We start from the raw sequence: 288358 nt of genomic DNA, 5'->3' as shown, positions 1-288358 counted from the left end.
AGGTTCCACCAGAGCTTCCTCCAAGACCGGACGGAAGTTACGTGGAAGCAGATTCCGATAAAGCCGAACTACTGAATGAATACTTTTACTCAGTCTTCACCTGTGAGGCACCGGGACATGGTCCGCAGTTGAAGGCAACACAAAGCACAGAAGACCCATTTCAGAATTTTGAGTTCACACCAGGTGAAGTTTACAGTGAACTGGCAAGACTCAAGGTGAACAAAGCCATGGGATCAGACAATTTGCACCCAAGAGTGCTCAGAGAATTGAGCGATGTCCTGGCGAAACCGTTGGCTGAGCTATTCAATCTCTCCCTAAGTAAGGGGAAAGTTCCCCTGGACTGGAAATTAGCTAATGTTGTTCCTCTGCATAAAAAGGGTTGCAGGGCAGAGGCTGCGAATTATAGACCGGTGAGTTTCACATCAATAGTGTGCAAACTCATGGAAACGCTAATTAAAAGCAAATTGGACACGATCTTGAATGAAGGGAATCTTCAGGATCCCAGTCAGCATGGATTCACCAAGGGTAGGTCCTGCCAATCCAATCTCATCAGCTTCTTTGACTGGGTAACAAGAAAGTTGGACTTGGGAGAGTCTTTGGACGTCGTGTACCTGGACTTCAGTAAAGCTTTTGACAGTGTCCCACACCGCAGGCTGCTAAGCAAGATGGAATCGATAAGGTTAGGAGAGACACTAACTGCATGGGTCAATGATTGGCTGAGTGGCAGACTTCAGAGGGTGGTGGTTAATGGTACCCTCTCTAAAACATCGGAGGTGACCAGTGGAGTGCCGCAGGGCTCGGTCCTGGGTCCACTCCTTTTCAACATATTCATAGGGGATCTGACTCAAGGGCTTCAAGGTACAATAACACTATTCGCCGATGACGCCAAACTATGTAATATAGTAAGTGAATGCAGTTTACAGAATTATATGGCGCAGGACCTGCTTACATTGGAAAGTTGGTCCTCAACCTGGCAGCTAGGCTTCAATGCTAAGAAATGTAAGGTCATGCACCTTGGAAGCGGAAATCCATGCAGGACGTACTTCTTGAATGGAGAAACTTTAACTAGGACTTCAGCAGAACGAGATTTAGGAGTAATCATTAGTGCAGACATGAAAACTGCCAATCAAGTGGAGAAGGCTTCATCTAAGGCAAGGCAGATATTGGGTTGTATCAATAGAAGTTTTGTCAGCCGAAAGCCTGAAGTCATAATGCCGTTGTACAGGGCCATGGTGAGACCTCATCTGGAGTACTGTGTGCAATTCTGGAGGCCACATTACAGTAAAGATGTGCGCAGAATTGAATCGGTTCAGCGGTCGGCCACCAGGATGATCTCGGGGCTCAATGGTCTCTCATAGGAAGAGAGACTGAACAAATTGCAGCTCTACACTCTCGAGGAACGTAGGGAGAGGGGAGACATGTTCGAAATATTTAAGTACCTCACGGGACGTGTCGAAGTGGAAGATGATATTTTCTTTCTCAAGGGACCCTCAGCCACAAGAGGGCACCCGCTCAAACTCAGGGGCAGAAAATTTCATGGCGACACCAGAAAGTATTTCTTCACAGAGAGAGTGGTTGATCATTGGAACAAGCTTCCAGTGCAGGTGATCGAGGCAGACAGCGTGCCAGACTTTAAGAATAAATGGGATACCCATGTGGGATCCCTACGAGGGTCAAGATAAGGAAATTGGGTCATTAGGGCATAGACAGGGGGTGGGTAAGCAGAGTGGGCAGACTTGATGGGCTGTAGCCCTTTTCTGCCGTTATCTTCTATGTTTCTATCCTTCCAATCCATCCCAGATTGCCCTTCTTCTTCAGGAAGCTCAAGCTCTGCTTCATCTCCATGCCATAGAACCAGTTCCCTTGGAACAGCAGAACAGGGGGTTTTACTCCCATTACTTCCTTGTTCCGAAGAAGACGGGCGATCTGCGACCCATTCTGGATCTCAGAGCTCTCAACAAATTTCTAGTCAAAGAAAAGTTTCAAATGTTGTCCCTGGCATCCCTTTATCCCCTTCTTGAGCAGAACAACTGGTTATGCTCTCTGGATCTCAAGGAGGCCTACACTCATATTCCCATTCATCCGGCCTCCCGTCAATACCTCAGATTTTGGGTGGGGAATCTGCACTATCAATACAGAGTACTACCCTTCGGCCTGGCCTCGTCTCCCAGAGTGTTCACCAAGTGCCTGGTAGTGGTAGCAGAAACTCTAAGGAATCATGGTCTTCAGGTATTTCCTTACCTCGACGACTGCCTGATCAAAGATTCCACATCTCAAGGGATTATCGTAGCGACCCAACGGACTACCTGGTTCCTACAAAGTTTGGGATTCGAAATCAACTTTCCCAAATCTCAACAAGCCCTCTCAGAATCTACAATTCATTGGAGTTGTTCTGGACACTGTCCAACTCATAGCATTCCTTCCACAACAATGTCTGGAAGCTCTTCTTCAACTCTGTCACATAGTGTCTTCCCGCTCTTCCATCTCAGCGAGATACATGATGGTACTTCTAGGTCACATGGCCTCCACAGTACACTTGACTCCTTTTGCCAGACTTCACCTCAGAATTCCTCAGTGGACACTGGCATCTCAATGGATGCAAGTTTGCGATCCTCCTTCTCGACACATTTCAGTCACTCCTTCCTTGAAGAAGTCTCTCTGTTGGTGGATGCTTTCTTCCAATCTTTCCAGAGGCTTGCTTTTTCAAATGCCCCCTCATCAGAAGGTCCTCACGACAGACTCTTCGACCTACGCTTGGGGCGCTCATCTCGATGGTCTCCGTACTCAAGGCCTCTGGACCAGTACGGATTGTCAGTGTCATATCAATCAGTTGGAACTCAGAGCGATCCTCAAAGCTCTCCATGCTTTTCAACATCTACTTCATGACACAGTAGTCCTCGTTCAGACGGACAACCAAGTCGCCATGTATTATGTCAACAAACAAGGAGGGACAGGGTCTGTCTCCCTTTGTCAAGAAGCTCTGAAGGTTTGGGACTGGGCAATCCGCACAACACCTTCCTCAAAGCTGTCTATATTCAAGAAGCAAAGAATCGCTTGGCGGACAACTTGAGTCGTCTACTGCAACCTCACGAATGGACTCTCCATTCCTTGCCTCTTCGTCACATTTTTTCACAGTGGGGCATGCCACAAATAGACCTCTTTGCAGCTCCCCACAACTACAAACTGCCTCAGTTCTGCTCCAGGATATACTCTCCTCACCGCCTCGAGGCAGATGTTTTTCTTCTGGAATGGACGAATCTTTTCCTCTACGCATTTCCTCCATTCCCTCTCATTCTCAAGACTCTGGTCAAATTGAAGAACGATCATGCCACGATCATGCGATTCTAATCGCTCCTCGGTGGCCGAGACAACCATGGTACTCCCTTCTACTTCAACTCAGCAGCAGGGAGTCATACCTTCTACCAGTTTTTCCTTCTCTGCTTACACAAAGTCAAGGATCTCTGCTTCATCCCAACCTGCAGTCTCTACACCTGACAGCCTGGTACCTCTAAACATAACCCCTCTTCAGTTTTCTCAATCTGTAAGAGACATTTTAGAAGCTTCTAGAAAGCTTACAACTAGACAATGCTATCACCAGAAATGGACTAGATTTTCTACATGGTGTTTTTCTCATCAGCCTATTGAAGGGAAACCCCTCTCTGCTCATCCATTGGTTTCCAGATTCATGAAAGGACTTTTCAATGTCAAACCTCCTCTCAAACCGCCTCCTGTGGTTTGGGATCTCAATGTTGTCCTTACTCAACTCATGAAGCCTCCATTTGAACCAATTGATAAGGCTCATCTGAAATATCTCACTTGGAAAGTTGTGTTTCTCATTGCCCTCACTTCTGCTTGACGAGTCAGTGAGCTGAAAGCTTTAGTTACTGACCCACCATTCACTGTGTTCCATCATGACAAGGTGGTTCTTCGTACTCATCCGAAATTCCTACCTAAAGTGGTCTCAGAATTTCATCTCAACCAATCCATTTTACTTCCAGTGTTTTTTCCAAAGCCTCATTCTCACCCTGGAGAATCAGCTCTTCATACTCTGGACTGTAAACGTGCTTTGGCCTTCTACTTAGAATGCACCAAACCACACAGAAATGCTCCTCAACTTTTTGTTTCCTTCGATCCAAATAAGTTGGGCCATCCTATTTCTAAGCGTACCATCTCCAACTGGATGGCAGCTTGTATCTCTTTCTGCTATGCCCAGGCTTGGTTACCCCTTCACAGTAAAGTCACAGCCCATAAAGTCAGAGCAATGGCAGCTTCAGTGGCTTTCCTCAGATCTACACCTATTGAGGAAATTTGCAAGGCTGCTACTTGGTCCTCGGTTCATACCTTCACTTCTCACTATTGTCTGGATACTTTCTCCAGACGGGATGGACAGTTTGGTCAAACAGAATTACAAAATTTATTCTCCTAAATTGCCAACACTCCCACCATCCCTTTCTGGTTAGCTTGGAGGTCACCCATATGTGAGAATACCTGCCGGCTTGTCCTGGGATAAAGCACAGTTACTTACCATAACAGGTGTTATCCAGGGACAGCAGGCAGATATTCTCACAACACACCCACCTCCCCTGGTCGGCTTCTTAGCTAGCTATCTGAACTAAAGAGACGCGCCCTGTGCTGGGCAGGAAGGCACTCGCGCATGTGCGGTGCGGGCGACTCGAAACTTCGAGTTTCTTCAAGCAAGTCTGCTTGTGAGGCGTCCGCATCTGGGCTCCATCAATGACGTCACCCATGTATGTGTATATATATAGGTGACATCATTGACGGAGCCCGGATGCGGACGCCTCACATATATATAAGGGGAAAGAATAGGGTTGAGTAGGATTGAGTTTCTTTTGTGAGACGTGCCAGGGGCACGAAGCGAGAGGGAGTCATGTGCGTTTCCATTGTCCTGTGAAGGGCGGGGCCAGAGACGGACGAAGCAACAAATTTCTATTGAATGCAAGCTAGAAATGTTTCCTCTAAAAAAAAATAAAAAAACAAAAACCAAAGGGGATTGCAAAGAGGTAAAAAATCTGACCATGAGATCCCAACTATTTATCTCCTCCCTGTAAAAACCCTCGGGGGAGAGGGGATGTTAGAAGAAAATAATTTTAGACGGTGCCTTACATAGAATTGAAACGAGCTGAACGAGTCAGAGGGAGAGAAAACATTTCCTCGTCCCTAGAGTTGAAACTTATTAAACTTTCTCAAATTCAGAATAGGAAGGGGGAGCAGTAAGCTGAAATAGATAAGATTCAGGAAGCAAGCGAGCTTTAGTATTTGAGGTAATACGAACAGAATTTCCAAATGCAAGGAAGACAGTGTTTGCTTCGGAATTCAATCATTTTTACCAGTGCTTAGGAACCATTTTGCATATTTGAAAGGGGATTGTCAATTTTTGTTTGTTTGTTTGTTTGTTTGTGTTGTGCCTAGCAAAAAGGAACTGGGAATTATTAGCAAACGCTGCTTTGATGCAGTGGCACAATGGCTATTTGCCAGCCTTATTTTAACAATTTATATTTAGAGGACCTGTTCATATGTTCCTTTATTCTAACTGTGGTATGCACACCGTATTTGTAGGGGATTTTCTGTTTTCCCTCCACCCCTATGGCCAGCATTTTTTGGCTGTCCCTCTTTTTCTTTTTACAAGAGAAGGGGGAGTACTGCTTTTAATCATGAAATGTAACATCTCAGCCCTGCCAGTTATGGCAGGATTGCAGAAGACAATAAGAACTAGTTTTCTGATCTACATAAACATGAATTAATAGTTTTAGGATATCTTTTGGCTTAAGGAGACATTAGAATTATTTTATAAAGCTGTGGGTGTGTGACTTTTGCTGGCAACAATTTAAGGTGGCAGAAAACTGCACCTTAGTGTATGACAGGAAAAACGAACACTATCGCCTGAATATTAAAAAAAAAAAAATCTAATAATGGGATTATTGCCAAAAGTTACAGCACTGTACACATTTTGAAGTTTTGAAAAAAAAAAAAAGTCAAAGGCTTTGTATTTGGAATTTAATCGGGTTTTTAACTTGGAAACTTGGTCTAAGAAAGCACTGGGGAGATGGAAAAAAAATTTGGGGTTAGAAACATGGGAAAAGTTGTAGATTCAGGTTTGCTCTATGGCTAATGTGGATTTGGTGACATAGACAGGATAGTGTATGTTTATAAACAGGGTATGTGTCAAGTGTTTGAGAGTATGTGCATGTATTATGTCCTTATTATAAGGGATATTCTAGTTGGAATAGGCAGGTGTGAGTAAAGTTCCAAGTTATTTTAGATTAGGTAAGCTCTTTGGGGTAGGAACTGCATAAAGCAACTATGAATTGACACTGTACACTGTACAAGTCTCTTTTACAGGTCTGCAAAGAATCTATTGCTGAACTGAAACAAAATAAACAGGAAGAAAAAGTTGTGCTTCAAGTACTCTTGAAATGACCTTGCATTTTAAGATTTAAAATGTTTCTTTTTCCTCTTAGCATTGACACTGCAATACTTCATACTACCTCTGTACCTAACCCTGCACACTGTATCTTGCTTTACCTAGTAAGATCTTCATATTTCTGTAGATTGAAGCACAAACTAGCCAGTTGTGTCCCTGATTGCATGATCTCTTATGACTGTGTGACTTGACTGAAGACATGCCCTATGAATAAAATAGGTAGAGCAATGGAGCCCATTGACTAAATTTTTTGTTTTCTCTTTCAGTAGTTCAAGCATACGTTTAGACTCCAGACCCTTTGATTATGCCTTTTCTGATTATTGATTGTTGATTGTTGTGCCATGTGTTCTCAGGAACTTTACTTTGCTCATGTATGCACACAAATAAGCCTAGCTCTATGATGCTGTTTTTCTTCTTCCTTTTGTATAATTAAGGTTATTTGCAGATGTAAGTTCAGCCCTGACTCCTTGATGGATGAGAGCAAGTTTAAGGCCTACTGGAGCTCTATGTTTGTTTTTGCTATGTAATCTCTGTGTTGTCTGTCTGTTTGGTTTACATAGAAACATAGAAAGTGACGGCAGAAAAGGGCCAAGGCCCATCGAGTCTGCCCACTCCATTGACCCACCCCCCTAGTTAATTGCTCTCTGATGACCTTTTCCCTCAAAGAGATCCGACATGAGCATCCCAAATGATCTTAAAAACTTGCACGCTGCTGGCCTCAACCACCTGTACTGGGAGCCTATTCCAGCTGTCCACCACTCTTTCAGTGAAGAAGTACTTCCTGGTGTCGCCATGAAACTTCCCGCCCTTTATTTTCAGCGGGTGTTCTCTTGTGGCTGAGGGTCCCCTAAGAAGGAAAACATTATCTTCTACCTTGATGCGACCAGTGACATACTTAAACGTCTCAATCATGTCCCCTCTCTCTCTACGTTCCTCGAGAGAGTATAGCCGCAATTCGTTCAGCCTTTCTTCGTATGATAGATCTTTGAGCCCCGAGACCATCTTGGTGGCCATTCGCTGTACCGACTCGATTCTCAGCACATCTTTGCGGTAATGTGGCCTCCAGAATTGTACGCAGTACTCCAGATGAGGCCTCACCATGGTTCTGTACAAAGGCATTAGGACGTCGGGCTTCCGACTAACAAAACTTCTCCGGATACAACCCAGCATTTGCCTAGCCTTAGATGAAGCCTTCTCCACTTGTTTGGCCGTTTTCATGTCATCGCTGATGATCACCCCCAAATCCCGTTCTGCGGCAGACCTTGCTAAGGTTTCTCCATTCAATGTGTACGTTCTGCACGGATTATTGTTGCCAAGGTGTATGACCTTGCATTTGTTAGCGTTGAAGCTAAGCTGCCAGGTCGAGGACCACTGTTCCATCAAAAGTAGGTCTTGCGTCATGCTGTCGGACAGATTGCCGTTACTCACAATATTACATAGTTTGGCATCATCAGCGAATAATGTTATTTTACCTTGAAGTCCTTGAGTCATGTCTCTTACAAATATGTTGAACAGGATCGGGCCCAAGACCGAGCCCTGCGGCACCCCACTGGCTACCTCCGATGTTTTAGAGATGGTACCATTAACAACCACCCTCTGAAGTCTACCACTCAGCCAATTGTGAACCCATGCTGTAAGTGTTTCACCTAATCCCATCGATTTCATTTTGCTCAATAGCCTGCGGTGGGGGACACTATCAAAAGCTTTGCTGAAGTCCAAGTACACGACGTCTAGGGACTCTCCCAAGTCCAGTTTCCTTGTTACCCAGTCAAAGAAACTGATGAGATTGGATTGACAGGACCTACCCTTGGTGAATCCATGTTGGTGGAGATCGCGTAGTTCTTTCTCGTTTAGTATCATGTCCAACTTGCGTTTGATGAGTGTCTCCATGAGTTTACTCACTACCAATGTGAGACTTACCGGTCTGTAATTCGCAGCCTCTGTCCTGCAACCTTTTTTGTGCAGAGGAACTACGTTAGCTGTTTTCCAGTCCAAGGGGACTATTCCCGCTCTCAGGGACAGATTGAAGAGTACGGATAAAGGTTCTGCTAGGACGTCCCTGAGCTCACTGAGCACCCTGGGATGTAGATTGTCCGGGCCCATGGCTTTGTTCACCTTGAGTCTTGATAATTCATCGTAGACGTCTCCGGAATTAAACTCAAAATCCCGAAATGGGTCTTCTGAACTTTGCTTTACCTGCAACTGTGGACCAGACCCCGGTGCCTCACAGGTGAAGACCGAGCAGAAGTATTCATTTAGTAGTTCGGCTTTATCTGAATCTGATTCTACAAACCCCCCATCTGATTTCCTAAGGCGCACTATCCCATCATTGTTTCTTTTTCTGTCGCTAATATACCTGAAGAAAGATTTGTCATCCTTCTTAATGTTCCTTGCCAGGTTTACTTCCGCTTGATGCTTGGCCTCTCTGACTGCCGCTTTCACCACTGTAGACTTGGCCTTGTATTCCAATTTAGCCTCCCTTGTCTCTGAATGTTTGTAGGAAATGAATGCAAGCTTCTTTTCTTTAACGAGATCTGAGATCTCTGCGGTGAACCATTGGGGTCTAATGTTTCTTCGCCGTTTGCTTGTTGATTTTATGTATCGGGTCGTTGCTGCATGTAAGGTAGATTTCAAGGTTGACCTCCACATTATCGGCCACTTCTTGGATTTGTAATGCGTGATGGACGAAATCTCCCATGCGTTTTGAAGTCAGCGCCTCGAAAGTTGAGTACTTTTGTTGTCGTGCTCGATCTAGTGAAATCTTTCTTGAGGTTGAACCATACCATGTTGTGGTCACTGGAGGCTAACTTATCGCCTACCGAGACCTCCGATACGCTTTCTCCATTGGTGAGTACCAGGTCCAGAATCGCCTGTGCCCTAGTTGGCTCTGATACCAGTTGTTTGAGTTGTGCTCCTTTAATGGCGGATAATAGCCTTCTGCTGGCGCTGGTTGTCGCTGTGAGCGTGTTCCAATCTGCATCGGGCATGTTGAAGTCCTCAAGCAGAACAGTGTCCCCCCTTAAAGTGATATTCTCTATATCTTTGATTAATTCTATGTCTTTGTTTTCCAGCTGTCTTGGTGGTCTGTATATTACACCAAGATACAGACACTTTTCTTTGCCTCTGGTTTGTGGAGTACCCCGGGAAAAAATACCATTGGCTATTTTTGGAGTTTTTTATCCCCAATTTTTGCATTTTTGTTGTTTCCTATCTAAATTGCACAATATCTTTTTTAGTTCTTGTTTTCATGGCCTGAGCGCTGCTTAGTTAGAGGTTATATTATTAAGACAAAGGTTCTATACAGTGTTTAAGTTCTATACAGTGTTTAGTCCATGGTGCCCACTGGATCTGCTCAATTCACACATTTCTGGCATAATGGGTTTTTGTGTGCCCTACACTGAGTATATCCTTATGGTCTCTCTTGGATGCCTTACTAGTTGTGCGCAACCTACACCAACTTATCACACTGTCCTCTTATGAACATTGTGTATCTGCCTATTGTCTCTCATTTCCGTACTTATACCAAGTAAATGTCCTCCTTTGACTCATCTCCCTGGCCTTCAGCTTCTGGATGATACCTGAACTCCTTTCAAGCTGGTGTGTCCCTCCCTATCTGTGCAGACACCTTTCTCTCCGAGTATGGACCTTACCAGTTTAAAGAGACTGATACCCCTGCAACACCACATCCTAACCTTTTAATTTCTTGGACTGGCACTGTTTACAAGTGTTTGTAACTGGCAGCTTGTGGTTTATCGCAACCCCTACCTGGTGCCTTTAGCAGGTGCTGAGGGCCCCCTCATTACCCTCCTCGCCCAGTGCATTTGTATTTTGATGCATGCATGTTATTTGATGTTGCTTATGGTCATGGTACTGCCCCTCATACTGTTTCTCGATTGGCAGCATTATTATCTCAAATGTGTTCTATAGCTTAATGCCTTTCAAGCAATGCCCCTAAGAGGACACCTTCACTCATGTAGGAGCCTGTCCTTTATGGGAACGTGTCTCGTGTGCTATTTTCTGTTATGTTTCCCACGTTTTTCTGCACATATGAAAGTAGATTTTGTTTTTCCTGTCACAACTAGGACAGTTTGCTGAATCTATAGACCAGACTCTTAATGTCAGCGAGTGTTTTGTCTGTGGTGGGACCGGTATGGGAGAACAGTGGCCATGAACACAACTGGATATGCTAGACCTGCCTTCACAGAACCTCTCTTTCACGTCAGCCCCATGACTTCCACTGTGGGCCTTGCGGACTTCCATTATTGCATCTTCAATTTACCAGGACCTCCTCTTCAGCACCTGCTCCATGGAACTTCCTACGCCCGATAACCAGCTCCTGATGGTTGATATTGGCTCTGTGGCCTGTTTTCTTACCCTTGGCTGCCTGCTCACCAGACTATTACATGTGTACTTGGATCCATCCCAGCTCCTTTCTGCTACTGCTGGCTGACAGCGAACGCCTGAGAGCCCCTGTGTTCAACACTAGGGGTCGCCAAAAGTGGTTAGCACTCTCCACCCCATACAGATTGGAAAATGGGGTGACAATTGGTCTGCTGAACGGATCATTGCTGCTTATGGACCTGCTATGTGGGCCAAAGATGGCTCCTGGGGTTGTCAGACCCCAATCTACCTACTCAACTGCATACTTCACTTGCAGGCTGTTCTTGAACTATTGCACTGCCATGTACCAGAATTTCCTGTCTCTAGATTACTTGCTGGCTGCGGAAGGTGGCGTCTGTGGCAAGTTCCACCTCTCTAACTACTGCCTTGACCTTGATGATGATGGTACCGTGCTCGAGGAAGATGTGGACCGCATCACCACACTGGCTCATGTTCATCTCTGAACCTAGCGTGACCTCCCTGCTGACTGACTCTTTCGCTCTTGGCTGCCTGCCTTGCTTGGTTCCTTTGATTCCATGATATAGTCAACTCTGCTGTTCATCGCTCTACTGTAGCCCTGGCTAGTACCTACCGGTCCCTACCACAAACCCCCGACCTTCCCGGCAGCTTTGACCCCCATGTCTACATTTGCTGCTCTTGATGATTTGCATATGTGAAGGAATTATTTATTATTTATATCTCTTTTCCAAGGTTTTCTATATATATATATATATATATATATATATATATATATATGTGATCTCAGACACCTTAGTGGAGTACCTTTCCCTCCATGCTGCTGCTGTATGCTTATGACGTCATCTTCATGACGTAAGGGGAGATTGTAAGGGTATATTCTTTATAAGTTTATTTTGCTATGCAGAAATCACAAAAACATTGTCTCTTTTTGTTATCTGTAACTATGACAAATGGCTGTGGAATTTCCCACCCCCCTCCCTGTTTTCATGAGAAACGAAACTTATCTTTTCTTATAAGCTACACCCATTATTAGCTTGTGACTGCACATGTACAAAAGGGGGTGACTATAAACATGGGTAGTTGTTCTGAATAAAAAACACATCTCTGGCTATTTGCATGTGTGTGTGTGTGTGTGCGTGTGTTTTCTGTCCCCGGATGCATCTGTAATCAGGCAGCAGAACGAGGCTAATACAAATTGGGACTTGGTCGTTTCACGGAGAGGCATGGCTTCCCTGCCGCGACTGCTAATCTGATCGCAGCAGGGAGATTCCCTTACTACAATTGGATCAGCAGCCGCGTCTATCTGAAATGTAGACCAGCATTTTGCTGGCCTACATTTCAGACACCTAAGGCCACTTCCGGGAGAAACCACGCTCATGCCTCGCTTTAGGCGAGTTTAGGTGGCCCTATGCACCACCCTAGCCTCATGAAAATGCCTGACCCTCCTCAGGGCTTTAAAAAAAAAAAAAAAGTGCATCCCAATTGACTAGCTAGACAGTGGTAGGACACCTACCGCCGCCTACAATTGGAATGCCGTTTATTGAATTTGCCCCTTAGCTTCCAGAAACTAGTCAAAAGATTGTATTTTGAGTTAAATTTAATACAAATCAATGCTTTTTTTGTTTAAAAATGATGTACAGTAAAACCTTGGTTTGCAAGCATAATTTGTTTCAGAAGCATGCTTGTAATCCAAAGTACTCGTATATCAAAGCAAAATTTCCCCATAGGAAATAATGAAAACTCAGACGATTCGTTCCACAACCCAAAAACTTTAATGCAAAATACTGTATATACTTGAATTGCAAGATCTTTCTTGTTTACAACAGTCATTACCCTCTTATAGTGTCACAGAGAGAAGAATCATCGGCTCAGTTGTGATGTGTGTATACTTAAGGTGACCATATGTCCCATTTTTAGATCCCCTATCCTGTTGTCCCCATGCACAGCTTCAGGATGCCAAAATGTCCCATTTTCATAGACAGCATCCCGAAGCTGTGTGGGAACAACGGGACAAGCGATCACTTCCCCTCCTTCTCTGCTGCGCCAAAGCCAGCCAGCCTCCCTCCCTCCAGCGTTGAAGCCTGCCCCCCAGCCCCGGACCGGCCCCCGTTGCTACTTGCTACCCACCGAAGTCTACCGCCGCTTCAAAAATTGCCCCTCGGTCTGCCACCGCCTGCCACAACTAAAGAAAAGGAAGGTCCAGGCACCGGCCCACAAACCTTCTTCCCAACGCCAATTCTGACATTGGAGAGGAAGTTCTGGGCCAGCCAATCGCTGCCTGACTGGGCCGAAACTTTCTCTCCGATGTCAGAATTGACGTTGGGAAGGTTTGTGGGTCGGCGCCTGGACCTTCCTTTTTTTTAGTTACAGCGGGCAGCGGCAGACTGGAAGGGGGGGTGTTAAAGCGGTAGTAGCCTTCGGCGGGGGCCAGTCCGGGGGGGTAGCCTTCGGTGCTGGAGGGCGGGAGGCAGACAGGCAGGCTGGCTTTAGCAAGGCAGGGAGGGAAGGAGGTAGGCTACCTGGCTTAAGGGAATGGGGTGGGACAAAGGCTGGAAGGCACTGAGGAAGACCAAGGTACGAAGGAGAACTGACACTGGATCTGGGGGCACTAAGGACATAGGAAGGAGGCACTGGGGACATTAAGGACATAGGAAGGAGGCACTGGAGCACAGGAAGGAGGCACTAAGGACATAGGAAGGAGGCACTGGGGGCACTAAAGACATAGCAAGGAAGGAGGGAGGGAATAGAAAGGGACAATTGTTGGGCCTGAATGCAGAAAGAAAGGATGCAGTCAGAAGAAAACGCAACCAGAGACTCATTAAATCACAAGACAGCAAAGATAGGACAAATGATTTTATTTTCAATTTAGTGATAAAAATGTGTCAGTTTTGAGAATTTATAACTGCTGTCTATATTTTGCACTATATTTGTCTATAGTTACTAAGGTGACATTGCATATTTTAAAGTCATCTGCCTTGACATCTTTGAAAACCCCCCAAATATAAATGATTAACATTTTTTCTGCGTATAGTGTGCATTTTTTTTTTTTTTTTAAATTATGGTTACCATTGTGAATTAAGATATTTGTACATGAAAAATTAATGAAAGAAATTGGGGGTGGGATTGAGGGCAGGGCTAGGGCAGGATTGACAATTAATAGATGTCCCGTTTTGATGAAAAAAAATAAATGGTCATGTTATATATACTGTATGTACTTGTATTGCAAGACATTGCTTGTATATCAAGTTAAAATTTAATAATGTTTTGCTTGTCTTACAAAACCCTCTCATACCAAGTTACTTGCAATCCAAGGTTTTACTGTATTTACTCCACAAGGTATTGACATTTTTCTATCTTTTTTCCATTCTATTTTTAATTGCTATTTCCTTCCTCTGATTGGATTCCATCAACCACCACCCTCTGTACAGAAAAGGTGAATAGTAGGCTTATCCTAAGGATCCCAGACAAACTCATTGGATCTGTAGCCTATATTACAGTTCAGTTGATCTCAAGAAATTTATTCTTTACAGGATCCACACTCTACCAGCAGCACCTCCTATGGTTAGGGAAAGCCAGGTGTGTATATAATATACTCTTTGTGATGGTGGCAATCAGCTTAGCCAACTAAGCTGTATTTAAACTATAATTCAAAAGAAAAATCAGAAGGGGAACAGTACTTTCTCTATGGCCATGTGCTGCTCTAAAATGGAGTCTGTATCTCCGCACACACAAGCGAATCAGGCAGAAGAAAAGGGCGGGGGTGGAGGAGCTCAGCCCACCGGGCAAACAGCAGTGCATATCTGAAAACAAGCATTATGTTCATATGAATATGGGACAGCACTCCATGTCTGGTATATACAGATACTACTATTGCTACTGAAACTTAATAATATCACATATTTCATTCAAAGTCCATAAGTAACTGGAGCTTGAAACTTGACTTCCAGCTTGTCCTGACATCCCTACAAATTCTCTCTTGCAGTCGCACAGGAGCTGAAATGAGAGCCTGATAATACAGACAACCAACATAAAAGAGAGTCTCAGAGTCTCTGGAATGAACAACAGTCCATGATGTCATCTCATTTCTTCTTGATGTATGTAGATCACTGAATCAGTGATGGCTGCAGATGCTCTGCTATTGGTTGTAAATGAGGTTGTTGTTGCGTAATGTCAGGTGTGGGGATTTCTTCCCTGATGTTCGATATTTGATTGCACTCAATTACAGTTGGTAGATTGCTCTTGATGCTGCCATCTATTGCATCTATCACTTTACCACTCACTTTTTTCCTTGTCTTCTTGTCCTCCTTGAACAGATTGAGGTGGTAGGGTAGCGATTTTCCTGGATGCTAAATAAGTCCTCTGTCCTTGGCAGGGACTGATACTTTTGTTCATCGATGACATACATTTTCACTGCTTTTTCTGGTTGCTCTTTTGAACATACCTTTGCCACACAAATTCAGTGCATGGCCTTCCACCGAGACCTTCTCCACACACCTCTGTTCAGTTCATAGTGACTTTCAATGGTGACATTTGCTCCATCTCCTTCTCCCCACTGTGGCTTGCCTTGGAGAGGTCAGACTGCTCCTGTCATAGTGTAAAGCAGTGTTCTTCAACCTTTTTACACCCGTGGACCGGCAAAAATAAAAATTATTTTGTGGACCGGCAAACTACTAGGACTAAAATTTAAAAACCCCGTTTATGCCCCATCTCCGCGAGCTCGGTCCCCGCAAACCATCTGATTCCATCTGCACAAGCTGCAATTATGATTTTATATTGAACATATTTTATTAAAGTATAAAAAGAAACAATATTCTTAACAATTGTGATTTTATAAATACAAATATACAGAGCACAGACCAACAAAACCTCTGTCTCCCCTCCCCTTAGGTTTGTATACCGCATCATCTCTACATCCCCTCTACTATCAAGAAAACTGAACAAGCCAAGTTATTATAGAATGCTACATAGAAATATCATGCTAACAGAATACTGCAGTCCCCAGTTATGTCTCTAGCAGGATATATATTTCAAATCTGATATATTCTAATGACAAAATAGAAATAAAATTATTTTTTTCTATCTTTTGTTGTCTCTGGTTTCTGCTTTCATCTTCTTTTCACTCTTTTCCTTCCAGCATCTGCCCGTTCCATCCAATGTCTGCCCTCTCCCCCTTCCATATGTATCTGACTTCTTTCTATGCCCCTCTTCCCTGTCCATCCTCCTCTCTCCTTTTTACATCATTCATTCCAGCTTCACTGCCTTCTTCATTTTTATCTCTCCTACACCAGATCTAGCATCTTTATCCCTCTCTCATTTCTCTGCTGACCCCCTTTCCAGCATCAATGTCTCTCTACTTTCTTATTCCTCTCTCTCCCCTTTCCCTCATCTGATCTCTCCATTCCACTCTGACCCCCTTCCCCTCCTGTAATCTCCCTGCCAGCTGTTTCCTTCCTTTTTTCTTTCTCCCTACCCTCCTTCCTTTTTTTCCTTCTCCCTTCTCTCCTCCCTCTATCCAACATTAACTCTCTTCCCATCCCTTTCCCTCCTCCCCTCCCAGCAGAATCTATCCTTCTTCTCCCTTCCCTCCTCCCTCTATCCAACATTAACTCTCTTCCCATCCTTTTCCCTCCTCCCCTTCCAGCAGCATCTCTCCTTCTCCCTTCCCTCCTCCCTCTATCCAACATTAACTCTCTTCCCATCCCTTTCCCTCCTCCCCTCCCAGCAGCATCTCTCCTTCTAACTCCCTTCAAGTCCAGTAACAGCTCTCCCTTTATCCAGCACCTTCCCAGCCTCCTACAGTGGCTTCCTCCCCTTCCAGCAGCTCTCAGTACTTGCCTGTAGGAAGTTGCCGGTAAATCACTGCCCTGGCAAATAGGAGAGCTGGTGGGAGGGGAGACAGCCACTGTGAAGGCTCCCCAGGATCTTGTTCACACACGCTGACCATCTCCCTCCAGCTGCACCTGAATCTGCAGCTCTCTCCGTTCTAATCGCAACTTCCCCGCGGCCCTCTTCAGCAACTCAGCAGGGGCGGCGATCAAGACACGCTGCCGACGTTGGGACCTTCACTCTCTGAGTCCCGCCTATTTTGTTTCAACTTCCTGTTTCTGAACAGGCGAGACTCAGAGAGGGAAGGCCCCGACGTTGGCAGCCTATCTTGATCGCCTGAGGCTGGGAGGAACATTAGTCAGCAGGCACCGCAGTCGGCAGGAAATTTAACTGCCGACTTCTCACCGGCCCTGCGCGGACCGGCAGAAATTTTCTGCGGACCGACACCGGTCCGCGGACCGGCGGTTGAAGAACTGTGGTGTAAAGCACTTATGCCACTGGAAGCACTCAAAACTGATCCAAGTCTTCTAAGCCTAAGGTACCTAGATCCTTCCTGTGCCATAAAAAATGTTTACTGCACAGCCACCACATGATCTCAATGAGAAATGGTCATCTCAAAAAAAAAAAAAAAAACCTCCTAAAAACACTCATCTTCTCCAAACAGGACGACCCACCTTAAATTTTCCATGAAAAGACTCCCAACCCATTGACACTGCTCCATGTTGCTGCTCTAAGACTATGAACATCCTTACCTATTTATTTACCTCCCTCCTTATAAAACCCTGCTTAAACTCCCTCTCTGCGCTCTATACAATTTTCAGTCCTTTCTCCATTGATATAGCTTGATGACTCCCCTCAGCCATTTTTCCCATAAACTGCCTAGAAGCGAAAGGCTTTCACATTATATAAATAAAGATTTATGTTATCTATAGGATTTGAACATTATTTGTTCAGATGATCTCCTGATAAAGCTCAATTGTGAGTGAAACAGAGACGCTCCGTAGAGCTGGTTACCACCCATGACATCTGAAATGCTATGATATTTAGCCACCTTAATCAGGAACCTAAGATATCCACGTTAAATTGGAGCATCATAAAGCTAAGTACTTTGAAATGTCAAAATAGCTTTTGGAACCCAGGAATAATAGCTAAAAGATATTTAAGTAGTAATCTCAAGATGGTGATTGTGACGGAGAGACTAATACCCTAAAAAAATAAAAACAAAAAACAACAGAAAAGATGAATAGAGTTTGAGTATAGTCAAGATAGGGGGAATAATAAACCAATGATAATCCGCAATTGGCAGTTCTGACAAAGACAAGTTCTTAAAATCAGACTGCCACGAGCACTTGAGGTCTCTATATCCCCATTACTGTCATGATCATGATGAGAACAAAGAACCACATATGATTCATGATGCATAAATGAGTTCTAGTCTATATTACATGAAAATGAACATAAATGTATATTAGATAATATGAAAACAGAAAATAAAATACGAGGAAAAGTTTTTCTTGAAATCATTAACCGCTAAGGGAAGTTTGTCATTAGACTGGTTATAAAACAGATATAGTGTTATCTATAGGACAATCAAGGGAAGTTCCCTCCATTTACAGCTGTCACAGAGTTCATCAGAAAACTGGTGAAAAGAAGAAATGATCCGTTTCCAGAATAATGCGCCTGAAGCAGGGAAGAAGACAGGTCACTTTTGAAATGAGAAGCTAATTAAAAAAGTACAGCAACCCTACCATGAAGGCTGTAGCTGTGCACAAGACCGACATTTACCCACAGCAACGCAACTGACCAGCTTCCTACTGTAGAACAGGGCTGCCCAAGTCCGGTCCTCGAGATCTACTGACAGGCCAGTTTTTCAGGATATCCACAATGAATATGCATGAGAGAGATTTGCATACCAAGAAGGCAGTGTAGGCAAATCTCTCTCATGCATATTCATTGTGGATATCCTGAAAACCTGGCCTGCCAGTAGATCTCGAGGACCGGACTTGGGCAGCCCTGAAGTAGAAGATCTAGAATAGATAATGACATGGGGACAAATTTATCCCCATCTCCGCAGGAACTCAATTTCCCTTGTCCCATCCCCCTGAGTTTTGTCGCTGGCCCTGCCCTATTCCTGTAAGCTCAGCCTTAACTGCACAAGCTTCAAAAACTTATGATTTTAAAGTGTTTGAGGCTTATGCCGATGAGGACAGAGCCTGCAGGAATGGGGCAGGGACAGGAAAAGAACTTGCTTTGTTGGCAAAATGAGTTCCCGCAGGGACAGGGAACAATTTGTCCATGTGTCATTCTCTAATCTAGAATGACAATGTCCAATAAATTTTTTAAAAAACACCCCCCACGTCGAGATTTCAGGGAAAAACCCTTACAGTGAAAAGAACTGAGAAAATACAGGATTTGCTATAAAATGTTGCTTTTCATCCAAGCACAAGGCCAAGAACTGTAAAGCGGCCTGGCTGGCCTAGAACCTTTTCTCTGATGTCAAAATTGATGTCGGGGGGGGGGGGGAGGCTTGCAAGTCGCTGCATGCGCCCTGGCCCATCCCTGTGCGGAGTTGCTGATGATGGAGCGTGTCGGCTCCGGCGAGGTGGCAAGGTCGGTTTAGGGGGTGGTGCTATTGGCAGGGACATTAGTGGGGGGCTTCAGTGGGGGGCAGGCAGGGATCTCCGGCGGCACCACCTCCAGCTTCTGTTGACAGGTCGGCTTCAGGGGGAGGGAAGGCAGGGAAGGCATGAATATGGGGGCACTAATTTGGGACATAGGAGGAAGGGAATAGAAATTGAGAATTGATGGGCACGAGTGTGTGAGTGAGAGATGGTGCACATGGGGAAAGGAAAATTTGATATAGAGAGGAGTGAGGAAGAGATATATGGGTATGGGGAATAGAACGATGATAGGGAGAAATGTTGGATATGGTGGTGGAGAGGGCAGATTGAAGGAGATGCAGGGGAAGGAATGCTGGACATAGTGATGGAGGGAGAGATGTGGCGTTGTGTTGGAGAGGGGTGATAGAAGGAAAAATGGGCATGGGACTGGTAGACAGTGGTGCAAAATGCTGCTCATGAACCGGGGGATGAGAGAGGAAGACATGCTGGAAAGAAAGAAATATTGGAAATGCAACCAGAGACTCATGAAAATCACCAGATGACAAAGGTAGGAAAAATAATTTTTTCAATTTAGTGATCAAAATGTGTCAGTTTTGTGAATTTATATCTGCTGTCTATATTTTGCTCTATATTTGTCTATTTTTCTATAGTTGTTACTGATTGCATATTTTAAAGTCATCTGCCTTGACCTCTTTGGAAAAAAAACCCTGAATATAAATGATAATTCACATTTTCTGTGCGTACAGTATGTTTTGTGTTTTTTTAATTTGTTGGAAGAAATTGCGTTACAATTAGTACTATTATTATGGGGTAGAGGTCATGGGCAGGTCTGGGGCAGAGCTTGGGCAGGGGTACTCGGTTGGTATGTGTTAGGCTTAGGGCAGTGGTCTCAAACTCAAACCCTTTGCAGGGCCACATTTTGGATTTGTAGGTACTTGGAGGACCTCAGAAAAAATAGTTAATGTCTTAAAGAAAAGACAATTTTGCATAAGGTAAAATTCTTTATAGTTTATAAATCTTTCCTTTTGGCTGTCTTAATAATATTGTAATTTATACATAATCACTTTTGTGATTATGATAAACATACCAAGGGCCTCAAAATAGTACCTGGCGGGCCGCAACTTTGAGACCCCTGGCTTAGGGGGTACTTGGCTTGAAGAAGTTGAGAAACACTGGCTTAGACATAGCATTAGAAGGTCAGAAAGAGCTTTCTGGGGTATCACATTGTTCTGAACCCAGACCAAGGAGCTGTGGACAGAAAGGAAAAAAAAGGCACAGAATGGTCCATGACTGAAGCCTGAGAAGTGGAAGGTGGAAAATCCAAATGGAACTCTTTCAGATCATCAGCAGTAAAAAGGCAGACAGAAGCCTGCTTAAAAATCTGCAAAGAAGGGTCATCACCCAAATCTGGATGCTCAGAGTGGCAGAGGTAACTGGTCCCAGCAACGATATAAGCCGGATCCAAAATAGAATCAGTGGCAGGAGACAGAAGAGACATAAAGCACAGTTACTTACTGTAACAGGTGTTATCCAGGGACAGCAGACAGATATTCTTTACATGTGGGTGACGTCACCGATGGAGCCCCCTAGCAGACGTTTTCGCAAGCAGACTTGCTTGAAGACCTTCAAGGCTTGCAATGGCCCATGCGTGCCCCTCCCGCCCCGCCCAGGGTATGCGTCTCCTCAGCGTGTCCTCAGTTCAGATAGCAAGCAAAGAAGCCAACCAAGAATATCTGCCTGCTGTCCCTGGATAACACCTGTTACGGTAAGTAACTGTGCTTTATCCTAGGACAAGCAGGCAGCATATTCTCTACATGTGGGTGACCTCCAAGCTAACCAAAAACAGATGGAGGGAAAGTTGGCAACTTAGAATAGATTTTGCAAAACAGATTGGCCGAAACGGCCATCAAGCTTGGAGAAAGCATCCAGACAGTAATGCGAGGTGAACGTATGAACCGAGGACCAAGTGGCAGCTTTACAGATTGCCTCATTGGGAGTGGAGCGGAGGAAAGCAACAAACGCCACCATCGCTCGGACCCTGTGGCCTGTGACTCGACCCGTCAGGGAGAGACCAGCCTGAGCGTAACAGAAAGAGATACAAGTGGCCAACCAGTTAGAAATGGTCCGCTTAGCAACCAAGTGACCCAAGTGATTGGGATCGAAAGAGAGAAACAACTGGGGAGCAGAACGATGAGGAGCGGTGCACTTCAAGTAGAAGGCCAGCGCACGCTTACAATCAAGAGAATGCAGAGCCACTTTCCCCAGGGTGGGAATGGGGCTTCGGAAAAAAACACAGGAAGAACAATAGATTGGTTGATGTGAAAATCAGAAACAATCTTAGGCAAGAACTTAGGATGGGTACGGAGAACCACCTTATCATGATGGAAGACGGTGAAAGGTGGGTCCGCCACCAAGGCTTGAAACTCACTGACCCGACAGGCAGAAGTGAGAGCAATAAGAAACACAACTTTCCAAGTAAGATACTTGAAGTGAGCCTGCACTAGCGGCTCTAACGGGGGTTTCATCAATTGGGCAAGGACTACGTTAAGATCCCAAACCACCGGAGGAGGTTTAAGGGGCGGATGAATGTGGAAAAGTCCTTTCATGAAGCGGGAAACCACAGGATGAACAGAGATAGGCTTCCTGTCAATCGGCTGATGAAAAGCAGCAATGGCACTAAGGTGGACTCGAACCGAAGAGGACTTGAGCCCAGCGCCAGACAAGTGCAACAGATAATCCAGGACAGCTGACAAGGAGGCAGACAGCGGCTCCAGCTGCCTAGTAGCACACCAGGAAGAAGAGCGTGTCCACTTCTGATGGTAACATTGGCGAGTGGACTCCTTCCGAGACGCCTCCAGGACATCCAGCACAGGCTGGGAGAACTGGAACGAGGGCAAGTCTCGAGGAACCAAGCTGTTAAGTGCAGAGACTGGAGGTTGGGATGAAGCAGAGAACCATGACTCTGTGTAAGCAGAGAAGGAAAAATAGGCAGAGGAAGAGGCTTCCTGGAACTGAGTTGCAACAGAAGGGAGAACCAAGGTTGACGGGGCCACCGAGGAGCTATCAGAATCATGGTGGCACGCGAAAACTTGAGCTTGACGAGAGTCCTCAGAATCAGAGGGAATGGGGGGAACGCATACAGGAACTCATTCGTCCAAACCAGAAGGCATCCGCCTCGATCCTGAGAGGGGTGTAAACCCTGGAGCAGAAGCGGGGCAACTTGTGATTGAGGGGGGACACGAACAGGTTGACATCTGGAGTCCCCCAATGAGCAAACATCTGACGCAGGGTCCCGGAGTGGAGCGACCACTCATGAGGCTGCAGCAGACAACTCAACTTGTCTGCCAGACAGTTCCGCTGGCCCTGAATGTAGACAGCTCGAAGGAATATGTTGCGGCAGATGGCCCAATCCCAGAGCCGCACCGCCTCCAGGCACAGGGACCTGGACCCCGTACCCCCCTGTTTGTTGATATAATACATGGCGACCTGGTTGTCCATGCGAACCAGCACCACCTGGTCGCGAAGCAGGTGACAAAAGGCCTTCAGAGCGAGGAAAATTGCTCGAAGCTCCAGAAGATTGATGTGACAAAGGCGGTCTGTACGGGACCAAAGGCCCTGGGTGTGCAGACCATCCAGATGAGCCCCCCAAGCATAGGTTGATGAGTCCGTCATGAGGACCTGTTGCGGGGGAGGAGCCTGAGACAGGAAACCTCTGGAAAGATTGGAAGAGAGCATCCACCAACAGAGAGACCTCTTCAATAAAGGAGTCACTATACGTCGAGAGAGAGGATCTCGAACCTGGTTCCATTGAGACGCCAGAATCCACTGAGGAGTATGTAGGTGAAGTCAGGAAAAAGGAGTCACGTGAACCGTGGAGGCCATGTGACCTAGGAGGACCATCATGAATCGAGCAGGCGCTGCGGGCAGATGGGTCACCATTTGACACAAACGGATAAAGGCCTCCTGATGAGACCGAGGTAAGAAGGAGCGGAGACAAACCGAGTTCAGGACCTCTCCAATGAACTCGAGAGACTGAGATGGGCAGAGGTGAGATTTGGGTAAATTCACCTCGAAGCCAAGACTCTAAAGGAGCACGATGATGTGATTCGTCGCTTGCAGGACTTCGTCGCGAGAGGACGCTTTGATTAACCAGTCGTCGAGGTTTGGGAAACACCTGCAGGCTGCAGAGATGCATGGCCACAGCTACCACAACCAGACATTTCGTGAAAACCCTCGGAGAGGCTGCCAGGCCGAAGGGAAGAACATGATACTGGAGATGGAGATCCCTCACCTGGAATCTCAAATACCGGCGAGAAGCCGGGTGTATCAGAATGTGCGTGTACGCCTCCTTGAGGTCCAACGAGCACAGTCAATCCCCCTCGTCCAAGAAGGAATACGTGGGAAGGGTGAGCATTCTGAATTGTTCTCGGACCAGAAATTTGTTCAGAGCATGGAGGTCCAGGATCGGACGTGAATCCCCCGTTTTTTTGAGCACCAGAAAGTACTGGGAATAAAACCCGGAGTTCTACTGATCCGGGGGAACCTCCTTAACCACCCGAAGGTGCAGCAGGGCCCGAGCTTCCTGCAGAAGGAGAGGGAGCTGAGATTGAGCAGAAGGAAACTCTCTTTGAGGCATGTCCGGAATACGCGACTGAAGTGGAGAGAGTACCCCTCCCGGATGATAGACAGCACCTAACTGTCGCCGGTAAGACTCTCCCACTGGGCATAGAAATGGTGGAGACGATCTCCGATGAGAAAGGGGGAAGACTCCAGAAAGGGAACCCAAAGGCTCGGGCTGGAATTGTCAAAAGGACGGCCCGGTCTTAGCCGGGGCCGGTGGCTGAGTCTTAGTTTGACGGAGCTGCTGAGGTCTGAGGTAAGTACCCTTACTGCAAACGAATCGCTAAGAGACAATTTGACTCAAATGGGTGGCTCACAACAGGAGCTTAGCAAACAGAAAGAGTGGAGAGCTATGTATGTTAACGCACACTGCCTAGGGAATAAATTTCTAGAACTAGAAACAGAAATAGTTAATGCAGACATAGACATAGTAGCAATATCCGAAACATGGTTCACAGACTCTCATGGGTGGGATATAACCATACCAGGATACAACCTGATTAGACAAGATAGAGAGGGTAGGTTAGGTGGTGGGGTAGCACTTTATATCAAAGAGAACATTAAGACAACCAGGATCACAGATATCAAATATACTGGGGAATCCATCTGGGTAAACTTGGCCAGAGGTGGAGAAAAATGCCTGTACCTTGGTGTGGTATACAGACCTCCGAGACAATCGGAGGAAAAGGACGCAGAATTAATTGAAGACATTGAGAATATCACCTTACGGGGGGAGGCTGTTCTATTAGGAGACTTCAACATGCCTGATGTGGACTGGAACACACTATCAGCGACAACTTGTGATAGCAGGAGGATATTAACGTTCATGAAGGGAGTACGGCTCAAACAAATGGTACTAGAGCCCACTAGGGCCCAGGCCATCCTGGACCTGTTACTTACGAATGGGGAAAGCGTCTCGGACGTCTCGGTGGGAGAGACACTAGCCACCAGTGACCATAACATGGTATGGTTTAACCTTAAGAAAGGCTTCCCTAGATCACAAACAAAAACAAGGGTACTCAATTTCAGGGGCACTGACTTCGCACGCATGGGAGATCCTGCAGATTCGAATCCTTGTCCACAATCCGAAGCCAAGCGAGGCAACGCATGGCGATGGCAAAGGCTGTAACCCTTGAGGACAATTCAAAGGCGTCATAAGAGGCCTGGAACATGTACAGGCGGAGTTGGGAGAGGGTCTCTTCGAGGAGATGAAACTCCCAACGCTGAGGTTCTGGAACAACCTCCCGGAACGAGCGGAGGACACTGATACAGAACTGGAGGTAGGAAGTGAAGAAGAAGTTGTAATATAAGGACACGGTTCGCCATCATCGAATTCTGATAAAGACGGCGACCAAATTTGTCCATCGTGTGGCCCTCCCTGCCCAAAGGGACAACAGCGTAAACCTTCGAGGGGTTTGATTTCTTCAAGGAAGACTCAACCATGAAGGACTGGTGGGAAAGCTGGGCACCCTCAAACCCCTTCACTGGGACAGTCCGGAAACGGGACTCCAAATTAGAGGGAATAGCTGTAACAGCATATGGTGTTTCCAGGTTCCGGAGAAACGTCTGCCGGAGAACCTGATGCAACGGGAGGTGAAGCACCTCACGAGGCGGATTGTCAACTCCCAATTCCGCCAGGTATTCCTGAGTAAAGCGGGAGTCGGACTGAAGATCTAAGTTCAGAGCTCTGCCCATGTCAGAGATGAAACGAGAGAAGGAGGAGGTCCGAGAAGAAGACTCATCCTCCGGGGGAGACTCCAACCGAGATCGGGGTGCATCCGAGAACGAGGGAGAAACCTCCCTGGAATAGTAAGCCAGGGCCTCAGAGTCCCGCGAATGGGAGACCAAAGAGGTCCGACTAAGGTGGGTATGAGGCGTCGAGGAACGGATCCGCGCCAGGTGGATCGGGGAAACATAGAAATAGACGGCAGATAAGGGCCATGGCCCATCTAGTCTGCCCACCCCAATGACTCTCCCCTACCTTTCTCTGTGAATAGATCCCACGTGTCTATCCCATTTAGCCTTAAAATCAGGCACGCTGCTGGCCTCAATAACCTGAAGTGGAAGACTAGTCCAAGGAAACCGCTGGGGAAGCCTCGGAGAAGACGGGGTATGGATGAAATCCCCACCCGGCTTCGAAGGAAGCCCCTGAGAAGCCTGTAAGTGCCTCGAAGGTGAACAGACACTAGAGTCCAATTTGAGGACAAGTGTGTGTCGAGAGGGTCTCAAGGTCGGAGACCTGCCCCGACAGGGCGGAGAAGACTGGGGCTTCTTAGAAGAGGTGAGCCTCGCTGCAGTAGCAGGGGAAAAAGTGTTCCCCGGCCTGGAACCCCGAAAAGTCAACGGTGACCCAGGGGAGGGAACCCAACAGGTTTACGAGGAAGGCCTTGAGAGATGAGAGGACGCTCAGGCTGGTCATACCGCGACTGGGTCGAGACTGAGGTCAAAGGCATCGAGGTCGGGACTAGTTGGCTGACCACCGAGGAAAACTGTGTGGTAATAATAGCCTTAAGCATGTCCTTGAACATAGGCACTGAGACCAAAGGAAGGTGGGTCGGAGGTGCAGCAGTGCGCTCCTTTGGGGGCGACCTCGAAGAAGAGTTCCCTATGTGAGGAGGCACGCTTAGAGTGATGTCTCAAAGACACCGCCGAGGCGGCACTGACATGAGACTCCGAAGAAGGCTTCTTTGCCGGTATACCTGAGGAGGAAAGTGGAGACTTACCCGAGGCTGGAGCAGCAGGAGGGGCCGAGGCCGGAGCCTTCGAGGCCGACGAGGACTTCAAGGCCGAGCTTGAGGCCTGTCCCGCAGGATCCATGGGGCCAAAGAGTTGGAGAATCTTGGCCACCTTCCGACGAAGAGCCCACGGTTGCAAGGTCACACAATGGGGACACGAATCAGCGCGGTGCTCTGCACCCAGGTACTCCACATACCAACGATGAGGATCAGTGATGGAGATAACCTGATTGCACTTAAGCCGGAATGAGGCCGGGACATAAGAAAAAGAAAGCCGCGGCCCTGCGAGGCCAGGCGGCCAGAGGAAGACCAGGAACCCGGTCAAAAATACACGAACGGAAAAATATGAAAATAAAGAAATGAAAAGACGCGAGCACAGCGACTCAAAGGAAAAAAACAAATAAGCCACAGTGCAAGAGGGACAAAGAGTACGCGCAAAGTAAGGGAGCAGTGCTTCTGGCTCCGCGGAAAACAGTGAACTGAGGACACTGGCCGAATCACTGATCAGGGAAGGTATCAATGAGCATATAGAAAAAAATAATCTGATGAGATCAAGCCAGCATGGTTTCTGTAAAGGCCGATCATGCCAGAAGAATCTACTGCATTTCTTTGAGGGGATAAGTAAACAATTGGACCAAGGTGACCCCGTAGACATCGTATATCTAGATTTCCAAAGGGCCTTCGACAAGGTGCCCCATGAACGACTACTGAAGAAACTGTGGAGTCACGGGGTGGAAGGGGACGTGCACAGATGGATCAAAAATTGGCTGGCGGACAGGAAGCAGAGGGTAGGAGTAAAGGGGCACTACTCTGACTGGATAGGGGTCACAAGTGGTGTTCCGCAGGGGTCAGTGCTGGGACCACTGTTGTTCAATATATTTATTAATGATCTAGAAACGGGGACAAAGTGCGAAGTTATCAAGTTCGCGGATGACACAAAACTCTCCAGAACGGTCAGAACTGTTGAGGAATGCAAAGACCTGCAGATCGACCTGAACAAACTGAGTGAGTGGGCAAAAAAATGGCAGATGAGCTTCAATGTGGAGAAATGTAAGGTCTTGCACATAGGGAAGGGGAACTCCAGGTACAGCTATACGATGGGAGGGAGGGTACTCGGGGAAGGCAGCCAAGAAAAAGATCTGGGGGTATTGGTGGATAACACAATGAAGCCAGAGGCGCAATGTGCAGCGGCCTCAAAAAAAGCGAGCAGAATGCTGGGCATTATCAAAAAGGGTATCACTACCAGAACGAAGGAAGTTATCCTGCCACTGTATTCTGCAATGGTGCGCCCACATCTGGAATACTGCGTCCAATACTGGTCGCCATACCTCAAGAAGGACATGGCAATACTCGAGAGGGTCCAGAGGAGAGCAACGAGGATGATAAAGGGTATGGAGAACCTCTCATATGCCGAACGGTTAGACAGGCTGGGGCTCTTTACCCTGGAAAAGCGGAGACTGAGAGGGGACATGATACAGACTTATAAAATCATGAAAGGCATAGAGAAGGTGGAGAGGGACAGATTCTTTAAACTAGCAGGGGCAACTAAAACAAGAGGTCACTCAGAAAAACTGAGAGGAGACAGATTCAAAACGAATGCAAGAAAGTTCTTCTTCACTCAACGGGTGGTAGACACCTGGAACGCGCTTCCCGGAGAGGTGATAAGCCAGAGTACAATTCTGGGGTTCAAAAAGGGACTGGATGACTTCCTGGAAGCGAAGGGAATAACGGGGTACAGATAGAGGTTTACCTCACAGGACACTGAGCAAATAGGGTATGGACTTTTTAGGTTAGGTAGGGAACATTTTCAGGTCATGGACCTGGAGGGCCGCCGCGGGAGCGGACTGCCGGGCGCAATGGACCCCTGGTCTGACCCGGCAGAGGCAATGCTTATGTTCTTATGACACGCTGAAGAGACGCATGCCCTGGGCGGGGCGGGAGGGGCACGCGCGGGCCAATCGCAAGCCTGAAGGTCTTTGAGCAAGTCTGCTTGCGAAAACATCCGCGAGGGGGCTCCATCGGTGACATCACCCACATGTAGAGAATATGCTGCCTGCTTTTCCTGGGATAATATCTGCATGGCAACTACTGCAATCAAGGTCTGCCACAGCCAGATGAGAGGGCTCCTGAACAGGAAGCTCTGGCACAGGCACAACAGACCACAAAAGACCCAATGTGCCTGCTGGCTATGTCAAACAAGCGGGGTCTGAAGAATATGCCTTTCCGAGGAGCTGAATAAAATCAGGTGAAAAGGCCCACCCCAGAAGCATGGCAGGACTCTGTTGAGGTACATGCGCTGTGCCAAGAGTCCCCAGACTTGGAACACAGATGACCTTTGAGCAAGATTTTCTTCTGAAGGCACAGATCCAGGCTGGCTTCCCAGCCCACAAATACTCAGGAGGCCAAGTCTGAAGCTCCCGCCCCCTCCCCCAGTGCGCTGCGATACGCAGTACATGGTTGCTGATCTGGAGCCATCAATGTCCACATTCAACAAATTAGGGGCTGGGAGTCCATCCCAAAATGATTTTTAATCAAATCAAGGGGTATGTGAACGATTAAATCAATCTGGTAGGTGAACAATTTTTAATCAAATCAAAGGATTTTGAGGCAGAAATAAAAAACTTAGAAAAAAAGATAGTTTAAAATCCAAGATGGCCTCCACCTAGAGAATGACACAGTGGATGTTACCCGCGATTAGCCACAGGTAACCCGCCAAAACGGTGGAGGGTGGAAAGGTGCTCACCGCAGGCACGGGTACAAGGCCATCCACCGCCCTGTGGAGTGGTGAATGGCCTTGTCTCCGCAGTTAAGGAAGGGAACGCATGCGGGCACTGATCGCACGCGGCCCCCTCCCTCCTTCCTACCTACCCGAATCTATCTCCCTCCCTCTTACCTTTGCGGCGCGTTTTAAGGTTTGAGACTTGTTGCGTCAGAGGAGAAGCTTCCGCCCACACACGCATGCGACTGCACGAACACTCCGGCAGCTTTCAACAAGGTACTCAAACCTTAAAACGCGCTGCGAAGGCAAGGTAGGGAGATGCACGGACCATGCGAGGGGTGCCAAAGGGCAGTGAGGTGGCGAGAGGGAAGGGTGGATGCTACAGGGACGGGGCAGTGAAGGGGACGGTGGTCAGGTGATAGGGCAGTGACGGGGACAGTGGTCCAGTGACGGGGCAGTGATGGGGACAGATTTTTTTCCCCATGTCATTCTCTACCTTCACCAGCAATTTTGCACCAAAACCAGCAAAAATAAACAAAACAAAAATAAAAAGTAGTGATTGAGTCTGGGGAGGTGAGGGACCTGAACCCTACCCTCAGAAACTGTGAAAAATGACTTAAATGATCCAGAAGCCACCCCTCTAAGTTCCCATAGGAAATAATGGAGGATACTCACAGTTCTTGCAGTGCCATGCCTGTCAGCAATTTTAAGCAGCAGCTGAATGGAGGAAAATAATTTTTCTGCCTCAGAAACTTCTCCAAATAACAAGAGTGGAAGATCTTTGGACTGCCAGCCAGCCAGACACCAACTACAACCTCCACCCCCATAGATCCTTGTCCATGCAGTCAGGGCAGGAAAGGCAGCCTGCACTTTGAAACCCATGACAAGGTCACCAGCAAGCAGACTCCCAGGGAAAGGGAGTTTAGAAATGGTGGCACATAGCAAGCTGGCTCCACAGATCCACCAATTTCTCTGTGAAGCAGGAATCTGGCACCATGGGACTGCATCCTTTCTTCCGACAGTGGACCACTGGAAAGGGGTCTCAAGGCACTGAAGTCACCGAGAAAACAAACTTTAAGCAAAAAAGAAGAAAAAGAAGCAGAACAACAGCAAAAGACTTCTGCATGGATTGCTTGTAGAAATTGTAACTGGATATGCTTGCTAGCTCTCAGGGTAAGGGGGTAGAGCATGTGGTCAGAAAAGAGAGTTTGGATTTCTGCAACTCCCAAATTGCGGGTTGGGATTGAACACCTAGCTTATGGAATCCAGAAGGGACATAACAGAATGTCATATTGCTGCTAAACCCTCTCCCACATTTCTTGCAGGCCTCTGACATGCTGAAATGAATCTTTCAATCTCTATCTTCCCTGATGATTCAGGTCCCAACCATCTTATCATCAGGTTAATCTCTTGCCTTGGTATGGGCTTCACAACAGCTATGGTGTCTTTAAAGTTGGCTTTCCATCCTTGGTACCTTTCCAAGTAGTCATTAAACTGGGTGAGTCCCAGGTTCAGCAATTTTTTGCATGCCTTGTATGTTGCTAGACCTTTTCTAAGGTCTCTAGCATGCTGGAAGTAGGTAGCTATAGCTGACTACTCACTGCTGTTTGCCTGGAGTCAGTTTCTGAGTATGGCAAGTCAGGTGCATCTTGCTTAATCACAGTGGGTTTAGTTGGGTGTAGTCTTTATTCAAGCCCAGTTCTTGTATGGTGCCAGAGTCTATGCTTGCCAGTGGCAATGCATCCATGTGAATTATTAAATCAAAATAATAAGTTTAACATGGAATGAGTTGAACTCTATGTTTTACTTTTTTTGTAGGTGGACCCTTGACAAAGCATGGGGTGCGAAACATGTTGGGTCTACTTCTCCCAGGTCATGTCAGCTGTTAAGATAAGTGGTTGTAAAGTTTTAAACACTATTACTGAAAGAAATTAAATTTATATATTTATAAAAAAACAATTAAATATTAACTGAGATGATAAAATGAATTAGATTATTAATTTATGGCTGCTGATGAAAGTCCACATAATTCTTCACCCTATAAATTTATATTAGTGGTGGAGTGGTGGGGCTGAGGCCGTAAAACATTCAAAGCTATATATAATCTGGAATATTTGGATGATTTAAGATATTTATTGGCGATTGTTCGGAAACTAAACCCTGGCATAGAAAATATCCCCACAGCTCGCCAGCTAAGCCATAGCCGCTGCTCTCAATTCTCCCCAGCCCTAGAAAAATACTAGAAAAATACTAGAACCTGCAGAAAAAACAAAATCTACATGCGAACAAAACAAAAAACCCCCGCAATCACCGCACAAAAACAGATAGGGTGGGTGACTATACCGGTCTACAGGCTAACAGAAAGAAAATTAGCAGGTAAGAACCTAATTTCTCCTTCTGTATCACCTATTAGACCGGTATAGTCCTTACGAATGGGACATACCAAAGCAGTACCCATCAAGGGTGGGATCCCTGAAGGGCCGACACCAGAACATGCTCACCGAATACCGTGTCCTGACGCACCTGAACATCCACACGATAATGTCTGACAAAGAAATGCAGAGAAGACCAAACTGCAGCCTTGCAAATATCCACTGGAGGCACTAGAGAAGACTCAGCCCAAGAAGCTGCCTGACCCCAAGTGGAATGAGCCTTGAGAAACTCTGGAACAGAGTTTTTCTTCAGAAGGTAAACAGAAGCAATAGTCTCCTTGATCCAGCGCACAATAGTAGCCCTGGAAGCGCCATCCCCTTTACGAAGACCCGCTATAAGGACAAAGAAATGATCTGTCTTCCTGATCTCCTCCTGTACACATAAGAGCAAAGGAGCCGACTGGCATCCAACTTGCGCAACTGTCTCTGCTTGGAAGATCCCGCCCAACTACCCAACACTGGGAGGACCACTGCCTGATTGAGATGAAAAGGAGAAACTACCTTTGGCAGAAAGGAAGGAACAGGCTGCAAGACAACCCACTCCCTAGAAAATTCCAGAAAGGGAGCCCTACAAGAGAAAGTCTGCAGCTCAGAAACACGTCCAGCAGAGGTAATGGCCACCAAGAAGACCGCTTTAAGAGTAAGGTCCTTCAAATAGCAGTCACCCAAAGGTTCAAACAGAACAGACAGAACCAGATTCAGATCCCAAGATGGAACAGAGGGTCGCACGGGAGGCTTGAGCAAATTTGACCGCCCGCAAGAAGCGAATCACAGCAGGAATGGCAGTCACACACTGACCTTTCAACAACCCACAAAAGGCTGACAAGGCCACAAGCTGAACCCAGAGAGAAGACCAAGCCAGTCCCCTGTCCAGGCCATCCTGCAAGAACTCTAAGATGGTAAGCAGGAAAGCATGAAAAGAGACCACTCCACATGCAGCATACCACTCTTCAAATATATGGCAAACCCTCACATAAGCCTGAAGGGTAGAAAGCCTCCGGGACCCCAAGAGAGTTGAGATCTGAATATCCCTTCTTAGCTAGGCGATCCCTTTCAAGGGCCAAGACTTAAGACAGAAGGGACCCGGATCAAACACTGGAATGGGACCCTGAGTCAGGTGAGCTGAGAGAGGCAAAGGAAGGGGATCTGCCACCAGATGCCTCACCAGATCCGCGTACCACAGTCGCCTGGGCCACTCCAAAAGCCAATGACTTGGCAAAAACCCGCAAGAGGTCATACATAGCATCTGAAAGATAAGAAGCACCCAGTTCAATTTTGGCAATTTCGTGCTTTACCAATTCCCAATCCTCAGATTTACTGTCAAACACATGCTCGGCCCAGCAAAAATACACCCTAGCCACCAGCCTGCCACACATCGCTGCCTGGACTGCTAGAGCTGTCACATCAAAACTCTGTTTAAGGAGCAACTCCAACTTACACTCCTCAGGGTCCTTCAAGGCTGCATCGGTATGCTGTTTAGAGATGGCTGAGACCACCGTGTCCACCACCGGCGACTTCAGAGTGTCCCTATCCCCTTCAGGAATGGGATACAGGCGTGCCATGGAGCACAAAAAACGAAAAGGCGCTTCCGGCACCCGACACTGTGCGAGCATAATATCCCGAATATCCTGATGCATAGGAAAAGAGCAGGAAGCAGAGCGAATCCCCGTAAGTAAGGAGTCCACAGTAAGCAGGGGCTCCAACACCGTGTCCTCAAAGTTTAAAACTGAGGAGACCTGAAGAATTAGCTCGTCCCGTTGAAAAATGCACACCACAGAAGCATCTTCGCCAGCAAGGAGGTGCTCAAACCCCCCGCAGATGGAATCAGTCCCCCCAAGATGATCCTGGAAATCTCCCCAAACATCCAGGTCCTCATCAATAACATCTTGCTCCTTTGGACAAAAAATCCTCATCCCAAGAGACCCTTGGACGAGAGGAGTAGAGGGGGACAAAACCGCCACTGTCTGGGGCCGAACCGGGGAAGACGTTGAAGGCAACCCCCCCCCCCCTGAGACCCCCGGAGTGGGCACAGAACCTCCAGTCGCCAGCACATAAGCCTTACAGAGTGCCAACAAACTTGGGGGGGGAAAACCCCTGGTGGCCCCAAGGGACTCCCTGCCACAGCAGGAGACCCAGTAATACTTTGCCCCTACAATTCCAAAACAGGGGGAAGGTCACTTGAGGACACAGAAATGGAGGTTCCCACTGAAATTGAACCCGAAACTGCCAAAATTGGAGATCCTGCGGCCTGCTGCGTCTGAAAAGCCTGGTACTTTCCCGATGCAGAGGTCGAGGAACTGACCAACGCGAAAAGGGAATCCTGAGCTGCTCCGGCGGTAATGGAATCCTTTGCACCCTGACCGTCAGCAGCTGAGCAACCCTCCGTGTGGGCGTTCGAGGTACATGCAGTGGGGTTCCCTGGTAGCCATCAGCCACTGCAAACTAGGCTCCTCCACCGGAGCACAACGCTTGCACAGGCCGGCTGCGAGTACCTCGCGTCTGGAGCACTTTTCCCTTTTAAAAGTGCTCATTGTGATGAAAACTACCCTAGCTGTAAAAAAGTGCCAGTTAGATGAGAAAATACAGTAAAAACAGCAGTTTTAAAGGGAAATGAGCCCTTTAGACGGGCACAGCCTCTGGATTTTTTTTTTCTCACTCAGAACAGATTACAGCTCTCAAAGCTGGAAGCCTAACCCAGGGCTGCCATCAGAAATTTCTGGGCCCCTTACTGAGCAATCCTATTGGGCCCCCCACGCACCCCTTCCCCCCCCGACCCCCCTCTTCTTCCATGGGCCGAATACACACATACTTTTCTCTGTCGCCACACTCTTTGACCAAAAGATTTGTAAGCCTGCAACCACGTCAAGATAGACTCTTTCAGCAGGGCCCTAACCTAACCTAAACTAAACTAATCTATACCTATCTATTCTAAACTAACATATGTCTAATACTGAACTAATAACAAACTAACAAACATCTGCATAATAAATAACTAATAAATAATAGTGCTAGTAGCTATAATTCACTTTTGAATGTAAAATCTCAGTTAAGGATTTCTTTTGACCTTTGTAGGCCAGAAGTAGATCACAATTGCACTGGAGGTCTCTGTTGCAGGATTAGCTGCTCTAATCGGATACCATCGAACAGAAAAATAATTCCGATCGATATTGATCAAACGGATTAATAAAAATGTACAAAATTATTTACAATTGATTTTTTAATTGATCAGAACTGATTGATCTGACAAAATAATTAATGTGTCTGCTAGCCCTTACATATCTGACCGAGCACATATCTGAACATACATATCTGACCGCATATCTAAACATACACATCTGAGCGCATATCTGAACATACACATCTGACCGTATATGTGAGCGCATATCTAAACATACACATCTGAGCGCATATCTGAACATACACATCTGACCGTATATGTGAGCGCATATCTAAACATACACATCTGAGCGCATATCTAAACATACACATCTGTATGATCCCATCCTCCTCAGCTTGCCTATAGCTGCATCATGCATGTTAAAAATGTACGATATGTTGATATGTGCACCTTCCTTCCTTCCCATCCATCCTCCTCAGCCTGTCCTTACACATCCACAGCTAATGATAAATATGTGCATATGAGCACATCATTAACATGCAGCTATGGATGAATATATAATGAAGTTATGAGTGTGCACCTCTTCCTTCCCATCCTCCTCAGCATTTCACATACAGCATGTTACATTACACAGACTTTGTGTAATGTAACATGCTGTATGTGACATGCTAAGGAGGATGGGAAGGAAGAGGTGCACACTCATAACATCATTATATATTCATGAATCAATCTGATAATCATCACCACCAGGCTGTGTGTGTTATGGGATGGAGGAAAAAAGGTGCATGGGATGGAGGAAGAAAGGTGCATGTTTAAATTGCGCGGGGACAGAAATCCCACCCGTGCCCGCCAAAGTCCCACCCGTCCCCGTGAGGACTCCCACCTGTCCCCGTGAGGAATCCCTCCGTCCCCACCCGTCCCCGCGAGGAATCCCCTCTGTCCCCGCCCGTCCCTATAAACTACAGAAATAGTTATTTCATTTAATTATGCTACTGAATTAAAGGCTCTGGTAGAAACCCATTTAAAAATAAGCAAAAAGACTTTATTAATTTGGAAATATTAATTGGGAAGAATACATACTTTGTAAACGGGTTTCTACCGGAGCCTCTAATGTTTATAAATTTTTATCAACACAACTAATATACTACTTTATCCTGAAGCAAAAAAAAAAAAAAAAAAAATTTTTCCTACCTTTGTTGCCTGGTTTCTGCTTTCCTCATGTTCTCATTTAATTCCTTCCATCCACTGTCTCTCTTCTTTCTGCGTCTTCCATTTGCTCTGTTACTGTGCCTCTCCCTTTCTCCCCCTCCCAAATTGGTCTGGCATCCATCTTCCTCCCTCCGCTCCCCCCATAGTCTTCCCATTCTTCCCTGCCAGTGTCTTCTCCCCACTCTCTCTTCCCCATTTCCTTTTAGCATCCTTTCCCCCCCCCCATCTTCCCCATGTCCTGTCAGCATCCTTCTCCCCCCTCTGTCTTCCACATTTGCTTTCAGTGTCCTTCTCCCCCCTGTCTTCCCCATGTCCTTTCAGGGTCCTTCTCCCCCCTCTGTCTTCCCCATGTGCTTTCAGCGTCCTTCTCCCCCCCCTCCCGTCTTCCCCATGTCCTTACAGCGTCCTTCTCCCACCATCTTCCCATGTCCTTTCAGTGTCCTTCTCCACCCCTTTGTCTTCCCCATGTCCTTTCAGGGTCCTTCTCCCCCTTCTGTCTTCCCCATGTGCTTTCAGCGTCCTTCTCCACCCCTTTGTCTTCCCCAGTGCTTTCAGCGACTTCTCCCCCCTTAGTTTTACCCATTTCCCTTAAGCGTCTTTTCTTCTCCACTCCACCTTTCCTCCCTTTCTCCCTCCCTGCCCCTTACCTTTGTGGCGCTTCCCCACCCGACCGACAACAGAACAGGTCCGGTCGGACAAACCTCCCTGCTCTGTAGCTGCGAATCTAAATTACCTTCTTACAGCAGCTGGAGTATTGAAGCTGCTGTAAGAAGGTAATTTAGATTCGCTGCTACAGGGCAGGGAGGTTTGTCGGCTGGGCCTGTTGTCGGTCGGTCGGGGGAAGCGCCACAAGTCTAAGGGGACCTGACCAGCTGTGCACACTCCCCCCCCCATGGTTGCACCGTGGCCGACCGCCCCCCTCTGGCTGCACCGGGGCGTACCGCCCCCTCCCTTCGGTACACGACTGCCTTTTCCCTACCTGCCCTGCCGCAAGCAGCCGACCAGAAGTCTTCCCAATGTCAGCGCTGACGTCGGAGGAAGGGAGGGCTTTGCTTAAGCCCTCCCTCCGACGTCAGCGATGACATCGGGAAGACTTCCGTTCGGCTGTGTGCAGCGGCAGGGCAGGTAAGGAGGAGAGGAGACTATGCTTGCGACCCTGGGGAAGCCCAGGCCCCCTGTCAGCTCCGGGCCCCTGAATGCAGGACTGGTAGTACTGCCCTGATGGCGGCCCTGGCCTAACCAACCATGGGGCCAGGCTGCTGGCTGAGGCACCTCTACAAAAATATAGGGAGGTGGGGGGAGGGACCCAGCATGAGACCTGCTAGGTTTAACACCCCTGAGGTCAGACGGATCCCCAAACAGGACCCATCCAAGTTCCGTCCGGCACAAAAGGGGAACCCAGGAGTCCAAAACAAAATTCCAACAATACTTAGAGGGGAGCCGAATTAGTCTTACCACCTGCTGTTGGAGACTTAAATAGACTGGAGTCTATCCTAATATACAAGTTTTGTTTTCAGTCTCCACCTGCTGGTCGCAGTGAGGTATATTACCCATTTGTAAGGACTATATATCAGTCTAACAGACGATACAGATTGAGATTCAGTGTGTTTTGCTAGGGTTTCTGTATATTGCTCTGTCTCTTTAACAGCTTCATTTATTATGGCCTGCCACCTAACTCAGATCTGTAACCTTTCTCTCTCAAACTGTGCCAGACTATTCTCTGTATGCTTTCTATCCAAGTAAGAACAGAACTCTGTGGATATTCTTTGTAACTGAATGGTTTTGCCTTTCTTACTTATTTCATCCACAGCCAATACTTTTGTCCAGTTTATCAATATGTCTAATATGTCATTATTCTATTAGACACTCTGTTCTTTCTTAGATGATATCTTCCCTATAAATATATTTACTCTGAGATTATGTCGCTAAACCTTCAACCTTTTATTTCAATTAATTTATTTGCCACTTAATTGAGATAATGAAAGGATATTGGCATATATTGAAACTTTACCCCCCTCTACAGCAATTTCCCATGATAGCATATAGTAGGGGTATCACTATAGACCAAAAATTTAATTTTCAAAAGTTTGACAGCAGAACAATGAAGGAGTTTGAGGGACACCATAGTAAATGTGGCAGATGCCAATGATGCACTAAGACTATAGAAGGAAACGAATGGATTATACCAGGAAAAGGAACAGTGATAAAATTAAAGGAAAATACGGATTGTAACAGCAAGTTTGTTATTTAAGCACAGCCCTTATTCCTTACCTTCTCAGCTACTACTTTTGAGAACTAAAGCAGCCTTCTTTTCCTCTTACATTTATTTATTTGCCTCACAAAAAGGTTTGCCACCCTTACAATAACTCCTTTCAGTTTTGCCCACTACATTTCTACTCCTTCCAGACTTTCCCAACAAAACAATTCCTTGACATTAAAAAAAACCCTAACTTTGGATGGGAGATTAAGTCTAGAAAGGTATAAACTATCCTTCCCCTCTCTACACGGTATTCGCTATGCAGGCAAACTGGGAAAATTCCTTCTCTTCAGAATCACAGGTCTTTGGAACGACCTTACTACCCCGCTGCGGAACCTGGGCTCCCTCCAATTATTCCGTAAGCAACTGAAAACCTGGCTTTTCACTAAAATGTAATTCTATCCCCCCTTACTTTTCTCTTCTATATATAAGTTCATGTAAACCTTTTTTTTTCCTTCTCTTCCTATATTTTAAGTTCTTGTAAACCGTGCCGAGCTCCACATCCGTGGAGATGATGTGGTATATAAACTTAAGGTTTAGTTTAGTTTAGAACATTTTCTTTTGAATGAGCCCTCTCTATACCCATCTTAATATTAAACTGTACCATGCAGTGATCACTGGATGCCAGATGATCACCCACTGTAACATCAGAAACACTTTCCCCGTTTGTAAGCACTAAGTCCAGTATGACCCCCCCCATCTCGCGTGGGTTCCATTACCAACTGCTGGAAAGTTCTCCTTGTAAAGAATCCAGAATCTCCCTACTTCTAGAAACCCCCAGAATAGGGACACTCCAATCAACATCTGGCATGTTAAAATCATCTATTAGTAAAACTTCCCATCTTTTAGATATATTCTGAATGTATACTTTTAAATCTCTGTCTACTTCTTCCGTTTGTGAAGGTGGCCTGTATATTACACCAATGTAAATATATTTACCATTCCCTCTTGCCAAATTGATCCATAGTGCTTCTTCCTTTCCCTGTAGATCCTGCAATTGCGTGGCTTTAATATGATCTTTAACATTATAACGCTACTCCCCCCTCCTTTTCTTCATACCCATGTCTTTCCTGAACAGATTATAGCCTGGTATAACTACATCCTGGTCATGTTCTTCGTGAACCACGTCAGTGATCACCAATATATCCAACTCATCTTCTTTCATCACTGTTTCTTGATCCAGTCTTAAGAACATAAGAACATAAGCAGTGCCTCCGCCGGGTCAGACCATAGGTCCATCCCGCCCAGCAGTCCGCTCCCGCGGCGGCCCGAACAGGTCACGGCCTGTCTGAGTCACCAGAAGGGGCCCCCTTGGTTTCCCATTGAGTCCTATCTTCCCATCGAAGTCCTAACCCTCCGATCTTGCACATGCACGACCTGGTTGGATTTCTATACTTATTACCTGGTTAGCTTTCTATACCTGTGTTACATCCCAGAACCTCTCTCAGTATCCCACGATCCCCCTATCCCTCAGGAATCCGTCCAATCCCTGTTTGAATCCTTGTACCGTACTCTGCCTGATCACTTCCTCCGGTAGCGCATTCCAAGTGTCCACAACCCTTTGGGTGAAAAAAAACTTCCTTGCATTTGTTCTGAACCTATCTCCCTTCAGTTTCTCCGAATGCCCCCTCGTGCCTGTTGACCCCTTCAGCCTGAAGAATCTGTCCCTATCCACCTTCTTTATGCCCCTCATGATCTTGAAGGTCTCTATCATATCTCTCCTGAGCCTCCTTTTTTGAGCCTCCTCTTGTTTCCCATTCTTCAAGTATTAGTATATACTGCTGTCCAGACATTGCCCCATTTTCCCATTCGCATAGAGGTATTCAGTGATTTACTTACCTGAGGGCTTATACTCACCCAGGGGCTTTGATCACCCTGACCCATCACTTCTAGTTTAAAGCCTTCTTCAGTAGATTAGCCAGCCAGCCTGCTGAAGAAGACACTTCTTCCCTTCTTTGATAGATATACATCATCCCTGTTAAGTAGCCCTTGGAAAATCATCCCATGGTCCAGGAAGCTAAAACGCTCTCGCCAACACCATCCACTTAGCCACGCACTCTTCTCCAGGATGCGTGTTTCTCTGACCTCGCCCTTATTCTCAACAGGGAGGGACAAGAATATCACCTGTGCACCTGACTGCTTCATCTTCTCTCCAAGAGCCATAAAGTCACTTTTGATACAGATGCAGGGGTACCTGGCAGCATCATTAGTGCCAACATGGATGAGCAGCATCTGATAATAGTCATCAGGCTTGATGAGTCTTGGCAATCTCTCCATAACATCTTGGATATTGGCACCAGGCAGACAGCATACCTCCTGGGACATCATGTCTGGCCTGTAGTTGGATGCTTCTGTACCTCTCAGAAGGGAATTGCCAACCACCACTACCTTACACCTCCTAGTATGTATTGCAATTATGTATGTATGTTTATAACTTGCACAGAACTACAGAATGTAGCAAGAATTTTTTAAAAAAATAAAACTAAAATAAATATATTTCTAAACTTCTGACTCATAATTTACGACTTACTATCTCTAAAACGAGACGTACGTAAATTAGAAAGAATATGGTGCAAATCAGGAAAAGATAATGACAGGTACACTTGGCGATTAATAGTAACAGGAGTACAAAAGAATGATCAAAGAAAAGCGCTGCAAACATTACTCCCAAGCAATCAATTCTCCCTCGCTGAACAGCAAAGAACTCTTCAAAATAGTCAATTCCTTATTCGATATTGATCTACATAAACGCTCCCACAGAGATCTCCCACCCTCAGCGGCAAGCCTAGCCGACCACTTCGCCAAAAAAATTTGCACTCTGAAAACGTCTCTTGTAACTACAAGCTCAGACCCTTCAATAAACCTATCTGACCTAGAAAATGAAGGCTCAACTATTGACATGATCTGGAATCATTTTGAAAACCCAGATTGGAACCTATTCCTCAAGCTCTACTCCAAATATGCTAAATCCAACTGCCTACTAGATAATTGTCCTCCGACTATCATGAAAACAGCCCCCTCCCCATTCAAAGTCGAACTTTTCAGCTGGGTCTCTCTTTGCCTGTCCACTGGCCACTTCCCGCTGGAACTCGGCCACATTTTCGTGACTCCCATCATCAAAACCCCCAATGAACCAGTCTCTTCAGTTGCCAACTACAGACCCATTGCCAATATTCCTCTCTTCCTTAAACTAATGGAAGGTCTAGTTAACCATGACCTTACGAAACACCTAGAGAAGTTTAACATTCTACACTACTCTCAATCAGGATTTCGCACAAACTACAGCACAGAAACTGTCCTAGCATCACTGACTGACCACCTCTTCCATTTGTTTTCCCTGGGAAAAAGCGTACTGGTACTTCAATTCGACCAAAGCAGTGCCTTTGACCTTGTCGACCATGACATTCTGATCAGATGCCTCGTTTCTATTGGCATCTCGGGACAGGTACTAACCTGGTTCACAGGCTTCTTAAAAAAACGCACCTACCAAGTCCACAGTAATGGCACCTTCTCCCAACCCTGGACAACCCCTGCGGAGTCCCACAAGGCTCCCCTCTCTCTCCTTCTCTGTTCAATGTGTACATGGCACCATTGGCTCGTATGCTATCTGACTCAAAACTAAAATCATACATTTATGCAGATGACATTACAATCATCATCCCCATAACCTCACTGACACAAGAGACTGAACAACTCACTTCTTCTGTTCTCACTAAGGTAGAACAATGGATCACTCAATTCAAACTAAAACTAAATCCAGAAAAAAACAAACTTTTCCTAGCAAGTCCCTACCACAAGCTAACGATACCTCTCTGAAATTAAACGGACTTACCTACCCAATCAATTCCATCATCAAAATCCTAGGAGTCACCCTGGATTGATGCCTAACGTTCGAAGACCATACCAATGCCCAGATTAAAAAATGTTTTTGCACTCTCTGAAAACTGTGTACCATCAAACACTATTTTGACTTCCTCTCCTTCCAATTACTGGTTCAGTCACTTATTTTAAGCACCTTAGACTACTGTAATATCATATACTTGTGATCCTTTAAGAAAACCATAAAACGTCTGAGAATCATACAGAATACTGCTGTCCGTCTCATCTATGGTCTAAAAAAGTCAGACCACTTTAGCCCGTTCTACAGAAAACTTCACTGGTTACCAATTGAGGCAAGGGTCATCTTCAAGTTTGCCTGCCTATGCTTCAAAACCATAACTGGCTCATCTCCGATCTACCATTCGCACCAGTTTATATTTCCAGGCACCTCCCGCACACGTAATACCTATCTGTTCGCTTTCCCTCCCTGAAGGGCTGTATCTACAAGAGATTCCTTGATAAAACATTTTCATTCCAAGCTGGCAAATGGAATAAATGTCTAACCACCCTCATTTCAAAAACGCCCTCCTACCAAGCCTTCAGGAAATCAATCAAAACCTATCTCTCTTTGACAAATTTTTCTGACTCCTCCCCTTGTTGTATCTCTGATATACTTATTGCATAACCGACCTATTCCAGCCATACCTAACCATTCTCGACACACTAATGGAATCGAATCACCCCCACCAATGTAATTGACATTATTCTCTGTAACTTCGCTGTATATGTACAGTCTCTTCCTCTGTAAACCACTCTGAACTGCTTCTGGTATTGCGGTATACAAAATAAAGTTATTATTATTATTTCTGGGCTCTCTCAGAGTATAGGTTCTTCTTACAGTACTCACATCCCTCTCACTGCCAGGATGAGTCTGTGACAAATTAGGTTCAGCTTTATCTGTCATGATGCACTACTGTTAATAAACCCTTTTTTACCTTAAGCTGTTTACAGGTGCTACTTGCTGAAAGCTGTGCTCAAAAAGTTATAATAATATATGGATAGAATGTAAACTTGCTGAACAAGACTGTAGCAGACCTGTTTGGAGATTCAATAATGCATTGCTTGCTAATTCAAACTTTGAAGAGTTTCAATTAAAAAATTAATGAGTATTTTCAAATTAGTGCCTCAGAGAAAATCTCTTTGGTAACACTGTGGGATGCTTTTAAAGCTACTATGAGAGGCCAGATCATTTCGTATTCGGCATATATTAGGAAACAAATGAAAAAGGAATTTTCTGAATTAGAGCAAATTGTTAAGGAATTGGAATCACAATTGGCCTTGAAACGGAATCAAATGACTCTGCAGGCCCTCTTAAAAGCTAAATATAAATATAATGACATTTCCTCTCAACTGGCTAGGAAAGATTTGTTTTCTCAGCAGGCTCTGTATTATGGAAACTCGAATAAAGCGGAAAGATTATTTGCTAACTACCTCAAAGCTAAAAAAAGAAAAGTTAAGATTGCAGCAATTAAAGATGTGAAGGGAGAAACTCATTCTCAAATTGGAGATATTGTAAAATGATTTTTGAACTTTTATAAAGCTTTATATTCTTTCGAGCTTTATTCAAACAAAGAATTAGAAAGTATATAAATTTTAAATTAAGGGACCAAGAATCCCCCGAGCATATAAAAGAAATTCTTGAGGCGCCTATATCATTGAAAGAACTTCAAGCAGCGTTGAAGTCCCTTAGAGTGGGATCCGCTCCAGGTGGTGATGGTTTTACTGTGGAGCTTTATAAATCATTCCAAATTACTTTATTACTTCATCTTTTAAATTTATATTAGGCTCAACTAAATGAAGGTTGTATTAAAGGTACTATGGCAGAAACCTTAACTATAGTTTTGCCAAAGTCAAATAAAGATCTTACGTTGGTTTTGAATTACAGGCCTATTTCTTTAATTAATGTAGATAGAAAACTTTTGGCCAAGTTATTGGCTTTACACTTGGCTAAGGCTTTCCTTTATATCAATGGTATGCACCAAACAGAGTTTGTTGCTCAAAGACATTCTTCTAATAACACCAGACTGGCTTTCCATATGTTAAATTGAACAAAAATACTACTGAAAAATTGGCTAAAACACCTTATACCTGAGGAGGAAAGTCTGGCAAAACAATTATTCCATGGGAGAAAACAGGATTTAAAGTGGTGGACATCAGTATGAGCCCATCATGGATAACGTAAACCTCTGGCTCAGGTTAAATCTCAAAGGTGACCAGCACCAGACATCAGTCTGCCTCATACATCATATAGTCCATAACAAATTCATCACCTGTGAAAATAATAATACTCCCAAATGAAAAATTCAGTTCAGTTCCAGCGTTTTTGATTTGTATATGCTGTGTAATTTTGATTTCTTATTACTTTTGACCGACAAGTTTAGAAATTACTGTCGGCTTCTTCACTTTGTCATTGATTTATTTGTATCCCGCTCCTGACGAGACGCGAAACGGAGCTCTGTCAAGTGGTGATATTCATATGTTTTGATTGAGTGGTGATGTGTGTGTGTGTGTTTGGGGTTTTAATATTTTGGGACTCTGGATGTATTTTGTAGTGCTTGTGCTCTATCATCTTTACTAGTTTTGTTATTAAGTTTCTAGCATTTGCACTTTATATTTATCTTCACCAATGAATTCTTGGATTGGCACTTTATATATATATCTATATCTATAGTTTGATTATTTAGTGTCTAGTTTAGCCTTTGTATATCTGCTCAGGCAATGTTTTCTAATTTACTAGCTTGGTGTTGAGTCATTTATTAAATGTTGGGATATTTATTTCATCACCCAAGTTTCCAAGTTAGTTTCTGTTTTTGTTCCTTGGTAATTTGTTTAAGATAGGAATTTCTGCATTTGCACTTTCCATTAGTATGTAAAATAATTATCTCAGGGCTTTTTTATACACTTTTTATACACTTGATATTTATTCAGCAAGATTTGATAATTATGTATCATGTATTAATTTACAAATGTTAATGTATTTATTTATCAAAACTTAGAATTATGTGTGATTAATTTATTCTACTAATTTTCTCTTTCATTCCCACCCCACACAGTTTACATTATTTATTTTTGTGTTGGTTTAAACTTTAGGGGATGTATGTTGTTTGTATGCCTTCATTCCCCTTTTTCCTGAGTGTTAAGTCTGGAATTTTTCATTTGGGAGTATTATTATTTTCACAGGTGATGAATTTGTTATGGACTATATGATGTATGAGGCAACTCTCATTTAGACTGATGTCTGGTGCTGGTCACCTTTGAGATTTAGCCTGAGCCAGAGGTTTACGTTATCCATGATGGGCTCATACTGATGTCCACTACTTTAAATCCTGTTTTCTCCCATGGAATAATTGTTTTGCCAGACTTTCCTCCTCAGGTCTAAGGTGTTTTAGCCAATTTTTCATTAGTATCTTTCTTAGGTTTATATTGGCTATATATTTTGAAAGGGTTTTTTCATTTTGCTGTTTTGGTAAATTTAACAAAAGCCACGGAAGATCCAGCCTTCTCTGTGTTTTGGGATGCAGAGGCGGCTTTTGATTGTGTAGAGTGGACCTTTATGTATCAAGCAATGGATTGGTTTGGTATTGGTTCTGGATTTATTCAAATGATTCAAGCTTTGTATAGTTCCCCTACAGCCAGATTATATATTAATAATACTTTTTCAGAGCCTTTCCGTCTGAAGAGGGGAGTTAGACAAGGATGTCCATTATCTCCTTTACTGTTTGATATTGTTTTTGGAACCCTTATTATTGGCCATTCAACAAGCAAAGGAGATTCAAGGTATTCCTTATTCAGGTTGGGAATACAAGGTCTCTGCTTACGCAGATGATATTTTGCTTCATTTGAGGAATCCTGATATTACCATTCCATGTTTATTGGATCTGATTGAGAAATTTGGAAAATTTTCTGGATACAAAATTAATTGGAGTAAATCGGAGGTTCTTCCACTAAATGTATATTGTCCAAAAGGGTTATTTGATAAATTCCCTTTTCTTTGGAAAGAAGAGGGTATAAAATATTTAGGTATTTAGATACAAAAGACAGTGGAGGAGACAATGAAAATGAATGAAAAAGTGTTGCTGCAAAAGGTCTCCGAAATATGTGAGCAATGGAACCCATTACATTTGTCTTGGTGGGGGAAGAGTCCAAACTGTTAAAATGATGGTACTGCCTGTAGTTTGTTACCAAATGGGAATGTTGCCAGTTTATTTTCAGGGGCCCTTTTATAAGAAGTTGAACAGTATACTTATTAGATTTATTTGGATGAGTAAAACTGCAAGAATTGCTTTAGTATCCTTACAAAAACCAATTGTGGAGGGTGGGGTAAATTTTCCAAATTTTTATAGGTATCATATTTGGGGGGAGGGGGGATATATCTTTAGGGTGATCTTTAAGGTAATTGTGAGGGGGGGAGGGCATATATTGTACTAATACTGAATATAATATGGAATTCTTTGAGACCTGACACTACTTGTCACTTATCGCCTTTTTCACTGCATTTGTTATCCACAAATAGAACAAAAAACCCAGTGTGGATAACAAATGCAGTGAAAAAGGCGATATATGACAAGAAAGCATCATTCAATAAATGGAAAAAGGACCAAACAAAGGACAACCAAAAGGAGCACAAAGAACACCAGAGGGAGTGTCACCGAGTGGTAAGGAAAGCAAAAAGAGAATATGAAGAGAGACTGGCGAGGGAGGCAACAAACTTCAAATCATTCTTCAGGTACGTTAAGGGGAAGCAACCAGCAAGGGAGGAAGTGGAACCCTTGGATGATGGAGACAGAAAGGGAGTAGAAAAAGAGATAGCTGACAAGTTAAATGAGTTCTTCACGTCAGTCTTCACGAGGGAGGACACAACCAACATTCCGGAACCCGAAGAAATCGTAAATGGAGATCAGGATGATAAACTGGTCCAACTAGAAGTGAGCCGAGTGGATGTCCTCAGGCAGATAGATAGGCTAAAGAGCGACAAATCGCCAGGTCCGGACGGCATTCACCCAAGGGTACTCAAGGAACTAAGGAACGAAATAGCAGAGCCACTTCGACAAATATGCAACCTATCCTTAAAAACTGGAGAGGTTCCGGAGGACTGGAAAATAGCAAATGTCATGCCCATCTTCAAGAAGGGTTCAAGGGGTGACCCAGGAAACTACAGGCTGGTGAGCTTGACCTCGGTCCCGGGAAAGATGATGGAAGCGCTGATTAAGGACAGCATCTGTGAGCACATCGAAAACAATGGGCAGCTAAAGTCGAGTCAGCATGGCTTCTGCAAGGGTAGGTCATGCCTCACAAACTTATTGTACTTCTTTAAGGGGGTAAACAGCCAGGTGGATAAAGGGGAATCCATAGACATCATTTACCTTGACTTTCAAAAAGCCTTCGACAAGGTACCACATGAAAGACTGCTTAAGAAGCTATGGAACCACGGGGTGCAAGGGGAGGTCCACCGATGGATCAAAAACTGGCTGGCAGACAGGAAACAGAGGGTTGGGAGTAAAGGGCCATTACTCAGACTGGCAATGAGTCACGAGCGGAGTTCCGCAGGGGTCGGTACTGGGACCGCTCCTGTTCAATATATTTATTAACGACCTGGAGGCAGGAACAAAATGTGAGGTCATTAAATTTGCAGATGACACCAAACTATACAGCAGGGTTAAAACCTCTATTGTTCAATATTTTTCTCTCACCACTATTAGGTATTTGCCAATCCATTGGTTTTATTCCGTTCTCTTATGCAGACGACATTCAACTCATTCATCCGTTGGACCCAGAAAATAACACCGATATCACATCCATCAACCACAAATTGGAAAAAAATCCAAAACTGGCTTAACACAAACAAACTAGCATTAAATATCAATAAGACTAAAACAATGTTATTCACTTGGAAAAAAGACATAATCCTGTCAAAACCGTTTATTCTTAATAACATTTCGCTCAACTTGGTTTCTTCCGTTAAAATACTAGGCGTAACTATAGATGATAAATTAACTTACCATGAACACATCTCTCTTACTGTTAAAAGCTGTTTCTTTAAACTACGACAGATACGCTCAATCGCCAAATTTCTCAGTTTAACATCGATAAAGATACTCATTCACTCCTTAGTAATTAAAAAAATCGACTACTGCAATGCTCTTCTACTTAATATCACCCAGAAAGAAAAAAGGAGACTGCAGCTAATACAAAATACGGCCATTAAACTAATATATAACGCTAAAAAGTACGACCACATTTCTCCACTATTAAAAGACGCCCACTGGCTGCCAATCAGCCATAGGATTACCTTTAAAATTTTATTACTTATCTTTAAAACACTAGCATCCAATGAACCACTTTTTATTTCCCGATCTCTAATCCCATACAACTCTCAACGTTCCCTTCGATCATCCGGCCAAAACATGCTTTCAGTACCCTCTTTGAAAATCATAGGTACAAGGAGATCAGACATGTTTACAGTTATGGGACCACAATGGTGGAACGCCCTCCCTCAACACATTCGAACTGAAAAAGACATTGTAACTTTTAAAAAACTTTTAAAATCTTATTTATTTATCGATGCTTTTAATAACTAAAACTTTTACAAGCTTCTAAGATGCTTTGAACTGTGCTTTGGATTTTAGCCCCATATCTTTTGGTCTTTACCTTTTTCTACCAAATTTAGATTGTAAACTTTAATCCTTCCCTACCCCCTCATGTCTGTATTTTATGTATTTATACTGTTAATTGATAGTTTCGTTGTATTACTTTCTACATGGATTTTGTACATCGCCTAGCAATTTTAATAGGCGATTCATCAAATGAATAAATAAACTTGAAACTTGAAATAAACTTGAAGATCTCCAAAAGGATCTGACGACACTGGAAGAGTGGGCCAAAAAGTGGCAAATGAGCTTCAACATAGGGAAATGCAAGGTCATGCATATAGGGAAAAAGAACCCGATGTTCACTTACAAAATGGGGGGATCACTGCTAGGGGTAAGTAAACTGGAAAGAGACCTGGGAGTGATGGAGGACACAACATTGAAGGCGTCGGCGCAGTGCGCCACAGCCTCAAGGAAAGCAAACAAAATGTTGGGTATCATTAAGAAGGGTATCACAACCAGGACGAAGGAAGTCATCCTGCCACTGTATTGTGCAATGGTGCGCCCGCATCTGGAGTATTGTGTCCAGTACTGGTCGCCGCACCTCAAGAAAAACATGGCAGTACTTGAGGGAGTACAGAGAAGAGCAACTAAGCTACTAAAGGGTATGGAAAACCTCTCATATACTGACAGACTGAAAAAGCTGGGGCTGTTCTCCCTGGAGAAGCAGAGACTTAGAGGAGACATGATAGAAACCTTCAAGATCCTGAAGGGCATAGAAAAAGTAGACAGGGACAGATTTTTCAAATTATGGGGAACCACAAGTACATGGGGGCACTCGGAGAAACTGAAAGGGGACAGGTTTAGAACAAATGCTAGGAAGTTCTTTTTTACCCAGAGGGTGGTGGATACATGGAACGCGCTTCCGGAGGTTGTGATAGGCAGGAGCACGTTACAGGGCTTCAAAGAAGGTTTGGATAGGTTCCTAGAGGACAAAGGGATTGAGGGGTACAGATAGGAGTAGAGGTAGGTTATAGGGATAGGAGCAAGAGGTAGTTATAGAAATAGTCAGGGACCACTGCTCAGGCAATAGGCCTGATGGGCCACCGTGGGAGCGGACTGCTGGGCGAGATGGACCTCTGGTCTGCCTCAGCGGAGGCAACTTCTTATGTTCTTACCAGATCCACCCACATACTCAAACTATCTTTCCCCTCGTTAAAAGGCGTCATGTATGCAGGCAAATAAGGGAAATTCCTTTTCTTCAAATTCACTGAGCTTTGGAATAACCTCCCTGCCCCGCTACAGAACCTAGGCTCATTCCAAAAGCATCTGAAAACCTGGCTTTTTCTCCAAAACGTAAAGCTATCTATTTCAAATGTAAAGCTACCTATCCTCTTCATAATCTCTAATTTCTTATGTCCTACCCTCATTTATTGAATTGCCTGTAAACCGTGCCAAGCTCTATTTTTATGGAGATGATGTGGTATACAAACTTAAGGTTTAGTTTAGTTAAGTTAACAAGAGGAAAACCCAACAAAATCTGTAGTAAAAAAAAAGAGCACAACAACGAAAAACTGCAGATGGATGTACAAAAATGCAGGCTAAATTTATATCAAGAATCGTGAATGAGGTTGTTACCACCTTGAACCAAATCAAAGGACCCGACACGGCCTGTGCTTTGGTAAAACACGCCTTCATCAGGGGTCCCAAGTGGATAAGGTATCAAATGAAACCGCAAATCAAAAGCTTAGCCTTAGGAAATAGCAGCAACAGCAATGGAATAAAACGCTGCGAGTACTCCGCCGTAGCGCACCTTCGTAAAAGGAGCCCTTAGTTTGGGGTCCATTAACATCTTTTGTACAATTGTTATAATTCGTTTAGCCTTCTTTTACTGATGTAATTCAGACACATCCGGGAGGTGGATGGATGGGGATGTATCTTTAGGGTGATCTTTAAGGTAATGGGGGGGGAGAGGGAGGGCATATATTGTTGTACCAATACTGATTGTATGCAAGTGCTTATTTTTATTACTGGTGTCAATATAGTGTTGCACTTTTTGTAATAAAAATTAATAAAGAATTAAAAAAAAAAAAAAAGTTATAATATATGGAGGGAAGAGGCTCACATAGTCCCAGCACTAGATGTGCCTTATTAATAATTCATGCAGCATCAGCTAAGCCTGTGTAATGGTCAGTGGTAATTCTACCGATTTGTACTTGATAAGGGCTCTTTATGAACTTCAAATTCCACAGATCTCTTAGAGCTAGATGCACTAAAAAAATATATATATATATTTTGCTTTGATTTGATTTTTGGTCAATTCTAATCTAAAAGAGCTATTGCTGCACAAAAAATTTTGCATGCTCATGATTCACGTGGAGGTTCATCATAATCTCCATCTCTTCTGTTTGACTGACCACTGTGAGAGTGACTCTCACACATGCGCAGACCCAGCAGGGGAAGCCTCCCCACCACCACACTGATTTTTATTAAATTTTCTATACCATTTGCCCAGGAGAATTCAGAATGGTTTACTTTAATTTATTCAGGTACTCAAGCATTTTTCCCATTTGTCCTGGTAAGCTCATAATGTATCTAATGTACCTGGGGCAATGACAGCCCTCCCTGACAAACCGGCAGCAGGGACTAAAACCAGCCAGCCCCCCCCCCCCCCCCCCCCCCCCCCCGGCAGCAAAAACAGGAGGGATGCCCACTCACTCCTGCCACTGGAGCTCCCCCCCCCCAATCTCCTACCCTCATCCCTTCTCCCCCAAAGCAGAAGGGATGCCCACTGCCTCCTGCTACCCGATGTTCCCCTGAACCTCTCCCCACCCCGAGCCCACCAATGCTTTTGAAGAAAGTAGGAGGGAGGCTTGGTCCCTCCAGCTCAGAGGCCCACTGATTCAAAATGGTAGGCATTCCCCCCCTTGGTACATCATGTGATGATTTGGGAGGGGCCTTAGGTGTCTGAGCCAATCAGGCCCTTATGCCTCTCCCCATGCATCACATGATACACCGAGGGGAAAGCCCATTTTAGGCAGGCAGGCTGGCCTCAGAGCTGGAGGGACCAAGCCTCCCTCTGCTCTCTTCAAAGGTATGGGGGGTTGCATCTGGTGGCAGAAGGGACTGAGCATTCCTCCTGCCTTTTTGGGGTGGGGTATGGGAGCGTTCAAAGGGGGGTCCTCCATTAGCAGGAGGGAGTGGACATCAGAGAATGACACGGGGAAATTTGGCCCCCATCCGTGAGCTCAGTCCCCGTAAACTACCTGATCCCATCGGCACAAACCATCTCCCTTCTGTGTTCCTATTTTCCACATTTCTAATATCTCCCCTCTGTATCGGTATACACCCTCCTGTGTCCGGCAGTGCCTCTCATGTGCATATACCATCTCTCTGTATCTCCTCTTTATCTGTCTCTATGCCCCCATGTATATAATTCCCCATTTCTATTACCTTCCTGTGTCCAGATTTCCCCTCTTACTCACCAATGTGTCTCTCTCCTCACCAACCCCATCTAGTTTCTTTCCCTCTTTCTCCCGCTTCCGGCTCACCTGCCTGTCCTCCCTTCTCTTTCCTGCTGTGGGTTCAATATTTGTCTCCCTCTTCATCCCCTTGGCCCAGCATCTCTTTCCCTCCCTCCTTCCTACTGTGAGGGAACATACGCAGTCTCAGATCACACAATCCATCAGCCCCTCCCACCTAATCAGTGTCCCACCGTCTCCCTCCCCCACTCACCTTATATACCAAATTTAATTTTTCTCCTCCAACGCAATTGGAAAAAGGAAGTTGCATCAGAGAAGATTCAACTCAAGCAGCAGCGCACACACACTTGTTCAAAGTGTGTCATTGGGAGAAAATTAAATTTGGCAAGAGAGATGGCGGGATGCGGCAATCAGGGGTTGCTGGACCGCATGATCCGTGACCGCACCCATTCCCTTACTTCACTGCAGAGACAAGACCATTCACCGCTCCACAGGGGCAGTGAATAGCCTTGTCTCTGTGGCAATCACTATTTTTTCTCTCCCCATTTTGGTAGGTTAGCCGTGGGTAACATTCACCGTGTCATTCTCTAGTGGACATCGCTTCTGCAAATTTTTTCTCATATGAGGGAGGGGGTTGGTCCCCACTGCCAGTTCATAAGAACATAAGCAGTGCCTCTGCTGGGTCAGACCAGAGATCCATCATGCCCAGCAGTCCGCTCACGCGGCGGCCCATCAGGTCCAGGACCTGTATAGTGATCCTCTATCTATCCCCTTTTCCTTCAGGAAGTTATCCAGTCCCTTCTTGAACCCCAAAACTGTACTCTGTCCCATTACACCCTCATGTTATAAATATTTTTGTATCGGTAGGACAGGTAAGCGACTGGTCTTGTGCAGGCACTTTTTCAGATCGCTAAAAGCAAATCACTTTTATTGTGCATCAGGAACCATTTTAGAGCATCAATTTGCTCTGCTAGTTTACATGTCATTTCAAAATTAATGAGCTTATTTGCATGGCAAGATCAGAGAAGGCAGTTACTTACCGTAACATGTGTTATCCAGTGACAGGAGGCAGATATTCTCAACATATGGATGACATCCACAGAGCCCTGATCCGGTCAACTTCACAAGTAGACTTGCTTAAAGAACTTTGAGAAAGTTTGCAACTACCGCACCACACATGCGCGAGTGCCTTACTGCCCGAGGTAGGGCGCAAGTCTCCTCAGTCCAGATAAATACCTAAGAAGCCAACAAGGGGAGGTGGGTGGGTTGTGAGAATATCTGCCTGCTATCCCTGGATAACACCTGTTATGGTAAGTAACTGTGTTTTATCCCAGGACAAGCAGGCAGCATATTCTCAACATATGGGAGACCTCCAGCTAACCAGAATGGGATGGTGGGAGTGTTGGCAATTCAGGAGAATAAATTTTGTAATACTGCCTGGCCAAAGTGGCCATCCTATCTGGAAAAAGAATCCAGATAATGAGAGATGAAATTATGAATCGAGGACCAAGTGGCAACTTTGCAGATTTCCTCAATAGGAGTAGATCTAAGGAAAGCTATGGATGCCACCATGGCTCTAACTTTATAGGCTGTGACTCAACTCTGTAGATGCAGTCCAGCATGAGCATAGCAGAAAGAGATGCAAGCAGCCAACCAGTTGGAGATGGTGCACTTGGAAACTGGATGTCCCAACTTGTTTGGATCAAAGGAGACAAAAAATTGAGGAGAAGATCGCGGTGGCTTAGTCCTTTGCATGTAGACAGCCACGACACACTTACAGTCCAGAAAATGAACAGCTGTTTCTCCAGGATGAGAATGAGGCTTTGGAAAAACACTGGAAGAAAATGGATTGAGATGAAATTCTGAAACCACTTTAGGTAAGAATTTAGGATGAGTATGGAGGACCACCTTGTCATGATGGAATACTGGGAAAGGTGGGTCCACTACTAAAGCTTGTAGCTTACTGACTCTGCGAGCAGACGTGAGAGCAATGAGAAAAACCACTTTCCAAGTGAGATATTTCAGATGAACCGAAGACATTGGTTCAAATGGAGGCTTCATCAACTGAGCAAAAACATTGAGATCCCAAACCACTGGCTGGCTTGATATTGAGAAGTCCTTTCATAAATCTGGAAACCACAGGATGAGCAGAGGGGTGTCCCTGCTATAGGCTGATGGAAAGCAGCAATTGCACAGAGATGGACTCAAATAGATGTGGATTTGAGGGCTGACTGAGATAAATGCAACAGGTAATCCAGAACTGAAGACAAGGCGGTAGATTGAGGCTCCTTGTGATGAATGGTACACCGAGCAGAAAATCTAGACCATTTCTGATAACATTGCCTAGTGGTAGGCTTCCTAGAAGCCTCTAAAATGTCGACAGATTGAGAGAACTGAAAATTGGCAGTTACATTGAAAGGTACCAAGCTGTCAGGTGTAGACTGCAGGTTAGGATGAAGCAGAGACAGAAAAACTGGTAGAAGAAATGGCTCCCTGCTGCTGAGTTGAAAGAAAAGGGAGAACCACAGTTGTCTGGGCCACCAAGGAGCTATCAGAATCATGATGCAATGTTCGTGTTTGATGAGTGTCTTGAGAATGAGAGGAAATGCAGACAGAAACCGATTCATCCATTCCAGAAGAAAAGCATCTGCCTCAAGACGGTGAGGAGAGTAGATTCTGGAGCAGAACTGAGGTAGTTTGTTGTTGTGGGGAGACGCAAAGAGATCTACTTCAGGAGTTCCCCACTGAGAAAAAATGTGATAGAGAGGCAACGAATTGAGAATCCATTCATAAGTTGCAGAAAACGACTCAATTTGTCCACCAGTTTTTCTCTCCTTGAATGTAGACCACTTTCAAAAAGGTTTTGTGAAGAATGGCCCAATTCCAACCCTTCTGAGCTTCCTGGCAAAGAGGGAGAGATCCAGTGCCTCCCTGATTGTTGACATAGTGCATAGCTACTTGATTGTATAAATGATGACTTACTTGATCGTGAAGAAGATGCTGAAAAGCTTTGAGAGCACTGAAGATCGCCCTGAGTTCCAACAGATTTATGTGACACTGACTATCTGTGCTGGACCAATACCCTTGAGTACGGAGACCATCGCGATGAGCTCCCCAAACATAGGTCAAGGAATCTGTCATGAGGACCTTCTGATGAGGGGGCATTTGAAACAGTAAATCTCTGGAGAGACTGGAAGAGAGCATCCACCAGTGGAGAGACTGTCTCAATGAAGGAGTCACTGAAGTGTGCTGAGAAAGTGGGTCGAAAGCTTGCGACCAGAGATGCCAGGGTTCACTGAGAAATTCTGAGGTGAAGTCTGGAAAAAGGAGTCATGTGAGCTGTAGAGACCATGTGAGCTAGTAGAACCATCATGGTCTCACTGAGAGTGAAGTGAGGGATAAAACTTTTTGACAAAGTTGAATGAGAGCATCCTGACATTGTTGAGGAAGGAATGCTCCGAGTACAGCTCCAATGAACTGTAGAGTCTAAGGGGCTGTAGCTGGGATTTTGGAAAGTTGATTTTGAACCCCAAACTTTGGAGGAACCAAATAGTCCATTGAGTCACTACAATAACCCTGAGATGTGGATTCTTCGATGGTACATGAAAACCTGAAGACCATGGCTGCGCAGAGCTGCTGCTGCTGCTGCTGCTGCTACTACTACTACTAGGCACTTGGTGAAAACTCTGGGAGATGATACCAGGCCAAAGGGTAGCACTCTGTATTGAAAATGATGATTTCCCACATGCAATCTGAGAAACTGGCACGAGGCTGGATGAATAGGGATGCGAGTGTAAGCCTGAGATCCAGAGAGCATAACAAATCATGATCTAGAAGGGAATACTAGAGACAGTATTCAAAATTTTTCTCTGACAAGAAGTTTGTTGAGAGCTCCGAGATCCAAAATAGGTTGCAGATCTCCCGTCTTCTTCGGGACAAAGAAGCAACAGGAGTAAAAATCCCTGCTCTGCTGTTCCAGGGAAACTTCCTCGATGGCATGGAGGCAAAGCAGAGCTTGAACTTCCTGAAGAAGTGTGGTCTGCAACGGATTGGAAGGATACTCTCTTGGGGGAAGATCTGGTGGGACCTGGATGAAATGAAGAGAGTAACATTCCCTGATGATAGTGAGGACCCAGAGGTCGGATGTAATGAGCTCCCATCGTTGGTAAAAATGATGGAGATGACCCTCACTGGGGAGAAGAGAGGACAGAGGCATAATGATTGATGTTATGCTCTATGTTAGATGGTCATAAAGACAGAGGCCTTGGGTGCAGCAAAAGTCTGAGGTTTTTGCTGCCATTGCTGTTGTTTCTTAGGAGGCGGTCTTGAATAAGGTGCTGACTTTTGAGGAAAACGCTTCTGGTAAGATAGAGTAGGCCTTAACAGTGGAAGGCTTTGGCCTGATTATGGAAGCAAATGACTTCTCATGTTCAGATAAACGCTTTGCAGCTGCCTCAATAGAATCATCAAACAACTCATTGCCCTGGCATGGGATGTTAGACAATTGATCTTGTAGATTCGGGTCCATATCTACGGTGCAGAGCCAGGCCAGTTGGCGCATCGCCACCGAGAATGCAGCGACTCTAGAGGACATTTCAAATGCATTATATGCAGCTTGAACCATATGCATGCGAAGTTGTTGACCCAGAGTGTGATCTATGTGTTGAAACTCTGGAAGTCGATGTTGAGGAAGATATTTGAAAAAAAAAAAAAAAAAAATCAGGCATGGCATTGACCAAATGCTTCAGGTAAGATGGGAAGACAGTTATAATTCAAAATTCGGTTTGTCATCATTGAATTTTGATACAGCCGACAACCAAACTTGTCCATGGTCCTGCCCTCTCGGCCAGGAGGGACAGTGGCATAAACTTTGGTAGGATTGGTTCTTTTTAAAGATTCCACAAGAAGAGACTGATGGGATAATTGAGACTTCTCAAATCCCTTACAATGGACCATCTTATATCGAGATGCCAACTTCGCTGGCACAGCAGGAATGGAATATGGTGTATCAAGATTTCTTTTGACAGTTTAAGAATGCCATTCATGGGTAACTTGAGAGACTCCATAGGAGGATGAGGCATACCCAGTTCTTCCAAATACTCCTTAGAGTATTTGGAGTCAGATTCCTAAGTGATGTTAAGATCTTTACTCATTTGGCATAGAAACTTGGTGAAGGACACTGGATCTAAAGAGGTATAACCCCATTGAGGAAAAGGTGAATGGGAACCCCTTGAGGTACCTCTCATAGCAGAGAAGGAAGGTAAAGCCTCTCTGGAGTATTGATACCTGAGATCATAGTCCATAGAAGATTACCCACTTCTGGAATGTGAAGAAAACCTCGCAGAACTCGACTGACGAGAATGGTGAGGCTTGAAGAGTTTCAATGTGTAAATAAACGAGACCTGTCTCAAGAAGAAGACCTGGGCCTCGATGAATGCCACGCAGATGATGTGGAGAACCATGCCTTGAATCATGGTCTCATGACCGAATCAGATCTAGCCTCGAAGATGAATGTCGAGGAGTCCTCATCCTGTACCTCAAAAAGGGCAATGCCTTTTGTGAAGAGGTAGAACTGGAAGTCAGAGATCGACGTCGAGATACCGATAAGGACTCAGCTCTTTGTGTAAAGGTATCTCGGGGCACTCTGTAGGACTCGACTCCTTGTAATACTGCTGAGTACTCAGGCTGGACTGCAGGAAGCAGAGTCGAGGCAGGAATTAATTTGGCAAGCATGTTACCAAACTCCTGCTGCAGAATGGTTTCCAACATATTCTGCAAAGCCAGCACTGAGACCACTGGATCTAGTACAATTAGTGTGGCTATGGACTCCGAGGAAGATGATCTCAAAGAAGAGTATTGCCTTGATTTTGAGATATTTCCTGGGTAGCCTCGGACCCACCGGTTTTAAGGATGGCATGTCTGGAGGGATTGGCTTAGCTATCTTACCTGAGGGAGAGGAGACAGTGAGGATAATGGCGCCTGAGAAGATTTAGCTGATTTTCCCGAAGATGAAAACTTCCCCTCGAGGAAGTTTTTGCCCCGTAGAAGACTTTGTTGGAGTCGAGGTCGGGGCCAGAATCAGGGTCAAGGCTTTAGGTAGAGGTCAATCCATTATTCCTCTGAATATTTTTCAATCTGGATTCGACATTTAAGGGCTCGATTTTGAAGTGTAGCACAACGGTTGCACGACTCCGGACGATGATCAGGTCATAAACACTGTACACACCACTTGTGTGGGTCAGTGATGGAGATCGCGCATTGACACAGGCTACACTTCTTGAACCCTATGACCAGCCGGGACATGGAATGAAACACGGCCACAGCAACATCGAAGCCTGCAGGCTGAGGCTGCAAAGTAGGCCCTGCCGTGACACGATATTAAAAAAAAAAACTTTTTAAAAAATCAAACACGCAAATAACAGCGACTCTGTAAATAAAATACACAAGCCACGGTGAGATGTTACGAGTGTAGAACTAACTCTCGCGCAGAGCCTTGAAACGAGGGCTTCTCGCTTCTGTGGAAAACTTAGAACTGAGGAGATGCGCATCCTATCTCAGACAGTAAGGCACTCGCACATGCGCGGTGCAGCAGTCATGAACTTTCTAAAAGTTCTTCAAGCAAGTCTGCTTGTGAAGCTGTCCACATCAGGGCTCCATGGATGATGTCACCCATATGTTGAAAATATGCTGCCTGCTTGTCCTGGGATAATGAGTGATCCTGCAGAAAACCATGCAGTGAGCAGTTTTCTGCATGAGGTCAGCAAATCTGATTATTGCTAAACCACTCAAAACAGGTTTAGAAAGTCGTTTGAGGATTGCTGTCTTTAGTACAGCTAGACCTTAGACAGCTGTGATAACAGATGATTGGACATTTGAACTAATAGGCACTGCTCTGTTATTGACTTTTATTGTTCCGAGGCTTAGCCCAGAGGATTCCAAACCTCATTGGAGCTGTAAGCTATAATATTACCAGGCTGGACTCTTAATGATTCCTTAAAAAAAATTATTTAATGCAAAACTTAAAACAAAGAAATGAACACACTTACAGTTCAATTAAAAAGGCATTTATTCTTTACAAGATCCACACTCCACCAGCACCTCCTACAATTAAAGAAAGCCAGGAGGAAATATCACATACTCTTTGTGATGGTAGTAATACTGTGCTCTTAGCCAACTATGTCTAAATACAGCTAACAGATTTAAAGGTAAAAATCAGAAGGGGAACAGTACTTTCTCTGGCCATGTGCAGCTCTAAAATGGAGTCTATCTACACACACACACGAGAAGCAGCCAGGAAAAAGGAGGGATTAGTGCTCTGGGCAAACAACAGTACACTCTGTTAACTTATCTTAAAGAAATACACTCCATTTACATATCTGAAAACAAACTGTTCACATGAATATAGGCACAGAACAAGTGGAGTGCCTCAAGGATCAGTCCAGGGGCTGATTCTACTCAATGTTTGTGAGCAATAATGCTGAAAGGTAAGGATATCAAGATTTGTAACAGAATGGACACCCTGGAGAGAGTGAAAAACATGAAAAAAGATCTGCAAATTTAGAAGAATGGTTTATTTGGCACTAAAATTCAATGCAAAATGATGCACATGGAGAATAAAAATGAGGGAGCCGTTTGCGCTAGGTGTGGGGTTAATATGCACAGATGGGGAGAGGGACCTTGGGTGATAGTGTGAGCATCTGAAGGCAATGAAACAATGGCACTAGAAAAGGTTCCAAGAGCAACCCAAGATGATAAAGGGGATGGGCCTCCTCTCATATGAGGAGACTAAAGAGGTTAGGGCTCTTCAGCTTGGAAAAGGAGACAGATGAGGGGAGATATGACTGAAGTCTACAAAATGCTGAGTGGTGTAGAATGGGTAGAAGTGAATTGATTTTTTTTTTTACTGCATCAAGATTTACCATGACTAGGAGACACTCAAAAGTTAGAATAATACTTTTAAAACCAATAGGAAGAAATATTTTGCACTCAAGAGAATAGTTAAGCTCTGGAATGTGTTGCCAGAGGCTGTGGTAAGAGCTACTAATGTAGCTGATTTTTAAAAAGGTCTGAAGGAAAAATCTATAGTTTGCTGTTGAGACTGACATGGGAGAAACCACTGTATGCCCTGGATCAGTGGCATGGACTGCTGCTACTATTTGGGTTTCTGCCAGGTACTTCTGACTTGGATTGGCCTCCTTGAAGACTGGATATTGGTCTGGCTGGATCATTTGTCTACCTTAGTAAGGCTATTATGTTCTTAAATACTTGGAAGGTATTAATATAGAACCAAATCTTTTCCAGAGAAGGGAAAATTATAAAATTAGAGGGCATAAATTGAGGTTGCAAGGTGATAGAATTAAGAGTATAATGTTAGGAAATTCTTTTTCATGGAGACAGTGGTTGATGCCTGGCATACTCTCCTAAAAGAGGCAGTAGTAATGAAAATAAATGGTATAAATTGAAGAACTAAGGCCTGTACTAGGCAGACTTGCACAATCTGTGTCTCGTATATAGCAATTCAGTTTAAGATGGGCTGGGGAGGGCTGTGATGGAAACTCCAGTAATGTAGAACATGAGGACAGTGGTAGGCAGACTATAAGGTCTGTATCCTTCAAATGACAAGATAGTTTTGGATAGGCTGGAGTGAGCTTAAGACAGCAACTTGTAGGTGGAATGCAAGGATAGTACAGGGCAGACTTCTACAGGCTTTGGCCCAGAAATATCAAAAGAAATAAGAATTTAATCATGAATTTATAATGTGTGTAACTATTGGGCAGACTAGATGGACTGTTCAGGTCTTTATCTGCTGTCATTTACTATGTTTTACTGCAGCTATTTTTGTATTTTATCTTTAAGTCTTGCTATACTCAAATCTAGGATTACCAGATGTCCAGGAAAACCTGGACATTACCTCTTTTTAAAGGACTGTTCAGGTTCCCGGATGGACTTTCCAAAAACCTGGCAGTTTGTCCAGGTTTTGGAAAGCTCTGTGCTGTGGCCGCATCTGGAGGGCTTTTAACAAGCATGCACGGAGATGACACATCCACATACTAGAGGCCCTCCAGATAACCTGGAGGTTGGGGGGGGGGGAGGAGATGAGGCTTGCTGGAGGCAGGGCCATGGATCCGGGCTTGTGTCATTAAATATGGTAACCCTACTCAAATCACAATAGGTCAAGACAGTTTACATCATAAAACAGGACAGAAAACTACAAAATCAATAAAAAAGCACAAATCATTAATTGGAATTCTCCTTACTGTCTCACTAGGGACTCAAAATCATCTCCACCAAAAGCCCTAAAAGATTTTAGTGTTTTTGTCTTGTAAAAAAAAAAAAAAAAAAAAAAGATGCTAGTACTGAAATGCAAGGCCATCCTTCAGGGGTGTGGATGTTACCAAGGGACAATAGGCAACTGCCCTACAACTATCAGGGAGTGCTAAAAAGTTTTCAGCCCTACCAAGAAGAGAATGATGTGGAACCATGAAATTTACAAGTTATTCCACACTTTTCTGTCATTTGGTAAGTGTGGGCTCCACATCATTCTCTTCTTGGCTGGGCTGAGAACTTTTCAGTGGCCCCTTGTAGCGACAGAATTAATGAAAAGACATCATTGTTGGGCAGAGCTTGGTATCTTTCATTAATTTTGGGGAACGAGTCAATTTTAGTGGGCAATAGAAAAAGTGTGGGTACTCAATACACCAAGTACTCCCATGAAAAAATGCCCTGTGTCTTAAACAGGGTTTTACATTTTTTATGAGAAGCTTCCATCTATCCTAAAGGCAGCCATTTTTCAAGGAGGCAGTGCTGGAGGATGGAGCAAGTAGGTATTGCTCCACTCCTTTTTATTATCTAGAGACAGTAAAGATTTTAATTTTTTTAAGTCAGGGAAGGGGGTTCACTAGCCACCAGGGAATTTGATTTGAAGGTAAGGGAATTAGAGGGGAGGGGGAAAACCAGTAAAAAGATTTTGTACTTACCCTGGTAAGCTCTTTTCCAGTAGATAAGTGAGACATTCTAGAGCAGGGGTGTCAAAGTCCTTCCTCAAAGGCCACAATCCAGTCAGGTTTTCAGGATTTTCCCAATGAATATGCATGAGATCTATTTGCATGCACTGCTTTCATTGTATGCTAATAGATCTCATGCATAGTCATTGGGGAAATCCTGAAAACCCAACTCGATTGCAGCCCTCGAGAAGGGACCAACACCCCTGTTCTAGAGACAGATAGGGTTATATATCCCTAGTGCCACATGTATCTCCAGAAGGAGTCCACTCCAGATTTTTCATTCTGTCTCTGCTGTACTTCACTGGGCTCCTTAGCTCCACCTACAGTTAATACCCAAGCATTGAGAGCCACACAATACACGTGAAGTAGAGGCACCTGTAGGAACAGGCTGAGCAACAAACTGTTCTGTTTGTAAATCAGACGGTAATGTCAACTGCCAACAAAGGCATGTATAAAGAGATTGAAACAGACAAGGGCCGGAAGGACTGCGAGGGAGTCTAGAATGTCTCACCTATCTACTAGAAGAGAGCTTACCAGGGTAAGTTCATAAATCTCTTTTTCCAGTGCAACAGGTGAGATATACAAAAGCAGCCCCCAAAAAACTAGGGTGGGCTTGCAGCGTCAACCCTTAAGACTAAGGACCCCACGGCAGAGTCCTGTCTTGCTGCCATAACCAGTGTGGAAAACTCGGCAATTGTGTGAAGAGAAGACCACATTGCCACTCTACAAGTTACCGCAAGGGAGACAGCTCCAGCTGTGGCCCACAAGGAAGCCACATTCTTGGTAGAATGCGCCTTGACGGAAACAGAGGACCGTTTCCCAGAAAGAATGTAGGCTGACTAAATGGTCTTATGGATCCATCTGGAAATTATGTCCTTGGAAGTGGGAGGACCTCACCTACCGGAATGAGTCAGCACAAACAATGATCAGAGGGAAAAAACTAGTTAGTGACCTCCAAATACCGCAGCAGAATTTTGCACAAATCCAGTTTCTTCAACAGGCGATCTTGTGTCCTGGAACCAGTAGGCTGGAAGGCAGGCAAACACACTTCCTGATTAACATAGAAAGCCAAAATCACCTTTGGCAGGAAGGAAGGCAGGAACCATCCATAGGGAACCCCCAGTCTTCGAGATAAGGAGAATAGTTCTCTGAAAGAAAGAGCCTGTAGTTCCAACACAGGTCAAGCCAAAATAACGGCAATCAGAAAATCAGCTCTGAGCATCAAGTCCAAGAGGGAAACCTCTCGAAGGGACTGAAAAGGAACCCTGGTAAGGCTAGACAGCACTAGGTTAAGGTTCCAGGAAGGGAAAGGTTGCTTAACTGGCAGTATGACACAGAGCCTCCTTCGGAAATCTAGCAATAATCCTGGGATCTAAAACAAGAGAGCCTGGCCAACTGAACTCTAAGAAACACCAACGCGAGGCCTCTATCAAGGACAACCTGAAGAAAGGCGAGAATCAGCAATGTCAGAGCTGAATAAAGGTCCCCCTGGGGGGAAGGCATTTCACACCTTAGTGTAAGCAGAAACTGTGGACGACTTGTTAGACTTGAGTATCAACCATAGAATGTCTTTTGTGTTCTAGGACTGTGCGTTCAAAAGCCATGCCAGAAGAGCAAAGTGAAGAGGTCCAGATGGCTGAAGACTGCAACACCTGCTCTGACATCAGATCTGCAAACCACGGTCTGCGAGACCAATCTGGAGCCACCAGAATGACATGGCCCGTCATTGGCCAAGGAAGAAAGACATGCATGAGAAATTGCTGGAAGCCATGGATGCACCAAAGCATTGAGCCCCTTGCTTCCGGACCCATATCTTCAACTGAAGAAACGATCCGCTGTCTTGTTTTACACCAAGGCCACGAGGTTGAAGTGCAGCTGATCCCAGTGCCATACTATTGCTCAGAACACCACTGCAGACAGAGGCTGCTCGCTCTGATCCAGAGTGTCTGCTGAGGAAATCTGCCTGAATATTGCAGACTCCTGCAAAATGTGCTGTCAATCAGCGCTTAGAGACATTCTACCCAAAGAAAAAGGCGGGCTTCCTAAGCCAGAGGAGTACTTTAGGTCTCTCCCTGGTGATTGACATAGGCTAATGCCGTCGCATTGTCGGAGAAGACCCTGACCACTTGGACCTCCAGAGTCTTCTGCAATTGCATCCGAGCTAGCCAATTGGCTCTGAGCTGCAGCCAATTGACCATTTCCAATGAGAGGGTGTCCCACACCCCTAAACAGGACAATTTCAGTGGACACCCCAGCCCCGAAGGCTGGTATCTGTCATCACCACAATCCACGAGGCAATGTGCAGTGGTATGACCCTGCAGAGCAACTGGGATAAGCCATCAGTCCATTCTCACTTGAGTTTCCAAGGTCCAGACAGGCCTCCCTATGCGGAGCCCAGTGAGAGAACAAAGCATGTTGAAGAGGACACATATGCACACTCGTCCAAGTAATCACATCCAACTTAGCAACTATGGATCCATGAACTTGAAGATAGTCCCATGCTGAAGGAGCCTGCTGCTCAATAAGGGAAGAAATCTGGGCACAGTTTCTGCCGGCAGGCTTATGGTAGATAAGACGCGGCCCGCAGCCATGTCTAAGAATTCCCACATATTCCAGCAACTCCATGGGCAAATTGCTTTTTCTGAAGTTGGCAATCCAACCCAGGTCCTCTAACACCTGGAGCACCCCCTCCACTGTGTGCCATCCTTCAGACGAGGGAGCTCTGATCAGTCATCTAAATAAGGGTAAAACTAGAAACATGATGGCAGATAAAGGCCAAATGGCCCATCTAGTCTGCCCATCTGCAGTAATCATTATATCTTCCTCTGATCCCACCTTCCTATCCCACACCTTCTTGAATTCAGACAGTCTCCCATCTCCACTACTTCCTTCAGGAGAATGTTCCACATATCTGCCACTCTTTCTGTAAAGAAGTATTTCCTTAAGATTACTCCTGACCCTATCACCTCTTAACTTCATCCTATGCCCTCTCATTCTAGAGCTTCCTTTCAAATGAAAGGCTAGACTTATGCACATTTATACCACGTAGGTACTTAAACATCTCATCTCCTCTCTCTTGCCTTTCCTCCAAGTATACAGATTGAGATCTTTAAGTCTGTCCCCATACACCTTATGATAAAGACCACACACCATTTTAGTAGCCCTCCTCTGGACCAACTCCATCCTTTTATATCTTTTTGAAGGTGCAGTCTCCAGAATTGCACACAATATTCTAAATGAGGTCTCAGAGTCTTATACAAGGGCATCAATACTTCCTTTTACTTACTGGTCATATCTCTTCCTATGCACCCTATCATCCTTCTAGCTTTCACCAACACCTTTTCAACTTGTTTGGCCACCTTAAGATCATCGCATACAATCACACCCAAGTCCCGCTCTTCTGTCATGAACATAAGTTCTTCACTCCCTAAACTGTACTGTTCCTTTGGGTTTTTGCAGCCCACATGCATGACCTTGCATTTCTTAGCACTAAATTTTAGCTGCCAAATTTCAGACCATTCTTCAAGCTGGAGACCTATATTCCACAGGTAAGCTGCCACAACCACAATCACTTTGGTGAAGGTCTGAGGCTCTGCCACCAGCTCAAAAGGCAGAGCTGAGAATTGGTAATGCTGTTCCAGAATATTAAATTGCAAAAATTTGCAGTGGGCCAGAAAAATGGGAATGAGCAAGTGCGCCTCCATGATATCCAGAGGCAAGAAACTCTCTTGGGGCCACTGCTTCAATGACCGAATGCATGGTCTTCATTTGGAATAGAGGAGCCTCGAGAGCCACATTCATGTGCTGAAGATACAAAATAGGCCTCCAATCTTTGGAGTCTTTCTTTGGCATGATAAAATATATAAAGTATCTGCTTGAGCCCAAGTGCTGAATGGCGACTTGAACCTTGAGCACTTTGTCCAGGCAAACTGTAGGAGAGTCCACAAACCAATCTGTCAGATGCAGGGCAAATTCCAGTTTGAAGCCCAACAGAATAAATGTCCAAAGCCCACTGGTTGGACATAATGCATATCCAGGAAGAAAGAAATGTTGAAAGCCGCCCCCCCTATCAGAACAGGGGCATCCCTTGGCCTGGCATCATTGTGCCTTTTTGGCAGAGGGCACAGAACAGGAAGTGGAAGCTACAAATGCCTGTAGCCAGCAACCGTTGTCGGGAGCCCTGTGAAAATCTCCCAACGTGGCATATGGTTTGGATCACCTGGAGGGTCTGGGTCTGCTATCAAGCAGAGTCTTAGGGTGACAATCCATCACAGAATCGATGAAGTCGTCCAGACCTTTGCCAAAAAATAACTGTTCTTTATAAGGCAGTCTAGCCAAAGTAGCCTTTGAAGTGGAATCACCAGCCTGCTTGTCTGATCCAGAGCATTCTGCAGGCAGAGATGGAATACGCCAACACCTTTGCCAAACTCACATAAGGTCATACAATGCATCAGCCATATAATCTATCCCAGCCAAAAGAAGTTGAGCAGGATCCACCACCTCAATCTCCAGTGTACACAGTCGAGAAGCACGTGCAACAAGTCACCACCTAAGCAGCTGCATCAAAGACTTTCCCCAAGGACCACATCCACACGGTAGTACTGTATATCCTTTAGCACCACACCACCTTCACTGGGTAGACTGGTGGCACAGGTGACTAAACGCACCTAATAATCTACCCTGGGCTGATCCAAAAGCTGCAGACTTGTGCCAGATGATAAAAACATGACACAGCTCTAGCATTTTAAGAGCACCCTCTGGAAAGTCAAACTGCTCTGAGCCCAGAATGCTCATATCAGGGTGCCAGGGAAAGGTAGCAGACTACGAGCGTACACCATAAACCTAGAAGGAAGTGGACAGAGCAGGCTGAGTAATTAGGTTCAACTCCTGCAAAGACTCAGAAATAAGGTCTGGCAGAGCCGCAGACTATAAGCACAGAATCGTGGGATCTTCCCCAGGATCCAAGACCCACAGGACTCCACAGATCCAACACAGTTCCTGATCTCCCACTCTAGGATACCCTGTACCTGCAAACAAGGGATCAGCAAGTGAAACATCTGCTTCAGGGTCTCCCAGATCAGGGTCAGACAATGCCAAAGCAGCAGCAGGCCAAGGCAAGGACGTTCCCAAAGACAAAGCAACTAAGACAACGCGGAGGCAGACTGGGATTGCTCAGGGGGAGAACACCTGTTCTGAAACTCAGACCACAAGAATTTAATAAAATCTGAAAAAGTGTCTGGCTTTGGGGGGCAGAGTCACCCTTAGAGGACTTAAATTTGCATTTCTTAGGCTGCAGAAGGTCTGTAACCAGGCAAACAGAACTACCAGCCATGCTGAGCCCCAAAAGCAAAGAAGGCCACTCCACCAGGCTAGCTGAGCATTTGGTCACCTGCTTCAGCAGGAGAGAGGCTAAGCTGGACACTGCCACCTGCCCCGGTTGTGGCACACACTCAAAGCGCTAAATTTGTGCAATCCTGGCAAGAACCCACATGAGGGGGAGCCCACGTATTCCATCCCAGCAAGTTTCTAGGCAAATTGCAGTTTTGGAGAAGCAGGAAGCTTTAGAGAGAGAGAAAAAAAAAGAATCTCGCTAAAAATCCAAGATGCCCACCATCAAAAAAATTCACACCAAAATCATGATATTTTTCACATTTCCCAAACTTCAAAAACAGTGATTTTATGATTTTTCAGGAGGGGGGAACATTCAATCCCACTTTCCCAACCTCCCCCGATTCATCTCACAGGCTGACAAGCCTGTTATGTACTCACTGTGACCTGACAGAAGATCTGTGCTGCAGCTTGCCTCAGCTCTCATAGTAGCTGGATAAGAAAATTCACTGCTACAATGGTAGGAATGCTTCTACAAAGCTAATGTTCATGCTGCCAGTCAGACTCCTATGCCCAACTATACCCTCTACCCATGCAGACCAACAGATACACACCAGGACGGGCAGAGGCAAGAAAATGCAGCCAGCGAGTCACTGCAGAGTCTAAGGACACTCAACAGCCTGTGCGCAACCCCTGCTTAACAGTAGGCAAGACCACCACAGGGCCAAAGAAAATTATGCAGGCTAGCTAACAGGTACCTAATGGATTTGCCTGTCGGCTATAGGACAAAGTCTGTGTTCTCAAGCAGGCAGAGCCATGAAAATGCTCAAAGCTCCAGAATCTCTGAAACAGACAAAAATACACCAAATAAAATAAAATGAGAGCAGAACACACACACTCCTGCAGTACGTGTGCAGAAGGAAAGAATTGTAGGGGGATGCAAGAAGCCCAGTAAAATACAGCAGAGGCAAGAGGAAAAATCCAGAGTGGTTTCCTTCTGCAGATGCACATTGCTATAGGGATATTACTCATTTGTCTAGAATGTCTCACCTATCGCACTGGAAATAGGCTTTCCATAAAAGGCAGAAAAATCTGAAAAGTCTTGCATTGGGGGACCTGAAGCTCCTTATGTAATTCCAGATTGGAGGAGATGCATCTTCCGCCACTACACGCTTGCATTTCACCCCATCGCTGCTTTGTTTATCTGAGCAAGATCTCTTCCCTTTCGACCAGTGTTTCCAAGATTTCAGGGGTTCCAAGGCCTTGGAGGACTGACTGGGAACTAAACTGAACCTGCAGCTCCCACCCTTTTCTCCCATGGAACATATCTGCTTTTCAACCAGCAACCCTGTGCAAAGGATCTAGGGCTAGAAAGGCCTGAGGCATCCATCAGAGGCAGTTACTTGTCAAACCGAGCAGTTTTAAAGTAGAAAAAAAGGAGTTTAAATCAGATTGCTAGAAATTCAAGATAGCCATTGTAAAAACAAAAAAAAACACAAACCCCCCAAATCACATGTCAAAAACAGGCCATTGGAGCTACATGGCAAAACAAAAAACAAACAAAAAAAGAAGCAATTTTAGGGTTTTAGAGGAAGACCCGAGTACTAAACCCCAGAAACCACTAAAACTCCAAATTTCAGTCACCACTCCCCTCCCCCATGGTTCCCATAGGGAATAATGGGAGTACTCACTGACTTCAGGTGCTCCCTGTAGCTGCAGGGAAATAAATGTCTGCCTCAGACATTGCTCAGATCCTCAACCATCAAAGGAAACCTGGCTGCCAGCCGAATAGATCACAGCCACCGATTCCCACCCCTGGGATGCCTCACAGAGCAACAGAGAGAGAGAAGTTATGCATCTGGCTCCCTGATACCCCTAGGGTTCTTACTCAGGGGCCACACAATCTATGCTCAAGCCTCTAATTAAGTAAGCAGGCGAGCCACTCCCAGAATTCCTGAAGGGACCCAAAGCAGGCTGGCTCCATAGGAACTCAGAGATTGTCCTGGGAGCAGCAGTCCTCCCATGCTGGACTGCATCTTTTACAGAGTATGCCCGAGCAGGGGACCTCCAAGCACCAAAGCCACAAAACTTCAAAAATCAAGCAAACAAAACTGAAAACAAAGGAAAAAGAAAAACAGAGCAGAGCAAAACACACACACCTGAGTTTGCTTGCAGAAGGAATAACTGAGGAGGGTACTGTGTCCTACTGCAGAAGAGATCTCAAATTCTTAAAAGGATACCTCCTTCTGCAGTTCGCAGGAAATGGGAATCAACAGCTCAGGTATACAGACTTCTGTGTGCGCGTGCAACAGAAGCCCTATTCCAGCCCTGATAAGAGCACAGACCATAGAAGTCTGCCCAGCCTTGGCTTTGCTTCCCAATTACTGAGTTGCCATCTAAGCACTGCTAAGATTTTGCTTCAAATCTTCTTTCCATATAAGATTTTTTTGTGTTTATCCAACATATTTTTGAATTCCATTACTGTTTTCATCTCCACCATCTCCCATGGGGATTTATGTCAGGCATTACCATCTTTTGTGAAAAAAGTACTTCCCTGGCATTACTGCTGAGTCAATCCCCTGTGACCTCAATTCATGTCATCTACTCCTATCCATCTCTGGAATAGGTTTGCATATTAGTACCTCTCAAATACTTGATTGTCATATCACTCATCTCTCTCCTTTCCTCCAGAGTACACAGCTTCATGTCAGCAAGTCTCTTCTGCTACCCCATACCATTTTCACCTTTCTGCTCTAAACCCTTGAAGAGTCTTTTTAGCGAGATAACAGCCTCCAAAAATGGACACAGTATTCTAAGTGAAACCTTTCCAATGACTTGTATAGGTTTATCATCAACACCTCCATTCTGCTGATGCTTATACCCCTCCTCTATGCATCCTAGTAGCCTTCAGGCCATAGCCACCACCTTGTCACATTGATTTGAAGAGGTTCTCAGTCAAACACACAGCCACACTGCTCTATAGAAAACTAGGCTGATCTAGTCCTGTTTTGCAACCATAGGTAGAAGGTGCACACGTGAAAGGCAATTTGCTCTCAAAGGCTTCTGGAATAGTTGCTGGGGAATGCCACCTATGCTGTGTTCCATCCGAATATTAACAAGACACCTCAGTCAGAATCATGGTTGTCCTCAGAGAAAACACCCTATAGTTAGTAAATTGAACTCTAGAAGAGGAGAGTATGCTTATTCCTGACCCACTCCACACACCAGATTCTGCCAGTGTAGGCCTCAGGCCTGTTTAGCAGCCCTAGTTAGACATCTGACTGAATAATAATTAAAAATCACATCACGCTGTGGTATAAAACTTGGACTCGAGAATAAAATAGAGATTAAAAACTGAGATCAGTACAAACCATAATTCTCTGAATGTGTGTTTGTTATGCAGAGAAATTTAACCTACAGAAGTGTTTTTCCCACCTTCCTCTACACTACAAAAATGTAGACAAGTTTTGTTTTGTTTTTTATTACAAAACTTCATATATGAAGAAATGCAGACTAAACCACAAGTATGCATGAGATTGATATAACATGAGAACAAAAAAAAATTAATCTGTTAACACAATCGGAATCTGTCATTACAGATGGCAAAAAGGATGAAGTAAAAACAAAAGAATTTTAAAAAGCCACCAATGCTTATATACACTCAAGTTCGTCATCTCTTGAATATGAAAATTTTTTACAAAGTGTTCTTGCAGGTCACATGAAGCCCACCTTCCATTCAAGCTCAATACTCTAAAGATCGATCTCCACCGCATCTACGCCTAAAACAAAAAGAAAGTCCAATTAGCAATACTTTCAGTAATTTTTAAAATAAAAAAGGTTCGTTTTCTTTAAACATTTTAAGTCCTCATCTTATCCTTCCCTTCATTGTTAAAGATCTTATGCATTTCACTATGAAGTTAATGGCCCATATAACCATTTCCACCCATAATTTTTTTTTAAACTACATCTTTGGTCTAAATTTGATGATACATCTGAAAATAAGATGCTGACTTATAGAATTCATGTTGTGCAATTACTCTAGACTCTAGAAAGGTATATTATTTGTAAACAAAAGCCAGCTCAAATTCCACTAACTAAAGTTTAGTGGGTTGAAAAGAAAACCAAATGGTTAAAACTATTTGCTGATCCACAAATAGCCAGCACCACTATGGCATGGCTCACATAATTCAACGTATGAATTACTAGCATGCATATGATCTTTATCTTTCCCCCTGTTAAAAAATTGTTCTGGTTTGCAGATTCTTTATTAGCTAAATAAATGAAAAAAGCGAGCATTAAAGAATGCACATTTAAAAATGAGGCTCCACAATTGAAATACAACACTAAACAGAAGAGCAAAAATGATTAAGCTGTAAAAAGGCATTTTTATGTATTTAAAACTCCTGTAAAAAACAGTTTTATCAAAAGTTAACATTTGTCACAAAAGATTTTTATTTTAAATTAAACAAAAAGCAGCCAAAGTTTGTTGTTTTCCAGTTTAATCTTTTACGCTGGTACATGAAGTTGGAAGAGACCATACCACAGGACAGCGTTTTCTGGTGTATGCCTTGCGCTCAGCCCACAACGTGCGACCCCCAGAGATAGACGTGGGTCAGGGTGACACACGGCCTGCAATGAAGTTCCCGCTGGCGGGTACAAACAAGGTATAATGTCAGAGTTAGAAGGCAATATTCTCATTTACCTTAAGTTGTACCCATTTCAGTACTTTACCTGTTAATACTTCTAAAAAAAGTTTAATTATTTCTTTTAGACCACCTGGCACAAAGTGGACAGAACTCCCGCTTTAAAAAAATTATTTTCTGATGTACTTAAAAGAAAATCAGCCTTAAAAAGTTAAAGATCTATAGACATACTTTAAGTAAAATACCCAAGTTAAACGTTTAAAGTTTAGTTTAAAAAAAACTACACAATATCCAATTTAATTATTTTTCATTTTGTCTATTGATCTTTAAGCTAAAGTTATTGTATATATTTTATAAATGGGACACGACATTACACACCTGTTTTCAGACGGTAAGCAGGCTTCTAGTACGGCTGGTAGTTGTTTTGGTGATTGCCACCACCTCGAGATGCCTTCCCATAGGTACTTTGTTGACCTGTGTATTGGAGTGGGAAAGACTAGTCAAGTCATATGTTAGCTACAGCAATGTCTCACTTCATTCATTTAGAGGCTTTTACTAAGCTGTGCTATAAGCAGCTAATGCAGGTCTTACCACACAAATTTATGCTACATTACAATCACCAGCAAGGGACAATCCAAGTCTGCTGCCAATGATGTTGGAGACCAGCCCCCATAAATCTCCAGTTTTCACTACTGTCCTGATTCACACAATTATTTATGTATTTAGTTATATCCCATTTTCCCCAAAGAGTTCAGAACACGTACATAATATGCAGTTAACATATTACAGTTTGCCATAGTTACAGTACAAGTTTTGTGATACTAAACCTTAGGCTTATATACCACATCTTCTCTATAACAGTAGAGCTCGGCACAGTTTATAAGAAATTAGAAAAGAGAATACAATGTGGATTTGGAATAGTATGGAGAGGCGCAGAATTTACAACTTTGAAAATAGCCAAGTTTTCAGATGTTTCCAAAATGGTTGGAAAGAGCCCTTACTAGGGATCTAATACCAGTACAGTAAAACCTTGGATTGCAAGTGTTTTGCAAGATAAGCAAAACATTTTATTAAATTTTAACTTTATATACAAGCAAGGACTTGCAATACAAGTACTGTATTTTTTGCTCCATAAGACGCACTTTTTTCCATCCAAAAGTGGGTGGAAATGTCGGTGTGTCTTATGCAGCAAAGATATAAATTTTTTAACACCTCCCCCACCCCGGTCAGGCCTTTTAAAAACACCCCAGTACCTTTAATCCTCGCCCTTTTTAAAACATGCCCCACTCAGTCCCGTCCAACTTCAAATGTTATGCCAGTGAACATAGAAAATGATCACTAGCTTCATCAACTGTCTGCAAGAAGATCAACTAGTATTTGCCAAGATGATTTTTTTTTTTTTTAGACAGGAGGGTGGAGCAGAATACAGTAGCGAGTCCTAAGAATTACAAAGAACTCATATAAAGCGCTACAAGATCGATCTGAGGGCAACTTAAAGATTAAGCTTATACATACTATTAATTTAATAAACTGCCTGGATCTGCTTGTTCAGACAGGGTATTAAACATTAAAAATCAGTATCAATATTGATTCTACAACGCTTTAGGTATAGATTTTAAAAAGGCTCCCTTTATTTTGGATTGTAAACAGTAGCAAATTCCATAAATTAAACACCTTAACACTTTTCTAGTAAATAGGTATGTCGATATGGATGGAAGGGTAATATCCCAGTGCTCGTGAGCTATACAGAAAGAATCCACTGCAACTTTTGAATCCCTCCTCTTATCACTTGAAGGCTTTGATGCCCCCTTCAGTTTGTACCAAAGCAGGCAATAGCTCCATATAGAAACACATGTGAAGGAGAGGTACGGGGAAATTCCCTGAACTATAATTCTGTTCTGCTCTGAAAACATAAACACGTTAAACATTGCCATTAAAACAATCAAAACATGCCAAACAGAAACCTTTAAGGAGCTCACATAATACCCCAATGAGTTATAGCAACAGATAATTCTTTATATCACTAAGATCTGACTGACATCCAAAATTTCAGTTTTGGACTCAATTTTCTGATCAAGACAGACATGCGCAAGAGATATTCTGGAGCCATGCCCTGTCAGTTGACAAAGATATTAGCAAGGTAAGAACCTAATCTTCTAGTGTAATAGATGTGTCATTCTGGACAGACGGGACATACAAAAGTAGTCACAAAAATATAGACCAGGAACACTGAGCTGGCTTGTAACTCTGAGGACCCAAAGGTGGAGTCCTTCCTTGCTGCTACATCCACTCTGCAAAAAAATAAACAAAAACAAACAAACAAAAAACAACTTGGAAAACGTATGTAGATTGGACCAAGTCACTGCCCTACAAATCTCAGGGGAGGCTGCCCAAGCTTCCGCCCACGAAAAATAACCACACTTCTAGTTGAAGGAGAAATTAGGTTCTTATCTGCTCATTTTCTTTTAGCCTCTCTAGACCAGTACAATTCTTTACTGGCAGCACAATGCGCAGTGGCCTCAGAGAAGGTGAACAGAATGTTGAGCATTATCAAAAAAAGGTATCACTACCAGAACGAAGGGAAGTTATCCTGCAACTGTATCAGGCAATGGTGTGCCCGCATCTGGAGTACTGCGTCCAATACTGGTCGCCGTACCTTAAGGATATGGCGATGCACGAGAGGGTCCAGAAAAGAGCAACAAGGATGATAAAAGGCATGGAAAACCTTTCATATGCTGAAAGGTTAGAGAAGCTAGGGCTCTTTTCCCTGGAAAAGCGGAGACTTAGATGGGCCATGATAGAGACTTATAAGATCATGAAAGGCATAGAGAAGGTAGAGAGGGACAGATTCTTCAGACTAGCGGGGAAAACAAAAACAAGAGGGCATTCAGAAAAATTGAAAGGAGACAGATTTAGAACAAATGCTAGGAAGTTCTTCTTCACTCAGAGGGTGGTGGACACCTGGAATGCGCTTCCAGAGGAGGTTGTAGGACAGAGTACGATATTGGGTTTCAAAAAGGGTTTGGATGATTTCCTGAAGGAGAAGGGGATTGAAGGGTATAGATAAAGGGTTACTATACAGAATATTAAATGATTAGGGAATAAAAGGTTTAGGTAAAGGATCACTTAGAGGTCATGGACCTGGGGGCCACCATGGGAGCGGACTACTGTGCACAATGGACCCCTGGTCTGACCCGGCAGAGGCAATGCTTATGTTCTTATGTTTACTGATGGGTAATCTCAGTATGACCAACAGGTGGAGACAGACCAAATCTTGGTTGTAGTAAGGCGGAAGTCATTATGCCATTGTATAGATCCATGGTGAGGCCCCACCTGGAATACTATGTGCAATTCTGGAGGCCGCATTATCGCAAGGATGTGCTGAGACTGGAGTCGGTGCAAAGAATGGCCACCCGGATGGTCTCGGGACTCAAGGATCTACCATACGAAAAACGGCTTGACAAATTACAGCTATACTCGCTTGAGGAGCGCAGAGAGAGGGGGGACATGATCGAGACGTTCAAGTATCTTACGGGCCGCATCGAGGCGGAGGAAGATATCTTCTTTTTCAAGGGTCCCACGACAACAAGAGGACATCCGTTGAAAATCAAGGGCGGGAAACTACGAGGTGACACCAGGAAATTCTTTTTCACTGAAAGAGTGGTTGATCGCTGGAATAGTCTTCCACTACAGGTGATTGAGGCCAGCAGCGTGCCTGATTTTAAGGCCAAATGGGATCGGCACATGGGATCTATTCAACGGGCAAAGGTAGGGGAGGGACATTAAGGTGGGCAGACTAGATGGGCCGTGGGCCCTTATCTGCCGTCTATTTCTATGTTTCTATGTTATATAGGCTGAGGCTCCCTCTCCCAACTCAGTCTGTCGCACAGCCAAGCAGAATTAAGAAAAAACATGCAACAGTAACACTTTGAACAGGAGTATAAAACCAAAATAGTAATGCTGTTGGAAAATGCATAGAACTAAAACCTTGAAGGGAAAATGTCCCCACAGCTCAACAGCTATGCCAGCTGCTGTTCTTGTTATCTTCCCAGCCCTAGAAAAATACTAGAACCTGCAGAAAAAGCAAAATTTTCATGTGTACAAAAACCGCAATCACCGCAGAAATACAGATAGGGTGGGGAGCTGTACCGGTCTAGAGAGGCTAACAAAGAAAATTAGCAGGCAAGAACCTCATTTCTCCTTCTCTCTTGCCTTCTAGGCTGGTACAGTTCTGGTGTTTCTGATGTAAGCACTCCAGATTCAACAATCTTTCTCTAGGACAAAGATTGCCGCATTCGCTCCTATTTACACAGCAAGCCCCCCATTTGACAAATACTCCTCGGATCACTATCTTCAGAGCATCCCATAATATGGGATCACTAACTGTCATTATACTGAACATAAGCAATGCCTCTGCTGGGTCAGACCTGAGGTCCATCGTGCCCAGCAGTCCACTCACGCGGCGGCCCAACAGGTCCAGGACCTGTGAAGTAATCCTCTATTTATACCCCTCTATCCCCTTTTCCAGCAGGAAATTGTCCAATCCTTTCATGAATCCCAGTACTGTACTCTGCCCTATTACACTCTCTGGAAGCACATTCCAGGTATCCACCACACGTTGGGTAAAGAAGAACTTCCTAGCATTCGTTTTGAATCTGTCCCCTTTCAACTTTTCTGAATGCCCTCTTGTTCTTTTATTATTAGAAAGTTTGAAGAATCTGTCCCTCTCTACTCTCTCTATGCCCTTCATGATCTTATAAGTCTCTATCATATCTCCTCTTCTCCAGGGAAGAGAGACCCAGTTTCTCCAATCTCTCAGCATATGAAAGGTTTTCCATCCCCTTTATCAGACGCATCGCTCTCCTCTGAACCCTCTTGAGTAACGCCATGTCCTTCTTAATGTACGGCGACCAATATTGGACGCAGTACTCCAGATGCGGACGCACCATCGCCCGATATAATGGCAGGATAGCTTCTTTCATTCTGGTTGTAATACCCTTCTTGATTATGCCTAGCATTCCATTTGCCTTCTTAGCGGCCGCTGCGCACTGTGCCATGGGCTTCATTGTCATATCCACCATTACCCCCAAGTCCCTTTCTTGGGTACTCTCATTTAATAACATCCCTCCCATCGTATAGTTGTACCTCGGGTTTCTGTTTCCCACATGTAATACTTTACATTTCTCAACGTTGAACTTCATGTGCCATCTCGTCGCCCATTCCCCTAATTTGTTCAAGTCCCTTTGCAATTCTTCGCAGTCCTCTTTAGTCCGAGCTCCACTAAATAGTTTGGTGTCATCTGCAAATTTTATTATTTCGCACTTTGTCCCTGTTTCTAGATCATTTATGAATATATTAAATAGCAGCAGCCCGAGCACCGAGCCCTGCGGGACCCCACTCGTGACCCTCCTCCAGTCCGAGTAGTGGCCCTTCACTCCTACCCTCTGTTTCCTACCCGCCAACCAGTTTCTGATCCATCTATGTATGTCTCCTTTCACAACTTTCCAGGTGAGAAACTCGAGATGAGCTGTGGCCATTGGTTAAAATGGTCGCTTCGTCAAACTGGAAAGAACCACATTAAGGTCCCAGACGACCAGTGGAGGCTTGAGAGGTGGTTTCACATTGAAAAGTCCTTTCATGAATCTGGAGACCAAAGGATGAGCATTAAGAGGTTTTCCCTCGACTGGCATGTGAAAAGCTGTAATAGCACTGAGATGGACTGATAGATGTAGACTTGAGACCAGAATCAGATAAATGAAGTAGATAATTTAACATGAATTCCACTGCTAGTGAAGTGGGATCATGATGAAGAAGACACCAGGAAGAAAACCTAGTCCACATTTGTAATTCAGAAGAATTCAGACAGAGAGAAACCAAGCTGTCGGGTGTAATGATTGCAGGTTGGGATGTAGAAGTGATTCCTGTTGCTGAGTAAGCAGAGTAGGAAAAACCAGAGGAGAAATTGATTCCCTGGAGCTGAGCTGTAGAAGGGAGAACCAATGCTGCCTGGGCCACCTTGGAGTAATGAGGATCATGGTGGCCGTCTCTCGTTTGAGCATGAACAGAGTACTCAACTTGAGAGGGATTGGAGGGAATGCATATAGAAACAGGCCTATCCAGTCCAGGAGAAAGGCATTGTCTTTCAAATGGAGAGGAGAGTAAAGTCTGGAGCAAAACTGGGGCAACTGTGAGGAGCTGCAAACAAATCCACTTGTGGAGTGCCCCAGTGAGCAAAGATGGACTATAGAGTTGCAGAGAGTCCATTTGTGAGGCTGCTCAGGTTGTCTGCTAGTGAATTCTTCTCCCCTTGAATGTAGACAGCCTTCAAGGAAAGGTTGTAAGCTTTCGCCCAAGTCCAGATTTTTTGGGCCTCCTGACACAACAGGAGAGAGCCCGTACCTCCTTGCTTCTTTATGTAGTACATCGCTACTTGATTGTCTGTGCGAAGGACTTGGGGGTAGAGAAGATCACGGAAAGCCTTAAGGGCATAATACATGGCTGTGAGTTCTAGAAAATTGAGGTGAAATTTCTGCTCCCTGGCAGTCCAAAGACCCCGAGTCTGTAAATCGTCCATATGTGCTCCCCAAGTATAAGGGGATGCATCCGTTTTGATGACCTTGTGATGAGGGGGTAAGTGAAAAAGGAGACCTCTTGATAGATTGGAGGTCATTCACCATTGACGCGACTGCAGAAGAAATGATGTTACAGAGATGTGCTGCGAGAGACGATCGGTCGCTTGAGACCACTGAGAGGCAAGGGTCCACTGAGGAGTGCGAAGGTGTAGTCGTGCCAGTGGAGTGACATGCAAAGTGGAAGCCATAGGCCCAAAAGAACCATCATGTGTCTGGCAAAAATGGAGTGAAGAGGAAGTATTTGCCGACAAAGACGGATGAGAGCCTGAAGGCGATCTTGAGGAAGAAACGCTCTCATGAGAGTGGTGTCCAGGATAGCTACAATGAACTGAAGACTGAGATGGAATGAGATGTGATTTGGGAAGTTGACCTCGAAACCCAAAGTCTGAAGAAAAGAGATGCCCGAGTTGTTGCTTGGACCACCTCCTGAGATGAAACACCCTTGATCAACCAGTCATCCAGGTAAGGAAAGTCTTGTAGGCCGTCAATTTCCCAAAAGAATATGCAACGTTTACAATTGGTGCAAAATGCAGCAGTCAGACTGATCTTTGGGCTGAGGAAGTTTGACCACGCAACACCCTACTACCGGCAGCTGCATTGGCTGCCAATGGTGGCGCGCGTAAAGTTTAAATTTGCCTGCTTCTGCTTTAAAGCACTACACGGACTTGCCCCTAAATATATAACTGACCTTTTCTTCTTCTCAGCCAACAGACACAAGAGAAGCTCACATTCCAATTTCGTTTCCCCCCCCAGTTCGAGGTTGTAAACTGAAAAAACACCATGAACACCTTCTCTCACACCAAGCAGCATCATGGGGTAAAGACCTAGAACAATTGCTTTCGCCCACTACTTATGGGGAATTTAGGAAACTTCTAAAAATACACTTGTTCCTAAAGCATCTAGACAACTGATCTCTCTTCTCTCTCCCCTCTATAGCGATTAACTTGTCCTTTTGATCTCTCTCTCCTCAACAATGAATTTCCTGTCCTATTAATTCTCTTTCTTCCTCCCCTCTTAAAGTCAATTCAATTTGTTACCTTTGCTTAATCTTCTGTAAACCACATAGAACTTCACGGTATTGCGGTATATAAGCTGTTATTATTATTACTACTACAATCAGGCACTTCATGAAGACACTGGGAGAAGATGCCAGGCCTAAGGGAAGTACCTTGTACTGGTAGTGATGTTGATTTATTTGAAAACTGAGGTATTTCCTGGAAGCCGGATGAATTGGTTTATGTGCGTAGGCTTCCTTGAGATCCAGAGAGCATAGCCAGTCATTCTGATTGAGGAGAGGATAAAGCAGAGCGAGGGAGAGCATCCAGAATTTCTCCTTGACCAGAAATTTGTTGAGCGCTCTGAGAGCCAGAATGGGTCGCAGTCCCCCCATCTTCTTTGATACTAAGTAACAGAAATAGAACACCTGATTCTGATGAGAGGAACTTCCTCGATGGCATTCAGCAGAAGGGATTGAACCTCCTGGAGAGGAAGGGAGGACTGTGCAGGGTCCAAAGCAGACTCTTGAAGGATGGTCTGGAGGCAGGGTATGGAAATGGAGAGTAATCCTGACGAATGATGGTGAGGACCCAGAGATTTGATGTTATGAGCTCCCAGTACAGAGCAACAAAAAAGGAAGGAGGGGTCCAAACTTGTCTGCAGAAAAAAACAACCAGGAACTGCATATGTGTACAAGATGCAGGCAGAATTTATTGTGACAAAATATAAATTTATAAAAATTTTTTACCAAACAAGGGACCCGACACGGTCTGTGTTTCGGACAAACTTTCGTTGGGGGTCCAATATGCATATTGGACCCCCGACGAAGGTTTGTCCGAAACACAGACTGTGTCGGGTCCCTTGTTTGGTAAAAAGGTTTTTATAAATTTATATTTGTCACAATAAATTCTGCCTGCATCTTGTACACATCTGCAGTTTGTTTTTGTTTGTTCATGAGCTCCCAGTATTCAATGAAATACTGGAGACAACCTGAGGCTAAGACTGAAGAGTGTTGACGGTGGCTATGCTCTGAAGAAGCATGTCAAAAAGGATGTGTAGGTTTTTGGGGAGCAGCCTGTGGTTTCTGTTGCTGACATGGTTGTTGTTTCTGCTTCCTAGGTGCAGGTTTAGCATCAAACCTTCTCTGGTAAGAAGCTGGCTGGAAGGGAAGAGTGTGTGGAGGTTTCTTAGGTTTGACCAGGGTGTCCCATCTGGTCTCATAAGCAGACAATTTTTGAGTGGCTGTGTCCATGGATGGACCATAAAGTTCATCTCCCAGACACTGAGCATTGGCCAGTCTGTCCTGGTGGTTTATGTCCAGCTCTGAAACATGAAGCCAGGCCAGACGTCTCATTGCCACTGACAAGGCCGTAGCATGAGAGGTAAGTTCAAATATATCATATGTGGAACGGACCATGTATTTTCTGAGATGAAACAAGTCAGAAATGTAATGTTGAAAAGCAGGCAGCTTACGTTCTGGAAGGTATTTCTGAAAAGTGGACACTTGTTTCAGTAAATGCTTAAGGTTGAAAGAAAAATGAAAATTATAGTTGCCAGACCGGTTGGCTAACATGGCATTTTGGTATACACACTTGCCAAACCGGTCCATGGCTTTGCCCTCTCTGCCAGGAGGTACGGAGGCATAGATGCTAGCCCCCGAGGATTTCTTCAACGTAGACTCTACAAGGGTAGACTCGTGTGGAAGTTGGGGTTTGTCAAACCCAGGAATAGGTACCACTCTGTATAAGGAGTCCAACTTGCGAGGAGTCACGGGGATGGTAAGTGGCATCTCCAGATTCTTGTAGAAAATTTCTTGTAAGATGTCATGAAGGAGAAGCTTGAGGAGTTCCTTGAATGGTTAATCATAGTCTAGCGCCTCTAGGAACTGCTTTGAACGTTTGGAATCAGCTTCAAGAGGGATAGACAAAATCTCAGACATCTCACGTAGAAACTTAGAGAAAGATGACTTCTCAGAAAATACAGGAGCCTCCTGGGATGAATGTTGAGGAGAGTCATCATCTGAAGAGCCCTCAGCCTGAGAGAAGCTGGATCCTCGGCGCTGAGTCAAGGTCGAAGTCTCAAGGTGTTTGAGTTTTTGTAATGCCTTGCGAGACAGGCCTGGCGTCAACTCAGGCGATGTCTGCATTGAGGAGGAACAGTGCTGTCAAGTTAATGGTGTCTAGTCCTTGGTGGAAATAGTGTGCATCGATGGGGACTCAATTACAGGCACTGCCGGCATCGATGGCTCAGACCGGACCAGCACCAGATGAGTCGATGTCAAACACAGGCAGGAGTTGGGTCGGCATCAGCATCTGGAAATGCTCACTCAATTCTTCCCAAAGCAAATTATCGATCTTCTGCTTAAGGGTAAGCACCAGTACTGCTGGCTTTTTCGCCGGTACCTTTGGTGCTGCTCTACGATCTGGCGATGAGGAGGCTGATGTCGAGGCACTCACCGAGATCAGAATGGAGCGCTTCTTGGGTCTCTCAGAGGTTGGCAGGACTTGACTCACTGCTGCTTTGACCTGAGGCCTAGACGGGGTGGGGGAAAGCTTCTTAGCCAGCTTACCCACTAAGCTGCGACACCATAAGTGTCGACTGGTGCGGAGCCACCTTGGATGGTGCCGTCGACTTCAGTAGTGGTGTTGAATCTCCTTCCATCACAATGCCGAAGAGTAACTTTTGCTGGATCAGGCGGTTTTTCAAGGTTCTCTTCTGAAGGGAAGACAACCTAGAGCAAGTTTCTGGACCGTGCTCAGGCCCTAAGCACTGAAGGCACCAGCAATGTGGGCCAGTGACTGAGATGGGCTGAGCAGTGTCCACACTTTTTAAAACCCGTCTGCGGCCGGGACATCGACAAGAAAACAGACTCCGCTAAATTAAAGTCATATGCCAAGATGGCTGAACAGGCCCCGCCAGGCTGAGACCGTGACAGGGAAAACAAAAGAATGTTCAATTTTTTTTAGAAAAAAAGAATTAAAAAAAGGAAAAACGACAAAAGTCACAAATCCGCGAGAGTGGGAAAGCAGCAAATTAAAAAAAAAAAAAAAGTTTCAACGGCCGTTGAACGTGTTATCTTATCTCCGTGGAATCAAAGAAACTGAGGGATCGTGCGCCTTTGTTGGCGGGAATGCACTCGCATATACGCGGTGCGAGCTATCATGAACTTTCTAAAGACTTAAAATGGGAATGCACTTTTAAAGTGGTCTGTACCAGGGCTCCGTTGACGACATCACCCATACGTGAGAATATGCTGCCTGTTTGTCCTGGGATAATGTTATCACCCACCTTGTCATCCCACTATAAAGCCAGATTGATCCGAGTGTATCAGCTGGTATATCTAACTCAACCACCTATCCACAAAAACCCGCACAAAGACCTGGTCAATAGGAAGAACAGGCTACAGGATCCTTCCCCTCCTTAGGCAATACAGTAATCCCTGCAAGATGATAAAGTATGGAAGCTGGCTGCTGTCCTCAAAAGAATTAAACAAGGAGAGATGCAGCGGGAGGAGAAAGTCTTGAAAGGCTCTATAGAATTTAACCGTAAAGCCATCCAATTCTGGCAATTTTTCCCACTTTCATCACCCGGAGAGTCCAATGCGCTTCAATCAGGGTAACGGGTCTACCCAACCTCAGAGCGTCCGAAGCAGTAATGAAGTTAAGCTGCAGAGTCAACATAGGGCACTATATCATCCTCCGAGGCTGCATCCTCGGCAGAATATAAAGTCTTGTAAAACTGTACAAAGCATTCCTGTATTTTGTGCTCGGTGCACACCTCCCCCACCCCCAGTCACTTAATACAAAACACATTGGTACAAGACCGCCAACGTTTCATCTATGGGCCACCATACGGGAAGCTTTATTGCTATATTCAAAATATTTCTGCCGAAGAAGTTGGGCCTGAAACTGCACATGTTCAAGCTCATATGCTTCCAAATCTCTAAGGGCCTCCCTAAGACAAAGCAAAACCCCACTCTCCCAAGGTTGGTAATGGGTTCCTTCCAACTTTGCAATAGCATTACGAAGTCACAGGACCTCCCATACCCTCTGTCTTCTTGTGGGTCGCCTTACCAAACTGCCTCCTGGGAGGCCTCACCACCTACATTCAACTGGTAATGGTTTCCCAGGATATAAAATCTCTGGAACTTCCTGTGGTCTAGAAATATAGGAATATACAGGTAAGCATCTGTCAAATCCAAAGAAACCAGAAATTCTCCCGGCGCTACCACTGCTATGACTAATCGTACTGTCACCATGCAAAAGCATGGAACTTTCAGTGCTACACTGACATGAGTAAAATCTAGAATGGGTCTCTAATCGGCCGAGCCTCTTTAGCACAAAGAATATGTAGTATCTGCCCGAGCCCTAATCTTTAGCCAGCACAGACTATATGGCCTGAATATCTACAGCCTCTGAACTGTAGCTGTGACCTTGTTTGCTTTCCCAGCACTATCGGCGGTAAGGGAAACACGATTCCCTTGACTGCCAGCTAGTGAAATCCCTGTGTGGGTGCGCACGTGAAGAGGAACCCTGCTCGCTTGCACCTGAAGCTGACGACTATTTCCCCCTCGCAGCGGCCAAAGCACTTCGTGCCACATCAACCATTCATCATAGAAACATAGAAAATGATGGCAGAAAAGGGCCACAGCCCATCAAGCCTGCCCACTCAATTGACCCTCCCCCTTACTGTCCTCTTGGAGATCCCACCCTGATGACCCCTCCCCTTAACTCTTAGAGATCCAACATGTGCATCCCATTTATTCTTAAAATCTGGCACGCTGCTGGCCTCGATCACCTGTACTGGAAGCTCATTCCAATGATCAACCACTCTTTCGATGAAGAAATATTTCCTGGTGTCGCCATGAAATTTCCCGCCCCTGATTTTCAGTGGATGCCCTCTTGTGGCCGAGGGTCCTTTAAGAAAGAAAAAGTCATCTTCCACCTCGATACGACCTGTGATATATTTAAGTCTCAATCATGTCTCTCCTCTCCCTACGTTCCCTACACTCAAGGCCCTGTGACGCAATAGGCAAGTAATGCTACAAGGGGAAAGGACTCCAAGCTCCAAAAGGTTTCTGCAGGCTTGCCAACAGGTACCACAAAGAATCGACCTCTCAGCTGCAGATCTCAGTGTTTCTCCTCCACACAGGCAGAGCTGGACCCTCAACTAGGGAAGCTCTGAGCACCAAAATAAGTCAAAGTACTGCAAAAAGGACCAAAAAAATGAAGAAAGAGCAGATCAGAAAAATACTTCAGTTCTTTCTTCTGCACATGAGACAGAAGGGAGCAGCAAAGCCCTCTAGAGAAGGAGGGATTCAAAAGCTGGAGTAGATTCCTTCTGCATGGCTCACGAGCACTGGGATATTACCCATCCATCACACCTATTGCATTAAAAAGAAATTATTTGCAATTACTATATCAAGTGAGCAAGATTGAAATTAATGCATTTACAGGATTTGAAGAGCATTTCAGCCGTTTGTGGGTCACAATGGAGAACTTGTGTTGGAGACTACTGCTCGTATAGGAACATGCTTAACCCAGAGAGGCAAGTTAATCCATCATTTTTTTTGTACATGTGTAATTTTAGGAAGTTCACATCAAAAAACTAATCTGATTATATTTACTGCAATATCCAATAGCTATGACTTTAGATACATTTATCACTACAATAATGCCAGATTACTGCATAAGAACCCAGTACAAGAGACCATAGTGGTTATAAATCAAGAGGTTTTACACTCAACTTACCACTGTAGTCTGCATATCCCTGTCCATAGTTGTAGTTCCCATAACCGTACCCAGAATAATCATATCCACCATAACTGCTGTAGCTCTGGTCACCATATGAGCTATTGTAGTTTCCATAACTTTGATCATAATAATTATTAAATCCTTGATTCCAGCTCTGGCTTGAACCTGAAATAAGCAATCATGTTGTTAAAATAAGGCTTAAAATCAAAATTTAAGGTGACTCATGTTTCCTCTGCGACTAAACTAAACATGTTCTTAGTATTAATAATAATAATAATAATTTTATTCTTGTATACCGCAATACCATGGAAGTTCAATGCGGTTAACAAAAGAAGAAACTGTACATTTACAGCGATGTTACATATATGGCAATGAAAAGGCATATACAGTGGTACCTCGGTTTACGAGTGCACCGGTTTGCGAGTGTTTTGCAAGACGAGCAAAACATTTGCAAACTTGGTGCCTCGTAAACCGAGCTTGCCGAGCTGTACGAGCGCCCCCCACCTCCGCGATCTGGCATCCCCCCCCACTCGCATTGCCCCCCCTCCACCACGATCCTACCCCCCCCCCCCCGAGCACATCAATGATACTAACTTTACCCCGTCTTGGCACCACTTCTGGTGCCCGAAGATCCTCCCTCTTCTGGCGCGGCCTGGGCTGGGCGGTGCATCGGAGACCCTCCCTCTTCTGGTCTGGGCTGGGCTGGACTGGCTTTGAGCATTTGCACATGCTCAAAGTCTTCTGGTCTCGCTCTCAATCTCGGAGAGAGCGAGACCAGAAGGCTTTGAGCATGTGCAAATGCTCAAAGACAGTCCAGCCCAGCTCAGACCAGAAGAGGGAGGATCTCCAACGCACTGCCCAGCCCAGGCCGCGCCAGAAGAGGGAGGATCTTCGGGCACCGGCACTGGTGCCAAGTCGGGTAAAGGAAGTGTCATTGACGTGCTCGGGGTGGGGGGAAGTAGGATCGCGGTGGAGGGGGGCAACGCGAGTGGGGGGAGGATGCCGGTTCGCAGGGGGGGGGGGGGAAGCCGGATCGTGGGGAGGGGTTTGGAACAGCGTCGGATTCCTCAAGGGGGGGAGAATGGAGCAGCGCCAGTAGCCTCGGAGGGGGGGGGAGGAGGAGGTGGAACCAATCAAAGCAGTTTCCCTTACTTCCTATGGGGAAACTTGCTTTGATATACGAGCAATTTGGTTTACAAGCATGCTTCTGGAACGAATTATGCTCGTAAACCAAGGTTCCACTGTACTATAGAGGCCTGACAGACAGGACAATTAGATAAAACAGAGATTGATTAAGAGAGGCCAGAAGTAGCTTGGCAAGGAGGGCGAAGTCAGAGAGTTTGGAGGCATATCGAGGTCGGGGAGGGGGGCAGGGAAGGAGGGAAGGGAGAGTCTAGAATATATAAAGAAAACAAAATATTAGTAGATACATGGAAAACCTAAATTTTTATTAGAGAATCCGGTAGCACTATCATATGATACTATTTTATTTGGCATGTCAATGAGGGCAAAGAGTCAAATATCCTCAAAAAATAACGGGCTTTTGCTAATTATAACTGGAGTCGCCATTCAACATATTACATTTAATTGGAAGAATTGGAGTAGATTAAACTACAATTTTTGGTGGAATTCTTTATGCCATATTTATAAGATGGAAAAAGCACTAGCCACACAGAATTTCACAGTAAATTTCAAGATGTTTGGGGGCCATTGGCAGATTATTGTAATGAATAAATAACATTTTTCCCGTAATAATATAATTGATAATGAGGGGGTAGGGTTGGGGGGGGGGGTTCTGATTCTTTCTTAAAGATTTGGATGAATAATTAAAAAAATATTGTTTAATAAGTGAATGTATATGGAATGCTAGGGAGGGGAGAGGATAAATTTCATTAATTTACAATGGATGTAATAGAAAATCAAGTGATGTTTTTAAGATCAAATGTTATTTCTTGATTCACTTGTTGTAAGTTGTAAAAACGAATAAAGATATTATTTAAAAAAAAGGTAGATTTGATTTTTATTAGACAAGAAACAGGGCTGTGGTACCAACATTTTATAGCAAATTTATCATTTTAACACACTTTTTTTGTCCTAGATCTAAAGTACCGATAAACACAAAATTTTAAAAACTTATAGCAGTAGAAGTCCAAGTCAGAAGAAAAATATAAGTCGAGTTGAAGATTTGACGTACTGACTACAGCCCTAGTAACAAGGAAAGCATGTACAGGCAGGATTTCAGGAATACTTTTCAAATATAATTTGTTAAAGAAATGTAGCATATAGTGAAGTAGATGTACATGTAGGTGGCAAATGAGAGCTGATGTAGCCCTATAGTCACTAAGTCAATGATCGTCACGATCGCTGCTACCCACCCGATTCACTAAACAGCCCACCGTGTGTTTTTCCCCATTTTCCAATCTGACCCAACCCAATCCTTGCAAACGAGTAAAAATCGATGCAAAATAGCCAAGCGACTGATTCACTAACATTTGCTTGGCTATTTTGCATCGGTTTTATGATCCTAAAACCAGACAAGTTTCAAGTTTTATTAGGATTTTATATACTGGCTATCAAGGTTATCTAAGCAGTTTTACAATCAGGTACTCAAGCATTTTCCCTATCTGTCCCAGCGGGCTCACAATCTATTTAACGTACCTGGGGCTATGGAGGATTAAGTGACATGCCCAGGGTCACAAGGAGCAGCGCAAGGTTTGAACCCACAACCCCAGGGTGCTGAGGCTGTAGCTTCAACCACTGTGCCACACACTCCTCCAGACTGCTGTAGACATGTCAGTAACTTACCAACAGGTCTTGCTGGGGGTTTTTTTTTTTTCTTTTTTCCCATGGCACAGATATTGTGTGTGTATTACATACGCAAAATATCTGCCCCATAAAAAAATGAAGACAAGCAGGCAGCCCTGTCAAATCCCCCCCCCCCACTCCTGCCACCTGACGCTCCCCGCACTGCGCTGGAAAATATGGCAGGAGGGATGCCCATCCACAGAGCCCAAATGCTGACAGCTTTGCAAGCAGACTTGCATGAATAATTTTAGGAAGTTTGCGAATGCCGTACTGCGCATGCACAAGTGCCTTCCCGCCCAACACAGGGCACGCATTTCCTCAGTTCAGATAGCTTACAGAGAATTCAACCAGGGGAGGTGGGTGGGTTGCGAAAATAGCTGCCTGCTGTCCTTGGATAAAGCACAGTTACTTACCGTAACAGGTGTTATCCAGGGACAGCAGGCATATATTCTCACATGTGGGTGACGTCATCTACGGAGCCCCGATGCGGAAGCATTTTCAAGCAAACTTGATTGAAGATTTAAGTTTGCTCTGCTGCTCCACGCATGCGTGCCTTCCTGCTCCACTAGGGGGCGCATCCCCTCGTGGTCTCCAGTTCACTTAACTAGCAAAGAAGCCAACCTCGGGGAGGTGGGCGGGTTGTGAGAATATATGCCTGCTGTCCCTGGATAACACCTGTTACGGTAAGTAACTGTGCTTTATCCCAGGACAAGCAGGCATGATATTCTCACATGTGGGTGACCTCCAAGCTAACTGAAAAGGGATGGAGGGAAGTTGGCAATTTAAGCAAATAGATTTCACAAAACCGATTGGCTGAATCGGCCATCGCTCCTGGACAGTGAGTCCAGACAGTAGTGGGAGGTGAAAGTATGAACCAAAGACCACGTGGCAGCCTTGCAGATTTCCTCGATAGGTGTGGACCTGAGGAACGCTACGGAGGCTGCCATTGCTCGGACCTTGTGTCCCGTTACTCGACCATGCAGCGCGAGACCAGCCTGAGCGTAGCAAAAGGTGATGCAATCGGCCAACCAGTTGGACAAGGTGAACTTGGAAACTGGGTGGCCTAACCGGTTTGGGACGAAGGACAAAAATAATTGTGGGACTTTCCGGTGTGGTTGAGTGCGTTGGACCACTCGTGTGGCTGGAGGAGGCGGCTGAGTCTGTCCGCCAGACAGTTTTGTTCTCCTTGTATGTACACCGCTCGAAGGAAGGTGTTGTTGGAGATTGCCCATTTCCAGAGGCGCATGGCTTCCCGACAGAGGGACCAAGACCCTGTCCCCCCTTGTTTGTTTACGTAGAACATTGCTACCTGGTTGTTGGTTCGGATGAGAACCACTCGGTCGTGAAGCAGATGTTGAAAAGCTACAGCTGCGAGATAGATGGCCAGGAGCTCTAGCACGTTGATGTGACAGCGGCGGTCTTCTGCTGACCACATCCCCTGAGTGCAGAGGCCGTCCAGGTGGGCTCCCCAAGCGTACTCCGACGAGTCTGTGGTGAGTACCTTGCTGTGAGGAGGGGCGAGGAAGAGCAAACCTTTGGAAAGATTTGAAGAGTCGGCCCACCAGCGGAGCTATCGTTGCAATGAAGGAGTCACTGTCATGGGACGATTGATCGGGTCCCGGTCTTGACGCCATTGAGAGGCCAGGGTCCATTGAGGGATTCTCAGATGGAGACGGGCAAAGGGTGTGACATGGACGGTGGAGGCCATGTGGCCCAGGAGAGTCATCATCTGTCGAGCTGATACCGAGGTCATCAGTGAGATCCTTCGGCTCAGACTTACTAACGCCTCTAGATGCGGAGGGGGGAGGAAAGAACGGAGGCGAACCGTGTCCAGCGTGGCCCCGATGAATTGTAGGGACTGCGAGGGGCATAGTTGGGATTTTGGGAAGTTTATCTCGAACCCCAGACTCTGTAGGTAGATAATAGTCTATTGGGTCGCTGAGATAACCCCTTCCCTGGACGGGGCTTTGATCAGCCAGTCATCCAGGTAGGGGAAAACCTGAAGACCCTGGGAGCATAAGGTAGCTGCGACCACCACGAGGCACTTGGTGAAGACCCGAGGTGACGATGCTAGGCCGAAGGGGAGGACTCGGTATTGCAGGTGCAGGTCTCCCACCTGAAAACGCAAGAACTTGCGGTGAGCGGGGTGCACTGGAACATGTGTGTACGCCTCCTTCAGATCGAGGGAGCAGAGCCAGTCGCCCTCGTCGATCAGGGGGTAGAGGGTTGGCAGGGAAAGCATCCAAAATTTTTCCCGTACCAGAAATTTGTTGAGGCGTCTCAAGTCTAGTATTGGGCGAAGGTCTCCCGTTTTTTTCGGTACCAGGAAGTAACGGGAGTAGAAGCTCTTCCCCCGTTGGCCGGGGGGAACCTCCTCCACTGCTCTCAGATGAAGCAGATCCCGAGCTTTGGAGAGGAGTAGGGGTAGCTGCGTCCTGTTGGGAGGGCAATTCCTTGGGGGGTTGTCTGGAGGGATGGCCCGAAAGTTGAGAGAGTATCCTGATGAGATCACGCCAAGGACCCATGCGTCCGACGTGACTTGTTCCCAGCGAGGGTAAAAGACTTTGAGGCGACCCCCGATGGGAAGGAGGCCTGGGACTACGGCGGAGGGGGCCCGCCCCCTTCCGCGTATCCCGTCAAAAGGACGGGGACGGTTTGGTAGTCGCAGGCGGTTGGGACTTGGGCGGGGCCCGATGGTGGGCTTGTGAGCGCCTGGGCGGAGGCCGCGAGAAGGCAGGAGTGGATTTTTGTGGGTAGCGGCGCGGAGGGGCCCTGAACGGCCTGGACGCGGGCGGTTTAGGCTTTTGCCGCACGAGGGAGGCAAACGAGCGTTCGTGTTCGGAGAGGCGTTTTGTAGCCGCCTCAATAGTGTCATCGAACAGTTCTTTACCCACGCAGGGGAGGTTAGCCAACCGGTCCTGTAAGTTTGGGTCCATGTTGACCAGGCACAACCAAGCTAGTCGGCGCAAAGGCTGCCTCTCTGGAGGAGAGTTCGAAGCCATCGTAGGCCGCGTGGAATAGATGGAGGCGTAGGTTGGAGAGGGACTCTGCAAGCAGGCTAAACGCTCCATGGCGGGAGGCCGGTAAGTCAGTCTCAAAGGTTCTCAGTAGTCCAATGAGATGTTTGAGATAGGATGTGAAGGTGAAAGGGTAGCTTTGCACCCTAGAGGCCATCATCGCATTTTGATATAGTCTCCTGCCGAACTTGTCTAGGGTTCGGCCTTCTCGGCCTGGGGGGACCGCCGCTGAGACCCTGGAGGGGTGAGCCTTCTTCAAGGAGGATTCTACCAACAGCGACTGGTGGGAGAGCTGCGGTTGTTCAAATCCCGGGAAGGGTACTGTACGGTACTTAGCCTCCATTTTGGAGGGTACTGCTGTGACCATATAGGGGGTCTCGAGGTTTCTGAAGAAAGCCTGTTGGAGTACCGGGATAGGTGGTAAGCGAAGGGACTCTCTGGGCAGTAATGGCATATCCAGCTCCGCTAGGTACTCCTTTGAGTATCTGGAGTCGGACTGGAGGTCTAAGTCCAGAGCGTGGCCCATGTCCTGGACAAAGCGAGAGAAGGATGGGCGGGATGTTCCCGAGGCCCCTTGCGGGGTCGGTGAACGAGACCTCCGTCGGGTGGAGAAGGACGGGGAGGCTTCCCTCGAGTATCGAGGCTCATGCTCCGAGACCGGGGAAGCACTGTGAAAGTGTTCCGGGGTCGTGGATCTCCGACGTCTCGAGGAGCCCCTCGGAGACGATGCCGGGGTTCGGGGTACCGATCGATGTCGAATCGGTGACCTCGACCCGGACTCCCTCGGTGAGAGTCTGAAACCTCGGATCGGAGCCCCGGTCCGAGGGGGAGTTCGGAGGATGCACGGGTTGGAGAGTGATAGCTCCGTCACCCTCAGCGGTCCCATACGAGGTGTAGGTGAACGGCCTCGTAGAGTGGGGGAACCTCGGGCCTTCTTGGAGGTACGGCGGTTCAAGGTTTCTGTCGTTTTAGCACAACGTTTTGCCCCGCGGCGGTCTGTGGAGGGAGAGCGCCTCGGGTGTCTCGGCGAGGAGTCCGTGGAGGATGGGATGTAGCGAAGCTTGCGCGCTTTTCCTCGAGGTGGCTCAACGCGAGGCTCAGGCTGGTCTGGCACATGCGGGGTCGAGGTCGGGGCCGGTTGTAGATGGGCCATTGCAGCGGACAGCTCTGATGAAATCATCGCTCGGAGTAGGTCCTGGAAAACGGGCATGGACAGCATCGAGGGCATGTCCACTGCCTCGGTGCGCTCCACCGGGGGCGACCTCGTATCAGAGTATTCTCGTGTGGTGGAGGCACGGCCCGAAGGCTTGGAGGACTTCGCCGGGGCTGTGAGCATGGGACTTCCTCCATGCGTCGCCGGTGTCCCCGAGGCTGGTTTCTTCGCTGTTGCGGAACCTGAAGAGGGAAGAGGGGACTTACCTGGAGCCGAGGCTTTCTGTTGTCCCGAGGACTTCGGATTCGAGTCTTGAGGCGATGCCGAGGTCAAGGCCGGGGCTGAGGCCGGGTCGACCTCGAGGCCGAGGTAGAGGGTTGGTCGGTGGCGAAGAGATCCGCCATGCGGGCTTTTCTTCGGCGGAGGGCCCGGTTCTGGAAAGTAGCACACTGGGGGCAGGAGTCGGTTGGATGAGTGGCCCCCAGGCAGAGGATGCACCGGCAATGCGGGTCTGTGATTGAAAGAAGCCGCTCGCACCAGTGCACTTTTTAAAGCCGGTCAAAGGCCGGGACATAGAATCGAAAGTGGCCGCGGCTCGAGTAGCCACGTGGCCACGGGGACCCGGAAGCCTCCGGGTCGGTCAAAAACGAAGCAGGAACAAGTTGAATAAGAAAAAATTCGCGCACAGCGACTTAATTGAGAAAAAAATAAGAAAATCGCGGTGCTAGAAGGCAGTTGGGGCAGAGCCTGAAAAAACACGACTTCTAGGCTCAGCGGAAAATTTTGAACTGGAGACCACGAGGGGATGCGCCCCCTAGTGGAGCAGGAAGGCACGCATGCGTGGAGCAGCAGAGCAAACTTAAATCTTCAATCAAGTTTGCTTGAAAATGCTTCCGCATCGGGGCTCCGTAGATGACATCACCCACATGTGAGAATATCATGCCTGCTTGTCCTGAGATAACATCTGTTATGGTAAGTAACTTTGCTTTATCACAGGACAAGCAGGCAGCCTATTCTCAACATGTGAGTGACCTCCAAGCTAACCAGAATGGGATGGTGGGAATGTTGGCAATTCAGGAGAATAAATTTTGTAACACTTCCTGGTTGAAATGGCCATCCTGTCTGGAAAAAGCATCCAGACAATAATGAGGTGAAGGTATGAACCGAGGACCCAAGTGGCAGCTTTACAGATTTCCTCAATAGGAGTAGATCTAAAGGAAAGCTACTGATGCCACCATGGCTCTGACTTTATGGGCTGTGACTCGACTCTGTAGATGCAGTCCAGCCCGAGTATAGCAGAAAGATGCAAGCAGCTAACTAGTTGGAGATGGTGTGCTTGGAAATCGGATATCTCAACTTGTTTGGATCAAAGGAGACAAAAAGTTGAGAAGATCGCTGTGGCTTAGTCCTTTGCAAGTAGACATCCACAACACGCTTACAGTATGAAGAGCTGTTTCTCCAGGATGAGAATGAGGGTTTTGAAAAAAAACAAACAAAAAAACCCCCCCAAAAAACAAACACTAGAAGTACAATGGATTGGTGGAGATGCAATTCTGAAACCACTTTAGGTAAGAATTTAGGATGAGTACGGAGGACCACCTTGTCATGATGGAATACTGTGAAAGATGAGTCTGCAACTTTTGTAGTTCGCTGACCCTGCAAGCAGACATGAGAGCAATGAGAAAAATCACTTTCTAAGTGAGATATTTAAGACAAGCCGAAGCCATTGGTTCAAAAGAAGGCTTCATCAATTGAGCAAGAACATTGAGAACCCAAACAACTGGAGGAGGTTTGAGATGTGGTCTGACATTGAAAAGACCTTTCCTAAAATTGGCAACCACAGGATGAGCAGAAAGGAGTTTCCCTTCGATAGGCTGATGAAAAGCAGCAATTGCACTGAGATGGACTCAAATGGATGTGGATTTGAGGCCTGATTGGGACAAATGGAACAGGTAATCCAAAACTGAAGACAAGGAGGTAGATTGAGGCTCCTTGTGATGAATGGTGCACCAAGCAGAAAATCTAGTCCATTTCTGATTGTAGCATCGTCTAGTGCAGGGTTGTCAAAGTCCCTCTTCGAGGGCCGAAATCCAGTTGGGTTTTCAGGATTTCCCCAATTAATATGCATGAGATCTATTTGCATACACTGCTTTCATTGTATTCTAATAGATCTCATACATATTCATTGGAGAATTCCTGAAAGCCTGACTGGATTGCGGCCCTCGAGGAGGGACTTTGACACCGCTGGTCTAGTGGTAGGCTTCCTAGAAGCCTCTAAAATGTCCTGTACAGATTGTGAAAACTGTAGAGTGGCAGTTAGGTTGAGAGGTACCAAGCTGTCAGGTGTAGAGACTGCAGGTTGGGATGAAGTAGAGATCCCTGTCTCTGTGTAAGCAGAGAGGGAAAAACTGGCAGAAGTAGTAGCTCCCTGCTGCCGAGTTGAAGTAGAAGGGAGAACCATGGCTGTCTGGGCCACCAAGGAGCAATCAGAATCATGGCAACATGATCGTGTTTGATAAGTATCTTGAGAATGAGAGGAAATGCATACAGAAACCGATTTGTCCATTCCAAAAGAAAAGTATCTGCCTCAAGACAGTGAGGAGAGTAAATCCTAGAGCAGAATTGAGGCAGTTTGTTGTGGGGAGACGCAAAGAGAATCTGCAGAGTCCCCCACTGAGAAAAAAATGTGGAGAGGTGAGGAATTGAGTGTCCATTCATGAGGTTGCAGAAGATGACTCAATTTGTCTGCCAGACAGTTTCTCACCTTGAATGTAGACCGTTTTCAGAAAGGTGTTGTGAAGGATTGTCCAATTCCAAATCTTCTGGAGCTTCCTGGCCAAGAGGGAGAGATCCAGTTCCTCCTTGCTTGTTGAATTAGCACATGGCAACTTGGTTGTCTGTATTAATGAGGACTATTTGATCGTGAAGAAGATGTTGAAAAGCTTTTAGAGCATTGTAGATCGCTCTTAGTTCCAACCGATTTATGTGACACCGAGGATCCATGCGGACCAATGGCCTTGAGCATGGAGACCATCGAGATAAGTCCCCCCAAGCGTAGGTCGAGGAATCTATGTTGAGGACCTTCCGATGAGGGGGCGTTTGAAAACAGTAAACCTCTGGAGAGAATGGAAGAGAGCATCAACCAGTGGAGAGACTGTCTCAATGAAGGAGTCACTGTAATGTGCCGAGAGTGGGTCGAAAGCCTGTGCCCACTGAGATGCCAGGGTCCTCAGAGGAAGTCTGGCAAAAGGATTCACATGAACGGTAGAAGCTATGTGACCAAGGAGAACCATCATGTGTCTTGCTGAAATTGAAGATAGGGAACACGCTTGTTGGCAGAGTTGAATATGAGCATCCTGACGTTGTTGAGGAAGGAAGGCTCAGAGTTGCAGTGTCCAGCACAGCTCCGATGAACTGTAAAGTATGAGAGGGCTGTAGCTGAGACTTGGGAAAGTTGATTTTGAAGCCCAAACTTTGGAGGAACCATGTAGTCTATTGGGTTGCTACAATAACCCCCCCCTACCCCCTAAGATGTTGAGTCTTTGATGAGCCAATCATCCAGGTACAGGAACACCTGAAGACCATGGTTGCACAGAGCTGCTGCTACCACAACGAGGCACTTGGTGAACATTCTGGGAGATGCCAGGCCGAAGGGGAACACCCGAAATCTGAGGAACTTGCGAGAAGCTGGATGAATGGGATTTGAGTGCAAGGGTGGCATGCCTGGAGGAGTTTGCTTAGCTACCTTACCCGAGGGAGACAGTGAGGAAAGCGGCTCCTCAGGAGAGGATTTAGCAGATTTGCTCGAGGACGAGGACTTCCCAAATGAGGAAGGTTTGATTAAGGTCGAAGTAGAAGGTGGGAAGATTTGACCGGATTTGGAGTAGAGGTTGAAACCAGGGTTGGCTTATCCATACCACTGAATATCTTCTCAACCTGAACTCGACTTACAAGAAATTGAAAGGGGACAGGTTTAGAACAAACGCTAGGAAGTTCTTTTTTACCCAGAGGGTGGTGGACACATGGAACGCACTTCCGGAGGTTGTGATAGGCCAGAGCACGCTACAGGGGTTCAAGGAAGGTTTAGATAAGTTCCTAAAGGATAAGGGGATTGAGGGGTACAGATAGAAGTAGAGGTAGGTTATAGGAATAGTCAGGGATCACTTCACAGGTCATAGGCCTGATGGGCCGCCGCGGGAGCGGACCCCTGGGTGCGATGGACCTCTGGTCTGACCCAGTGGAGGCAACTTCTTATGTTCTTATGACACTTCAGAGGAGAGCGGATATGAAACCAGTGCTGCTTTATCTAAAGGGACAGAAATGTGAAGTATCAGTTCCATTTGCATTGATGTTCTATCTGGAGGGAAATTGCAGACAATGCAGTCTCTGGAAGAAGCAGCCCAACTTTTTCCTGCGGAGCAATTTATTCAGAGGGCGGCTCCAGTAAAAGGGCTTGCCCTGTTCTCCACCTCACAGCCTTCCCTACAGGGGCCAGACTAACCAGGCAATTCCCGGGGGCCGCTGCATGGTCCCTCAACATGAGGTGGAGCCCTTGGAATGGGGTTGTGGACCCGAGTTCGATAACGACTGTTCGACTGGTGTCCAGGCACCTTTCAGTCATTATAAAGGAGAGCGCTGAACTACTGTTAAACTAAACTAAACCTTAGGTTTGTATACCGCACCATCTCCGCATGCGCAGAGCTCGGTACGGTTTACAGAGGTTAAGAGGAAAGGAATTACAAAGAAGGGATATAGGAGAGGGACTGAGAAGATAGAGAGGGGCAGGGTACTAGAGAACGGGAGGAGATTAGATTTTTGAGAAGAGCCAAGTTTTCAAGCGTTTACGGAAGGATTGGAAGGAGCAAGAATTTCTGAGCGGGGATGAGAGGTTGTTCCAGAGTTCCGTGGTTCTGAAGGGGAGGGATGTTCCAAGTTTTCCTGCGCGGGATATACCTTTTATAGATGGGAAAGATAGTTTCAGTTTTTGGGAGGGTCTAGAAGAGAGCGGGTTTGATGAATTCCAGAAGAGTGGGATAACGGGAGGAAGGACGCCATGTAGAATCTTGAAGGCTAAGCAGGCACATTTATAGAGGACTCTGGAGTATACTGGGAGCCAGTGAAGCTTAGAGAGGAGTGGGGAAACGTGATCGAACTTGCCTTTTGCGAAAATAAGCTTGGCAGCGGCGTTCTGAATTAGCTGAAGTCTATGGAGGTTTTTTTTAGTTAGGCTTATATAGATGGAGTTGCAGTAGTCTAGTCTAGAGAGGATGGTGGATTGGACGAGGATGGCGAAATGAGAATGATGAAAGCAAGATCTTACTTTTCTTAACATATGGAGGCTAAAGAAGCATTTTTTTACCAGGGAGTTGAGGTGATCGTTGAAGGAGAGAGAGGAGTCTAAGATGATGCCTAGGACTTTGCTTGAAAACTCAAGATGAAGAGTGGGGCCGGAAGGTAGAGGGATGGAGGTGGGTAAATGATCTGAAATTGGGCCGAGCCAAAGTAGTTTGGTTTTGGACTCATTCAGTTTCATTTGTACAGATTGGGCCCAGGATTGGAGGTTCGTAATACATGTGGAGATGTTCTCAGCGAGGTTCGAGAGGTTCGCGTCGGTTTCGAGGAGGATGAGGATGTCGTCAGCATAGGAATAGAGAGTTTCTAGGGGGGATAGATGAAGGAGTTTCAGAGAGGACATGTAGATGTTGAAAAGAATAGGAGAGAGGGGTGAGCCTTGCGGGACTCCACATTTCGGCTTCCAGGCAGGGGATGAGGAACCGTTTGTGTTAACGGTGTAGGAGCGGAAGCGTAGGAATTTCGAGAACCAATCAAGGACTGTGGAGCTTATGCCTATTTCGGAGAGTTGGAAGATAAGGATGTCGTGGTGAACGACATCGAAGGCTGCGGAGAGGTCGAATTGAAGAACAGCGAATTTGTTTCGAGAATGGAGTTGTTGCACCTTAGAGATTAGTGAGGCCAAGAGGGATTCGGTGCTGAAGTTGGGTCTGAAGCCGAATTGGTGGGGTAGGAGGATAGAGAATCGTTCTAGGTAGGATGAGAGTTGGGTGGATATGATGGATTCTAATAACTTGATTAGGAGAGGGATATTTGCTATAGGACGGTAGTTAGATGGAATGGTGGGATCAAGGTCGGCCTTTTTCAGTAGAGGGGACAATGAAATGTGTCCCATGTCGGGGGAGAAAAGGCCCGATGTTAGGGCAGAGTTTATGAGGTCGGTGAGGGAAGCGATGGCCTGTGTAGGGATATTCTCGAATAGTTAGGAGGGGAAAGGATCCAAAATGCACTTGCTAGTTTTTAGTTTGAGGCAGAGTTTGGAGACTTGCGGTTCAGAGACAAGCTCAAAGGCGGTCCAGGATCTGTCGGCAGGAATGGGGGTGGATACAGGTGAGGTAGGGTTGAGATCAATAGAGGTCAGGGAATTGTAGGAGACTGTGGGAGGGAAGGAGCATCTTAGAGTGGTAACCTTTTCATTAAAGAAATTTGCAAGGGCATCGGCTGATAGGGATGGTGGAAGCGAAGGTAGGTCTTTTTTTGTAGTTAGGGAGCGCCAGATGTTGAACAGCGCACTGATCTGGTTGTTGGATCTAGAGATCTTGTCTCCAAAGAAGTTTTTCCTAGCTTTTTTTAGTGTTGAATTGTAAAATTTAATATTAGCCCTCCAGGTCTGTCTATCAGAGGGGGATTTAGATTTTTTTCCATTTGCGCTCCAAAGCGCGACATTTCTGTTTCAATTATCTGTGAAGAGGTAGGTACCAGGGGGCCTTTCGGGGGTAGGAGATGGTTTTGGTGGTTAATGGAGCAAGGGAGTGGTAGGTGGACTCGGAGAGGGCGGTCCAGTTGTGCCAATGTGATTCGGGGTCTGTAGGTCTAGGGTTGGAGGAGAGTTTGTTGAGGAGTTTGGACCAGAATAGATTGCTCGAGGTTTTTTCGCGGTAGGTTATGGAATGAGAGGAGTGGGGTGGGGAGTCAAGATGTGACATGAAGACGGGGAGACAGGTAGTCCCTAAGAAATGATCTGACCAGGGGACTTGTTCCCAGCGAGTGTCGTCGGTTGAGGTTTTGAAGGCGGTAAGATCAATGAAGGTGGTGAAGTCTAGGGTATGCCCTTTTTCGTGGGTTGGGGATGGGGTGGGTGAGGGAAAACCTAGAGAGGTAAGGAAGTTGTTGAATTCAGATGTATCATTGTTATTTGTGTCGTCGAGGTGGAGATTGATATCACCAACAATCAGAAGTCTTTGGAATTTAAGGAAGGCATTTGTTATGGTCTCATAGACGAGATTGGAAGATTTGGTCCAAGGGGTGGGTGGTCGGTATAGTATTAGGATGCCCAATGGGTGGGTGCGGAGTTCGTCAGTGACTGAGGCAAGCAAATATTCTAGAGAAGCATGGGTGCCCGTCTCAAGGAGCTGGACGTCGAAGAAAGATTTGTAGAGGAGTGCCAGACCACCTCCTTTTCGGTTGGGTCTGGGGGAGAAGAGGCCTTGGTAGCCATGGGGGAGGAGTTCATTTTGTGTGAATAGGTTGTCTTTGGCGATCCATGATTCTGTGATGCACAGGAATCCAGGGTCGAGCTCGTCTAGAAGGTCTTTCAAGATTTGGGTCTTATTGCATGCGGAGCAGTAAAGTGTCGGGACTGGGGTGAGAGTGTCCGGGACAGTGTTGCGAAGATTGGCAGGGGGCAGGGGCTTTATTTGGGCCCTAGAGCTCATAACTTGCTTGTTTTTTTGCTTAGACTGGATAAGTGATGGTGTTACTATTGGGAAGTTTGCAGTATATCTGGCTCAAGCATGTGGAGAGCATTTCCTCCTGATAACGGGGTAGGCCAGTTGCAGGAGGGTCAACCTAGGACAGAGTTGACAGGGAGAAAGGGGTGGCTGGGAACAGATTGGGTAAATAGTGAGGTAACCACTATGCTTGTGATGGGGGGGGGTCTCTTTCCTGGTTTCCTGTTGGAAAAGTTTGTTACAGCAGCTACTTGGTAGTTGTCACTAATGGGTTCATTGTCTGAGCTCCAGCTTTTATCAATAAATGCTAGAGGGCTTAGTGTTAGGCCAAAGAGATGGAGATGGTGCGCTTGGAAACGGGGCGTCCCAACTTGTTCGGGTCGAAGGAGATGAAAAGTTGAGGAGCAGTTCTGTGAGGTTTGGTGCATTCTAGGTAGAAAGCCAAAGCACGCTTACAGTCCAGAGTATGAAGAGCAGATTCTCCAGAGTGAGAGTGTGGCTTCGGAAAGAATACTGGCAGAACGATGGATTGGTTAAGATGAAACTAAGACAACTTTCGGGAGAAATTTTGGGTGGGTGCGGAGAACCACCTTGTCATGATGGAAGACTGTAAAAGGTGGGTCCGCGACCAGGGCTTGGAGCTCACTGACTCGTCGAGCAGAAGTGAGGCCAATGAGAAACACTACCTTCCAAGTGAGATACTTCAGGTGAGCCTTGTGAAGAGGTTCAAATGGAGGTTTCATAAGCTGTGAAAGAACAACATTGAGGTCCCAAACCACTGGAGGCAGTTTGAGGGGAGGGTTGACATGGAAAAGTCCTTTCATGAATCTGGAAACCACAGGGTGGGCAGAGAGGGGTTTCCCTTGAAGAGGCTGGTGGAAAGCAGCAATTACACTAAGGTGGACTTGTATGGAGGACGATTTGAGGCCAGATTGAGACAGGTGTAAAAGGTAGTCCAGAACTGAAGGCAAGGAGGAATGTTGAGGCTCCTGGCGCTGAGAAACACACCAAACAGAATCTAGTCCATTTTTGGTGGTAGCATTGCCTGGTAGTAGGCTTCCTTGAAGCTTCCAAGACATCCCTCACAGGTTGGGAAAATTGCAGAGGGGTTACGTTGAGAGGAACCAAGCTGTCAGATGTAGAGACTGCAGGTTGGGGTGAAGGAGAGATCCCTGATGCTGCGTAAGCAGAGATGGAAAAACTGGTAGAGGGTATGGCTCCACTTTCAACACTACTGGGGGAATGGGCTGCTGAGCTACCTGACCTGAGGAGGTTGAGGAAGGCATCGCAGCAGGTGCCGGAGTCTGAGCCGGGACAAACGAGGCGGGCTTGATGATACTCGGCGCCGCAGAGGTGGTTGGCTGTGGAGTTGTGGATGATATCGAAGGCGAAGGCCCCTACGAGGATGACTGCTCTGTCGAGGACTCCATGAACAGCGATTCCCACAAAATGCAACGGCGCTTGAAAGCACGTGCGGTGAGTGTGGAGCAAGGCCGGCACAATTTCGGGAGATGTTCAGGCCCGAGACACCGAATACAGCGTCGATGAGGGTCTGTTAGCGAAATCGCGTGCTGGCACTTGGCACACTTTTTAAAACCGGTGATAGGCCGGGACATAGGCCGAAAAAACTCAGCCGCAAGATCAAAGCCACATGGCCTGCCCGGTCAAACGGAACAAATAAATTTTTTAAAAAAACAAAACAATAAAACACGACGAAAATCAGCGTTTAAGATCAAATAAAACCAAAATCGCGGACTTAGAAAGCACAAGGGAAGAAACTTCGTGCAGAGAGTCAAAGACGGACTTCTCGGCTCCGCGGAAAAGTAAGAACTGAGGAGACGCGCCCTGGTCTGGGTGGGAAGGCACTCGTGCATGCACGGTGCAGGCAACTCGAAACTTCGAGTTTTTCTTCAAAGAAGCGTCCGCATTGGGGCTCTGTTGGATCACGTCACCCATTAGTGAGAATACCTGCCTGCTTGTCCTGGGATAATGTCTTTATTCAAGAAACCCCATTTTCTACCCCATCATGAATATGTTTTGAGACATCCCAGATTCCCGGAACTCTTTCTGGCCTCAGAGAATAAAAAAATCTAGGGGAGTTGGGATAGTTATTGCCAAAGGGGTACAGGCAGACTGCAAAAAGGTGATTTGGGATACTGATGGTAGATTTATTATCCTGGTGACCAAAATAGGGGGCCACTGGTTTACTTTGGTTAATGTATATGCGCCCAACAAAAACCAGGGGAAGTTTCTCAAGAAACTTGAACTTAGTATCCAGAGAAATTTGGAAGGAACTTTGAGTGAGGACTTCAATCGAACACTTGAACTAAACTAGAAGAAACCAGAGCATAGGCTATGAACCATCCATCTACCTGCTGGAGACAGAGAATAGCTTACCAGTGGAGCATACCATCCTATATATGAGCTCAGCCTGGGGTTCTCTTAACCTTACCCATCTCTGGATTCATTTGCTACTGCTAAGGAATTTCTTTAGAAATCAAGCGTCTTAAGCCAGGTTAACACTACAACCAAAACCAGGGGTGGAAAGTTATCAATCACCTGGGCAAACTTATTCCAAATACCTCAAACAATCTTTCAATCACAGCCCAACAGCTCCACCAACAATACAAGCAACTACAGAAGATAGGTGGAAAGGGAAGTAGGGAGTACAGTGGAACCTTGGTTTACGAGCATAATTTGTTCCAGAAGTATGCTCGTAAACCAAATTGCTCGTATATCAAAAGCGAATTTCCCCATAGGAAGTAAGGGAAACTCGCTTTGATTCGTTCCACCTCCTCCTCCACCCCTGAGGCTACCGGCGCTGCTCCATTCCCCCCCCTTGAGGCCACCGACGCTGCTCCATACCCTCTTCCCCCAGCGATCCAGCAACCCCCCTGCAAACCAGCATCCCCTCCCCCGCGATCCTACATCCCCCCTCCCCCCAAAATGACATCCCAAACCCCGACTGGGCACTGGCATCAGCACCCAACGCAAAGGACATGCCGGTGCTGGAAGATCCTCCCTCTTCTGGGCTGGGCTGTGCGTCTGAGATCCTCCCTCTTGCCTGTGCTGGGATGGACTGGGCCTTGAGCATTTGCACATGCTCAAGGCCTTCTGGTCTCGCTCTCTCTGAGATTCTGAATCTGAGAATATCTGAGAGAGCGAGACCAGAAGGCCCAATCGGGGTAAGGGATGTTGTTTCGGTGCTCAGGGGGGAGATATAAGATCGCGGGGGTGCTCGTAAATTGAGTCAAACTTGGTTTCTGAGGCGCCGATTTTGCGAATGTTTTGCTCGTCTTACAGAACACTCGCAAATGGAGGTTTGACTGTATTTGGCCAAGAAACTTAACAAGTAGGTATAGCTCAACCATGGTGCTGACTAGACAACTTAGAGCAGAGGTTTCAACAGGGCGGAAGAGAACAACTGTTGTTAAACATTGAGACAAGGAACACGAGAGCCACAAATGTCTACTTTAACCCACAAGGCATTTTACTCAAGGTATGATTAATAGGGGGCCCGATATTCAGCCTGTAGTAGGCAGTGCTTCGAATGCTCACCACTGGCATTCAATCCGATATTCAATGTCGGGCCGTCTCCAGCATTGACTATTTGGGTTTTTCAAAGCCAACTAGTATATGGCTGGCCACTTCCAAGTTCTGAATATCAGACTTAAGCATCATGCCCTCAGTGTTGTTGGCTTTTCTTTCAGTGCTAACTGGGCATTTTTAGCACCGATAACTGGTTGAATTTCACTAAAAAGTGACCAGTTAGCTGCAGAGACAAGTTAATCATTCAGTAACCATTCCTAGATGGTTAGCTTGCAATGAATATCAGCCAGAGGATTTCCAGTTATGTATTTTCACAGTACTGTTCAGGAGGATTGATATTCGGCAACACTTCCCAAAACTGTGAGTCATTACCTTGGCAGTACAGCAAGGATGACTAAAGCAGCAATTATTAAGTCATTAAATGGCACTGATATTGGGGGTAATCAAGATTGTTGAGTTTAACTAGCAAAAAGGTAAGGAAGGAGGGAGAAGGGAAGGTGTTAAGATGTGCAATGTTGAAGGTTTGCATCAGTCCAGGAATGAGGAAGACAAAACAAGCTACACAGAAGCGAATACCCCCCCATAGCACAATCCTATTGTCTCCCCCCCCCCAAACTAAGGAAAAAAAAGGAAAATGCAAAAACAAAAAAGAAAACCATAAACAGAAGCAGCAACCATAAAGAAACAGAAGCAGAATACAGTGAACGAGAAATAAGGGAGAGAGAAAAAAAAAAAAAAAAAAAATATACCACACTGTGTGCAATCTCTTCATAAAAAGGTGAAATCCCAATAAATGTTTCCTCCTGATTTCAAGCTTGGAGTACCATTAAGATAAAACACAATCTCCACCCATCCATTGATCACTGCCTCAAAACATTATGGAAATGCATGTTCCTGTGCTCATCTTGAATACAGGCACATATTAATTACAGCCACAGTATCACAATTTGAGTATTCTACAAAGTTTTCAGATTACTAGCTACAACCTTTTGAAAAGCAGATTAGAAAAAGTAGTGCCTGATTTGCCAGGATTTAGCATTAGGAGAGGGGTGGGGGTAATTTACAAAGCCTTTACACATCTGGGGCAATCCTGGGAAGTAAATTAGCATTTTCCTTTATTGTTAAGCAACTACCGTATTTTCACGCAGATAACGCGCACCCGTGTAAAACGCGCACACGGGTATAGCGCGCAGAAACCACGATTTTATGTACAAAAACTTTTGTATACCGCGCTCACGGGTATACCGCGCATGCAGCCCGACTGTCCTTTCGCCTGCCCCGACTCTCCTTTCGCCCTCCCCGACTCTCCGTGCGCTGTCCCGACTATCCGTTCACCCTCCCTGACTTTCCGTGCACTGCCCCGCCTCTCCGTGCGCTGTCCCGACTCTCCGTTCACCCACCCTGACTTTCCGTGCACTGCCCTGACTCTCCGTGCGCTGTCCCGACTCTCCGTTCACCCGCCCTGACTTTCCGTGCACTGCCCCGCCTCTCCGTGCGCTGTCCCGACTCTCCTTTCGCCCGCCCTGCCCTGCTCCCAGCTCTGTAAGCATGCGCAATGGTCTGAGCATGCTTGCCGCTTAGTTTTCACCAAGGCTGTTTTTCTGGTGGTGTGCTTTTCACCACGTGGCTGTGGCCCCCCTCTATCTGGCCTTGTAATTTGTAATGGTCGGGTTGGGCCCATGTGCCTCAGGCCGCGCCCCCAGGTGGGACCTAAGGCTCCAGGGCCTATTCTGATTGGCCCACGCTCCTTAGGCCCCACCAGTAGGCGGAGCTTTGGGACGGATGGGCCAATCCGGCCTCATTCCGTCGTTGGCTGCCTGCCGGACAGGCGGGTTTGGCTCCCGTCTGTCCGGCCAACTACCAAAGGTACGGGGAAGGGGGGTGGGGGTGTCGTGGGGGTCGGCCAGGGGGGTCGCGGGTCGGCTGGGGGGGCGGTCGGAGGTTCTTGGGGGGGGGGGGGGGGCGGTCGTTGGAGGGAGGGGGGTTTGCGTCGAGGGCAGGAGGGCCTGGGATCCCTCCTGCCCGTAATGTAGTGCGGGGTGGGGGTAGGGGGTCGCCATGGCCAGGAGGGTTTGGGCTCCCTCCTGGCCCGATATTTTCGGGGAGTTGGGGAGTCGGCCGGGCAAGAGGGCTTGGGCTCCCTCTTGCTCCGATCGTGGATGCGGGTGGGAGCGCGTGCGAACGGTCGTTCGGGGTGGGGGTGCGAGCGGTCCTGCTGGGGGGGGGGGGGGTGAATCGGGCGTCGGGCGAGGTGGGAACTATGTAAAAAAATTTTTGTATACCGCGCTCACGCGTATAACGCGCGAGGGGTATGCGCGGTAGGTAAAAACGCGTATAACGCGCGCGTTATATGTGTGAAAATACGGTAGTTAGGAAAACCGTCTGGTGATATTGAGCAAACTTCAGGGCAGCATTAAGGTATAGATGAAGTAGGCATGTGGCTATGGTCCAAATGGTTTAGGAGTTGAGTCCAGACAAGATTAGCCCAGTGGGCTACAAACAAGAAAAAAAGGCATCAATTATGGCTGCTGACAGTTCATACTGAACAAAGAGGTGGCATCCTTAACATGCTATCAGCCAGTGCTGTACATTGGGTCCCCCCCACCTAAATCCTTAGACCTGTCATCTGAGAACAGAAGTACTCAGAAACAAAATCTTGTAATCCCCCACCCCACAACTATCCTCACTGGTTTTGTCTGCCTCAAACTCCCAGTACAGACCTGATGGGCTATGGCCCTTATCTACCATCATTTTCTATGTTACAGGCAGTCCCCAGGTTAAGAATGTCCAACTTATATCAGACTCTCCCTTCCTGTGCAAACACACCCCTCGTTGCCTTCCCTCTGTTCTGCGTCCCAAATTCAAGCCTCCCCCCTCTCCCTCCTACAGGTGTTTACTTCCTCTGGCCGACTCCCATCCTCCAAGCTGCACTTTTCTTGACAAAGTCACGAGCAGCGGCTCATACATGTGGCTGACCCAGAAGCCTTCCCTCTGACATCAGAGGTCAGCTGCCTGAAGGAACCATGGCTGCGGCTAGGAGGAGGGAACCAACCAGACAAAGTAAACACCCGCAGGAGGGAGGCATGAATTCAGGATACAAACAGGAGGGAAAGACTACGATGGTTGCATTGGACGAGGAAGGGGGTCATGTTGAGACACGGAAGAGGGAGGGAGCACAAACTTCGATAAAAGAGGGAGGGGAACATGAACTTGGAACATTGGATGACAGAATGGAGTGAGGGAAAGATGCCAAGGTAGGGAGGGAACAGAAAGGAAGAACTGTTGGACATGGGTGTCTGAGTGAGAGGGAAAGATGATGCACATGGGGAAATGAAGGTGAATTGTTGGGCATAGGGAGGGATAGAAATATTGTATATGTGGTGGGAGAGGTGTGAGGTACAGATGCATGGGGAAAAGAGATGAGGGAACAGTGGGATAGAAGAAGAACAAAAGTGTAAACCTCTTATCTTTTCTATTTAGACTACAATACTTTATTTTGAGGACTGTTTCTTTAATGTTTCATGTTTTTCTAGACTGTGTACTATACAGGATACAAATTACATAAAATTCAATTTAAGATTGGTTTAAAAACAAAAAAAAAACCCAACAACAACAACCCAACAACCCAGAACTCATTCTTAACTCAGGGTCTGCCTGTATGCCCAAGAGGCAGTCGGTACTCGAACAAAAAGGTGGGAGCTCTGGTAGAGCACTTGAGGTCTGGAGTAAACCAAAACCCCCCATGTTTGCTGTGTTCAAAGATGATTATTACACAGCAGGGAGGAAAAAGTCATTTGGCTGTCTAAGGACCAACCAAGGGATTAATCCTATCCTACTCCAGCATGAGAAATTATTTTTTCCTAAAAATTTACCATCCAAACTCTCATTGCCAAACCCATATTACCTCCTCCCCCCAAAGCACCAGCTAAGTAGTAATTTCTATATTAGTGCAGCACTCTTACTTCTGCCACGACCTCTACCACCACCACCTCCTCTTCCTCCTGATGCAGAAGCACCTCTTCCTCTTTTCTGCTGCTGCTGCTGCTGTTGTCTGTACACTTCTTTTGGCTGTGCCACTTTGATCTCACACTGAGGAATAAAAGAAGGGAGGTAGAGTTAAAACCATTTCCAAAACTACAAATATACTAGAATCAGCATATAGACGGGTGGAAGCTGGTGTGTCTGCTGCAGACAGGCTTCACACTAGAGAGTTGCGCGGGGACAGAAATCCCACCCGTCCACGCCAAAGTCTAACCCGTCCTCACCCGTCCCCGTGAGGAATCCCACCCGTCCCCACGAGGAATCCCTCCGTCCCCACGAGGAATCCCCTCCATCCAAAATTAGACCTTGGCAAACCAGAATCCAAAATCAAAATTGTAGACCAAACTGGTCCCCTGCACCAGACCAAAAGGTGGCACCCTCTTGGGTACATCCATAGCGACCCCCTCAAATTCAAGCACCTGGCAGCAGGCACAGAAGCAATCCCCACGCTCTCCTGTGCATAGCCATCTCCATTTCAAAACAGGAGCTGGCCATGCGCAGGAGTGAGTGGGGATTGCTCCTGCATACTAGTACTGCCCGATTCACAATTTGAATCTGTTCACTTCAGGTGAATCGATTTGAATCAATTTAAATTTAAAAAAAAAAAAAAAAAAAAAAAAAAAAGACTTCCAGATTCGGACCGTCTCCCCTCTCTCCCTAAAGCAGGAGCGGCAGCGCTGCTCTTGCTGGCTGGCTGCTGCTGCACCTGTTTTAGAGGGCGAGGAGGGAGGGTCAGTCGGGAAGTGCTGCTGTCCGGCTTCCCTCCTGGCCTCCCCGAAGGACTGCCCTCCCCCCAGGACATCAGAGGAGGGGTGGGATCACAGCAGAGGAAACAGCTCAAAGCACTGCAAAGACGCGGTAACCTCGATCTTTGGCAGCAGGCTCAAGCTATAAGGTAAACAGTGCGGGGAGGCCAGGGTGAACATGGAGGCCTTCCCAGGGGGGTGCGCAGTCCTTCGGGGAGTGGTACAGGCCAGTGATGGTGGCATAGGCCTTTAGGGGGGACAGGCAGGCCTTCAGGGGAGGGGGGCAGGGGGGTTCAAAGAGACGTGCATATGCCGGACTTTGGGGGGGAAGAAATAATGGGTCTAAAAATAGAGAAGAGGGAGAGAGATGATGGACAATGGGATTTAGGGAGAGAAGGAACAGAAAGGGAGAGAAGTTGGACACAAGGGATGGTGTGGAGGGGGAGAAGAGATACTGGATAGGAGGGTAGTTAGGAAAAGAAAGGGAGAGATGTGGACCCTGGGGTGGTGGAGAAGGAGGGAGATATGCTGGATGGAAGGGTAGTTAAAAAAAGGTGGATCTGTGGATGGAGACGAAAAAAAAAAAGAAAGATTCCAGACCTCTGGGGGAGGGAAGGGGAGGACAGAGATGGCAGATGGATGGTTAGAACGGAGAAAGAAGAAAGAAGGAGACCCTGGCAAGCAAGTTATCATAAGATAACCAAAGCCTGGGACCAACCAGATTTGAATAATGACCAGACAACAAAAGATAGAAAAACTAATTATATTTTCCATTTTGTAATTACAATGTGTCACAGTTTTCTCCCTAGGGCCTTTTAGCCGGGCGATATGCCCGGGTAATTTAGGTAACCGCCCGGCCAAATTCTGCTGCTCAATATTATATAGAACAACAAAAAAACACACCAACGGCTTGGAGATTTCACAACTTAGCCCTTAGCGAACTTATGCTCCGGGGCTCTAACGTGTGCGTGCCGGCTTCCCTTCTCTTCCCTCTGAAACCGAAGTTATGTCCGGGGGGGGGGAGGGGGGAAGAGAAGGGAAGCCGGCACGCACATGTTAGAGCCCCGAAGCATGCGTTCGCTACGGGCTAAGGCGGGAGACAGGTCAGTGAAGCTTACAATTTGCTCATCTTGCTGTCGGGTCCTGCCTACTTTCTGTTTCCGCGAAGGCAGGACCCAGCAGCATTTTCCCCAATAGGTCGATCAGCCTTCCTCTCAGACGGCAGAATTGATGTCAGGGAGAGGAATGCTGGTCGACACGAAGCAGGGACAGCTTGGGGTGGCGGCTTTGGGGCCTGTTATCCGATGGCAGCGGCATTGGCAGTGCTTTGGGGGAGGGCAGGGAGAAAGAAAGAAAGAGGGCAGGCAGGGAGACAGAAGGAAAGAAGAGAAACAGAAAAAAAGAAAAAAAGAAAGGGGGCATGAAAAGAGAAGCGAAGACTTAGAGGAGACATGATAGAAACCTTCAAGATCCTGAAGGGCATAGAAAAAGTAGACAGAGACAGATTTTTCAAATTAAGGGGCACCACAAGTACAAGGGGGCATTGGGGGAAATTGAAAGGGGACAGGTTTAGAACAAACGCTAGGAAGTACTTTTTCACTCAGAGGGTGGTAGATACATGGAACGCGCTTCCAGAGGCTGTTGTGGACAAGAAAACACTAAATGGATTCAAAGAAGGTTTGGATAGATTCCTAGAAGAAAAAGGGATTGGGGGGTACAGATAGGTATAGACCATTGCTCAGGCAATGGGCCTGATGGGCCGCCGCGGGAGCGGACCGCTGAGCAGGATGGACCTATGGTCTTGCCTCAGCGGAGGTAACTTAAAAAAAAAAAAATAAAAAAAGTTGGGGGAGGGAATGAGGTCTGGAGGAGAGGAAGCATACAGGCTGAAAGGGAAGAAAGATTGGATGCACAGTCAGAAAGCGCAACCAAAGACTCATGAAATCAGACAACAAGGTAGGAAAAATGATTTTAAATTTAGTGATCAAAATGTGTCTGAATTTATATCTGCTGTCTATATTTTACACTATGGTCCCCTTTTACTAAACCACAATAGTGATTTTTAGCGCAGGGAGCCTATGAGCGTCGAGAGCAGCGCTGGACATTCAGCGCAGCTCCCTGTACTAAAAACTGCTATCGTGGTTTAGTAAAAAGGGAGGGGGTATATTTGTCTATTTTTGTATGGTTGTTAATAAGGTGATAGTGCATAGAGTCATCTGCTTTGACCTCTTTGAAAAAAACCCCGGAATAGGAATAATTAACATTTTCTATGCGTACAGTGTGCTTTGGGTTTTTTAAAAATTTTATTGTTGGTAGATCACTTTTGACTTGGTCATTTTAAAAGTAGCTCGCAAGCCCAAAAAGTGTGGGCACCCCTGCTCTAGAACATCGCTCCTTAGTTTTATCAAGTGGTGCAGTGAGGGGCCAGTACTTTACATCTTATCACCTCATTCTTTCTTTTTTCTCCTCATGTACAGCACGGTTCTTTATTCTAAGCAGCTCTGGCACTAACAGTACTACGGGTGCCTTATGCTACTTTCACTACCACTTGCAGTCAGGTTCGGCATTTTATCATGGTTTTGGTTTTTTATTTAGTTTTTCACCAGTATTTTCATTTATTTATTAAAGCAGCCTTTTTTAACAGCCCGATGCCCCTCCCCTATCAGTGTGCATTCAATCCACTGCCGACAGTTTTTTGGCGCCTCTTTCAACGGATCAAATATCATAGTCCCACTGTCGCGTGTTCACATTTATTCTGCGTACAAGTTTATCTCATCAGTGCAGAGATCTTTTCGGTAAGTCCATTTTACTCTCCCTTTTTTACTTTCCCGAGTGCTGTGGTTTTATTCTTTGGTTTTAATGGAAGCTCATTTGAACAATAATTTAGATCTTTCCCAGATTTCACTTTTCATCTACCCGGTCGGCTTGTCTTTGAGCTACCGGCTTATGTTTTCAAGATACACTCTGTATTATCAGCTGTTCATTTCCCATACATTTACTTTTGCCCTGTTTAGGTCTATATAGTCTAGGCATACTGTTTGTAACCAGCCATCATTTTAAGTATGTATATACCCTATTTTAGGGGGGGGGGTTAAGTTCTTTTAGCATGTTATTTCATTAATTCTGAGTTCAGTGTTACAATATGTTGTTCTTGGTTTTTTAGTTTACGCATTATTTATTCTTTTCTATGACATGTTCGCATCGCAATTTTACTCAAAAGTAGGTATCCATATTTCCATTCAAGTTTCATCACGGTGCTCTGGTTTTGGCTCCAGTATTTGTCACTTCCGTCCACCAGGTCTGGCTATCCGTTACCGTCTCACATTTTAAAGACTCACTCGTTATAATTAGCGGTGATCCACATGTCTCTTCATAATGGACATGTCCGATTTTAGCATTTGGATCTTAGTGCTATGGTTTGGTCTTTTCTGGTTTCCTTTCTATAGTCTGCTTTTCGTCTGGAGTCTTTTGAGTTTAGAATTACATTTTATGACATTTTTGTGGTTATAATTGTATGACATGTCTAAAAATCGGTCAAGTTATCCATTCTTTATTATTTTTTGTCCCCTCATACAGTGGCAGACCGCCCCGGGTGCCAGCCCTAGGGGGAACACAGCCGGCTGGATCCAGAATCTTCCGAGCTGCTCTAAATGGCACCTGCACCTCAGCGCGGCTGCCGTACTTATTCCGAAGCAGAGTCGGCAGCCGCACTGAAGTGCAGGTCCCGTGATGACTGCATTTGCCGCCTCTGCCTCCGGAAGACATATGTGACGTCAGAAGGGGTAGACCGGCAGCTAGTCATTGCGGAACCTTGCCGCAACTCCCTGCGTCTGCCGGCCCACCCCCTCCAACATCACTTACATCTTCCAGAGGCAGTCATCTTGGGACCTTGCTGGTTTGGAGGAAGAGAGGAACATAGAAGGGTGGTTGAGGGAGAAAAAGGGGGTCAGGGTGGTATGGAAGTGTGGTGGAGGGAGAGAAAGGGGGCAGATTTTAATGGAATTGGTGTGCAGGGAAAGGAGAGAGAGACATAAGGGAGAAGGATACTGGATGGAATTGGGTTGGAGGGAAAGAAAGGGGGCAGATGCTGATGGAAGTGGGGGGAAGGAAGAGGAGAGAGTGAAATGCCAGACCATGGGGGTGTGTGAGAGGGAAGGGAAGAAGATGCCATATAGAAGGGGCAGAGAGAGGGTAGACAGTGGATGAAAGGAAGAGAGTGACAAGACTATAAGGAAAGCAGAAACCAGAGAAGACAATGTAGAAAAAAATTCTATTTATTTTTTGCTTTAGGGGAGATGAATCGCTGTTTCTGTGGTGTTGCATTGTATGCAGAGTCCAGCTTCTTGGTGGTTCAATTTAACCTTTGTCTATGTTTTTTTATTTTATCCCCCCTTTTACAAAACTGTAGAGTGTTTTTTAGCACCAGCCATGGTGTTAATTGCTCAGAATTCTATGAGAGAGTCTGAGCTGTTACCACCATGGCTAAAAACCACATTACAGTTTTGTAAAAGGGAGAGGGATTAGTTTGTGATTACATATTCCATACTAGGCGAAGGTGTTTTCTGTGTTCGAAAGACATAGTTTTCAGTTAGGATTGACTATGTAGGATTGATCTGTACTAGTCTGGCTTGTTTAGTTTTACAATGGGTGTATTGATGTACTGCTCACTGCAGTATGTAAGATGCTGCCATTTCCTAGGTACACTTGTGTGATGTGTGGATTGTTACTAAAAATCATAGAAACATAGAAAGATGACGGCAGATAAGAGCTATAGCCCATCAAGTCTGCCCACACTATTTACCCACCCTCTTAAGTCTACTGACCCCCTAAAGTATAATTGTAATTATACTGTCACTCTACTGACCCGCTCATTCATGTTTTTCATACAGATGGGGGTGTGTAAAAAAAAAAATGATGGGCCTCGGGTGGTAGGTACACCACTGCCTTCATAGTTTATATCTAATCCAGTGGTTCCCAACCCTGTCCTGGAGGAACACCAGGCCAATTGGGTTTTCAGGCTAGCCCTAATGAATATGCATGAAGCAAATTTGCATGCCTATCACTTCCATCATATGCAAATCTCTCATACATATTCATTAGGGCTAGCCTGAAAACCCGATTGGCCTGGTGTTCCTCCAGGACAGGGTTGGGAATCACTGATCTAATCCACAAGCCTGCTTTTAGGACCTACAGGGTATGTATCCCTCTGATTCATGACAGTTTCACTTCTCATGTTATCCATTCTTTTTATTATACAACTGCCCAGATAAGCATCATTCTTCGACATGATTGGACCTTGAAAACTAACAGCAACAGTGTTCTTCCCAGAAATTTTTTCCAGCCATGAAAAATATTTGCTGAATTTAGTGTGCCACAAAAAAACATTTGCTCCATTTAGTGTACCGGAGTTAAAGTTTGAGAGATGCTGCTCTATACCATTTGAAAGAGGGCAAATATCTAATTATTCACTTCTAGAACTGGATACTTCTTAAATTTAATAAAAAATTATGGAAAAAGTATCAAACCTTAAGAAAGGCAGTCATATTGAGCATTGGAAAACAACTAATAATTAGCTAATACAAATAGTACACATTTAGGGCTCCTTTTACTAAGCTGCAATAGCTGTTTTACTGCACGCTTAGCTTGTGCAGAATTGCCGCACGTGCTAAGACGCTAACGCCAGCATTGAGCTGGCGTTAGTTCTAGCCGTGTAGCGTGGCAATTCTGCATGTGCTAAAAACGCTATTGCAGCTTAGTAAAAGGAGCCCTTAATTTTCCCCACCCGGCTACTTTTTCATGCCACCCGGCTGAAAAAAATTTCTGGGGAGAACACTGTCAGATTTGAAACGTGTATCCTGCCAGAGCTGGTGTTAGACCGCAAACATGGGCTAGGATTTAAGAGAGAGAGAGGAAAAGTCTTTTTTGTTTGTTTACACCACAGTGCCAGTGTGGTTAGGAGAAGGCAAAGGGGGTGAAAAGGCTATAAAATAAACCCACCAGGATGTTTGAAAAAACAAAAACAAACAAAAAATAAACAAAATAAAAAGAGCACACCCAATTGGGCAGGAAAATCTAATTGAATCGAAAAACCAATTCAGTAGGCTGAATCGAAGTGAAATTTTTTTCCTGAATCGGGCAGCACTACTGCATACTACCAACATGGTAGGCTGCACACAGTCATTTCCAGCTAGAACTGCACAGGCATTTTCAAACAAGGTTGAATACAGATTTCAGGCCCATTTCAAGTAACGAAACAAAAAATTTGGCAAGTCTTTACTCCAAATAGAAAAAAAATGTTCTCTGATATTACAGCATATTGAATCCTCTCATATCCTCCACCCCCACCAACATTTGTTTTAGACCTGGGCACAGTATAGAAAGTGCCCTAAGCCCTTATTAATAGCTTCTACTCAAACTTTTGAGACTGAGAAAATAGCACTTAACCAGAGTGCTGCATTTGATCTTGTAGATCACAACTTTCTCTTACATCAACTTCCAGGTTCTCCCCCTTGAATTGCTCTCTGTAGCCCTTCCATCATCTCTCACAAGCTCCCCTGCTGTGTTCCTCAGGGTTGTGTGCTAGTGTCTCTAATTTTTTCAGCCCCTTATTATGCTTATCCAAGACCACCAAATTACCTGGTATTTTTATGCCAGCATTCTACTTTCATATCAAGATCTTGACTGCCTAAATCTCACTCCTATTCAGAAAGGTTTCAATTCTGTTTTAAATCTGCTTCATTCACAACTTATTCTTAACCCCTCAAGATGTCTTGCTTTCAGTGATCCATCACTAATTCCTACTCTCCATGGCATACCTTTTGTAGTCTCCTTCCACTACCTAGAAACACACTGATTCAACTGAGACTATCAATTTTCCTTTGATATACAAGTCTTGCTGTCATGCTCTTCTCATCTGTTCAGTACATTTGAATTAACAAGTTTGTGTCGCACTACAAAATGATACAGGGACAAATTTGTCCCCGTTCCCACAGGATCTCTCTCCATCCCCACAAGTTCTATCCCAACCCAAGGAAGAAATGGGTGACAGCAGCGAGACTTGGAAACAGCAGAGGGAACCCACAGGAAGACCAGTCCAGTGCAAGCCAACGCCAGGATGAGGGAAGATGGAAGTGCATAGAGGACACGGACCTACGGCTGGAGGGATGATACAACGCGGACACGGACCTGCAGCTGGAGAGACAAGGGAAGATAGGACAGCAATTGTCGTGAGGGACTCCATCAGACAAGTCGACAGCAACATAGCGGGAGGAAGACAGGATCGGCTGGAGACCTGCCTACCGGGAACCAAGATAGAAGATATAGTGAGCCGCATCGACACGATCATTGACAGCGTGAAAGAGGAAGATATGGCGATGGTGATCCATGTGGGGACAAACAACGTGGGCAACAGGAACTACAGAAGGGAAGTACTGGATGCTAGGAAGATGAAGACCAGAACACCAAGGGTAGCGTTCTCAAGAGATCTTGCCGGTACTCAAGGCCGATGAGAAGAAGCAGATGGAGCTTCAAGCAATAAACGCGTGGATGAGGCGCTGGTGTGAGGAAGAAGGATTTTTATTATGTTTATGGAATAAGGCTTACAGAAGCTTATCTATTTTAGTATAAATAATCTGTATTGTACATACTTTGTTTGAATGAGTTAGGGTCGTACTTTGTCAGTTAGTATCTTTTATTGAATTGTGTTATTTCCTTTTATAAGACACTTATCTGGCTCTGTATTTTAAATACTTTGTAATTTATTGTGTAAACCGCCAAGAACTGATGGTGTGGCGGTATACAAAAATAAATTATTATTATTCTGGGGGAAGAGCAAGCTATACAGGAAGAATGGACTCCCATCTTAGCGGAGATGGAACGAGGCTACTTGCAAGCAACATCAAGCTAGAAATTGAGAAGTTTTTAAACTAAAAGGGGAAAGCCGACAGTCGACCAAGAGTCGATGGTTCGGGAAACAGTATACCAGAGGATACCGTGCAGGAAGATTGCAGGGAAGACTCACCGGATCATGGGCAAGGCAGAAATCCTGAGGGATCGAAAGGGAAATAAGAGGGGAGGAAAATCAAGAAAGTAACAGGCCGCAAACTCAAGTGTATGTACACGAACGCAAGGAGCCTAAGGAATAAGATGGGGGAATTGGAAGCTATGGCACAAAATGATAACCTTGACATCGGCATTACGGAAACATGGTGGAACGAGGAAAATGTCTGGGACACTGTGCTGCTAGGATACAAGCTATACTGTAGAGATAGAGTGGATCAAAAAGGTGGGGGTATTGCCCTATACATCAAAGAGGAGGAATTGAGTCTACCGGAGAGAACACGCCAGAAATGAAAAATAAGGTAGTCTCTCTATGGGCCAAAATGGTAACAAATGGAACTGAAATGAAGATCGGCATCTACTACCAAACCCCAGGGCAGTCCGACGAAACGGATGGAGAAATGATGGACAAGATTATACACAACTGCAAGGGAGGCAACGCAGTTATCATGGGCGACTTCAATTATCCGGGGATAGACTGGAACCTAGGCACCTGTGACTGCGGGAGACCAAGTTCCTGGATGCTGTAGGCAATTGCTTCCTGGAACTTGTCAAGGAAAATACGAGAGGAAATGCAATTCTGGACTTAATTCTAAATGGGTTACGAGGACCGGCGCAAGGTGTAGAAGTAGAAGGGACACTGGGAAGCAGTGATCACAATATGATCCACTTCAACCTGGACATGGGGGCAAAACATCGATCCAGAATGGCGGCCACGGCACTGAAACTTCCAAAAAGAGAATTACAAAGGGATGAGACTCATGGTGGGGAAGAAGATAAGACTTTGAAAACACTAGAACAAGCGTGGTCCCTTTTTAAGGTCACAAGTCACTGAGGCACAAAATCTATACATATCGCGTATCAACAAGGGACCCAAGAAGTAAAAGAACAAGGAACCAGCATGGCTCACTGTAGCATTGAAAGAAGCTATCAGAGACAAGAAAACTTCGTTTAAGGAATGGAAAAGTTCAAAAACGGACAAAAACTGGAAAAAGCACAAACAAAGCAGATGCCATAAGAGACTAAGAGGAAAAAATAGCCAAGGAGGCAAAAAACTTCAAGTCGTTCTTTTGATATATTAAGGGGAAACAACCTGCGAAGGAAGCAGTGGGGCCGTTGGATGACAAAACAATAAAGGGAGTGCTAAAGGAGGACAAAGCCATCGCTGACAAACTAAACACATTTTTTGCGTTTGTATTTACCGAAGGGAATATACACAATATACTGGAAGCTCACAGGCTATACACAGGAAATGAAGATGGGAAACTGACTGAGTTGACGGTCAGTCTAGAAGAAGTATGCAGGCAGACTGATAGGCTTAAAAGCAATAAATCCCCGAGACCGGATGGCATTCATCTGAGGGTAATCAAGGAACTAAAAGGAGTTATAGCTGAATTTCAACTAATAACCAATCTGTTGATCAAGTCTGGAAGGATTCCGGAAAACTGGAAAGTGGTGAATGTTACGCCAATTTCAAGAAAGGTTCGAGGGGCAATCTGGGAAACTACAAGCAGCCAAGTCTGACCGCCATACTAGGAAAGATGGTAGAGGCACTGATAAAAGGACCGCATCATTGAGCACCTTAACAGACACAATATGATGACCAGCCAGCATGGCTTCAGCAAAGGAAGATCTTGCTTGATGAACTTTCTGCACTTCTTCAAGGGAGTTAACAGGCAGATAGACAAGGGTGACCCGGTCGACATTGTATATCTGGATTTTCAGAAGACAATTGACAAGGTCCTGCTCGAACAACTAATTAAAAAAAAAATTAAAAAATTGTGAACCATGGAATTGAGATTGGCGGATAGGAAACAGAGTGGGGGTAAATAGACAGTACTCTGACTGGAAAAGCATCACGAGTGGAGTGCCGCAGGGTTCGGTGCTTGGACCAGTGCTCTTCAAAATATTTATAAATGACCTGGAAATTAATACGATGATTGAGGTGATTAAATCTGCAAACGATACAAAGTTATTCAGAGTAGTTTAGACACCAAAGAATTGCAAAGACCTGCAACGTGACAAACACTCAAGAAATGGGCTGCGACATGACAAATGAGGTTTAACGTGGATAAGTGTAAGGTGTTGCATGTCGGTAACAAAATCTTACACAAATACAGGATGTCCGGTGCAGTATTCAGAGAGCCTCCTCAGGAAAGAGACTTGGTAATACTGGTCAAGACGATGAAGCCATCCACGCAATGTGCGGTGCCGGTGAAAAGGGTGAACAGAATGCTAGGAATAATTAAGACAGAGGATCACGAACAGATTGGAGGTTATCATGCCGCTGTACTAGGCCATGGTACGTCCCCACCTGGAATACTGCGTCCAGCATTGGTCGCAATACTTTAAGAAGGGCATGGTACTATTTGAAACGGTTCATAGTCTAAAGCGCGCAAGGAGAAAGATGTGCCGACAACCGAGCGCAGACAACTGAGCGCGGGACTTCCATCACGCCGAAGAAAAAACGTATTTTAAAGGGCTCTGACGGGGGATGTTGGTGGGGAACCCTCAACTTTACTTAATAGAGATATCGCTGGCGTTGTGGGCGGTTGTAACCCCTCTTATTATACTGTTTAGGGAAAAAGTTAGGTTTTCAGTATAATGTGGGAGGTTACACCATCCTCACCTCCACAACATGGCAACGTGAGGCAGCGCAATCCCTATTAAGTAGACCCCCATCAGAGCCCTTTAAAATACGGGTTTTCTTTGGCGCGATTAAGCCCTGCGCTCAGTTGTCCACGCGCTTTGTCCCCGTGTGCTTTTGACTCATCACCATTTGAAAACGGTCCAGAGAAGAGCAACTAAAATGGTTAAGGGACAGTGAGAGATTAGAGAAATTGGGCCTCTTCTCCCTTGAAAAGAGGAAACAGAGGGGACATGATCGAAACATTCAAGATAATGAAGGGAATAGACTTAGTATATAAAGACAGGTTGTTCACCCTCTCCAAGGTAGAGAGAACAAGATGGTATTCTCTAAAGTTAAAAGGGAAAGATTCCGTGCAAACGTTAAGAAAGTTCTTCTTCATCCAGAGAGTGGTGAAAACTGGAACGCTCTTCCGGAGGCTGTTATAGGGGGAAACACCCTCCAGGGATTCAAGTCAAAGTTAGACAAGTTCCTACTAAACCAGAACGTAAGCAGGTAAGGCTAGACTCAGTTAGGGCACTAGTTTTTGACCTAAGGACCGCTGCAGGAGTAGACTGATGGGCACGATGGACCACTGGTCTGATCCAGAAGCAATTCTTATGTTAACCCTGTAAGCTCTGTCCTCATCTGCACAAGCCTTGAACACTTATGCAAAAAGGAGGGAAGACAACGCACAACCCTGGCGGGTACCTCTAGCTAGCTCAAATTCCGCACAGTATTCCCCATTCACTTTAAGTGTTGCCAGGGGTTTAACATACAAAGATTTAATCCATGCAAGAAATTGACCCGAAATTCCCATGGCAGATATCTTCTGAAACAAAAACAGCCAGGAAACCCCAAAGGCCTAAAATCAAAGCGGGTGCTTTCCAAGCATTGGCAGAATAATGTGGCACACCTGGTGAATGTTATCAAAGGTTTGCAGTCTGTGAATAAAGCCTGCCTGGTCATCCTGCACCAAAAGCCCCAAATAATGTTGCAGATGACAAGTCAGAATACCCATAAAGATTTTATGGGGCGATAGGAAGCCTTATCAGCAGAATCCTTTCCAGGCTTTAAAACCAAAGTGACCCCTCACTAACCTCCAAGACGAAAGCAGTTCCTCCCCCACTCCTCTTGAAGTTTTAGGCCGCTTCACATTGAGCGTGCACACAGGAGTGGCAATTGGCCTTGCAAAGACCTCAAGTGATTCATGTGTCCTCAATTTTGTTCATAAAACTGCAATATTCCAGGGGCTCCGTGGCGGCTCACATCTATCTCACAAGTCACTTCTTATGCTTCCAGGATTACTTGGCCAAGGTGGTGCAACAGCGGAGACATTTTTCACCGATATGCTCCACACCGTTTACTCAGAAGATTCAGTTTGCATTGGCCTATCCTGCCATCTCCTCATTACTCAATGGTAGCACCAGAACTATATAGATATCTATCTAGATATCTATATCTCTAGATATCTCTCTATATCTGTGTGGAACATTGTCAAAGGCTTTGCTAAAATCTAAATACACCACATCTAGTGCACACCCTCTATCCAATTCTCTGATCACTCTGTCAAAGAAATTGATCAGGTCTGCCAAGACCTACCTCTAGTGAATCCATGTTGCCTCTGGTCCTATAATACACAGGATTCCAGAAACTTCACCATTCTCCGTTTTAAAAGCGTTTCGATTATTTGCTTACCACAGAAGTCACTTACCGGCCTTAATTCCCTATTTATTTCTTACTTCCACTTTTGTGTGGAGAGAGATCACATTCGCCCTTCTCCAATCCTCCAGTACCAGTAATCATTGAACTTACGATACCTTGCCAACACCCAGGCATTTGTTGCCATTTTGGACATAGGAGATCTGCCTTCTACCACCTCTATGGCTTGAGAGGGATCACGCCAGTTCAGTTTGTAGTACTGGATCTCAGGACTATAGACTGGGTTCTCTCAACTTGACTTTGTTTGGAATTCCATTGCTGTGTGCACTTTCCTAGCATGGCTAACACAACTGATATACTCATGTAGAACCACCTTCGCAGCCTCCCAGTACAGAACCCAGATCATCCTCATGGTTCTGATTATGGTATTGATAGTTCTTCCAACATGTCGATAAATAATCATAAAACTTGTAGTCGCTCGCTAACCATAAAGGATAGGCTCCTGGAATCACCCAATCCATCCAAACCTAGGCATGATTGGAAATCGCATACTGTCCTATCTCCAAGCTGTCAGGTGTAGAGACTGCAGATTGGGATGAAGCAGAGATCCTTGACTGTGTAAACAGAGAAGGAAAAACTGGTAGAAGGTATGGCTCCCTGGTGCTGAGTTGAAGTAGAAGGGAGTACCAAGGTTGTCTGGGCCACCGAGGAGCGATTAGAATCATAGTGGCATGATCGTTCAACTTGACCAGAGTCTTGAGAATGAGAGGAAATGGAGGGAATGCGTAGAGGAAAAGATTTGTCCATTCCAGAAGAACAGCATCTGCCTTGAGGCGGTGAGGAAAGTATATCCTGGAGTAGAACTGAGGCAGTTTGAAGTAGAGAGTTGCGCGGGGACAGAAATCCCACCCGTCCCCGCGAGGAATCCCTCCGTCCCCACCAGTCCCCGCAAGGAATCCCCTCCGTCCCCGTGAGGCATCCCCTACGATTCCCGCCTGTCCCTATAAACTACAAAAAAGCAATGTTACTTACCGTAACAGTTGTTATCCAGGGACAACAGGCAGCTATTCTCACTAGTGGGTGATGTCATCAGACAGAGCCCGATACGGACGTCTCACAAGCACGTGTTGCTTGTAGAAACTTAAAAGTTTCGAGATGCCCGCACCGCGCATGCGCCGGTGCCTTCCCGCCCGGAGAGCCGGGCGTGTCTCCTCAGTTCAGGTAGCTAGCCTGAGAAGCCAACCCAGGGGAGGTGGGTGGGACGTGAGAATAGCTGCCTGCTGTCCCTGGATAACAACTGTTACGGTAAGTAACATTGCTTTATCCCAGGACAAGCAGGCAGGTATTCTCACTAGTGGGTGACCTCCAAGCTAACCTCAGTGGGATGGAGGGGGAGTTGGCGACTTAAGAGAATAAATTTTTCAACACTGTTTGGCCAAACTGTCCATCCCGTCTGGAGAAAGTATCCAGACAATAATGTGAGGTGAAGGTGTGAACCGAGAACCAAGTGGCAGCCTTACAAATCTCCTCAATTGGTGTTGATCTGAGGAATGCTACTGAGGCTGCCATTGCTCTGACCTTATGGGCTGTGACCTTACAAGGAAGTGATAATCCAGCCTGGGCATAGCAGAAAGAGATACAAGCCGCCATCCAATTAGAGATGGTGCGCTTTGATACGGGTCTTCCCAACTTATTAGGATCGAAGGAGACAAAAAGTTGGGGGGTGGTTCTGTGTGGCTTGGTACGATCCAGGTAGAAAGCCAAAGCACGTTTACAGTCTAGAGTGTGAAGGGCCGATTCTCCGTGGTGAGAATGGGGCTTAGGAAAGAATACTGGAAGTACAATGGATTGGTTGAGATGAAATTCGGAGACCACTTTAGGCAGGAATTTCGGGTGAGTGCGGAGGACCACCTTGTCGTGATGAAATACTGTGAATGGTGGGTCCGCCATCAATGCCTGGAGTTCGCTGACTCTGCGAGTAGACATAAGGGCTACAAGAAAAAGCACTTTCCAGGTGAGATACTTAAGAGGAGCCCTGTTGAGTGGTTCAAACGGGGGCTTCATGAGATGGGAAAGGACTACATTGAGATCCCAAACTACTGGGGGTGGTTTGAGAGGAGGGTTAACATGAAAGAGCCCTTTCATAAATCTGGCGACCACCGGATGGGCCGAGAGGGGTTTCCCTTGTAGAGGCTGGTGGAAAGCTGCAATAGCGCTCAGGTGGACTCGTATGGATGTAGACTTGAGCCCAGATTGAGATAGGTGTAGGAGATAGTCCAGCACGGAGGATAAGGAAGCTCGCTGAGGTTCCTTTGATTTAGAAACACACCATGAGGAGAATCTAGTCCATTTCTGGGAGTAGCATTGCCGAGTGGCGGGCTTCCTGGAAGCCTCCAAGATCTCCCTCACTTCTTGTGAGAATTGGTGAGGGGTTACGTTGAGAGGAACCAAGCTGTCAGGTGGAGAGACTGCAGGTTGGGATGAAGCAGTGATCCTTGATGTTGAGTAAGTAGTGAAGGAAACACTGGAAGTGGTACAGGTTCCCTGCTGCTGAGTTGAAGTAGAAGGGAGAACCAAGGTTGTCTGGGCCACCGAGCAGCTATTAGAATCATGGTGGCCTGTTCGAGTTTCAGCTTGACCAGAGTCTTCTGGATCAGCGGGAATGGTGGGAACGCATATAGAAATCGTTTCCCCCAGTCCAGTAGAAAAGCATCTGCCTCGAGGCGATGAGGAGTGTAGATCCTGGAGCAAAACTGAGGCAGTTTGGAGTTGTGGGGAGCTGCAAAGAGGTCTATCTGAGGCGTCCCCCACTGTGTGAAGATTTGGTGAAGGGGGCTGGAATGGAGAGTCCATTCGTGAGGTTGTAGAAGACGACTTAGGTGTCTGCTAAGACGTTGTTCTTCCCCTGAATGTAGACAGCTCTGAGGAAGGCGTTGTGGCGAACCGCCCAGTCCCAGATTCGTAGAGCTTCCTGGCAAAGGAGGGCCGAGCCCGTGCCTCCTTGCTTGTTGATATAATACATGGCGGCCTGATTGTCTGTGCGAATGAGGATCACCATGTTGTGAAGTAGGTGTTGGAAAGCTTGGAGAGCATTGAAGATGGCTCTGAGCTCCAGTAGATTGATTTGATGTAGTCTGTCCGCACTGGTCCAGAATCCTTGGGTGCGGAGACCATCCAGGTGGGCCCCCCATGCATAGTTCGACGAATCGGTTGTGAGAACTTTCTGATGGGGGGGAGAGTGCAACAGCAAACCTCTGGATAGATTCGAAGAGGTCATCCACCAAAGTAGAGACTGCCGAAGAGCAGGTGTGACTACGATGTGTTTGGTTAGTGGATCGGACGTCTGATTCCACTGTGATGCCAGGGTCCACTGGGGGATTCTGAGATGGAGTCTGGCAAAGGGTGTCACATGTACTGTGGAGGCCATGTGGCCCAGGAGCACCATCAGTTGTCTCGCCGGTAGGGTTTGGCGAGTAGACACCGACTGGCAGAGATGAAGAAGAGCCTCCATGCGTTGAAGAGGCAGGAATGCTCGGAGTCGACTGGTGTCCAGGACTGCCCCGATGAAGGGGAGGGACTGGGTGGGTTGTAGGTGAGACTTGGAAAAGTTGATCTCAAAGCTCAAGTTTTGGAGGAGGTAGGTTGTAGCCGAGACCGCCGAAGTGACCTCTGGGGCTGACGGGGCCTTGATGAGCCAGTCGTCGAGGTATGGGAACACCTGTAGACCCCTGTCCCGGAGTGCCGCGGCCACTACCACCAGGCACTTTGTGAAGACTCTGGGGGACGAAGAGAGGCCGAATGGTAGCACTCGATACTGTAGATGCAGATTTCCCACCCGAAATCTGAGGAACTTTCGGGAGGCCGGGTGAATGGGGATGTGAGTGTAGGCCTCCTTGAGATCCAGGGAGCATAACCAGTCGTTCTGCTCGAGGAGGGGGTATAGAGAAGCCAGAGTCAGCATACGAAACTTCTCTTTGACCAGAAACTTGTTGAGGGCCCGAAGGTCCAGAATGGGTCGCAGGTCGCCCGTTTTCTTCGGGATGAGGAAGTACCGGGAGTAAAACCCTCGGTTCAATTGGTCTGACGGGACCGGCTCGACGGCCCGAAGCTGAAGTAAGGTTTGGACTTCCTGAAGAAGAAGGGCGGTCTGTGTCGAGCTTGAAGGATACTCTCTTGGAGGATGGTCCGGGGGGACCCGATGGAAGTGAAGAGAGTATCCGTCTCTTATGATGGTAAGGACCCATAGGTCTGTGGTTATGGCCTCCCATCGATGGTAGAAAAGATGGAGGCGGCCCCCTATGGGAGAGGCTGAGGGGTGCAGAACGGTGTCGGTTATGCTCCCAGGAAGGGAGTCAAAAGGGCTGGGTAGCCTTAGGTGCAGCCGGTGGCTGGGGTTTTTGCTGAGACTTCTGGGGAGGTTGTCTCTTCGCAGGTTGTCTCGCAGCAGGCGTTTGTCGGGGCATGTAACGCCGCTGGTAAATCAGGGGTGGCCTGGAAGGTCGAGACTGTTGAGGTTTGGGTTTGGGCCGCAGGATGGATTGAAAGGATTTTTCGTGATCCGACAGCTTCTTGGTAACAGTTTCGATAGACTCATCGAACAGATCAGCTCCCGCACATGGTACGTTGGCGAGTCTGTCTTGGAGGTTGGGATCCATATCGATTGTACGGAGCCATGCCAGGCGGCGCATGGCTACCGCGCTTGCGGCAGCACGTGCCGAGAGTTCGAATGCATCGAAGGAGGATTGCATCAGCTGGAGGCGTAACTGGGAGAGGGAGGCTACCACTTCCTCGAACTCGAATCGAGCTTGTGTGTCTATGAAAGGAGTGAACTTGCGGAGCACCGGCAAGAACAACTCCAGATAGGAAGAGAAAAAGAAATTGTAGTTCAGCACCCGTGACGCCATCATGGAGTTTTGATAGAATTTTCTACCAAATTTGTCCATCGTTCTCCCCTCTCGGCCCGGCGGTACAGAGGCGTAGACCTGAGAGGGATGAGAGCGTTTAAGAGAGGACTCGACCAGTAGGGATTGGTGAGAGAGTTGAGGGCCTTCGAACCCTTTATGGTGCACGATGCGGTATCGAGCATCGAGTTTGCTGGGAATCGCCGGTATGGAGTACGGTGTTTCGAAACACTGCATGAAGGTCTGATCCAGCAATTTATGCAGAGGGAGCCGAAGCGACTCCGTTGGAGGGTTAGGTAAATGCATGGTGTCCAGATACTCTTTGGAGTATCGGGAGCCCGTGTCAAGAGTCACATCCAGATCATCCGCCATTTGTCGGAGGAATGATGAGAAAGACAATTGATCCGCCAGCGTCGGTTTGTGAGATGGGCTGGAGGAGGAAGAGGCCTCCGGGTCCATGGACATCGGGGAATGGCAAGGAGAGTCGGGTATGGGTGTTTCCTCGTACTCCGGTCCCTCCGGTGGGGATACCTCTGATGAGGGGTATCCCATACGTTGCAGTTTTTTCTGCGGTGACACCTCCGAATGGCGTGAAGAGTGCCAGGATGAGTGTCTGGATCGATGTCCCTCTCGGTGGCGGGACGGAGATCGGGATCGTCTGTGAATCGCATGGTCTCCCGAGGCCCCCAAGTGATGGATAGGGCTGGAAGCGGTGGATCGTAACAGGGGTTGCGATGCAGGTTCTTGCGATGCTACCCAAGTCTGGTAAGGAGTGCGGAAGAACTCTTCCTGACTATGCCCAGGGCTTTGATTATCGATCGGAGGTCTGGTCCCATGTTGGTGCGGAGGCGTAATGGGTTCTAATGGCGGCATATCAGTAAGCGAGGCTTGCCGCATGGGCATCGCCGCCCTCCCCCGTTCGTCCTCGTCGGTTGTCGAGGTCGAACGGCGTGGGGGAGGGGGCGGACCGCCCCTTTGGACCGGTACCGGGAGGTCACCCTGTATGGCAGCGATGAGCCCGGGTCCGATGGTCTGCATGAGCTCAACGAATTGAGCTTCCAGCATGGACCGTAGCGAAGCCGATAAGGAGGGATCCGCACCGAAAGGGGGTCCTCCTGCACGGACATCGCGTTCCTTCGAGGTCGAGTGCTTCTGCTTGGTAGCTTTCGGCACTTTGATGACCACTGGTGGTACTGTGGAAGGAAGAGGTACCTGAACCGAGGAGACCGGGGCAGGCACCGACGTCGAGCTCGTGGATGGTGTCGGGATGAACGATGCCGGTTTCACCACACTCGATGCAGGAGGGGTCGATACCGGTTTCGCACGAACCGGGGAGGTATCAGATGAAGTGGAAGCTGAAGGATCCTTAGCTGCGTCCATCTTGAACATCGACTCCCACAGTAGGCAACGCCGTTTGAATGAGCGTGCCGTAAGGGTAGAGCAAGGCCTGCACGATTTTGGAATGTGGTCAGGACCAAGACACTGCAAACAGCGTCGGTGCGGGTCCGTGAGTGAAATCGCGCGTTGGCACTTGCTGCACTTTTTAAACCCGGTGATTGGCCGGGACATAGGCCGGAAAATCTCCGCCGCGAGGTCGAAGCCAGTAGGCCTGAGCCACGTGGCCGGCCGGTTCGACCCGCCGGAGGAAATAATCTTTTTTTTTTTTTTTTACTGAAAAAGAAATGTACTACAATTAAAAATAAAAGAAAGCGAAAAACGCGGACAAGGAAGGCAAATTTAACTGAATTCAGCTAGCGCATGATGAAGTTGAACTTCTCAGCTCCGCGGAAAGAAAAGAACTGAGGAGACACGCCCGGCTCTCCGGGCGGGAAGGCACCGGCGCATGCGCGGTGCGGGCATCTCGAAACTTTTAAGTTTCTACAAGCAACACGTGCTTGTGAGACGTCCGTATCGGGCTCTGTCTGATGACATCACCCACTAGTGAGAATACCTGCCTGCTTGTCCTGGGATAATCAGCGATCCAAAGGACCTTTACTCAGTTTGCAAGTCCCAAGGATCTGCATTCAAGACGCATTGGGAGATGGAGCTTCATATATTAAAATTCGACACATTACAATTTACATCCGTCTTATGGGGCAGATGGTGGACTCCTAACCCAAGAGCTTTGTTTGACTTTAATATGATAGTTTCACCTAAACCTAAAAGCATGTCAGCGTTTGTTGCTGGGCAAAAAGAATCTTGTCCAGTGAGCCTCCAACCTATTGCCAGTGGAGATTGTTAACGATTCTACAAGCCTCCTTGGAATGCAGACGATTTGTGAACCTTGACTTGTGCAGGTGTGCGTTTTCGTCCGATTTGGGAGCTCTTTTGGGGGAACCTTACACCACTTGCGAAAAGTCATCTCTTGAATACATAACCCTTCTTCTATTCAATTGTATTTTTGTGCCTACTTTGGGTTATGTTGGAAGGGGAGAGTTGGGGGAGGGGGCTGGGTTAAGGGTTTCTTAATTGTGCTATTGTACTAAGAAAATGTTGCATTTTGCAATTGTTGGTATTTTATGCACTTTGTTCTAATAAAAACATTTGACACATTGGGATATGCTTAGCAAAGGGATTCATTCCTAGGTTAATTAGAGCAGTGTTTTTCAACCTTTTTTGGGCAAAGGCACACTTGTTTCATGAAAAAAATCACGAGGCACACCACCATTAGAAAATGTTAAAAAATTTAACTCTGTGCCTATATTGACTATATATAAAGTAATTCTCTTGAATAGGAATCAAATAAACACAAAGAAAGTATTTTATAATGCTGCCACCGCCAACAACACCGTTGGCGGCGGTGGCACTCAAGTGGCTAAAGAGCCGCAGTTTGCCGGCCTAGGGACAACACTGGAGGGTGGCCAGCTGTGCACCCCCTTGGGATGTAAACCCGGGGTGGGGCAGACCGCCCCCCCCCCCACCCTGGTATGCCACTATCTGTACCTCACTCCCTCCCTATGACCAAAAATTCTCCTTTCTTCTATTCCCCGTGTACACAACCATCTCTTTCCCTCCCTTCCTCTCTCCAAAGTCCATGCCTTCTGTGTCCAAACACTCATTCCCTCCCCCACCTCAGCATCTCTTTCCCTCCCTTCCTCTCTCCCAAGTCCATTTCTTCTGTGTCCAAAAACGCATTCCCTCCCCCACCTCAGCATCTCTTTCCCTCCCTTCCTCTCTCCCAAGTCCATTTCTTCTGTGTCCAAAAACGCATTCCCTCCCCCACCTCAGCATCTCTTTGCCTCCCTTCCTCTCTCCCAAGTCCATTTCTTCTGTGTCCAAAAACGCATTCCCTCCCCACCTCAGCATCTCTTTCCCTCCCTTCCTCTCTCCCAAGTCCATGCCTTCTGTGTCCAAAAACACATTCCCTCCCCCACCTCAGCATCTATTTCCCTCCCTTCCTCTCTCCCAAGTCCATGCCTTATGTCCAAAAACCCATTCCCTCCCCCACCTCAGCATCTCTTTCCCTCCCTTCCTCTCTCCCAAATCCATGCCTTCTGTGTCCAAAAACACATTCCCTCCCCCACCTCAGCATCTCTTTCCCTCCCTTCCTCTCTCCCAAGTTCATGCCTTGTGTCCAAAAACCCATTCCCTCCCCCACCTCAGCATCTCTTTCCCTCCCTTCCTCTCTCCCAAGTTCATGCCTTGTGTCCAAAAACCCATTCCCTCCCCCACCTCAGCATCTCTTTCCCTCCCTTCCTCTCTCCCAAGTCCATGCCTTCTGTGTCCAAAAACCCATTCCCTCCCCCACCTCAGCATCTCTTTCCCTCCCTTCCTCTCTCCCAAGTTCATGCCTTGTGTCCAAAACGCACTCCCTCCCCCCTTTTGTGTTCCGTGTTTGCCTACCAGCCCATCTTTGCAACTTTCTCAGCAAAACGAAGCTCAAGCCGCGAGGCTTGTCTTCTGCTTCCTGTCTGCCCTGCCGCACACAAATAGCCGAACGGAAGTATTCTCCGACGTCAGCGCTGACGTCGGAGGGCAGGCTTTGCTTAAGCCCTCCCTCCGACGTCAGCGCCGACATCGGGGAACGCTTGCGATCGGCTATATGTTAGCTGCAGGGCAGGTAGGAACAGAAGACGAGCCTCGCGGCTCGAGATGTATTGAACTCTGCGGGTCCCCCGTCCAGCTCTCTCCTGTCCACGTGGGGCGGACCGCCCCTCTCCCTAGACTGGTGGTACTGCCCTGATGGCGGCCCTGACCGTACGGCACACCAGGCAACATCTCGCGGCACACTAGTGTGCCGCGGAACAGCGGTTGAAAAACACTGAATTAGAGGATAGTGGCTGTGTGAGTGCTATGCCTGGGTGTTGTACAGGGCGTACTTCACTCAAGTACAACTCCATAAGATAGGTGGTCTTGATTCCCCTGTGTGTCTTAAATGTGGTAGGGAGCCCAATTCTCACACTCTTTTTGGGACTGTTGGCATATTGAAAGCTATTGAGCCAAAGTGATGCGCTACTTGTTATCCCTCCTCTGGTGTTCCATTGCAGGTACAGCAGAGTAGTTATTGTTAGATTTGCTCGAGGCCTTGGGGGGGGGGGATTTTATTCTGTTACACGGTGTCTCTTGATTTACAAAAGTATTTTGAAATCATGGATTTCGATCACCCCCCTTGTTTTAGAAATGGAGAGCTCAAATCCATGAATTGGCTTGTGCAAAGAGACAGCTGAAATGCCGTACACAGTATTTACTCATCTAGGCCGTTTATCTAGATTCATTAGCCCCACAAGGGCATAGTTTGCTTTTGAATACACCGTGACAATGATTTCCATTGTGGTTTTTTGTTGTTTTGCTTTTTTTTTTTTTTTTTTTTGGGGGGGGGAAGGGCTAGCTCTCTCCATTTGGGACTTTCCATTCCTTGGTCTTTGAAGGATGACAATTTCAGGCTTGCTATAGTAGTAATAAGGGGGGGGGGAAGGGGTTGTTCTTCATGGAGGATAGAATTTGTGGAGGGTACTGGCACAGACATAGCTGGCTGTCGTTTGTATTAAAATGTTTGATAACAGGAGACTTACTATCTTTATTGTTGGTTTGATCTCACTTATTTCCAGGGTTTGTTTTTGTGGCTCTCCATTGCTATCAATAAAAAATGTTTGAAAGTAAAAAAGTGTTCAAGGCTTGTGGAGATGAGGACAGAGCTTTCAGGGGATGGAGAGAGATCCCATGGGGAAGGGGACAAATTAGTCCTTGTGTCATTCTCTATATGCCTTAGTTATCTTAGATTTGACTGTTGCAATAGAAACTGATGCTTCTTCCAAACCTTTGGACTACTACCTATCCAAAATACATGTCTTGTACAAAACGCTTTGACCATGTAACTCCAGCAAAGTATCATTGGTAACCCGTCTCATTCAGATTTCAACACTATTTTAAACGCTTACAGTGTGTCAAACTTTTTTTTAGCTCTGGCACACTAAACAGAACAAATTTTTTTGCAGTACATTATAACTGAAATTATAAAATTAAATCACTCAAATTTTAATTTTTTGTTGGTTTTGCAAAGCTCCATATGGGTAATTGTAACAGTAACACTATAAGTAGACAGAACAGAATTGCTAATCAATGTGATGGATGTGCTTATTTTTGAGTGCAAATTAACTCAAAATGTGTCTCAATAGTGGATAAGCAAACATGCATTTCATCATCTGCCATCGTTTTCTTTTTTTCTATTTAATTTCTTTCGGAGCTGAAAATCCAAGCTCGCAAAGATAAGATGCAAACAATAACAAAACCTTGATTGCTTTGTTGCTCAAGTTAAGATAATTACTGCATAAAAAAATAAAATTACTTGTTTTCAAGGACCAACCACATCAAAGAATGATGCTTTTCTGGGCAGTTGTATCCTTACACACACGACGCTCATAACATTGAGACTCTTGTGTATGCGATGTACATGTTATCTATTCTAGTGTGTAATTATGAAGGGAATTTTTAAAATTAAAGTAAAATTCTGGAATCTCATCGGAGCACACCACCTTGCCTTGGCACACAGTTTGAGACACACTGCGCTAACACATTAAGGCTCTTCCATAGGGGATTAGCTTGCTATTTATTCTTAGTTACCTCACCTTACTCTCCCCTCTAGGACTCTCCAGTCAGTTATTGAAAATTGTCTCTCGTCTTCTGCTCCCAATTTTGCAATCTACTAGAAAGAGTGCATCTTCCTCATCTTGCACCCTACTTATGGAATGCCCTCCCATTCGCTTCATGTGAATTATCCTATCCAAGATTTAAATCTGCCCTGAAAACATTTTTTTACAAAGGCTTTTTCTGGATATGGTGAAGCTGAAGTAGTGGAAGCAAGCAGCCTCATCTTCTCCCCTTTGTTGGTTTCTCTATCTTTTGAACTACTGCAGTTTTCATATTAATGCATTGAATTATAAAACTGCTTTGATTGATTTTTCAGTAACGGCACTATATCGAGAACCTATTAAATATTACAAGTATGGTGTTATTTTGTCCTGGTATATGAAACTAACATCCAAGATTTTTGAAACATCTTACCACCCGTTACTTCAAGTTCAACCCGATGCACATATGTATATATAAAAAACTCAGGCAGAACAGGGGGAGGAGTGGGTGGCAGCAGCAAAGGGCAAAGATACAGAAAAGCAGTACCTTGCCTGACCCAATTTGATGGTATCTACTTTCTAGTAACTTCTTTACTGGCTCATCATCCATATATGTGATGAAACAAAACCCTCTTCGTTCATTTGTCTTCGTATCCATTGGAAGCTCAATGTTTTCAATCTAAAAATCAAGAAAACATACAATATATAGTATTTCTAGAACAAACACGCAACCCCTTTTATGAATAGTCATACTTTACTCCCAACTGCACTATATTCATTCTTTACATAGATCAAATGCCTTCATGAATAGCTAAAAAGATTTGCACAAAAAAGTCTCCAATTCATAATAGTAAGAGCTAAATACACAGAAAACTGCATTGTCTTAAATGTAAAGAACAAAAAGCAGAAAGTGATTTTTAAATTCCATTTGAAACAAAGCAGCAGCAAATTGTACTTACTGTACTGACTTTCCTGCTTATAGTTCTAGCCAGATGAGTAGTACTTTAAGTCAGCTATGGGTCAAAAAAATGATTCATGGGGCAGAGTTTAAGGAGAAAGGTCAGCTGCCATAACAGCAATACCTACTATTAACTCTAAAGACACTGAAAGGCAGGATCCCTCCTTCCCCAACCCTAGAGCCATTAATGCTTCATGGCTACCTAGACAACCATTTGGGGAGGGAGTGTGGAAGGGCCAATTTCTCTGCCACATATGCATTAATAGGAATGCCTGTTAAGGCCCAAGAATCCATTTTAAAATTAGCTTAAAATCCTTAGCCTTGAATGACCTTTTGTTATAAAAATTTGTAGTAGTAGCAGCAATAATAGTACACATACAGAACCAAGCCCAAGATTTACTGACACTATTATGCAGAATCTTTTGTATAAGATGATAGAGAAGCAACTTTTTTTTAATATATGAAAATGTGTGCAATGCATACTTCTCCAAATCCTCCAAAGTATTCTTTAATCTGTTCTTCCGAAGTATCTGGACTGAGACCACCAACAAATACTTTTTTGGGTGGCTCTTTCCCTTTCAATGCTTTTGCTCTTTTTGGGTCAATCAGTTTGCCATCCAGCTTGTGTTCTTTCAGTTCTAAGACCTAAAGGAGAAAACAAGAGTCGTTGCTTAAACAATTCTAATATTAAAACATCATGGAGGTAATATTTAACCAGCAGCCATTGTTAAATGCTAGCTGCATTATGGTCAGAGTACAAAAATTTCAGGCAGTCAGCAGCCGTCACCTGGGTATCACCAGTATTCAACAGCAGTATCCAGACAGCTATCAGTGAACTTTACATAAGTCTTTTTGCTGTCTTAAGTTAACACCTGGCTACTGCCAAAAATCAGAAGTGCTCAGCAAGCCCCCCCCCCTCGGTGTCATAATGGCATCCGTAGATTTTCAGCAGCACATAACCAGATAGGATTTTCCTACCCTACTGTGTTATCTCCAGCTGAATATATACTCATTTAAAAACAAACAAACAAACAAAAAATACCTACCTTATCAACACTTCCAGCATCTTTGAAGAGTACAAATCCAAATCCCCTTGATCGCCCGGTGACTGGATCCGTTTTAATAGTGCAGTCCACCACTTCACCAAAACGGGACAAATATTCTGACAAATCCTTTTTACTTGTATCCCAGCTAAGACCACCAATGAACATTTTGCTGTAAGAGGTAAATTGAACATTTTGCTATAAGTAGAGGTAAATTGCCATATCCCTAGAATTTGTGACAAGATTTCAAACCACCTAATGACATTAACATTTACAGAAAGGCTTAATGTTGCTTTTCGAGTTTAGATTTATAAATTATGTTTAAAGATTAATATATATTGAGTCAATATATTCCTACTACAGTATATTTGAAGTATTTAAATTGCAAGAAATTCATCTATACTTATAAAGATGAGTTTTAGAACCACAAGTATCCCAACACATCCACCATCTCACCATTTCATACAATGTGATGTGAATTCTTAGCAAGGTTTACCATTTACACAGATTTAGTGTCATGTTTGGCTAAGATTTGAAAAAAATAAGTGTGCTTTATTATCAGAACCTTAAACGCAACCAAAGGCACAAGGTCATCTTCAACAGAAAACCGCTAAACTCAACTAAACATTCAACTAAATCTCTAATCAAAATTATCTTTGCTAACATTTTTGCTAAAATGGATATGAAGAGTCACTTCAGGTTCTTACCACAACATGTTTTCTTGTAGATGTGACTAGTAATCCTGAACCATAGGGTTTTGCATTTGACCTCACAAATAGCTTGCAGTAAACTGTCAATATTTTCAACATCACCTCTTTTCCCAGGGAGTTGCTCCTGCCCCCTCAGTTCATACAAAAGCAATCAAGTAGCACTGTAATGAAAGATAATCAGGAAGGAAACAGAGGAAGAACTCCCAACAGTACAATTCTGTTCTATAACAAACATTACCAAGGAAAAATTATGTTCTTACCTGTTAATTTTCTTTCCTTTAGACGCAGCAGATGAATCCAAAGACCAATGGGATAGCCCACATCTACCAGCAGGCGGAGATAGAGAAACTGAATAACAGGTGGTCCTATTGGCTGGTACTCCTCCTGCATCTCCAGTATAGCTCCTTGCCCAAGCATCCGTAACCATCAAAAGGCACAGCATGTAAAAAACTCCTTTCCCCTAACAAACCTCAAAAGGTAATACAGAATACAACCAGCAAGAAAAACAACTTCGAAAGTTGCAAAAGAAATACAGACAGTCAATATCCAGAAAGGGTGGGGCTCTGGATTCATCTGCTGCGTCTAAAGAAAAGAAAATTAACAGGTAAGAACATAATTTTTCCTTCCTTAGCAACAGTAGCAGATGAATCCAGAGACTAATGGGATGTAGCAAAGCAATCCTCAATCTGGGTGGGAAGCAAATGCCGCCTCTGCAACAACTGAAGCACAAAACGTATCCTCCGCATGCGCCCCCACATCCAACCGGCAATGCTGAGATAAAGCACTCTCGTAGGATGCGTGACAAAACCTCTGGACAGAGTCCAAGAAGTAGCCATCGCTCTGGCGGAATGGTCATGAAGTTCTTCCGCCAACCGCGTCACTGCCAGCAAGCAAGTGTAACGAAATGTCCTCTGGATCCTTCGAGCGATGTAGACTGTGGATGCTGCCATACAGTTTAGGCGGCCCCTGAAGAATACAGAAAAATGATATAAACGACTAAAAGACGCAAGAAACTTAGCTCGAGGAGACCGCTACGCACTAACAAAAAAAATGCAGTGAAGAAAACCACGCCTCCCCATTTCACCTCTCAGGAAGGAAGGAAGGAAAAGTGAGAGGGGTATAAAAGAAAGGAGGACACCACTTAGAAAGGATCGTGGTACTGTCCGAACTGACACCCCAGAATTTGTAAACCAGAAATAGAAATCCCCGAAGACCTGCAACTCAGTAAACTGCCGAGTTGAAGCCCTGGCCAGAAGAAACCCCGAGTGTAATGGCAAAGCCATTCAGAGTCTCAAAAGACAAAGATGAAAGGAATCCTTCGGGAAACTGTGAAGAAGTACCTCAACACAGCACCCTGGATAGGGTGTTTGAAGAGGTGTACCAATATACTGTATTCCGGTCAGGAACTGAACTACACGAAGCAGAGAAGGAAGAGAAGAGCGAGATACATAGCCCTTGTAACAAGCTAAGATTGGCACCTGAAGCTGAAGGGAATTGAACGCTAAGCCCTTGGAAATATAAATGTGCCACAAAAGAAAGAACATAAAACAGAGAACTCTGGAAGGATACAAATGTTGAGAAGTACCCAAGAAAGGAAAAACCTGCAAAAGGAAGCATAAACCACAAGTGAAGACGTCCGTATCGCCTGGAGAAGTGAAGAAACAACCTTAAACGTCAGTCATAGCTTTTCAAAAGCTAGGTCGAAATATCAGAGTAGGACGAATATCCACGGCGATTGGACCCTAGGTGACCAATCTGGAAATACCAGGAATTCCAACAGATCAGCCGTCAAGACTCAGACTTGCATAGCAAGGATGGCGCAGCCAATCCTGAGATTCTCTAATCACTGTGCCCTGAAAGCGAGCCGGCAAAGCCATCCAATCATCAGCCAGGGGAAAACACAGAAAAAGAGAAACCAGAGGCAAGAAAGAAGCAACACTGCTACCCCCTCTGACTGCCACGTCCTGCATCTGCTGAAGAAGCTAGGAAGTTTGAATATCGAGACGAGGCGATGAGGTTCTAGCTCTAGCACTATACAAAGAGATGAAATGCCTGAGCAAATAGTTCCCAATGTTCAGGATGTATTATGCATTACTTCTAAAGCACTGAAAGATGTACATAGCGCTGTACATGTTAACATACAATAGATGGTCCATGCTCAGAAAGTCTATCTAAACCCTTTTCCTGTCCTGTAAAATGATGCGGACAGAAAAGGAAGAAGAGATTCCACCCATGGAAGTAGAACAAGTACTCGACACGCCAACCGAATACCTCACATACCTTCCTAGCTGCAGAGAAATACCACTGTCGTAACACTGTACTAAAAGACCTTTATCACCATTCCGGAGGAAAGGGCTGAAACTCCTAAAACGTTAGCCTGACCATGCAGCAGACCAGAAGAATGAACTAGTACAGAGTCTCCTCTTAATACCAGACTCCTTGCGCCAAGGATTGAAGGCACAGAGCCCCCCAACCCGACAGCCTTGGATGTGCGGGGAACTTGAGCCAGTCCAGCAAAGACCAAGGCATGCACCACCAAATTATAATGAGCGATGCTTGAGGAGCCCACTAGATACCACAATTGGAGCCTTGAAAGACCAGGAAACATCGGAACAAAAGCGACTGATGGAGCGTTCTCACGGGAAAGCAAACCAAAGTCCCCAGTGGAGTCACCACCATAGATTCAAGAACCTATACAGAATCCCATACTCTTGATCAAGGTGACTGAAGACAAACCTGAGACTGCAATCTGTTGCCCCAGTCCCTGGGAAGAAACACATTCCTCCCCAATGTGAACAACATCCCTTGATAGTCCAATAATCCATACAGGAGAAAAGAGCTCTTTGGAAATTAGAAGATACACCTCCAAAGAATGGCAGAAAAAAAGCACAAATTAAGAGATCACCCGTTTGTGTCTGACAAAGTCACCTGGCTGGAAGACATCTGAATCAAGCAGCCGTCTAAGAAAGAAAGCACCTGAATCTCTTGTTTGCGCCAAAACGCCACTACTGCCCTCATAATCTAAAATGGTCATGGAGCCGAGGCGAGGCCAAACGGCATCAGCCAAAACCGATAGCGCTGCCCAATGAGAGCTAAGCAAAGATAGTGCAAATTCGGGGACCATAGCGCAATTGCAAATTTTCTCATAGTTTTTCCTCTGGAAATGTCTAACTCTGAGAAACTAATTTACCAGAAAGAGATCCAGCTCCCATCCAATCAATAACCCCATCGTAGGCACTATGAAGTAAATGGAATAACTGCCCTAAGGCTAGGTCAAACAATGTCTGCTTAAACCGAAAGCGCCGCTCGAAAACAACCAAGTGAAGATACTGCTGATGTAGTGGCCACATGTGAAAATGTAAATAATCTCAGTTCCCATCAGAAATATTCAACTTCAAGAAACTAAGAGACTCAAATGAAACCCATCACTAGTCAGATCAATCCCCCTTTTAAATTTCGGGCACCAGGAAGCAAATGGAACAACTTCCCTTAGGTTGGAAGAGCTGAACCCACGGTCCCAAGCACTAGCAAACCTTGAAGGGGAGCACGCACCAGCGGCACCCTTGGAGACTCAACACATAGTGACACCAAGAAAGAATTTGAAATGGGAGAAAAGAATGCAAAGGCGCAAGCAACTGGTATAATTGGCAAAGTATCGTGACCTGCCAACATTACAGCTCCCTTTCCGCAAGAAAGTTGAAAGAGATGGAAGCGTAAGTAATGACCCATACAAAGTCAGGTAACGAGCTGGAGGACAATCATAATTTCTACATAGAATAAAGGAACACTCCTGAGAACCAATTAGTCTCGCAATGTAACAATGACTATAATGGAAGTCTGAAAAAGAAGAGGAAACTGCGGCAGCCTGTGGTATCTGAAACCGCATGCAAGTTGCTCTAAAAACCAACCGCCCTTAAACGGCAGAGTCCAAGGATATGCCGTTCAAGGAGCAGAATGAAATCAGGTGAAAAGGCCTACTCCGAAAGCAAGGCAGGGCTCTGTTGAGATACACGTGTTATGGCAAAAAAGCCCTCGGTCTAAGAATGCAGGCATAATGTGCCAGACTCAAGAACAGCATCTGGGCAAGATTTTCTTCAAAAGACACGTCCTAGCAGGCTGGCTCCCCAGCCCAAGAGGACACAGAAGAGGTGAAGCCCAAAGCTCCTGCTCCCTCTCCTGGAATGCTACAGCACATGATACGCAACCGCTGATCCGGCACCATTCAGCAGAATCAATATCCACATCCAATAGATTAGGGGCTGGGGAGTCCATACCAATCAATTTTTTTGTAGCAGAAATCAAAGTTAGAAAAAAAGATCATTTTTAAAATCAAAAATGGCTGCCGTGGCAAATTTGAACCCAAAATGGGAAAAAAAAAGAAAATCAGGATTTGGAGTCTGGAGGACCTGAACCTTATCCACAGAAATTATAAGAAACTAAGTTTAAATAAATTTACAAGTCACCCCCGAAGTTCCCATAGGAAATAATGCAGGCTCCTGAGAAAATTAAAGAGTCATGGGATATGAGGCAAAGTTGTTGAGGATTAGGAATTGGTTATCGAATAGAAAATAAAAGGTAGGTTTAAATAGTCATTTTTCTCAATGTTGGAGAGTAAACAGTGGAGTGCCACAGGGATCTGTACTGGCACCAGAGCTATTTAACTTATTTATAAACGATCTGGAAATTGGAACGAGTGAGGTGATTAAATTTACAGACGACACTAATCTGTTCAAAGTTGTTAAGAAACACATGGATTGTAAAACACTGCAGACAGACCTTAGGAAATTGGAAAACTGGGCATCCAAGTGGCAGACGAAATTTTTTTTTTTTTTCATTATTTATTTATAGAATTTCAAATAATCATACACCATAAAAATGCATAAAGAAATAGAAAGCATATTGCTAATTACAAAAGAAATCACTAAACATTATTTCCCATTGAATATTCAAAAAGCAAATATATTATAGCAACTTTCTCTACAAGTCCTCAATTAAGCTGGGGAGAGGATAAGGAAAAAGAGGCACATCTCAGAAAAAAGAAATTAACTTAATTAAATCAATAATATCAACAATGACAATGTCTCGCCAATTAAACTCTTACAATCTTCCACTTACTAATAATTATTATAATAATTATACTCTTTCCCCCTGACCCGATACCTGTATTTTACGCTTATTCTCAAGAAAAGCCTCCAATTGTTTGGGATCAAAGAAAAGATATCTATTTGACTCATATAATATTAAACATTTACAAGGAAAACGCAAAAAGAAATGAGCACCCAGGGATATCACCTGAGGTCGTAGAGCCAAAAATTGCTTCCTTTTCTCCTGAGTGTCTACACAGACATCAGGGAAAACCCAAATTTTACCTCCCAAAAACAATTTATCAGAGTTACGAAAAAGCACAGTTACTTACCGTAACAGGTGTTATCCAGGGACAGCAGGCATATATTCTCACATGTGGGTGACGTCATCTACGGAGCCCCGATGCGGAAGCATTTTCAAGCAAACTTGATTGAAGATTTAAGTTTGCTCTGCTGCTCCACGCATGCGTGCCTTCCTGCTCCACTAGGGGGTGCATCCCCTCGTGGTCTCCAGTTCACTTAACTAGCCAAGAAGCCAACCTCGGGGAGGTGGGTGGGTTGTGAGAATATATGCCTGCTGTCCCTGGATAACACCTGTTACGGTAAGTAACTGTGCTTTATCCCAGGACAAGCAGGCATGATATTCTCACATGTGGGTGACCTCCAAGCTTACTGAAGAGGGATGGAGGGAAGTTGGCAATTTAAGCAAATAGATTTCGCAACACCGATTGGCCGAACCGGCCATCGCTTCTGGACAGGGAGTCCAGACAGTAGTGGGAGGTGAAGGTATGAACCGAAGACCATGTGGCAGCCTTGCAGATTTCCTCAATAGGTGTTGACCTGAGGAAGGCTACGGAGGCTGCCATCGCTCGGACTTTGTGTCCCGTTACTCGACCATGCAGCGCGAGACCAGCCTGAGCGTAGCAAAAGGAGATGCAATCGGCCAACCAGTTGGACAAGGTGCGTTTGGAAACTGGGTGACCTAACCGGTTTGGGTCGAAGGACAAAAACAGTTGTGGGACTTTCCGGTGTGGCTGAGTGCGTTGGAGGTAAAAGGCCAACGCTCTTTTGCAGTCAAGAGTGTGGAGCGCCACTTCTCCGGGGTGAGAGTGGGGCTTGGGAAAAAACACAGGTAAGACAATGGACTGATTGAGATGGAAATCAGACACTACTTTAGGTAGGAACTTTGGATGGGTGCGGAGTACCACCTTGTCGTGATGGAATACCGTGAAGGGTGGGTCCGCTACCAGAGCTTGTAGCTCACTAACCCGCCGTGCGGACGTGAGTGCAAGTAGGAAAATTACCTTCCAAGTGAGGAATTTTGGATGGCATTTGTCTAGGGGCTCAAATGGAGGTTTCATTAGTTGAGCCAGAACCACGTTAAGGTCCCAAACCACCGGGGGAGGTTTGAGAGGGGGGTGGACGTTCAGCAGGCCCTTCATGAAGCGAGTGACTAAGGGATGGAGCGAGAGGGCTTTCCCTTCCAGGGGCTGATGAAAGGCCGCAATCGCACTGAGGTGTACTCGAATGGAGTTGGTCTTTAGGCCGGAATGAGATAGTTGAAGTAGATAGTCAAGGACCAGGGGGACGGGGACCGACACCGGGTCCTGGCTGTGGGAGGAGCACCAGGTTGAGAATCTGGTCCACTTTTGGGAGTAGCAGGTTCTCGTCGAGGTTTTTCTAGAGGCCTCCAATATCTCCTTGACTGATTGAGACACGGGGAGAGCAGTCAGGGGGAGAGAAACCAAGCATTCAGATGAAGAGATTGAAGATTGGGATGTAACAGTGAACCCTGACCCTGTGACAGTAGAGAGGGAAACAGAGGCAGAGGCAGTGGATCTCTGACACTGAGTTGAAGTAGAAGGGAAAACCACGGCTGGCGTGGCCAGCGAGGGGCAATCAGGATCAGGGTGGCTTGTACTGTTTTCAGGTGGACAAGCGTCCGCAGTATCAGAGGGAACGGCGGGAACGCGTACAGGAACCTTCCCTCCCAATCGAGGAGGAAGGCGTCGGCCTCGAGCCGGTCCGGGGAGTATATCCGGGAGCAGAAGAGAGGCAGCTTGTGATTGTGAGGGGACGCGAACAGGTCTATTTGAGGCGTCCCCCACCGTTCGAACACTCCTCGTAGGGCCTGAGAGTGTAGTGACCACTCGTGTGGCTGGAGGCAGCGGCTGAGTCTGTCCGCCAGGCAGTTTTGTTCTCCTTGTATGTACACCGCCCGAAGGAAGGTGTTGTTGGAGATTGCCCATTTCCAGAGGCGCAGGGCTTCCCGGCAAAGGGGCCAAGATCCTGTGCCCCCTTGTTTGTTTACGTAGTACATCGCTACTTGATTGTCGGTTCGGATGAGAACCACTCGGTCGCGGAGCAGATGCTGGAAGGCTACTGCTGCGAGGTAGATGGCCCGAAGTTCTAGCACGTTGATGTGGCAACGGCGGTCTTGTGCTGACCACATTCCTTGGGTGCGCAGGCCGTCCAGATGGGCTCCCCAAGCGTACTCCGACGAGTCTGAGGTGAGTACCTTGCTGTGGGGTGGGGTGAGGAAGAGCAAACCTTTGGAAAGATTTGAAGAGTCGGCCCACCAGCGGAGCGATCGTTGCAATGAAGGAGTCACTGTCACGGAGCGGTCGATCGGGTCCCGGTCTTGACGCCATTGAGACGCCAGGGTCCATTGAGGGATTCTCAGATGGAGGCGGGCGAAGGGTGTGACATGGACGGTGGAGGCCATGTGGCCCAGGAGGGTCATCATCTGTCGGGCTGATACTGAGGTCAGCCGAGAGATCCTTCGGCTCAGACTTACTAACGCCTCCAGGCGCGGAGGGGGGAGGAAGGAACGGAGGCGAACTGTGTCCAGCGTGGCCCCGATGAACTGTAGGGATTGAGAGGGGCGTAGTTGAGATTTTGGGAAGTTTATTTCGAACCCCAGACTTTGTAGATAGGTAATAGTCTGTTGGGTCGCTGAGATAGCCCCTTCTTTGGATGGGGCTTTGATTAGCCAGTCGTCCAGGTAGGGGAATACCTGGAGGCCCTGGGAGCGTAAGGTTGCTGCTACCACCACGAGGCACTTGGTGAAGACTCGAGGTGATGATGCTAGTCCGAAGGGGAGGACTCGGTATTGTAGGTGCCAGTCCCCTACTTGGAAACGCAAAAACTTGCGGTGAGCGGGGTGCACTGGGACATGTGTGTACGCCTCCTTGAGATCGAGGGAGCAGAGCCAGTCGCCCTCGTCGATCAGGGGGTAGAGTGTTGGTAGTGAGAGCATCCGAAACTTTTCCCGTACCAGGAATTTGTTGAGGCGTCTCAAGTCTAGTATTGGGCGTAGGTCTCCCGTTTTTTTCGGTACCAGGAAGTAGCGGGAGTAGAAGCCCTTCCCCCGTTGGTCGGGGGGGACCTTCTCTACTGCTCTCAGGCGAAGCAGGTCTCGAGCTTCGGAGAGGAGTAGAGGTAGCTGAGTCCTGTTGGGAGGGCAATTCCTTGGGGGGTTGTCCGGGGGAATGGCCCGAAAGTTGAGAGAGTACCCTGATGAGATCACGCCAAGGACCCATGCGTCCGTCGTGAGTTGTTCCCAGCGAGGGTAAAAGGCTTTGAGTCGACCTCCGATGGGAAGGCGGCCTGGGACTATGGCGGAGGGGGCCCGCCCCTTCCGCGTGTCCCGTCAAAAGGACGGGGATGGTTTGGTAGTCGCGGGCGGTTGGGACTTGGGCATGGCCCTGTGATGGGCTTGCGGACGTCTGGGTGGGGGCCGCGAGAAAGCAGGGGTGGACTTTTGTGGGTAGCGGCGCGGGGGGGCCCTGTATGGCCTGGGCGCTGGCGGTTTGGGCTTTTGCCGGACAAGGGAGGCAAATGAGCGTTCATGCTCGGAGAGGCGTTTTGTCGCCGCCTCGATAGTGTCATCGAACAATTCCTTTCCCACGCAGGGGAGGTTAGCTAACCGGTCCTGTAAGTTGGGGTCCATGTCGACCAGGCGCAGCCAAGCTAGTCGGCGCATGGCGATAGCGAAGGCTGCTTCTCTGGAGGAGAGTTCGAAGCCATCGTAGGCCGCGTGGAATAGATGAAGGCGCAGGTTGGAGAGGGACTCTAAAAGCAGGCCGAACGTTTCCTGCCGGGAGGCCGGTAGGTCAGTCTCAAAGGCTCTCAATAGTCCAATGAGGTGTTTGAGGTATGATGTGAAGGTGAAAGTGTAGCTTTGCACCCTAGAGGCCATCATTGCGTTTTGGTATAGTCTCCTGCCGAACTTGTCCAGGGTTCGGCCTTCCCGGCCTGGGGGTACCGCTGCTGAGACCTGGGACGGGTGAGCTTTTTTCAAGGAGGATTCCACTAGCAGCGATTGGTGGGAGAGCTGTGGTTGCTCGAATCCCGGATAAGGTACTGTGCGGTACTTGGCCTCCATTTTGGAGGGTACGGCCGTGACCATGTAGGGGGTCTCCAGGTTCCTGAAGAAGGCCTGTTGGAGTACCGGGTTAGGTGGTAAGCGAAGGGACTCTCTGGGCAGTGATGGCATATCCAGCTCCGCCAGGTACTCCTTAGAGTATCTGGAGTCGGACTGGAGATCTAAGTCCAATGCGTGGCCCATGTCTTGGACAAAGCGAGTGAAGGATGGGCGAGATGTCCCCGGAGCCCCGTGCGGGGTCAGGGAGCGAGACCTTCGTCGGGTGGAGAAGGATAAGGAGGCTTCCCTCGCGTATCGAGGTTCATGCTCTGATCCATGCTCCGAGGTTGGGGAAGCACTGTGAGAGTGTTCCGGGGTGTCGATCTTCGGCGTCTCGAGGAGCCCCTCGGAGACGATGCCGGGGTTAGGGGTACCGATCGATGTCGGATTGGTGAATGCGTCCGAGGGGGAGTTCGGAGGATACGCGGGTTGGAGAGTGATAACTCAGTCACCCTTAGTGGTCCTGTACGAGGTGTGGGAGAACGGCCTCGTAGGGTTGGTGAACCTCGGGCCTTCTTGGAGGTACGGCGGTTCGAGGTTTCTGTCGTTCTAGCCCGACGTTTTGCCCCTCGGCGGTCCGCAGAGGGGGAACGTCTCGGGCGTCTCAGCGAGGAGTCCGAGGAGGATGGGATGCGGCGAGGGTTGCGCACCTTTCCTCGAGGTTGTTCGGTGTGAGGCTCAGGTTGGTCTGGCACATTCGAGGTCGAGGCCGATTGAAACTGGGCCATTGCAGCGGACAGCTCCGACGTGATCATCGCTCGGAGTAGGTCCTGGAAGACGGGCACGGACAGCATCGAAGGCATGTCCCCTGCCTCTGTGCGCTCCACCGGGGGCGACCTCGTATCAGAGTATTCCCGTGTGGTGGGGGCACGGCCTGAAGGCTTGGAGGGCTTAGACGGGGCTGTAAGCATGGGGCTTCCGCCATGCGTCGCCGTTGTCCCTGAGGCTGGCTTCTTCGCTGTTACAGAACCTGAAGAGGGAAGAGGGGACTTACCCGGAGCCGAGGCTTTCTGTTGTCCCGAGGACTTCGGGGTCGAGTCTCGAGGCGATGCCGAGGTTTCCGGGGCCGAGGTCAAGGCCGGGGCCGAGGCCAGGGCCGACCTCGAGGCCGAAGTGGAGGGTTGGTCCGGGGTGAAGAGATCCGCCATGCGGGCTTTTCTTCGGCGGAGGGCCCGGTTTTGGAAAATAGCGCACTGGGGGCAGGAGTCGGTTGGATGAGTCGCCCCCAGACAAAGGATGCACCGGCGATGCGGGTCTGTGAGAGAAAGAAGCCGCTCGCACCGGGTGCACTTTTTAAAGCCGGTCAAAGGCCGGGACATTAAATCGAAAGTAGCCGCGGCTCGATTAGCCACGCGGCCACGGGGACCCGGAAGCCTCCGGGTCGTTGAAAACGAAGCAGGGATCAAGTAAAAAGGTAAGGAATTCGCGCACAGCGACTTAATCGTGAAAAAACAAGAAAAAATCGCGGTGCTAGAAGGCAGTTGGGGCAGAGCCTGAAAAACACGTCTTCTAGGCTCGCGGAAAATTTTGAACTGGAGACCACGAGGGGATGCACCCCCTAGTGGAGCAGGAAGGCACGCATGCGTGGAGCAGCAGAGCAAACTTAAATCTTCAATCAAGTTTGCTTGAAAATGCTTCCGCATCGGGGCTCCGTAGATGACGTCACCCACATGTGAGAATATCATGCCTGCTTGTCCTGGGATAAAACATTCTCATCACCCAGTCCTTGTCAGATTCAAAAACAAATGTAACTAGGAGTGTAGCTCTTATACACTCTTCTTCCAAAGATGTTTCTAATAGTTGTGTTACATTTAAACTGTCCATCGATAATTCTCCTTGGGAAGAAGATTGTCGTTTCTTCCCCGGCATAGAATAGACTCGAGAAAATGGAGGCACAGTTTCCTTTGGGACCCCCAGAACTTCCATCAGATATTTCTTAAGCAGTTCAATGGGGGCTACAATCCTGGATTGAGGAAAATTGATAAAACGCAGATTCAACCTACGGGTATAATTCTCCATTTTATTCCTCAGTCCAGTCATACCTTGTCCATATATCAAGGTATTAGATTTTAAATCCCTAAGACTTTGTTGAACTTCCTCTACTTTTTTCTCAAGCTCAAAATTCTTTGCCTCCTGGATGACAATATGTGTTTTACAGTCTTGCAAGGAATTGTCCACCAAGACCTTATTTCCAATGAAAATCTTCTCTAAACGAGCTACAACGTCCCAGATAGAGTCTAAAGTAACATGGGGAGGTTTAACCAGAGGTGTAATTTGCTGCTCACCAATATCCTGCCGCTGACCAAGATTCTCAGACCTGGAACTCTCTCCGTGCCTCTCCTCTACACCTCCTACGGCACCTTCAGGAACCAGGTGGAGCTCAAAACTCGCTCCCATATTGTCTCCCAGCAAACTGGTTTCTCCTCTCATGCTCTGGATAACGCCCTCCTCCGTTGAGAAATCCACAGCGCCAATCATAGCCTGCGTGCTCAACGCTTGTTCCGGCAGCGTCACCATGCCTGGGTCAGAGGGTGGAAGTCGCTCCTCCGGGCTCAGCGTGACATTGAGCTCGGGTAAGGCCGCCCCTTCGCCAGCACCCGTTCCGGGGATATTCGCTGTTCGGACCATGAATCTCTCCATGGTGGAAAGGGGAAGAGGAGAGGACTCGGAGGGGTAACCCATGTTAATGTAATTCAAAGCGCTTAAACAGCGGAAGAAAAATAAACTCCAACAGTAGCCTTCCTCAGCATGGTTACCGGCGAGACGCCATCTTAACTCCTCCCACAGACGAAATTTAATGTAGACAAATGCAAAGTAATGCATATTGGGAAGAATAACCTGAATCACAGTTACTGGATGCAAGGGCCCACCTTGGGCGTTACCACCCAAGAAAGGTATCTAGGTGTCATTGTAGAAAATACAATGAAACCTTCCACCCAATGTGCGGTGACCAAAAAAAAGCAAAGATAGGAATTATTTAAAAAGGGATGGTTAAGAAGACTAAAGATAATGCCTCTATCGCTCCATGGTGCAACATCACCTAGAGTACTGCGTTTAATTCTGGCTTCCTTCTCAAGAAAAGATACAGCAACACAAGAAAAGTTTCAAAGAAGAGCAACCAAGATGATAAAGGGGATGGAATGCCTCTCATATGAGGAAAGACTAAAAAGGTTAGGGCTCTTCAGCTTGGAAAAAAGAGAAGGCTAAGGGGAGATATGAATGAAGTCTACAAAATCCCGAGTGGAATAGAACAGGTACAAGTGGATTGATTTTTCACTCCATCAAAAATTACAAAGACTAGGGGGACACTGGATGAAACTGCAGGGAAATACTTTTAAAACCAATAGGATGAAATATTTTTTCACTCTGAGAATGGTTAAGCTCTGCAACACGTTGACAGAGGTTGTGGTAAAAGCAGATAGCATAGCTTGTTTTAAGAAAGGTTTGGACAAATTCCTGGAGGAAAAGGCCATAATCTGTTAGTATTATTATTATTGGTGGAATTTTCTATGTCATGTATATATATAGTAGAAAGATTTATTGCACTAAAGAAAGGGTGTTTTAAGAAACTTCAAGATGTGTGGGAGCCATTAACAAAATATTGTACTGATTAGAGGACATTTTTTCCCTTAAATTTACACGTTCAATTGTGAGGGGGGGAGGGAGGGTAATTTATTATTACAAATTGTACAAGGTATTTGATTATATGATAAGAAAGGGTGGGAAGGGTGGGAGATAAGAGCATATCATTTGTACCATTGATGGTTAAGTGATATTTATTGTTAATTTGTTTGAATATATTGTCACACTTATTGTAAGTTTGAAAATGAATAAAGATTTAAAAAAAAAAACCCCAAAAAAACACATGGGGAAGCCTCTGCTTGCCCTGGATTGGTAGCATGGAATGTTGCTACTCTTTGGGTTTTGGCCAGGTGCTAGTGACCTGAATTGGCCACCGTGAGAACGGAATCTAAGAGTAGGAGCATGACCCTCTCATGGAAACAACCTAAAATGCCTTTGTCCCCCTCCACTCACCATATTTAAAGGTAGTCCCCCCTACCTGGTGATTCAGCGGGGATCTTCATGGTAGGAGCGCAACCCTGTCGCGCCTGTCTCCTCACAACTGCATTCTAAAATGGCTGCCACAACTTTTCCTAGGTGCTTGCAGCATTTCCAGTAATACCACAAGATGTTGTGGCAACCATTTAGAATGCATCTGTGAGGAGGTAGGAGCGAAAGGGCTGCGCTCCTAACTCAAAGACCCCTAATGGACCAACAGGTACTTCAGTAGGTCTGGGGGCCATGAGAGAAGGGCCACAGACTCCTGCCCTAGACCATGGAGCAACTCTTCCCTCCCTCCCCATACCCCCTCCCAACGCATGCAGCATCTTACCAGCATTTCTCTTCAGGCTGCTAGCAGCGTTCCTTCACTCCTCCACATTACAGTAAGCTGATGCGTTCACATCAGAGGGAAGGTTTCCAGGTTAGCTGCCAGTAGCATGGAGGAAGGAATGCTGCCAGTGGCTTTGAAAGAACAGCGAGTGCAGCTACATGGAAGAACCTGATGCCGATGAAGTATCATCTCCACAGAATCCCCAAACAAAGAAAACCCATCCCTACACATTTGGGAGAAAAATCGCCAGACTTTGAGGGGATCCCCGCAGACATTGCCCCCGTTCAGTTCTCTAGCCAGAACAAAAAGGTGATCAGATGCTAAACTCATTGGTAACTTCAATGTAAAGGTGGAGAGTCCACTTGACATACAGCAAAATGAAACATCCTGTCCCTTTTCTTCAACCTTGTAGGGTGAAAAGCAGGCAAGTGGACCTCCTGATTAATGTGGAAGACTGAGACAACTTCCAGTAAGGACGTAACCATGAGAAAGGACAGCCCTGCTTCCGTAATTGAGAATGGCTCCCTGCAGGAAAGAGCATGCACCTTGGAGACTCGTCTTGCCGACATAAACCACCACAAGAACATTGTCTTGACTGTAAGGGCTTATACAAAGATCGAGACCCTACAATACAATGTTAAGATTCCAGGAAGGGAAGGGGGGGGGGGGGAACACCAGAAGGCACAAAAGAGCCCCCTTTAATGATTCAGGTGATATTTGGGCGAAAGGCCAGGGTGCCTCTGTCCACCCTCACTTGGAAACAGGAAAAGCCTGCTACTTACAATTTCAGAGATCTGACTGACAGACCCTTCTGAAGTCCCTCCTGAAAAAAGTCCAAGATTATCGAAATTGTAGCTCAGAAGGGCACCAGTGCTAAAAACACTTCCAGCCTTAGCATAGGATGCCACTGTTGAAGGTCTCTTAGCTCTGAGCAAAGTGCTGGCAACTACATAACCCTTGCTTGTCAGGGTCACCCGCTCAAGAGCCATGCAGTAAGCCCAAAGTGTTCCAGATTCTTGATAGGGACAGGTCCTTGAGTAAGAAGGTAGTAGAAGGTCTTCGTCGCTCTGGAGATGATCTAGGTCTGCATACTACAGCCTATGGGGTCAGGCAGGCACCACTAAGACTACCAACCCCGAATGACTCGACAAAGCATAAGAGGGGTGTGTCTGTGCGCCTGCATCTGTCTGTTCTTCCCCTTCCCACCCCGGTACCTTTATGTAATCCTGGCGGTCCAGCGCTTTATCGGCAGGCTCCCCTGCTGGACGGCAGCCCGAGTCCTCATTTGCCGCGGCAGCGAGAAGCATGTGCGAGCCCCAAGCGTGCTTGCCTGGTTCCGCACAGGTGCACAAATGTTCAGTGCTCAATCGGCAGACTCCCCATCTGCCGCTGAAGTGAAAGGCAGGTGCGAGCCCCGAGCACGCCTGCCTGGTCCTGTACCGCTGCCCAAATGGTGCCGTTGGTTCTTGCCAGACTCACGGGAACTGACTGGACCATTCCAGTGACGGCGCAGGACCAGGCTGGCGTGCTTGGGGCTTGCGCCTACCTTTCACTTCCAAGGCAGATGAGGACACAATACAAATGGTGACTAGTGGCAAAAAATTGCTGATAAATGATAAAAAGGAACGTGCTACCAGGTGGAGAGTGGCCTGCGAGGTTTGCTATAGCTAGCCGACGAACCTCAGCAGGCTGCTTTGAAGAGGAGCGGCTGCGGTTGGTAAGTGAGGGCGGGAGGGGGAGTTGCCAGAGTGTTCCCTGCTGCTGTGTTCTAAAATAGAATTCGGCCACAGATCGGAAAACACGGTGGCAGGGATCACAAAACCCTAAGTGCGCATGCGCGCTTAGGTTTTTATTATATAGGATTCTTAAAAGCTATTAGCATGCAGTTCAGCCGTTTGTTGAGCTGAAGATAGGTTTATTGCATTAGACCAAATAGTAGTTTCTACAACTGTACCATATTACATTGTCTTCGGTGTGTTTTTAGTTGAATAAAAGTTATTGCATTTGAGTACAGCATATTGTGATTGTTCATGGCTAACAAGTGGTACTCCTGTTAAGTGCACACTGTTTAAGCACACGTGCACTTAAGAGTGTGCACTTAATAGGAGTACCACTTAAGTGCATGTGCCACCAACAAATCTTTCTTTAAACCAACATTCTACTGAAATAATCAGTCTTTTTTCTGCACGAAGATTGCACGATTCAGGCTGTGTATCTGACTACTGATGCTTTAAAAAACTGTCCATAGTCATGACAGCTATTTATCTCCAGAAAAAAAAAAAAAAAACACAGCGTGTGTAGGGACTTCAGCGCGTCAGAGAAGGAAAATTTCTGCAGGTGGTTCATTAGTCATGGTGACAGCAGCAGTTATCTCCGCCAGACTCTTCTTGGTTGACTGCAGTGTCCTTTATGACTGTACAGATATCGGAATTAGAGCTGTCCAGATGATGTGGGCAGATCGTTGTCAAAGACAACATACAGTTCTAACTCTTGTAATGAGAGTCCAACTGGGACTTCAATGGACAAAAGTCTCTGCTTCAGTTGTCTTCTCAAGATGCATGAATGAAGCTCGCCCGTTGATAGCAATTTGAAATCTTTGATGATACTAGACTCCATGCCTCCCGTACATATGAAGAATTGAGCACTGTCATTTTTCTCGCCAGTTCAGGAGGTCGTGTTTGGCAGCAGAAACACAAGTTTGATGTTGGTTAGTCTTGCGTCATTGCTGTGTGCTGCACAATTATCACACAACATTACAATGTGCCTCCTACGCCTTCTCATCAGATTGTCAAGCTTCTATAACCATTCAATCCACAACATTGCCGTCATTTATGCGTTTTTGCTGCTTTCATATTCAACAGGTATGCGTTTAACTTTTTGAAGCACTAAGGATTTGATTCTTCCCAATCACCAGTGGCTTAAGCTTTTCACTACCATCCATATTACAACTGAGCAGCAATGTCAATCGTTCCTTTAGCACTTTGAAGCCAACAGCTTTGCTGCGTTTAAAAGCCAATGTTCCGTCAGAGATGGCACGCCAGTAGAGGCCTGTCTCATTGGCGCTGAACACGTCACATCATCCACCAATTATTGATGGCAACACTTCCATGACCCATCTTTCTGCACCAAACTCATCCGCATCTTGTTTTTCGCCATACTGCTTCTTAAATTTTATGTCATTATGAACTTTCCACCTCTAACCATCCGCTTGTCGCTTTGAAGTCTTCTATGCCCAGTTCTTCAGAAAACTGTGCTGCTTTCTCCATCGGCAGAGGTCCACAGATTCGCAGTTGTCAATTTCTAGCTTCAAACCTTAGCAGCAATGCCTGTTTAAAGTCTCCAGCTTTCCCAATTCTTTTCCATTTTCTGATAGGACTATTATTTTGCCAGTCTTTCAATAATGCTTACTTTTCTTGTAAATCAGAAAACTCTGGCTAGGATGAATGCTGTAATGTTTTGCAATAGAGACTTGACTCTCCCTTTGGTCAAGTCTAACACATCCGACATGTTCAGCCAAAGACAATGATGTTGTCCAGCATTGTGGACACGTTCAGCCAAAGACAATGATTTTTGTCCTCACGATGCCATGGTACAGTTCCGAAAGTTCGAACACCTGGCCAGGCCTAATCTGCAATTCTGAAACATGTGGCTCATCCACATCAGAAGACGGGATTGCATTTAACCGGAGTGAACTAATGTGAGATAATGGCGGTTGGACTATAACATCTGTGCGCATAAGCGGATTGTGTACTTATCAGAGGTGCAATTATCCGGAGTTTACGTACACTGACTAATGTAAAAAAAAAAAAAAAAAAAAAAAAGCAGGCCCGTGGTGGTCATGTGCAGATAACCTAAGTGTGCACTTAACCGATGTGCACTTAAGTGGAATTGACTATATATTCTTTTTACTAATTTGTTATTTATAATTGATACCCTGCTTAAGTTACTGTGTGCTAATGACTTTTAAGGGTGGTATAGTAATCTGTTAACCGACCCCGATAGATGCCAGATAAATGTAGTTTCTGGTTGCTTGAGTTACTATTAAAAGTAGGCCTAACATACTATACCTCATACTATGACATACCATAAACTGTTCAAGGCAAACTACTGGACATGTGATAGGCAAATCGTGAATGTACTCAGGTGTGGCATGCCAAGTTTACACTTTAAATAAAAATTTAAATAAAATTATGGCGGAAATTTATTTTCATTTTTATTTAAATTATTACTTAAATTTTTTTTTTGATAGTTGCTCGAGTTCAGGCAGACAGAGGGTCTATTTGTTAATGTATTTTTTTCACTACTTTGTTATAATTGTATGTCAGTGGTTTTGTGGAGAACAATATTTAAGCAATACAATAAATACCAGCTTCTATATAAATATTCTCTATAAACTTAAATTCTTAAAATTATTTATAAATATTTATAATTATGTAATAACTATGTGAAAAGTGCACAGTCTTATCTCTTGCATGCGAGCCACTGACAACGCTATCTCTCAATGTCGTCTTTAACGGTTGGACGACATTGAGAGATAGCGTTGTCAGTTAGGCAACTTCTAAGGATCATAAGAACATACTCCTCCTGAAGAAGCCAGTTTTGGCGAAACTCAGGACTGAGTTGAGGAGTTACAGGAATTTTATTAAAAATGGAAAGTTGAGAACATCGCACATTTTTGCACTTTTGCATTCATGCACATTGCCACTTTTGCACTACTTGCACTGAATCAGCCTGCAGAGCCACAAGAACAGACCATCTTCTAAGATAAGTGCATTATGTTATTCAATTGTTTCAACAATTTATGATAAAGTTATAAGTACTAGATAAAGTTATACAACAGTAGAACAGTATATATACCAAATAAGGGACATAAGTGTCTTGATGGTCCCGTTATGATCTCAGTGTGGCTCGCATGCAAGAGATAAGACTCCCTGAGCACTTTTCACATACTGTAGTTAGTACATAATTATAAATATTTATAAATCATTTTAAGAATTTAAGTTTATAGAGAATATTTATATAGAAGCTGGTATTTATTGTATTGTTTATAAGAACACTACCAGTAATTTAGAGCTCCTAAACTCCTTCCTTCACTAAATACTATTTAGAAATGAATAAAAGTAGCGAAATGCTCGCTAATTATCTCAAACGGAAGAGAGTTAAAGTACAGATCTCCTCTATTAAAACTCCTGCTGGAAAACTTCTTACTTCGTCCTCTGATATCTCTGATGCTTTTCATTCATTTTATTCGCAACTCTATTCCTCTGACGTCACAAATCAGTCATCTGTGCAGATGAATTCTTGGCGTCACTCCAGTCCCTCAAGCTTGCGGATGCTGACATAGCGGATTTAAAATCCCCTTCTAGCTATAAAACGTCTTTCGTCAGGAAAATCGCCTGGATCAGATGGTATTACAGCGGAATTTTATAAAATTTACAAAGATAAACTATCGCACTTACTTACCACTTTATTTAATTCTCTAAATGCTCAGAGGGTATCCACGAGTCACTTCTTAGACGCTGTTATTATGGTCATCCCTAAACCTCATAAAGATCCTCAACAAGTTTTGAATTATAGGCCAATCTCTTTGCTAAATGCTGATTATAAAATCTATGCTACCATTCTCTCCACTAGACTTCAACATGCTATAGGTACACTTATATCGTCGCACCAAGTTGGTTTTATGCCTGGTAGACTTATATCAGACAATTCCCGTCTGTTTTTTCATATTACCTCAACACTACTAAGGAACCATGTATAATCCTCTCACTGGATGCAGAAAAAGCATTTGATAGGGTAGGTCTCATCTGTTTAGGACAATGCATTGGTTTGGATTTCCATCTCAATCCATAGAATACATTGAAATTCTTTATTCCTCTCTGATCTACTCCCCTCCCCCATCTCCCTCCTCTCCCCCCTACTTCTCTCCTTGCTGTTCGCAACTCTATGATCAATTCGATATGTAACCACTTGTAACTACTCTCGCCTTGCTGTTTGCAACTCTATGATCAATTTGATATGTAACCACTTGTAATCTCTGTCTAACTAATGTGAACCGCCTAGAACTCTTCGGGGTATGGCGGTATACAAAAATAAAGTTATTATTATTTATTATTATTAATTTTATAGTTGTAGAACAATATTTAAGAACATAAGAATTGCCGCTGCTGGGTCAGACCAGTGGTCCATCGTGCCCAGTCTGCTCATGCGGTGGCCCTCTGGTCAAAGACAAGCGCTCTGCGTACGTTCTGGTTCAGCAGGAACTTGTCTAACTTTTGTCTTGAATCCCTGGAAGGTGTTTTCCTATGACAGATTCCGGAAGAGCGTTCCAGTTTTCTACCTCTCTGGGTGAAGAAGAACTTCCTTACGTTTGTACGGAATCTATCCCCTTTCAACTTTAGAGTGCCCTCTCGTTCTCCCTATTTTGGAGAGGGTGAACAACCTGCCCTTATCTACTAAGTCTATTCCCTTCAGTACCTTGAATGTTTCAATCATGTCCCCTCTCAATTTCTGTTTGAGGGAGAAGCCGCCCAGTTTCTCTAATCTTTCGCTATACGGCAGCTCCTCCAACCCCTTAATCATCTTAGTCGCTCTTGTCTGGATCCTTTAGAGTAATACTGTGTCATTCTTTATGTACGGCGACCAGTGTTGGACGCAGTAATCCAGGTGAGGGCGCACCATGGCCCGGTACAGCGGTATAACCTTCTCCGATCTGTTCGTGATCCCCTTCTTTATCATTCCTAGCATTCTGTTCGCTCTTTTTGCCGATGCTGCACATTGCGTGGACGGCTTCATCGACTTGTCCATCAGAATTCCCAAGTCCCTTTCCTGGGAGGTCTCTCCAAGTACCGCCCCGGACATCCTGTATTCTTCGTACAAGAGATTTTTGCTACCGACATGCATCACTTTACACTTATCCACTTGAAGAGCACGGGTCCAAGCACCGAGCCCTGCTGTACTGTATTAATATTTTTGGAATAGGAGCTCAGATCAATGGAAATTTTGGATAGTGAAGCAGATTATGTATTCACTGCTTCAAATTGAATGGGGCTGGGTTATTTATTATGTTTTGATAAATCCTATTAAGATAAATAAATTATGTTTAAATCTCTTGCTTTCAAAATCCAACACAATTATCCGACAGCAGTTTATACTAAATATTTATATACCACAGTTTATACTAACACTATTTACATACCAAATTGCTGAAGCTGGGGACCCCCCCCCCTCAAAGAACCCCAACCACTTAACTTCTTGGATTTTACTACTAGGACAGGATACACAAAGCTCTGTTAAGGCAAAAAAAAAAAATACCTTGGTGGGAGCGATTTTTCCAGACTGGGTGATGCTAAGCATGAACAACATGTAAATTATATGCATGCTATTTGTGCAGAGCAGCCCCGGTAAAAAGGGAGAGGAACTATCTGGCACTTGCTCAGAAGAGCAATCACTAGGCACAACTGCTCGCCCCAACCCTCCTGTCAAAATAAAACCTTTCTTCTGCTGCTGCTCTCCCTACCAGCTGAGCTGATCATAGTATTGATTTACCTTCTTGTCCAGTTTGTGTCCTGACTAGATTGTAAGCTCTTTTTAGCAGGGACTGTATTCTGTATTTTGATGTACAGCACTGTTTATGTCTAGTAGCACTATAGAGATGATTAGCAATAGTAGTAGAGGAATCCCCAATTAGTTGTGCCAGCAGGACTCCCCAAAGAAACTAATCAGTAGTTTTGGGGCTTCCCCTTCCACCTCAGGAGCCATTGTCAGCTGAGCCAGAGAGGAAGTCTTGGGGAGTCCTGCCTGCTCAGTTAAGGGACACCACCCCTGCCATGATCAGCTCAGCAGGTAATGAGTGACCCCCACCTCCTGCCAAGTACCCTCCCACCCACAAAAACAACCCCTGTAGTGGGCTGGTCAGACTAGCCCCTCCTCCTCCCCTTCAAAACTGAAAGAGCCTCCCTCCCACTTGGCCATCTGAGATCGCCAACCATTCCCCCCTCCCCTTTAGTTTAGAAGATCAGCAGGAGGGATACCTACTCCCCACCTGCCTCAAGGCCCACCTCTTCAAAATGGCAGGTGGTCTACTTCCTGGATGCACTGGGAAGAGCCTAAAGCCCTAATTGGCTCAGGCACCTAAGGCCACTCCCAGTGCATCCCAGGATGCCACCAGGAAGGGGATGGCATGCCATTTTAAAGAGGCAGGAGGCACCCCTCCTGCTGATTTTCTGAACTAAGGTATGAGTGAAGTCAGAGGTCAGCCTCATCCAGTTCACTACACCACCAAGGTTTTTTTGTTTGGGGGGGGGGGGGGGTCAGGAGGGGGATGGGGTCCTTGATCAGCTGGGCTTGCAAAACTTCCCAAAACTGCCACAGCTTTGGGAAGTCCTGCTGGCTCAGCTAATCAATCATTCCCCTGCCAATCAGATGAGCCAGCAGGGAGAGGTTCTGCCAGTGACCACCCCTACTTTTTTTTTTTTTGGGGGGGGGCAACGTGCAGCTATTGCACAAGAGCTGGATAATTTGGGCACTTATTTATTGCTAGGGGGTATAACCTTTAGTGTATCACAAGGAGAGCTCATTACTAATGAGCTCCGTGTAATGAATTTGCATAATGTTCTCTGTGGCTAAGGGGTGTTTATCAGGTTTCACAATATTTCTAAGGAATACATACATACTGCTTACAATGGCCATAGTATTTATGCAATTCTCTTATGCATATTCATTAGAGGAATCCTGAAAACCTGATTTATTGGTTGACCCTGGAGAACTGGGAAGGAAAAGAACTAATAACCTGACCTATGTGAATATAACTTGGCTTGAACTGTTTATTATATTTAATATTCTGCACTTCCAGATACCATAACATGGCTATTTACATACTAGAATTTGAATTAGAAAAGAATACCGTTCTTGACAGGAAAGCAGAACACAGACAAAAGTAAGACTAATCAAGCCAGATAACAGCCAAACAAAATCATTCAGTCATAAAAGGGAACCATCTACTCAGAACAAGTGTAGGTATTCACTTTCTCAGAAGTAATACATGCCCTATTATCTCACCAAAAGCCTCTAAAGAAGTCATAAGTATTTTCAAACATTCTAAATCAGACATGTCCAACCTAGTCAGGTTGTTTTTTCAGGATTTCCACTATGAATATGCATGAGATCTATTTGCATACCATGGAAGCAGTGTACACAAATAGATATGAATTCATTGAGGAAATCCTGAAAACACAACTGTGATGGTAATATGAGGACTCTGTGGACCCCATGGTCTAAAGCACACAACCTTAAAAGCAGCACTACCTTTATTTTGGCAGCCATGGCATAGGATCAATGGGATCATTTTCCTCTTGTGGACCTCATGCATCCTAGTCACCACATGGATCCTTATCTTACCCCCTTCCGATAGGCACAGCTACTTATCAGCTGGATCCAATGGGGAGTCCCAAACTGCTACTGATATGCATAAAAGAGATTGAGATATATGCTAAGGGGGTCGGAAAAACAGGGAGTTGGTGGAAGAAGATATGAAGAGAGAGCTAAATAACAGCCACAAAAGGGCAGAAATCTCACCGGGGTCAAGGGCCACAGCAGGTAGATAACTCACGAACAATGAGGCACAGCTGGGAAGAGAACTCAGAACCGCCGCTGGGGAGGCTTTTCTCACCCAGGAGAAGAGGTAACGACAGAAGAAAGAACTCACTCAAGTAAGAAGTTAAAGAAGGAAAAGAAGTCTCCCGGCCGGAGGTGTAAACTACAAAAGAGGAAACATCTCACCGTGGAGAGCGGACCTGAGCCGGGACAGGGAAGGACAGATATCCCTAAGAAGGAGGAAGCAGTGTCGCTCAGAGCGCTACTGCCAAAACGAGGACCTACGGACCCCACGGATCTATCCCCGAGTCAAGCCCTAGTTTAAGTTCTTGCCCGCCTAGATCCGTGTCTGATCGTTTGAGCGGGATTAGTGGAGAGAGCAAAAGTTAAAACGGAAGATCATGCAGACCCCGCTCCGGAGCCACCGAAACAAAGTAGAGTTTTGTTTTTAAGGCCTCGCAGACTGGGATCCTCGATTTACCTCCTCCCAAATCCGCCTAGATTGGAGCCCACAAAGACCCTTGTCCTAAATATAAATATCTGTCACTGAAAAATATCGCGCCATAAGCCGGTAAAGCTCGCAGCCCGGGCTGATCTGTGTAAGCATGAAAGTCCTACTCGACTATCCCTCCCTCCACCACCAGCACATCCGGTCTCCGCCCCTTTCTTCTTCCCCGCGCCCGCGAGAAGAGGCGTACCCTCTCGCGAAATTCTCACAGCAGAACATTCTCATTGGCCGTCCGTTACATCATCGCTCCCCGATAGACAGCCAAGGAGATTAAGTCAGTAACGCACAATAAAAGGAAGCGAGGGATAAGCGCGCGCTGCAGCATGTGGCAGGAGAAACCGAGCTTACCCCCCAACATAAGCGCCTCCTCCCCCACCTCCAAAAAATCCTCACGCCTGCCGATTCCCAGCAGAATGCGCAGCTATATCACATTTATATTTTTTTTTCATGCAGGAGTAGACAGTGTTAAAAAAGTAAACATAATAAAAACTTATTTCTTTAGTGGGTTGTTTTGGGTGGTTTTGTTTTGGGGTTTTTTTTTTTTTACATTTTTAACAAATACATACACGCTATCCGATCCCTACATTGCTCGACACAGACCCTTACAGAGGGTTTTTTTCCTGCAGGTTTTTTTTTTTTTTAAACACGTCACCACGAACGTAAAAGAGCTACGAGCGATCGGCGCCTGCATATGAGCGGTTGCACTTACCCATTGTCCTGCAGGTTTTTGCTAGCGTTAATTTTCGAGCCTTCGGCAAACTCCTCCATGCTGCTGTTACCGGTTGTACTTGCCATCCGCTGAATACGTCCGCGCACGGGGAACGAGGTAGCGAACCCCCGAAATCAAGCAGCACACAAGATGGCGATGAGAAAGAAACAACCACCCCTCCCCCTCGCCGTATCTTTTATAGACGGTGGACCCACCAACCAATAAAAGCTACGTCACATCAGGAGCCACCGGTGCGCCCCCTACTGGAAGGCTAGTGGTGGGACGGAAATATTGTCTCTGGCTAGCAGAGAATACGCATGGTAGAGACGGTAGTACTTCTAAAGGGGTGGGGCATGAGAGCTGACGTAAAAGTGCACAAGACTAGGGGCGGAGCCCAGACGCCATGTGACTTAGATTAAGGCGCGATTCCTAGGTGGAGGGTTCAGATTTAATTCTTCCTCCCCACCCAAAGTAGCTTAATTAGAGAAACTGATTCATAAAAACTCTGTGAGTTTAACTAAATGTTTTCCCGCATCAAACACAGCATTTGCCTTTCAAGACTTTCTATAATTGTATCATCAGAACGCCTCTCCTCTTACTCCACTATCGTGTCCAGACCAGCAGCAGAACGTCCATTTAAAGCCTTTCAGACGCCAGCCCATAGGAGCCAGCTCTGGGGGTGCATCCCCAATATCGCGCAAACTATTACTCTAACCAGTGAGTATTCCATTTTGTTAAGCCTAGCACCCTCAATCATTTCGAAAAACTGGCTCCTATGCTCCAGCCTCCTTAGCACTGGGCCAAGGTTCTGTAGCTTCTATTAAACATTATAGAACGCATTTTACAAGACCAGGGATATATTAAATCCAAGGTCATAGCTTGATTTTCAATTAACGGAAACTGCTAAAGATTCTCTCAGTGCACTTTTATTTTAAATTTATTATATATTGATTTTTAAATTAAATTCCAAGATACACTTTTTGAAGGCATGAATAAATATGTAGATAAAGGTGAGTCGGTTGATGTAGTGTATCTAGATTTTCAGGAAACTTTTGACAAATTTCCTCATGATAGGCTCCTGAGAAAATGAAAAAAATCATGGGGTGGGGGCAATGTTCAGTTGTGGATTAGGAATTAGTTATCGGACAGAAAACCAAGGGTAGGGTTAAATGGCCATTTTTCTCAGTGGGGGGGGGGATAAATACTGGAGTGCCGTAGGGATCTGTACTGGGACTGTTACTATCTAACTTATTTATAAATTATCTGGAAATTGGAACAAGTGAGGTGATTAAATTTGCAGATGACACTAAACTGTTCAAAGTTGTTAAAAGCGCATGCAGATTGTGAAAAATTGCAGGCAGACCTTAGGAACTTGGAAGATTGGGTGTCCAAATGCAAAGTGATACACATTGGGAAGAATAACCCAAATCATACTGTAGTTACCAGATGCTAATGTCCACCTTAGGGATTAGCACCCAAGAAAAAGATCTGGGTGTCGAGGAGGAAGTGACATCATCTTGCCGAATGGCTGCTTAGAGCAGAAACTCCGTCAGGGCTTTTGAGCATTATAGTACTTTGAGCTTCCAGCGCGTTTTCTGCCGGTATTTTGGGACAGTTGTGCTCCCCTTACCATGGCGACTTGCAAGCGACTTGATAAATTTAAATATTTTGGCGAGGCTGCGGACAAATCGAGCTCTGAGGGGATTGGAGGTATGGTGGAGAAATAAAAGATGGCGGTGGGGCCGTCAACCCACTCGGAGTCCAAAGATGAGGGCATTACTGACCAGATGGGGGATGATTGCGAGGCGCCCAAGAAATCCATGACAGCATGGTTTCAGGAACTGAAGGCAGAGATCATTGGGGTACGAGTCGATGTTTAGGCTGCGGTAGCGGAGCTCCGATCAGAGGTCAGTGAGTTAGGAGCAAGAGTGTCGGCCTCAGAGGATCACATGGCGACACTCTCTACCCCTGTGTCCGCTAATAAAGATAACACGGCTCGCCTCTCCACTGAGTTGCAAGATCTCCAGAATCAGGTTGAAGACCTAGAGAATCGATCTTGGCGCTGTAACCTGCGCTTCAAGGAAATCCCTGAAATTGAGGCCTGTCGGGACTGCAAGGCAGTAGTGTGTGATTTTTGCGAACACCTGCTGCGAGCTGATGGCGCTGAATTGTCTGATTCTATTGTGCTAGTGCAGGCCCATCGCAGCTTGGGGCCGGTGCTTGGCCAGGGCACCTGAGATATAATAACTTGCTTTGGGGAGTTCCCCTTGAAGGAACGCATTTTGTTGGCGGGACGCCGCCAGGCAACTCTCCAGTGGAAAGATCTTACTGTGGGAGTTTTCCAGGATCTGGCTTGGTCTACACTACAGAAGCGCAGAGAATTTAAAGATGTTACTCAAGTTATGCGCACTGGGGGCCATATATATTGCTGGCTCTTTTCTTTTGGACTGTGGCTGACCATCAATGGCACTTCTAAACGTGTGAGCACAGTGGCGGAGGTGAGAACTCTGGGATGCGCGAGTGCGATGGAAGGAGCTCAGGCATCTACTTCTACACAGAGCGGGACTTGGAATACGGCTTTGTGCTATGGCAAGAAACCTGTTAAGCCTGTGCCTTGAGGACTCATGCTTACTGTCTTGATGGTTTTGTTGCTTTTCTGTCAGGCCTGTTACTTTTTTTTCCTGGTTTCATCCCCTTATCTCTCACATTACAGGTTGTGTGGGAGTGAGTGGGAGGTGCCTAGGTGGCCTACTGGAGCACTCATTGTGTTGTTAATGCGTTATGCCTTCTAAAGAATATTTAGTATTAAGGTTGCTTGGGCTTGGGCTTCTTTTGGGTGGGCTCTGGTTGTATACTTGGGGTTTGATTCTGTGAGGGAGTGCCTGGAGTGTGGGTGAAGGGAGGGTTAATTGAGGGGTGGCAGGTTGTGTATGAGTGAGTGGGGGTTTGTCTGCAAGTTTCATAGTTTTTGTTATTGGGTGATGATTGCCTTTGGAGGAGGACTGCACTTTCTACAAGCTGGCGAATCCTGGCAATCAGGGTTTGTCGCAGCGACGGGAAGGGGGAGAGGGGTGGGGTCTGGAGGGGTTAGGGCGGGGGTACGGTTGGTAAGCTTTTCACTGTAGGTTCTTGGAATGTTAATGGGCTTAATAGTCCGGGTAAGCGTAGTATTGTGTATCGGGAATTGGCAAAAATGAAATGGGACGTCTGTTTACTTCAGGAAACGCACCTGAGACCACGGGATGTGGCGGTTTTACGTTCGCCCTATTTTGATCAGGTCTGGACTCACCAGGGCCGCATCCTGGTAAAAAGGTGGGTGGGCTTGCCATACTTATAAGAAAGGGGTTGGGTCTTGTTGTGAACCAAGTCTATTGCGATGCTGCTGGTTGATGCATGGCTCTTCTGGCTTCTTTACAAGGGCGTCCCGTCACCAATATCAACCTTTATGGTCCCAATGTAGGACAAGCTGGGTACTATGACTCTCTTAGAGCAGATTTGGTGGATTTTGTAAGGGGTTCTATTTATCTTGGTGGGGATTTTAATGTCACTCCTGATGTACACCTGGACCACTCTTCGGGTGGGTCATGTTCTCCTTCTAGGGCTTCTCAAAGGGCTTTACTCTCTCTGTTCTCTTCTTTGGGCTTAGTAGATTGCTGGAGGTTGTCCCATCCCACGCAAAGATCTTACACTCATTCTCATGCCCACCAATCCTATGCCCGCATAGATGGGATATGGGCTCATTGTAATATGTGGGGTGGGATACAGCAAGCAGAGATTGGTCCAATCCAGATTTCAGATCACGCACCGGTTTGGATAGCCTGTGGGCGGAGGGGGGGTCATCATTTTTGGCGACTCAATAAGTCTTTGTTGAAGGCGATAAAGTGGCAGATGAATTTTAACATAGACAAATGCAAGGTGATGCATCTGAGAAAGAAAAACAAAGAACACGAATACAAGATGTCGGGGGTGACATTAGCCAAATGCGAACAAGAAAGGGATTTGGGGGTGCTGATAGACAGAACCCTAAAGCCATCGGCTCAATGTGCGGCGGCGGCGAAGAAAGCAAATAGGATGTTAGGCATGATTAAGAAGGGGATCACGAGTAGGTCGGAAGATGTTATAATGCCACTTTACAGAACAATGGTCAGACCACACTTAGAATACTGTGTCCAACACTGGTCTCCATACCTTAAGAAGGATAAAATTCTGTTGGAGAGGGTACAGAGGCGAGCCACGAAACTAGTCAAAGGCATGGAGAATTTAAGCTACATGGAACGCCTCGGAAAACTGGGACTGTTCACCCTTGAAAAGAGAAGACTGCGTGGGGATCTAATAGAGACTTTTAAAATATTAAAGGGATTTGATCAAATTGACCAGGAAGCAGCATTACTGACATTTTCAGATGTGACGTGGACAAGAGGTCATTGCCTAAAACTGAATGGCAGCAGGTTCAGGACAAATGTCAGGAAGTTCTTTTTCACACAAAGAGTGGTGGGCGCTTGGAATGCTCTCCCGGAGGAGGTGGTGGCAGAAAATACTGTGCTGGGTTTCAAACGCAGGTTGGATGCACACCTTCTTGCAGATCATATTGAGGGATACGGGAAATCCGGGTCTCCAAAAAGGAGCACCTAAATGGGCCTCTGCGTGTGCGGATCGCCGGACTAGATGGACCGTGGTCTGATCCGGTGAAGGCGTTTCTTATGTTCTTATGATCCCGATGTAGTTCGAGAGGTGGGTATAGCCGTGACCAGTATCTCCAACATAATGATAATGATACGGTCAGCGATGCTACTTTGTGGGATGCGCTGAAGATGGTGGTCCGAGGAATCTTTATAAAATGGGGGGCTCACCGTAAAAGATTGCGAGCACAATGTTCTTTGTCCCTTCACGAACAACTGGTGCAATTGGGGGAGTTACATCAGAGACACCGAGGCCCTTTGGTGTATGCCCAACTTTTGAAGTTCTGTGCAGAGCTCTCTTTATTGCAGTTGGAAGACTATGAGTTTTTGAGGTTGCATTTGCGACAAATGATTTATGAGTATAACAACAAATCCGGGTCTCACTTGGCCTGCTTTATTAAATCAAAGCAAGCAAGCAAGAGTGGCTATTACCTGTATACGGGACTCCGTGGGTAAAACACACCGCACCGATGAAGCCATCAGGAAAGTTTTCCTTTCTTATTATTCTGATTTATATTGGGCATCCACCGGGCAGGATATCAATGCTATAACGGGTTATTTGTCTGCATTGCCGCTTCCCTAGCTCTCGGCGACTGACCGGGACCACCTTAATGAACCTATCACGCTAGGGGAAGTTCTGGGTGTTATTGCCAGCTTGAAATTGGGGAAATCACCGGGGCTCAACGGGTATACTAACCAATTCTACAAACAATTTCGTGAAGTTTTGGCCCCACTGTTGGTCCGCGTTGCAAATGGGGTGCGGGGCGGATCTCCCTTGCCTTCCTCTATGGGTGAGGCAGGGATCTCAGTCCTGCTCAAGCCGGGAAGAGATCCTATAAGGTGTGGAGCATACCGTCCAATTTCACTGTTGAATACTGATGCAAAAATTTTAGCGAAGGTTTTGGCTCTTCGCTTGGGCAAGCTACTGCCCAAATTGGTCCATATGGATCAATCTAGATCTATTCAACGTCGGTAGGTTAGTGATAATATTAGTGATAATTTATTGTGGGCAGCCCAGCGGATATCTGATAAAATTGCCTTTTTAGTGATTGATGCTGAGAAGGCTTTCGATCAGGTAGATTGGGAGTTTTTATGGCAGGTGATACACAGGATGGGATTAGGTTCTTTCTTCTTGGCTTGGGTGCAAGCGTTTTATAGGGCCCCAAAGGCCAATATTAGGATTAACGGGGTATATACCAATTTTTTTCCTATAGCTAGGGGAACCCGGCAGGGTTGTCCCTTGTCTCCCCTTTTATTTGCTCTTTCTATGGATCCTCTGGCTATTCATATTCGGGAGCATGGGGATTTGCGGGGGGTACAGGTTGGTGAGTTGGAACATCGTATAGCCCTGTTTACCGATGATGTTTTGTTGTATGTATGTGGCCCGGAAGCTTCCCTACCGATTCTTGTTGACCTTTTCTTGGAGTATGGGAGGGAATCGGGGTTCACGGTGAACATGGATAAATCTGAGCTACTGGGTGTTAACCTTGGGCGAGGCGGATATACACCGGTTGTCGGCTCAGTTCCCCTTCCGATGGGCTCCGGGGGTAATTAGATACTTGGGGAACCTCATGCCCGTAGATTTAACCCAACTGTATGTGGTGAACTATGCTAGGATTGTTCAACAGATTCGGAGTGACATTCAAAGATGGAATGGTTTATAGTTGTCGTGGTGGGGTAGAATTGCAGTTATAAAAATGAATGTTTTACCCCGCTTACTTTTTCTGTTCCAAATTTCACCGATTTCAGTCCCCTCCTTGGTTTTGAAACAGTTACATGCTTTATTTTTTAGATTTATTTGGCAGGGGAGACCTCCTCATCTTTCTCGGCAAGCATTATGGGCCGCCCGGTCGTGTGGGGGGTGTGCTGTGCCTAATCTGTTTTGGTATTTCCGGGCCGCTCAAGGCTTTTGTTGGATTGGGAGATAACAGACTCTAAACTTGTGGTATGTATGGAGCAACATTTTGTGGATCCTCATCGCTTGAAGTACTGGCTTTGGTCTTCTTCCCCTGGTGGAGTATCCCTGGAGGGTCGGGGGAATCCATTCTTGGATCACCTTTTGAAATTATGGTGTGATACGTGAACGCGTTGGGGAGACGGGGTAGTCCCATCAATTTTTGGTGCTATACTTGAGGAACCCCTGTTAGTCGGGAGAGTCAGACTTTTGAGCGGTGGGCACACTCTGATTTGATTACATTTCGAGATGTTCTTCAGAAGGGGCTCCTGGTGTCTTTTGAAACCTTCCAGCTTAGTTGTGCATTGCCCATGGGGTACTTTCTAGCTTACTCCCAAATTCGCCATTTTATTGCTGGTGAGGTTTGGGGATCCCTGCCAGCCATAGCAAGACTGCTAGTTTTGGGTGGGCCCAGACCCATCTGCTGCTATGCCATGGCTGAGTACTCCCTGAAAGAAAGCCCTAGTTTATCTTAAAGTTACCAGATGGTCCCCCTGACGCCATGGAAGGACAAGTATCTCTAATCCCTGACTCGGTATGGTCTTCCCCTCCTTGTAGCAGCTCTATGCAACCAGCACCAACAATGCTAAGAGAAATGTTAAAGCACCCTGTGGAGGTAGTGGCGTAGTAATGGGGGCAGGGATTCTCTCCTCCTCTCCGTATACCTCTTTAAATGTTCACCGAGGAGAGCAACATCTTCTTCCTGTTGCTCATGCCAGCCTCGGCTCCCTTCTGATGTCACTTCCTGGTCACGTGACCAGGATGTTATGTCATGGAGCCGAAGCTGGCAGGAGCAGCAGGTAGAAGATGCTGCTTGTGCCGGCGAACGTTTCAAGAGGTACACGGAGGCAGGGGTGCATGGCAGGGAAGAGTAGGGGTGCACAGCATGGTGATGCCGGGTGCCACTTCTTTTGCTATGCCATCATGTGGAGGCTTCCAACCTAAGCGCTCAACAAGACTCCGCTGGCATCTCACCCCCATACTAACATGAACTGTGTATCAGGAGGTGAGATGTTGGCTGAATCTGCGGAGTGCAGACACTGTAAACCTTGATGTTTCTCTTAGCAATGTCCTTACTGTTGCAGTCCAAAGGTCGCAACAGTGACGAAGCTTTGAGAAGAGAGAAGTGGAGATGGTGGACCATGGAGAAGGGAGGTCATAGTGGAAGTTAGCATATTCAGATGCTGGGCTGGGGGAGGAGAACAGAGAAATTGAGTATATGTCCAGTGAGAGAGAAAGAACATAAGCAGAGGTAGTGCTGCTGATGACACTCCTCCGTGGGCTAACAACAACAACCACCACCACCCTACCTTAGTGCTGATTCGAGGCTCTCCTTCACAGGCCCACACTCCAGTGTTGTGTTCTGCCCCCTTGACTTCCTGTTGGAAGGGGAATGTGGCAAAGTAGGATGAGTCAATTTTGGAGATGTCATCATTTAAAAAAGCACTAGTGAAAAATGGTACAATTTCATGTGGAAAACCAACAACCAACTTTAAATTTTGTGCAATGTTATTTACATATGTGAAAATATACAAATTCCTGAAATTCATTTAAGTGTTCTGATAATAGTTTTTATGTGTTTGAGTTGCATATTAATGCCTTTTGTGCCTCAATTCTTACTTATTTACCCATATTTACATTAACACATTAGTTTAATTTTCTCATTCACAAGTTTTCAACATAGCACCATCATAGTTATAATCTACATTTGAAAATGTACAAAATAAAACCAAGACTGCAAGTTGGAACTAATTTACATCATTTAGTAGGATCAGGCAGAAAACTACCTGTAGCTGAACTACCAACCATCAGGGATCTCATTAGATATGGGTTGTATTTGGGAGAAATCAGTGATCAAGACAGACAAAATTACAGCACTGATGAATTAGTCAATTACTGGATTACTTGCTCAGTGGTACAAAGAAAATCCAGTGGAACTTTTATAAACAGCCATGTTAGGATTAAAGCAACATTGAAATCCATGGGGATCAATCCAATAAAGTTTCTGAGGGCAGAGCAAAACTGGAGGAGCAAACCAGATTTATGGAGAAGCTCGACACACTGATGGACAGACTTACCTGCAAGTGTGAAATAAAGAGTTGTACTGATGTGGGATGCAATTCTATCTGTGTCAGCGGAATACATATGCTTTGTGACTGCAGCAGAGAGAAGATTCCTATGATTGAGTTACGCCAAGATCTCAATATTTTCCACACTTAGCAAAGTAAAAAAATGGCGATTTTAGGATTTTTTTCAGGTGGGGGAACACAGGGGGACATGCAGAAACTTTGAAAACCCCACTTTCTAGACCTCCCCCAATCCATCTCACAGGCTGTAAACAGCCCTTACTCACTGTGACCTGTTTGTGGATCTGTGCTGCAGCCTGCCTCAGCTCTCTTACAGTAGCTGGATTAGAGAATCACTACCTCATGCTGGGAATGGCTCTGTAAAGCTAATCTTCGGACTGCCAGTCAGACCCCCATGCCTGACTGCACTTTCACCTCTGCAAACCGATGGACACACACTGGGATGGACAGAGGCGAGAAGACGCAGCTGGTACCCTGCAAGACACTGCCGAGCCTCCTAAGGGTGCCTCACAGCCTGCGCTCAACCCCTGCTTAAGAGTAGGTGAGACAACTTCAGGGACGGCCCTGGGTTCTTCAGAAAACTAAGCAGGCTAGCTAACAGGTACCCACTGGGATTGGCCTGTCAGCTACAGACAGAAGTCTGTGTGTTCTCAATGCATGCAAGCAAAAGAAATGCGTTGAGCACAAGAATCCTGAAGAAAAAAGGACTACAAACACTGAATAAAATAATAAAATGCTGAGAGCAGGGAGAAGTTTACCTACAACTGTGGAAAGAGGGATTGATTTCCTGCTGCTGTTTGGCTCAGCGTTTTCATTTCTACTCTGGAAGGTGGCGATACCAAGGAGCCAATTACCATCAGACACCTGAGGAGGCAGTTGACCCACGTCATCGAGGTCCTTCACTTTTCAGTGAAAGAGACGCCGTGATTGCAGCGTGGCCAAAGGGGCATGCCTTAAGGGTGTCCCTTGGAGTCACTGAAGTCACTAGTCATTAGTAAGTGTGGGGAATTTTTCCTTGTCCCCTTTTTTTCCTTTTAAGTATTGATTTGAGGCTTTAAATTTTGTTTATATAAATGGTCAGACTTCAACAATCTATATAATAAATACAGCCTGTGACCTCAACCATTGCCTCCCATACCTACTGAAAACCTCAAGTACATTATTCCGTTCCCTGCTTCTATAATGGATACAATCTTTACTATTAGAGGGTCATTTCCCACAAGAACTTAGTGAAATCATAACTCCGATATTAAAAGACCCCAAAGGAACAACAGATCAACCATCCAACTACAGACCCATAGCGTCAATCCCACTGTACGTCAAGCTGATGGAAGGCCTCGTAGCCAAAACCTTAACCTCATACCTAGACAAACACAACTTACTCCACCCCACACAGTCTGGCTTCAGAGCCAACCACAGCACAGAGACCCTACTAGGAACACTAATGGACACTGCCAGACAATACATCTGTACAGGCAAGAAAATCCTGCTCATACAACTAGACCTTTCCTCAGCCTTCGATCACGGCATTCTCATACAAACTCTAGACTCCATTGGAATCTCAGACAAGGTACTTTCATGGTTCAAAGGCTTCCTACAATCCAGAACCTACAGGGTTAAAACAAAGCAAGAAAAATCAGAACTCTGGTTCAACCCCTGCGGAGTTCCCCAGGGATCACCCCTGTCACCCACACTATTCAATATATACATAGCCTCCCTCAGCTTCTACCTAGACAAACATGGCATAACCTCATACAGCTATGCAGATGACATCACTATTCTCCTCCCCTTCGACCACCCAGAACCACCATGACAAGCACAATACACAGAACACTCGAAACAGTAGCAACATGGATGACAGAGCACAAATTAAAACTTAACCCTGACAAAACAAATTTCATCCTCCTAGTAAACAATAAAACTCCTACCTTAACAAATCTAGTAATAAACTCGATCTCATATCCTATTCAACCCACACTAAAACTTCTGGGAGCACTAATTGACAGAGGCTGTACCATGCAACCACAAATCAACAAAGTAATAAAAGCATCATTCATGACCATGAGAAATCTAAGACAAATCCGAAAATTCTTCAACAGGAAACAGTTCCTACTTTTGGTACAATCCCTTATCCTTGAACTAATAGACTACTGCAACATACTATATCTCCCATGTACAGCGACCATGATAAAACAATTACAAACTATACAAAATATAGCCCTAAGACTCAACTACTCATTGAAAAAAATATGACCACATCACAGAATCATACCATGACTCTCACTGGCTCCCAATACAAGCAAGAGTACACTTCAAATTCTACTGCCTACTATTCAAAGCTATTAACGGAGAAAGCCCAATCTATTGGAATAACTGACTAACTTAATCCTCCTCATCCAGGCACAGGAGAACCCACTCACTTTTCACACACCCACCATCCAAAAATGTCAAACGAAAAAAACTATATGGCAACCTAATAGCCACCAAAGCAGCTAATCTGGACAGACAAATCACCATTTTGTTGTCATCGACCACAGACTACAAAACCTTCAAGAAAGATACTAAAACCCTACTCTTCAAAAAATACATAAAACCTATCTAATACGACCAGTTCCTACCTAATTCATACCTACCAACTCTACACCCTTAATATACTCTAATATGCTTCTAACTACCCAACTAATGCTAAAATGCCTCTATTTACCCAACACTTACCACCTTAAGATCTCGACAACTCTTTGGTAATTCTTATGTAACTCTTATGACATCTTTTATGCTATTCCTGTAAACTTATATGTAATCTCTGAAAACTTTTATGTAATTCGCCTTGAACCGCAAGGTATTGGCGGAATAGAAATCACTAATGTATGTATATGCATAGGGCATAGACAGCAGAACGTCATTTGGTTTGGGGGAGCCCAGGAGCTCTGCCCTAGCCCCAATGGAATCCTGCAGCACGGCCTGTCAACTCCAGACTCCACCCTCTACCTCCTCCCGGCATTATACTTTAAATCTTTGGGGCAGCTGCCACACTGCATCAATGAGCATGTCTGTCCTTAATAGAATGAAGGGTTCCGGGGCAGGCCTACTCCACGAAGATTTAGGGCTTCTTTTACTAAGCTGTGCTAGCGGTTTTAGTGTGCGCTACAATGCCGTGCACGCTAGACGCTAACGCCTCCATTGAGCTGGCGTTAGTTTTTCCACGTAGTACGGGGGTTAGCGCGCGCTAATCTGCAGCATGTGCTAAAAACGATACCGCAGCTTGATAAAAGGAGCCCTTAAAGTACATTGGGAAACGGGTGGGAGGGAAACCAGTGACTGCCAATTTTGGGGGAAGTCATAGAGGTTATCTGTTCTACATTTGTGACAAAGGCCAGGTGTTCTAATACAAAGGCATGTTGAGAAGCATACAGTGTAGTTTAATTTTATGGTTAATCGTTATGTATTGTTAATAAGATTATATTGTGTGTATATATGAAAAATGAATGGAAAAGATGTCATTACAATTAGTACTATTATATGAGGGCGGGGTCAGGGGCGGAGCTTGGGCAGGGCTTTTGAGCACCCCCCAATCATTTTGAAAAGTTGGCTCCTATGTCACATATTATGTTACTATTAACCCCCTGCAGATAAATGGAGGAAGGCGCTCTACTTTTTATACCGTGGCCGACTTTTATCTACTTTCGCCCCTTCCGAGTCCACAATTTAAACGCGGGTTACAAGAGAACCGCTACACTCAGAATAATCATGAGCTTTAATTCATAGATCTTCCAGTAGAAACGCAGAATCGACTCGAATCTCGGAACTCCCAAGATGCATTACGAGAATCAGCAGCGTTCCATTGTACCACCCCCTCCCTTTGTGACGACAGAAAGCCTCTACCGGCAGCCTATCAGAATAGGTCATTTGCAATTGCTTCCTCTTTCTTTCCGCGAAGATGGGGAGCTCTGGGCTAGAGGGTGTGGCATTTGCAGTGTCTGTGTAAGAGGATGTCCACGATGCCTCCCGAGGTTTCGGCTATCCTGTTAGATATCGAGGGCACCACCACGGCTATTACCTTTGTGAAGGTGAGGGGCAGCCTTTCTCGGACCTGGGGTTGTCCTTGGCATGTATGTTTGAGAGGAGAGGTACTACAGGATTAAACCGGCGTCGTGTTTTGTGAAAAAAAAAAAAAAAAAACCAGCAACTAACGTGCAAATGACCAGTGGGAGGGTGTCTCTATTGATGTAGTGCCACGGGGCGATAGGTTTATGGTTTCTCGTGTGCTTCACGCAGTATGATGTCTTCAATTCTAAACTATCTTTGCTTGGAGACTTAAGGCTTTAAAATTCAGTCCTTCCTAAACTTTTATATAGTGCGATCTAATTTTAACACAAAAATGTTCAGGTCACCTAAGACAATGACGAGAAACAACAAAATAAGAGACGTCTATTCTCCCCTTAGCTTATCCAAATTATGAAGGCAACAGTAGTGATAGTTAGCACAAATTTGCAGTCTTAATAGTAAACCTACGTAGGAGGAGGGGTCATGGCCAGTGAACTGTACTGCACAGCTGTCTGGGGGTCCATTGGGAGGGAAGCAGCCTCGTTTTTGTTACCCCATCTATTAACTATCTAGCCCCACCTGGGGTCCTTACGGGAAGAGTGTTTTTCAAATTGTCAGTACAATAAAGTGTAAAACTAAGGTGAGATCACAATGTATCGTTAGTCCAGCAAAAAAGAAAGAAAAATAAAAGCATGCTACAACTTGTTAATCCTTGTTTTCTCATGTTCAAATGCATTAACATGGCAATCAAAATCCTTTTCTACACCAGTGGTTCCCAACCCTGTCCTGGAGGACCACCAGGCCAATCAGGTTTTCAGGCTAGCCCTAATGAATATGCAAGGAGCAGATTTGCATGCCTCTCACTTCCATTATATGCAAATCTCTCTCATGCATATTCATTAGGGCTAGCCTGAAAACCCGATTGGCCTGGTGGTCCTCCAGGACAGGATTGGGGACCACTGTTCTACACAATTTAATTCAGAAATACAAAGCAAACCATATAGAGAAAAGGTGGCACCGGGTAGATGAGTGGAACAGTCTCCTGGAAGAGGTAGTGGAGACAGAGACTGTGTCTGAATTCAAGAAAGCCTGGGATAGGCACATGGGATCTCTGCAGGGCTGCCCAAGTCCGGTCCTCGAGATCTACTGGCAGGCCAGGTTTTCAGGATATCCACAATGAATATGCATGAGAGAGATTTGCATACCAAGAAGGCAGTGCATGCAAATCTCTCTCATGCATATTCATTGTGGATATCCTGAAAACCTGGCTTGCCAGTAGATCTTGAGGACTGGACTTGGGCAGCCCTGGTGTAGTGCATATATTTTACATAACTGCTTGAAAATGTTTAAAATCACCATGCTGTGGGTTAACTGCAGTCAGTGGTTAGCAGTTTTAGGCATTAGGGCTGCCTATTGTTTAAAGATGTGTCAACTGTTGCTTTAATCCTATCTGCACCTGCAAAGATAGGAAGGGGACCAGAAGTTCAGAGGGGGTGTGCAGACTTGCTGACTCTAGAAGACATGGAGAACCAGCTGTGGTTTAGAGCAGGGCTGCCCAAGTCCGGTCCTCGAGATCTACTGGCAGGCCAGGTTTTCTGGATATCCACAATGAACATGCATGAGAGAGATTTGCATACCAAGAAGGCAGTGCAGGCAAATCTCTCTCGTGCATATTCACTGCAGATATCCAGAAAACCTGGCCTGTCGGTAGATCTCAAGGACTGGACTTGGGCAGCCCTGGTTTAGAGAGCTGCATGAGAACGGAGGCAATGGGAATCCTACAGAATCCATGGGGATTCCCCTCCAGGTCCTCAGGGATCCTGCAGGGATGAGAGTGGTTAGTTCAGAGCTCCCGTGGGTGTACTACCTTCCTCCAGGTTCATCCGCACTCACTCTCTTCAGACCACCTGCAGAGTCCCTCCCTACTTGCTGCCAGCTGCTAAACCGGAAACGTTTTGCACTGATGCCTGAGTGAGAATTTTAAGACAACCAATGTCAGGACATCCAAAATATATAAATAAATTTAATAATAGCTTAATGCTTTTCTTAAAAAAAGAAAATGGAGCACTTTGTGGCAAAGCTTCTCAAAATGTAGGTCACTATCCTACATTGAGTAGCAAAAGGTACAGTTGGAAATGTGACCTGGTGGGCCTTTCATAGATATGTTATTTGCCAATGCATCTAAGGTCACATACTTTCTGGGGCTGTAGTTACAAAGTCTGAGCCCTGTTGCAAAATGCATCACAGGAAAGGCTTCTGGGTCAGCTACTGGCAGCATGTAAGAAGAAACGCCTGAAGAAAAAGAGATGCTGCACGGGCTGAGGGGGTTTGGGAAGGGAGGGAAAGAGATGCTGTCAGTGGGGGAGGGAAGAAAAAGGAAGAATGTTTGGACTTGAGTTTTGTGGAGCAGGAGGAAAAGAAAGAAATAAAGAGGGAGGGAGAATTGTTGGAGGAGAGGGAGGGAGAAATATTGGCTGTTGTGCTGGAGAGAGAGGAGTGGGACAGATGGAAAGGAATGCAAGAGGGAGGAATATTGGATATGATGGTGGTGGAGGGAGAGATGTGGCATGCTGTTGGAGTGGGGTGATAGATGGAGAAATGTTGAGCATGGGGCCGGTGGGCAGAGGCGAAAGATGCTGCACACAGTCCAGGGGATGAGAGAGGGACAAATGTTGAATGTTGCATTAGAGGGGGTGGGAGAGAGACAACCCTGGATCCCTCTTTCCCCATGATAGGGAATAAGAGAGATGGTGGACAGTGAAAGAGAGAGAGACATGTTGTACATGGGGTTAGAGAAGAGAGAGGCAAAATGCTGTGCCGAGGTGGAAAGGGGAAAAAGAGGGAGATTTGATCCAGGACAATGGAAAGGAGGAAAGAGAAATGCTGGACCATGGTAGGAGGAACCAATGGGTAGCAATCACTTGAAGAAGAATTATCAGAAGACAGGAAAGCAGAAAAAAAGAGAAACTGGAACCAACTTGATGGAAATATAAATCTACAGACAACAAAGCTAAATAAAGGAATTTATTGACTGAAATACGTTGGCTTTGGGAATTATATATAGCATTGTATTTCTGGTTCTATTTCTCCAGTGTTGAAGTACTTGCTGACCCTTGCATTAGCTGGTGGGGATTCCTAGCACTGCCAGCTGAGGACCTCCTCTAAGGGTGGCCAGAACTCCCTTCTACCAAACGTAGCAGTCACTAGCAGTATCGTTGAGCCATTGAGGTGCCAGCTTGTGACTTAGGCCCAGATGCACTAAAGCCAGCGATCGTCGCTAAACATGTTTTAACAGCTTTAGCAACGATCGCATTTGCAGAAAACAGCTCACAGTGTGGTTTTCTGCACGATTACGCATTTCCCGTTCTACCATGCAAATAATCTCATTAATATTAAAATGCCATGTAAACTAGTAGAGCGATTGATGCTCTAACATGGCTTTCCAATGTACTAAAAAAAAGTGATCGCTTGTCTTGTCTAACCTTTTTTTTTTTTAAATGGGCACAGTTTCTGTGCATGTTATACCTGCACAATATATGCCCTATTAGAAAAAAAGCACCCCCTTCCCCCGCCAATGATGGCCTTCACCATGAACCAGCACCACAAACTGACTCCCCCCCCTCCCCACAGCATCAGTGAAAACAGCAGTTGGAATGCCACTTCCTCCTGCCATGCCAACACCACCCACCCACCCCACGAAAGAAATTGGCAGGAGGGAAGCCCACTCCTTCCTGCCAATGAAGGCCCCACCACCACCAAAAAAAGGCAGGAGGGATGCTTCAAGGTCCACTGATCCAAAATAGTGGGCCTTCCCTCCTCGGTTCAAAATGTGATGCAAGGGGAGGGGCCCAAGGCCCTGATTGGCTCAGACACCTAAGGCCCTTCCCAACTGTGTTCCTCAGATACTATGATTGTTAGCTTTGTATAATATTATTCACAACTGGTGCATTTCCCCTTGCAGTACAGAAAAATTACCGTATTTTTTGGACCATAAGACATACTTTTTCCACCCCTAAAAAGGGGTCTTATGGACCGAATACACCATGTGACACCCCCCCTTTTTTTTTAAGTAGCGGTGGTCAAGCGCAGTCTCCTACTGGATGGCTGCCGCTCTGCAGAGCGATGCACAACGCAGGAGTGCGACCTTTTTGCTTCCTCCCTGGTCCCGCGCTGCTCTGTGATTGGGTGCAATCAGTTACTGACTGAAGCCAATCACAGAGCGGTGCGGGACTAGGCAGGAAGCACAAAAGTTGTGCTCCTCTGTTGTGTGTCGCTCTACAGAGAAACGCAGCCATCTAGCAGGAGACTGCGCTGGATCACCACTACTTTAAAAAGGTACAGGGAGGGCGCTTGGGTGGCTTTCGGGCTACAGGTGGCTTCTTCGGGTTAAAGGCTGCGTGCGGCTTCTGGCAGTGGGTGGCTTTGGGCTGCAGGCTGCTTCTTCAGGCTGCATGTGTTTACAGACTGCAGGCTTCCCAACACCAGACCACCAGATGCACCTATGTGTAGAGGAGGAAAAACCAAGAAGAAAAAAATTCTGAACGAAATTTTTTTTTCTTGGTTTTTCCTCCTATACAGGTGGGTGCGCCTTATGGTCCGAAAAATATGGTATATCTGTGAGAGGTGCATGTTAGAAAACTAATTGGATTTTTATATGGGATTATTAAAAAAGTATTTATAATAGAACAAAAAAATATAAAAAGATTGTTAGTTTGTGTACATAATCAAGTTATTTCAAAGGTTTTTAAGGATCAATGAATGAATGAAACCTTCATCTATCCACACATAAGCCTATAGATGTTGTAATGATATTTGGTGTGGATTTCTGAGATTATTTTTCCTTCATTTAAGTACTATCTGTCATAATATAAACCTCTTTTTGAGTATCTGGAACTGTGCATAAACCAAAAACATTTTCGCCAAGTATGTTATCTTCTATTACCACACAAAAACCTTCAATAAACACATTTGAGATGACATTCAAGAAGGGTCATGTTGTTTCTCAACTCTATGAGCTGTTGTTTCAAAAACAGTCTATTTTAAGAAAAGGACTATAGAAAACCAGAAACGAGAGGCAAAAGAGATGTCAAAATATCAACCAAGGGTATACTTTATTCAGTCAATAATAAAAAGTCATAAAAATAGACAAAAGTCTATGATATAATGCCCATCTTGGTGAAGTGTCGCTAAAACTCTCTTAAATAGTCCTAACTAGGATCCCTGTTTTGGCATCCTTAGATGCCATCATCAGGGATGAATGGACACTGCCGTGAGTGGTTGACAGCTGAAACCGGCAGGCAAACAGCTGAGCGCGAGAGTCATAAAGACCTGCCGCGAGTAACCAAAAGAGGCAGGTAAATAGCAGAGCTTAAAAACACATGCAGAGCATCTGTATGGGCAAAAGCACACCAAAACAGTCAGATGCTTTGTTTAGCAATTATAAATTGACAGGATTTAAGTTTACAGGGGAGGGCTGGGTGGTCAGAGCTTCTGCAGACCCCCCTTAGCTTGTATGCAATGGTACAGATTCAGAAATGTGTCACTGTAAGTTAAGAATGTGTAAGATATCTCTAATTTGTATAAAATATCTTGCAAGTTTGAGTTTAGAGAAATACTGCCAAGCTACATGCATCACCATCCAATATGCAGTATTAAATAATAAGGCTGTACTTCCAAAACGGGGTTGGGACCCCAAATGTCATACAACCTATATTTGTGGTCAACTTGGGTGGGTTCTTCATAGATGCACTTTGCACTGAAACATGGATCTGTGTTGCACCTCTCTTGCTCTTTCTAAATCTTTGGTGGAATTGCATTATTTTTATTTTTTGTACTTAAAATATTTACCTCTAGTGCTGTGTTTTGTTTTGTTTTTGTGCCCATGGTCCATCCCTACTTTTTTTATAAACTGGTTTTCCAAAGATAATTTTTCTGCACTTTCCAAAGATAATTTTTCTGCACTTTTGAGGGGTCACATGGTTCTATTTGTCCACTATCATGGGTCATGGCCACAAAAAGATTAAAAAGCCCAGTGATATGGTTTCTAATTTTAAGGGAGATTCCAGAATAGGAGTGTATTGGCACGCTCTTTGGTGGCAGGGTTTGTAGTATCCAGACTATTTTTTGTTGTTGATCTTTTTTTTTCACTCGTTTCTGACTAGAATGTGTTATTTCCATATGTTGAGGAAAATGTGCAAGACTATCTGCTGCTTCACTGGGATGAGGAGGAGTGCCAGGAAGACATCCGTCAGTTGAGAAAACAGGTAAGGTTGTGCAGATGTTAGCTAAAATGTGCTTCCAGCAAAAAAAGGGTTTATGTTTAAATTTGTTTTTATTAACAAGAAAGAACCACAAACAAACAAAGGCAAAATTACAGGCAAAGAATTTTCAAGAAAAGCTACCTACCAAAGATGACTGTACTCTTATGTCCTCCAAGGCCACAAGAAAATCCCCCATCCCCCAAATCCAACAATACAAAGATTAACCAAGGTCAGACAGGTGGGTTAGGAAACAACTGAAGTCTGTTCAAGATGCGACTATGACTCTTTGGAGGTAAAATATTCAAATAAGGCAGGGATCTCAAAGTCCCTCCTTGAGGGCCACAATCCAGTCGGGTTTTCAGGATTTCCCCACTGAATATGCATTGAACGCAGTGCATGCACATAGATCTCATGCATATTCATTGGGGAAATCATGAAAACCCGACTGGATTGTGGTCTCAAGGAGGGACTTTGAGACCCCTGAAATAAGGAGACCAAATGTTGACAAAGTCTCTACTTCTTCGGTGAGAGGAGTAAGCCATCCGGGCCTCCCATCCCATCAGTTCATGCAGTTTGTTTCTCCAATACCAAAAGGAGGGAGGTTCATCATCCAACCAATTCAAAATACATTTTTTCCCCAGAATATAACATTTACAGTACTCCCCCCGATATTCGCGGGGGTTCTGTTCCAGGAACCCCCGCAAATCTCGAAAAAACGCAAATACAGTTTTTCATGGGGGAGCCTAAAGAGGGCAGCGGGAGAGGGCCTTATCCAATTGCGAACGATCGGGGGAACACTTTGTGCCCTTTGCATCAAGGCGTTCCGAGTGGAGCACGCCGCAAAGGACTACCAATACCAACATGACCCGCGGCACGAGCACTGCCAAACCGTCAACAAGATGCTAAAACCAGCCCTCCCGCCTCCCATTGGTTGCCCCCTGTTGCCACCCCCCCCTTATCTTTCACAGTCCCTTTCTCCGTTGACTATCAATCAAGCGTTCGATCCTGTTAGCCGCCGAGAGCTAAGGAGGCGCAGGAAAAGGACACAAAAGCAGCCCTTAAAAAAAAAAAAAGACTGACGTCTGGGGCGGAAGTGACGCCCCGCCCCTCCCCCTCCTCTCGTTGGGAAATGCAAACTGGCGCGGTAGGTGACTGAACGAAATAAAAGCCGCCGCACAAACTTGAACGGCTGGGAACGTCTTTACAGGTTTCCATTCACCTCTCCTTGTCGGTGGTTCGTGGTCGGAAAATACCGCGAATGACTGGGACCGCGAACCGCCGACCGGGAGAACACTGTACTCAAAAACAGTTTTTCAGCTGAGGTATATGCAGAAAACATGGAAAAATGAGCAAACAACATATGAAGCACAGTGAGAGGAGCAGGAACCCGCAGGAAAGATGCCAAAGCCCCCCCCCAATAAAAAACAAACAAACCCCTGTATACCCTCACAAAGCCAAAGGCCATGAAAGTAAGAATTCATTTCAGTAATGCAAGAAGTACAAAGTTGGGTGTCTACACAACCCATATGGTAGGCTTGACTTTGGGAAACATACGCTCTCAATAGGGTTCTATAGTGGCATTCCCTAAGCTCAGCATTATGTACAAGAACTGGGATAAGTTTAAGAGCTCTGAGCAAAAGATCCCCCTCAAGTTCCCTCCTGAAATCCCTCTGCCAGGCCTCCAATATAGTAGAAAGATACCTAGAGGGACCAAGAGCACTAAGCTGCCTATGGAAAAAAGAGACCAAGACTTTGGACCCGGGATCCGTCCCCCCTCTGAAAAGGAACAAAATTGGATCCCAAAATCCAAAAATAAAGAACCCCCGGGCAAGCACCCTACGTAATGCAACAATTGACAATGGGCATAAACAAGCCCAGGAGGGGAGATGCTGCGCTACAGCAACTCAGAGGACAGGAGCTTTCCATCGTCTCGCAAGACATGGGAGAGATACTCGAAGCCCCCAGAAGGTACCAACCCCGGGGGAAAGGAGAGATTACCCGCCAAAGGCAACAAAACACTAATATGGGGATCCTGACGCCACAGTGGAAGCATCCACCGCCACACCACCCAAAGTGGTCGAAACAGGACACTATCTCTACTTTGATGATGCACCTCCGCCAGTCGAGCATGAAGAAGAGAAAGGAGGTGAACAGGATAAAAATAATCCCATCCCAAAGAGGTGTCAGTATACATAGTAGTACCCAAAACCCAATCCCATATATGTTGTAAAAGACAAACCTGATTATAGAAAGCAATATTCGGCACCCCTAAGCCTCTCCGATCCCAGGAGCCCAACAGTAACTGCCAACGCATCTTAGGCTTCTTGCCCCCCCCCAACAAAACAGATAAGAGTATTTCTTTGTGCAAGAGACATAAGAGAAGCGTCTGGAGAACATAGAGCTACTTTGGGAACAAAACCATCCGAAAGAGGTGTACCCTCCCCATCAGCGAAAGTGGCACCTCACATCATGTAGCCAAAATGGAGCCAGTAACGGAAAGCAAACGATCCACATTCAAACGGTAAAGCTGCCAAACATTCATTGATAATTGGATCCCTAAGTAACAAAAAGAAGACCCAGCTCATTTCAACGGAAATTTCCCCCTGCCAGGACCCCCGAAGTTGCTCAGAAGAGGCCAGTGCCTCCGATTTCTTCAGATTCAGAGCAAAGCCGGAAAAGTCCCCATATTCCCAAATGCTTTCCAGAAGAGTAGGCAAGGACTGACGCAGGTTAGTCAAAAAGACCAAGAGGTCGTTGGCAAACGCTGTGATCTTAAAATGAGTAGCTCCCAATTGAAGGCCACTGATGTCCACATTAGATTGCAGCTCTCTAATCAAAGGGTCTAAGGAAAGCGCAAATAATAGCGGCAAGAGAGGGCAGCCCTGATGAATGTCCCGACGAATCACAAAGGGGGTCAAGAGATTCACCAAGATCTGCACTACTAGATCACTATACAACACTTGGATAGCATTTTTTAAAAATGGGCCCATCCCATATGCACGAAGCACAGCAAATGGGAACTCCCACCTCACTCGGCCAAAAGCCTTTTCGGCATCAAAACTGATAAATAAGGAGGGAGTTCTGTCCACACTAGCCCTCTCCAAGGCCAACAAAATGCATCGAATAGTCTTAGACACCTGTCGATCGCGCACAAATCCCACCTGCTGTTTGGAAACTAAAGAGGGCAATACCCGGGCCAGACGGTTAGCAAGGACCTTAGCCATCAGTTTCATTTCAAAATTCTGCAAGGATATGGATCTATAAGATTCCAGCAAAGTCAGATCCCGTCCTGGCTTTGGAAGGATAATAATCTGGGCCAGATTCAAATACCGAGGGAGGAAGCCTTTAGCCACACTTAAATTAAAGATCTCCGCCAATACATGAGCAATCTCCTCAACAAGCAGCTTATAAAATTCACCTCGGTACCCATCCGGCCCCAGCGCTTTGCCCAAAGGGCATGCATGAATTGCCCATTCCACCTCCTCATCAGAGATAGAATGCTCCAACATGTCTGAATCTCGAGTGGATAGACGAGGCAAATCCAGACTATCTAAGTATACCCGCCCATCTAAGATGTCTGGGCACGGTGAGTCATACAAAGCAGCAAAAAAAGTCCGCAAAATATTACCTACGTCCTCTATCTTATGATGAAGAGTACCAAGAGAGTCACGCAGGACCGTAATACCCATGAACCCTCGATGAGACCGAACCAAACAGGCCAACATACGACTACTCTTGTTGGCAAACCGAAATAACTGAAACTTATAATGGTCCCTTGTCCGCTTTGCCTCCCCGGTGCAAGAGCTTGTTCAATTCCTGGTGTGCCTCTAACAGCTGTGTCTTAAGCGCCAATGAAGCCTGAAGGGCATAATGCCTCCTCAAAACAGTCACCCTACACTCCTACATCCACGTGGGATCTCTACGTGGTCGAGCAGCACTCTGACTTAATGGGGTGGGACAGTGGGGTGGGCAGACTTGATGGGCTATAGCCCTTTTCTGCCGTCATTTTTCTATCTATATAATAAAACCGTAGGCGGCGCATGCGCAGTCTTATCAGCGTGCTTCCATGATCCGTATGTCCGTGGCCGCCAAGACTGCAGCATGCCCCGCGCTTACTACGGCCCCACGCGCAGCTCAGTTCGGCACGGCAGTTTCCCCAGATAGGGGAAGTCGAAAAACTCACTCCCGACGCGCAGCTGAGTTCGGCACGGCGATTTCCCCGGTTTCCCCAGATAGGGGAAGCCGAACTGCTCACTCCCGTCTCAGCGGCCTGCACATCGACGATTCAACCCCCCCCCCCCCCCCCCCCCGGGGCTGCCTAAAGAAACAAAGTTTCACGGTGCTTGGCCCGCCAAACAATTCCTGCTGTTGCCGAAATTTGCCCCACCGTTCCTTCCCTTCCTCCATCAGGTCAGTTCAACTCCGCCTATGTTAAAAGGAGCTGCTTTGAAATTGGAGCCCTGCCGCCACCGTAACACGTTCCTCTCTGCCAAGGCAGAGGGGAAAGTGCTACGGCAGTGGCAGGCCTCCGATTTCGACGTGGCTCCTTTTAACATTGGTGGATTCACTGCACCTGATGGAGGGAGGGAAAGAAAGGTGGTTGTGCGGCGCGGGAAGGGGGCGGCAAGGGACTAAGTTGGCCGGTAGTGCTGTTTTTCCATGAAGGAGGAACACGTGAAAAGAAAACAAAATAAAGAAAACGTTGGCCCCCGCCGAAGAAGTGGAATGTGGAGGAGGGGCGCGAGGAGCCGGAGAGCTGTATGTAAGTGTGTGCGCGCGCGTGTGTATAGCCAAGGAGGAAGTGCAGCAGGAGCAAGGAGGTGGGGAGAGTGGATTTCCCCTACTTGGATGTCAGTAAAAGCTTTGGTCCTGTGATCCTCACTCTTTTCCTGGGGCTACTGCTGGACAGAGGGGGAGCAGGACATAAAGGAGAAGAGCTACTGCTGGACAGGGGGAGGAGGGAATGGGAGGGGTGCTGCTGGACAGGGGGAGATAAAAGGAGAAGGGCTACTGCTATATGGGGGGAGCAGGGAAAGGGGGAGAGGTGTTGCTGGACAGGGAGGAGGTAAAAATAAGGGAGAAGGGCTGCTAGCACCCGTTAATGTAACGGGCTAAACAACTAGTGTTTCTAATAATTGCTCTATAGTGTGTTTTAGCTTCAAAGGCCATGATTTCCCCCTGTAACACTGCTTTTGCCGTTTCCCAATAAAGGATGGGATCCTTTCTATGTTCCCAATTGTTATGCTTAAAATCCCCCCCACTTTTTCAATAAAAAGCCTTGAACACACCTATTCTTATACAAATGACAAGGGAATTTCCAATGTGCACCGCCCGCCTGGGAGGGTCCCAACACCAACAAAGCCCCATCCACGCATGATCAGAAATTTCAGTGGGGCCTATCACTACCTCCTGTACAGCAGGCAGCAGCTCTCTAGAAAGGAGGATAAGATCAATTTGCAATAACGTCCCATGGGCTCGAGAAAGATGAGTAATCCCGATCCAACGGGTGTAAAACTCTCCAGATATCCAGAAGGCCCAAAGACGACGCCAATAACACAGCCCCCATACAAGTCTTAAAAGCCTCCCTCCCAGTTGAAGCAGAACGATCCAGTTCCAGGTCAGGAACCTCATTAAAATCCACCCCATGATCATGGGAATATTCCTAAATTGCAACAGTTGGTTACGCAGTGTATGGAAAAATCGGCCAGGGGGATTGTTAGAAGCATAAAGATTACATAAAAATAAGGGCTTATTAAGAGTCACAGAGGCTAAGAGGTAGTGCCCCATAGGATCCCTGATAACTTTGAGTCTGCAATTGAAGACCCTTACGGGTCAAAATCACCAATCCCCCCCCTCCACCTCCCCCCCACCAGGGCTGGGGCCTCCAAATTGTCACTCACCCACCAAGTGCAGAGTTTAGCATGTTCTGCGGAGGACAACCTGGTTTCCTTCAAAAAAGCTAAAGATGTCTTTGTACGGTTCAACAATTGTAGTACAGGTAGTCATCGACATACGACCGCAGTTGGTTCCGACTGATAGGTCGTAAGTCGGCCTATGTTAAATTAAGGCAAGAATATTAGACTGGGTAATTTGTTAATCATTTTAATCATCTTAAAGCAATCTGTTAGCAACATTTTCTTTCTTTCTAAGTCAAACAACAATACAATTGTGGAAAAACAGACAAAAATAAGAAATTCAGTACAGTAATGTACATTTAATTCATGACACCACTGGTGCTTGGCTGCGGATTGTCGATATCTCCTTCATCAAGCGAGGCTGCGGACCCGGTGATGGGTGGAGTTGCTTTTTTCATAAACATAGTGAGCTTCGTCTGAATTGTTTGCTTTCTTTTCTCTTCATAAATTTTGCAATAAGAATGAAATGGGTCACGTGCCATCCGTTTAATTCTCAAATTGTTCAATGTTTTGGTCCATGTCTTCAAAATGGGCGACGAGTTTATTCAGTAGAGATAAACCTCCTGACAATTCCTTTGTGGTGAACATTCGTTGTGGCACCTCATCTTCTTGGTCTTTCTCTAATTCTCTTATTTTTTCTTCCGCCACTCTTTCTTCTTCTAATTCTAACAGCTCTTCATTCCTAAGTTCCCCTGATTCCCAGTCTAGCAACTCTTCAACATCTTCCATTTCACATTCCAATGAAAGATCCGCACTATTTCTTCAAGAATCTCATCAAATTCTTGTTCACTGTTAAATCCAGCAAAGGTATTCACATAGCGCTTAACACACTTCTTCCATACACCATTCATACACTTTTCCGTCACTGAGTCCCAAGCAGTAGCAAGATTTTTTATACACTTAAGAATGTTATACTGTTTCCAATAGTCACGTAGTGATAGTTCAGGGTCTGCATCTATAGCAGCTGTGGCTTGGGCGAAAATGGTTCTGAGATAGTTTGCCTTCAAAGTAGCAATCGCCCCTTGGTCCATCGGTTGAATAAGTGGTGTAGTGTTCAGGGGCAAAAATAACACTTTCACATTGGGATAAAGATCAGAACATAAGAAATACCTCTGCTGGGTCAGACCTGAGGTCCATCATGCCCAGCAGTCCGCTCACGCGGTGGCCCAACAGGTCCAGGACCTGTGTAGTAATCTTCTATCTATACCCCTCTATCCCCATTTCCAGTAGGAATTTATCCAATCCTTTCTTGAACCCCAGTACCGTACTCTGCCCTATTACGTCCTCTGGAAGCGCATTCCAGGTGTCCACCACACGTTGGGTAAAGAAGAACTTCCTAGCATTTGTTTTGAATCTGTCTCCTATCAGCTTTTCCGAATGCCCTCTTGTTCTTTTGTTATTAGAAAGTTTGAAGAATCTGTCCCTCTTTACTCTCTCTATGCCCTTCATGATCTTATAAGTCTCTATCATATCTCTTCTAAGTCTCCTCTTCTCCAGGGAAAAGAGACCCAGCTTCTCCAATCTCTCAGAATATGACAGGTTTTCCATACCTTTTATCAGACGTGTCGCTCTCCTCTGAACCCTCTCGACTAACGCCATATCCTTCTTAAGGTACGGCGACCAATATTGGACGCAGTACTCCAAATGCGGGTGCACCATCGCCCGATACAACGGCAGGATAACTTCTTTCGTTCTGGCTGTAATACCCTTTTTGATTATACCAAGCATTCTATTCGCTCTCTTAGCGGCCGCTGCACACTGTGCCGACGGCTTCATTGTCATGTCCACCATTACCCCCAAGTCCCTTTCCTGGGTACTCTTATTCAATAACATCCCTCCCATTGTGTAGTTGTACCTCGAGTTTCTGCTCCCCATATGTAATACTTTACATTTCTCAATGTTGAACTTCATCTGCCATTTCGCCGCCCATTCTTCTAGTTTGTTCAAGTCCCTTTGCAATTCTTCGCAGTCCTCTGTAGTCTGAGCTCCATTAAATAGTTTGGTGTCGTCCGCAAATTTTATTATCTTGCACTTCGTCCCTGTTTCTAGATCATTTATGAAGATATTAAATAGCAGCGGCCCGAGCACCGAGCCCTGCGGGACACCACTCGTGACCCTCCTCCAGTCGGAGTAGTGACCCTTCACTCCTACCCTTTGTTTTCTACCCTCCAACCAGTTTCTGATCCATCTATGTACGTCTCCTTCCACCCCATGGTTCTTCAATTTCCGGAGTAGATGTTCATGGGGCACCTTGTCAAAGGCTTTTTGGAAATCTAGATATATGATGTCTATGGGGTCTCCTTTGTCCATCCGTTTGTTGATCCCTTCGAAGAAGTGCAATAAGTTTGTTAGGCACGATCTTCCCTTGCAGAAACCATGCTGGCTGGTTATCAGAAGTTCATGTTTTTCAAAATGTTGATCGATGTTTTCTTTTATCAGTGCTTCTGCCATTTTCCCTGGAACCGAAGTCAGGCTCACCGGCCTGTAGTTTCCCGGGTCACCTCTTGATCCCTTTTTAAAGATGGGCGTAACGTTGGCTATCTTCCAATCTTCCGGGATCTCACCTGTTTTCAGGGATAAGTTGCAAATTTGCTGCAGTAGTTCCGCTATCTCCTCCTTTAATTCCTTCAAAACCCTAGGATGTATGCCATCCGGACCCGGGGATTTGTCAGTTTTTAGTTTTTCTATCTGCCTACGAACGTCCTCAAGGCTCACTTCTATGGATGTTAATTTTTCTGCTTGACTTCCGTTGAAGAATTGCTCAGGATCCGGTATGTTGGACATGTTTTCGTTTGTAAATACAGACGAGAAGGTAAAATTAGGTTCTTACCTGATAATTTTCTTTCCTTTAGAAGCAGCAGATGAATCCAGAGACTAGTGGGTATAGCTCACATCGACCAGCAGGTGGAGATAGAGACACTGATTAACAGTTGGCCTTAAAGCCTGGTGTTCTTCCTGTTGATTCAGTTATGCACATTGCCCAAGCATCCCAAGACAGGAGAATGAGCACCTTCAAAACTTCATTCCAGTAATCCATGTGTAATTTAGAAATGCAAAAATACAATTACCAACAATACCCCAACTGAAATATGCGAACGAACACACCGACAGAAAAGCCACTGGGGTGGGGCTCTGGATTCATCTGCTGCTTCTAAAGGAAAGAAAATTATCAGGTAAGAACCTAATTTTACCTTCCTTAGCAAAGCAGCATATGAATCCAGAGACTAGTGGGATGTAGCAAAGCAAATTCAAACTGGGTGGGAAGCCAATGCTGCCTCCGCAATCACCGATGCGCCAAACCTAGCCTCCGCACGGGCAGCCACATCCAAACGGTAATGTTTCGAAAAGGTATTTCCAGACGACCACGTAGCCGCCCGGCAAATTTCTTCTAGAGCGAGACCACCGGACTCCGCCCAAAACGTGGCCAGGGCTCTAGTTGAATGAGCCCGAAGTTGCTCCGGTACTTGTTTCCCTGACAACAAATAAGCCGACGCAATAGTCTCTTTGACCCAACGAGCAATGGAAGCTTTGGACGCAGCCATCCCCTTATTTTTACCCGCGAATAACACAAACAGGTGATCCGAGCGACGAAAGTCATTGGTCACCCCCAAATAATGTAAAACTATCCTGCGAACATCCAGTAAACGCAAAGACGAGAACCGTCTTCCCCAATCCTCCTTCCGAAAGGACGGAAGGAATAAACTCTGGTTCAAATGGAACGAAGAAATCACCTTAGGAAGGAAGGACGGCACTGTCCGCACCGACACTCCCGCATCCGAAATACGCAAAAAAGGTTCCCTGCAAGAAAGCGCCTGCAGTTCCGACACCCTTCTTGCTGACGCCAACGCCACCAAAAACACTGTTTTCAATGTGACATCTTTCAAAGTCGCCGCAGCCAGCGGTTCAAAAGGAGCCGCCTGCAATCTCCCAAGGACAAGTTTAAGATTCCAAGTCGGACATGTACGCTTCATCGGCGGCCGGATATGGTGAACCCCCTTGAGAAATCGCACCACGTCAGGCTGCGATGCGAGCTTCGAGCGAGACACCCGGCCCCTGTAACAGGCAATGGCCGCTACCTGAACCTTCAGAGAGTTATAGGCTAACCCTTTAGATACGCCCTCTTGTAGAAACGACAGAATCGCCGATAGAGATGCCCGAAAGGGCGCAATACCCTGCTTTCCGCACCATGACTCAAAAATTTTCCAGACTCTAGCATAGGAGGCAGAAGTAGAAAGCTTCTTAGCTTGAAGCAGAGTGGAAATTACCTGTTCCGAATAGCCCCGCTTTCTCAGCCGCAACCGTTCAATAGCCAGGCCGTAAGACCAAATTGGGCCGGATTTTCTATAGAGACTGGACCCTGCGTCAGTAAGTCCGGAGTCACCCGGAACGTTAACCTCTCGCCTGCTGAGAGTTGAATTAGATCCGCGTACCATGGCCGACGCGGCCAATCCGGAGCCACCAGGATCACTCTTCCCTGAAAGAGCGAGATGCGATGCAACACTCGACCTATCATCGGCCAGGGAGGAAAAACATACAGAAGAGAATTTGGAGGCCACGGGAGAGCTAATGCGTCCACCCCCTCCGAGCCCCTCTCTTTGCGTCTGCTGAAGAACCGAGGTAGCTTTGCATTGTGGGGCGAGGCCATGAGGTCTATCGCTGGAAGCCCCCACCGACGGACCAGCAGATCGAACGCCCGAGGAGACAGCTCCCATTCGCCTGGATCGAGTAGATTCTGCTGAGAAAGTCCGCTTGAACATTTTCGTGACCCGCAATGTGAGCTGCCGACAGAAGCGGAACATGAACTTCCGCCCACCGAAACAGCAGCATTGCTTCTTCGGCTAACCGAGGACTCCGGGTACCCCCCTGACGATTTATATATGCCACCGCCGCGACATTGTCCGAAAAGACCCTGGTCGGACGGTCCTGAATGAGGGACTGAAAAGCCCGAAGCGCTCGCCTGATAGCTCTCAGCTCTAGTAAATTGATTGAACATTGGGCCTCCTCCGAGGACCACACTCCCTGTGCTGAAGCTTGCCGGCACTGAGCCCCCCAGCCTAGCAGACTGGCATCCGTCGTGATCACGACCCATTCCGGCGTCGCTAGCGGCATTCCCCGGAAAAGATGAAACTCGCGTAGCCACCAGAGCATGCTGCGAGCCGCCTGAGGACTCCACTGGAGACGCCGATTGTAGTCCAGAGACGCCGGGGACCATCGAGAAAGAAGCGACTTCTGTAAAGGTCTCATGTGGAACCGAGCCCAGGGAACCACCTCTAGAGTCGCCACCATCGAGCCCAGAACCTGTACATAATCCCAAATTCGAGGTCTGGGTGCCTCTAGAAGACACCAAATCTGAGACTGCAATTTCTCTCCCCGATCTCGTGGTAGAAACACCTTCCCCAGACAAGTGTCGAATCTGACCCCTAGATGCACCAAAGACTGGGACGGGGACAGAGAACTCTTGGGAAAATTTATGATCCACCCCAACGACTGAAGGAGAGAGATTACTCTTTGAGTCACCGACAAACTTTCCTGTATGGAAGAAGCACGGATCAACCATTCGTCTAAGTAAGGGTGTACTCGAATTCCTTCCTGGTTCAGAAAAGCTGCCACCACCACCATTACTTTTGAAAAGATACGAGGAGCCGTCGCCAGGCCAAAGGGCATTGCCCGAAATTGAAAATGCTGGCCGCGGATCACAAACCGCAGAAACCGTTGATGCGGAGGCCAGATCGGAATATGGAGGTACGCCTCTTTGAGATCGAGGGACGTGAGAAACTCTCCTGGCCTTACTGCCGCAATGACAGAGCGAACCGTCTCCATGCGGAAATGACGAACACTGAGAAACTTGTTGACCCCTTTGAGATCCAGCACCGGCCTGAACGACCCCCCCTTTTTGGGCACAATGAAGTAAAGGGAATAAATACCGAGGCCCACCTCTTCCGGTGGCACTGGCACCACCGCCCCCAGATCCAGGAGCACCTGAAGAGTTAAGCGGACCGCGTCTCCCTTGGCCGCCCCATAGCACGGGGATACCAAGAAGGAATCGGCGACGGGAGAGGCGAACTCTAACTTGTAGCCGTCTTGAATAATTCCCAACACCCATTGATCCGACGTAATCTTGGCCCACTCCGCCAAAAAGGCCGAAAGCCGACCTCCTAAGGGAAAGGCGGAGGGGGCCAAGACCCCGTCATTGGGGAGTGCGACTCGCTGGGGCACGGGCAGGTTGAGCTGAAGGAGGCTTCGTCGTACGAAAGGAACGCTTCTGCTGAAACCTAGGCCCCGAAGAAGAGCCAGAACCCGAAGCGGATCTGAAGAAAGGTTTACCAGAACCGTATCTCCTAATATCCCTGAATCGTGGCCTGGACGCCGAGGATTTCGAAGGGAGCCTAGGCCTATCTTCCGGTAACCGCTGAGTTTTGGTATCACCAAAATCCTTCACTAATTTATCCAAATCCTCTCCAAACAAAAAACCCCCTTTAAAAGGGAGTTTCACCAGCCGCAGCTTAGACGCTGCATCTGCTGCCCAATGACGGAGCCATAAAGACCTGCGTGAAACCACCGAAAGCGACATCTGCTTTGCGGAAGCGCGAATGATATCATATAAGGAATCCGCCAAATAAGCCAAACCTGACTCCATATCAGCCAGTTCCGAAGGGACAGAACCCCCGGCCTCTAACAAATTATCCGTCATCACTTGAGACCACTGGAGACACGCTCGTGCTGCGTAAGAGCTACAAATTGCTGCTTGTAAGGTAATCGCAGCCACTTCAAAAGACATTTTCAGAGAAGACTCAATCTTCCTATCCTGGGCATACTTCAGCGTAACACCCCCATCAACCGGCAAAGTAGTCCTTTTGGTAACTGCCGCCACCAAAGCATCAACCCTGGGCAAATTAAACCTTTCCAGTTCGGCCGGGTCAACTGGATACAAGAGCCGCATGGCTTTTGCCACTCTCAAACTGGCGTCCGGCGTATCCCACTGCGCCGAAATAAGCTCCTGCATGGCCTCATGCACCGGAAAGGCCTTAGTCGGCCTACGCGTCCTCGCCATCAGGGGATTTCCTGACGCCCTCGCGTCTTCCTGTGATATGTTTAAACTCTGCAAAGCTTTGGAAATTAAGGACGAGAGCTCTTCTCTATGAAAAAGGCGGAGAGCGGAAGGATCATCCACATCCCTACCTGGAGGATCCTCCGCTTCCCAATCCAAAACTTCCCCTTCCTCTAAAGACTCAGGAAGAGAAGAAGGGGGAACTATACTAAGATCACCTTCATCCGCTGACGCCAGCCTGCGCTTCTTAATTACTGGAGCTCCAACCGGAGAAAAAATTTCACCCCCGGTCGCACCAGCCATCCTCTGAAAACCCGAGGTGGAAGGTACCGGACGGACCGGCAAATTCACCGGAACCGGCTGAGCCGGCTGACCACTTTGTAACATGAAGGCTTTATGCATGAGCATAATGAACTCCGGAGAGAACGAGCCCAGTCCAACAGCCATGGAACCAACATGGTTAGAGCCTGAGAGCGGATCCTCTGGTGCTAGTGCTAACGCATCCGAGTCCCCGATCGCTGCCGAACTTCCCTCAGCCGCGGGAGAGCCCTGCAGCCCGACCGAGTCGACCTCGAGGGCAGGGGACAAAGCGCGCTCCTCCCGGACCCGGAAAATGGCGACGTTACATGCTTGTAAAAAAGCATCCTCAGCCGGTGCATCTACACATCCGCCTGAGCACAAACCCGCCGGTGTTGTGCGCTTCCCACAGCGCAAACACCGCTGACTAGCCGCCGCCATCCCCCGCTCCGGCAGAAAAACTTTTTTTTTTTTTTTCAATGCAGACAGAGAAGCCGCCGCCGCCCTCAACAAACCGGCATTCGCGCACCAACCCCGCAAAACCAAAGTGAAAACAACTCACCACACCGCCGAGCTTCCCACATGCAGCAAGGATAAAGCTGGTAAGTGTACTACACGCCGACTCAAACGGCACAGCCCAGCAAAAGCAGGAAGAAAGAAGTGGGTTTTTTTTTTTTTTTTCAAACTGGAATGAAGAAACCACCACCAGAGAGGCTCACGGAAACCCCTCAATCCATCAGAGGGGAGGGTGGAGAAGGGACCTGGGAGGGCCCAGGTATAACTCCCAAAGCCGGCACCAGCTAGCCAGGCACCCCTATCCTGCTGAAGAGAGCTAGTCTCAACAGAGGAGTAGACAAGAACACCACTGCCCCCGAGAATCCAGGAGCTAGAGAGATAGCTCCACCCCTGCTGGGAGATAGAGCAAAACTGAATCAACAGCTTTAAGGCCAACTGTTAATCAGTGTCTCTATCTCCACCTGCTGGTCGATGTGAGCTATACCCACTAGTCTCTGGATTCATATGCTGCTTTGCTAAGGAAGAACATGTTAAGCCTTTCTGCCACTACCTTCTCCTCCTTCACCACTCCCTTCCTGTCTCCGTCGTCCAGCGGTCCCACTTCCTCTCTAGCCGGCTGCTTCCCTTTAACATATCTGAAGAATGGTTTGAAATTTCTTGCTTCCCTGGCTAGCCTCTCTTCATACTCTCTTTTGGCTTTCCGAACCTCACGGTGACATTCTTTTTGATGCTTCTTGTGCTCTTTCCAGTTCCCCTCAGTTTTGTCCTTTTTCCATTTCTTGAATGAATTTTTCTTATTGCCTATCGCTTCCTTCACTGTTTTGGTTATCCACGCCGGGTCTTTTGTTCGATTCTTTTTGCACCCCTTCCTGAATCTGGGGATATACAGATTTTGCACCTCGCTCACCATGTCCCTGAAGAAGGACCAGGCATGATTTACCGTTAGCCATGTTTTGGAAGTGTTCCTAAGTTTCTTCTTCAGCTAAGTGATGTGGATGTCCAGGCGCATTATCAAGCAACAGTAAAATTTTGAAGGGGATTCCTTTCTCCAAACAGTACTCACGCACTTGAGGAATAAAACAATTACTGTACCAATCCTCAAATAAAGCCTGGTTCATCCAGGCATTACATCTTGATCTATAATAAACTGGCAAAGTGTGCTTGTTCATATTCTTCAATGCACATGGTTATTCAGAATGGTAAATTAATCTTGAACCATTGATATTCCCTCCAAGCAGTAGAGTGAGTCTATCCTTGTGTGCTTTAAATCCTGGCATGCTTTTGGCTTCTTTGTGGATGTAAGTGCGTTCTGGCAACCACTTCCAATATAACCCTGTTTCATCCACATTAAAAATTTGCTCTGCCAGGTAACCCTCCACCTTAATTATTTCTTATAAACTATCAAAAAACTTTTTAGCTCCTTCCTCATCCGCACTCGCTGCTTCTCCAGTCACCTGAACATTATGCAAATGGATCTATTTTTAAACCTCTTAAACCAACCAGTACTTGCCACAAATTCTTGACTGTAGTCTTCTCCAGCGCGTTCCTTTAGAGTCCCAAACAGACTTCTAGCCTTTGACTGTACTGTAAAGAGGCTTAAGGGTGTCCGCTTTTGAATCTGATCTTCCATCCAAATGTTTAACAATTTCTCCATTTCATGGATGGGCCCAGTACATTGCTTCGTAATCACTGTTGACCTTTCACAGCTTCACAGTAGAGTGTGATAACTTTATATCGCATGAGATCACATTCACTTTCTTTCCTCCTTCATACTGTTTTATTATCATCATTTTGGTGTCTAGATCTATGGCCTTTCTTTCCTTTTTGGAAGGCTGAGGAGTAGACAGAGACAATTTCCTCTTTGTATCATTTTCAGGACATGAAATCGCCAAAACAACAAGGCACAAACTCACGTGGGGCAACACCCCTGCGTATGTTATCACACTGCATAGCGAGACTTCATACGGTCGAACAGTTGTAACTTAGATAGGTCGTATAGGTCGTAAGTCGACGACTACCTGTATTTTATACCGTTCAATGGGGGAATGAATACCCACTCAAAACACTAGGGAAAGGACATATATAAACACTAAGTAGAAGGAATCCAAGATGGCGGCAGCCTATGACTTGCACTCCTGAGTCGACCCGATAGCGTTCCTTTTTCTTACCTCTTTAGCAATGCCACATACCAAGCGCAAGGGGATAGTGTAGATTGATCCCTTGATGCCACAAACTTCCTCCCCGATGCAGCAGCGATCGATTCGTGAGTTCGTGTCAGTTTTGAATCCCGTAGAGTTTCCTGGGGGGATGATGGCGCTTTCCCCGCTTGAGGAGAAGCGGAGGACCTTGTCTGCGAAACATTTCTGTCTCCCCCTTTTGTTGCTCCACCACCGCACCCTGCTTCACACGCAGCGATGTCTGAGGAGCCTTGCCAAATGGAGAGTGCAGGGGAAACCCCAGTTCGAGGGGCAGAAGCCGCGAGAGCAACAAAGGAGCAGGGAGAGTTGGGAGCTGACAAGGAAGTCAGTACTCTTCTGGTTAAACCTCCAGTGATTACACTGGAGAGTATTTGGGATGCTTTCTCCAGTTTGAACGCCACTGTACCCAAGTCATCACGAGAAGTAGCAGCTTTAGTAAGTACAGTTGATTCTTTGGGACTTAAATTAGAAGGGACTAAGGAAGATTTCTCCAGCAATTTAAAAAAAGTTAATGAAAAGATGTAAAAGCTTCAAGACTTAACTGTTGGATTAATTAAGGACAAAAATCAATTAAATTGCAAGGTTGAACAATTAGAAAATTTCAATCGTCGTTTGAATATAAGCCTTTTGAACTTTCCCAGGTCCCTGGGAGTTTCTCCAATTGAGATGTTTAAAAAATATCTATTTGAATGTTTAAAATTCTCCCCTGAATGTATGCCACCTGTTAACAAGATATACTATTTACCATCAAAGAAAGAGGCGGGGGTAAACCCAGAGGCTGAACAGACAATGACAATTTTAGCTGCATTGGTCTTTGAACAAGACGTAAATGCAATTTTTCGTTCATATTTTTGATTTCCACAGGTATTGTTCTATGGGAAAAAAGTTTTCTTGTACCCTGATGTTGCTTGACAGACACAGGAATGTAGGAAATTGTTTCTTGTAATGAGGCCTGAAACAGTCTCTTTGGGAGCTACATTTTTATTAGCCTACCCCTGTAAATGTCTAGTTAAATATTTAGGGGTTAAATATGTGTTTTATTCTCCTGAACAACTGAGCCTTCTTTGATTTGAAGAAATTGGCTACAGGGAATGTTTAATTGTAAACAGCATTTAGTTAAAATGGTATTCATTGCTATTAAGCCTATCCCTCCACCCTTCAACAGAGAACCCGGTCAAACCAAAGATAGCCCCCACCCAGGGCCGCCATCAGGGCAGTACTACCAGTCCTGCATTCAGGGGCCCGGAGCTGACAGGGGGCCCGGGCTCCCCCAGGGTCCTAGGCCATTCAACCGCCGGTCCGCGGACCGGTGCTGGTCCCAGTGGCGTACCTAGGAGGGGGGGGCGGTCCGCCCCAGGTGCACGCCCCAAGGGGGTGCATAGTAGAGAGCTGGACGGGGGATCCGTGGAGTTAAATACATCTCGAGCTGCGAGGCTCGTCTTCTGTTCCTACCTGCCCGGCCGCTCACATATAGCCGATCGGAAGTGTTCCCCGATGTCAGCGCTGACGTCGGAGGGAGGGCTTAAGCAAAGCCTGTCCTCCGACGTCAGCGCTGATGTCAGAGAATACTTCCGGTCGGCTATTTGTGCGCGGCAGGGCAGGCAGGAAACAGGAGACAAGCCTCTCGGCTCAAGCTCCGTTTTGCTGAGAAAGTTGCAAAGATGGGCTGGGAGGCAAACGCGGAACACAAAAGGGGGGAGGGAGTGCGTTTTGGACACAAGGCATGAACTTGGGAGAGAAGAAGGGAGGGAATGGGTTTTTGGACACAGAAGGCATGGACTTGGGAAAGAGGAAGGGAGAGAAAGAGATGGTTGTGTACATGGGGAATAGAAGAAAGGAGAATTTTTGGTCATAGGGAGGGAGTGAGGTACAGATAGTGGCGATAGAGGGTGGGGGGGGGCGGTCCGCCCCACCCCGGGTTTACGTCCCAAGGGGGTGCACAGCTGGCCACTCTCCAGTGTTCTCCCTAGGCCGGCAAACTGCGGCTCTTTAGCCACTTGAGTGCCACCGCTGCCATCGGGAACAGGCCGGCGCCAAGTTCTCCCTGCTTTTCCCTGTGGGGCCAACCAACTCTCGCCACTCGCATCAATTCTGACGTCGGAGAGGACGTTCTGGGCCAGCCAATCGCTGCCTGGCTGGCCTAGAACGTCCTCTCCGATGTTAGAATTGACGTCGGGTGGCGAGAGTTGGTCGGCCCCGCGGGGAAGAGAAACAGGGCGAACTCGGCGCTGGCCTGTTCCCGATGGCGGCAGTGGCAGCCTATTCCCCAGTGGCGGTGGCAGCATTTTCCCAATGGTGGTGGCATAGGGGAGGGCAGGGAGAAAGAAAGAAAGGGGGGGGGGACAGGAAGCCAGAAAGAAAGAAAGGGGGCAGGGTGAAACAAAGAAAAATGGGGCACGGAGAGAGAGAGAAAGACAGACATACAGTTCTAACGAAAGAGGGTGTGGAGAGAGAAAGAAAGAAGGGGGCAGGGTGAGAGAGAGAGAGAAAAAGAAAGAAGGGACAGGGTGAAACAAAGAAAAAGTTTGGGGAGGGAATGAGGTCTGGAGGAGAGGAAGCATACAGGAGGCTGAAAGAAGGGAAGAAACATTGGATGCACAGTCAGAAGAATAAAGTGCAACCAGAGACTGATGAAATTACCAAAGGTAGGAAAAATGATTTTATTTTCAATTTAGTGATCAAAATGTGTCTGCTTTGAGAATTTATATATGCTGTCTATATTTTGCACTATGGCCCCCTTTTACTAAACCGCAATAGCGTTTTTTAGCGCAGGGAGCCTATGAGCGTGGGGCATTCAGCGCAGCTCCCTGCGCTAAAAACCGCTTTCGCGTTTTAGTAAAAAGGGAGGGGGAATATTTGTCTCTTTTTGTATAGTTGTTACTGAGGTGACATTGCATAAAGTCATCTGCCTTGACTTCTTTGAAAACCCGCGGAATATAAATGATAATTAACATTTTCTCTGCGTACAGCGTGCTTTGTGTTTTTAAAATTTTATTGTTGGTAGATCATTTTGACTTGGCCACAAAGGTAAGGGGGAGGGAGGGAGGGAGGGGAGCTGCTGAAAGACATCTAGTAATCCTTGCAGGCTTGACTTTGCAGGGAATTATTTTTGTAAAATCATGTTTTGTTATGTGACTGGCATTATTTAGACTTTAATTTCTATGAATGAATAGAATGAAAATGATATAAATTACTTGCTTGTTTTTATGTGCGTGCGCTGAAGGAAAGTGGAGAGAGAGTGGGCTGAGGACGCTGAAGGGAAATGGGGAAGAGAGAGTGGGGAGAAGACGCTGATTTATAAATTGACAATTGTACAGAATATTGTTTCTTTTTTATATTCATCCATAGCTGCATGTTAATGATGTGCTCATATGCACTTATTTATCATCATAACATATACATCATCATTAACATGCAGCTGTGGATGTGTAAGGACAGACTGAGGAGGATGAATGGGAAGGAAGGAAGGTGCACATATCAACATATCGTACATTTTTAACATGCATGATGCAGCTATAGGCAAGCTGAGGAGTATGGGATCATACAGATGTGTATGTTCAGATATGCGCTCAGATATGTAGTTTTTTCTGATATATTTATTAAGCTTACAGTATTTATAAAAACACATTTAATACTTGTTACAAAAAATATTGTGCAATTGTGATCTACTTCTGGCCTATAAAGGTCAAAAGAAATCCTTAACTGAGATTTTACATTCAAAAGTGAATTATAGCTACTAGCACTATTATTTATTAGTTATTTATTATGCAGATGTTTGTTAGTTTGTTATTAGTTCAGTATTAGACATATGTTAATTTAGAATAGATAGGTATAGCTTAGTTTAGTTTAGGTTAGGTTAGGGCCCTGCTGAAAGAGTCTACCTTGACGTGGTTGCAGGTTTACATATCTTTTGGTCAAAGAGTGCGGCGACAGAGAAAAGTATGTGTGTATTCGGCCCATGGAAGAAGGGGGGGTTGGGGAGGGGGAAGGGGTGCGTGGGGGGCCCAATAGGATTGCTCAGTAAGGGGCCCAGAAATTTCTGATGGCGGCCCTGCCCCCACCAAAACAGCTCAGACACACACAAGCCACACTCACCCCCCCCCCTCAAAAGCACTCACCAGAGGCACCCAACAACATCCTGCTTCCCTTCCCAAAGGAGGGGAGAGATCAGAGCCAACAAAGGTCTTTAGCAAGGCAAGAAAGGCCCCTCTCAGGGCCTGGGATAGGCACATGGGATCTCAGAGAGAGGAAGAGATAATGATTACTTCGGATGGGCAGACTGGATGGGCCATTTGGTCTTTATCTGCCATCATGTTTCTGTGAGCAGCACAAAAGCATAGACCACATGTTTCCACTCTCATCAAGACATTACAACAATGCCTATTTGTGTCCAGTTTTGTTAATTTGTCTATGTCTATTTTTCTTGTCTGTCTTTATTGATTTTAATCATTGCCCATTGTTTTTATTTTTTGTAAATCGCTATGATTTAACTTTTATTTTTTAAATTGCAGTATATTAAATAAAATAGCTGTAACAGACCATTGGGGAGGTCGTGGAAGTGCTCTGTCAAGTGGTCAAAGCCATGGCAAAGCTCTATCCGATGGATGCTGAGTTCAACCAGTTCTTTGTTCGGCTGAAAGTATATTCCCTGGTGGCACAGGTTACTGAGCATACCTCCCTTCCCAGTGAAGGTGGTGTGGTATTAAAGGATGCCCAGGAGTGCAGGCTGGATTTTGTTCTTAAGAAGCTATTTGATATCATGGCCTCAGGTTTAAAGGCAGTTCCAGCAGCATCTTTTAGTCACCTGTGCTTGCACTGTGATCGGAAGGCGATGGCTGGGAGGGATCACTAGTTTCTGATGTCTGGAGTAGGTTGTTGCTGATGTTCTATATGATCTTTTTAGAGTCGTGAGCAAAATGTCTGCTTACGCCATTTCTGCCCGCAGGATACTGTGGATCAGACAGTGGATGGGGGACAACTCCTCCAAGGTGACCTTGAGTAAATTACCCTTTAAAGGCCAGTTGCTCTTTGGGAAAGACCTGGTTGATCTTGTGGCCAGTGTGTAGGATTGCAAGCTAAGGACTTTACCAGACAGCAGATCTTTAGTCTCTAGGGGGCAGGATGCAGTAATTTTTGGGCCTCAAGACAATATCGCCAGTTCTCGGGATGGCCTTCGGTCAGAGATCATTTCAAAATTTGATCCAATGATTTGGAGGGGCCTTGCGCACCCAATCTTAAGGATCCTGCTCCACTGCTGCCCTCAAGAAGCAGTTATGATGCTAAGCTGTCAACCGAGCTTCCATGCATCGGGGGGAGGGTATCTGCCTATTGGGAAGGGTGGGCGGAGATCACTACAGATCTCTGGGTGCTATATATTATACAAGAGGGGTACAAGCTTGAGTTCTTTCATCCCCTCTCAGACCTTTTTCTAGACCCTCTAGCTTAGAAGCCAGAAAAAGCGGTCAGAGTCCGAGCAACAGTATCTAGAGGCCATAGAGCCCATACCTGAAGAAGAATTGGGCTGTGGCAGATACTTGATATACTTCATAGTGCTCAAGAGAAGCTCGGAAAACTAGAGGCTGATTCTAGACTTCAAGGTGGTCAGTGTGGCCCTCAAGACACCATGTTTTCAGGTGAAAATGGTTAGGTTGGTAATTGCTTCAGTGGCTTCACCTTGCTGAATTTGACAGAGGCCTATCTACACAGTCCCATTTTTCTAGAGCAAAGGAAGTTCTTGCGATTCCATGGGCCATAGAAACACTTCCTATTTGTGCCCTTACCCTTTGGACTAGCCATGGCGTTGCGCACTTTTACCAAGGTGATTGATGATGGTAGTTGCAGCATACCTATGCAGAGCGAGTATACAGATACGTCTGTTTATCCCAGGACAAGCAGGCAGCATATTCTTAACGCATGGGTGACGTCACCGACGGAGCCCCGGTACGGACATTTTTCACTAGAAAGTTCTAGTTGGCCGCACCGCGCATGCGCGAGTGCCTTCCTGCCCGACGGAGGAGTGCGTGGTCCCCAGTTTCTTCGTTTCCGCGGAGCGAAGAAGACGCATGTGGTTTCAACGGCCGTTGAAAACATCCTTTTTGCCTTCCCGCTCGCACTTTTTTCTCGTTTTTTCTCTTTTCCCCACTTCGGGTTCTCTTTTTTATTCGATTCAAAAAAAAAATCTCTCGATTTTCTCTATTTTTTGAAACCGGCCCCAGCGGGGCCTGTTGTCACCATACAGGCCTCCGGTTTTGATTTTGCGGAGGCCGTGTTTCCCTTCATGCCCCCTCAACCGGGCTTTAAGAAGTGCCAGCGGTGTGCACGCCCGATCTCCCTCACTGACCCACACAATTGGTGCCTACAGTGTTTGGGTCCAGAGCATCGGGCTGACACCTGCACCCGCTGTGCCACTCTTAAGAAATGCACCTTAAAAAATCGGCAGATCCAGCAGAACATCCTTTTCGGTACCGAATCTGCTATGGAACCTGCAGCGACGTCGACGGTACCGCAAAAGACGGCACCGACCACTTCGACGACGCCCGATCCTTCCTCGGGGTCGCTGGCACCAGGTAAGCCGGCTAAGAAGCCTTCCACCTCCCTTGAGCGCCCGCCTGCCACAGTGGCGACGCCGGTCCTCCCGGCCTCACGCCGACCCCGCAAACGCTCCGCCCCGATCTCGGTAAGTGCCTCGTCATTCGCCTCCTCATCGCCGGGGCGTGGAGCAGCACCTATGGAACCGAAAAAGAAAAAAGCGGTCCCAGTGCCACCCCTGGATGACCGCATCGCGGCCATACTCAATGACAAATTGCAGGAACAGCTGCAGCAACAACTCCAGCACCTGTTACTGACCCTCTTGGCACCACTTCTTTCGGTACCAGACCGGCCCGAGCCTCGCACCATCCCACCGGTGTCCACCCCTTCGGTGCCACTCAACACTTCCATGCCAGTCCTCTCGGCTGAACCACCCCGTTCTCATCCTGTGGTACAGACCCGCTCTGAGATCGATCCTCCTCGGGACCAGGAAGGGCACCGGTCTCCCCGGGACCCAGAATGGCACCGCTCTTCCCGGGACCGGGGTCAGCACCGGTCTTCCTCTCCTGGTACCGTCTCCATGCGCTCTGGCAAGTCTCTTTCTAAGACCCGCCACACCGAGCCTTCTACCCCGATATCTCGGCGTGCGCACACTGATATCAGGGACCCGGACTTATGGGAAGAATCCCCACCCGGTACCGAGGAGGACGCATCATCCACAGACGAGGAACCCTCAGTGCCCGATACCACTTCCAAGCCTGAGCAATCCTCTTTCACCCTACAAAAATACATCCCTGAACGCAAAGTTCCACTCTTTCAACAACAAATTTCCAGCCTCCTTCAACTGCGGAAATTCATGGTGCGCTCTATTTATGATTCATTTGAGCTGACCTCCCGAGCGTCTGCCATAGCTGTTGCCATGCGACGTCTGGCCTGGTTGAGGGTATCTGATCTTGACATCAACCACCAAGGCCGTCTAGCTAACGCACCCTGTCTTGGGGACGAACTTTTTGGGGAGTCCCTGGATTCAACCACCCAGAAGCTCTCAGCACATGAGACCAGATGGGACACTCTGGTAAAACCTAAAAAGAAGGCTCCACCTGCTCGTCCTTATAGACCACAGTCCTCTTACCAGCGCAGGTTCTCGGCCAGGCCTCTCAACCCGCCCCAACAGCAGCCTCGCAGACCTCGTCAACAACAACACACTTAGGCTCGCTCTCAATCTCACCAACCTGCCAAGCCTCTTCCTCCGTCAAAACCATCTCAGCCCTTTTGACTCCTTTCTCCAGGGCATAGCCAGTCTTCCACCATCATTACCTCTTCCTCAGCCAATCGGAGGACGTCTCCAACTCTTCCTCAACCGTTGGGAGGTCATCACATCAGACCTGTGGGTCCTCAACATCATCCGCCATGGCTACTCTCTCAACTTCCAGACTCTTCCACCAGACAACCCTCCTATAGAGTCTGTGTCCCACTCCTCCCAGTCCCTTCTCCTCCTAAGGGAGGTCCAATCCCTCCTTCTCCTCAATGCCATCGAAGAGGTTCCCACAGACCAAAGGGGTCAGGGATTCTACTCCCGCTACTTCCTAGTTCCCAAGAAGACAGGAGACCTTCGTCCCATCCTCGATCTCCGGGACCTCAACAAGTGTCTGGTCAAGGAAAAGTTCAGAATGCTCTCCCTGGCCACGCTTTATCCTCTTCTCTCTCAACACGACTGGCTATGTTCCTTGGACCTCAAAGAGGCCTACACTCACATTCCAATCCATCTGAATTCACGTCGCTACCTCCGATTTCAGATACAGCACCACCACTATCAGTACAAGGTGCTACCCTTTGGCCTCGCATCATCGCCCAGGGTATTCACCAAGTGCCTTATTGTGGTGGCGGCCTTTCTCAGGTCTCACAACCTCCAGGTGTTCCCCTACTTGGACGATTGGTTGGTAAAAGCACCTACGTCTCCACTTGTGCTACAAGCCACTCAGTACACCATCTCCTTCCTCCATCTCCTGGGGTTCGAGATCAACTACCCCAAGTCGCATCTGCTTCCCATACAACGACTTCAGTTCATTGGAGCCGTTCTCGACACCACTCTCATGAGGGCGTTTCTCCCCTCCGACCGCCAACGGACCCTGCTCCACCTCTGTCGCCAGGTGCTCCTTCATCACTCCATTCCAGCTCGGCAGATGATGGTCCTCCTGGGCCACATGGCCTCAACGGTCCATGTGCTTCCTCTGGCGCGACTCCACCTCAGGACACCTCAATGGACTCTAGCCAACCAATGGTCACAGACCACCGATCCTCTTTCTCATCCCATCTCTGTGACATCGTCTCTTCAGCAATCTCTTCAATGGTGGTTGAACTCATCCAATCTTTCCAGGGGTCTACTCTTTCATCTACCCCCTCACTCCATGATCATAACCACAGATGCCTCCCCCTATGCATGGGGAGCTCACCTGGGAGAACTTCGCACTCAGGGACTCTGGACCCCTCAGGAGCGTCAACATCACATCAATTTCCTGGAACTCAGGGCCATGTTCTATGCCCTCAAGGCCTTCCAGCACCTTCTCTACCCTCAGGTTCTTTTCCTGTGCACAGACAACCAAGTCGCCATGTACTACATAAACAAGCAAGGCGGCACCGGATCTCCCCTCCTCTGTCAGGAGGCCATCCGCATCTGGACCTGGGCCACGGCTCGCAGTCTCTTCCTCAAGGCTGTCTATATCCAGGGCGAACAGAACTCCCTGGCTGACAATCTCAGCTGCATCCTTCAACCTCACGAGTGGACTCTGGATCCCCCCACACTCCACTCCATCTTTGCCCGGTGGGGCACCCCTCAGGTGGACCTCTTTGCAGCTCCTCACAACCATCAGCTGCCCCAGTTCTGTTCCAGACTCTTCTCTCCTCATCGTCTGGCCTGGATGCATTCCTGCTCGACTGGACGGATCGGTTCCTCTATGCCTTTCCTCCACTGCCTCTGATGTTGCGGACGTTATTCAAACTCCGCAGGGACAAAGCCACCATGATTCTCATCGCCCCTCGGTGGCCTCGCCAACACTGGTTCTCCCTCCTACTCCAGCTCAGCTCCAGGGAGCCCATTCCTCTTCCTGTGTTTCCTACTCTACTTACACAGCAGCATCAGTCTCTACTGCATCCCAATCTGTCCTCGCTCCACCTGACAGCTTGGTTTCTCTCGGGCTGACCTCTCCAGAGAATCTATCTCAGCCTGTCCGTCGTATTCTGAATGCCTCCAGGAAACCGGCCACCCTCCAATGTTACCATCAGAAGTGGACCCGGTTCTCCTCTTGGTGTCTGCTTCATCATCATGATCCCACCTCATTGGCGGTGGAAACCGTACTGGACTATTTGCTCTCTCTCTCTCCGACGCTGGCCTCAAGTCGACCTCAATCAGAGTCCACCTCAGTGCCATCACTGCGTTCCATGAGCCTATCCTCGGAAAACCTCTTACGGCTCATCCCCTGGTTTCCCGGTTCATGAGAGGCCTCTTCAATGTCAAACCACCTCTGAAGCCTCCTCCAGTCGTCTAGGACCTGAATGTGGTTTTATCAGCACTCATGAAACCTCCGTTTGAGCCTCTTGCCACAACTTCACTCAAATTTCTTACATGGAAGGTGCTTTTCCTCATTGCCATCACCTCTGCCAGGAGGTTTAGTGAGCTGCATGCACTGGTTGCCGACCCACCTTTCACTGTTTTTCACCATGACAAGGTGGTTCTGCGTACCCATCCTAAATTCCTTCCCAAGGTGGTCTCGGACTTTCATCTCAACCAGTCCATTGTGTTGCCTGTCTTTTTCCCTAAGCCCCATTCTCATCCTGGGGAACAGGCATTGCACACGCTGGACTGTAAGCGTGCCCTTGCTTACTACCTTGACCGTACCAGGGCTCACCGCTCATCTCCTCAGCTACTTTTGTCCTTCGACCCTAACCGTCTAGGTCGTCCTGTCTCCAAACGGACGCTTTCCAACTGGCTTGCTGCCTGCATTGCGTTCTGTTATGCTCGGGCCGGTCTCTCACTGGAAGGTGCTGTCACGGCCCACAGGGTCAGAGCTATGGCTGCTTCTGTGGCTTTCCTCCGTTCCACGCCCATCGAGGAAATCTGCAAGGCGGCCACTTGGTCCTCAGTTCACACATTCACTACTCACTACTGTCTGGATACCTTCTCCAGACGGGATGGGCACTTCGGCCAATCTGTGTTACACAATTTATTTTCCTAATGGCCAACCATCCCTCCTCCCTCTCTGTTAGCTTGGAGGTCACCCATGCGTTAAGAATATGCTGCCTGCTTGTCCTGGGATAAAGCACAGTTACTTACCGTAACAGGTGTTATCCAGGGACAGCAGGCAGATATTCTTACGACCCACCCTCCTCCCCGGGTTGGCTTCTTAGCTGGCTTATCTTAACTGGGGACCACGCACTCCTCCGTCGGGCGGGAAGGCACTCGCGCATGCGCGGTGTGGCCAACTAGAACTTTCTAGTGAAAAATGTCCGTACCGGGGCTCCGTCGGTGACGTCACCCATGCGTTAAGAATATCTGCCTGCTGTCCCTGGATAACACCTGTTACGGTAAGTAACTGTGCTTTCTGGACGATTGGTTGATAACAGTTCAGTCTGAATCCGAAGGCAGAATGGCTGTGCAAAGAGGGATTCAGCTACTGCAGAGGATGCACTGAGGTGCCAACTTTCAGAAAAGCCACCTGGAGCTGACACAGATCTTGGAGTATCTAAGATTTTGGTTTGATTCAAGGGAGAACAAGGTGTTCCTGCCTGCAGCCCTTAGAGCACAGGTGTCAAACTCAAGGCCTGGTCGTTTTATTCGGCCCACAGTCCGATTCCCCCAGTTTTACCTTGTGACCGGCTCCCTCCTCCTCACAGCCATAATGTAGGTAGAGCCGCATGCAGTGGCTTCTCGCACGTCCCACACCTCATCCAGAAGCATTCCCTCTGACATTACGTTGTTAGATGGCTTCTGGTTCAGGTGCAGGATGCACGAGGAGATGCTGCATGCGGCTCCTTGCACACTATAGCTGTGAGGAGGAGGGAGCCAGCTACAAGATGACACCGGGGAGCATTGGACCGCAGGCCACATAAAACGGCCAGGTTGGAGCCGGCTAGAAGGTTAGACACCCGCCGGAGAGAGGCACAGCATGGAGGGAGGGAGACAACAAAGGTAGAGGAAATGGTTTTATTTTTAAGTTAGTGTTTGAATTGTGTCAATTTTGAGCATTTTAATCTGCTGTGTATCTTTTGCATTGCTCAGGAAGAAATACATTTGTTTCTTTTTATTTGGGGGTTGTACTGCATGCAGAATCTTGAATCTTAGGGTGTTTAAAAAATATATATATATTAGTACTTTTAGTTTTTTGTCCCGTATTTGCATAGGAATGAATGTTGAGAAGCATATAGTGTGTTTTGTGTAGTTTAATTTTGTGGTTAACCATTATGTGTTAATATGATTATATTGTGTGTGTATATATGAGAAATGAATGGAAAAAATGGTGTTATAATTAGTATTATGGGGCAGGGTCTGGGGCGGAGATTGGGCGGGGTCTGGCCCATGACTTAGCCTATGTTTTGGATTTCGGCCCCTTAATGTGATTAAGTTTGACACCCCTGCCTTAGAGAGAAGCTTCTGTGTCAGATACAGGAGTTTTGGAGCGAGACAACTCCAACAGCCTGGCATTACTCCAACAGCCTGGCATTACTCCAACAGCCTGGCATTACTTGCAGTTGCACCTCAAATTCTATTACCTTTCGTAAAAAAATCTCAAGCAATCTGTTCTCAATCAATTGTCTCGACAAATTTTCCCCCATCTCTAAACCTGCAGAACCAGAATCTAACTGGCAAAATTGGGTCGCCCTCTCCGAGTCCACCTTCCATTCCCTCGCCCCTCTCTCCACTAAAACCATTTCTTATTCTCGTAAGGCCCCTTGGTACCTCCCATAACACAGAGAACTGAAACAGAAATGCCGTGCTCTGGAACGAAAATGGAAAAAATCTAAATCCCCTACAGACAGACTCTCCTGGAGGGTCAACATTAAAATCTATAATACTGTTCTAAAAAAAGCAAGGAAAAACTTCTACGGTGACAAAATCTCCAAATCCAACAATCAGAGTAGCACATTATTTAACATCTGGCGTTCCTTAACCTCCAAAAATGACTCCATACTTCCCTCCTCCCCCTCAGCCAATTCTCTAGCAAAGTTCTTCAACGATAAGGTCTCCACCTTGAGGCGCTCCTTCCCACCTGCAATCTCCTACAAATCTCTGATTCCAATTGACCCCAACCCTATCCCAACAGACTCCTATCCTATCCCAGCAGACAGATCCTGGTCTTCCTTCGAACTTGTTTCCGAATCCCTGGTCTATAATCTCTGCCTCAAATTGAAATCCTGCAACTGTACCTTGGATCCTTTCCCCTCCTACCTCTACGAGAACACTCCCCCTCAGGCCATCTCATCTCTTACCATTCTCATAAACTCCGTCCTCCATTCGGGTCTCTTCTCCCCAGAAATGGGCCATATTTCCTTAACCCCACTACTGAAAAAACCTGAGCTTGACCCCTCTACACCATCCAGCTACCGTCCAATAGCTAACATTCCCCTTCTTACCAAGATGCTAGAGTCCATCATATCCACTCAACTATCTTCCTACCTTGAGAAATTCACCATTCTTCAACCCTACCAATACGGCTTCCGTCCCAATTTCAGCACCGAATCCCTTCTGACCTCCTTAATCTCAAAAGTTCAATATCTCCATTCTCGCAACAAGTTCGCCGTCCTTCTTCAATTCGACCTCTCTGCAGCTTTTGATGTCGTCCATCATGATATTCTAATTTACCAACTCACCAAGATAGGCATAAACTCCACAGTCCTTGACTGGTTCTCGAAGTTCTTACACTCCCACTCCTACATAGTCAACATGAAGGGCACTTCTTCCTCCCCCTGGAACCCGATCTGTGGAGTCCCGCAAGGCTCACCTCTCTCTCCTATCCTCTTCAACATTTATATGTCCTCCCTTAAACTCCTCCATCTCTCCCCCCTTGAAACACTCTACACTTACGCAGACGACATCTTTGTCCTCCTCGAGACCAACCGGAACCTCACCAACCTCTCGGCGAACATATCCTCATGTATATCGAACCTTCAATCCTGGGCCCACACTGTGCAGATGAAACTGAACGAATCTAAAACAAAACTTCTCTGGCTCGGCCCAAAATTGGACCAACTGCCCACCTCCATCCCACTATCCTCTGGCCCCACATTGCATCTTGAATATTCTAGTAAAGTTCTGGGAGTCATCATTGACCCTACACTTTCCTTCAATGACCACCTCAACTCCCTAGTAAAAAAATGTTTCTTCAGCCTTCACATGCTGAGAAAAGTGTGATCCTGTTTCCATCAAAAACACTTTGCCGTCCTTGTCCAATCCACCATCCTTTCCAGACTGGACTACTGCAACTCTATCTACCTTAGCCTAACAAAGAAAAACCTTCAAAGACTCCAGCGGATTCAGAATACCGCTGCTAAGCTTATCTTCGCAAAAAGCAAATTCGACAACGTCTCAACGCTTTTATCCAAGCTCCACTGGCTTCCGATTATCTCCAGAGTCCACTTCAAATGTGCTTGCCTCACTTTCAAGATCATACACGGTATTCTCCCTCCCTTCATTCCTCTTTCTTGGAACTCCTCTAACCCCAATTCTGCCAGATCCACCCAAAAACTGAAACTTTCCTTTCCCTCTCTAAAAGGCGTTTCACTTGTAGGAAAACTAGGTTCTTCCTTCCCTTTCAGAATCACTCAGCTCTGGAACAACCTTACCTCCGCTCTTAGGAATCTGAGCTCCCTCCAACTCTTCCGTAAACATCTGAAAACCTGATTATTCTCAAAAATGTAACTCCTCCTCCCTCTCTGGTTATTCTAGTCCTCTAAATTTTCTTTTCATTTTGCCTCTTCCCTTCACTGGAGTTCCTTTCTACCCTAACTCTTGTTAACCGTGTCGAGATTTACGAATGTAGAGATGATGCGGGCACTTGTGTTTGCTCTAGAATGCACATCTCTCCTGATAGTGTCTGCAGATGGATGCGCTGCAGCAGCAGCAGCTACTTGGCACAGTGAAAGCACATTGCAGTTTAGCCTGGTGGTTGGAATCCACAGGCTCTAGCCAGAAGAGTTCGTCTTCACTTCTCCATATGGGTGATACTGACGATAGATGCCAGCCTATACTGCTGGGGTGCACATTGCAGAGGGCGTGCAGTCCAGGGACCCTGTTCCCCTTCTCAGAGGAAGTGGTCAATCAACCGCTTGGCATTTTGGGTCTTCAGGAACATGCTGCAGAGCAAAGCAGTACGAGTTTTCTTGGACAACGCTACGGCGGTAGCCTATGTCAATCGCCAGGGGGCACCCAGATTGCTCCTCTAAGCTTGGAAGCCCAGATGCTATTTCAGTGGGTGGAGTCCCATTATACAGCAATTCTCACTGAACAGGATCAAATGTAGGATGGCAAAAGGGCTCACAAAGCCATTTACATCAATACAAAAACCAAGTGTAGATGTTTGGCTTGGCTCATATCGTTGCCTCCTTTATCAAATGTAGCTTATTTACTTCTGTATTATATTTTCAGAAATAAAAACTAATTGACAGCACAGTATATACAACGTATGCGCAGGTTTAAACTTTTATGGCTAGAGAGCAGATGTATTTCAATTGGTATTGAAGTTACGAATTAGAATTTATAGTGTTGACTCGTATATTTTATTAGAACACTGCGTATTTGCAGTAGCTTTAAAAAGAACGCAATACAATGGGCAAGTAGCTTCACTAGTCCTCAATAAGGTAAGACGCTGGAAAAGTTGATTTCAACTATGAGGAATCCATTAATAAAATATAAGTACTCAAGATTTTTAAATTTTGATTCGGTAACCTACTAAACTGTGAAAGAGTTAGTTTATATTGAATTTGAAAATATGTTTTACAGCGGTTTTAAAAGTTTAAACCTGCGCATACGTTGTATATACTGCACATGCGCAATAGGTCTAAAAATAATATAATGGAATATAGTTGGCGAGTAAATTTACTCTAGCCAATATTGAAGTTTTATAATAGAATTCACAATGAATCTATAACATTTTGAGTTAAAAAATGTACCTTTGGGTATGGACTAATCTTAAAATAGTTGAATTTTTGGTTTAGCCCATTTTGAATATTTTTCAGTTGGTACGAGTCGAATTAATGTTGCCATCACGATGCAAGCAAGCTTTGCTTTTAAATAATGAATTAATTAATACAAATGTGTGTTTGCTATCATTTATGTGTTTAATTGTATATTCTTTGATTTTAAATAACATATGAATTAGAACAATGGGGTGTTTGCCTGTAAGTGTTTAATTAATTTTTGCTATTATGATTTAAATAGAAACATAGAAACATAGAAATAGACGGCAGATAAGGGCCACGGCCCATCCAGTCTGCCCACCTTAATGACCCTCCCCTACCTTTCTCTGTGAAGAGAACCCACGTGACGATCCCATTTTGTCTTAAAATCAGGCACGCTGCTGGCCTCAATCACCTGAAGTGGAAGACTATTCCAGCGATCTACCACTCTCTCGGTGAAAAAGTACTTTCTGGTGTCACCGTGCAGCTTCCCTCCCCTGATTTTCCACGGATGCCCTCTTGTAGCCGTGGGACCTTTGAAAAAGAAGATATCTTCTTCCACCTTGATACGGCCCGTGAGATATTTGAACGTCTCGATCATGTCTCCCCTCTCTCTGCATTCCTCGAGTGAATATAGCCGCAACTTATCGAGCCGTTCCTCGTACGGGAGGTCCTTGAGTCCTGAGACCATCTGGGTGGCCATTCGCTGGACCGACTCCAGTCTCAGCACATCTTTGCGGTAATGAGGCCTCCAGAATTGTACAGTATTCCAGATGGGGTCTCACCATGGATCTATACAATGGCATAATGACTTCAGGCTTATGATTGACGAAACCCCTACGTATACACCCTATGATTTGTCTAGCCTTAGATTAAGCCTGCTCCACTTGATTGGCAGTCTTCATGTCTTCACTAATGATCACCCCTAAGTCCCGTTCTGCTATAGTCCTTGCTAGGAACTCGCCATTAAGGGTGTAACTTTTGCATGGATTTTGGCTGCCAAGGTGCATGACTTTGCATTTTTTGGCATTGAAACCTAGTTGCCAGATCCTAGACCAGCGCTCCAGTAGGAGTAGGTCGTGCGTCATATCGTCGGACATTGAGTTTTTGACCGTTGCACTGCTTTCTACTACATTGCATAGTTTGGCGTCATCTGCGAATAACGTTATTTTACCTCGAAGCCCTTCAGCCAAGTCTCTTATAAAGATATTGAACAGGATCGGACCCAAGACCGAGCCCTGCGGCACTCCACTGATCACCTCCGTCATTTCAGAGGGGGTGCCGTTCACCACCACCCGCTGAAGCCTACCTCCAAGCCAGTTCTCAACCCATTTTGTCAAAGTGTCACCCAATCCTATAGAACTCATTTTGCTCAACAGCCTGCGGTGTGGTACGCTATCGAAAGCTTTGCTGAAGTCTAAGTATACAATGTCCAGGGGCTCCCCAACATCCAGCTTCCTTGTCAAAGAAGCTGATCAGGTTGGATTGGCAGGACCTCCCCATAGTAAATCCATGTTGACGGGGATCCCGTAGATTCTCCTCGTTCAGGATCGTATCCAATTGACGTTTGATTAGAGTTTCCATCAGCTTGCTCACTATTGATGTGAGACTCACCGGTCTATAGTTTGCAGCCTCCATTCTGCAACCTTTTTTGTGGAGTGGAATGACGTTAGCCATTTTCCAGTCCAACGGGACTATACCCGTACTAAGGGAGAGATTGAAGAGCGTGGATAGTGGTTCCGCCAAGACACCACTTAACTCCCTGAGCACCCTGGGGTGTAGGTTGTCTGGCCCCATCGCTTTGTTAACCTTGAGTTTAGACAGCTCACAGTAGACACTGCCTGGCGTAAACTCAAAGCTACTAAACGGGTCTACTGAGCTATCCCTTGTCTGTAGCTGAGGGCCGGATCCCGGCTCCTCGCGGGTGAAGACCGAACAGAAGTATTCGTTTAAAAGTTTAGCCTTTTCCGAGTCCGCTTCTACATAGTTCCCATCTGGTTTCTTAAGGTGTACTATCCCGCCTGTGTTTGTTTCTGTCGCTAATATACCTGAAGAAGGATTTATCGCCCTTCTTGATGTTCTTCGCTAACGTCTCCTCGTTTCGGAATTTGGCCTCTAACTGCTGTTTTGACGGCTCTTGCCTTGGCCAGGTAGTCTTCTCTCGAGTCCTGATTCCTTGATTGTTTGTAAGAAATGAACGCTCTTTTCTTCTCTTTTATGAGGCCCGAGATCTCCGCAGAGAACCACTGTGGCCTATTGTTCCTTCGCCATTTACTTACTGATTTTATATATCGGTTGGTCGCCTCTTGTATGGTATCTTTCAGAGCTGACCACATTTCTTCTACGTTATCTGTTACTGCTTGGTTTTGTAGCGCTTGATGGATGAATTCCCCCATGCCCTTGAAGTTGGCGTCCTTGAAGCTTAGGACCTTGGTCAATGTGTTAGATTTGGCGAACCCCTTTTTGAGATTGAACCATACCATGTTGTGGTCACTGGAGGCCAACGCTTCGCCCACTGAGACCTCTGTGACACTTTCGCCATTGGTAAGTAACAGGTCCAGTATTGCCTGCTCCCTTGTTGGCTCCAGTACCAGTTGTTTCAGTCTTGCTCCCTTCATAGAGTTCAATAGCCTCCTGCTGTTGCTGGATGCAGAGGAAAGTGTGTTCCAATCCACACCAGGCATATTGAAGTCACCTAACAGTACTGTATCCCCACGCAAGGTGATATTCTCTATGTCTCCGATCAATTCCATATCCAGGTCCTCCTGTTGTCTTGGGGGTCTGTATATTACGCCAAGATAGAGGCATTTGTCTTTCCCCCTGGCCAAATTTACCCAAAGGGATTCCCCTGTGTACCTGACATCTGCGATTCTGGTGACTTTAATGTCATCTTTAGTATATAGTGCTACACCTCCTCCCATTTTGCCCTCCCTGTCACGGCGAAGTAAATTGTAGCCCGGTATGACCATGTCCCACCCGTGGGAGTCCGTGAACCAGGTCTCAGATATCGCCACCACATCCAGGTCAGCGTTCCTCATTTCATTCTCTAATTCTAGGATCTTGTTGCCCAAACTGTGGGCGTTGACGTACATGGCTTTCCATGTCGCATGTTCGCTTTTAGTGCTAGTTTTAATGTGAGCACCTACCCCAGACACAGAAATGTGTGTACCCTGTGGGGGAATTCCCGCTTGAGCTATTTGGACTCTTTTGGTACAATTTGCAAGGTGTGTACCCTCCCTAGACCCCAAATCACAACATGTACCCACCCCAGACTCGGAAATAATAATAATAATAATTTTATTTTTTATATACCGCCATACCCGGTGAGTTCTAGGCGGTTTACATCAATTAGAATAGGATCTACTTTTTCAAGCAGATTTACAAACAAATAAACAATTAAGTAACAAGTTAATTACATCAATTTACATCGGTTTACATCAATTAGAATAGGATCTACGTTTTCAAGCAGATTTACAAATAAATAAACAATTAAGTAACAAGTAAATACCGAAATTGACAGAGGATGGAGGTTGTTGAAGAAAGGGAAGAGAGAAGCTATAAAGGGGGGTAGAGAGCTGGGGGGGAGGAGAAATGAGAGCGGGTGTGGCCGCTAGGGGTCTTGTTTGGTGAATAGGTAAGTTTTGAGAGATTTTCTGAAGTCGAAGTAGGAGGGGGCCTCGAGTATCATTTGGGCCAGCCATATATTGAGCTTAGCTGCTTGGTAGGCGAAGGTTTTGTCTATGAATCTTTTATAGTGACAGAGTTTTGGCGAGGGGAAGGCGAACAGTTGTGTTCTACGGGATTTCTTATTTATGTGATAGAGGTTAAGGTGGGGGTTGATGTAGCTTGGTGTAGAACCATTAACCGATTTGAAGCAGAAGCATGCGAATTTAAAAAGGACTCTTGAATTGAATGGCAGCCAGTGTAGTTGGTGGTAGAAGGGGGTGACATGTTCCCATTTCTTTAGGCCGAAGATGAGACGCATGGCGGTGTTTTGAATTATTTTTAATCTCCTGGTGGTTTTCTTCGTTGCGTTTAGGTAAATGATGTTACAGTAGTCAAGAATGCTGAGGATAGACGATTGAACCAGTAGGCGGAAAGCGGTGTCGTCGAAGTATTTTTTTATTGTGCGTAGTTTCCATAGTACGGAGAAGCTTTTCTTGATCAAGTGGTCAGTGTGGTTTTCTAAGGATAACTTTTTGTCCAGAGTGACTCCCAGAATTTTTAGGGTGGGTTCAAGAGGGAAAGTAATTCCTTTCAATTGAATCGAAGTGTTTTTGATTTTGTCATTGGGGGTGGCTAGGAAGAATTTTGTTTTGTCGGGATTGAGTTTCAGTCTGAACGAGAGCATCCATAGTTCAATCTGGTTAAGAATATTTGTGATGTGGTTAAGTAGTTCTTGTGAGAAATTGGTTAGAGGGATGGCTATTGTGATATCAGCTGCATATATGAAGAATTTGAGCTTGAGGTTGTGTAGGAGGTTACCTAGGGAGGCCAGGTAGATATTGAACAGGGTGGGTGACAGGGGGGAGCCTTGAGGGACCCCACAGGTGTTGTCCCAGCTGTATGAGAACACATTGTTTTTGAAAACCTTGTAGGATCTATTTCTTAGGAACCCCTGGAACCAGTTGAAGACCTGATCAGAGATGCCGATGTGTGCCAGGCATTCTAGGAGAATATTGTGGTCGACCAGGTCAAAGGCACTACTCAGGTCCAGTTGTATTATCAGGGCACTTGAGCCTTGGCTGAAGAGCGTGTGGAGGTGGTCAAGAAGGGAGGCTATGATGGTTTCGGTGCTGTGATTTGCACGGAAACCTGATTGATTGTCACTTAGGATGTTGAATTTTTCTAGATATGCTGCGAGTTCCACCTTTACCAACCCTTCTGCTATTTTGGTAAATAGGGGATGCTTGCGATCGGTCTGTAGTTGGATGGGGAATCTGGTGGTTCTTTCACATTTTTTATAATTGGGGTAATCATGATATGACCTTGCTCAGACGGGAAGTTTCCTGTGGATAGAAGGGAGTTAACCCATGTCATCATATTTGCTTTGAAGTGGAGCTGGGCAGCTTTCATAATGTTCGGAGGGCATGTGTCCAATTTGCAGAAGGTGTGTGAGTATTTGTTGTAATAGGTATTAAAGGTGTGCCAGTCGATTGTTTTAAATTGTTTCCAGCTTAGGTCTGTTCTCGTTCCTGGGTCAGGATTAGATAAATCCGAGTCTGGGAGAATTGGGAACTGCTCGAGGGGGTTGGGTATGGTGGGTAGAATGGACCTTAGTTTTTGAATTTTGGTGTTAAAGTAATCTGCAAGTGAATTTGAAGTTAGCATTGATTCTTCGTGTGAGTTTGTGAAGGTCTCGATGTTGTAAAGGTCATTGACCAGTTTGAAAAGGTTACTACTGTTGGTTTTAGTGTTGCCGATTTTGTGGGAGTAGAAATTTTTCCTTTTTTTTTAGTGAGATTTTTGTAATTTTTTAGTTTTTGTCTCCAGGCCAATCTGTGTTCTAGGGTTCCAGATTTTTGCCATAGTCTTTCTGCTTTTCTGAGGTCCTTCTTAACTAGCCGCAGTTCTGAATCGAACCAGCCCTCTTTGTTTGTGGATCTAATTCTGCGGGTTTTGAAGGGGGCTATTTCGTTTAGAGTATTGGTACTATCTTTGATCCAGGTGCTCATGAGTTGTTCTGTTTCTTCAGTTGGATTAGTGTTGATTTCGAAGTGGGACCAAAATTCCGTAGGGTCGATTTTTCCTCTGGTGGTGTGGGTTTTGGTGATTCTAGTTTTACTATTTTGGGGGGGTTTGTGTTGGCATCCTATGGTGAAGCTGCATAGACGGTGGTAAGACCATAAAGAGTCTGACCATTTACCTTGTTTCCAGTAGAAGGTGGGGTTGATCTGTTCCTTGGTGGAGAGAGTCACCAGGTCTAGTTGATGACCTCTTAGATGGGTTTTGATAGGGGGGTGTTTGTCGTAGCCTAGTTGAGTGAGCAGTGACCAGAAATCCGATTTCTGATTGGTCAATTTGCTCGAGATGGATGTTTATGTCCCCGCATAGAAGGTTGTAAGGACTAGTTAAAGAGTTGGTTAGTAGCGTTTCCGCAAAGTCCTCTTTGGACATGGTCCATTTTTTTGGAGGGATGTAGAAAAGGGTGATGGTTAGTGCGGAGGGCAGTGGTTTTGCTGTGTGTACTCGCCCCAGTCCCGGACCCAGAATTTCGGTGTCCACTTACCCCAGTCTCAAAAAAGTATTGGCAGCCTAGCTCGCCAGGTGGGTTGATTGAGCCTGTACCCTCCCCCAACTTACCTAGTTTAAAGCCCTGTGAAGTAGGCGGGCTAGTCGGTGTCCAAGGACGTTCTTCCCTCTTCTGGTCAGGTGTAGCCCGTCTGATCCTTGAAGTCCTTGTAGCGCCTCTCCATGGTGCAGAAACCCGAAGTTCATCTCCTTGCACCATCCTCGCAGCCAGTTGTTAGCCCTCTGGATGCGCTCATCCCTGGCTCTACCTTTGCCCCTCACTGGGAGGATCAAGGAGAAGACCATCTGCGCTTCCATCCTCCTCAGCTTCTCACCCAGGGCTCTAAAGTCTTCTTGTACGCTCTCCTGGGTGTTCCTGGCAGTGTCATTTGTTCCAACGTGGATGAGAAGCATAGGGAAGTGGTCCTGGGGCTTGATGAGTCTGTCCAGGCAAGCGGTTACATCCCGAATCCTGGCCCCCGGCAAACAGCAAACCTCTCTTGATTGTAAGTCTGATCTGCAGATTGGTCCCTCGGTGCCCCTCAGTAGCGAATCCCCGATCACCACCACTCTGCGCTTCTTAGGAGTGGGCCGACCTGTTGTCTCCGGAACTGGGGCCTTCTGCTGAACAACTCCCTGTACCTCGTTGTCAGATACTTCCTGTAGTAGCTGGAATCTGTTCTTCAAGGTGATTTGCGGGGTAAATAATAAATTAATTAGAACAATTAGATACATGTTATCATTAAACATGAATCAGATGATTTAAAAAATGAATCAAATTATCTTAAACATCTTTAATTTATTGATGATAAATTTCTTGATGGCAAATTTTTCGATAATGAGTTTATATTACTGGATTTTACATTCAGAAATTAGTACATTATAGATTGAGAATACTTATTTAATTGAAAGTATTCATTAATTTCATTTTGAACTTTCTGTTCTATGTGAGGTAAAGAATTATGTAACTTCCTAATATTATAAATTTCACTAATGGGAATGATAAAATGAACTATCTTATGAGTGTTTACAGTATTCTAACTCATTGGATTTTGTATTATGTTAGTAGAAGTTTTTAACACAGTTTAATGGATGTCAATAATCTATAATAATAAAACCCTAGAGCGCGCATGCGCTGTGCAAACTTCGTGATTCCTGGCGCCGTGAGGTGTGCTTCTGTGTCAGTCCTCACGGCGCCTGCGCTAGCTGGAGGCGCTTGTGCCAGCGACTCCTCCCTCCCGGCTCAACCGTCCTCCCAAGGCAAGAAGGACAAAAAAGTTTTGTCTCCACAGGGGGATTCGGTGCTCGCAACGGCCAGCGGGTGGCGATTGGCAGCGGACTTGGGGGAGGAAGTATCATCAGCAGGTAAGCCAGGCTTGGGCGTAGGAGGGACGCAGGCAGGCTGGCTTCAGGGTAGGGGTGGGACAAAGGCTGAAAGAGGCTTGGGCGCAGGAGGGACGCAGGCAGGCTGGCTTCAGGGAGGGGTGGGACAAAGGCTGAAAGAGGCTTGGGCGCAGGAGGGATGAAGGCAGGCTGGCTTCAGGGGAGGGGTGGGACAAAGGCTGAAAGAGGCTTGGGCGCAGGAGGGACGCAGGCAGGCTGGCTTCAGGGGAGGGGTGGGACAAAGGCTGAAAGATGGTGAGGCACCGGGTACCAGGGCAGGACGCCGGGCCTGCTGCACGACGATCTGGGCTTAGAGGACCAGCTCCAGTTGGAGGCATGGAGGGAGGGTAAGAATGGGAGAGGGATGGAAACGGAAGGGGGCCATAGAGTAGGCAGGCATTGCACAATAGGGGACCAGGGGGAGAGGGAAAGGGGGCTGCTTTTGGGGAAGAGGGGCCACAGAGCATGCCGGCATGGTAGAATAGGGGGCAGGGAAAGGGGGCTGCTTTGGGAGGAGGGATGTGCTGGGGGCAGACAGCAATCATCGGGAGGGGGGGAGAGAAGGGGGCCACGGAGCACGCAGGCATGGCACAACAAGGGAAGAGACAACCCTTCAGCAATATTTTTTATAAAAATGTTAAAAAGAACAGGCCCAAGAACAGAACCTTGAGGCACACCACTGGTAACATCCCTTTCCTCAGAGCGATATCCATTGATCACTACCCTCTGTTGCCTTCCAGGCAACCAGTTCTTGACCCAGCCCGTCACTTTGAGACCCATCCTGAGGGCAATCAGTTTATTTATTAGATGTCTGTGTGGAACACTCAAGGGCTTTGCTAAAATCTAAATGCACCACATCTAGCGCACTTCCTCTATCCAATTCTCTGGTTACCCAGTCAAAGAAATTTATTAGATTTATCTGACAGACCTACCTCTAGTGAATCCATGTTGCCTCCGGTCCTGTAATCCACCGGATTCTAGAAACTTGACCATTCTCTGTTTTAAAAGCGTTTCCATTAATTTGCTTACCACAGAAGTCAGACTTACTGGCCTGTAATTCCCTACTTCTTCCTTACTTCCACTTTTGTGGAGATGGACCACATCTGCCCTTCAACCAAAAATTACTCAACAATATATATAATAACACTTTCAATTAATGCTGAAATGTCCAATGGTATAATATAAGAACAGCATAAGCTAATAGCTGATTCAAACTGAAGGAAAAAGCCTCAGACAAGGGCCCTCCCACCTCCACCGAAGTGGTTTGCTAAAGGTGGTTGAGCGGTCACCTCACTGGCAAAAAAAACCTTCAATGAAAATAAAAGCTTTATGCTGTGCTTTGCTAGCGAAAACAAAAAAGATAGAAGAAAAACTTTTCCACTTATCTTCCGCTGATCAGTACACCGACGGTGGCCAGTATTTCACAAATATGCTGCCTTCTCTAGTCCTCTGGTACCACTCCCGACTCTAGAGACTCAGTGAAGAGGTCAGTGGAGCAACCATAACTTCCCTAAGTTCCTTCAGCATTCTTGCATGTACACCATCCGGCCCCATCGTTTTGCCTACCTTTATTTTAGCTAAGGTGCTGCAGATATCTTAAGGGCCCTGTTTACTATGATGCATTAAATGTTTACTGAGGGTTTTATTGTATATTAAGTTCTTAACAAATATGTTTTTGAAAAGAAAACCTTTTAACTACTGTATATTAAATCTTGCTAATGCAAAATGTTATGTTTAATGTGGGGAATGGGCAGGGAGGATGTCAGTGATGTTAATACATATCAAGGCTCTCTCTCCCTGCATACTGGGCATGCTTTCTTTACCAGAAATTCTGCCCATGTCTCTTTTCTGGGCCCCTCTAACTAAGGTGGGGGGAGTCAAAGCTATGGTTTAGTGTAAATGAGGGTAAAGATTGCTGAGAGGGAGAGAGAAATGGTGCCAGTCAGCTGATCCCTGGTGGAATGAAGGAGTAGCTTAATGGTTAGTGCAATAGTTTGAGACCTAGGGGAACTCGGTTCAATTCTCGCTACAGCTCCTTATGACTCTGAATAAGTCACTTAATCCTCCATTGCTCTAGGTACAAAATAAGTACTTGTTTACAAAGACCACTTTGATTGTAACCACAGAAAAGTGGTATATCTCATCCTATCTCTTTTCCCTTTCCTTCCCTATCATGCTTGGTTAACTTGAGAGACACATGCTTTCTTCCTAACAAGCAATGAAAAAGTTGGCTTGTCAGTAGAAAGCAAAAAGAAACAAAAAAATCCTCTTTCAAGCTTATCAGTAAAAATGTTTTCTGGACTTGGTAAACCTGAGCTGTACAGCCTGTGTGTAGGAGTTTGTGATCTGGGGTGGCACGGCATAGCATATGGAGATAGTCGTCTTCTGTTGATACTGTGCATTCCTTGTCCCTTGAGTTTTGCTCATGAATAATACATAACTCCCCCCCCACCCCCAATAAGAACCCCAGTGACCTTTTTGAAAGTAAATGAATAAGCCTGAAAGAAAGGAAATCAATTAAATGTAGTTGTTAATGAGCAGCTCTTCCTGGTGCCGTCAAAATGAAAGAAGGAGTCGGCCATTGTTAGTATTGTATTTTCACCTTGGGGCACGTTCTAATGGTAGTTCTGAGGAGAATGCTAAGAAGACCTGTAGACAAGATGAGACAATTAGTCCTTCCTTCTCTAAGGTGCAGAAAGTATGCTTACTACTTTGCCTTATTTCTAAACACAGCAAATAAAGACCCTATCCAGTTTTCCCATTCATACCACCTACTAGACTGTATAATTCCTTCTCCCTCAGTGCTTGTCTCATGCTTTCTTGAATTCAGATACAGTCCCCTTCACCACCTCTGCTGAGAAGCCCTTCCATGCATCCACTTTCCTTTCTGTAAAGAAATATTTCTTAAGATTATTCCCGAGTTTATTCCCTTTCAGTTGAACGAGACTTGCCTCCTGTGCATTGCCATGGAGGTATTTAAATGTTTCTCTCATATCTCTCCTCTCCAGATTTTCCACAGTATATAGATTGAAATTTTTAAGTCTGTCCCCATGTGCTTTTTTTTTTTCATGATACAAAGGCAGAGGAGGATGCAGAACTTGATGGATTTGTGCCAATACCACCAGACTCTGAGAAGGGGGCAGAAGATGTGGACTCTGTAGTCCAGGCAGTGGTGAACAATGTCCACTGGCAGATGTCACAAGACAGAAAGACCACAGCACTGAAACAACTGCAGGGTCACATGTGGAGGGAAGCGTATAGCACTGGACATGTGAAGGGAGAGTAAGTAACCAAGCTTGATCTTTGTGTTGGGTACAAGTGTCTGGTTTCGGCAGCGGGCTGTCACTCCCTCAAGGCACTGTCCTTAAGAAAGGTTGGGGAGTTGCAGGAGGGGGAGGAACCAGGAAGCTCTGGTTGGCGAGCTTATGATTTGGATGTTTCTGCAATAATTATAAAAATGTCCATGGCAAAAAAAAATAGGATGTTTTTGTCTAGACCTGTTTCAAAATGACAGAGTGCCAAAAAAGTGCACAAAACTGGCCAGCTGATCACTGGAGGGATAAAGGCATGACTCCCTCCCACCCCCTAAGAGATGAAAGTGACAGTACATACCAAGCTCTATGACAGCTGCAGATATAATAGCAAAGCAACAAGCAGGTCCCTGGAGCAGTCTAGTGGTCAGCATAGTAGACTGTAGAGGATGGAACCCAAGCCCATATCCCTACTCTGACTGATACACTTGGGGGCATTCATACTTTTACCAAAATACTCACTGAACCCTGTATAGGTGACACCTGCAGGCATGAGGGCTATTATAGTGGTGTAAATTGGGTACAATACATTTTTGCTATTCCTGGAGGAGGGCTCAACATATAATATAAGGGGGTTATGATGTGATGTGTATCTGGGACCTTTTATGTGAAGTTCACTGTAGTGCCTTCTAGGCTGACCCGCTGCGATGTCTGTGTGGCCAGTCTAGAAAGAGTATTGGTCCCCAGACATCCCAGTGCCTGGTTTTTGTGTATATTTCCCTTGGAACATTTTTTGTTTGAAAATGGCCCTGAAAGAAAGATGCAATGAGCACAAAAATATCTAAAACAGAGCAATTTTGAACCAAAAAGGTAAAACATTTTTCTGGTTTGAAAATTCTTGTGTGGCACTGGATTTTTTTGGACATTTTTTGCAAGATGTCATGTATTGAAAATAGCCCTTTGTGTCTTAAAATACTAGATAGAGTAAATATGAGAGTCGTCCTCATTCTTGGGAGTAGCATATAAAATACATGTGTAAATTGCAACTCCACCTGTGCTGCACCTAAATTCTTCCCCTAAACATTCATATTCCCTAAAGCTACGTCATGTACAGTTATGCAAGCGGCAATTCTTATGTTCTTACATGCAGAAAAAAAGTTTTCAAAAGTCAGGCATAATATTTATTTATTTCTGTGCTTTGGTGGGAAAAGTACAATTCAAAATTGCATTAAAGAAAGATTGTGCTTCATTGATGTACCCAATATACAATGCTTTCAAAAAACAAATCTACAAGACCCTTTGTGTAAGTCCAAGTCCTATTTGCAGCAATAATAGCTGTAACTCATTTAGGATAAATGTCAACTTTACACAGCTCCTTCTGTTACTACACTGCTATGCTCAGCCAGCTGCTATGGTCCTTAAGTAGTATTAATCTGACTTTGATTAATGTTCTCTTCTCCTACTGACTGCAGTGTGTACAGGGATGTGGTGCCAGCAATCAGAGAGTGGAGGAAAGCAGGGAAAAAGGTGTATATCTACTCTTCAGGCAGTGTGGAGGCTCAGAAACTGTTATTTGGACACTCTGTCCAGGGAAACTTATTGGATGTAAGTAGCGTGCTGTTTTAACTTTTTACTTCCTCTCTGCATGATTAAGGATGAAAGATAATAGCTTGGTGGAAGCAAGAGGGGTTGGAAACGCAACCAGTTGCAGTGTGCAGCCCCAGAAGAGTTATTTCACCTTGAGTGACATGTTCAGGTTCAATTTATTTAATATACAGTCGACTCCACCTAAGTGCACATTGGTTAAGCGCATGCTTCAGTTATCCGCAGCCTACCACCATGGTCCTGTTTTTTTTACATTAAAGTCAATGGACGTAAACTCCGGAAATCGCAATCTGATAAGCACACAATCCGCTTATGCGCACTGATGTTATACGTCCCACCTCTATGCGTTCACGTTACGTTCACTCCAGTTAAAAGCAATCACGTTCTCACGTTGATGAGCCACATGTTTCGGATCAGCAGTCTAGGCCTGGCCAGGTGTTTAAACTTTCGAAACTGCACCATGGCATCTCTTAGAAAAAAACCTTTGTCTTTGGCTGGTCAAAAGTCATTGTCTCTGGCTGAACGTGTCCACCATGCTGGACAAAAATCATTGTCTTTGGCTGAACGTGTCGACTAACGGGAGAGTCAGGTCTCTATTGCAAAACATTACAGAGTTCATCCTAGCCAGATTTCTCGGATTCACAAAAAAAAGCAAGCCATTTTGAAAGACTGGCAAAACAGTAATTCTACCAGGAAACGGAAAAGAATGGGAAGGCTGGAGACGTTGAACCGGCTTTGCTGCAATGGTTTGCTGAAGCTAGAAGTCGTCAACTACCAATCAGTGGGCCTCTGATGATGGAGAAAGCAGCACAGCTATCTGAAGAACTGGGTGTAGAAGACTTAAAAGCAACAAACGGATGGCTGGAGAGGTGGAAGGTTCGTAATGGCATAAAATTTAAGAAACAGCATGGCGAAAAACAAGACACGGATGAGTTTGGTGCAGAAAGATGGGTCATGGAAGTGTTGCCATCAATCATGGATATGAACCATGTGACATTTTCAATGCCGATGAGACGGGCCTGTACTGGCGTGCCATCCCTGATGGAACATTGGCTTTCAAACGCAGCAAAACCGTTGGCTTCAAAGTGCCAAAGGAACGATTGACATTGCTGCTCAGTTGCAATATGGATGGTAGTGAAAAGCTCAAGCCACTGGTGATTGGGAAGAATTGAAATCCTCAGTGCTTCAAAAACATTAAACACCTGCCTGTTGAATATGAAAGCAACTAATATGCATGGATGACGGCGACACTGTGGATTGAATGGTTGCAGAAGCTTGGCAATCTGATGAGAAGGCATAGGAGACACCATTGTAATGCTGTGTGATAACTGTGCAGCACAGAACAATGACGTACGACTAACCAAAATCAAACTCGTGTTTCTACCACCAAACACGATCTCTTTGATCCAACCGATAGACCAGGGGATAATCGCCAATTTCAAACGTCATTACAGGTCGCTCGTCCTAAGATATGTGAAGGCAGTGATTGATGCAAGCATGGAATCCAGCTCGAGAGCTGCTGAGCTCGCTAGAAAAATGAAAGTGCTCGACTCTTCACATGGTACGGGAGGCATGGAGTCGAGTCTCATCATCAACTATTTCAAATTGCTATTGATGAGCGAGCTTCATTCACGTATCTGATGAGACAACTGAAGCTGACAGTTGGACTCGCGCCACAAGAGTTTAAGCTGTATGTCGCCGTTGACAACGATGTGCCCACATCATCTGACAGCACTAATTCCGATATCTGTACAGTCATAAAGGACACTGCAGACAACCAAAAATCTGATGATGACGGGGATACTGCTGCAGTCATCACAATTAATGAAACACCTGCAGAGATTGTTTCCTTCTCTGACGCACTTAAGTCCCTACACATGCTGCGTTGTTATCTGGAGATAAATGGATGTCGCAACTATGGACAGTTTTATAGCATCAGTAGGCAGATACACAACCTGTATCGTGCAATCTACATACAGAAAACAATGACTGATTATTTCAGTAGAATGCTGGTTTAAAAAAAGGTTTACAGTGTATTGCATTAGACAGAACAGTGATGATTCTAAAATGGAACCTTGTAGAATTGTTTTATATGTGTTTTTTTGCTGAATAAAAGTTTTATTGCATTTGACTACAGTGTACTGTGATTTCACATGCCTAAAAAGTGGTACTCCGATTAAGTGCGCACACTGTTTAAGCGCACATCGCAGGCCTTGCACTTAAGCAGAGTTGACTACTGCAAATATAACACCAGGGTTAAAATCTAAGTGGTTTACAAACTCATATAAAAGGAGGGTTAAGAAACAAACATATCGATACAAGGACAAAAACAACCAACATCAAATAAGAACATGAGGAGAGAACGAGAGGTTAATTACAATAAAATCTGAGGTAAGGGAAAAGGATAAAACATCAGGCTAGGGAGTAAAAGGAGTCCCTCTTTATCTTGGTTTATTATTATTAATTTATTCATTTTTTTTAATCTGCTCTGTCAGATTCTGAATAAAAGGCCTGCAAGAAGTAATAAGCTTTCAGTTGTGCCTTGAATCTTGAGTTGCCGCAAGGGAAGGCTCATGCCAGCCTGATGGCAATTAAATATATGGTGAAATCTGGGTGTAAGAGTGGAGGGGAGAGTGGCATGATAAAGGAGATTCCAGCGCAAAAGTGACGCGAGTCTTGACAAGTGGGTTACTTCCCTTCACCCACGAGGAGGCATCATCTACATTTTTCAACTCTGCTTCCTTGTGTTGCTGGGCAGTGCCTCGGCTCCTCGGTTTTTCATGCTGCGGTTGAGTTGAGAAGATGTCTTTTCATCTGCTCTGCTTCAGTCTAATCAGGCTAGGAGGAAACAGCCTTCAGATTTTGGGCATTGGTGAAGGGGCAGAAGGTCCTGATTCTGTCAAGTTTTTGGAAAATTTATTACCCCAATTACTGGGATTGGTGACTGAACGGGGCCCATTTGAAATAGAATCAGCTCAAAGGGTTCCAGCTACAAGGGTGGCAACTTCCCAGTATCCGTGACCATTTGTGGTGAGATATTAAGATATGTCCGTGTGTTAGAGGTGTTACAATTGACAAGATTAAAGTCATCTGTTCTTTTTGAAGGAAATAAGCTTTTCATTTTTCAAAGTCTGGCCAAAGCTACAGCACAGAGAAGGAAGAACATAAGTGTTGATGCAGGAACTTTTGAAAAACATGGGGCTACAATATGGTCTGCTTTTTCCAGCAAGGATGAGGATAACTCTTTTCAGCACCACAAAGACTTTTGAAGATCCTGATGAGCTGCAATCTTATTTAGACTCTGTGGTCACTTCTTGAGGATTGGATTTAGGGTCATGACTGTTTATATAAGTCTGGTTGTGACAATTTAGAATTGGTAGTTTGAATCTATCTATCTGGAATGTTTGTTTGTATGAGTGTGGTGTGTGTTTGGGAGTAATATCGTAATATCATTTATGTGTGTTAAGTGACTGTGATGGACGCAGGATTGTTGTTTTCAGGGCTGGTGGGTAATAATATTAAGCTTGTTAGTCGAGGGTCATTTCCTTGCCTTACTGTGCAGTAGATTGGCACTATGTTGGTGCACGGTTGGGAGGTGTTTTTGCTGGATAGATTGGGCTTCGTTTTTTGAAGGATAGGGAGGAGTATTAGTATTAAGTGTAATTTTTTTCTGTTTCTGTTTTTTGTTACTGTGGGCAGAGTTACCATATTATATCTTTATTTTATCCCAGGACAAGCAGGCAGCATATTCTCACATGGGGGTGACGTCATCCATGGAGCCCTGGTACGGGCAGCTTTAAAAGTGCATTGCCACTTTAAGAACTTGAGAAAGTTTGCAAACTGCACGCACCGCACATGCGCGCCTACCTTCCCGCCCGATGCCGCTCGTAGCTCCTTGGTTCTTAGTTTTCTGCGGAGCTAAGAAGTCATGTTTTTTGAAGGTTGTTCAAATTTTTGCCTTTGCCTTCCCGCTCACATGTCTTTTTTTTGTATTTGTTTTTATTTACTTTCTTTTCTGCTTTAGTTCTCTAAACCCCCCCCCCTAAAAAAAGAAGACTTTTTTCCCTCACTGTTCTCACGGCCTCTTCGTTTTCCTCAGGCATTGATTTCAATTTGGCTGAGGCTGTTTGTCCAGCTGTTAACCAGTTTTAAAAATTGTTGCAAGTGTCGACAGCAGATTTCCATCACTGACCCATATAGTTGGTGCTTACAATGCCTTGGCCTTGAACACCGTGTTGAATCCTGCAAAAAGTACTATTAAGAGTCAAAAGCTCCAACAAGAAAATTTTTTTGACACCGACATGGACACCAAGAAAACATCACGGGAGGCTGAGATTCAAGATGGCGGTCGAGGACGGACGCTTGATCGGGAGGCAGAGAGTCGCTGACTTTTTTTCATTTATTTACCACAGCAAAGACTGACCCGCAATGGGGAAAAGGAAGGGGACAGTTTGCCCTAACTCTCCGGCATCTGTTGTCCCGCAGATGATAAGTCAGCAGACGATTTTGGCTGCCTTTGCCCGCTCAGGTGTGGAGACACACGCTACTTTGGAGGCGAGCCCGGATTTGTCGGGAGACCTAGCGCTGGAGTACTCTGGACGATTCTGAGTCCGGAGCAAAGGTCAACTCCTCCCCAGCCCAGAAGTTTGGTGGTGCAGGGAGCTGCAGGAGCCCAGCAGCCTGGTGAGAGGAGTCTGGATTGCAGCAGAGGAGGGATGCCAACACTGGAAACTCAGGAGGAAGGTGCTGGCTTGGAAGTCCAATTAACCCCCACCACAAGTGAAGTAGAGGTGAGAGGAACTTCTAGTGGGAACAACATTGGTTTTGGGGAATTGAAAAGACCTGCAAAGATTGATATGGAGGCGCTGTGGCAGGCCATATCTATAATGGACGCCAACCTAAAATTGAGTCTTTCAACAATTAAAAATGACTATGGAACTATCTACTCCAAAGTGGAACAGCAAGGTTTACACCTATCTAAATTAACTGAAAAATTGGAGAAACAGGAAGAAAATATGAATGAAGTAAAGACTGTCCAGTTGGAATTGGTAAAGGAAAAATCATTTATTTCACGCAAATTGGAGAATTTTGAAAATTCACTTAGAAAAAATAATTTAAGACTCTTGAATTTTCCCAAATGTCCAATCATATCCCCAGTGGAGATGGTGAGAAAATATTTTCGTGAAGTCCTAGCTATTCCTGTGGAAAATTTACCTCCAATTGTTAGGGCTTATTACCTGGATATAAAGAGACCTCAAGGGGAGTCGACCCCTAAGGAAACATCTAAGGACAATGTAGATTTGTCTTTATTTTTGGAGAGTTCTATTGAGGTGGTTACAGATAGAACTACTCTTTTGCTGACTCTAGCTCTGGAAAGTAATAGGGAATATGTTTTACGTTTATATTTCCGCCATTTAAATGATAAATTTTAGGGCTCAAATGTTAGGATTTTCCTCGGAACTACTTTTTTGTTAAAGTTTCCAGCAAAATGTTTTATTTCCTATCAAAATAAAAATTTTCTTTTTTTTTGAGCCTAAACAATTAATAGATTTTTTAGGACCAAAGGAAGGGTCGGTTTAATCCATTGATTTATGACCTGACCATCGGCTGTAGCGTGGATAACCAGGGCTGTTACTCTATTTAGGATAATTTTCTTATTAAAGTGGAATGTATTATTATTTTTTATTTCCATGTCTTGAATCCATTATTTGTGGACTAAATAATTGTTTTGTATTTCTTATACATTTATGCATATGCTTATGCAAATTTTTATTTCCTATCTTTGCATATTCTGATCCTTTGTCAAGATTATTATGCTTGATGAAAATATAAAACTATATAAATAAATAATTAACCCCCCCCCCAAAAAAAAATCACAGCCTTCCACATCAAAAGCATCTACTTCGATGTTGGCGTTGGGTGGCATTGCTCTAGTGGGTAAGCCAGCTAAAAAAACTGCCAGCTTCCCAACAGGTCTCACAAGTCAACCTTGCATCGAGTCCCCTGATGCTGACCAAGCGACGACCACTCTTGCGCCTGGCCTCTCTTCCATCGAGGTGTGCATCCTCTTCGAGGTCACCCTCTCCGAGGCCAGACACATCACTGATGGTACTGGCAAAACACCCAAAGGTACCGGTACTCTCATACCATGAAAAGCTCAACATGTTCAAGCTCCTTACTCCAACACTGACTCCATCGATACCGGCCCAGCCTTAGCATAAGGCCACCAGGTCCTGTGGTACCGATACTGGATCTCTGGTGCAACATCAACGCTCCATGTCCAAACACAGCTCATCTCACTGCAGAGCTCGTTCTCCATCACGGTGTTGCTCCAGTTCTTCGAGGCATCAGCATTCTTCTTCATCATTTCGACAATCCAAGTCTAGTCAGCATCGGTCATCCTCAGCTGCTTTGAAGCGGGAACGTAACTCTCCTTCCCGCTCTTCAAAGCGTAAAAAGAAGTCACATCATACATTGTCATCTTCATTGGATCGACATCGGGCTTGACGTCACCATCGATCCCGATTCACTCCTTCACCAAAAGACTCTGACTTAGTCTGACTCGGCGGATGATGTCCCTGTGTCCACTACAGAGGCTTACAATACTTCTTTTGTAAAGTCTCCTTAGAAATCTCCACAAAAAGCTAAGTCTCCTACTGGAAGACTTTCTTTCACAAAATTTATTCAGCAATTAGGCAAAGAGCTCCCAGTCAAATTAGAAGCTGATTCAGCCTACAGTGCTGAATATTTGGAGACCTTAGACTATGATGAGCCTCCTAAAGAACTTCTTTGATTACCATTACATGGTATTCTTAAAGTGACTCTTCATAAGAACTGGGAGACCCCCCTCACAATTACTGTGGTCTCAGAAAATTGGACTCTTTATACAAAATCACTTTGTCTCCTGGTTTTGACAAACCACAACTCCAGCATTAGTCCCTGGTGGTAGTCGACTTTGAAAAAATCTACTCCATCCAGAGTCTATGCCTTAGTGCCCCCAAGCATGAAGGGCGCACTATGGACAAGTTGCTGTCGCTTGTACCAAAACTCCATGTTGGCTAACACTGTCCTAAACTACAATTTCTATATTTCCTGATATGTCAAGAATCTGGTTAAGAAATTGTCATCTTTTAATAGGTATATTCCTTCACAACAGTTACAGGATTTTTATCACATCTCTCGCATCCTTGCCCTGGCTAGAAGGTACATGTCTTTGAATTATCTTCCAGAGACTTGGTTGTGTCAGTGGCAATGAGACATCTTGCATGGCTTAGAGTCTCTGACATCAATCTTCAGGATAGATTGGCTAACATGATAGATTGGCTAACATTCAATGCTTGAGTGATGAGCTATTTGGTGACTTGATTGAAAATTGTACCCAAAAGCTCACTGACCCATGAGAAACATTGGAATTCTTTGGTTAAATCCAAGCCTAAGCCCTCAACTTCTAAGACCTTCAAGCCTTTTTCTTCCTGTCAGAGGCATTTTATTCCAAACTAGCTGCTCCCCCTAGACCGCAGCAGAACCAAAAACAACAGCATCCTCAAAAATCTCAATCAGCAGCTCCCCAAAAGCCTGCTCAGTCTTTTTGACACGCTTCTCAAGAGCATAGCCACAGTTCCTCTATCCCAGCACATACAAGCTTCTTCGGGAGATAGAATCCCTTCTCCTTCTCAATGCCATCGAGTAGGTTCCTCCTGGGCAGAGAAACCAGGGGTTTTATTCCCAGTATTTTCTCATCCCAAAGAAGACGGGATGTCTTGAATTCAGACAGTCTTTGTCTCCACCCACCTCTACTGGGAGACTTTACAATGCATCTATCACCCTTTCTGTACACTAGATAGAGTTTGAGCCCACCAGGACAGATAGGGAAATATGATAAAGTACCTGAATGTGAAACCACTTAGGATATAAATGGTATATAAATATATTAAATAAATAAAAAGATACTATTGTTTTAATCTTGGCTAAATTTCCCCTTTTGAAGATTCAGATTTTATATCACTGATTAGACTTGTAATGCACCTGTTCGCTAAAAAGCACCACATAGGTAAGGAATCAAAAAACAACTTATAATTAAATCGCAATAACATAAAACTTTAAAAAACCCAAAACTTAAAATAATTCATTGCAAGCATAAAGATTAACAGCATCATTTTTTTAAAGATGCATGCTAATATCCTCAGCTAATTTTGGCTTTATTATAAAAAGAAAATTTTTCTCTCCCAGATAATTCTTAGGATGGATTTATTTTTATTTAATTTAATTATATTTTAAAACATACACATAGAATCAATAACTGGCTTATTTGCCTGGAGTGTAGAAATCTTTTATGTGGAGAGATACAGGGGAGAACATGCAAAGTGTCTGGGAAGGAGAGTGGAGATCCTATTAATTCTTAAAATTAGAACCGAGTTCCTTATGTATGAAAATTTGAGAGAGGTGCAGAAAATTATGTTCAGCAATTTACTGTAATCTCACTTCCTATCAATGAAAGATGGACCTGTTTCTGAGTTCCTATAAGAGGGTGTCAAATTCTTGCATTTCAGCTCTTTGATGGCTACTTTGATACCACAATTGGACACAAAGTGGAGAGTGAGAGTTACAGGAGAATTGCAGAAAACATTGGCTGTTCCCCAGAGAACATTTTGTTTCTAACAGATGTCACTAAAGGTAAGAGACTTTAACTGTAAAATAAACTTTTTTTTTTAAAAAACTACGTTTCAAGTTTATTTAAAATTTGATATACTGCTTATCAAATATCTAAGCGGTGTACATAGTTAAAAAAATGAATATAGATAGGGGTACACAATATACATGTAGACATAATCGCCAAGACATACTTATGAGATGATTATACAGTTTTTCTTACTGTTAGCATGCATTCTCCAAAGACAAGCAGGGGAGATGCAGGCACACTTGTTGGTAAAGTCCTAGACTGAGCCAATGTCAGTGCTCTCCCCTAGCTACAATAAGCTTTTGGCTTAGTGGGCAAGTGCATGGACTCCTGCCTCCCCTAACCCCTCCCCTGCCTTGTCAGGTTTTTTTTCTTATTCTCTCTTGTTAGGTCGCAGCTTGCTCTCTCTTATTCACACACAAAGAAAGGCGAGACATACTAAAGTTATTTTTCAAATTAACTAACTACTCAGTAGAACTTGTTAAAAAACAAAACAAAAACAGAAGAGACAGAGCTAGTTCAACCAACTTTCGCTTCAAATCAGCGTTGTTCCTTCCTATATATATCTCAAACAGTGCGGGCTTTACAACCGCGAAGATTCACAGCCAATGGCAACAAACTCAAAGCGACTCCATCAACCTCCCGACATGTCTTTGCCGCTCCCACCAACTGCATCGATGGCTCCCTCCCTCCAAAGCATGGTTTTGGTATAGCTGGGGGAGGTGAATCGCTGCTCCCCAGCCTCTGTAAACCAGGTAATAGCGACAGAGCCCAATGAAGTGTTATGTAGCAGAGATAAAATGAGTGGCAGCCAGATAGGAGCAGTACGTTTCTTGTTACTCACAAATTTTATACAAAACTGTTGTACTCCATATGGTTCTCGACTAGAGAATCACTGAACATCTTGGACCCCTGAGGAAGGAGTGTTTTTTTCAAAACATGGACTGTGTCAGATCCTGTCGTCTTCCAAATGAGAACCAATTTTTTGTAAAATATTTTATTGACTTGTACTAGGTTCAGGAACTTTTATTTATTTTCTTTTTGGTTTAGACATATAAAATGAAAGCCTCCAGAACCTTCACTCCTTCACCACCAGCAAGTACCTCGCCAGCCTCAGATAGTTGATCACAGAGACTAGAAACAACCCTCAGCCAATTGGCTCCCTCCTCTCAAAACCAATCCCACTGGACAGCCAATACACTGGACAACAGTTTTTGCTTCTTCGACACTTTCAGTTGTATCTTACAGATTTTTGGCTGCTGATCACGAAAATCACATTTAAAATTACATATCACATACCATTTTAACAAAAAAGTACATTTTTACATTTTCTTTTATCTTTCAGGCTAATGCAATTAATAATTAATAACTGACGCCAAGATTAAGGAAGGTATTTTTGTCGGTCCACAGATCAGACATGTCATCAATGATGAGAGATTAGGTTAGTAGGGCCAGAGAAAATCACCTGGAAAGCATTCAAGGATGTCGTTGATAATTTTCTTGGCAGTTATATAGCACCAAACTATATTCAACTGGTTGACAAACTTCTTAGAGCATACAAAACCATGAAGTGCTACATATCACTGAAGATGCACTTTCTTTTTTTTTTTTGAACATCATTTTTATTCAAGAGACCACAAAAGAAACAGGCATAAATCCAATAATACAAAACACCAGTGCAACACAAAATAGCAGATACATGCTGGTCATACAGAGGCAGAACAATCCTCAACAGAAGAACAAGAGAAACCACCAAGCACAGGTCATTCCAAATAAGAACAGCCCACCTCTTATTGAAGCCTCAAGACTTTTTGTATGTTAGTAGAAAACAGACCCAACCCACCCCCTATAAGGTCCCCCAAAAGAATAAACACTCAAACCAACCATCGCAGATCAGGCAGTCAAACATGCAAACCCCGTCCATACTCTCCATACCCCCCATCCAGTCACACCATCCCCCCCTCCCCACCCTCCCCACGCCGGAGAACCAGAGGCAGCTGCAGGAACACCCTCCAAAGAGCCAGGTAAGCCCGAAGCTCAGGATTAAAAGAACATTTAAAATAATAAAGTTCGAACCGCGCCAGCTCAATCATCTGAGTCAGCCAGCTATCCAAGGGGACAGGTCCCACCTGCACCCAAAATTGCAAGATCGTTCGTTTAACCGTTAGTACTGTCATGTAGATGAAGCGCCTTTGTGGCATCGTGAAACCCTGCTCCTCCAACAGGGACTGGTCCCCTAGGAGCAATGTCTTGTAATCCCACTCAATTGATCGTTGCAAGACCAACTGCAACTGTGCAAAAGAAAAATTCCAGATAGATAAGCCAGGGCATTCCAAAAAGGAATGGAGGAGCGTCCCCGGAGCTCCTGAGCACCTAGTGCACATCGGGTCTTCCCATAATCCCATGCCCGCCCCTCTCTCTCGAGTAATGTAAGCCCTGTGGAGGATTTTAAATTGAGTTTCCTGCCAAGCCGCAGACTTCACAAAAGCATGCAAAGTGTAAAAAAGATCGAGAAACGTATCATGGGTATATTGAGCGGCAAGATCGCGGTTCCACCGGTCTCTGAGAGCAGCTAAATGGTCCTGGGAGGCTACAGATCGAATCGCCCTGTACCATACCGACAGGGAGCTCTGAGAAGCCGAGATATTAAGTAGGTAAGCATCCAAAGAGCCACACAGCCAATCCGCTCCAAACTGTTGATGCAAAGTCTGGCAATAGTGCCGGGCCTGTAAATAAGCAAAAAATTGCTGGTTAGGGATGCCCCATCGTTCCCGAATAGAAGCAAACGAGACACAAGTACCCGTATCGGCCGCAATCAGAAAAGATAGGTTAGAGACCCCTCTAGATGCCCAGGAGACGAATGGCGAATGGCCGAGACCCGGTGGGAAGCCAGGATTACCCTGAAGCTGCAAAAAAGGGGAGGCAATCGGAGACCTGTCCTGTAATCTACGCCACCACTGCCAGGCCAAACGGAAGGGTCGCAAGAACCGCAACTTAGAAGGCAACACTCCGCCCCCCGCCTTACTCGAAGACACATGGAGAAGATTGATAAAAGTGTAGGGTGCGCACCACCCAGTCAGCCAACCAGACGGAGAAAAACGAGCCACTCCAGTCACCCCCTCATGTACAAAACGCAAGAGAGCCGCCACATTATACGCACGGATGTCCGGGAGGCTCAAGCCCCCCTCCCCTTTAGCAAGAGTCAATTTCACATAAGCTATCCTCGCGGCCTTCTGGCGCCATAGAAACGAGGTAAAAATGGACCGTAGCCGCCCCACATCTCGCTGCAGCACCCAAAAAGGCACTGTTTGTAAAGGGTACAGCAATTTGGGTAGGAGGATCATTTTAATCAAAGCCGCCCTCCCCAACAGGGTCAATGGGAGATCTCGCCAGGCAGAGCACAAGTTTTGAACTTTATCAATAGCAGCTAGCACGTTACTTCTGTACATAACCCGAGGATCAGTATGAAGATAAATACCTAGATATCTCATCGGCTTCCGCACCGGCGGTATTTGCAAATTAGCATGCCAAGGTTCAGGACCCAGGCCAGATAGAGGAAGAAGCTCGGACTTAGCACAATTTACTTGGAGACCCGACAGTACACCAAACTCCGCTACCAAACGCAACGCCACCGGCAAATGAAGGGGCGCCTGATCCAAAAATAATAAAATGTCATCCGCAAACAACGTGATACGGCACTCCATGCTCCCTATCTGGATTCCCCGCAACAACGGAGTATTACGGATCTTAATGGCGAGCGGCTCCAGTGCCAAGACAAACAGAAGAGGGGAAAGGGGGCATCCCTGACGCGTGCCCCTACATAGTGAGAAGGGAGACGAAAGGCCTCCATTAATGATAAGTCTGGCCTGCGGCAAGGTATACAAGCCCTGAATCCACATAAGGAAGTTCCCGTCCATGCCATACTCCCGAAGCACCCAAAAGAGATACTGCCACGAAATACTGTCAAAGGCTTTCTCCATGTCTAACCCAACGATAGCAGAAGTGCCCCCTCCATCGCGATGTTCGTGGATCGCCGTCAAAGCCTTAAGGAGATTCATAGAAGCATACCGTTGGGGTACAAATCCAACCTGATCATCCGCGACAAGCTGGGGCAAGACCATATTCAGTCGTGCTGCCAGGATGGAAGCCAACAATTTAACATCTTGATTCAGCAACGAAATCGGACGGTATGATCCTACCTGGGTAAGATCCTTTCCGGGTTTAGGGAGCAGGGTGATGTGGGCTAGGTTACTCCGGAGACCAGAGGTAGACGCAGCTAAAAAGTTAAAGAAATTCCCCAAGGGCTGCGCCAGAAGATCAGGCAAGAGTTTGTAATATTCCGGACCGAAACCATCCGGCCCCGGAGACTTAGTAAGCTTCAACTTTCGGATCCCTAAACGAACTTCCTCTAGAGAGATAGGGGCACTCAGGTGTTCAGCCTGAGTAACGGAGATCCGTGGGAGACAAATATCCCGGAAAAAGGCATCGCGGTCCGCCTCCGTAAAATCCCTTCGCGCATAAAGAGCGCTATAAAAAGCCACAAACTGTTCCTGGATTTGGGCTTCCTGCGTAACGCTATCCCCCCTAGCATTCTTCACCTGCCTGATGAGTTGTTTCTTCCGATAAGGCCGAACCAGGTTCGCAAGCAGTTTACCCGCCTTACCTCCCCACCGATAAAGCCGAAACCTCTGATAATAAAGATTCTGACGAGCCCGATAGTCCAATATCTCATTGATCTGACGGCGTAACAATTTGATCTGTTGTCCATCCGACGCCGTCAAGGACGTCCGGTGACGGGCACGTAACACCGCCAAGCGGTCCGTGAGAGCAAGAAGTTTCTCTCCCTGCTGTTTCCTTTTAGTGGCCACATATTGAATAATATGGCCCCGCAGCACCGCTTTAGAAGCGTCCCAGAACACCTCGGGGTCCACGTCAGGGGTATCATTATGCGCAATATACTCCAGCCAATGGGTCCGCAAATAGAGTCCAAAATCTCGGTCCGAGTACAAAGCCGCCGGGAACCGCCAAGTTCTATCCCCCTTCTGGCCCGTGATCCCTAGAGTAAGCACCACCGCCGAATGGTCAGAGAAGGGGACATCTTCAACAGTAACCCTATCCACGCAGGCGAAAAAAGTGGTGGACACCAGCATGTAATCCAAACGGGAATACGCAGAATGAGGGTTAGAGTAAAAGGTATATTCCCTATCAAATGGATGAAGAGTTCTCCAAGCGTCCACTACCTCCAGCTGAGCACATAAAAAATTCACCCCCATGCGAGCATAGTGTCTAGGCCGCGGCTTGGCAGGAGAGCAATCCAAGGTCGAATCAGCAGTAATATTAAAATCCCCCCCCACAATCAATTGATAAGTGGGATATTGAGCTAGAATTCCCAGCAGCCCAGAAAAAAAACTATGACTATAAACATTTGGGGCATATAGGTTGCAGAAGAGGAGTTGAGAACCCCAGACCTCTCCCGCCACAATGACATATCGGCCATCTCTATCTGAAATAATCTTATGAGTTTGGAATGGTAAGTGTTTGTGCAGTAAAACGGCCACCCCTCTCTGCCTACCATTGTAAGCGGAGTAACTCACATCCCCCACCCATTCTCTCCGTAGTTTCTCATGTTCAGTACCCGTCAGGTGTGTTTCCTGCAGGAAAGCTACGTCAACGTGGTGTTGCCGAAGCCAAGTGAGGATTTTTTTGCGTTTAACTGGAGAGTGTATACCATCTACATTCAGAGTAACTACAGTTAAGTTAACCATAACTACTGAGCAGAAAAAGCCACCATAGCAATCTATGTGCACCGAAAGAAAAGCATGTCAGAAACCGGACCTCCCAGCCAAGCCCGGCTCCAGAGAAAAACAGACGTCCCGCAGCCCCTCCGGCCCCCCAGTCATCACGACCCTTAATCACCACCCCACCCCCCCCATTCACACCCCCCCCGACAAGCATCCACAGCCATACAACACACATCCTACCCCCCCTACCCACCGCACGCCCTACTCCCGGAAAGTCCTCCCCTGACTCTCCAATACCCCAATCCCACGGAAAACTTTCTGCACACAACCACCCCTCCCCCCTCCCTTACCCTCAGCCGATATCTGGCAGAAAAGGATATCCCGCTAACCAAACCTGGACTCCATACCCCACCCCATAACACCCCAGTCTATACCCACTCTATAGAGCTACCAGACCCCTGCCCACAAACTCCTACCCACCAATGCAGTACTCCCAACAAACCCGAAAGCCCCTACCTCCCAGACATACGTGAAAAGAAATCCCCTCATGCCCCGATGAAAAGCCCAGCAGTCCCAAAAACAGCATCCCATCAGGGGGCAACCCAGTGAAAGCATGAAAGAAATACACAGTAAGATTGGAACAAAACACAGGTAGTTCACAGTACCATCTCCCAGAGACCCACTGGAGCCAGCGAACGGCTACCCCAGCCTACCCAGACAATCCACCCCAGACCCAGAACCCCCCTCCTACCCACCCCAAGGGTCAGGATAGAAAAGTGAGAAGACGCTAGATACAGCAAGCAAAAACCCAGATAAGGAGGAAATCAGAAAAGCGAAAAGCGAAGGGGACTCAACAGCACGCGCCCCACGCACTGCCCGGCTGAGAACCGAAGCCATGACGGCAGCAACGAGCAGAAGCAGGCTCACAAAAGGGGCACATAGCCTCGAGCCCCCTCCTAGCAAGAAGAATCACATGAGCAGGATAGTAAAAGTAATAGGAAAAATAAAGGACAGGACCCCGAGACCATTTCCACTCGGTCTAGAGCCCAAGATTCACCAGCTCACACTCCCAACTAGAGACAACAGGTCCTCCCCGGATCCCAAAGGTCCCCAAACAATATAGCAGAGAGGGAAAGAGAGGAAAAAAGCCAAATCAAAAAGGTGAGCATCACAAAAAGTCCAGATCAGCAATGTTGCAGCAGGGTATCATCCTCACAAGGCACAGAGCTGGATCGAGTCTCCGATGCCGTGCAGACTGGAAAGGTAAAGTACAGGCAAGTGCTGGATACTCAGTCTGGCAAGCTCTCTAGAAAGGCTCTAATCTCCGCCGGGGTGTTAAAATAGTGCGATTTGTTGGCATGGTGGACCCTCAGTTTTGCCGGGTATTGCAAGGCAAAACGCAGCTGTTTCGTGTGGAGCTGCGTGCAATACGGAGCCATAGCACGGCGCTGCTCAGAGACCCGAGGGGAGTAATCCTGGAACAGGAGAAGCCGCTGGCCTTCATACGAGACTGTACCTTTCGCTTTATATTGAAGCATAAGCTTAGTCTTGTCAGCGAAATTAAGAATACGGGCAATGACCGGCCTCGGCTTCCGTTCTCCCTCCCTGTAGGCTCCGATCCGATGCACTCGCTCAACCAGGAGGGGCGAATCTCCATTATCCATCTCCAGCTCCCTAGGCAGCCACGTGGAGACCAGGTCATGCAAACTCGCACCTGCTATCGATTCTGGAAGTCCGATAAGCCGTATGTTATTTCTACGGCTCCTGTTCTCAATATCTTCAGCCCGATCCTCCAGTTTGCGGCACTTCTCCTCCAGGGCACGGACTCCCGCCTCCAGAGCCACCGTGCGATCATCCTGCTCCGAGACCCTGTCCTCCACGTGTTGCAGGCGAGTGGTCTGCCGCTCCACCGAATCTTTTAAACCGTCAACCGTGGATTGCAGGCGCGTTAGCTTGTCGTCCAAGAAGGTTGTAAGGTGTTTTTTCAGCTCCTCGATTGCATCCGCCTGCAGCATGATGGTAGGGGTGAGCTGCATGCGGTCAGATGAAGTATTATCCGCCATCTTAGCTGGTGTAGCAGGGCCTCTTACAACTTTAGTAGACCTCTGGACTCTGGCCGGCATAACGAAGCGCCCCTGCCAGAATTGATACAGACGAGCAGCCAAGACCCTGCCCCAACCGGTAGCCAAAGAAAACAGGCTGGAAATGCAGATATATAGCGGGATATGGCTAAAAATCAGCCCAGAGTTCGGGAGAGGTACTCAAACACGTCTGATCAGGATGAGTGCATCACCGAAGATGCACTTTCTACATTCACACTTGGACTTCTTCCCCACAAATCTTGGGGCTGTCAGCGATGAACATGGCAAAAGGTTTCACCAGGACATTGCCCTATGGAAAAAAGATATCAGGGCAACTGGAATCCATTTATGCTGGCTGACTATTGTTGGACATTGCAACGAGATGCACTGGACACTGAGTAAAAATGAAAATAAGCAGGAAAACACTTTTAGCCATGATGAACTATCACAGCGTATCAGAAACTTTGTGCATTAAAACATGTTGGACAATTAAAGATACCATCATGTTTCTCAAAATTCCTACGTGATACAATCGGTGGGAAATTATATTTGTGTTTATTTTGACGGGGTCTATCTTAATCACCAGTTTGCTTTAAGGAAGCAAAACTTTAGGAAAAATTTGTTGTCCACTGTTACCATTGAGTCATTTTCTTCAGGCATGGCAAGACATTACAACAGAAAAATGGATCCTGGATATCATATCCCATGGTTATCATCTCATTGTCCTTTTAAAAGCTAAAAATTCCCACATACTTCCACCATCATATTGTCACATTCTGCTACTAGAATTGACCCTCCTGATTCAAAACAATACAATGGAGGAAGTGCCCACACCACAAACTATTTTATTCCATTTTCTTCTTGATCCCCCAAAAGACTCAAGTTTTTTGTCCAATTCTAGATCTCCATTTACTCAATGCTAACTTCAGAAGGGAACAGGATGCTGGGCTTGATGGACTTTTGGTATATCCCAGTGTGGCAATTCTTATGTTCTTATCTCACTTCCATCCATACTTTCCCTCTTGAGACCCAATGATTGGCTGGCCACTCTAGATCTCAAGGATGCTTACACTTGGCATCTCCGTTAATCCCAAACAATGGCAATTTCTTTATTTTGAGTTTCTCAACCATCACTTCCAGTACAAAGTACTACCCTTCGGTCTCCAGCACCGAGAATCTTTACAAAGTGCCTTGCAGCAGTAACAGCATACTTGCACAAGAAGCACCACTTTGTGTATCCTTACCTAGACGATTGGTTACTAGTAGTATGTTTCTCGATAGGCATCTTCCCAACATCAGGACCCTCTCAAATGTTCAGTTGCTTATATATTGACTTACCTCTTCCACATCAGATTCAGGTCAGAAGACAAATTCTTTGTGTATTCATTTGTTAGCAATATCCGCCTTTCATGTACCGGTGGATGGGAAGTCCATTCCCATCTCTCAGCATTCCATAATTTCATGCTTTCTCAGATGTCTCTCCAATCTCTGACCTTCTCTGTGTGAACCGCCACTTCCATGAGATCTCAATGCTGTCCTATATTAACTCATGAATGACCCTTTCGAACCACTGGGCTCCACATTACTTACTTTCCTCACCTGGATGATGGTTTTTCTAACAGCCATCACGTCTGCACGTTGTCAGTGAACTCCAAGCATTTGTTACTTACTACTCTTATACCCAGTTCTTTCCTAATTGAATTCAATTGTCCATACACTCAGTTTCTGCCAAAAGTCGTTTCGGATTTCCACCTTAATCAGAGCATCATTCTACTTCCTTCTTCTCTCCTCCACATGCTTCACAAGCAAAGCAGCGTCTTCATACCTTAGACTACAGAAGAGTGCTTCTGTTTTACCTCGGAGACATTGCAGCTTTATGCAAGACTAATCAGTTGTTCATTACCTACAACCCAACCAATCTGGGTCAACCAGCTTCTAAATGTACAATTTCTATATGGATTTCCTGTTGCATTGAATTCTGTTACACCAAAGTACGCCAGCTGCTTCCGGGAAGAATCGGAGCCCACAGGTTACATGCAACAGCTTCTTCAGTGGCGAGATTTTGATCTGTCCCAATTCAAGACATTTGCAAAGCTGCTACGTGGTCATCAGTTCACAACTTTATTAAGCATTACTGTTTAGATCTTAACACAGCACAAGACATTCATTTTGGACAGTCCATTCTTTGCAATTTGTTTGTTCCTTGATCAACTACCAACCACCCGCATGCCATTTATAGCTTGGGGCTCACCCACAAGTGTCCCTGCATCTCTCCTGCTTGTCTTTGGAGAAAGCGAAGTTGCTTACATATAATGTGGGTTTTCCGTAAACAGCAGGGGAATGCAGCCACACTTAAACCTCCCACTGTCCCCACTTCAGACATATTACCAATGCTGCTCCATCTTCATCCAGAAACAAAACTGACAAGGGAGGGGCTAGGGGAGGTGGGATTCCCTGCACATGCCCAGTAAGTCAAAAGCTTACTGTAGCTAGGGGAAAGCACCGACACACATGCTCAGTCTAGGACTTCACTAACAAATGTGACTGCATTGCTCTACAGAGAACCCACGTTACACATTCACGTAATCAGCAAATAAAATGCAATAAAAAGAACATTACTCCCTGAACTCCCTCTCACCCCTCCTCCATCTTTCCACATGATATCCCATATCACATGGCATACCCAGAACTCCTACTCCTCAAGCATTTGTCCATCAGGTCTGCTATATCTTTTATCCTTACTTCCTTGTGTGTCTCATCAGAAATACAGGTCCCCATACTTCAACCCCCAATGCACATGGACAACCAATAATTCCATTTTTATTGCACTGTATACTTCCCGCCACCATTCATCCGATGATGGTGATTAAAGTTATCTCCACTTGCCAGAATCATTCTTTGAGCAGCCAGCAACAAATTTTTGGCTAATTGAACTGCAGGCCTGTTACCCCACTGCTCCGAAACCAATGAGTACAGCCGGACCCGCGACACTATAGATAATGCCAAATTTATCAGTTGATAGCGATGGCCACTGCCTGCTTCCAAAAATCAATAATAGGACAAGTATGCAAAATATGAGGGTCTCCTTTGTCCACATCCTCTCAACATCAATCATTTCCCCCTTTTGCATTGCCCCTACCATCACATGTGATAGCTCTGAACCATGATCCTGTACGGCTGTCCTCCTATATTAGCGCTGAGAGAACTCTTCTAAATCTCTTTTGACATGTCTTAGAACCTAACGGATGTAGCGGTATATAAGAAATAAATTACATTACATTACATTCTCAAATGTTCTTCTCCCACACATCTTTCTCTCCCATCACCCCCTACTCAGTTCTTCTTTAACCACTCTATAGATCCTATCCATTCACCCCTTCAACTCTTTCATAAATATTTCCTCCTTCAACACGGGGGGGGGGGGGGGGAGAGAGTTCCAAAACATTCCCTATTTCCTCTTGCTAAACAAATTTCCCTCAACTGTAAGTAGGCTTATAATGAGAAATTCTTCAAATTAGATTTCTCTCTTTTGAAATCTAATCAGGTAGAGAATACCCCTCTCTGAAATAATTGCCAAAACCTCTCAATGAGGATTGTTGCATTAGTTCCTAAACTCTGTCAGGCTATACTGTTACTAATTCTCTCCATCTCCTGAGTAGAACAGTGGGCATTACACCTTCCTCCGCTAAGGATACCACCATTCCCTGGCCATCTTTAATTCAATTCCTACCTTCTCTCCTACACATTGGTAACCATCCCTGATTACCCTCCTTTCCAACTTCAAATGCTGTTGTAGCCACTTCTGGTGAGCTGCTGGAAATCTCCTTGGCCAAGAAGCCTGGACAATGCAGTTATGTAATGATTATAAAAATTTGGCAATTTCATCCTCTAATCTTTCCTAGTCTTCTAAGATCTTTAGTCTACTTGATGCTGCCTCCCTGCCCACAAAATTGAACTTTCCACCCAATGTACGGCAGCAGCCAAAAAAGCAAACAGGATGCTAGGAATTATTTAAAAAGGGATGGTTAACAAAACTAACCCCCTCTTCTATGAAACTGCACTAGCAGTTTCTAGCGCAGAAAGCCGCGCTGAATGGCCCGCACTGCTCCCGACACTCATAGGAACTCTATGAGCGTCGGGAGCAGCGTGGGCCATTCAGTACAGCTCCCCGCGCTAGAAACTGCTAGCGCAGTTTCATAGAAAAGGCCCTAAGAATGTTTTAATGCCCTTGTATCGCTCCATGGTGCGACCTCATCTGGAGTATTGCATTCAATTCTGGTCTCCTTATCTCAAGAAAGATATAGTGGCGCTACAAAAGGTTCAAAGAAGAGTGACCAAGATGTTAAAGGGGATGGAACTCCTCTCATATGAGGAAAGACTAAAATGGTTAGGGCTTTTCAGCTTGGAAAAGAGATGGCTGACGGGCGATATGATTGAAGTCTACAAAATCCTGAGTGCAGTAGAACGGGTACAAGTGGATCAATTTTTCACTCCATTAAAAATTACAAAGACTAGGGGACACTTGATGAAGTTTCAGGGAAATACTTTTAAAACCAATAGGAGTAAAAAATATTTAACTCAGATGATAGTTAAGCTCTGGAACGCATTGCCAGAGGTTGTGGTAAGAGCAGATAATGTAGCTGGTTTTAAGAAAGGTTTGGACAACTTCCTGGTCTGTTATTGACAAAGACAGGGGGGGAAGCCACTTCTTGCCCTGGATTGGTAGCATGGAATATTGCTATTCCTTGGGTTTTGATTAGGTACTAGTGACCTGGATTGGCCACCATGAGAACAGGTTACTGGGCTTGATGGACCATTGGTCTGACCCAGTAAGGCTATTCTTATGTTTTTATCATAAGAACATAAGCAATGCCTCTGCTGGATCAGACCTGAGGTCCATCGTGCCCAGCAGTCCGCTCACGCGGCGGCCCAACAGGTCCAGGACCTATGCAGTAATCCTCTATCTATACCCCTCTATCCCCTTTCCAAGCAGGAAATTGTCCAATCCTTTCTTGAACCCTAGTACTGTACTCTGCCCTATTACGCCCTCTGGAAGCGCATTCCAGTGTCCACCACACATTGGGTAAAGAAGAACTTCCTAGCATTCGTTTGAATCTGTCCCCTTTCAATTTTTCCAAATGCCCTCTTGTTCTTTTATTTTTCGAAAGTTTGAAGAATCTGTCCCTCTACTCTCTCTATGCCCTTCATGATCTTGTAAGTCTCTATCATGAAGTAACCCAAGAAATTATAGGATTCAAGGTAAAAATATGTGGATCTTTACCTCTTCCTCTAATGGCTTAATTAGGGGTAGGGTTACCACATGGCTCCAGAAAAAGGAGAACGGATTTGAGACATCCAGGTTTTTCTTCCATTGAAAACAATGGAAGTAAGGAGGTCAGATTGAGGCATCAGGGTTTTACTTCCATTGATGTCTCAATTCATCCTCCTTTTTCTGGAGCCATATGGTAACCCTAATTAGGGGCTTACTGTCACTTCTTAATGCCATTTTTTGCCCCCGTGTCCAAGCAATATGCACTTGCATACTCCAGTGCGAGAATGCAAAGCTCCCCTGTCTTCTCATCCAGACAGCCAGATTCCTAAAAGGGGCGCAAAGTAGAGAATGACATGGTGACCCTTCCCGACGGCTAACCGCAGGTGACCACAGTAAAACCGCAGGAATGGGTAAAATTTATATCTGTTCACCACTGGCATTTGGACAAACCTTTTCACCACTCTGTGGAGCGGTAAAAAGCTTTGTTCTCGCAGGGAACCCTACCCATCACAGCTCCCCGATGTCCCACCATCACGGGTCTGGCAGCTCCAGAACCTCCCCTTGTGGGTCTGGCAGCTCCAGCCCACACCTCTCGCTCATGGATCTGGCGACCCAAACGGCTTCCCTCCCTCCCTGTCGCTGGCACACACCTTGCAGAGCGAGCCGATCTCTACACAGGCTTGCTTAACGATGCTCGTGGCCTTCCCTCTGCCAAGCTCCTCCTTATGATGCAACTTCCTTTATTTACAAAGAAAGGAAGTTGAGTCATAAGGAGAAACCTGGCAGAGAGAAGGCCATGAGCATTGTCGAGCAAGCCAGTGTTTGATGGCTCATTTTTGCAAGGTTTTTGCCAGCGGTAGGGAAGGAAATCTTCCGGATCTGTGAGATAGTGCTGCCCGATTCGCTTCCCCGTCTCACTTTAAAAACTAATTACAGCCCTTGGAGGATCGCTGGTGCACTTTCCCTCTGCCGCAGTCCCGCCCCTCCTCTGACCTAACATCCTGTTGTGGTCTGGGGCGGACTGCAGCAGAGGCAAAGTGCACTGGCAATCTTCTGCAGGCCGTAATTAGTTTTTAAAATGAGACTGGGAAATGCCGGATAATGGTGGAGATAAGGGGGAGCATGCTGGCCTTTGGGGGTCCCCCTGATGTAGCTATTAGAAGTACACGGAGGGAGGGGTCCAAAGGGAGGGGCATATGCCAGACTGAGGGGGGAGATGTAGTTTATCCTTATCTGAATGACTGGTTGATTTAGGTATCCTCCCTTTCAAGAAGCTCAGGCCACAACATTCCATGTGGTTCATTTATTGCAATCCTTGTACTGGGTGATCAACTTCAAGAAAAGCAGACTGGTTCCCTTGTTGAGACTGGACTATCTGGGGGTCCTGTTTGATACTAGCTAGGAGAGGATTTTCCTTTCTGAGCGCAGACAGGAGAAGATGCTTCTGCAGATGAAGAAGATGGAGTCGGCATCATTATCCAGTATTTTAGATTACTTATGTTGACTTGCCTAAAATTGGCACTTTTCAATTTTTTTTTTTTTAATAGGAGCAGAGGAGTAGCCTAAATGTTAGTGCAGTGGGCTGAGAAACAGAAAACCAGGTTCAGTTCCCACTGTGGCTCCTATGACCCTGGACAATATACTTAGTCCTCCATTATCCCAGATACAAAACTTAGGAATCCTTATAGAGGATCTTTCCTGTGTGTTTCTTCCCACAGCTGGAAAATGGCCAATTTCTAGCATTAAAGGCTCTTTTTCCATCACCTATTTTGGAGCTGATTAGTGTAGAAACACCCATGCCCCCTTTGAAAAATAATTACTACATGGTGTGCTGTGTACACGTAGAGTACAAAATTACCTCAGTGTGTCCCATGGTAAGCTCCTCTAGATTGTTAGTCCACTAGGGAGAAAGTACACATATATAGGGGCCCTCTTGCTAAACTGCGGTCGCTTTGTGTTTGGTGTGTGCTAACCACATGCTAAAATACACAAAATATTTTTTAGCACTGGGGCCATGTCTGGAGGCAGAAAGGTGTGCCCAAGATTGCATGGCGATGCATCTGCAAATTGATTAACGTGGGACTCCTTTCTGTCTAGTAAATAGGTGTTGGTAAGGGCTTATACCTAGCACGTGATCATTAATGCAGGAAATAGGAAATGTGGCCATTTTTCAGCCATGCTAAAAGTAACCTCAACGCATGGGACAAAAGCACCTCACAATGTGTAAACCACTTTAGTTGTACCATAAAAAGTGGTATGTCAAATCTTATGAACATAAGAATTCAGGAGTCAAGGTACATATGTTGACAAAAAATAATTAAATTTTTTAAAATTTTGTTTGTTGAAGAAAATTTATCATTATAAACAAGCTCGTTACCAAAGTTTAAAGGCCTAGTTGGTGGTGGTGATTCTAGAGAACCCATGCAAAAATGTTTTCCAAACATGATTACTTGAGCTGCTTCACCCCCTAATAACCTGACAAGTTTCTGTCTGTGGTGTTACTAAAAAAAATGACCATGTTTCCGATTTTTACAATTAATCAAAAAAAAATATTCAGGGTGACTTTACAAAGGATAGTTTTTATAACAGGTTGCTTAGGTTGGAACTCCAAATGGGTGCCCATATTGAGGCTGATTTTATAAAGGTGACTTGAGCGTCTCTGTGTCTTTATAAAATAGCCTTACAAACTTTTCAGCAAGAGGTCAATGCACCCAAATACATTGGGGCTCATTAAAAAAAAAAACAACAAACCTCTAAAAAGTGGCCTAAATGGGTACTTGGACGATCAAAAAGCTTGATCGTCCAAGTACCCATAATCAAAGCTGGTTTTAGACGTATCTAAAACCAGCTTAGGCCTTTCCCCTGCCTCTAAAAGCACAGAGAGAAAAGAGGCGTTTTTAGAGGAGGGGAAAGGGCAGGCGGGAGGTGGGCCAACCTAGACCTAGGCGTACAACAGATATAACCAAAACATTCGACAGGTTGCCTAATTGGCACTTATACGTTTTGACTTAGACCAAGTCAAAACAGGTATAAGTGCCGAAAAGAGGCCGCTGAGCTGATCGTGGCTGCTGCGATCAGCTCAGCGGCCTGCCTATCCCCCTACAGCAATGATCGCGGCAGGAGAGATGGCTCATCTCCCCTGCCGCGATCCACCCTTCTCTCCCACAAGGATCAGGGCAGGGGGGAGTTCAAGCCCTCCTGGCCCGCGGCACCCTGACTACGTTCGGGGCAAGAGGGAACCCAAGCCCTCTTGCCCCAGTGGCACCCCGACTATGTTTGGGGCAAGAGGGAACCCAAGCCCTCTTGCCTCGCGATCCCAACCCCCGGGCCGAGTACGTTGGGGCCAGGAGAGAGCCCAAGCCCTCCTGGCCCGGCGATCTCCTCCCCCTCCACCCCACATGATCTGGCCAGGAGGGAGCCCAAGCCTTCCTGGTCCGCAACATCCTCTAACCCCCACCCCCCACTAAAATACGGGCAGGAGGGATCCCAGGCCCTCCTGCCCTCGATGAAGCCCCCCCCACGACCGCCCTTGATGATATCGGTGACGTGGCAGAGGGAAGGCCCCAGTGGGGAAGGCCGTGAAGCAGCCCGTTCAGACGCTGCCACCGCTGCTGATTTAGGAGGCTTTGGAGCGGAGGTATGTCAGGTCTCACCGGGGTGGGGGTTGCTGAATCGGACAGGGACGAGGTCGGGAAGTATCGGGAACATTCGGGGTTGATCTTAACTAGGGCTTATTTTGGGGGTAGGTCTTATATTGGGAGTATCTTTAAAAATTATGCTAGGGCTTATTTTCAAGATGTCTTATTTTGGGGGGAAACAGAGTATTAAGGTTATATCAAAGGACAGAATTTACATTTACTAGAAAAGGATTATTAAGCAGAACCTACCTGACCAAAGTTTTAAATCGGATTAATTATGGTTGATGCTGTAAGGCAAACCCACCAGTTTTGTCCAGATGTCACAGAACACTAATGCCATCGTTTCTTTCCTAAGTTATTCTATCTGTTTCCACAGAGGCAAAGGCTGCAGAGGAAGCAGGAGTGCATGTAGCGATGGTTGTGAGACCTGGGAACGCCCCACTAACAGATGATGAGAAATTGCAGTACAGTCTTATCATGTCTTTCAGTGACCTCTCCTTGCTGCCTTTGCTGTAAGAGATGATCAGAAGCATGTAAGGGGATATGAAATACCAAGTAGTGTCATCCTTAATGAGTTATTTGGTCCCTTGAAGCTTAATTACACTGTTAAGCTGCTTGAGGAAGGGATCAATGGTTGTATATTTCAGCTTGTGTTAATGTGCATTGATCATGAAGGCTATTGTCGGGGATTTGAACTATATACTCAGCTATAACCTGACGAGTAAAGAGATGTCATAAGAACATAAGGTAACCATGACCATTCACCAATGAAAAATAACCAACCAGCTTTTCTATGGTTTTGCTTGTGTCTCTTTAATAATTTCCAGCTACATTAGTCCCGCCCTCTGCCAGAGAACTGGGATATAAATAAAGCTGGTGATATGACTTGGATGTGTAATGAGTGTGATAAAATACCTCCTTCATTAAAGAAAGAAGAATACCAACGGGAATTGTGATGTAAGAAAAAAGAGAAGAAAACCAACGGGTGTTGTGACGTATCAGCAGAGATCATAGAGTGTACTATTCAGAAAAAACAATATGGAGGAGGATCAAAAATTCACATAACATTTGTGGGAAATGATTGCAAGGTGCTGGAGCCTTGCCAATCTATACTTGCTGAGAGTAGACTAGATATTCTTCTTAACTATGTGGGCAGTAGCAATAGTGCAGTTCCAATTCATCAAAGTCCTCTGCTGCTGGGAGGTGACTATTCATTACAATTCATGAGTTGTGAAAAACTGGCCCAAGGTCAGCCAGTACATAGTTTACCTCAAAACAAACATTTTTATCATAACCTTCAGTGATCATTAGTTTCTTGTGTGGTTTTTTTAGAGTTTGTTCTATATGTTGTACCATGATAAAAATTAAAGAGATTTTTTTGAAACAGAATCTTATCCCAAACTCATGTCTTTTCATGGCAAGCTGTAAATGTTCATTTATTGTGTTAGTAATCTTTCATATGCTCTGATACATACTTTGCTGAGGACAGCTTCCTTGCCCATAAATAAACCATTAGTAAATTTTAAAGTAAAAGAAACCAGGTAATTTTCACTCGACCTACATTTTTTTTAAAAAAATTGTGATTTTTCAGCAAGTAGTCCGGAACACTGATTTATAATCCTGTCATTACTTCTGTTGTATATGTGATATGATGTGGTATTTATACTCTTGTCAACTCCCAGAAAATAGGTTCAGAGCAGATTATAATTTCCAGCAAAAACAACTTCAAATAATTTCTGAAACAAATAAGTCGTCTTCAGTGTTTTATGAAAAGATAGGTATGTAGGCAAAGTTCTGAATTTAACTGGCAAAGAACACCAGAATTGAACAGCTTAATAGAGAAAAGATAGCTGCAAAGACCTTTTTATATTTAATTCCAGCAAAGGATGGAAAATAAAGAAGATGGCAGTCTCTTTAAAGTGTAAAGGAAAATAGTAATTTTATTAAATTTTCTGAGCTTTCAAATATTTTATAAAGCAAACAAGCCAGCCTAAAAAGAATTCTGGTGTGTATAGGCAGCCAATGCACTCTGACCAAGCAAGGGTAGCATGATCAAAGTTTTTGCTGCTCAAACACCATTTTTGCTGCTATATTTTGCAGAACCTGCAACCTACAAGTGATTGAGTTGAAAGGAGACAGTATAGCCCATTGCAATAATCAAGATTACAGACTGGACCAAAAATAACAGATATTCCTAAGTTGATGGAAGATGAAAAGGTGAATCTCCTTACAGTGCTGTGGGCAAGCTTTCACATCTTAAATCAAAATTTCTTGTCATAGAACTGTAATATTTGCTTTTCCTCAAGGGCTGCAAAGTGTAAACTGGTCAAGTTTTCAGGATATCCTGAATGAACATGCATATGATAAAGGCAGTATTATGCAACTCTCTCGTATAAATTCAATATATCATTCTGAAACATGATGCTCGAGGACTGGGAGTGAGTATCACTCTTCTAGGATACAGAAAGCCCCTAGCATGTTTTTAGATGATCATTCTTTCCTAGACCAATGGTGTGCTATCCTTAACAAATGTTCTATGGATTTGATGATCTTGTTAACTGAAACTACCAAGGAGAGTGAACATCTAGAGCAGTGTGTATCTCAAACTGTGTGCTGCGCCACACTGAGGAATGAGAGGCGTCTGCCAGCTGATTTCCCTATGTGGTACAGTGCCTGTTTTACCAAAGGCCTGCCTGTTTCCCCCTTCTCTCTAGCGTCCGCCAGCATCCCCCCTGGCTTTCCGGTCTCACCTTTAAAGCTAATTACAGCAGCCTGCAGAGGATTGCCGGTAGGTAAAATTATTTTATTTTCAATATAGTGATTGAAATGTGTCAGTTTTGAAAATTTATATCTGCTGTGTATATTGTATGTATATGAAAAATGAATGGAAAAAAATTGTATTACAATTAATAAAGGGGATGGGATCTGGGGCAGAGTTTGGGTGGGCCTAGGGAGATCTGTGGTTGAGGTATTCGGTTGATATTTGTTAGACTTAGGGGATACTTAGCTTGAATCAGCTGGCGCCAGTGCCTCTCCTTTCTGGCCCTCTTCTCTGCTGGCACCCTCTACTGGCATCTCAGGGCTCATCTAGAAGGCCTTTGCACATGCAAGGACGTTGATGTGATGATGTCACGCATATGTGTGATGTCATTATGGCAATTTCTGGGTGCCTCAAGCTGTGGCCACTATCTTTATTGTGCCCCAGCTCAAGAAAATTTGAGACACACTGATCTAGAGGATACAGCCAAGGATAAATTGGACCATCTGATCAACACCAATCCTAATTTTGATCTTGTTCTTACCAAATGTTTATGCTATGTTTTATTTTGTATATCATTGTTCATCACTTCTGTCAATCATTAATGCCATTTCTTCTGTTTTTTTGACGTCTCATACATGGCTCCCCTGGTAAGGTCATTTACGTTGTTTAATTTACACATTTTTTAACTATCAGTCCTTTTACATATTTTCAATATTATCCCAATTAATATTCATTTAGATGTTTTACTAAGGACAGGTTACTATGTCCATTTTTTTAAATATTCCTCTTCCCTATATCAGTATCGTTCACTTTATGCCTCATTTCAATTTCACTTACTCAAGGGTTTTTATAATTGGTCCATTTTGTCCCTTATAAGACATTTAGTGAACTGTCAACCTATTTGGCTTATCTGCACATTTTAGATCTGTTACAGACAGCTAGATCTCTCCTTCAGAAATGCATGGACATCAGGGTTTTTAAAAAGTTTTTTTGTATTTCATATATACCCACTTCTTTTTTTGCATTTCTATATTACTTTTTTTAACACTACGTTGAAGCATCATGGGAGTTCTGGTCAACAAGTTGATGAAGCTATCTGCACAATGTGCGGCGGCGAAAAAGGCGAACAGAATGCTAGGAATGATTAGGAAAGGGATCATGAGCAGATCAGAGAAGGTTATCATGCCGCTGTACCGGGCCTTGGTACGCCCCCACCTGGAATACTGCATCTAGCACTGGTCGCCGTACATGAAGGACACAGTATTGCTCGAAAGGGTCCAGAGAAGAGCGACTAAAATGGTTAAGTGGCTGGAGGAGTTTCCGTACAGTGAGAGATTAGAGAAACTGGGCCTCTACTCCCTTGAAAAGAGACTGAGAGGGGACAGGACCGAATCATTCAAGAAATGAAGGGAATAGACTTAGTAGATAGAGACAGGTTGTTCACCCTCTCCAAGGTAGAACGAGAGGGCACTCTAAAGCTAAAAGGGGATAGATTTCGTACAAACGTAAGGAAATTCTTCTTCACCCAGAGAGTGGTGGAAAACTGGAATGCTCTTCCGGAGGCTGTTATAGGGGAAAACACCCTCCAGGGATTCAAGACAAAGTTAGACAAGTTCCTGCTAAACCAGAACGTACGCAGGTAAGGCTACTCTCAGGGCACTGGTCTTTGACCTAAGGGCTGCTGCGTGAGCGGACTGCTGGGCACAATGGACTACTGGTCTGACCCAGCAGTAGCAATTCTTATGTTCCTTCTGCCCCTTTTTAAACTACTTGAGGCAGTGCAGTTTTACTTTCGTTTTTACAGCATTGATCACAGTAAGAGTAAATCTTTTAACTTTCAGTGCTCTGCTTTTTGATGTTTCTTTTCTCTAATGCTTTACTTTTTGATGCCTAATTGACCATGTCTGGAACACATTAACCAGCCTTACTTTGTTTTTGATCTCACTGTAACCCCCTCTTTTACAGAACTGCTATAGCCTCCTTTTATGAAACTACGATAGCTGTTTCTAGCGTGGGGAGCTGCGGTGCTCCCGTTACTCATTGAGTTCCTATGAGCGACGGGAGCAGCGCGGGCCATTCAGCGAGGCTCCCCGCGCTAGAAACTGCTATCAGTTTCATAAAAAAGGGGGTAAGTTTTACAGACCTCTGTTTTGATCTGTCCACAGTGCGATGGCTCCTCTCTGCGGTCAGTGAACCTTATATACAAGGCTGTTCCTTATTTTCACACTGATAACATTAAGGTTTATTCAGCTTATGGTGTTACGGTTTTTCAATTCACTTTGGTCCCTTTTTGGCACAAGTGTGTTTCTGCATAACTTTTATATATATTTCCTTTACATGCTTGCAACGCAATATCCATAATAATATTTCCCCTATTCTCTTTAACATCTACATGTCTTCCCTGAAACTCTTTCAACTATCCCCCCTGGAAACAATCTACACTTACGCAGATGACATCCTTGTCCTCCTTGAGACTGACCAGAACCTCACAAACCTCCACGAAAACATTACAGCTTGCATAATGAGACTCCGTGCCTGGTCCCTCAGATGAAACTAAACGAATCAAAAACAAAACTACTTTGGCTCGGCCCAAAATTCGAACACCTGCCCACCCTTTTCGCACTACCCACAGGCGATACACTCCAGCTCGAATTCTCATGCAAGGTCCTTGGTATCATTATCGATTCCTCCCTCTCCCTCAATGACCACCTCAACTCCTTGGCAAAATCATGCTTTTTCAGCCTCCACATGCTGAGGAAAGCTAGATCCTACTTCAGCCAACAACACTTTGCCATCCTTGTCCAATCCATCATCCTCTCCAAACTAGATTACTGCAATGCCATCTACTTAAATCTATCAAAAAAAAGTCTTCTAAGACTCCAGCTAATCCAGAATACTGCAGCCAAACTGATCTTCTCAAAACGCAAATCTGACCATGCCTCCCCACTCCTTGCCAAACTTCACTGGCTCCCAATAATTCCCAGAATCCATTTCAAATGTTCCTGCCTGGCTTTTAACATCATTCATGGCATCCTCCCTCCTCTTATCCCACTGTCTTTCAACTCCTCCAGTCCCGACTCCTCCAGAACTGCCCAAAGGTATAAACTAGCCTTCCCCTCCCTACGTGGCATCCACTATGCAGGCAAACTGGGAAAATCCCTTCTCTTCAAAATCACAGGTCTTTGGAACGACCTCACCTCCCCGTTGCGGAACCTGAGCTCCCTTCAGTTATTCCGCAAACAACTGAAAACCTGGCTTTTCAGCAAATTGTAACTCTATCCTTCACCCCCTTTCCCCCCCCTTCTTCATATAAATTCATGTAATCCTTTTTTATCTTCCTCTCTACCTACTATTTTAACTATTCTCTACCTACTATTTTAAGTTCTTGTAAACCGTGTTGAGCTCCATACTCATGGAGATGATGCGGTATATAAACTTAAGGATTAGATTAGATTAGAATAAAAAGCTAAGCGCCCATGCGCTTTTCAAAAATCGTGATTCCTGGTGGCGTGAGGTGTGCTTCTGTGTCAGCCTCATGGCGCCTGCGCTAGCTGGAGGCGCATGACTGTGCAGAAGATGCTGGCGACTCCTCCCTCCCGCTGCTGCTTCTCTTCAAAACGGCCTGCTGAGGTTCGCCAGCCACTGTAGCGAACTTCGCAGGCCACTCTCCATCTTCCCGACATGGGCTTGAAGAAGGAGTTGGGGTTGCTGCTGCCGCCACACACGCACATCTTTCTACAGCCCTGCCCACCGCCATGAAGCAGGAGAACCTGCTCGACAATCTGGGCCGAGAGGTGAACGATGCAGCCTCAGCTCCAGTTCGAGGAATGGAGGGAGGGTAAGAATGGGAGGGGGATGGAAATGGAAGGGAAGCATTAGAGAAGGGGTCCATAGGGCAGGCAGGCATTGCACAACAGGGGACCAGGGGGAGAGGGAAAGGGGGCTGCTTTGGGGGGAGGAGGGCAGACAGCAATCAGGGGGAAATAGGGGGGGCCACGGGACAGGCAGGCATTGCACAACAGGAGACCAGAGGGAGAGGGGGCTGCTTTGGGGGGAGGGGGTAGACAGCAATCAACAGAGGGGAGCCACGGAGCATGCAGGCATGGCAAAACAGGCACGTGACAGGCAGGCATTGCACAACGGGACCAGGGGGAGAGGGAAAGGGGGCTGCTTTGGGGGGGCAGACAGCAATCATCAGGGGGGAACAGAGGGGGGCCATGGAGCATGCAGGCATGGCACAACAGGGGACCAGGGGGAGAGGGAAAGGGGGCTGCTGTGGGGGGAGGGGTGTGCTGGGGTAGACATCAATCGGGGGGGGGGGGGAATAGAAGGCCACGGAGCACGCAGGAATGGCACAACAGGGGGAAAGGGAAAGAGGTGTGCTGGGGGGCAGAAAACAATCATGCTTTGCTCTGGGAGGGGAGGAGACAGAAGGGGGCCAAGGAGAGACAGGCAGGCATGGCGCAACAGAGAAATACAGGTAGGCAGGGGGGCCAGGGAGAGACACAGACAGAATGAATGACAGACAGACAGCGTCCAAGGAGAGAGAGACAAAGAAAAAAACCCAGACAGACAGACAGACATCTGCTCTAGTGCCCGTTAATGTAACGGGCTTAAAGACTAGTAAGAACATAAGCATCGCCTCTACTGAGTCAGACCACAGGTCCATCATACCCAGCAGTCGGGTCCCGCAGCGGCTCCCCAGGTCAAATGATCTTTAAGTCATCTATTACTCTAAAGCATTCCGTATTGCATAGTACCCCTCTATTTGTACCCCTCAATCCCCTTTTCCTTCAGGAACTTGTCCAGTCCCATTTTGAAACCCACAATCGCACTTTGTTCTACCACTTTCTCTGGAAGCGCATTCCAGGTGTCCACCACTCTCTGAGTAAAAAACTTCCTGGCATTTGTTCTGAAGCTGTCTTCCTTCAACTTTTCCGAGTGCCCTCTAGTTTTCGTTTCCCCGGCCAGTCTGAAGAATCTGTCCCTCTACTTTCTCTATACCCTTCATGATCGTGTAAGTTTCTATCATATCCCCTCTAAGTCTCCGCTTTTCTAGGGAGAAGAGCCCAGCTTCTCTAATCTCTCAGCATACGAAAGGTTCTCCATGCCCTTTATCATTTTTGTTGCTCTTCTCTGGACCCTCTCAAGTACCGCCATATCTTTCTTAAGATACGACGACCAGTATTGAACGCAGTACTCCAGATGTGGTCTCACCATCGCCCTATACAGCGGGAGGATAACTTCCTTGCTTCTGGTAGTGATACCCTTTTTGATAATGCCCAACATTCTGTTCGCCTTTTTTGAGGTCGTGGCACATTGTGCCGCTGGTTTCATTCTATCTATAATAATCCCTTTCTAGGTTGCCTTCCCCCAATAATATCCCCCCCATCGTGTAATTGTACATCAGGTTTCCTTTTCCCATATGCATGACTTTACATTTCTCCACATTGAAGCTCATCTGCCATTTATTTGCCCACTCACTCAGTTTGTCCAGGTCTCTTTGAAGTTCTCTATATTCCTCAACAGTTCTAACCTTACCGGAGAGTTTTGTGTCGTCCGCAATTTTATAATTTCGCACTTCGTCTCTGCTTCCAGGTCATTAATAAATATATTGAACAGCAGCGGTCCCAGCACCGACCTCTGCGGGACGCCACTCATGTCCCCTTTCCAGTCAGAATACTGACGTTTCACTCCTACTCTCTGCTTCCTGTTTGCCAGCCAGTTCCTGATCCATCTGTGTATGTCCCCTTCCGCTCCGTGGTTCCACAGTTTCCTTAGTAGGCGCTCGTGGGGCACCTTGTCGAAGGCTTTCTGGAAATCCAGGTACACTACGTCTATGAGTTCGCCTTTGTCTAGTTGTTTGCTTATCCCCTCAAAGAAGAGCAGTAGGTTCGTTTGGCATGATCTACCATTACAGAAACCATGCTGGCTAGTTCTCATCAGTTTATTTTTTTCTATATGCTCATTGATGCTGTCCTTGATTAGCGATTAGACCATTTTCCCCGGAACTGAGGTTAAGCTGACCAGCCTATAATTCCCTGGATTGCCTCTGGATCCTTTCTTGAAGATGGGCGTAACATTCGCTATCCTCCAGTCTTCCGGGATTACCCCTGTTTTCAGGGATAGGTTGCAAATCTGTTGTAGTAACTCTGCTATTTCGTCTCTAAGCTCTTTTAGTATTCTCGGGTGGATTCCGTCTGGGCCCGGAGATTTGTCCGATTTTAGTCTATCTATCTGTTTGAGTACGTCTTCGAGGCTTACCTCCATGCACAATAATTTTTCCTCTTGGTCCCCCTTGAAGAATCTTTCCGGCTCCGGCATGTTGGATGTGTCCTCTTTTGTGAATACCAACGAGAAGAATGTGTTTAATCTATCCGCCACCTCCTTTTCCTCCTTTACCACTCCCTTCCTGTCTCCCTCATCCAGGGGTCCCACCTCTTCCCTTGCCGGTTGTTTCCCCTTCACATATCAAAAGAATGATTTGAAATTCCGTGCCTCCTTGGCAAGTCTCTCTTCATACTCTCTTTTTGCTGATCTGACCACGCGGTGACATTCTTTTTGATGCATCCTGTGCTCTTTCTAATTTTCTTTGGATTTATCCTTTTTCTATTTCCTGAAGGATTTTTTCTTGTCTCATATCACCTTCTTAGCTTCCTTGGTTAACCATGGTGGGTCTTTTGCTTGATTCTTTCTGAACCCCTTTCTAAACCTGGGTATATACCGGTTTTGCGCTTCGTTTACTGTGTCCTTGAATAGGGTCCAGGCTTGCTCCACCATCTGTGCCTTTCTGGAGCTGTTCCTGAGTTCTCTCTTCACCATTTGTCTCATGGCATCATAGTTCCCTTTCCTGAAGTTGAACGTTGTTGCAATGGTTCTCCTCCCCTTTGGCCTATTTTGAATTGGATCATGTTGTGATCACTGTTTCCTAATGGTCCCATTACTTCCACTCCGTGGGCAGGTTCTCCCAGACCGTTTAGGATTAAATCCAGAGTAGCTGTCCCTCTCGTTGGATCCTTGACAAGTTGTTCCAAGAAGCAGTCCCGTACAACCTCCAGGAATTCCGATTCCTTCGAGCATTTTGAAACTCCATGGCTCCAATCTATCCCGGGATAGTTGAAATCTCCCATAACTATGGTGTTTGCGTTTTTACATTCTCGCCTCAACTCGGCTCTCAGTTCTTCATTCTTTGCTTCCGTTTGCCCAGGTGGGCGGTAGTACTGGCCCATCTTCACTTCTGTTCCCTTTCTTCCTGGTATTTTGATCCATATTGATTCCAGTTGGTCATTTGTCGTTGCTTCGTCCATTTCAGTTGATGGAATGGTATCCCTTGCGTACAGTGCTAATCCACCTCCTCTCTGATGTGTCCTGTCTCTCCGGTATAGCTTGTACCCTGGCAGTACTGTGTCCCATTTGTTTTCTTCGCTCCACCATTTCTCCGTGATTGCTATGATGTCTAAGTTTTCATCTTTGGCCATGATTTCTAGTTCCCCCATTTTGCTCTTCAGGCTCCTTGCATTAGTGTACATACAATGTAAGTCTCCATATTTTTTGCCTCTTGTTATTTTCCCATGTGATTCATTTTTCTTTTTGTCCCCTTCTGCTGACTCTTGTTTATTGTCTCTCTTGTCTTCCCCTAGTGGTGCGTGGTATGTATCTTTATTGTGTTTTTTCTTCCTTTTTGCATTTATCATCTTCCTCCTGCTCCCATTTGCCTTCCCTTTGTAGTGGTCTCCTCCTGTCCCCCTCATGTTTCATCTGTCTCTGTTGGCTATTCATCACCTGTTTGGTATTTTTTGTTGTTCCTTTGGTGTTTTGGTGTCTTCCCAGCGCTCTCCCCTCTCAGTATCCTTTCGGGACACTGTCTTCCGAATCATCAACACCTGGTCGACTGTCAGCTTTTCCCTACTTCTTAGTTTAAAGCTTGCTCTATTCCTCTCTTGACATTGTTTGCTAGTAGTCTAGTACCCGCCTTGCTCAGGTGTAATCCATCTCTCCGGAAGAGTTCTCATTATTTGGATTTCTTGGTCTATGATTTCATGGATTCAGTTGCTTTCCCTTGGATTTTTCTCTGAACCTTTATATATATTGTATATTCTCTTAATTAAGATACTTTAGATTTTCAATCAGCGCAATATAGTTTCATCTTTTTTTTATTCAGTTGCTTTCTTTTTGTTTCTTTTACTTTGCACTTCTGCAGCTTTATTTATTCATTTGATGTACATTTTTTTGATCAATGTATATTGGTTTTTCAATTAATGCATTTTGTAGTTTCCATATAGATATGTTCATGATGGTATGTATTTTCATATGGGCATTTGGTATGTCTTTTAATTATGATGGTCTTTATTTTTTATCTATGTATATTGTGGCTTCCACAGGTTCATATTGTTGATGATTTTTTAAATGTATTTATATCCATGAAGTCTTTTTTTAATGTATTCTTTTAAGCATATTTGCATGTCTTTCAATGTATGGATTTTTAGTATGCATTTGTTTTACATTTTGCATTCATGTTTTATTCTGTCATGATTTTTCATGTCTTAAATTTGTATTTTTAATGTTTTTATCAGTGTCCCCTGATGAAGGCATTTTCACCACGCCAAAACTCGGATCCTAGTTGAGACTATAGTTAGGCACAAGTACTATTTTCATGTATAAAGATTTTCCCATAGGTTGAATAGACACCTCCCTTGCCTTTTATTGGATTGTTTGGACTTTAAGGCTTTGTGTTCTTCTCTTTGCTTGCTTATCATTCTTCTAGAGCAGGAGTTCTTTCACATGATACCTAGCTAGTCAGGTTTAGAAGATATCCACAATGCATGTATATGAAATATGTTTGCATACAATGGAGGTAGCAAATTTATCACTTGCTTATTGTGTGGATATCCTGAAACTCTGACTGGCTGTGTTCCAAGGACTGGGTTGAGAACCCCTATTCTAGAGCTACAAGCTTAAATATTCAATAATGCAATGGTTCTCAAAGCTGTTTTGAGGGGCCACAAGCCCTTTGCATTTTCAGGGTATCCCCTAATGAATATACAGGTACCTAAATCCAACTCATCCATATTGATTAGGGATATTCTAAAAATCCAGCTGGCTAGTGGTCCCCTAGGGCAGGTTTGAGGACCACTGCAATAGTATACAGTCATGTGAAAAAAATTAGGACACCCCATGAACTATTCAGTTCTTTCTTAAGAAATGTTAACATATCGATGTCACATCTTTTTTTTTGTTACTTATCTCTGAAAAAGAAAGTGATGTAATTGCAGGTAAACAACAAACAATTTCCTTGTTTCCATTAAACAGAATACACAGTTTTGTGAATATCTTTTAACAGGAATAAATTAGGACACCCTACACCAGTGGGCTCAACCTTATAGCCCACGGTCTGCATGGCAGATACTATTTTGAGGCCCTTGGTATGTTACCATTGTTCTGGAGCTTTGCCTATCTCGCTGCTGTAACCTTACGCACACGCTTTCCTGCGTCTGTACGCAATTGTGAGGTGGAATGGAGAGGACAATTGCATACAGATAGTACAATAAAGACTAGGTAAGGCTGGAGAGCAGCATGAGAGAATGAGTGAAGATTGGGAGGAGGGTTTGAGAAACAATGAGTAAAGAATATGGGGTATGAGAGAGAAAGGTTGGGGATGGTTATAAGAAGAGAGACTGTGTGAAGGCTGGAGGTCTTATGAGAAAACAGGAGAGAGAGTCAGACTGTGGGAAGGGGTATGAGAGAAACTGATGGAACTCGGGCTAAGGCAATGAGTGAAACAGAGCATTGCCTCTGCTTCACCTATCTAGATGGTACTGTTACAAAGCTGACAGCATGCTGTGCTTAGGTATCACTACAGGGGGGCACGTGTCCCTCCAAAAATTACTTTGTCACCCCAGTCCAATATCAGCACACTACCCCACCAGTTCAGTATTGCCTCAGTCTCCCCTCTACCTCCCTCTGTTTCCTCCTGTGGTGCCAGCATAATTGCCATCTAGTGACATAAGGGTGAGTGGCACCCCTCCCCCACCCTCTTCCCTTCCCAGGCACGGGTCCCAGAAGTGACAGAGTGCCAATGCGGGCAGCAACTTCATGCAGCAGAAGTAAAAAAGGTATGGGGGAAGGCAAAGGGCAGGCATGCGTGTAGCAAAGAGAGGAGCGGGTGGGGGGGGGGGGCGGAGAGAATGAGGGGGCTTCTGTGCTCTTAGCAAGATAGATAGTGCCCGGAGCAAACCCTCCCCCCACCCACTCCTCCCCTTACTACTGCCCTTCCACACTACATCCCGGTCCCTACAAACTTAGGGCTAGATTCACTATCTTGTTTGCATGCAAATAATTTGCATGCAAACTCCGACTCAAAACCGATTGAGAGAGCCCTGACAGTAGTGATAGGAGAAGCAGCCTCCTGTCAGGGCTCCTGCCGGCTTAAAAAAAAAAATTTTTAATCGGGCAGATATTTTGTGTGTTTTACATGCAAAATATCAGTCCACTTAAAAAATTTTTTTATTTTAAACCCACCCTTTCCCAACAAGCACCCCATTCCCCCTACCCGTACCTTTAACGGAGCAGGAAGGGTGCTCAATCAGAGACTGCCTTAGTGAGTACCTAAGGAAGTCCCTGATTGGCTCAGGAGCCAGAGGCACTTGAGCCAATCAGGGCCTTAGGCCCCTCCCCATGGATCACATGATGCACCGTGGCAGGGCCTAAGGCCTCAGAATTATTGTGGGAGGCTTGGAGCAGGAAGGATTGAGCACCCCTCCTGCTCCGTTAAAGGTATGGGGGTGGGGAGGGGATCAGGGAGTCGGCATCCCTCCTGTCATAGATGGCAATGGCAGCAGGCATCGGCACACGAGTTAAAACTACAGGCTGGCAATGTGGTTTTTGCAGAATATATAAAAAAGAAAATTCCCTTTTTATATATTCTGCAAAAACCACAGCCCATGCTTTTAAAGGGCAAGAGAGTCAGTAAGGAAGTGAAGCGACTGGTCCTCAGCAGTCGCTTCACTTTGGATCGGCCAGCCCAATTGGTTTTCCTTCTTCTGTTTAGTGAATCGCATCCTTCCTACGTTGCAGGCTGTTTCCCCTCATTTGCATGCACAGATCAGGTCAGAGGTTGATTGGCCAGGAGGTTAGTGAATCAGGTCCGGGAATGATAGTCGGGACACAATCTGAAGATTTAGTGAATCTAGCCCTTAGTTTCACTGGTCCTGCTGACAGCGCTCCTATCAGGCTCTCTCCAGCTAGCCCCGGGGTCCTTCCCTCTGCCACAACTTACCATTGTCACAGGGGCATGACCTCAGCAGAGGGTAAACCTCAAACCATCTGGAGGGTGTGTGAAGTAACTGCTGTCAGTAGTGCTGGTGAACACTTGTTTTCTAGGACCCATGCTGGAGGGAGGGGGGAAACAGAGGGAAATTGGAAGGCAATTATACTGGACTTGCAGGAGGGATTGGAGGTGAGGAGAAGCTGCTCAGAGACAGGAAAGGAGAGGTGATATATGCAGCGGGTGAATGGAAGGGGAGGGAGAGGGCTATAAATGCTATACAGGAAAGGTAGGATAAAGAGAGGGAGAGTGGGACATAATAATAATAATAATTTATTTTCTTATATACTGCCCCACCAGCAGTTCTGGGCGGTTCACAACAGTAAGACTAAACATTTCAGTTAGTAATACAATTTTGGAAAAACAACTCATATCTACTACATCATTAAATACATCATCAGATAAAAATACATTTAAAATATAAAACATAATTTAAAATACATTTAAAATGCAGAACCTAAAAAGAACACATCTTGAAGTCTCAGCAATCTTGTTTATCAAATAGATAAGTTTTCAATAATTTTCTAAATGTAGGATAAGAATTGGCTTGAACAATCAACGGAATCATCTTCTCCGCCTGATATTCCAATGTCCTGTCCAAAAAAGTCTTGTAAGAGCAGGCCCTTGGGATAGGGAAGAGGAACATACCTGAATTTCTGGTAAATTTTAATGAAGTGAACAATTTCAAATAAAATTACCAAATCAGAAGGTAGTAAACCAAAAAGAGCCTTATAACAGATACACCCAAATTTAAAAAGCACTCTGGCCTCCAAAGGCAGCCACTGTAATCTAGCATAAAAAGGACTAACATGATCCTACTTCTTGAGACCAAAAATAAAACAAACTGCTCTATTCTAAACTAATTGTAGTCTTAATAAAATCTTTTTGGGAAGCCCCAAATAAACAATGTTACAGTAATCCAGAGTGGACAATACTGTAGACTGAACCAATAACCGAAAGGACTCTAGCACAAAATACTTCTTGATGGTCCTCAATTTCCACAAAATAGCATTATTCATGGATGGTAGGGGAAAATACTGTACATGGAAGGGAGAAGGTAACATGCTACATGTGGATGGGATGAGGAAATGCAATATTTGAAAGAAAATAAAGGAGGACATGCTACACATGGGAGGGGAAAATGGTATACATGGAAGGGAAAGTTCCATGTACACGTACAGTATTTGAGAGAAGAGACATGCACATTGAAGATAAGGGAGGGGAAATGAGCATGGATAGAAGAGATGGGAAGAAATAAACTAAAGTTTTGAAAAGGCAGAACTGGAAAAAAAATCAGTGGTAAAGATGGATGTAGGGCAGGAAGTTGCAAAGTGTCTAGCCTGTTTGAAAGCAGGCTCTAAGGCAACACACAAAATACAAAATGCTCAGAAATAGTGGTCTTCACATTCTATCGTCAACACACATTTAAAGTGTGTATGCTTAAACAAAATGTCTGGTAATGGAAGGACCTTGTGCTGTTCATGAGGTGATAATCACAATTTGAATATTTTTGGTATGGCGCATTATAAAAAAAGATAGCACCATTGTTAGGGAATAGAAGACCTGTTTTTATGTTGAGGTTCTGACCAATCCTGTAGAACAGCAGTCCCCCAACCTTTTTTGCACCACAGACCGGTTTTATGCAAGACAATTTTTTCAGAGACTGGGGGGATGGAGGAATTCAAGCACATAATCAAAAAAGTATATAATATATAATTTAATTATCACATATAATGTAAATGTGACTATTATATTTTATATTATGCACTTTAATACATTGTAATATATACAATATATTAATACAATTCCATAATGCAGAATCAACGGGAGCCTGAGCTTGTTTCCCTGCAACTAGATGGTCCCATCTGGGAGTGATGGGAGACTGTGACACCCCAAGTGTGTTCCTTATGTCCAATCTACGCCGTAATCTTGTTTTGGTTACTGTCACTGCAGAAAACTCTGCTGCATAAAGATAGGAAGTTGGAAATAGAAGCAGGGTTATCAGTGCTTTTGTGGTGATCCCAGGATATTCCACCTTGACCTTCTGCCATATCTCTCTTCCCTCCTTCCATTCCCTGGTCTGCTATCTCTCTCCTTGTGGTCTTAAATTTCTCTCTCCCGCCTTCCATCACCCTTCTTTGGAATCTGACAGCTGTCCCTTTCTTGAGTCATTTCTCCTTACCTCAATGTAATTTCTCCCTCCTTTCTGGCTCACCACCCCCAAGCCAACACTTTTCCCGCCTTTCCCTTCATCAGTCCATTTCTCTCTGCCTCCTGCATGCTTCCTCTCTTCCAGTTCTCATTCTCTTCCCCAACCTACATTTCTCCCTCTCCTTCCACGAGTCCAACTTTTCACTCTCTGCCCTCTCTCCGAGTGTGGCATTTCTCCTTCCCTCCTTTCTGCCCTCCCAATCCAACATCTCTCCCTCTCCATGAGTCCTCTCCCTCTCCATGAGTCCAACACTTTCTGCCTCCTACATCCTCCTCTTGCTCCTTCCTTCAACTTTGACATTTCTCCCTCCTTCTCGCCCTCTCCCTATTTCCTTGCATGCTCTCTCTGCCCTAGCTCTTTTGTACCCCACCCCATGATCTACCTTCATTTGTGGCCCAAAGGACATCACTAGTGGCATTCAATTACATGCTGACACTGGCATCTCTACCGCAAGCCTGCCTCTGAAGGCAGGCCAACAGTAGCAGCATATGTGATTAGCTGCCGCCATCACCATCTTTGGGCTGCAAATGAAGGTAGGACCTTGCCTGCTCCAGATGATGCACTCACCAACTTTGAGGGGAAGTCATGATCCCCACATTCTGATGACCAAGTGTACCTTGGAGTATGAAAATAATTCAACTTCTTCACACTCCCTTAAAAATGTTCAGGTCCATGTTCAACTGCTATAATCTGCATTTCTTTTTTAACACTGGCAGCCAAAAAATAGCTGGAGATTCAGCACCACTATCTAAATAAGAGCCATTACTGAAGGTCTGCAGAAAACAGTCAGCAGCAGAAAGCATAGGACAGGCACATGGGATCTCTTAGGGAGAGAAGATAATGGATGCTGCAGATGGGCCATTTGGCCTTTACCTGCCACCATGTTTCTATGTAGCCAGTGATTACAGCTGCTGCCTCAGCACCCTAAGGTTACAGGTTCAATCCCAGTGCTACTCCTTGTGATCCTGGGCAACTCACTTATCTCTACATTGACCCAGGTACCATAGTTAAGATTGTGAACCCACTGGGCTAGAGAAAATATTTTGAGTACCTTATTAAAAAATTTTTCTAATAGGGAAGTATATCAAATTCCAATAAAATATAAACCTATGACCCAGAAAAATACTTCCTAGAAGTCTGTATATCTGATATCAGAGGCAGACCTTAGCTTTGAGCATTGTAACACCTCTCTCAAAGGGCTGGAGATCAATGCTGGTGTGAGAGTTCTCCATGCTGAGATCCTTCAAAGGCACAGCGGTGGTGTCTAGAGCTTGAGGATTAACTGAGCATCTCTCTACCTTGACATAGATGTAAAAAAAAACCAACAAAAAACATATTGTGTCAAGCAAAGAAGCAAGTCAACCATTTTTCAAACTTATTCATAAGCTGCTCCTCAAAGGTTGCCATTGACCAGTAGGAGTGTAAAACTATCTGGTGGTTATCAGAAACAGGGTCACAGGTCATTGAAGGTACTTGAACTCTTCCATTGTCAAACCTGAATAGTCCTCCTATTGGGGCAGTTTGAGGACAGCAGTTATTTTGGTACCTCTGCTTTTGGCATAATCTTGTTTCTATACTTAGGGCAGTGGAGGAAGTAAGTTGCCCAGGCTCACAAGGAGCTGCAGTAAGAATAGACTATTATAAAAAACAAAATTGCAGAGCTTATACATAAACATGGATTAATGAGTCTGGTCTAGAAAAATCTTGACTCGCTACTACATTTCCTCAAAGGGGTGGATAAAGATGAGCTGCTTGATATTGGGTACCTGGATTTTCAAAAGGCATTTAACAAAGTATCTTGAAAGATTTCTGAGGAAATTACCTCCTATCCCATGACTTTCTAATGTCCTATTATAGATTAAGAACTGATTAAAAAGATAGAAACCAGAGAGTAGGGTTAAATGGTCAATATGCTTAATGGTAAATAGTGGGGTGCTATATCCAGCCACACATGCTAAAAGATAAGTGATTTTTGTTAAGATTATTTATTTTAAAGGGTAAATAGTGGGGTGTTATCACAAATCAAAATGGCCCCAGCTAGAACAATTACTTATTCAAAACCCCAAAACACCAACTGTAAAAAAAAAAAAATATATATATATATATATATATAAATACAAGGAAAAGGCTAAGTTAATCATTTTTACATAGAGAAAAAGCCTCAGAATCCTGTTAGGGAGAAACTCTTCACCAACTTGAGAAGGCAAATCACTTCATAGGCATAAAACTTCTGCTAGTAATTCAAAAAACAATTGTGCATAGACAAGTCAATGTATTTTTTACGTAGATAAATAATCTTTAAAAAAGTCACTTATCTTTTAGCATGTGAGGCTAGATACACTCATACCCCATGTAACTGATGATGGCCAGCGTTCCGCCTTATGGCTGCATCAGGGAAAGGCGGGGCTGAGCATAACATTGGCACTCTTCAACGTAATCTGGATTTAAGAGCACCAAAAAGTAATTTTTGTTGTTTCTTACAGCCCTGAAACCCTGCTTTGGACAATAAGAGGGATGACAGTCAGGCCCCAGGCATTCCAAACATCAGTTATGAGGATCAAAAGATTAGGTTCTTACTTTTGCTAATCTTCTTTCTTGTAAAGCCACATTTTATTCTGGGATTAGTGGGTTATTTCCCTCTACCCAGCAGGACGTTGTAGGAAGCCTCAGAATTTCAGAGACTTAAACCTCTCCCCCTCATACCTATCACTGTGTCAGTAGCCCAGGTCCGCAGTCAGTATATAAACAGCCAGGAACAGTTGTAGAGGACAAGAGAGAGGGGAATGGGGAAAACTCCCCAACAAGGAAATCAATTTTGCTCATATCAACAATACAAAACAGCAACAATTAAAAATGAGAGAACATGTCATTGAACAATATCAAGAAACAAAAGAAAACTGCAGACAATATGTACAAGATGCAAGCTATATTTATTATACCAAATATAAAATGCGGTAACTTATGGTCACCCTTTTTACAAACCCAGGGACCCAACACAGTCCGTGTTTTGGAGAACACGACTTCTTCAGGGGTCCTAAAGGATATAAATATAAATAACACTACTAAGAAAGTATACATCTTAAATGGACAAATGGTGTGCATAAAGTAGCATGTGTGGGGGAAAAAGGAACAGTAAAAATGAAAAATGAATGAATAAACAAATAAATAATGTAATTCTAAAAAGGTTGTAGAAAGAAGTAAAACATCAACAGTGGTGAAGGAATACATAAATCAATGAGTGATCGTGGATACAAAAAAACAAATGAAAAAGGTGAAGGGAAAAAGAATGAGAAGATGAAAAGACCCAAAGTGAGTAGAAACAAAATAAAATCCAGGAGAACACAAAAACCAATGAGACAAAAATACCAATGAAAGTGCATGAAGGTTCAACATGCTTTTCTGAACATGCACCGTACGTCATCAAAAAAATGGTGAAGGGAAAAAAATGAAAACATAAAAAGATTAAAAAATGGGATGGGAAAACTTAAGAGTAAAAGTGAAAAAAAACATATAAAAAGGGATTCATAAAAACGAGAATCATGTCCCAAACTGAATGAAAACGAGGCTGAAAATTGGAGTAGATTGACTAATGTCACTGGTACATAAGTGTTTGCTAACAAATAACAGACAACAAATAAAGGAGATGTGAGTGGGGAAGGGAAGGTGAGTGGAATTTTACGCTATGCAAGACTGTAAATAGGAGATGTTACAGGTAGATATTTATGTGCTAGCTAATGGCAGATAATGATATATAGGAGATGACATAGAGTGCTAAATGTCATTCCATGAAACAAGTAGTGATATAAGAGTTTAAAACTGTACGGCGCCATAGACAGACTTAAAACTAGTACATAAATATGTCCTAACAAATGACAAAAAGCAATATATAAAATGATATATAATGTAAAAAAAAACATTCAATCTAGATTTATAACTCTAAGTTACACTATATAACAGACACATATGGAGTACAATCTTATATCAGAATTGTCACATATCAAATTGTATGAATAAGTGATAAAAGCACAATTAAAAATGCTTATATAGATAATAGCATCCACACACACACATACCATAGTGGATGCTATTATCTATACAAGCATTTATATCTATACAAGTATATACATACATATACATATATATATATATATCATAGTGGATGCTATTATCTATACAAGCATTTTTAATTTTGCTTTTATCACTTATTCCTACAGTTTGATATGTGACAATTCTGATATAAGATTGTACTCCATATGTGTCTGTTGCATAGTGTAAGAGTTATAAATCCAGATTGAATGTTTTTTTTACATTATCATTTTATATATTGCTTTTGGTCATTTGTTAGCACATATTTATGTACTAGTTTTAATAGTCCGTCTATGGCGCCGTACAGTTTTAAACTCTTATATCACTACTTGTTTCATGGAATGACATTTAGCACTCTATGTCATCTCCTATATATCATTATCTGCCATATAAACTATGGCTAAAAAATGGAATTCTAAATAAAAAGACACCATGAATATGGTTGGCAATAAAAGCCACATAACTTGAAATAGAGCACGTATGTACATATATCTAAAAATTGAAAGTGTAAAACAATATGAAATGAGAAGTAGATCTCATTTCTAAAAAATAAAGCATGATATGCATGAAAGGTAATCAATTTCCAGATTCAGTCCAGCTGGAATAATGGTATTGAGTTCAAATATTGCTCTTTGTTCAGCTTGTATCAGAATGTTAAACAAAATCAACCTGAATGACAAAACAGTGCTATAGGGAGACACAGCCTGGACTATCAGAAGAGGGTGCCTGAACCAGGGCTCCTACAAACTATGTGCTAAACCCATTCTGATGACACTCTTATAAAGGCTGGTTAGAAAACAGAAATCCAGTTTACCAGTACTTGTAAAGGCAGACAATCGGCAAATCAGCAAAAAATAGGGCAGGTTCCCGGAATAAAGTGTGGATTTACAAGAAAGATTAGTAAAGTTAAGAACATTATCTTTCGTTCTTGTGCAATCCCACTTTATTCAGGGACCAGTGGGATGTAACAGAGCAGTGCTGAGAATTCAGGGTTGGACTGATGAGCCTGCTGCCAAAACAGAGGCAACAAAAGCAGCACTTGCTTGGCCGCCACAGTGATCATTTAGAATTTGGTGAATGTATGTAAGGAATATCAGGTAGTGACTCGTGGCTCTGCAAATCTCATTCAGAGAAACAGCTGATGCTTCTGCCCAAGAGGATGAAACCCCTCTAGTGGAATGAGCGCACACCGCAGGGTGGGGTGGGGGGGCTTATTTCCAGCCACCACATAAGCTGCAAAAATGGACATGCGAATCTGCCTAAGTTGCTGCCTTTGAATAGATCCTACTCTTCCAGGGGTTCAGGGCATTCTAATTTTTGTGCCTTCAGGTGTTCTTGGCCATACTCAGGTCCATCCACAGGACAGCGGTCCTCTTCCTTTACCAGACTGTACTTCGGCGGGTCCCGATGCCAACAGTCCAGCAGCAGGGAAGTAGGCCAGCAGCTCCAGCAAAAAACAGTTCTGACGCCAGGCTGGTGTCTCTCTCCTCCCTCCTGCGGATAGGGGAGCAGTTGTCAAACTTTCCGGCAGAATGGCAGGCAATTACCTCTGACTGCTGGATCCTGGAGGTTCTTGGGGATGGCTACAAGCTCGAGTTTCTCAGTCCTCTGCCCAAGTTTTTCTGGATTTTCCTGCGGGCCGCCCCAAGAAGGTGCTTCAGGTGCAGGCCACAGTCCACAAGCTTCTGGATATTGCAGCCATAGAACCTATTCCACAGTGAGACTCAGGCTCTGGGAGATACTCAATATACTTCATCGTTCCAAAGAAAGGATCTGATGATTGGAGACCGATTCTGGACCTCAAGGTGGTCAGTGCGGTCAATGCGGTGAAAGTGCCTCGCTTCCACAGGGAGATGGTGCGCTCAGTGATAGCATCAGTGGCACTAGGAGAATTTCTAGCTTCCCTCGATCTGACCGAAACATATCTCCACATTCCCATTTCCTCAGATCACCGGAAGTATCTGCAGTTCCACATCTTGGGGCAATACTTACAGTGTGTGGTAATGCCCTTTGGATTGGCGACGGCACCCAGGACCTTCACTAAAGTGATGGTGGTGGCAGCAGACATCTTCACACCCTGGGTGTCCTGGTTCACCTGTATCTGGATAACTGGTTGATTAGAGCTCCTTCACTGTCCAAGGGGCATCAGACAGTTTAGCAGGTGGTATAGTTACTGCAGGGCCTGATATGGGTGATCAATTTCAGGAAGAGTCACCTCGAACAAATGCAGAATATGGACTATCTAGGACAGGGGTGCCCACACTTTTTGGGCTTGCGAGCTACTTTTAAAATGACCAAGTCAAAATGATCTACCAACAATAAAATTTAAAAAAAACACAACGCACACTGTACGCATAGAAAATGTTAATTATCATTCCTATTCCAGGGTTTTTCAAAGAGGTCAAAGCAGGTGACTCTATGCACTATCACCTCAGTAACAACCATACAAAAATAGACAAATATACCCCCCTCCCTTTTTACTAAACCACGATAGCAGTTTTTAGAGCGCAGGGAGCTGCGCTGAATGCCCAGCACTGCTCTCGACGCTCATAGGCTCCCTGCGCTAAAAAAAACTCTATTGCGGTTTAGTAAAAGGGGACCTTAGTGTAAAATATAGACAGCAGATATAAATTGAGACACATTTCGATCACTAAATTTAAAATAAAATCATTTTTCCTACCTTGTCTGGTGATTTCATGAGTCTCTGGTTGCACTTTCTTCTTCTGACTGTGCATCCAGTCTTTCTTCCCTTCTTTCAGCCTGTATGCTTCCTCTCCTCCACACCTCATTCCCTCCCCCAACTTTTCCTTCCTCTCTCCCTGCCTTTTCTTTCTCTCTGCCTCCCTTTCCTTTTTTTCTGTTTCTGTCTCCCTGCCTGCCCTTTTTCTTTCTTTCTTTCTCCCTGCCCTCCCCCAAGACACTGCCACTGCCATCGGGGACCCAAACTGCCATCGGGGACCAGGACCCAAACCGCCACCAATAACAGGCCCGAAAGCCGATGCCGCCCCAACCTCTCCCTGCTTCGGCTGACCAGCATCGCGAGGAACTGTTGGGGGAAATGCTGCCGGGTCCTGCCTTCGCGGAAACAGAAAGTAGGCAGGACCCGGCAGCAAGAAGAGGAAATGCTTCTAACATGTCTCCCGCCTTAGCCCGTAGCGAACGCCTGCACGCACACGTTAGAGCCCGGAGCATAAGTTCGCTAGGGGCTGAAATCTCCAAGCCGTTTTTTTTTAATGTTCAGCAGCGGCAGATGACAGCTGGGCGGCCCGCCCAGCTAAAAGGCCCTAGGGAGAACACTGGAGAGGAAGGCTGATTGGCCCGTAGATCAGGACGGCAACACGAGTGCGATCGACTCGAGTTGCCTTCCTGAGCTACTGGTCGATCGCGATCGACGCGTTGGGCACCCCTGATCTAGGAGTTCGGTTTCACACGGGACAGAACAAAGTGTTCCTGCCTTTCTCTTGTCAGGAAAAGCTTCAACAGGTTGTCAGGGACCTTCTGGCCACTCCAGTTCCAAAAGCATGGCAGTACTTTCCAGTGCTGGGGACCATGGTGGCAATTATCAATGTGGTCCCTTGGGCCAGAGCCTGTTTGCTTTCATGCTGGAATTCCCAGCAGGACCCGTTACATGCACCCCTGTCCTGGACAACTGTGGTTGCAAATCCTCTTGCTTTCCAGGGTCCTTCCCCCTCCGGATATCAGATTGGGTGATTCTATATATGGATGCGAGACTCAAAGGCTGGGGAGCGGTGTGTCTAATCATCCCTGTTCAGGGCCAGTGGGCACCTTCAGAGCGCAAGTGGTCAATCGCCTGGAGCTTCAGGCGATTCAGCTGGCTCTTCTCCGCTTCAAGAGTCATCTCAGTCATTGAGCCACGGCAGTGGCTTACGTCAACTGGCAGGGGGGGCACGAGGAGCCCCTCTCTTGAGTGTGGAGGCTCAGCTTCTTTTCTGGTGGGCAAAGAGACATCTTGTGGCACTGTCAGCAGCCCACATGGCAGGAATGGACAATGTTCAAGCAGACTTTCTCAGACGCTGGATACTGGAGTGGTCCCTGTCCCAAAGAGTGTTCAAATGCATAGTAGATCAGTGGGGGTGCCCCATGTTCGACCTCATGGCATGCTCCCCAGGGTCCCCAATGCCATTTTCATAGGAGAATGGGCAGAAGGTGCTAGCAGACCCTCCTTGGAGGTCAAAAACACCAAATTCAGGTAATTCTTGCACTCCTTGTGGGCCCCTGCACATCTGACAGCCATCCACTGCAAATGAGCCATGAATCCATCCTATCCTGTCCTGGGGAGGACATCTATAAAGTTTTCTTGCAAAAATGAAGCTTGGAAATATGAAAAATATACTTAAATTAAAATTGGGAAAAATCCAAGATGGCCACTGTGGTTGTCAATTTTGAAAAAGAGCATGGGAAAAGTACAGGAACCCTCGGAAAATGGCGATTTTGGGATTTTAGAGGTGGGAAGGGGTAGTACATGCAGGGAAACCACCCATAAAGCACAGTTACTTACCGTAACAGGTGTTATCCAGGGACAGCAGGCAGATATTCTTGACTGATGGGTGACGGCACCGACGGAGCCCCGGTACGGACAATTTTAGAGTGATTGCACTCTAAGAACTTAGAAAGTTCTAGCTAGGCCGCACCGCGCGTGCGCGAGTGCCTTCCCGCCCGACAGAGGTGCGCGGTCCCCAGTTAAGATAAGCCAGCTAAGAATCCAACCCGGGGAGGTGGGTGGGACGCAAGAATATCTGCCTGCTGTCCCTGGATAACACTTGTTACGGTAAGTAACTGTGCTTTATCCCAGGACAAGCAGGAAGCATATTCTTGACTGATGGGTGACCTCCAAGCTAACAAAAAGAGGGATGGAGGGAAGGTTGGCCATTAAGAAAACAAATTTTGTAAACAGATTGGCCGAAGTGTCCATCCCGTCTGGAGAATGCATCCAGACAATAGTGAGATGTGAAAGTATGAACTGAGGACCAAATAGCAGCCTTGCAGATTTCCTCAATAGGAGTGGAACGGAGGAAAGCTACAGATGCTGCCATAGCTCTAACTTTGTGGCCCGTAACAGAACCTTCCAGTGTCAGGCCCGACTGAGCATAACAGAATGAAACGCAAGCAGCAAGCCAATTGGATAGGGTGCGTTTAGATACAGGATGACCCAACTTGTTAGGATCAAAAGACAAAAACAGTTGAGGAGATGATCTGTGAGGTTTCGTGCGGTCAAGATAGTAAGCCAAAGCACGTTTACAGTCCAAGGTATGCAAAGCCTGCTCACCTGGATGAGAATGAGGCTTTGGAAAAAATACAGGTAGGACAATGGACTGATTAAGATGAAAGTCAGACACAACCTTAGGGAGAAACTTTGGATGTGTACGGAGAACCACCTTATCATGGTGAAAAACAGTAAAAGGTGGATCGGCCACTAGTGCATGCAACTCACTGACCCTCCTGGCAGAAGTGAGAGCTATCAGGAAGACCACTTTCCACGTGAGAAATTTGAAATGTGCTGTGGCCAAAGGTTCAAAAGGAGGCTTCATTAAAGCGGAAAGAACCACATTGAGATCCCAAACCACAGGAGGAGGCTTGAGAGGTGGTTTCACATTGAAAAGGCCCCTCATGAATCTAGAAACCAAAGGATGAGCCGAGAGGGGTTTTCCATGAACTGGCTCATGAAAGGCAGCAATGGCACTAAGATGAACTCTGATAGAGGTGGATTTGAGGCCAGAGTCAGACAAGGAAAGAAGATAGTCCAACACCAATCCCATTGCTAGAGACATGGGATCATGGCGATGTAAGAGGCACCAGGAAGAAAACCGAGACCACTTCTGTTGATAACACTGAAGAGTGGCCGGTTTCCTGGAAGCATCAATGATCGAACGGACAGGCTGAGAAAGGAGTGAATGAGCCGAAGTCAGCCCGAGAGAAACCAAGCTGTCAGGTGCAGAGACTGTAGGTTGGGATGCAGAAGGGACTGTTGATGCTGAGTAAGCAGAGAAGGAAACAGTGGAAGAGGTATGGGTTCCGTGCAACTGAGTTGAAGTAGAAGGGAGAACCAATGTTGCCTGGGCCACCGTGGAGCGATGAGAATCTTGGTGGCTCGTTCCCTCTTGAGCTTGAACAATGAGCATGAACGGTAGAGGGGGAAATGCATAGAGGAAGAGATTGGTCCAATCCAGGAGAAATGCATCGGGCGCCAGACGGTGAGGAGAGTAGAGTCTGGAGCAAAACAGGGGCAGCTGATGATTGCGAGGAGCTGCAAAAAGGTCTACTTGAGGAGTGCCCCATTGAGCAAAAATGGACTGGAGACTTAGGATCGAGAGTCCATTCGTGAGGTTGGAGAATTCTGCTGAGATTGTCCGCTAAGGAATTCTGTTCCCCTTGAATGTAGACAGCCTTCAGGAATAAGTGACGAGCTGTCGCCCAAGACCAAATCCGTTGGGCTTCCTGACACAACAGGCGAGAGCCCGTCCCTCCCTGTTTGTTGATGTAGTACATTGCAACTTTATTGTCTGTGCAAATGAGTAGTACTTGAGGAAAGAGAAGATGTTGAAACGCCTTGAGGGCATAAAACATTGCTTGGAGTTCCAGGAAATTGATGTGGTGTTTCTTTTCCTGGGCAGTCCAAAACCCCTGAGTTTGGAATTGGTTCAAGTGAGCTCCCCAGGCATAGGGGGAGGAATCCGTGGTGATGACTAGTTGATGAGGAGGTAGATGGAACAGTAGACCTCTGGATAGATTTGAAGATGTCAACCACCAAAGAAGCGACTGTCGAAGAGATGAGGTCACAGATATGTGTTGAGAACAAGGATCCGTCGCTTGAGACCACTGTGTCGCTAGGGTCCATTGAGGAATACGCAGCTGTAGACGTGCGAAGGGGGTGACATGTACTGTCGAAGCCATGTGCCCCAAGAGCACCATCATGTGATTCGCAGAAATGGTAATCAGTTGAAACACCTGTCGACAGAGATGAAGGATGGTCTGAAGGCGGTTGGATGGAAGAAACGCACGCATCAGAACAGTGTGCAAAATGGCTCCAATTAATTGAAGTCGCTGGGTTGGAATAAGGTGCGACTTGGGTAGATTGATTTTGAAACCCAACAGTCGAAGGAAGTGAATGGTCTGGTTGGTGGCCAGCAGAACCTCCTGAGGAGAATGAGTCTTGATCAGCCAGTCGTCCAAGTAAGGGAAGACTTGAAAATTGTGAGAGCGGAGATAGGCCGCTACTACAATCAGGCACTTGGTGAATACCCTGGGAGAGGAGGCCAGACCGAAGGGTAGCACCTTGTACTGATAATGTTTTTGATTGATGAGAAAGCGTAGATATTGCCTGGACGTCAGATGGATAGGAATATGCGTGTAAGCCTCTTTTAGATCGAGGGAGCATATCCAGTCGCCCTGAGAGAGAAGAGGGTAGAGGGTGGCAAGAGAGAGCATTTTGAACTTCTCCTTGACCAAACATTTGTTGAGATCTCTTAGATCTAATATAGGTCTGAGGTCTCCGGTCTTTTTGAGTACTAGAAAGTACCGGGAGTAAAATCCCTGATCTCTCTGATCTTGAGGAACTTCTTCGATGGCTTTGAGAAGAAGGAGGGATTGAGCGAGAAGGAGGGATTGAGACTTGTTGGAAGCAGACTCTTTTGGCAGGCCTAACGGCGGAGGAGTCTGAAAATTGAGGGAGTAGCCGTGGGCTATGATAGAGAGCACCCACTGGTCGGTGGTGATCACTTCCCATCGAGTCAGAAAAATGTTTAGTCGACCTCCTATAGGTTGCGGAAGAGGACATGCGGGAGGAAGACTGGCAATGCCCTGGAGAAGCGAGTCAAAAGGGCTGAGTCGGTTTAGGCTGAGCAACAGGCTTCATGGCAGGCGGCTGTTGTTGGCGAGCCTGTTGTTGTTGCTGCCTTTGCCTCCGAGGCTGATTAGGGTGAGGCTGAAAAACGCCTCTGATAGGACGTCTGCTGCCTGAAAGGACGAGGAGGAGGGGGTTTCTTTTTGTTTTTCAATAAAGTATCCCACCTTGTCTCATGAGCAGAAAGCTTCTGAGTGGTGGAATCCAGAGATTCTCCAAACAGCTCATCACCCAGGCAGGGAGCATTGGCAAGGCAGTCCTGGTGGTTCACATCAAGGTCTGAGACGCGAAGCCAGGCCAATCGTCTCATCGCTACAGCCATAGCAGTAGCTCGGGAGGTCAGTTCAAAAGTGTCATAGATGGAACGGACCATAAACTTCCTGAGTTGCAAGAGACTGGCAGTGCATTGTTGAAAAGCAGAAAGCTTGCGGTCAGGAATATATTTCTGAAAAGTGGCCATCTGCTGGATAAGATACTTCAGGTAAAAGGAAAAGTGAAACGCATAGTTACCTGAACGGTTGGCCAACATAGCATTTTGGTAGAGTCGTTTACCAAATTTGTCCATGGCCTTGCCTTCTCTGCCAGGAGGGACAGAGGCATACACACTAGAGCCTGCAGATTTTTTGAGGGTTGACTCCACTAGCAGAGATTCATGTGGAAGCTGAGGTTTGTCAAACCCTGGGATAGGAATAACTTTATAAAGGGATTCCAATTTTCTTGGAGCTCCTGGAATAGTGAGAGGAGTTTCCAAATTTTTGTAAAAAGTGTCCCTTAATATATCATGAAGGGGTAACTTTAAAAATTCTTTGGGAAGTTGGTCAAAGTCCAAAGCCTCTAGGAATGCTTTTGACTTTTTAGAATCAGACTCCAAGGGGAGAGAAAGGGTGTCCGACATCTCCCTTAGAAATTTAGTGAAGGAAGAGTGCTCTGGCTTACTAGCAGGATCCTGCACCGATGGGTCAGCCTCATCCGATGAAAAATCCTCCTCGGTACCGAGGGGATCATCGGAGTCATCCCATAAATCAGGGTCCCGTACCGATGGGAGACGGCCCTGAGACAAAGGGGTAGAGCAGGGGTGTCCAATGTCGGTCCTCGAGGGCCGCAATCCAGTCGGGTTTTCAGGATTTCCTCAATGAATATGCATGAGATCTATGTGCATGCACTGCTTTCAATGCATATTCATTGGGGAAATCCTGAAAACCCGACTGGATTGCGGCCCTCGAGGACCGACATTGGACACCCCTGGGGTAGAGGATTCGGTATGCCTGGTTTTGCGTACCGATTTGCCTGAACGCATCGACACCGTACCCGGTGTCAGAGAGCGGTACCGGATCAGAGGCCGAGTGAGCCGTACGTTGAAGAGACCGTGGCTCTGCCGATAAAACAGGCATAGAAATGGAAGAGGCAGATTTAAGCGGTGCCGATAACGTCGATGGTTGGTCGACTATCGGTACCGCAGGCTCAGTGGGTACCGACACCGGAAGGTTCGGAGTTAGCAGAGCCGGAAGCAGGTGTTGCAATTGCTCCTTAAGCTGGACCTGAAGGATGGAGGCTATACGCTCATCCAGAGACGGTCCCGATGGCACCGGTACCGCTTTTTTCTTGCTCGGTACCTGCGGTGCCGCTCGACGCTCAGGTGAAGTGGATGCCGATGAAGAGGCAGTGACTTCTATGGGAGCGGAGCGTTTGCGGGGCCGGCGCGCAGTCTGCAGGACTTGGCTCACTGCTTGTTCGACTGGCGGGCCAAGGACAGAAGGGGATGGCTTCTTAGCTGGCTTACCTGAAGGGTGCGACACCGAAGAGACTTCTTGCGGTGTCGAAACCACCGGTGCCGATTTGGAGGAAGTCGCCGGAGTCGACGCTGGTGGAACTTCCATAGCGGCACCGAACAGAATCCGCTGTTAAATTTGGCAGTTCTTCAAAGTTCTCTTTTGAAGAGAACTACAGCGGGTGCACGCTTCTGCCCTATGGTCCGGACCCAAACACTGAAGGCACCACTTGTGCGGGTCGGATAAAGAAATAGGGCGTGCATACCGCTGACACTTCTTAAAACCCGGTGAAGGGGGCATGAAGGGAAAAACAGCAGTAGCAAAATCGAAGCTCGAGGCTTCGATGATGCCAACAGGCCCCGCCGGAGCCGACTGAAAAAAGTCGAGAAAAATAGATGATCCTTGATGTTGAGTAAGCAGTGAAGGAAACACTGGAAGTGGTACTGGTTCCCTGCTGCTGAGTTGAAGTAGGAGGGAGAACCAAGGTTGTCTGGGCCACCGAGGAGCTATTAGAATCATGGTGGCCCGTTCGAGTTTCAGCTTGACCAGAGTCTTCTGGATCAGCGGGAATGGTGGGAACGCATATAGAAATCGTTTCCCCCAGTTCAGTAGAAAAGCATCTGCCTCGAGGCGATGAGGAGTGTAGATCCTGGAGCAAAACTGAGGCAGTTTGGCGTTGTGGGGAGCCGCAAAGAGGTCTATCTGAGGCGTCCCCCATTGCGTGAAGATTTGGTGAAGGGGGCTGGAATGGAGAGTCCATTCGTGCAGTTGTAGCAGACGGCTTAGTTTGTCTGCTAAGACGTTGTTCTCCCCCTGGATGTATACTGCTCTGAGTAGGGTGTTGTGGCGCACCGCCCAGTCCCAGACTCGTAGAGCTTCCTGGCAAAGGAGGGCCGAGCCCGTGCCTCCTTGCTTGTTGATATAATACATGGCGGCCTGATTGTCTGTGCGAATGAGGATTACCATGTCGTGGAGTAGGTGTTGGAAAGCTTGGAGCGCATTGAAGATGGCTCTGAGTTCCAGTAGATTGATTTGGTGTAGTCTTTCCGCACTGGTCCAGAATCCTTGGGTGCGGAGACCCTCCAGGTGGGCCCCCCATGCGTAATTCGACGAATCGGTTGTGAGAACTTTCTGATGGGGGGGAGAGTGCATCAGCAAACCTCTGGATAGATTCGAAGAGGTCATCCACCAAAGTAGAGACTGCCGAAGAGCAGGTGTGACTAAGATGCGTTTGGATAGTGGATCGGACGTCTGATTCCACTGTGATGCCAGGGTCCACTGGGGGATCCTGAGGTGGAGTCTGGCAAAGGGTGTCACATGTACTGTGGAGGCCATATGGCCCAGGAGCACCATCAGTTGTCTCGCCGGTAGGGTTTGGCGAGTAGACACCGACTGGCTGAGATGAAGAACAGACTCCATGCGTTGCCGAGGCAGGAATGCTCGGAGTCGGGTGGTGTCCAGGACCGCTCCGATGAAGGGGAGGGACTGGGTGGGTTGTAGATGAGACTTGGAGAAGTTGATCTCGAAGCCCAAATTCTGGAGGAAGTAGGTTGTAGCCAAGGCCGCCGAAGTGACCTCTGGGGCTGACGGGGCCTTGATGAGCCAGTCGTCGAGGTATGGGAACACCTGTAGACCCCTGTCCCGGAGTGCTGCGGCCACTACCACCAGGCACTTTGTGAAGACTCTGGGGGATGAAGATAGGCCGAATGGTAGCACTCGATACTGTAGGTGCAGATTTCCCACCCGAAATCTGAGGAACTTTCGGGAGGCCGGGTGAATAGGGATGTGAGTGTAGGCCTCCTTGAGATCCAGGGAGCATAACCAGTCGTTCTGCTCGAGGAGGGGGTATAGAGAAGCCAAAGTCAACATGCGAAACTTCTCTTTGACCAGGAACTTGTTGAGGGCCCGAAGGTCTAAAATGGGTCGCAGGTCGCCCGTTTTCTTCGGGACGAGGAAGTACCGGGAGTAAAACCCTCGGTTCAATTGGTCTGACGGGACCGGCTCGACAGCCCGAAGCTGAAGTAAGGTTTGGACTTCCTGAAGAAGAAGGGCGGTCTGCGTCGAGCTTGAAGGATACTCTCTTGGAGGATGGTCCGGGGGGGCCCGGTGGAATTGAAGAGAGTATCCTTCTCTTATGATGGTGAGGACCCATAGGTCCGTGGTTATGGCCTCCCATCGATGGTAAAAAAGATGGAGGCGGCCCCCTATGGGAGAGGCCGAGGTTATGCTCCCGGGAGGGGCGTCAAAAGGGCTGGGGAGCCTTAGGTACAGCCGGTGGCTGAGGTTTTTGCTGAGACTTCTGGGGAGGTTGTCTCTTCGCAGGCTGTCTCGCAGCAGGCGTTTGTCTGGGCATGTAACGCCGCTGGTAAATCAGGGGTGGCCTGGAAGGTCGAGACTGTTGAGGTTTGGGTTTGGGCCGCAGGATGGATTGAAAGGATTTTTCATGATCCGACAGCTTCTTGGTAACAGTTTCGATAGACTCATCGAACAGGTCAGCTCCAGCACATGGTACGTTGGCGAGTCTGTCCTGTAGGTTGGGATCCATATCGATAGTACGGAGCCATGCCAGGCGACGCATAGCTACCGCGCTTGCGGCGGCGCGTGCCGAGAGTTCGAATGCATCGAAGGAGGATTGCATCAGCTGGAGGCGTAATTGGGAGAGGGAGGCTACCACTTCCTCGAACTCGAATCGAGCTTGGTTGTCTATGAACGGAGTGAACTTGCGGAGCACCGGCAAGAAGAACTCCAGATAGGAAGAGAAAAAGAAGTTGTAGTTTAGCACCCGTGACGCCATCATGGAGTTTTGGTAGAATTTTCTACCAAATTTGTCCATCGTTCTCCCCTCTCGGCCCGGCGGTACAGAGGCGTAGACCTGGGAGGGATGAGAGCGTTTAAGGGAGGACTCGACCAGTAGGGATTGGTGGGAGAGTTGAGGGCCCTCGAACCCTTTATGGTGCACGATGCGGTATCGAGCATCGAGTTTGCTGGGGATCGCCGGTATGGAATACGGTGTTTCGAAGCACTGCATGAAGGTCTGGTCCAGTAATTTATGCAAGGGGAGCCGAAGCGACTCCGTTGGAGGGTTAGGTAAATGCATGGTGTCCAGATACTCTTTGGAGTATCGGGAGCCCGTGTCAAGGGTCACATCCAGATCATCCGCCATTTGTCGGAGGAATGATGAGAAGGACAATTGTTCCGCCAGCGTCGGTCTGTGGGACGGGCTGGAGGAGGAGGAGGCCTTCAGGTCCGTGGACATCGGGGAGTGACAAGGAGAATCGGGCACCGGTGTCTCCTCGTACTCCGGGCCCCTCGGAGGGGACACCTCTGATGAGGAGTATCCCCTACGTTGCAGTTTTTTCTGCGGTGACACCTCCGAATGGCGTGAGGAGTGCCAGGATGAGTGTCTCGATCGGTGCCCGTCTCGGTGGCGGGACGGGGATCGGGATCGTCTGTGCATCGCATGGTCTCCCGAGGCCCCCAAGTGGATAGGGCTGGAAGCAGTGGATCGCAACTGGGTTTGCGATGCGGGTTCTTGCGATGCTACCCAAGTCTGGTAAGGAGTACGGAAGAACTCTTCCTGACTATGCCCAGGGCTTCGAGTATCGATCGGAGGTCTGGTCCCATGTTGGCGCGGAGGCGTAATGGGTTCTAATGGCGGCATATCGGTAAGCGAGGCTTGCCGCGCGGGCATCGCCGCCCTCCCCCGTTCGTCCTCGTCGGTTGTCGAGGTCGAACGGTGTGGGGGAGGGGGAGGGGGCGGACCGCCCCTTTGGACCGGTACCGGGAGGTCACCCTGTATGGCAGCGATGAGCCCGGGTCCGATGGTCTGCATGAGCTCAACGAATTGAGCTTCCAGCACGGACCGTAGCGAAGCCGATAAGGAGGGATCCGCACCGAAAGGGGGTCCTCCTGCACGGACATCGCGCTCCTTCGAGGCCGAGTGCTTCTGCTTAGTAGCTTTCGGCACTTTGATGACCATTGGTGGCACTGTGGAAGGAAGAGGTACCTGAACCGAGGAGACCGGGGCAGGCACCGACGTCGAGCTCGTGGATGGTGTCGGGGTGAGCGATGCCGGTTTCACCACACTCGATGCAGGAGGGGTCGATGCCGGTTTCGCCCGAACCGGGGAGGTATCAGATGAAGTGGAGGCTGAGGGATCCTTAGCTGCGTCCATCTTGAACATCGATTCCCACAATAGGCAACGCCGCTTGAATGAGCGTGCCGTAAGGGTAGAGCAAGGCCTGCACGATTTCGGGATGTGGTCAGGGCCCAAACACTGCAAACAGCGCCAGTGAGGGTCCGTGAGTGAAATCGCGCGTTGGCACTTGCTGCACTTTTTAAACCCGGTGATTGGCCGGGACATAGGCCGGAAAATCTCCGCCGCGAGGTCGAAGCCAGTGGGCCTGAGCCACGTGGCCGGCCCGTTCGACCCGCCGGAGGAAGTAATCTTCTTTTTTTTTTTTTTTTTACTGAAAAAGAAAAGAACTGTTAACTGTAATTAAAAGAAAGCGAAAACGCGGACAAGGAAGGCAAATTTAACTGAATTCAGCTAGCGCATGAAGAAGTTGAACTTCTCAGCTCCGCGGAAAAGAAAGAACTGAGGAGACACGCCCGGATCTCCGGGTAGGAAGGCACCGGCGCATGCGCGGTGCGGGCATCTAGAAATTTAAGTTTCTACAAGCAACACGTGCTTGTGAGACGTCCGTACCGGGGCTCTGTCTGATGACATCACCCACTAGTGAGAATACCTGCCTGCTTGTCCTGGGATAAATATAAAGTATGCAGGAATTCCGGATCTACTCATTAAATAATGAAAAAAATATATGCTGTTTTGAAAAAAGTGCTAGAAATTAAAAATATGAATGTAATTTAGATGTGCTCAGTCATAAAACACCCATCTCACACCGGCCTGTGTAATCAGACAATGCAGCTAGTGTTATTACTGCAAAACCAAATTTGTCAGGGTTCAGTTCTAGGCTTGGAACCCCAATTCTAGGGACTCCAGCTGGATCATCTGAGGCCATTACAACATCGGTGGATGGTCTGGGCCAAGCAGGTGGACAACAAGGTTTTTGGACTGGTGAGAGTGTCCTTAATATTAAACCTTTGATATTACCTGAGAAACCTGCAGTGGTAACCCTGGAGTCTTTATGGGATCTTATGGCTGGCTTTGTGAAGGCCATAAGTCCCAATTGTCAGCAAATTGAAAGGAAACTATTGGAACATTCTAAAGAGTTTAAAGATATGAAAGTTGAAGTGACTGTCCCTAATCTTTTGCTTCAGAAACATGACCAGGATATAATAACTTTTAAGCAATTACATGAGAACTTGATAAAAGATAATGTTAATCTTAGAAGAAAAGTGGAAATGCTTGAAAATAACTCACGGTATAATAATTTAAGATTGATTAATTTTCCTAGGCTTACATCTGTGACTCCTAGGGAAATGCTTAAAACAGGGGTGCCCACACTTTTTGGGCTTGCGAGCTACTTTTAAAATGACCAAGTCAAAATGATCTACCAACAATAAAATTAAAAAAAAACACAACGCACACTGTACGCATAGAAAATGTTAATTATCATTCCTATTCCAGGGTTTCTCTATTGAGGGGGGGAGTTCACCATGGCAGGAGGGAGTGGGCATCCCTTCTGCCATTTTTTCTCATACAGGATTGGGTGGCGTCGGCACAGGAGGGAGTGAGCATTCCTCTTGCCATTTTCACTGCCGTGGTGGGAGGGGTCAGTTCCCAGTGTGTTAGGGAAAGCCATCATCAGCAAGGGGTAGCTTTTTTAAAAAAATAGTGCAGATGTTGTGCGTATGTAACACACACAGCATCTGTGCCCATTAAAAAAAAGGAAAAAAAAAAGGTTTCCTGCCCCGCAGAGCTGAGTAACAGGAGGCTGCTTTCAGGGCTTCCCTTACCAGCTCTGCGTATGTATGAGAATCACTCTCACAGCGTTCAATTGGACGGCAGAGTCAGGGACTGCAATGAACCTTCGCATGAATCATTTGCATGCATACCTTTTAGTACATGAATAGCTCTTTTTGAATTAGCTAAAAATCGGCTCAGAGCAGACCCACACGGTCTTACCAATCCTCTTTAGTGTATCTAGGCCAGAGTCAACATGGATTCAGTTAAGGAAGTCATGCCTCACCAATTTGCTTTATTTCTTTGAAGGTATGAATAAACATGTAGCTAAAAGTGAGCTGATTAGTGTATCTACATTTTCAGAAAGCTTTTGACTAGAGAATGACACAGGGACAAGTTTTTCCCCATCCCCACAGGAACTCAATTTTCCTGTCCTATCTCCAAGAGTTTTGTCACTGTCCCATTCCTGTAAGTTCTGCCTTAACTGCACAAGCTTCGAACACTTATGCAGATGAAGACAGAGCTTGCAGGGATGGGGCAGGGGCAGGAAAATGAGTTCCCACAGGGATGACGAAACATTTGTCCCCGTGTCATTCTCTACTTTTGACAAAGTCCTTAAGGAGAGACTCATGAGAAAATTAAAAAGCCATGGAATAGGAAGTAATGCTATGTTATGAATTAGGAATTGGTTAATGGATAGAAAACAGAAGATATAGTTAAATGGCCATTTTTTCAGTGGAGGATGGTGAGTAGTGGAGTGCCACAGGGATCTGTACTAAGACCGGTGCTATTTAACATATTTATAATTGATCTGGAAATGGAAACAAGTGAGGTGATTAAATTTGCAGATAAAACTATTCAAAGTTGTTAAAATACATGCAGACTGAAAAACTGCAGGAAGACTTTAGGAAACTAGAAGACTGAGCATTCAAATGGTAGATGAAATTTAATGTGGCCAAATGCAAAGTGATGCATGTTGGGAAGAATAATCCAAATCATGTTACTTAATGCCAGGGTCTACCTCAGGAGTCAGCACCCAAGATAAAGATCTAAGTGTCATAGACTGGATATTTAAATCTTCTGCCTAACATGTGGCGGTGGCCAAAAAAAGCAAACAGAATGATAGGCATTATTAGGAAGGGGATAAAAAATAAGAAAAAAATATTATGCCTCTGTATTATTCATGGTGTGACCTTACCCTGAGCATTGCATGCAACTGTAGTCACCATGTCAAAAAAGATATAAGGGCTCAATTTTAAAAAACTTGGACACAAAGTACCACAGAAACCTATGGTACTTTGTGTCTAAGTGCTTTGTAAATAAACTCCATAACAGAATTAGGAAAGGTTAAAGAAGGGCAGCCAAAAAGATAAAAGGATGGAACTCCTCTCATATGAGGAAAGGATAAAGGGATTAGGAATCTTCAGATTGGAAAAGAGATGGCTGAGAGGGGATATGATAGATGTCTACAAAATTCTGAGTGGTATAGAATGGGTGGTATAGAACAGGTAAAAGGGAATCAATGTTTTACTCTTTCAAAAAGTACAAAGACTAGGAGACACTGAGGTTATATGTAATACTTTTAAAACAAATAAGAGGAACTATTCTTTTTCTTTCAATGTCTAGTTAAGCTCTGGACCTCATTGCCAGAGTATATAGTTGCAGTGGTTAATGCATCTGGATTTAACAAAGTTTGGCAAGTTCCTGGAGGAAAAGTCCATAGTCTGCTTTCAAGATAGACATGAGGGAAGCCACTGCTGTCTCTAAGATCAGTAGCATGGAGTCCTGCTACTATTCAGAATTCTAGAAAATGTTGTAAAGCAAGTTCCTACTCCAAAAAATCAACTCCCAGAGTTTGAAAACCTGCCAGTGCTGGATTTGGTTCGATCCATTTAATTTTAAGTGTTACCTTTGAAAATACCACAAGCATTGTCAATTGAAAAGAGGATTGGTGACTGTTTTGTTGTCTCTATCATCATTGAGAGAAAAGATAGAAACATTTGTATGTGTGTGATAGATGTAAACGTACTTGTGTATTTAGAAATAACAGGAGGCATATATAATTAAAGCTGCAATCCCAGGATGGGGATCTGAAATAATGTATGTTATAAAAGAGATCCTATGATCTAACAAATGCACTGATATGCCTACCTGTTCTGATTAATAGATATGGTATGGTATGTGAGCTTAAAAAGTTTTTCAAAAAAAGAAAAATTTCTGAAGAGTGATTGGAGTTGAGTTTCAACTTAGTCTGTAAAGAATTATAGTGTAGCCATTGATGTGCACAATGATTCCTTCTGCCAGGTACTTCTGACCTAGATTGAGAAGCTGAATACTGGGCTAGATGAGGCACTGGTCTGACCCAGTTTGGATATTCTTATGGGCTGAGCATAAGAATTTATACACACATTCACCCAAAGCAGAAGAATTAGAACAGAGTGGACTAGACGGGTCAATTTATTTTTCTGCTTGATTTACTATATTACAGTTCCATGCTTTTTCCTTTTTCTGTGAGGACAAAAGCATGGAATCCCTTTCGTTTCCATAATGCCAATGCACAATTGACCTGTAGTGGCAAGACAAGCTACTATGCCATTTGGCTGCTATTGCCTTTTTATTTCACTTTATTCAGATGGTTTAAATTAAATACCACCCTTCAAGACCTTATCTTAAATTGTTTGGTCCCAGATTCTCAGATACAACACACTAGGCTCAAACTTTTCATATACAGTGGTGCCTCGCACAGCGAACACTGCGCACAACGAACTTCAGGTCTTGCTTCCCACAACGAACTTCGTTTCACACAACGAAGTCGCCCGAGCTGCATCCTTCCGCGCAGGCACCGCGTTTAACTGCCCTCTCTCCGCCTGGCTCCCTGTGCAGTGTCGGACAGTCGGCTCGCAGGGGCCCGGCGCCTACTGCTGATGCGTTGGGGGGGCGGAGCTACTCTCGCCGCTTCCCCGATGCTAGAAAAAAAAAAAAATGAACAGTCCCAGTTTTTGCCGCTGAGACTCTGCCCTCTCTCACTGTAAAATTAGACTCTACTTAGTCTGTCTTTAAATTTAAACAATGTGTGTTGTTTTAAAAAACAATTATGTTGTTAGATGTATCTAAATAAAAATAACCAAAAATTTATCTTTTTTTATGTCATCTTAGCATATTTTATGCTACAGAACGAATTATTTTTTTTAACATGTATTGTTATGGGAAAACGCGTTTCACATAACGAACTTTTCGCATAACAAACTTGCTCCTGGAACGAATTAAGTTCGTTGTGTGAGGCACCACTGTACCTAGTGATTAACATTTCAAATATAGTGGTCGAGAGAGGTGGTTGATAAATAATGGGGAGTTGTCTTGAAAAAAATGTAACAGTGAAACATGTCAAAAAGATCTGACAACATGTAACAGTGAAACATGTCAAAAAGATCTGACAACACTGGAAGAATGGGCCAAAAAATGGCAAATGAGTTTCAACATAGGGAAGTGCAAAGTCGTACATATAGGGAAAAAAACCCAATGTTCACTTACAAAATGGGGGGGATCAGCGCTAGGGGTGAGCGACCTTGAAAGAGACCTGGGAGTGATGGTAGACACAACATTGAAGGCGTCGGCACAGTGTGCAACAGCGTCAAGGAAAGCAAACAAAATGTTGGGTATCATTAAGAAGGGTATCACGACCAGAAAGAAGGAAGTCATCCTGCCACTGTATCGTGCTATGGTGCGCCTGCACCTGGAGTACTATGTTCAATTCTGGTCGCCGTACCTCAAGAAGGACATGGAGGCACTTGAGAGAGTTCAAAGAAGAGCAACTAAGCTAATAAAGGGTATGGAGGACCTCTCATATACTGACAGACTGAATAGGCTAGGGCTTTTCTCCCTGGAAAAGCTGAGACTTAGAGGAGACATGATAGAAACCTTCAAGATCATGAAGGGCATAGAAAAAATAGACAGGGACAGATTTTTCAAATTAAGGGGATCAACAAGTACAAGGGGGCACTCAGAGAAATTGAAAGGGGAGAAGTTTAGAACAAACGCTAGGAAGTTCTTTTTCACACAGAGGGTGGTGGATACATGGAACGCGCTACCGGAGGATGTGATAAACAGGAGCACGCTACAGGGGTTCAAAGAAGCTTTGGATAGGTACTTGGAAGACAAAGGGATTGAGGGGTACAGATAAGAGTAGAGGTATATTATAGGGATGGGATTAGAGGTAAATTAATCAGGGATCACTGTTCAGGCACTAGGCCTGATGGGCCGCCACAGGAGCGGACCGCTGGGCAGGATGGACCTCTGGTCTGACTCAGCGGGGGCAACTTCTTATGTTCTTATGTAACAGTATACTTATCCCTAAACTGACTACAAAGCTAAGTACTGTACAAATATCTTTAAAATTAAAAATAGTGAATATTTATGAAGTAATTAGGATTTAAAGGAATTGAACATAATTACTTTGATCCAGTGATGAA

The 288358-nt window shown here is 45.8% G+C and overlaps 2 protein-coding genes across 4 annotated transcripts; one reads left to right on the top strand and one right to left on the bottom strand.

The window, feature by feature from the left end:
* Window positions 1–71020: 71020 nt before the first annotated feature.
* On the bottom strand, window positions 71021–159726 carry HNRNPDL (heterogeneous nuclear ribonucleoprotein D like). Of its 3 annotated transcripts, XR_004536466.1 has the most exons (9): window positions 159436–159726; window positions 134015–134183; window positions 133452–133613; window positions 132558–132689; window positions 107871–107997; window positions 85640–85807; window positions 72640–72735; window positions 72159–72264; window positions 71021–71397 (listed from the first exon to the last, which is right to left on the bottom strand). XR_004536466.1 is itself a non-coding variant. In XM_033914471.1 (8 exons), exons 1-7 carry the CDS (start codon window positions 159519–159521, stop codon window positions 72665–72667), a joined length of 915 nt encoding a protein of 304 aa, XP_033770362.1. In that variant the 5' UTR covers window positions 159522–159726; the 3' UTR covers window positions 71021–72264; window positions 72640–72664. The 3 variants fall into 3 exon arrangements, 2 of the variants coding, with proteins under 2 accessions (XP_033770362.1, XP_033770377.1); XM_033914471.1 differs by having other exon boundaries at window positions 71021–72264; XM_033914486.1 differs by lacking the exon at window positions 72159–72264.
* Window positions 159727–172065: 12339 nt separating this feature from the next.
* ENOPH1 (enolase-phosphatase 1) lies at window positions 172066–249402 on the top strand. The gene is made up of 6 exons (XM_033914424.1): window positions 172066–172222; window positions 178361–178462; window positions 220823–221025; window positions 222467–222599; window positions 231149–231272; window positions 248385–249402. The coding sequence occupies exons 1-6, from the start codon at window positions 172145–172147 to the stop codon at window positions 248522–248524; spliced, it is 780 nt and encodes a 259-aa protein (XP_033770315.1). The 5' UTR covers window positions 172066–172144; the 3' UTR covers window positions 248525–249402.
* Window positions 249403–288358: the final 38956 nt, after the last annotated feature.

This window comes from Geotrypetes seraphini, chromosome 1 (assembly GCF_902459505.1).
Source record: "Geotrypetes seraphini chromosome 1, aGeoSer1.1, whole genome shotgun sequence".
NCBI lineage: Eukaryota > Metazoa > Chordata > Amphibia > Gymnophiona > Dermophiidae > Geotrypetes > Geotrypetes seraphini.
The sequence above is the reverse complement of the archived record's forward strand: the minus strand, read 5'-3'. Positions and strand labels throughout refer to the sequence as shown.

What these genes read in the sequence shown, in the direction of transcription:
- HNRNPDL (XM_033914471.1), bottom strand. Translation starts at nt 159,521, where the DNA reads ATGGCAAGTACAACCGGTAACAGCAGCATGGAGGAGTTTGCCGAAGGC. An exon ending in AAAAACCTGCAGGACAATGG is followed by an intron (nt 134,184 to 159,435) that starts GTAAGTGCAACC and finishes TACCTCTTACAG; the next exon opens with CAAAATGTTCATTGGTGGTC. An exon ending in ATCAAATTGGGTCAGGCAAG is followed by an intron (nt 107,998 to 132,557) that starts GTACTGCTTTTC and finishes TTTATTCCTCAG; the next exon opens with TGTGAGATCAAAGTGGCACA.
- ENOPH1 (XM_033914424.1), top strand. Translation starts at nt 172,145, where the DNA reads ATGTCCACGATGCCTCCCGAGGTTTCGGCTATCCTGTTAGATATCGAG. An exon ending in CGGCTATTACCTTTGTGAAG is followed by an intron (nt 172,223 to 178,360) that starts GTGAGGGGCAGC and finishes GTTTCTGACTAG; the next exon opens with AATGTGTTATTTCCATATGT. An exon ending in ACTGGACATGTGAAGGGAGA is followed by an intron (nt 221,026 to 222,466) that starts GTAAGTAACCAA and finishes TACTGACTGCAG; the next exon opens with TGTGTACAGGGATGTGGTGC.